At 55.7% G+C, this 268,037-nt stretch overlaps 25 protein-coding genes across 60 annotated transcripts; 9 read left to right on the forward strand and 16 right to left on the reverse strand.

The window, feature by feature from the left end:
- Window positions 1-882: 882 nt before the first annotated feature.
- On the reverse strand, window positions 883-3,025 carry ADRA2B (adrenoceptor alpha 2B). The gene has a single exon (XM_031597045.2). The coding sequence runs from the start codon at window positions 2,290-2,292 to the stop codon at window positions 1,171-1,173; it is 1,122 nt and encodes a 373-aa protein (XP_031452905.2). The 5' UTR covers window positions 2,293-3,025; the 3' UTR covers window positions 883-1,170.
- A 104-nt stretch (window positions 3,026-3,129) lies between these two features.
- Window positions 3,130-9,229, reverse strand: ELMOD3 (ELMO domain containing 3). 4 transcript variants are annotated; one of them, XM_031597046.2, is made up of 10 exons: window positions 9,120-9,229; window positions 8,576-8,657; window positions 8,282-8,344; window positions 7,896-7,987; window positions 7,555-7,678; window positions 6,564-6,686; window positions 5,596-5,726; window positions 4,891-4,967; window positions 4,621-4,748; window positions 3,130-4,003 (listed from the first exon to the last, which is right to left on the reverse strand). In XM_031597046.2, the coding sequence occupies exons 2-10, from the start codon at window positions 8,652-8,654 to the stop codon at window positions 3,798-3,800; spliced, it is 1,023 nt and encodes a 340-aa protein (XP_031452906.2). In that variant the 5' UTR covers window positions 8,655-8,657; window positions 9,120-9,229; the 3' UTR covers window positions 3,130-3,797. The 4 variants fall into 4 exon arrangements, with proteins under 4 accessions (XP_031452906.2, XP_089981564.1, XP_089981566.1 ...); XM_090125438.1 differs by lacking the exon at window positions 9,120-9,229 and adding an exon at window positions 9,069-9,108; XM_090125440.1 differs by lacking the exon at window positions 9,120-9,229 and adding an exon at window positions 8,824-9,018.
- Window positions 9,230-9,333: 104 nt separating this feature from the next.
- RETSAT (retinol saturase) lies at window positions 9,334-16,835 on the forward strand. The gene is made up of 11 exons (XM_031597044.2): window positions 9,334-9,573; window positions 9,871-10,053; window positions 10,534-10,775; window positions 11,438-11,639; window positions 13,423-13,620; window positions 13,697-13,816; window positions 14,239-14,377; window positions 14,472-14,581; window positions 14,896-15,062; window positions 15,310-15,469; window positions 15,774-16,835. Exons 1-11 carry the CDS (start codon window positions 9,405-9,407, stop codon window positions 15,917-15,919), a joined length of 1,836 nt encoding a protein of 611 aa, XP_031452904.2. The 5' UTR covers window positions 9,334-9,404; the 3' UTR covers window positions 15,920-16,835.
- A 692-nt stretch (window positions 16,836-17,527) lies between these two features.
- LOC116231297 (caspase-7-like) lies at window positions 17,528-20,328 on the forward strand. Its single transcript, XM_031596975.2, has 4 exons — window positions 17,528-17,729; window positions 17,943-18,115; window positions 19,265-19,394; window positions 19,833-20,328. Exons 1-4 carry the CDS (start codon window positions 17,528-17,530, stop codon window positions 20,132-20,134), a joined length of 807 nt encoding a protein of 268 aa, XP_031452835.1. The 3' UTR covers window positions 20,135-20,328.
- A 1,546-nt stretch (window positions 20,329-21,874) lies between these two features.
- Window positions 21,875-26,574, reverse strand: TGOLN2 (trans-golgi network protein 2). The gene is made up of 4 exons (XM_031597042.2): window positions 26,409-26,574; window positions 24,713-26,091; window positions 23,910-23,993; window positions 21,875-23,827 (listed from the first exon to the last, which is right to left on the reverse strand). The coding sequence occupies exons 1-4, from the start codon at window positions 26,509-26,511 to the stop codon at window positions 23,822-23,824; spliced, it is 1,572 nt and encodes a 523-aa protein (XP_031452902.2). The 5' UTR covers window positions 26,512-26,574; the 3' UTR covers window positions 21,875-23,821.
- A 1,796-nt stretch (window positions 26,575-28,370) lies between these two features.
- On the reverse strand, window positions 28,371-40,977 carry TCF7L1 (transcription factor 7 like 1). Of its 2 annotated transcripts, none has more exons than XM_031597021.2 (11): window positions 40,758-40,977; window positions 40,616-40,676; window positions 39,713-39,843; window positions 32,366-32,449; window positions 31,976-32,108; window positions 31,377-31,479; window positions 30,492-30,635; window positions 29,733-29,892; window positions 29,521-29,628; window positions 28,940-29,000; window positions 28,371-28,860 (listed from the first exon to the last, which is right to left on the reverse strand). In XM_031597021.2, exons 1-11 carry the CDS (start codon window positions 40,950-40,952, stop codon window positions 28,490-28,492), a joined length of 1,551 nt encoding a protein of 516 aa, XP_031452881.1. In that variant the 5' UTR covers window positions 40,953-40,977; the 3' UTR covers window positions 28,371-28,489. The 2 variants fall into 2 exon arrangements, with proteins under 2 accessions (XP_031452881.1, XP_089981548.1); XM_090125422.1 differs by adding an exon at window positions 31,059-31,142 and having other exon boundaries at window positions 40,616-40,977.
- A 2,405-nt stretch (window positions 40,978-43,382) lies between these two features.
- On the forward strand, window positions 43,383-48,539 carry DBNL (drebrin like). Of its 2 annotated transcripts, none has more exons than XM_031597034.2 (15): window positions 43,383-43,530; window positions 43,960-44,015; window positions 44,411-44,523; window positions 44,740-44,814; window positions 44,897-45,043; window positions 45,403-45,480; window positions 45,556-45,707; window positions 45,787-45,829; window positions 45,940-46,017; window positions 46,094-46,196; window positions 46,512-46,604; window positions 47,028-47,122; window positions 47,249-47,354; window positions 48,082-48,222; window positions 48,394-48,539. In XM_031597034.2, the coding sequence occupies exons 1-14, from the start codon at window positions 43,409-43,411 to the stop codon at window positions 48,219-48,221; spliced, it is 1,401 nt and encodes a 466-aa protein (XP_031452894.1). In that variant the 5' UTR covers window positions 43,383-43,408; the 3' UTR covers window position 48,222; window positions 48,394-48,539. The 2 variants fall into 2 exon arrangements, with proteins under 2 accessions (XP_031452894.1, XP_031452895.1); XM_031597035.2 differs by having other exon boundaries at window positions 48,427-48,539.
- Window positions 48,540-48,956: 417 nt separating this feature from the next.
- Window positions 48,957-52,872, reverse strand: CAPG (capping actin protein, gelsolin like). Of its 5 annotated transcripts, none has more exons than XM_031597026.2 (9): window positions 52,798-52,872; window positions 52,311-52,409; window positions 52,065-52,237; window positions 51,841-51,995; window positions 51,337-51,504; window positions 50,420-50,659; window positions 49,970-50,102; window positions 49,811-49,899; window positions 48,957-49,737 (listed from the first exon to the last, which is right to left on the reverse strand). In XM_031597026.2, exons 2-9 carry the CDS (start codon window positions 52,331-52,333, stop codon window positions 49,672-49,674), a joined length of 1,047 nt encoding a protein of 348 aa, XP_031452886.1. In that variant the 5' UTR covers window positions 52,334-52,409; window positions 52,798-52,872; the 3' UTR covers window positions 48,957-49,671. The 5 variants fall into 5 exon arrangements, with proteins under 5 accessions (XP_031452886.1, XP_031452891.1, XP_089981547.1 ...); XM_031597031.2 differs by having other exon boundaries at window positions 52,725-52,872; XM_090125421.1 differs by having other exon boundaries at window positions 52,776-52,860.
- Window positions 52,873-54,016: 1,144 nt separating this feature from the next.
- Window positions 54,017-63,421, forward strand: AEBP1 (AE binding protein 1). 4 transcript variants are annotated; one of them, XM_090125416.1, is made up of 21 exons: window positions 54,018-54,296; window positions 55,302-55,778; window positions 55,849-55,953; window positions 56,082-56,153; window positions 56,234-56,323; window positions 57,081-57,170; window positions 57,264-57,353; window positions 57,528-57,605; window positions 57,672-57,746; window positions 57,821-57,930; window positions 58,558-58,697; window positions 58,777-58,861; window positions 58,935-59,079; window positions 59,153-59,241; window positions 59,311-59,434; window positions 60,424-60,620; window positions 61,540-61,719; window positions 61,791-62,133; window positions 62,269-62,408; window positions 62,489-62,588; window positions 62,665-63,421. In XM_090125416.1, exons 1-21 carry the CDS (start codon window positions 54,074-54,076, stop codon window positions 63,216-63,218), a joined length of 3,507 nt encoding a protein of 1,168 aa, XP_089981542.1. In that variant the 5' UTR covers window positions 54,018-54,073; the 3' UTR covers window positions 63,219-63,421. The 4 variants fall into 4 exon arrangements, with proteins under 4 accessions (XP_031452878.2, XP_089981542.1, XP_089981544.1 ...); XM_090125418.1 differs by having other exon boundaries at window positions 55,885-55,953; XM_090125417.1 differs by having other exon boundaries at window positions 54,019-54,296; window positions 55,882-55,953.
- On the reverse strand, window positions 63,388-67,137 carry POLD2 (DNA polymerase delta 2, accessory subunit). Of its 2 annotated transcripts, none has more exons than XM_031597036.2 (11): window positions 67,026-67,137; window positions 65,973-66,199; window positions 65,282-65,403; window positions 65,003-65,126; window positions 64,815-64,929; window positions 64,503-64,701; window positions 64,340-64,420; window positions 64,112-64,269; window positions 63,889-64,016; window positions 63,713-63,814; window positions 63,388-63,644 (listed from the first exon to the last, which is right to left on the reverse strand). In XM_031597036.2, exons 2-11 carry the CDS (start codon window positions 66,187-66,189, stop codon window positions 63,490-63,492), a joined length of 1,401 nt encoding a protein of 466 aa, XP_031452896.1. In that variant the 5' UTR covers window positions 66,190-66,199; window positions 67,026-67,137; the 3' UTR covers window positions 63,388-63,489. The 2 variants fall into 2 exon arrangements, with proteins under 2 accessions (XP_031452896.1, XP_089981561.1); XM_090125435.1 differs by lacking the exon at window positions 67,026-67,137 and adding an exon at window positions 66,325-66,512.
- Window positions 67,138-67,504: 367 nt separating this feature from the next.
- On the forward strand, window positions 67,505-68,730 carry LOC116231335 (saposin-C-like). The gene is made up of 4 exons (XM_031597041.2): window positions 67,505-67,664; window positions 67,982-68,088; window positions 68,201-68,311; window positions 68,396-68,730. Exons 1-4 carry the CDS (start codon window positions 67,625-67,627, stop codon window positions 68,558-68,560), a joined length of 423 nt encoding a protein of 140 aa, XP_031452901.1. The 5' UTR covers window positions 67,505-67,624; the 3' UTR covers window positions 68,561-68,730.
- A 101-nt stretch (window positions 68,731-68,831) lies between these two features.
- GCK (glucokinase) lies at window positions 68,832-75,913 on the reverse strand. Of its 6 annotated transcripts, XM_090125430.1 has the most exons (11): window positions 75,259-75,913; window positions 74,930-74,960; window positions 73,635-73,797; window positions 73,398-73,552; window positions 72,779-72,898; window positions 72,615-72,710; window positions 72,312-72,411; window positions 72,044-72,227; window positions 71,803-71,958; window positions 70,375-70,567; window positions 68,832-69,831 (listed from the first exon to the last, which is right to left on the reverse strand). In XM_090125430.1, exons 2-11 carry the CDS (start codon window positions 74,951-74,953, stop codon window positions 69,595-69,597), a joined length of 1,428 nt encoding a protein of 475 aa, XP_089981556.1. In that variant the 5' UTR covers window positions 74,954-74,960; window positions 75,259-75,913; the 3' UTR covers window positions 68,832-69,594. The 6 variants fall into 6 exon arrangements, with proteins under 6 accessions (XP_089981556.1, XP_089981555.1, XP_089981558.1 ...); XM_090125429.1 differs by having other exon boundaries at window positions 74,930-75,913; XM_090125432.1 differs by having other exon boundaries at window positions 69,596-69,831; window positions 72,054-72,227; window positions 74,930-75,913.
- Window positions 75,914-75,974: 61 nt separating this feature from the next.
- On the forward strand, window positions 75,975-79,669 carry YKT6 (YKT6 vesicular SNARE protein). Of its 3 annotated transcripts, none has more exons than XM_031597039.2 (8): window positions 75,975-76,107; window positions 76,976-77,118; window positions 77,819-77,901; window positions 78,070-78,170; window positions 78,271-78,375; window positions 78,449-78,514; window positions 78,601-78,702; window positions 78,933-79,669. In XM_031597039.2, the coding sequence occupies exons 2-8, from the start codon at window positions 77,015-77,017 to the stop codon at window positions 78,966-78,968; spliced, it is 597 nt and encodes a 198-aa protein (XP_031452899.1). In that variant the 5' UTR covers window positions 75,975-76,107; window positions 76,976-77,014; the 3' UTR covers window positions 78,969-79,669. The 3 variants fall into 3 exon arrangements, with proteins under 3 accessions (XP_031452899.1, XP_031452898.1, XP_031452900.1); XM_031597038.2 differs by having other exon boundaries at window positions 75,981-76,107; window positions 77,007-77,118; XM_031597040.2 differs by lacking the exon at window positions 75,975-76,107 and adding an exon at window positions 76,153-76,237 and having other exon boundaries at window positions 77,007-77,118.
- A 1,141-nt stretch (window positions 79,670-80,810) lies between these two features.
- CAMK2B (calcium/calmodulin dependent protein kinase II beta) lies at window positions 80,811-96,213 on the reverse strand. 8 transcript variants are annotated; one of them, XM_090125423.1, is made up of 20 exons: window positions 95,972-96,213; window positions 93,669-93,763; window positions 93,380-93,439; window positions 91,692-91,746; window positions 91,383-91,448; window positions 89,124-89,196; window positions 88,854-88,956; window positions 88,703-88,786; window positions 87,786-87,880; window positions 87,575-87,697; window positions 87,414-87,497; window positions 86,709-86,751; window positions 86,367-86,435; window positions 84,559-84,599; window positions 84,395-84,466; window positions 83,485-83,529; window positions 83,236-83,284; window positions 81,969-82,044; window positions 81,798-81,892; window positions 80,811-81,278 (listed from the first exon to the last, which is right to left on the reverse strand). In XM_090125423.1, the coding sequence occupies exons 1-20, from the start codon at window positions 96,034-96,036 to the stop codon at window positions 81,046-81,048; spliced, it is 1,626 nt and encodes a 541-aa protein (XP_089981549.1). In that variant the 5' UTR covers window positions 96,037-96,213; the 3' UTR covers window positions 80,811-81,045. The 8 variants fall into 8 exon arrangements, with proteins under 8 accessions (XP_089981549.1, XP_089981550.1, XP_031452884.1 ...); XM_090125424.1 differs by having other exon boundaries at window positions 84,559-84,596; window positions 95,972-96,211; XM_031597024.2 differs by lacking the exon at window positions 86,367-86,435 and having other exon boundaries at window positions 84,559-84,596; window positions 95,972-96,212.
- A 1,345-nt stretch (window positions 96,214-97,558) lies between these two features.
- Window positions 97,559-114,499, reverse strand: NUDCD3 (NudC domain containing 3). The gene is made up of 6 exons (XM_031597017.2): window positions 114,249-114,499; window positions 113,401-113,705; window positions 105,586-105,718; window positions 102,169-102,312; window positions 98,055-98,243; window positions 97,559-97,891 (listed from the first exon to the last, which is right to left on the reverse strand). Exons 1-6 carry the CDS (start codon window positions 114,435-114,437, stop codon window positions 97,781-97,783), a joined length of 1,071 nt encoding a protein of 356 aa, XP_031452877.2. The 5' UTR covers window positions 114,438-114,499; the 3' UTR covers window positions 97,559-97,780.
- A 788-nt stretch (window positions 114,500-115,287) lies between these two features.
- Window positions 115,288-117,200, reverse strand: PPIA (peptidylprolyl isomerase A). Its single transcript, XM_031596974.2, has 5 exons — window positions 117,040-117,200; window positions 116,188-116,218; window positions 116,028-116,116; window positions 115,692-115,864; window positions 115,288-115,602 (listed from the first exon to the last, which is right to left on the reverse strand). Exons 1-5 carry the CDS (start codon window positions 117,106-117,108, stop codon window positions 115,467-115,469), a joined length of 498 nt encoding a protein of 165 aa, XP_031452834.1. The 5' UTR covers window positions 117,109-117,200; the 3' UTR covers window positions 115,288-115,466.
- Window positions 117,201-117,552: 352 nt separating this feature from the next.
- Window positions 117,553-127,528, reverse strand: ZMIZ2 (zinc finger MIZ-type containing 2). 2 transcript variants are annotated; one of them, XM_090125459.1, is made up of 19 exons: window positions 127,268-127,528; window positions 126,383-126,450; window positions 126,173-126,287; window positions 124,206-124,408; window positions 123,940-124,129; window positions 123,627-123,866; window positions 123,384-123,551; window positions 123,239-123,304; window positions 122,857-123,028; window positions 122,056-122,200; window positions 120,810-121,020; window positions 120,628-120,733; window positions 120,394-120,551; window positions 120,102-120,169; window positions 119,596-119,664; window positions 119,302-119,525; window positions 119,048-119,199; window positions 118,797-118,970; window positions 117,553-117,779 (listed from the first exon to the last, which is right to left on the reverse strand). In XM_090125459.1, the coding sequence occupies exons 1-19, from the start codon at window positions 127,526-127,528 to the stop codon at window positions 117,672-117,674; spliced, it is 2,898 nt and encodes a 965-aa protein (XP_089981585.1). In that variant the 3' UTR covers window positions 117,553-117,671. The 2 variants fall into 2 exon arrangements, with proteins under 2 accessions (XP_089981585.1, XP_031452876.2); XM_031597016.2 differs by having other exon boundaries at window positions 126,383-126,478; window positions 127,268-127,405.
- A 602-nt stretch (window positions 127,529-128,130) lies between these two features.
- Window positions 128,131-148,391, reverse strand: OGDH (oxoglutarate dehydrogenase). 4 transcript variants are annotated; one of them, XM_031597014.2, is made up of 24 exons: window positions 148,286-148,391; window positions 145,422-145,670; window positions 140,711-140,899; window positions 138,531-138,633; window positions 136,056-136,100; window positions 135,500-135,615; window positions 134,907-135,061; window positions 134,386-134,532; window positions 133,929-134,019; window positions 133,632-133,811; window positions 132,823-132,951; window positions 132,417-132,596; window positions 131,978-132,130; window positions 131,325-131,427; window positions 131,006-131,134; window positions 130,618-130,768; window positions 130,279-130,406; window positions 130,027-130,205; window positions 129,872-129,943; window positions 129,410-129,532; window positions 129,091-129,163; window positions 128,707-128,870; window positions 128,475-128,629; window positions 128,131-128,370 (listed from the first exon to the last, which is right to left on the reverse strand). In XM_031597014.2, the coding sequence occupies exons 2-24, from the start codon at window positions 145,641-145,643 to the stop codon at window positions 128,250-128,252; spliced, it is 3,108 nt and encodes a 1,035-aa protein (XP_031452874.2). In that variant the 5' UTR covers window positions 145,644-145,670; window positions 148,286-148,391; the 3' UTR covers window positions 128,131-128,249. The 4 variants fall into 4 exon arrangements, with proteins under 4 accessions (XP_031452874.2, XP_031452870.2, XP_031452872.2 ...); XM_031597010.2 differs by lacking the exon at window positions 138,531-138,633 and adding an exon at window positions 138,763-138,853; XM_031597012.2 differs by lacking the exon at window positions 136,056-136,100.
- A 2,008-nt stretch (window positions 148,392-150,399) lies between these two features.
- On the forward strand, window positions 150,400-152,309 carry LOC116231323 (interleukin-1 beta-like). Of its 2 annotated transcripts, XM_031597015.2 has the most exons (6): window positions 150,400-150,815; window positions 150,898-150,946; window positions 151,052-151,235; window positions 151,316-151,486; window positions 151,584-151,729; window positions 151,817-152,309. In XM_031597015.2, the coding sequence occupies exons 1-6, from the start codon at window positions 150,622-150,624 to the stop codon at window positions 152,030-152,032; spliced, it is 960 nt and encodes a 319-aa protein (XP_031452875.2). In that variant the 5' UTR covers window positions 150,400-150,621; the 3' UTR covers window positions 152,033-152,309. The 2 variants fall into 2 exon arrangements, with proteins under 2 accessions (XP_031452875.2, XP_089981563.1); XM_090125437.1 differs by having other exon boundaries at window positions 150,898-151,235.
- A 456-nt stretch (window positions 152,310-152,765) lies between these two features.
- Window positions 152,766-160,348, forward strand: CKAP2L (cytoskeleton associated protein 2L). The gene is made up of 9 exons (XM_031597008.2): window positions 152,766-152,821; window positions 154,023-154,089; window positions 154,798-154,864; window positions 155,213-156,288; window positions 156,729-156,936; window positions 157,504-157,659; window positions 158,070-158,133; window positions 159,074-159,224; window positions 159,311-160,348. The coding sequence occupies exons 1-9, from the start codon at window positions 152,803-152,805 to the stop codon at window positions 159,537-159,539; spliced, it is 2,037 nt and encodes a 678-aa protein (XP_031452868.2). The 5' UTR covers window positions 152,766-152,802; the 3' UTR covers window positions 159,540-160,348.
- A 15-nt stretch (window positions 160,349-160,363) lies between these two features.
- Window positions 160,364-164,495, reverse strand: LOC116231320 (cytosolic purine 5'-nucleotidase-like). Of its 2 annotated transcripts, XM_090125458.1 has the most exons (18): window positions 164,417-164,495; window positions 164,069-164,142; window positions 163,875-163,992; window positions 163,699-163,794; window positions 163,504-163,595; window positions 163,364-163,421; window positions 163,164-163,257; window positions 163,010-163,063; window positions 162,821-162,904; window positions 162,675-162,716; window positions 162,476-162,583; window positions 162,326-162,392; window positions 161,569-161,739; window positions 161,409-161,460; window positions 161,267-161,327; window positions 161,008-161,184; window positions 160,812-160,904; window positions 160,364-160,730 (listed from the first exon to the last, which is right to left on the reverse strand). In XM_090125458.1, the coding sequence occupies exons 1-18, from the start codon at window positions 164,491-164,493 to the stop codon at window positions 160,674-160,676; spliced, it is 1,575 nt and encodes a 524-aa protein (XP_089981584.1). In that variant the 5' UTR covers window positions 164,494-164,495; the 3' UTR covers window positions 160,364-160,673. The 2 variants fall into 2 exon arrangements, with proteins under 2 accessions (XP_089981584.1, XP_089981583.1); XM_090125457.1 differs by having other exon boundaries at window positions 161,409-161,739.
- Window positions 164,496-164,848: 353 nt separating this feature from the next.
- On the reverse strand, window positions 164,849-172,391 carry SLC20A1 (solute carrier family 20 member 1). The gene is made up of 11 exons (XM_031597007.2): window positions 172,312-172,391; window positions 171,679-172,200; window positions 171,466-171,606; window positions 171,265-171,350; window positions 169,641-169,737; window positions 168,134-168,253; window positions 166,737-166,994; window positions 166,111-166,660; window positions 165,844-166,029; window positions 165,551-165,635; window positions 164,849-165,385 (listed from the first exon to the last, which is right to left on the reverse strand). The coding sequence occupies exons 2-11, from the start codon at window positions 171,995-171,997 to the stop codon at window positions 165,224-165,226; spliced, it is 2,004 nt and encodes a 667-aa protein (XP_031452867.2). The 5' UTR covers window positions 171,998-172,200; window positions 172,312-172,391; the 3' UTR covers window positions 164,849-165,223.
- A 2,469-nt stretch (window positions 172,392-174,860) lies between these two features.
- ANXA4 (annexin A4) lies at window positions 174,861-185,254 on the reverse strand. Of its 3 annotated transcripts, none has more exons than XM_031597005.2 (13): window positions 184,662-185,254; window positions 182,450-182,505; window positions 180,939-181,014; window positions 180,512-180,606; window positions 180,152-180,265; window positions 179,920-180,010; window positions 179,415-179,494; window positions 178,701-178,757; window positions 178,292-178,385; window positions 177,693-177,788; window positions 177,085-177,143; window positions 176,660-176,782; window positions 174,861-176,003 (listed from the first exon to the last, which is right to left on the reverse strand). In XM_031597005.2, the coding sequence occupies exons 2-13, from the start codon at window positions 182,450-182,452 to the stop codon at window positions 175,944-175,946; spliced, it is 948 nt and encodes a 315-aa protein (XP_031452865.1). In that variant the 5' UTR covers window positions 182,453-182,505; window positions 184,662-185,254; the 3' UTR covers window positions 174,861-175,943. The 3 variants fall into 3 exon arrangements, with proteins under 3 accessions (XP_031452865.1, XP_031452864.1, XP_031452866.1); XM_031597004.2 differs by lacking the exon at window positions 184,662-185,254 and adding an exon at window positions 183,564-184,642; XM_031597006.2 differs by lacking the exon at window positions 184,662-185,254 and adding an exon at window positions 183,449-183,563.
- Window positions 185,255-185,425: 171 nt separating this feature from the next.
- On the forward strand, window positions 185,426-189,973 carry LOC116240076 (uncharacterized). Its single transcript, XM_090125665.1, has 6 exons — window positions 185,426-188,121; window positions 188,220-188,588; window positions 188,687-188,746; window positions 188,845-188,916; window positions 189,013-189,081; window positions 189,179-189,973. Exons 2-6 carry the CDS (start codon window positions 188,309-188,311, stop codon window positions 189,751-189,753), a joined length of 1,056 nt encoding a protein of 351 aa, XP_089981791.1. The 5' UTR covers window positions 185,426-188,121; window positions 188,220-188,308; the 3' UTR covers window positions 189,754-189,973.
- A 19,803-nt stretch (window positions 189,974-209,776) lies between these two features.
- On the reverse strand, window positions 209,777-225,420 carry ADRA1A (adrenoceptor alpha 1A). The gene is made up of 2 exons (XM_031596973.2): window positions 224,371-225,420; window positions 209,777-210,629 (listed from the first exon to the last, which is right to left on the reverse strand). The coding sequence occupies exons 1-2, from the start codon at window positions 225,251-225,253 to the stop codon at window positions 210,109-210,111; spliced, it is 1,404 nt and encodes a 467-aa protein (XP_031452833.2). The 5' UTR covers window positions 225,254-225,420; the 3' UTR covers window positions 209,777-210,108.
- Between the last annotated feature and the right edge of the window lie 42,617 nt (window positions 225,421-268,037).

Consider the following 268,037-nt stretch of genomic DNA (forward strand, 5'->3'; position numbering starts at 1 on the left):
GGGAATGCGTGGGTCAGGGGTACTGTGCAGCACCGTGAGGGGCCCCATAGACCGGGGGTGGTGTGGGGAACAGGCCCCACATAGGGCCCACAGAGCCCATAGGGACTTGGGGAGATCCCACCCCCTCAGGCCCACAGAGCGCTGGGGGTTTGGGATCCCACTGATGTGGGGCACAATGTGCCATCGTGAGTCCCAATACATCAGCACAGGCTGTGATGTGGGGCTGCAATGCCCCGCTGTGTGTCATGCTGCACCACTGCCGTTCAGCACGTGCTGGTGTGGGGCACCATACACCACCACGAGTCACCACACGCTGCCATCATTCACCACACACTGCCACAATTCACCACACACCACCATAAGTCAATCACGATCCACCAGCGTGGGTCGTGGTGCTCTGTCAGGCGATGGTGTGGGTCACAGCACGCTGCTATGGGGTATCATACACCATTCTGAGCCGCAACAGCCCGGTGTGGGTCACAGCACACCAACAGAACCCGGCACCCACAGGCACAGATCACAAACACCCCCTGACCAGCCTATATCAAGCCTGTATCAGACACCCAAGAATCCCCTCCCTATCAGTACACTCAGCACAGGGCTTTGTCCCCATCGCGGTTCGGTGACCTCAGGGCTGTGCCCCACGGGAGGGAATTATTCTCTGGGGGGGGGGGGCGGGGAGGTTCTGGGGGGGGTGATGTTTTTCTAATCATTTTCCTGCCATAAATACCCGACCCTGTGCAAACATTCTGTTCCCACTCGTGCTGCACGCATTCCTCCATTCGCTGCCTGTGACCCACAGCTGCGGAAATGGCTCAGCCCCACAGCTGCCCCCGGCCCCATGGATCCCCTGCAGTGGGGAGAAGACAGTGAGATGGCTCCTCCGACTACAAAATACCTTTTATTGTTAAAAGGCGGCAGCCGCCGGGATGTGGGGAAGATGGGGAGAAGGGGAAAATTGCCCCTGATTTCTTGGGGGGCACAGCGCGTGAGGTGGGGAGAAACGCAGCCCCTGCGCATCACTGTTGGTGGGATGGGAACACATGGGGCTGCGTGCCCCAAACCTGCAGGGCGGTGGACAAGGGAAGGAGAAATGGGGGGGGAGTGGGAAGGGAGAAAGGGATGGAAAAGGGGAAAAGGAGCAGCGGGCAGCAGGAGGGGCTGAGCCCCTCACCACGCCGTGTGGGCGCTGCGGCGGCACAGGATGCGGCGGAAGGCCCTGCGGAAGTCGCGGTTGAAGGCGGTGTAGATGACGGGGTTGAGCGAGCTGTTGCAGTACCCGATCCAGAAGAAGAACTGGAAGACGCCGTCGGGCACTTTGCAGCGCCGCGGGCAGACGGCGCCCAGGCTGTAGAGGAAGAAGAAGGGGAACCAGCAGAGAACGAAGACTCCGATGACCACGGCCAACACGAAGGTGAAGCGCTTCTCCCGGCTCGCCTGCGCCTTCCTCCGCCACGGAGCTGGGCTCAGCGCCGGCGCCAGCACCACACGCCCCGTCCCCGTGGCCACGGTGTCCCTGGGCCGCCCCGATGGCTGCGGGGACCCTCCGGGCACTGCCACCGGCTCACCGGAGCCCAGCAGCGACGTCCTGTCTGCGGGCAGGGAATGGGGGCCCGGGGCGTCCCCGTGGGCGGCGGGTGCGGTTCTGGGGGGGCCGGGGGCGGCGTGGGGCTGGCGGCGGTGCCGGCGCCGGGCGATCAGGTAGATGCGCAGGTAGACGAGGATCATGATGAGGCACGGCGCGAAGAAGGAGCCGATGCTGGAGGAGAGGATGTACCAGGCCTCCTCGTTCAGCTTGCACTGCGGCCGCCCGCCCGGAGCCGCCTTCTTCTCGCCCTTGTAGACCAGCGGCGGCAGCGAGATGGCGGCGGCAATGCTCCAGACGATGCCGATGCCGCACTTGACGCGGCGCGGCGTGCGCTTGGCATTGTACTCCACGGCACGGCTGACGGACCAGTAGCGGTCCAGGCTGATGGCGCAGAGGTGGACGATGGAGGAGGTGCAGAAGAGCACGTCCAGCGCCAGGTAGATCTCGCACCACGCCTTCTGGAAGTACCAGTAGCCCAGCAGCTCGTTGGCCAACGAGAAGGGGATGATGAGGACGGCCACCAGGATGTCGGCGGCCGCCAGAGACACCAGGAAGAGGTTCTGGGGCGCCCGCAGCGAGCGGCTGGTCAGCACGGCCAGGATCACCAGAGTGTTGCCCGCGATGGTGAACAGCACCAGGAAGGTGATGGCAGCGGCGATGGCGGCGGCAGCCTGCACCGAGTAGCCGCCCGCGGGGCTCTGCATGGCGAAGGATGGTGGCCCAGCCACAGGGACCGGCTGGTGGCACTCAGCATCCCCCGGAGGGACAGGTGGGGCGGGAGGATGGGGCAGAGGAGATCTGGGGGACGGGGGTCCCGATGGGCATGGTGCTGCCGGGCTACCTGTGCCCTAACCTAACCCTAATCCTAACCCTGAACCCTAACCTTAACCCTAACCCTGCACCCCAACCCAAACCCTGCACCCCAGCCCCACACCTTGCCCGCGGGTCTCTGGATGTTTCCCCGTCCCCGCCCGCCGCTGCCGTTACCGGTGCCGGTGCCGCCGGGCTCTGCTCCTCCCGGCGCCGCCTCCCCGGCTTTTATTGGGGACGGGAGGGCTTTGAGCTGCCCCCGCCCCCGGGGCGGACCCGGGGACCGGGAGCTGCGGACGGCCCGGCGGCGCTTTGGCACCGGCTGCGTCCCCTGTCCCCTTCTCACCGCCCCCAGCGCTGCCATCCTCACCCCATGACCTCCATGATGCACCGGTACCTCCATCCCTTTGCAGCACGTGTCCCCTTGACCTCCCCCCGGCACCCACATCTCTTTGGAGGACCCCAGAGCCGCTGTCCCCCGCTGCCCTAAGCCCCCTGACCCGAGCGACTACCAGGGATGCTGACCCCAAACCTGCGCTCACTCGTTTCCATGCCAGCCCCGGGGATGCTGCAGGGGTTGCCTCCAGCATAGCCCTGTGCTGAAATGTGGGGTGAGAAAGGGAGAAACACAGCGAGGAACGAGCCCCCTGCCCTGCTCCCCTTCCCCCACCCAGCCCAGCCAGGGAAACCACCAGCCAGCCCACACCAAGAAGTCTCTAAACGCCACGGAGTGTGTTGTTTTTTTTTTTCCTTTTAACAGCTTATTTTGGTACATCCATACACAGCCACTCCCTGGAGGTGCTGAGGAGGGCTCCCGAAACGAGGGGCTGCTGCCCACCCCAACCTCAGCCATGGGGCTGTGCTGGTGCCGTCAGCACCACAGATGGGCAATAAGGAGCTCTAACGCAAAGCTCCGAGTTTCACACCCCTCCACGTGCTCCGGAGCAGTGAGCCCTGCAGCAGGGAGAGCTCCCACCTGAAGTTTCCCACCTGCACTTCCAGCCTCTGCCGGGGTAAGGATGGGCAACGCCACACATCTGAGCCGGCAAGGCAGACGTGGAGTCCAGCACAAGGCTGGTGGCTAACAAAACCCAGCTGTTTTTTTTCTCCTACCTTGATTTCAAATCACTGACCCATTTAGGCTGGAAAACCCTACCTTGAACACCGTGTGACCCACCAGCCTGACTATCTCTACTTGGAAAGGGTCAAAGGCTGCGGTTTGCACCCATAGCTCCGAGCGACACCAACAAACTGCAGCCAGGATGCTGGGGCAGGCAGGGATGGACACAGCCACCCTGCTACAAAATGCACGCTCTGCAGCACTCTGCTGACTGCCCAGGCCCCCAGCTCCCCTCCCAGTGCCCATGCTGCAAACCCACACAGCACTGAGCCCCTCATTTCAGATCAGCCGTGCCTCTCCCTCCAGCTCAACCTGTAGGTCACAAATGCCTGTGAAGTTTATCTCTTCACCAGCCCGGCTGCTGCTGATGGACAGAGGGGATGGTTGCTGGATGCCATCGGCTGTGGACACTGGGCTTCTGCTCACATAGGTCTCCAAGGATTTCAGGAGCTGCTTCGGTTTCTTTTTGGTGGAGAACTCCAGTTCTGGAAAGGTCAAAGAGAAGCATCAAAACAGCAAGGCTGGGATGATGCTGGGGATACACGCTCCTATGTAAGGCACTACCCAAATATCAATAAGCTTTATTTCTTGAGTCCCAGTGTATCACCATATCCCCTCCTGGAAAGCTCACAATTATGTTTGCTCACAAAGCACAAAAGGCTGCTTGTCACCCCCCAGCGGAGCTCAGCAACATAGCCCTGAAACATCCCTGCTGTTTAATGTAGTGCATACCGCTCCACTTATGTAGTGTGCTGCAAACAGAGATTAAACAACTATGTGCCACACTACATCAGTGAGCTGTGAGAACCAGAGCACAACTTGGCACCCAAAGGCAGCAACATGGCACCCTCTGAATGCAGCGGGGCTGTTCTGTAATATTAGAGATGTCAAAAGGGGAAAAAAAAAGACAACACAGGGCACTAAGGTCATCATCACAGCTATAGGAAACCTCCACGTGCAGATGAAGTGGCTGAGGCTGTGCATGCAGCCCCTCATCTCTACAGGACCCCCCACAGCATGTACCAGACGCACCGGGCTCCTTCCCTAAGCCTCAGGCTGCTTTCGCAGCCAGGAACAGGGGGCAAAGCACGGGGCAACGCACCCTTCAGGAGGAAGCCAGAGTCAGCGATGGTCTTGTGCTGTGACTTCCAGACTCGGTAGAGCTGCAGGAACGCCGCCGCATACAGGTCGTTCAGCACGGCGATGACTTGCCGCCTGCGGTTGCACTCCCTGGCCGGGGGCAGGGGGCTCAGCCAGCACTGCCCACCAGCCCAGCACGCCCAGGGGAAGCGCTTTGCTCCGTAGGACTGAGCAGGGCTGCTCCTCCTGCCCAGCAGCCCCACTGCACAGCTCACGGCTGCTCACACCTCACCTGGAGAGACACTCCTCCCTCAGGGCCTGCAGCACGAGGCGAGTGATGTTCACAGACATGATGCAGAAGGGGAAATTCTGCAAGAGAACAAGACTTGCGTCAGCTCTGCTGGAAGGGAGCTCCTCTCTTCCAACACTCCTCTCTTCCAGCACTCAGAGGTGCCCAAGGACCCCTGGCTTCGTTACGCTGCATCTGCATGGCTCCAAACCCATGCTGTAGGTGCAGGTAAGAGATTCAGGGATGGGGGCAGTAATACAATGGGTACGGGCTCAGATGGACGTTGTGCCTCCAGCCAAGCTCCCATCCAGGCTCAAGAAGTAAGCTGAACATGCAAACTTAGGATGCAAAGCTTAATATTGGCATCTCACATTAAAAACATCTTTGATCCAGGGAAGCTCTGTTCATCAAAATCTTTTTTCCAGCAGAAAGCCAACCCAAGAAGTTTGGCTTCAGCCCTTATCAGCACTCCTCAGCACTTCAGGGCCCACCTTCCTCACCTGACCAATGGGAGGAGGACCACACAACCATCCAAGCTGCTCAGGCTGATGGAGATATCACTGACAAACTGCCACCAAGCAAAGAGCAAAATGCCAAGCCCTAACTCTGAAGAGCAGCAGGTTTTCATTGCTTACCTTTCCCCAAACTTCAGAAAGAAATAGGTAAATACCACAGCAGAGGGCGAGCAAAGAAGGAGGAAGGACGTGCCTGTGTCTCGTGCCGGGAGAGCCTGAAAATCTCTAGAGCTAGAGGCAGTGTCTGAGAGTCCATCACAAAGTACAGCATTTGCATCAAGCCCAGCATCCCTGTCCCTCGCAGGTCGGTCCCTGGATCTGCACCTGGAAAGCAATGTCACTCTGGTGAGCCTGACACCTCCCCTCCTTCTTGGGCCACCTGCACACAGCCCTGGCATTTCATGAGCAGTGGAACCACATTTGTTATCTTTGGCAGTGGCATCCTGGGGGAAAGCTTTTTGGGAATTTGCCTACCAGGATTCTTTCATGCAGGCACCAACAGGCACCTGCTCTCCCACTCACATGCTTATTTCCATAACATCTCTAAGAATTAGAGTCCCAAGGCTGAAGCCCAAAAGCAGTTGTTTACTTGATGCTATAGAGGAGAGGGAGTCGTTCACCTTCTGCTGAGGGTTTCATTAAGAACTGGCCTATTAACTCCAGTCAGGCAGACTGAAAACTCGGGTGAAGCTGCATCCAACAAGGCAGAGACAGCTTTAATCACACTGTTTTCATTACCCAGCAGAAGCTGAAAGCAACCTGTGACACAACCCCAGTGCCAGAGCCCTGACTAGAGCTTCACTAATAAACCAGCCTTCCAGAGACACCTCATTAGCCACAGCAATCACCTGCTAATGAAGAACATTAACGGCCCCAGAAAAGCAGCTACAGCAGCTACTTCTGTAGCACTGGTTGGATACAGGTAACTGTGCCAGGGGCAGCAGCTGGCACTGGGCAAACTAGGCCAGATGTTATCCCACCTGTGACAGCCGTCTGGAGCAGCAGCAGCCACATACCTGCTCCAAAACAACAGCATGAACAGCAGCTGCACGACGGGAAAGGGAAGGAGCACGGCTCCAGATCCCACCTCTGGAGGAGGGAATGGGAACAGCAAGAGCTCTCTGGGCAGAGGTTTGTTCTTGAGGTCTCTCCGTGTTGTACCTTGAAAGCCAAGCTCCTCCCAGTGCGTGCCGTAGCGTGGGCATCCCAGCCGGGAGCAGGTCAGCTTCTTGTAGATGGTCTGCAGGATTCTCATGTGCACTGCTTGGTTATCATCCAAGCCACCTGGCAGAGGAAAGACACCGAGCAGCCTGCTGCCCTCAGCTGCCACCAGGGGGACGTGGTGGGACAGCAACCACCACCTGCTGCAGGGTGTAGGCCAGCTGGGAACAAAACCCCACAGAAAACTGCTTAGGGCAACAGGGAGAATGTCCTCCCCTCACTTACCCTGCTGGAGAGGTGAACAGAGGGAGAAAACAATGCACGAGAGACACAGAAACACAATACAGTGCATTGTATAAGTGCTGGGGTGCTGCAGAACTCCAACATTGTGAAATTTTGCTGGCTGAGGCAGCACTGACAGGGGAACCTTGACAAACTACGAATCTCAGGCACAGGTGAGGATTCTCCTTGTACAAACGTGCTCAGCACGAGCAACCCACCATGGAGCAGCCAGACCCAAAGGCTGTGCTGGATGCAGAGCAAGGACAGGAGCAATGGCAGGATGAATGCTGCCCCAAGGAACCTGCTTTAGCAGCGGGGTTGGGCTGGATGATCTCCAGAAGTCCCTTCCAACCCCTATGATTCTGTGATTCACATCTCGTTTGCTTTGGTCAAGGAAGGGCTGTGCAGCCCCAGCCTGGCACCATGCAGCCTTCTCACTGGAAGTAGACACATGGAAGAGCTTCTGTGGCAGAAGGAGTCAGGAGATCTGTCCTCCTCCACCAGCAAACATCAGTGTGTTAGTAAAGGAAACAGGATCACATCCTTTGGGACAAGCACGCTGCCACAGGTAAAGAACAGACTGTGCTGTGCCCAAGACCCACTGAGCTGCTCCACACGAATCTCATGCAGGAGTAGCAGTGCTCAGCGTGACACTGGTGGGGACAACAGCACAAGTGTGGCAGTTTGGGGGATGTGAGGGAACACTCACAATGAGCAATGGCAAGAGCCAGGTCCCGCTCGCCCTGCAGTTGCTGCTGGAGCCGGGGGGGCCCAAAGAGGAAGTGAAGCAGAGCAGCCAGGCCCTGCCTGTGCACTGTCGCTTGGATCTTCTTCTGCGAAGAGGAGAACAGGCAAAGAAATGAGGGCACATTCATCCCCTGAGAGAAAAGCCAGCAGGTGAGCTGGGAGGAAAAGGGATCGCACAGAGCTCGGCTGAGGGAGGGCAGAAGCAATGGGAAAGAGGAGCACAAGAGAGAGCTGCCCAACCAGAGAGCACAAGGCAGGGAACAACTCTGGAGTGAAGGTTGGAGCCGCTGGTCCTGCACATACCCTGCACTCGGACAGGTCTGTGGTCTGGAAGAACTGCAGTGCTTCGTTGAAGGATATGAGGGGCACAGGACCAGCTGATCTCCCCAGCAGCACTGCAGAACAGCATGGGACAGCATCAGCCCTGCATCCATGCCAGGGCAATGAGTGCCAGAACCTGTTCTGCGTGACCCCAGAGCAGCAGCTGCATCCTGGGGAGCTGCTCTACACACCTTGCTGCTGCAGTAACACCAAGGCTTGGGATAGTGGGGAATGAAGGGAGCCTGCAGCCAACTCCTCCTCCCAGCCCTTCTGCCCTTTCCCCAGCTCTCCTCCACCACCCTAACCATGCCCCTCTCCAGCCCCTCTGTGAGCTGTGGCCCCATCCCACACACTTCTGGGACCTGTACCTGACTGGATATCCTCTACCGCCTCCCACTCCTCCTGGGCGCTCTGCTGCTCCACACCGATCCCTGCCAAGGGAAGCACACACTAGAGGCAAAAGCTGAGGAAGACCCCGAGGGGGTCACATGCCCACTGTAGCCTTTATCAGGACACTTTCATAGAGCATCCCCTGCCCCGCGTGCCATGATGAAACCCAACAATCCCTACCCCAATGCCTACAGGAGGCTGGGAAGCCTCAGGGCTGGGATCTCAGCCTAGAGCCCTTGTCCCCAGCTGCTCCCAGGCCCAGTGCTGCTCACCCCTGACATGTGTGGGAAGGGGCTCAGGGGGCAGCGGGAGCTCCTCGGGCTGCGTGGTGTCCACCGGGTGGGCGTTCATGGCCTGTGGGGGGAAGGTGGTGCTGGTCAGTGGAAGGCCCTGGGCTTCTCAAGGGTCCCCAAAGCTCCCTAAGCTGTCCGCAGTGGTCCCTATGTGGTCCCCATTGGTTTCCAAGGTGGCCTATGGGGGCCCGAACGTACCCAAGGGTCCCCAGGGTTGTGTGAGTTACCCAAAGGGGTTCCAAATCGGCCTAAGAGGTCCTCAAGGGGTTGCACAGAGTCCTCAATGCGGCCTGCGGGATCCCAGACACCGCCAGGAGGCCTCAAAGGCGCCCACAGAGTCCCCAGCGCGGCGCACGAGGTCTCCAGGTGCTAAAGGGGTCCCCAGGGCCCTGCCCACCCCCGTTGGCCTCCACCCCATAACCCCGCCCCCGATCCTCGCCACGGGTACCCTAGCCCCCCGCTGGCCCCGCACCCCGCTCCCCCCGCCGCTGCCCCCGGCTCTGCCCTCTGACCCCGCGCCCACCGGAAGCGCCGGCGGGACCTCCCGGCCGCGACCCTCCCGGCCGCCCCGCAGTGCGCAGGCGCCGCCGCGCTGCCTGCCGGGAGCTGTAGTCCTGAGAGCCAGCGGGGAGCGCTCAGGACTGCAACACCCGGCATGCACCGCGCGGGCGGGGCACGGAGGGGGCAGGGCTTGTCGGATGGAAGCGTGGCTTAGTGTAGGGGGCGGGGTTTGTCGAGGGGGCGGGGCCGGGAGCGGGGCCAAACGGCGGGCAGCGGCCCCGGGCAGCTCAGAGCTGCCGGCAGCGCTATGGGGCCGTACGCGGTGCTCGCCTTCCTCCTCCTCCTCCTCCCCGTCGTTCTCGCCTTGTATCGCTGGATCGGGTCCCGCGGCCCCAACCCCTTCGCCGTCGATACCCGGCGCCCGCCGGCTCCGCTTATCACCGATAAGGCGGTTCGTCGGACAGTGCTGAAAGCAGGTATCCCGTCCCCGTGCCGCCCCTGGGACCTCATCCTCGAGATGCCACAGATAACACGGGACCCCCGTGCTTCCCCGGCGTTCTCCGGGTGCCCCGTCCCTATTCTTCCCCGGGATGCCCCGGGACTGCCATCCCCGTATCCCCCCGAAGTGCCCCCCGTGCTTCCCGGGGTGCCCCATCCCTACGCTCCCCCAGCAAACCCCGAGACCCCCACTCCCGGTGCTCCCGACCCCGTGCCATCCCAGCACCGATGACGTTTTGGGTGCCACCCCCCACTGAGGACCCCCCATCCCGCAGTTTTCTCTCCAGAAAAAGTCCCGGAGAAGCTCGATGCCATCGTCATCGGCAGCGGCATCGGAGGGCTGGCGGCGGCTGTGCTGCTGGCCAAGGTGGGCCGGCGGGTGCTGGTGCTGGAGCAGCACGGCAGGCTGGGGGGCTGCTGCCATGCGTTCAGCGAGAAGGGCTTCGAGTTCGACACCGGTACATGTGGGCACGGGGAGGGCAGGGGGCTGCGACCCAAACCTTTTTGGAGGGGATCTGGCCGGTTGGCTTGCACTGTGGTCCCAGTGGGATGAGGGGAGGTGGATGGCAGAGCTGCCTTTGCCCCAAATCCTCCTTCTTTTGAAGGACGTGGCGGTGGTGCTGCCCATAGCAGTGCTGGCACTGAGGCATGCCCTGCTGGCGTGCTGCAGGAATGGGCCCAGAGCCTGCAGCATCCCCTGCACAGGCAGAGCCCCCAGTGAGCCCTGCGTGCCCCTCAGCCCATACACAATTATTTTCAGCAGCGCAGCACAGGGCTCTATTAATGAGTACCCGCATTCCTAATATGCAGTGTTGAGCAGCTGGGTTTCCCTCGGAGCGCAGACTCTGCACCCCAAGTGGGGCAGTGGGGGCCGCAGTGTAGGAAGAAGAAGCACCCCTAATCTCACACACACAACTTAACACAGCGTTACTCCACAGGGATCCACTACGTGGGGCAGCTGCACGACGGCTCGCTGTGGCGCTTCCTGGTGGACCAGCTGACGGACGGGCAGCTGGAATGGGCCCCCATGCCTCCCACCTTTGACGCTGTGGTGCTGGGAGAGCCTGGCCGTGACAAAGCCATCCAGCTCTGCACCGGGACCAGGACTTACTTCAACAGGCTGAAGGAGCAGTTCCCCGGTGAGGAAGCTGCCATCGATGAGTTCAAGCGGCTGGTGAAGGTAACGGGGCCGTGGGGCTGCGCTCACTGTGTTTGGCTCCACTCGTGGCTCACGTGCTCCTTTCTTGGGGGGGGGGGAAATTCCTGCCCTGTGGCAGCCCGGGCGCAGCTGTTTGGCAGTGGCACAGCGCAGCCACGTTGCACAACTGCACCAACGTGTTGCACCCGGAGCTCCTAACCCTGCTCAGAGGATGCCCATAAGGCACTCAGCTGTGCTCTGAGTGGGGCACAGGGACACAGAGCCCTGCAGCCTCCACATTTGCGGGACGATGCTCCAGGACCTCCTGGGTTATCACGATTAACATCACGTGGGGTTAAAGTGGGATTTGTGCTCTGCCACCCCTGGGAAGTGGGGCTATGCTTTGGGGGTGTTCTGTGGGGTCGGGTGCTCCCCTCCCCACAATGCTGCAGATTCACATCCCTGCCATTTCCTAAGCAGCAAATAAAGGGAGAAATCTCATTTTACAACCATCCCCTGGCTGCTTGCAGCCTTCCCCAGAGCAGGGGGATACCTAAAGGTCCTCAAAGGGGTCCTAAGGTGGCTTAGGGGACCCCGAAATGGCTCAAGGATTCCTCAGAAGTTCCCAAGGATTCTCAAGATGATCTCAGGAATCCCTAAAGGTCCCCCCAGTGAGCTCTGTACATTGCTCTCCTCTCTTGCAGAGTGTCACCACAGGGTTCTGGGTTCTGGGTGTGCTGAAATTGCTGCCGCTGCCACTGGTACGGCTGCTGAGCCGCTCGGGGCTGCTGTCCTTGCTCAGCCCCTCCTGCCGGATGACCTCACGCAGCGTTAAGGACGTGGTCGATGGCCTCACCACCAACGCCAAGCTCAGGGCCGTGTTCAGCTACATCTTCCCCACCTACGGTAAAGTGCCAGGGTGCTCGGGCACACCTAGCAAAGTTGGACCCTTTAAGAGCGAAAACGAAAGGCTTCTTTCCCCTCTCCCTTCCTTTCTCCCCTCTCCCTTCCTTTCTCCCCTCTCCCTTCCTTTCTCCCCTCTCCCTTCCTTTCTCCCCTCTCCCTTCCTTTCTCCCCTCTCCCTTCCTTTCTCCCCTCTCCCTTCCTTTCTCCCCTCTCCCTTCCTTTCTCCCCTCTCCCTTCCTTTCTCCCCTCTCCCTTCCTTTCTCCCCTCTCCCTTCCTTTCTCCCCTCTCCCTTCCTTTCTCCCCTCTCCCTTCCTTTCTCCCCTCTCCCTTCCTTTCTCCCCTCTCCCTTCCTTTCTCCCCTCTCCCTTCCTTTCTCCCCTCTCCCTTCCTTTCTCCCCTCTCCCTTCCTTTCTCCCCTCTCCCTTCCTTTCTCCCCTCTCCCTTCCTTTCTCCCCTCTCCCTTCCTTTCTCCCCTCTCCCTTCCTTTCTCCCCTCTCCCTTCCTTTCTCCCCTCTCCCTTCCTTTCTCCCCTCTCCCTTCCTTTCTCCCCTCTCCCTTCCTTTCTCCCCTCTCCCTTCCTTTCTCCCCTCTCCCTTCCTTTCTCCCCTCTCCCTTCCTTTCTCCCCTCTCCCTTCCTTTCTCCCCTCTCCCTTCCTTTCTCCCCTCTCCCTTCCTTTCTCCCCTCTCCCTTCCTTTCTCCCCTCTCCCTTCCTTTCTCCCCTCTCCCTTCCTTTCTCCCCTCTCCCTTCCTTTCTCCCCTCTCCCTTCCTTTCTCCCCTCTCCCTTCCTTTCTCCCCTCTCCCTTCCTTTCTCCCCTCTCCCTTCCTTTCTCCCCTCTCCCTTCCTTTCTCCCCTCTCCCTTCCTTTCTCCCCTCTCCCTTCCTTTCTCCCCTCTCCCTTCCTTTCTCCCCTCTCCCTTCCTTTCTCCCCTCTCCCTTCCTTTCTCCCCTCTCCCTTCCTTTCTCCCCTCTCCCTTCCTTTCTCCCCTCTCCCTTCCTTTCTCCCCTCTCCCTTCCTTTCTCCCCTCTCCCTTCCTTTCTCCCCTCTCCCTTCCTTTCTCCCCTCTCCCTTCCTTTCTCCCCTCTCCCTTCCTTTCTCCCCTCTCCCTTCCTTTCTCCCCTCTCCCTTCCTTTCTCCCCTCTCCCTTCCTTTCTCCCCTCTCCCTTCCTTTCTCCCCTCTCCCTTCCTTTCTCCCCTCTCCCTTCCTTTCTCCCCTCTCCCTTCCTTTCTCCCCTCTCCCTTCCTTTCTCCCCTCTCCCTTCCTTTCTCCCCTCTCCCTTCCTTTCTCCCCTCTCCCTTTAGAGGCCCTCACGTTGCACACCAGACCCATCCTGCTTCCCACCCCCACTCCCACTTCACACCCCTGCTTTGCCTTTGCATTGCACCACCTTGATGGAACCCCCGAGGGCAGGACGCCTCGTGCATCCTCTGCACCCACCCCATCCCGGGGCCTTTCCCATATCCTTCAGCTTCCCTGCAGACTGCAGTTCTCCCGCAGGTGGAGGAGTGGCTGTCCTGCCCTGACCCGGTGCCTGCAGCCCTTTGGCCCCGACTTTCCTCCCTTGTGTCCCAGTTCTGACTGACTCAGGATGCTGGAGTGCAGCCAAGGGTTGTGAAACCCAGATCTGCGGGGTGATGCCCTGGGCACATCAGTGCCAGCTCCTTGCAGGGACCTCTGCTCCTCGTTTCCTGCATGCTTCCCTCCAGCCAAACCTTCCCTCATCCTAACCCCTTTGGGTTACTCTGTAAACCCGGTAAGACTGTGCTGTGCTCCCCTTCCAGGTGTGCTGCCCTCCAAGGCCAGCTTCTCCCTGCACAGCATCCTGGTGCAGCACTACCTACGGGGCGCATGGTACCCCAAGGGCGGTTCGGGGGAGATTGTCTTCCACACCATCCCCATCATCCAGAAGGCTGGTGGCAACGTGCTGGGCCGGGCGCCGGTGCAGAGCATCCTGCTGGACTCCCAGGGCAAAGCCTGCGGTGAGCGACACAGCCAGGACACGGCTCCCCCCATTCCCTCTGTGCTGCCGTTACACTCAGCCCTCCTCCCTCCCAGGTGTGAGCGTCAAGAAGGGCCAGGATGTGGTGAACATCTTCGCCCCCATCATCATCTCGGATGCAGGGATATTCAACACCTATGAGCGGCTGCTGCCGCCCGAGGCGCGCGCTTTGCCTGGTAAAACTCCTCGGTGCAGTGCTGGGTTTAATTGGGATTAGGGCACTAATCCCGTCTCAACCCCAACGCCCCATCAGTGAGTGCCATGGTAATTCCTTCCCAGACAGCAGCAAAGCCCGGTGCAACCTGCTGGGGGCTACAAGCATTCAGAACAGGAGCACAGGAATCACAGAAAGTAGTTAAATACACCCCAGCCCCACACTGGGCTTGCCCTAAAACTCCCCAAATGGGAGCAGATCAATCAGCAAAACCTCCCCAGACAGGGAGGCACAGCACCACCACTTTATGGCTCCCAATGGTCCTCCCGCCCCATGGGTGCACATGGGATGCTCTCAGCTAGATTCTCACCGATGGGAGAGACGTGGGGCTGAGCACAGCTTCCCCTCCACCCTCACTTTCCACTCCTGCCCTCCGTTCCACAGAGATTCAGTCCCGGCTGCGCATGGCGACTCACGGCGAAGGCGGCTTCTCCGTATTCGTGGGGCTCAGAGGCTCCAGCCAGGAGCTGGGGCTCGAAGCCACCAACTACTACATCTACTCAGATAACAATCTGGACCAAATGTACGTTCTGCTTCACTAAGCATTGAGGAGAGACAGTTTCTGGGCGGTGACTCAGAGCCCCAACCCCACCCCAAACCTCTGCATCTCTCTACAGAATGTGGCGCTACTACAACAGCTCCCGTGATGAGGCGGCCGCCAACATCCCCCTGCTGTTTGTCACCAGCCCGTCTGCCAAAGACCCCACGTGGGAGATGCGGTACCCAGGTGATGCAGCGCTGCGGAACCTCACTGGGCATGCGTTCCTTGGCCAACCCCCAGTGCTGCCACATCGCAGCATGGGTCTTTGCAAATGGGGGCCGTGAGCTGGCTTCATTCGGAGAGTGGGCCGAGGGCCTCCAAGCTGCTGAGTTTGCGGGAGGTTCACTGCAGCTACAAGGAAGGGAGGAGAGGCCCCACTGGATGCCTGCACCAAAGGCTTGGGACCAAAGCTACCCCAGTGTTGGCATGAGAATGGGGATTTGGGGTTTGTGGCACCGAGTGAGTGGAGGGATGGATGCCCCAACCTTGTCTCCCTGCAGGTAAAAGCACATTGTCCATCATCACCATGGCCAAGTATGAGTGGTTTGAGGAGTGGAAGGACAAGCCGGTCCATAAGCGGGGAGATGCTTATGAGGACGTGAAGAAGACCTTTGTGGACGCCATCATGCAGACCGTCTTCAAACTGTACCCCCACATCGAGGACAAGGTGAGGGGATACGGGGTTTGTGGCTGTTGGGGTCAGATCCTGGCTCCTGTCTGCCCTGCACACACTGGGGCTGCAGGGGTGAAGTTTGGCTGGGCAGAGGGGCACAAACGCGTCAGACCAAACGTGGCCTCAACCACCACCCAAAAGTCTGCAGGGAGGTTTGTCCCATACCACGCCCCATAAAAACAGCATTCCTGAGCACTATGCCTGCTCCATTGGGACCACCGCATCCTTCTGTCCCCCACAGGTTGAGTACGTCTCGGGGGGGACACCGCTGACCAACCAGCACTACATCGCCAGCCCCCGCGGGGAGTTCTACGGCATGGACCACGACATGGCGCGCACGCAGATCGAAGCCGTCGCCACTGCGCGGCCGCAGACCGCTGTCCCCAACCTCTACCTGACAGGTACCCTCCTCATTCCGTGGGGAGGCTCTGGGGAAGCAGAGCGGGAGGGCAGAGCCTTCGATTCTGCAATGACACACGGGGATGAGCTGCTGCCACGCTGCGGGGTGATGCTCGAACCGCATCAAAGCTCCTCCCTGCCACTCAGCCCCAGTGGGAGGCATCGCGTGTCCCCCAGCCCCGGGGTGCAGCCTCCCTGCCTGGCACTGTTGTGCTGAGCTGGGCAGGACAAAGCCCTCTCTGTGCTGGGGATGAAGAAGGGTCGGGATGCAGAGCTGGGGGTGGCACTGTCCCCTCTGTCTCGCAGGGCAGGACGTGGCTGTGTGTGGCTTCGCTGGAGCACTGCAGGGAGCTTTCCTCTGCACCAGTGCCATCCTCAAGCGCAACATCTACCTGGACGCCATGCAGCTGCGGAAGCGCGTGCAGGGCTCCAATGGCAAGAAGAAGATCTGAGGCCGGGTCCCACCGCCAGGACCCCCTCCCCTCCCTGGTGGCTTGCTTGCATAGCTTGCTCTGCTCTTCCCTAATGGCTCTGCGGGATCAATGCCAGTCCCGCTCCCAGCTTGGTCCCATCCCACTGCAGCTCATCTCACCGCGCCACCACCCACACTGCTGCCTCCTCCCCACTGCCCGTTTGAAGGGAAAAGCCCTTTTCCCAGCACAAGGAAGAGAAGATCCTGATCCTGTACAATCACAGCACCACCCAGCACTGCTGGATGCCCTCCACTGTCAGAGCCACTTGGGCCCTGGAGGAGCATCCAACACTTGCCTGGCTGAGGGCAGCGAGTCCCACACCGCTGCTTTTCCCCTTGCAGACACCAGCTTTGGACTGAATGAAGCTGGGAAAGCTTTTCATGGTGCCTGCATCCCCAGGGCAGTATAGGTTGAGGAATGAACCCCTCCCTCTGCACACAGAGCCGCCCAGGCGGCATGGGTCCGGTTTTCCATCAGACCCATTTACCGTCAGCCCTGCACTATGCTGGATGCACATCTGCTCCCACGCTCCGCACCCAGTGCTGTGTGAGGAAGGAGAGGCTCCAGCCTGCATGTCCGTGCCAAGGAGCCCTGCTCCAGGCTGAGCTCAGTGGGGCAGTAGAGGAAGCGCTGTTGTGTGCCAGCATGGATTGCACTCAGGGTGGATTGACTTAAGGCGATGTAAAGCTGTTCAGGAGCAACAGCAGCGCTTCCAGATGGGATCTCGCTGTGAATGTGGCCCTACCATGCTGTGGAACTGTCGGTTCTGCCCTCAGCTGATGTCATGTCTGTCTGTCTGCTGGGAAACGTTTGGGAGTACAACCAAAGCCTTCACCACTGCCCTGGTGCTGGGAAGGGTGAGAAGGCGAGAAATAAAACAGCCTTGTGATGGGAACAGTGTGCCTTGTGCTGGGGGAGCAGCGGGGTGCTGCCGGGCTGAGCCTGGGTCCTGTGGTTGGGGGACGGCAGCGTGGGGGAAGGCAGAGCTTGGGAAGGAGAGGAGAGAGGAGATGCAGTTTGGAGCCATCTGTGTGACCATCCTGCAGCGGCACAGGTCGCTCTGCGGCTGGCAGTGCTGTGCATGTGCCATCAGTGGGTGTCCCAGCACCAGGCAATGAGCGCTGCAGCGCTGGCTTTGTTCTGTGGACTTCAGTCTGTGTTAAAGTCCTGCTGGGAGCCCACGAAGGAGTGGTTTTCCCACTGCCAGCAATAGGAGCAGGAACAGCCGGGATGTGGGGGAAGCGGAGCGCTGCAGCCCTTGGAGAGGCGGGGAGGGCTTTTCCAGCTGCTCCCGCACTGTGCACCTTGCAGGCATCTCCCTGCAACCTTCTGCCCCCATCCCACACAGCAAGGTGCAGGCTCTGCCCTCCCCAGCCGTCCTTTTCCCCAAGCTGAGTGCCCAGGGGTGAGCCCGGATCTCCTGCCCCTGTGACTCACGCCCAGGTGAAATCTGGCTCCACAGCAGCTGACAGGCACTGCCCTGCAGGCACTGCATCAGCAGCAGACGTGTCCCGAAGGAGCACCTGGGGCTCGCTGCCCCTGCCCCAGGATTTAAAGGCCACTGAGCCCTCCAAGGGACCATCGGACATGTCCCGGCCACGGCAAAGCCGGGCTCTCATCATCGTCAACACCGATTTCTGCAGCAGTGATGGCGATGTGGGGCTCAGGCCCCGCAGAGGAGCCAGGAGAGAAGCTGAGAAGCTCTCTTGTGTGCTGGCGCAGCTCAGCTACAGGGTGAAGCTGTTGCACAACAGGACAGCCAAGGAGATGGAGGATCTCTACCAGCAAGGTGAGCCCCCAAACCACCTTCCTGCTCCCAGCTCCCACCTCCACAGTGCCCTACATCACCGCCCAGAGGCAGATGGGACCAACCCCCACCCACACCCAGGTCCTTGTGGTCCTTTCATCACACAGTGGGGCTCCGAGCCGGAGGTGGGCCTCCCAGCACCCTCACAGAGCACTCAGCTGAAGGCTGGTAGCTGAGGGTGGCTGTGCCCCACAGAGTGCGGCCGTGAGCACGGGGATTACTTCGTGAGCATCATCTCCAGCCATGGGGAGGAGGGGGCTGTGTTGGGCTGTGACTGCAGACCGCTCCGGCTCACCCGCATCTTCCACATCTTGTCGGCACAGAACTGCCCAGTGCTCGCGGAGAGACCCAAAGTCTTCTTCATCCAGGTAACACCACTGCTGGGCCATAACTGCACCCCACCTCGTTGACTCCGCAGGCAGAGACAGGGACAGGAGCTGCTGTAATTGCAGACTTTGCTACCCAGGTGCCATTCACCGCTATGCTCTATCTTTGATGCTTTTCCTGACTCTGAGGTCACCTCTGCCCCTGCCCGTGAGCACCCTGCATCTGCCTCAACTTTCACCGAGTTTCTCCCTTCCAGGAAAGGTGACCTTGCTGGGCTCGGCCTCCCTCCCAGATGCCACCGGAGTGTTGATGAGTTGCTAAAAGTTGCCCTCAGATTCCATGACGTTGATATTTGGGCAAGGAGCAGCGCGGGGGGGCTGGTTAGAAACACCCTGGCAGGAAGTGAGCCCCGGAGTGCACTGTGGATTAGGGAGGATTAGATGAGAGCAAATAGACAGTGCAGCAACCTGCAGCCTGGACACATCCCAGCAGTGTCAGCTCTGCAAACATGCAAATACATGGAAATCCTCGCCCGAGAGCAAGCACAAATCACTCATTTCCTGCTGGAAAGAGGGCTTAGCCAGCATGCCTGGCAACAGTATGGGCCACCTCCAGCAGCCAGAACTAGAGACCAGGATAGGTGGCTAGTGCCTTCAGGGCTGATCCCTTAGGGCATGCTGAGTGCCAGTGTGCTGCCGTTCCTTCCAGGCACCCCACGGGCCACGTGAGGATCCCTGCAGGCAGTGATGCAGAGCAGAAGTGGCTCTTGGAGGGCTGTGTGTGTGTCCTCGGGGTGGACCCAACCATGCTGGTCCTTCTCATCATTTCCTAAATTCCCATCCCTGGAAGAAAGCTCCAACAATTGCATAGGATCGGTGACTGCTGTGCTCCAAGGGGAATCTTCCCAAGTGGGCTCTGGTGTCACCTGGTGTAATCCTGGAGCTTGGAGGAACATGAGGGGAAGAGAGGCTGCCTCTCTCCTGGGGGGAGGGAGAATCACAGGACCATTAGGGCTGGGAAAGACCTCTAACATCCCCAAGTTCATCCCCAGCACAGCCCTCCATGCCCACTGTCCCTCAGTGCCCCACGGTTCTTCAGAGGATGGGGTGCCCAGAAGCCCCAAAGCCCCCTGGGTCTCCCTTGTTCAGGAGCAAAGCGCAGGGAAGCCAACGGCTGTGTTCTGCCTGCAGGCATGTCGGGGGGCTGCGCTGGACCAGGGGGTGTTTGTGGAGACTGACAGCGGGCAGCCAGAGCCGGGCAGCTTCTCTGAGTATCTGCACATCCCCCCTAACACCGCTGTGATGTTTGCCTGCAGCCCTGGTGAGGAAACCCCCAGAGAGAATCAGCAGGGAGAAGGGTCAGCACCTGCACTTCCATGCTCCTGGAGGCGGGGGAAGGGGCTGTAGGGGCATTTGTGGCTGTAGGGTCATGAAAGAGCTGTAGGGTCATGTGGCCCTGCAGGACTATGAGGGGCTGTAGGGCCACATGGGGCTGTGGGGCCATGGGGGGCTGTCGGATCACAATGAGCTGTAGGGCCATGAGTTCTCCCCTCAGCCCCCTCTCTGTGCCAAGCAGGCCTCCCACTTTGCCCCATCCCCATCCCACCTCACTGCCCTCCTCTGGACGCTCTCAGCTTCTGTCCCTCTACACCGAGGCACCCAAACGTTCCATTTCCAGCACTTCTTTTTCCCAATGAGGGGCAGCGTGAGGCCCTCCCTCCCACCAGCCACACACCACTCCTCCCTCTGCACCCCACAGGCTACGGGGCCTTCCTGAACCCTGCGGGATCCATGTTCCTGCAGGCCCTGCTGGCAGCGCTGGCCGGGGAGGAGCGCAGCCTGGCCCTGAGCCGCATGGCCACCCGCCTCAACGCGGCCGTAGCCCTGGGCTGCCAGGCCCGGGGTGCCTACGAGGGCTGCAAGCAGATGCCCTGCTTCGTCACCAACCTGCCGCGGGACGTCTTCCCCTTCGCGGCGGCAGGTGAAGCCCTTCCCAGCACAGACACACAGGGAGGGATGGAGGAGGAGGAGGAGGAGCGGCAGAAGCCTGCAGCCTCTTAGGGGGAAATGGAGAAACACAACAGAAACCACGGCAGAAAGGTGCCCTGGGGCTGCCCAGGGTACGAGGAAATTCTAGGGTGCGTCGTTTCCCCATCACGACGTACTGGGATGGATGTCGCCCTGCGGCCCCATGGCAGCCCAAGCGGTGGCTATGCGGTGCTCCAGCCCACACACTCACTTATCCCCTCCATCTCCTCCATGAAAGAGCCCCAGTGCTGTGAACTCCACTTTATCGATTCTGTTACCCAAGTGACCCTGCACAGGGCTTTTTTTCTGAGGGAGGAAAGGCTGATGTTTGCCCTGCCCGCAAGGAAAACACTGTGCTGGTGTAAAGATGGCAGCAGGCCCAAGCTGTTTGTCTTTACATTTCTTTGTTCAAAACTTAAAAAATAAACAGAGACCAATGGTCAAACCCGGCGGGTTGACTCAGACCAGGAGTCAGGGCATGGCTTTGGGAACGTTCACCAAGGCAGACCTCAGCTCGTGACCAAAAGCTGCATCTTTGTGAACCTCCTCCTGTTGTGGGGAAGGGGAGGGTGACGCTCCCATTGGGATGGATGGGCTGGGACACCCAGTGGGCCCCATGCTTTTGCTGAAGGCTGGGTCTTCCCCTTTTCTCTGGCACCACAAACGAGCAGAACGAAGCCTCCCTGCAGCGCCTGCACGGCTCACCCTGTGTGCTCAGCCATTAAATTTGCATCGCCTCCACCCCGAGAGCCTCTCAGGCAAACTGTGCTCGTGTTGGTATTTCTCAACCCTGAGCAATACAGCTCCGATAGGCAGAGCCCTACCCTGTCCTGGAGATAGCTTTGGACTCAATTAGCAGGACTTTGGACTCTCAGCAGACAGGTGGTACCACTGCCCTGACTGCCCCACGCTCTGGGGTGCTCACATCACTGCCTCTTGTTGGGGGACCTCCTGAGCTGCTCCCTCCCTATGCACTTGCTCTGTCCATAGGAAGAAAACAGTTTGGAGACTCCTACAGGACTCCTATAGCATTCCCAGGTCAGGGTGAAGCTGGGCATAGGGCTTAGAGCTGTTGGAGGAGTCCAATTCTTGCTTCTCTGAGAAATGACACTGAAGATGCACACAGGAATGCCCCTTGTAGGAAGGCTCCAAAGAGCACTCCAGCCCAACACACAATCAAACAGTTTTCATTTTCAATCTCCTGCTTCCACCGTTCTGCCTCCCCCAGGCTCTCAGTGACCTGGTCAAGGGGGAAGAAATAAAAAAAAAAACCAACCACAAATAGCCCTCCCCTTATCCCAGCTTGTCCTCTGCCAAGCTAGAGGTACAGGGGCAGACTTCCTCCTTCCAGACAGAAAGTAGGGGAAAGTTCCTTCCACACACTGCACCCTCACCTGCCAGCAGCACCCTGCCCTGCGCTCCTCTCCCAGTCCATTCCAATGCCACCAGAGCTGGGTGCTGCTCGAAGAGCCTCCCTGTGGATGAAGGAGGAAATGCAGACCCTCGCCTGCTGCACCAGCCTGCTGCTGACCAAGGGCCAACTGGGTGAAAGGCAAAGCACTCAGGGAACTTTTCAAACAGCCTTCAAGCAATAGGCTGTCTTGTTCTGTTCCGGCTGCAGGGTGCTTGGTCATGTGAGAGCTGAACTTGCATTCACAAATGGAGGCTCTGCACAAGGCCTAGAGCATAAGCAATGATCAAAGAGACAGGAGATGGGGCTTCAAAGCTTTTAACACACGCATGCACGCACACACAGAACAGGGCTCAAAACTCTATTTTTTTAAATCATTTATTGACTTTACCACACTGGGGAAAAAAAAAAGTACAAAGAAATATAAAAATTCGGGTCCTTCAAAGCAAGTTGCATTGCACTGCAGCAGGAAATAAACTGTGCACTGCTTTGCACCAGCAAGGCAGCAGGCCCAGGAGCAGCCCCACCTGGAGAAAAATCACGTACCCACAGATACCATCCATTCAGAAATGTGCCACGGCCAAAAGGAAAAGGCTTCACACTCCTTGACCGGTTTGAAACACATTGCATAAATCCTAACAGCATTAAAAAGGGAAAAGAAACACTAGGAGTCGTTCCCAGCGGTTCAAGGCAAGAAGGGCTTCCTCCCTCTCTCCCTTTGAGATGAAAAAGCAGAACACAGTTGTAGCCTTCATGGCCAGACAGGGGAATTTCCCTGCCCTCATCACCCCGCAGCTGTGGGGAGGGTCGCCCTTCATGCAAGGCTGGGGACAGGCAGCCACCCTGGGCTCACAGGGGGGACAGGACTCCTCTGTGCAGCTCTGGGGGGGATGTATACCCATGTGAAGAGCCCTCCATGTGCCACAGCCATCATTTTCTGCCCATATAAGAAAAACAAACAAACTAAGAAGCTAGGCAGGCACTTTACACACATCCTTCGGAAGTGCCCTGTCTCGAGTAAATATCTTTGGAGCAGAACTACAAAAATAAGACCAGCAGAACAGCTACAGCTCAGGAAGCAGCATGTTTTGCAGCCTTCAATACAACCAGTGCTAGTACATCCCAGGCCTTCATTTAAGTGCCCCACAGTGACACTGAGAAAACAGCAATAAGCTGCTGGTGAGGTGTAATTCAACCACATTAAATCTCCCAAAGTAAGGGGAGCACAGAGCAGCAGAAGAGCAAAGAGAGGTTTGGGAGCTGTAGGACAAACCCTGCTCACAGGGCAGCTGCCTGGGAAACACCTCAGTGCAGGAACTGCGCCTTTCCTGCTGAGGAGCCTCCGTACTGAAGAAGAGGAAGAGGTTTGAATGACTGCAAGTTTCATTCATCCCAAAATTCAGGACTATCAACCACTCTGCATCATCACGATGACATTTTAACAACAGGGAACAGAGTCATCTTTTGAGGTGAAATGTGCTCCATCACTGCAGCTGTATGGCACAGAACTTCATAAGCCTGAGTGGCTCGCTTTCACAGCATCAAACTAATTGTCTTCATTAGTGCAAGCATCTCAGCTGTGAGGACCACGAGGGAACACAGCCACATGGAGTACAACTGCCACAGGGCAAGTAAGGAAGTCTAAGATACAAGCAGAGGGCCGAAGGCAGATCCAGAGCTCCCAAAAGGTGTGCATTAAGGTGAGAAGTGAGATGTGAAGCTAACACTGCCTTCATCGCAGAGAGGAAGAAAAGAAACAAATCACAACAGAGTCCTTGGCAGATCATTTCCAAGCTAGTGCAATCACGCGCCAAACTTTAGCATCCAAATATAATGGACAGAGAAAGAGAACGTCTGTGCCTCCAGCAGGACAGTGCTGGTTACCAGGGCAGCTCTATGACTCTGAAGGGAGAGAATCAGATGGCTCAATTTGCAGGCAGATCTTTTTTCCAAGAGGAGACATCAGTACAGTAGATGGAAAATCCCTTTTCATTTGGACACAAAAGTTCTGTCAAGTGCCAGAGCTGGCTTCTCTTGGGCCACAGTCTAGAAGCCAGACACACAAGCGGAAACCGATTCAGGCCATTGGGAAAGGAGAAACACATTTTAAGGAAGTGAGAAGTCGAACGTTACCAAGGTGCAGGTGCAAAAGTAAAAGCATTTCCCCTTCCTCCTGCTCTCTGAGATCTGAAGATGACAGCAAAGCTACGATTCAGTGCTACCAGCAGGGCAGCCAGCCAGTGGTGTCCCACCATTCCGGTCTTGTTGTCACCAAGCACCTTTCTTTCACTGACCACCTGAGGAGGAATTTAGATCTGGAAAGGGAAAAAAGAAAAGCTAGAACAATGCAAAAGATGCACGTGAAATCAAAGACAAGAGACCCCCCCATCCCTCTACCTTCTGATCCAGCCGCTGATAATCGCCAGATTTGGGCCGCCGGCCGCCCTTCGATCGCTTCCCTTCCAGGGCAAAAGCAATGATCTTTGGAGAGAGAGGCAGGGACAAGGTGAGCAGGACAGGAATGACCACATGCAGTTTTCCTGACTTCTAACAGAGGCACTTTCTAGTGGGCCATTGAGAAGCCTCACTTGCCTCCTAAAAGCACTTGAAACAAACAAATGTCATTGTTTAAAAGCAGCTAAGACTGAAAACAGGAAATAATGAGGCTTTCCCAACATGCAGAAAACAGTTAAAAAGTTGTTCCCTCTCCTACCTCAAAAAGAGAAGGGAGAAAAACAGCAGAAAAGATGAGCGTTGTGTCACTTGGGCTGTATTCCCCCGTGCAGTGCTATTTAAAGACAAGTCTTTCGCAACCTGCTACAGAAAACTCATTGTCTGTGAGAAACACAGAGCAGCTGCACAGATCTTTTCCTTTTCTCCTCCCTCACCTCCGTTCCTCACTGCTGAAAATAACCACTGGAGTCGAGGCCATTCCATTTCCACAGAGATCCAAACACTTTCCTGGTTACAACACTCCTCCCTGCTCATCTCAAAGCTGTTGAAATCAAGGCCTCAAATTAAACATTAACCAAACATTAACAAGCAGGAGGTTTGAGCAGGAAGCAAAAGGCAAAAATGAGAGCAGCAAAGGGGAAAGATCCTCAATTGAGCATGCCCCCCATCTGCAGCGCTGCCCAACGACTGAGAAGGAAGCTCTTAAACCTCAGGGGGGAACTTGGGCAAGGAGCAGAGCCACTCACCTTCCGTTTGTTGTGATAGGCAACATACAGAGCAGCAACAATAATAGCCGTGGTCACCAGATAGGCAAAGAAGTGGCTGTTCTCTGACTTCTCCCCCGGAGAAATGGGAACACTCTTCTCTCTCTCCTTATTTAACAAGGCAGCACCGTTACCATTTCTAACCCCATCCTCTTCCTCAGGGAGTTCGTCACCATCTGGAGAGCCTTCAGTGTCATGAACAGATGAAACTGACTGTGAGGACTGGCCGTTATTCCCCAATGAGCCTGCCTGGGCGCCCTGACTGCTGTCCTGTGTGTTGGCATTGTCATGTTGCTGGTTGTTGCTGCCTTGCTGGTCATCCTGCTTGTTGGTGCTGTCGTGCTGTTGGTTGGTCTGGCTCTTGGTGTTTTCATGGTGTTCATTTGTCTGGCTGTTGGTGCTTTCATGGTGTTCATTGGTCTGGCTGTTGGTCTGGCTGTTAGTGTTTTCATGGTGTTCATTGGTCTGGCTGTTGGTGTTTTCATGGTGTTCATTGGTCTGGCTGTTGGTCTGGCTGTTGGTGTTTTCATGGTGTTCATTGGTCTGGCTGTTGGTGTTTTCATGGTGTTCATTGGTCTGGCTGTTGGTGTTGCGGTGTTCATTGGTCTGGCTGTCGGTGTTTTCATGGTGCTCATTGGTCTGGCTGTTGGTCTGGCTGTCGGTGTTTTCATGGTGCTCATTGGTCTGGCTGTTGGTGTTTTCATGGTGTTCACTGGTCTGGCTGTTGGTCTGGCTGTTGGTGTTTTCATGGTGTTCATTGGTCTGGCTGTTGGTGTTGCGGTATTCATTGGTCTGGCTGTCGGTGTTTTCATGGTGCTCATTGGTCTGGCTGTCGGTGCTTTCATGGTGTTCATTGGTCTGGCTGTTGGTGCTTTCACTATGGCCTTTCTGGCCATTTTGGCCATCAGTGTTGCCATCTTTCGGTCCATTTTGGCCATCAGCGTTGCCATTTTCCTCATCATTTTGGCCACCAGTGTTGCCATTTTGCTTGGTCTGACTGCCTTCGCTGTCAGTCTTGCTGTCCTGATGGTTGTTGTTGCTGTGGGCGTCAGTTTGGCTGTCACTGTTATTCTGGGTGTTGGATTGGCTACCAGAGTTACTGCCAGACTGCTTGCCATCGTTGCTGTTGCTCTGGCTGGTGCCTTGGCCAACAGTGCTTTGTTTCTCTTTCCCATCTTTTTCCCCTGTCTCTTCAGGCTGGTTCTTCTCATCCTTTCTCAGGTTTTGGCTTTGATCTGTATCACCTGCACCTCCCTTCCCATCTGTTGTCCCTCCGTTATCTCCATAACTTGCATTGTCGTGCTCTCCAACGTTTGTTGAAGGGTTGGTGGACTCCGAGTTCTCTGATCCCTGCTGCCCACCTGTCAGCAAACACACCGAGACCGCACTCAGTGCCAGAAGCACGTGCGGCTGCGCTAAACGGCTCCCGGCCGCCACGGCCCACCTCCGCCAAAAGCAACCCGACGCTCTCCCATGAGGGGCTGGAAGGGGAGAGCCCAAAAGGGGGAAACCCGGCGGCACGGCGCTCCCCAGGGACCGCCCCAACCCTGCACCGCCTCCCACCGCACTCAGGAGGCGCCCAGACCCCCCCGCAGACCCAGCGCCGGTGTAAAACCCACGGCAGTCGGACCCCCAGCCGCTCCCGGTTCCCCCCAGCACCCCGGGCACCTCGCGCTACCTGCAGCCCCGGTCCCAGCCCCGGTCCCGGCACTATTCTGGTTTGTGGTCTCAGCAGCGATTCCAAGCAGCAGCAGCAGAAGCGAGAGCAGCCGCAGCGCCATGCCGACCCCGCGCCTCTCGCCCGGCTACGGCCTGCTTCCGCTTCCGGTTCCGTTCAGGAACGTCACTTCCGGCAGGAGATCGTGCACATGGGCCGCGCGCCGACGGGGGGCGGGGATTATGGGGTGGGCGTGGTTTTGTTCCGACTGGGCGTGGCTATGCAAATCAGACGACCGTGCTTGGCGGGAGGGCCGCGCGCAGGCGCAGAGCTGCGCTTTGGGGACACAGTGGGGGTTTGGGGGCAGAGCCGGCGGTGTGGGGCCTCGCGGTCCCCTTCTCCTCGTGGGACGCCGCTTCTGGGGTACGACCCCTTCGGAGCAGGGCCGGGTTTCCCTGCAGCAGCAGACGCCCCCAGGTCCGCTGGGCTGGGCGGGGTGCGGGATCAAATCTATTAGCAAACGGGAGGAGTTAACGACGCTAATTAAAATGTATGCGCTGCAGCCTCTGCCCCCGGCTGCTTTGGCACGGCTCGGCGCGGCACGGAGCGGCAGGGCGACATCTGGCGTGATCCCCCCGCAAGGAGCGGTCCCGGGGAGCCCCTAATTAGCTCCATCTGCGCAGGAGACCCCCGGGACCTCATTAGGCATTTCAATTAACGAAGGGCCGGCGCTGCTCTGGGAGGGTGGGGGGACGCGACACGCTGGGGGGCTGTTTGACGGTCGCGAAAAGGAAAAGGGACGGAGCGACCCAAAGAAAAATGGGTTCCAGGTGCTGTGTGCCACGACGAGATGTCATCCAAAGGGAGATGTCTGCTGCCGGGTGCCTGGTGCCACGGGGACTGGGAACATGGGATGCTGCACCAGCGACAGAGCCCAGGCTGGCCAGGACCCCGTGTGGCTGTGCAGGACGCAGTGTGGCTGTGCAGGACGCAGTGTGGCTGTGCAGGACTCATTGTGGCCGTGCAGGACTCATTGTGGCTGTGCAGGACTCATTGTGGCCGTGCAGGACGCAGTGTGGCTGTGCAGGACTCAATGCCTTCGTGCAGCCCCATGAGCCGCAGCTCTGTGTGCCTCTCTCCTCCAGCAGGAATAATCCAAACCCGGAGAGCACCCAACAGATGTTCCTTCTCCGTATGGGAAAACTCCGAGCGAAACAAAGAAATATTCTCCTGCTGAAGTCCAACATCTGTTTGAAGCTGTCTGGCTGCAGTCCAGACTTTAATTCTTGTGACAGGTCTCTTCATGCCTTTAATTTCCCATGAAATCCCATTCAAGGCGCTGCTGGCTGCATCCCGCTCCCGGTGTCGGCCGAGCGCGGCTGCGTTCCCTTGCAGGACTGCGGATTTTTGGTTTTTTTGACCAAGAAAAAGCGGCGTTTTGGCTCTTTTGGAGCTGCGTGGGCTCCAGGCTGACATCACCAGCAGTGATTTGCAGAGGACAGCAGGGGAAAGCAGAGCTCCACCAATCCGGGTCTTCCCGCACGGAGCACGCTCACGCAGCAAAGTTGCAGCTGTAGATTTATTTCCTTTTTTTGTTTGTTTTGTTTTTGTGAAAAATAACAGGGATTAAATGGGAAACCCCTCCACCCGCATCCCCACCCCACACCCCCCAGCCCAGCACCATGCTGGGGGCCAGGTCCAGCTGCGGTGGGATGGAACTGGGGGCACTGGGAGCATTGGGGGCACCAGCGCTGGATGTCCAGCTTGAGGAAGGGTCCTTTTTTTTTTTTCTTTTCTTTTCTTTTTCTTTTATTCTTTCTTAAAAAAAAAAAAAAAATACACTTTCCTCCCCCCCCCCCTTTTTTTTTCTTTTTTAATAAAAACAGTCTTTAGGTCGACTGCTGGTAAGGGAAAGCGGCTCTTCCTCTAAAGTCTGCTTCCCAAAAGAGAAAAAAAAAAAAAAAAAAAACACAAAAAAAAAAAAAAAAAAAAAAAAAAACAGTTCAGAAAAGGTCAAATATTGACCAATAATGGTTTGGCTGCGTTGGGAGTCGTGATTGTGGCGGTGCTCAGCGGGCGGGGGGCTCCTGTTCACCCCCCCCTCAGTCGGCCGGTTTGGTGACCAGCGCGAGCGGCTGCGTCTGCTGTGGGGCGGGCGGGGAGGAGAGCAGCAGCGAGGGGAAGGCGATGGGCCTGGGGAGCAGCGACGGGGGGGAGCCCAGGGAGGAGGAGGAGGAGGATTTGCTGGAGAGGAAGGCGAGCTGAGCCCTGGCCTCTGGCTTGGTGGTGAGTGACAGCGGCTGCGCCTGCTCCGAGTGCGTGGCGGCGGGCGCAGCCGGGGAGGCCAGGGCGGCCGATGGCGTGGCAGGCGAATCCAGCATGCTGCCGTGGGACGAGGCCGGGCTGTCGCAGGGTTTGTCGGGAGGCAGGTGGTGTGGGGCGCACGGCTTCTTGCTCCTGGAGGGCAGCGCGCCTGCGGGGTGCGGGGTGGGTGTTGAGTGGGGGGGCGACGGGGGAACGCGGTGGCCGCCCCTTCCCACCCAGGTACTCACTGTCTGCCTCGTGGCTCTGCTGCTGGGCTAGCTTCTCTCGCTTCCTCTTCTTTTTCTTGCCCTGTGAAATATGGCAAAGCGCTGAGGTGTGATGGCGGGACAAAGCCTGAGGGATGGTGATGTGGTGCCATGGAGCAGCGCACCGTGACACTGGGGGTCATGGTGACACTGGGACACGGTGACATGGGATCACAGTGACGCTGAGGTCATGGTGACGCTGGGGATCACAGTGACATCAAGGCTGATGGTGACACAGGGTATCATGGTGACAGAGGGGATTGCAGTGACACTGAGATCATGGTGACAGGGGACACAGTGACACGGGATCACTGTGACACTGGAGGTCATGGTGACACAGGGGACACGGTGACATGGGATCACGGTGACGCTGGGCTGATCACAGTGATACTGGGGTCACAGTGACATGGGATCACAGTGACACAGAGGCTCATGGTGACACTAGGGTTGTGGTGACCCAGGGCAGGTGACGTGAGCCAGCACCACGGCATCCCCAGGTCCTCAGCCCCACCGCCCTCAGCCCCCAACCCCTCCAGACTTTTGGGGATGTGGGTCACACTCACGTAGTTGTCGCGGGCTGACCACGTGGGGTAGAGCTGCGAGTGCAGCTGCCGCTCCTTCCGTGCCAGCTCGTAGTACTTGGCTTGCTCCTCCCGCGACAGCGAGTGCCACTGCGAGGGGAAAGAGCGCTGCGGAGCCCGGGGACACACGGCCAGCACTGCCAGCAGGTCCCCAGCACCGCCACGGCGGCTGGAGGCACGAGGGAGACGCGTACCCGCCGGCCCAGGATCTGGTTGATGGCCGCGCTCTCCTTCAGTGTGCACTCAGCCACCACCTTGGCCCTCATCTCCTTCATGTACAACATGAAGGCATTGAGCGGCTTCTTGATGTGGGGCTTCTTCTCCTCCTCCTTCTTCACTGTGACAGGGGATTTCCTGCAGGGAGCAACATGCAGGCTCAACTCCCCATCCCCACCCCAATCTCAATCCCATCCCATCCTCGTCCCCATCCAATCCCCATCCCCATCCCCGTCCCCATTCTTGTTCCCATTCCAAACTCATCCCAACCCCACCCCATCCCCATCCCATCCCACCTCTATCCCAATCCCCATCCCCATCCCCATCCCCATCCCCATCCCCACCCCAACGCCAACCCCAACCCCAATCCCATCCCATTCCCACCTCCATCCCATCCCCTTCTCCATGCCATCCCATTTCTGTCACCATCCTCATCCCCATCCCGTCCCCATTCATGTCCCTGTTCCCATCCAATCCCCATCCCCATCCCTGTCCTACCCCATCCCATCCCATCCCATCCTCGTTCTCATTATCTTCATCCTGTCCCCAACCCCATCCCTGCCCCACCCCATCTCATCCTCATCCTCGTCCTCATCCTCATCCTCATCCCCATCCCCATCCCATCCCATCCACACCTTTAACCTGACCCGCATTCTTATCCTCATCCCATTCCCATCCCATTCTGTCCCATCTTGTCCCCATCCCCAGGGCCACTCCCCCCCCAGGTCCCCACTCACGAGCTGCTGCCGGGGCTGGCACTGGGCTGGGCTGGCTCCTGCTTCACGATGGGTGAGACGATGGTGGGGTGTGGGATGCCTGAGGGGTGCAGCCCATGGGTGGGCGGTGGGACCATGTGTGGGGAGAAGCGGCTGGACATCAGGCTGCAGCAGAGGGAGCGAAGTCGTCAGCCCCAAACAGGCACCGATGGCCCCAAATGTCACCCCAAATCCTACCGAGGACTTCTTAGGATTAGAGATCCTCAGCCCCCACCTGCTGGGGACTGGTTTGTGCCTGAGCTTGGCACATGACACATGGCTCTTTACCCACAGAGTCACCGTGGGGTTGTTTTTGGCCAGCGTGGGCCACTGCAGTCACCCAAGGCTGGTCTGTACCCACACACAGGTCAGGGAGATCGGCACCATGGGATGTGGCCAAAACCCTGAGCCAGCTCAGGGATGCCTGAGAAGGTCCCTTGTCCCTGCTCAGAGCCACCCGGCCACGGGGACACACCAGGACGTGGGGACCCATGAGGACCCACCTGGACACGGGGACCCATCAGAACCCAGCAGGACACAGGGACCCACCTGGACATGGAGGCGTTCATGGCGAGGGCAGGGTAGGGGTGCCGAAAGCCGCCGGGGGGGATGGAGTACATGGGCTGTGCTTGCCTGCAAATGCACGAGCTGCAGCAGACACAGGGACAAGCCCCCTCCCTGCGCCACCAGGACCCTCGGCCGGGTCCCCAGCTGATCCCAAGGGGGACAACATCCCACATTTCCACCGGAGCGCAGTCCCTCCCTTCCCCACCCCATTGCACCAGGCTCGCTGGGAACAAAGGAGCCCATGAGGGGCGTCCCGTGAGGGGACGCGGTGGGGCTGGGGCAGGAGGAGCCCATCCTTACTGTGGCACGAGCCAGCCCAGCGGGTGCGGGATCTGACCCACGGCTCCTGGAGACAGCGGGTAGTAGGGGGGCAGCTCGGGAGGGTGCGGCGGGCGTGGGATCCCTGCGGGGGGAGCAGCGTTAAACCCGCCTCACTGTGAGCACCCACCTCCCTACGAGTGCCCATCCCCCTATAAGCATTCACCTCCCTATAAGCACCCATTTCCCTTTAAGCCGGGAACTGCCCACCTCCCTATAGAAACTCATGTTCTTATAAGCACCCATCTCCCCAAAAGCACTCACTCCACCTATAAGCGCCCCTCTCCCTATAAATATCCATCTCCCTACAAGCACTTACCTCCCTATAACTGCCCCTCTGCCTATAAGCGCCCACCTCCCTACAAGTGCCTTTCTTCCTCTGAGCACCCACCTCCCTATAAGCGCCCATCTCCCTACAAATGCCTCTGTGCCCATAGCATCCCTCCCCCTATAACACCCCATCTCCCTTCAAGCACTCACCTCCCTCTAAGCACTCACTTCCCTATAAGCTCCCATCTCCCTATAAGTGCCCATCTCCCTGTTAGCATCCCTCTCCCCATACACCCCTCTCCTCCCCTCACCCGTTTTGGGGTCGATGTCAGGTGAGAGGTGCGCGGGCGGCGAGCCGGGTGAGAAGTGGTCATTGCTGTAGGTGATGAGCGGCGTCAGTGGGTGCATGTGGGGCGCGTGCTGCACCACTGGGACCTTGTTGGACTGTAGGGTGAGGGGGAGAAAAGATACAGTGATCCACCACAACAACAGCCCCCCCGAAAGGCGCTCCCCCAAAACACAGTCCCTAGAAAGCCACCCCCTGCTGGAGCTCTGTTTGCAGCAGGTTTTGGGGCCGCATCTCAGTAGGGTTTGGGGCACATCTCTGTAGGGTTTGGGGTCACATCTCAGTAGGGTCTGGGGTCGCATCTCAGTAGGGTTTGGGGTCGCATCTCAGTAGGGTTTGGGGCTGCTGTCCTTACCAGGTGTGCAGGTGATGGCGAGCGGCTGTCCTTCAGCGTGGCCCCTGCCGGCACATCCAACAGTGGCCACTTCATCTGCAGGTACTGCCAGAGCAAAGGGCTGTCAGCACAGCACCCCATATCCCACAGCACCCCACCTTACAGCACCCCATACCCAACAGCACTCCACACCCCACAGCATCCCATATCCCACAGCACTGCATCCCAAAGCACTCACATCCCCAAACCCCAAACTCCCACTGCAGGCTCAGCTGAGGATGCCCCAAATCCATGGGGCTGGTGGCACATGGGGATGCCTCTTCTCAGCCCCATCAGCCCCACAGCTCCATAAAAGCAGATCTGGGAGACATGGCAATGCCCACTGGGATGGGATTCTCAGTCACACTGCCCCAGATCAGAGGGCAAAGACACCAAACTGCCAGAATGTGAGAAACCCCCCCAAACTCAACAAGGGCCAGGGGAGAGGCATGTATGGCACTTCTTGGGTTTTTTTTGGTGCCCCACCAGATCCGTGCGCTCCCAGCAGAGGGAAAACATAAAGGTGCATTGTGTGGTGCTGGGGAATGCAGCTGGGATGGGATGGAGCAGCTGTGCCAGGAATTTCCCCACCAGGAACAGTCCTGAGCCTGGGCAGCTGGATGGGATGTGGAGGGAAGGGAAGGGAAATGGAGGGGAACGGGAAGGGGAGGGGAAGGGGAAAGGGAAGGGGAAGGGAAGAAGGGAAGCCCAGCGCAGCTTTAGGAGCATTAACTCTCCCATGTCTGGAAGGAAGCAGCCCCACCTGCGTCCCCCTCCCCCACATCCAGCACCTCTGCTCCATCCCCAGCAGCCCCGCTCTGTTCCCAGTTCCTTCCTCCATCTCCAGTATCCCCTGGTGCCCCCAGAAGCTCCTCATCCTCTGAACGCTGCTGACATCCCCAGCACCACATCCCCTTGTGCCTCCAGTATCTCCCCTTCAGGCCAGTACTCCCCATCTCCTGTACCCCTCCGTTCCCAGGACCTTCCCTCCACCTCCAGCATCGCCATCCCTTCCCAGTATCTCCCCTCCATCTCCAGTCACCCCATCTCCAGGGGTTCCCAGGTGGAGGTGACAATTGAGGTGTCCCCATGCCCCCGTGTCCACGTAAAGGTAACACAGGAGGTGTCCCCATGTCCACATCAGGGTGACACAGATGTCCCCACGTCCAGGTCAGGGTCCCCATGTCCATCTTGGGGTAACACACAAACTGTCCCCATATCCACACTGGGGTGATACACAAGGTGTCCCCATGTCCCCGGGAGGTAGCACAGGAGATGTTCCTGCGTCTGTGCCAGGCTGACACACCAAGCGTCCCCATGTCCATGCTGAGGTGACACAGGACATGTCCCTTTGCCCATGTCAGGGTGTCACACCAGGTGTCCCCATGTCTTGGGGTAGCACATGAGCTGTCCCCACGTCCATGTCAGGGTGACACAGGCGTCCTCGTGTCTGTGTCAGGGTGACACAGGAGCAGTCCCCACGTCCCCACCTCCCTGCTGGGGTGCCATGAGGTATCCCTGCGTCCCCACATCCACCTTGGGGTGACACACCAGGTGTCCCCGTGCCCACACTGAGGTGACACAGGAGCCGTCCCCACGTCCCCGAAGGGGTGACCATGCAGTGCCTGCTGCGGCCCCTCGCCCCCCCGCCGCCCCCCGCCCATCACAAAGGCGCTTTCTGCTCTATTCTGTAAGCGGAGAAGCCGCTGGGGGACGGCGGCCGGGGCAGAGCTGTGTATAAAAGGCTGCTTCTCATTTGGAAGCCGCTTCAGGAGGCCGGGGAGGGGAGAGGAAGGGGGACCCTTTCAAAATATACAAAGAGGGGGGAGCTGGCGAACGGTTCAGTGCTAATGTGGAAAAATGAAGCCCCCCCCCCTCCTAACTCCCCCCTTTTCCCACTCCCACCCCCAACCCCAGACACAGCTCCCACTGTAGCACAACGCGCGGGGCTGCGAGTGGCAGATTGGAGCTATTAAGAAAAAAAAAAAAGAGGAAAATAGTTGAAAATCGGTCACATTCCAGAGAGATTAGAGCAAGTTCTGGTTCCTCGTTACCAGCTCCCCCCCACACACCTCCCCAATTAAAACCAGGGGGGTTAACCCCTTCCCTGCCGGGCTGCAGCACCACTGTGAACCCTCCCATCTGCCCACGTCTGTCTGTGTGTCTGTCTGTGAGTATTTCTGCCTGTCCACCCCCCTCAGGACTGGGGGTTGGGGGGCGGCCGTGCCGCGTGGCCGCAGTGCGCTCGGGGAGGAGGCGCGAACGCTGCAGGATCCCCTAATGCCCAATTAGGGGCTTTAATGAGCGGATTTCCTCTCCTCTTCTGCACGGGGCTGAGATGTTTTCCTTGGGAAAGGGGGGAGTGGGGGAAAGCACCACTGCATGGTGGCACCGAGGGGGTGGCACATCCCAGTGCCTCACATCCCAGTGCCTCACATCCCAGGGCAGCCTGTCCACAGATCCCATATCCCAGCTCTGTGTATCCCAGTGCCACCCAGCCCAGCATAGCATCCCCCAGGACGGCCCCTCCCAACTTCCCCTGAAATCACATCTCTGTACTGCCGGATCCAAACTCACTTGGATTTATCCCAGAAGCTGCACAGGGAGTGGGGAATATCAGCACACCCTGCTGCTGTGGAGCTATGAAGCCCCGACACCCCAACGTCCCACGTCCCAGTGTCCCAGCATTATTCATCCCAGCATCCCATATCTGGATGTCCTGGCACCACATATCTCACATCCCATTGTCCTGGCATTGCACAGCTCAACATCTCACATCCCAGTGTCCTGGCACTGCACATCCCAACATCCCACACCCTGATATACTGGAACCCTGAACTCCCACATCCCAGTGTCCCGACACTGCACACCCAAACATCCCAATGTCCTGGTATCACACATCCCAACATCCCACATCCCTGTGTTCCATCACTCTGCATCCCAACATCCCCCATCCCAGTGTCCTGAAGTCCCAGATCCCACATGCCAATTGGAATCCCACATCCCGCTGTGGGCACCACACATCCCATGCTCCAAAGCTGCACGGCCCAGCAGCACCAGTCCCAGCTCACCCACCACAGCCTCTCCTTTTGGGTGAGAAAGGGTCATTATGGGACCCAACCAGCCCCGACCCGCTTGTTTTCAGAAGGGGAAGCACAATGTGAAGGCTCTGTGCTGCATCACCCACCCCACACGATGCAGCCCCACTGCCCCCATGCCACCCCCCTCTCGATGCCAGCGCTGCCATACAAGCAGCCCCTGCCATCTGACTGCCCCAAAACACCTCCAGTTTGGCCCTTTTTTCCCCAAAACGCATTCTGGCACAGCACAGCAGGAGCTGCACGTTGGGTTGCAAGGAGTGTTTTGCAGAACCCCAGAAACCTTTGCAGGCTGGGATGCTCCGATCCTGCAGTGCTCCCAGCATTGGGCACAGCTGGAGTAAATCCAACCCAGTTTGGCACACGGGAAATGCAATTTTTGAGGAAAGTGGGTTTTGCAGGGGACACCTTATCTCCAATGCAGATCCCGTGGCACAGGGGGGTGGAGGAGGAGGAGGAGGAGGAGGAAGGCAGCAGAGGAAGCGCAGGGAGCCAGGAGGAAGCAGAACACTGCGCCAGGATCCAGAGCATCACCAGGACATCATGGGGAACACAAGGCCTAGCACCCACGTCCTCAGCCCCACGCACACATCCTGGACCCCCGAACACTTTTTCTCCTCCCCCCCAAATAACCTCAGTGGCAGCAAGCTTTCCCTGCCGCCCCGGGGCTTTGTCTGCACCCCGTGAATGGCTCCATTCATTCATCCTGCGCTCACATGGCCGTGGCGCTGCGCGGTGCCGAGGGCTCCAGAATCCCAAACTGCGGGACCGAAAGGCACGGGGACAGCAGGAGCAACGAGGCTGAGCCTCAGCCCACCCCGCAGCCCTGGGTTTGGGGATGGAACCTCCAGAAACGGCATCTCTGCATCCTCTGCTCCGGGATGCTGCGGCTGGGAGCGCAGCGCCACGGGAGCACCTGAACCCACAGCCCCCACCTGCGGGCCCACATCGGCATTCCTGAGGTTTGGGAATCCTAGGGTTCAGGATTCCCAGCACGTGTGATTGATGGGATTGCTGGGGCTCAGGCTTCCCAGTGGGTGGGATTTGCTGGATTCTGGATTCGCGGGGATCAGGTTTCCCCAGGGCTGGGGTTCCTGGGTTCAGCATTCCCAGCACGCAGGACTGCCAGGGTGTGGGATTGCTGGGATCTGGGATTCCCAGTGCTCATGGTTCCCAGTGCCTGGCGCTCCTGGGGCTCAACCTTCCCAGGATCCTGGACTCCTGGGATTCAATACTCCTAGGATTAAGGAACATTAGGGCTGATACCATTCCCTGGTGTCAGGATTCCCAGTGTTTGGGATTCCTGGGCCTTGAGATCCCCAGGGCTCAGGACCCCTGGGGTTCAGAAATCCCAGCACCCAGAGCTCCCAGCACGCAGGATCCCCAATGCCTGAGATGGCTGGGGTTTGGGATTCAGGATTCCTGGAGCTTGGGGTTCTTGGAATTCGAGATCCCCAAGGGTCAGAATTCCCACGGTTTGAGATTCCTACAATTCAGGATTCCCAGGATTCGAGATTCCCTGAGGCTGAGGATTGCTGGTGCTCTGGATTCCCAGATTTGGGATTCCCTGAGGCTCAGCATTCCTGGTGCCCCACACACTCAGCATTCAGGATTCCCATGGCGCACAACAAACACCCCAGAACAGCGCACACTGCAGCCATGCCCTTCCTCCCACCTCCTCCTCCTCCTCCCCCTGCTCTGGGGCTCAGCACCTCCCTCCATCTGCCCCGTCCCCCTCCATTCCATCTCCCTGCAGCCGTGATGCGCCAGGCGCTGCTCCCCGCTCCTTTCCCCGCTCCTTTCCCCGCTCCTTTCCCCGCTACCGCCCGCGACTTCAAGGAAGGGACGTTAATGAAAAGCAGCTGCTCGGAATTCCAGAAAGATGATGAATGCGCGTTAAGTCCCCCAACAAAACCAGGTCTTATGAGAGTCGCCCGGAGCACTTACTTCATTGCTTTAATTTGGGAATCGTGTTGGAAAAGGGAGGGAGGGGGCGGAGGAGTTTAGTGGAAACCTCCTGTAGGTCTCATTTAAGGAAAAAAAAAAGAAAAGAAAAAGAAGAAGAAAAAAAACGCGGGTTAATTAGCCGAAGAGCATAATTAAGAAGCAGACATAAAGGGCCCATTGTGTGCCAAGGGCTGAGCGCGAGGTGCTGCTCGTGGGGAAACCGAGGCACGGCACGGCAGCACCCGATGCTTCGCTCAGCGCCTGCCAGGCCGGGCTGGGGGGAAAAAACCCCAACTCTGCTGGTGCCCAGCGCCCGACAGCAGCGATCCCGAGCAGCACAAACCCCAAACGCAGGGCCGGATCCTGCCAGCACAGCCCCATGCCAGGAGCTGGGGTTGGATCATTGTTCTTGGCAGTGCTGCCAAGGGCAGATATTTGCTTTTGCAGACAGATCTGCCTCTGTGGGGCAGCCCACGAGCGGGAGCGTCCCTGGGAAGAGATCCCAAAAGAGCCAAAATCGGCCCCAATCCTGACCCGCTTCCCAAAGCCCCAAAGGTTCACCCTTCAGCTCTCCAAGAAATGGAGCAACGGGACGGGGTCAGGGCTTGGGGACAGGGCGGTCCCATTCCCATCTCCATCACGGGGAAAAAGGGCTAAAAGGCCCCCAAAAGCTGAACTCCTCCCTGTCTGTGGGTCACCCAGCAGTCGGAGCAGGTGGGCAATTTGGGAGCGAGGCAAAGGAACACGCCCACGGATGTGCCCAACTCGGTGTGTGACAGCATCGCCCCTCAGCCCCGTGTTCTGGAGTGAAGAGATGCGGGTTGGCCCCACACGGCACTGCCCAGCCCCTATCCCAACCCCAAACCCCAAACCCCTCTTCTTTCCCTGCAGTGGTTCATTCAGCATCGCCCCATCTTTTGCTTTCGGGGAGAAAAACGAAGGGAAAAGGCAAAAAGCGCAGCTCCAAGGAGCCCCCAAAGGAAAACCCCAAACCCCGGGGTCCCTTTGCTGACCCTCTCCCAAACTGGGGATTTGGGGCCGCAGGGCTCTGCCTGAGGCAGTTTTCCAGCCCAGCCTCAACGAAATCACAAAATAAAGTGCAGGCAAAGAGAAATGATGACTGGAGAACAGGACCGGCCATGAGGACGCGAAATCCCAACTGCAGCTCCCATACAGCATCCCATGGGGTTTCCATCCGGTGTCACCCACGGTGGATTTGGGGTTGGGAGCAGCATGGGATGCCGGAGGGGGCCGGGCTGCTCTCCCCCTCCAGCGCTCGCTCAATTTGCTTAATCAGTTTTCTAAACGCCAAAGCGGGGCCAGACAATGTCAGCCCATTAAGGGCTTTAGGAAGTCGCAGGGAGCGCTTTTCAATGAGAAAGGCGGTGCAGCCCGGGGTCAGGATTCGGGGCTGCGCACGGCAGCGGGGGGCCGGACCAACCAAAGGCCCCAAACTCAACCAGAAATGCCCAAATGCAACCAGGCGCCCCCAAACCCAACCAAAGGAGCTCAAATTCAAGCAAAGGACCCTATAAACTCAACGAAAGAACCCCATAAACTCAGTCAAAGAACCCCAAACTCAATCAAAGGACCCCATACTGAACCAAAGGACCCCATAAACTCAGTCAAAGGACCCCAAACTGAACCAAAGAATCCTATAAACTCAACCAAAGGACCCCATAAACTCAAAGGACACCAAACTGAAGAACCTCAAACTGAACCAAAGGACCCCAAGCTCAACAGACCCCATAAATTCAAAGGACCCCAAACTCAACCAAAGGACTCCATAAACTCAAAGGAACCCCAAACTGAACCAAAGGACCCCATAAATTCAGTCAAAGGACCCCAAACTCAGTGGACCCCATAAATTCAAAGGACCCCAAACTCAACCAAAGGACCCCATAAACTCAGACAAAGGACCCCAAACTCAACCAAAGGACCCCATAAACTCAACCAAAGGAACACAAACTCAACGAAAGGACCCCACAAACTCAGCCAAACATTCCAAAGCTCAACCAAGTGCCCTAAGCTCAACCAAAAGACCCCAAACTCAACCAAAGGGCTCCAAACTCGACCCCATGGGCCCCAAGCACAGCCCAAGAACCCAAACGCAACCAAAGAACTCAACTGAACTCAACGCAAAGTCCCCAGACTTGCCCACAACACCCCAAATTCACCATGCAGTGCCTGGAAGGGATCGAGCGACCACAGAGCTAACAAACCCCAAATTCTTCCCATTTTTGTTGCGTGAGCAGCTGCACTGTGCCGACAGGCTGACACTTACGGTGCGGGCGCCGCCAGGGGACAGAGCTCCATTGGAGAGGTACGGGGTGCCCAGCTCAGGGAGCATCAGGAAGGGGTAGCCGGGGTAGGGGGGGCCTTTAAAAAACCCCCCATCCTGCTGTCGTCTGACCACTGGGGAGAAAAGGAGAGGGTCAGGAAACTGAGGGGGAGAGGGACCGGGGGGTGGGTCTGCATGCAGCACCACGGGGCCCATGGGTGGCACCAAGGGGCTCAGCTTCTTGCTGAGGGGGGGTCCACGTCTAGTCTATCTGGGGGGGTCCCAGTCCTATGGGGAGGGGGTCCCGTGGGGGTGGGCAGTGCTAAGGGGTGTCCCAGTTGTATGGGTGGGGGCCGTGATTTCATGGGGAAGTGCCATTCCTGAGGGGTTGCACTGCTATGGGGGGTCCCACTCCTACAAGCAGGGGTGTCAGTTCCATGCTGGGGAGCTTTCCAGTCCCCGTGGGGGGGGGATCCCACTGCTATGGGTGGGGGAGTCACAGTTCCACAGGTGGGGGTCCCAGTGCAATTCCGGGGTGCTCCGGCCCTACAGGGGGCTCCCGCTTTTACGGGGCGACGCCGATCCCCGCGGGGCAGCGCCGCTACGGCGGATCCCACTGCTCGGGGGGGTCCCGCTCCCGCGGGGGGGGCTGAGGTCCCAGCGCCGCTTCCCGCTGCGCGGGGGGGGGGGGGGGGCGGGGCCGATCGCTCCGCACGGTTTTGGGACGGGGAAGGGGGGGTTTGGGGGGGGGGGGGTGAATCCCGGTCCGGCGGGGGGGGGTCCCGTCCGCGGGGGGAGGAGGTGGGGGGGGGGTCCGTGCCCGGGGGAACAAAGGAGCTGCGGGGCCGCGGGCGGAGGAGCGGAGCGGAGCGCGGCGGAGGAGGCGGGGGGGCGCGGGGGGGGTACCTTCAGCGAGCGCGTCCCGCGGCTTCTGGAAACTTTCCCGGGACTGCGGGGGCCGCTCCGCCTGCGGGGCAGCGGGGGGGGCGCGGTGAGGGCCGCGGGGGGGGCCGGGGCCGCCCTCCCGCCCGCCGGGGCCCGGCCTCACCTCGGCGTCGGGGCCGCCCGGGGCGGCGGCGCGGCCCTCGGTCTCGCTGACCAGCGAGGACTTGAGCTCGTCCAGGTCCCCGTGGGCCGAGCCGCGCCCCGCGCCCTTGTCCTGCTCCTCGCCCTCGTCCTGGAAGGCGATCAGCTCGTCCGGAGCCCCCAGGTCGTCCCCCGCCGCCGGCTCCAGCTGCGGCATCGCGGCCCCCGCCCCGCGCCGCGCTCCGGCCCCGCGCCGCCGCCGCCGCCGCCCGGAGGGTCGGGAATGCGCGGGGCGGCGGGGAGGGGCGGGCTGCAAGGCGACACCGCGGGCCGGGCCGGCGGGGCAGGGCAGGGCAGGGCAGGGCAGGGCCGGGCCCGGTGCCGCCCCGGGCGCCGCCGCTCCCTCCCGCGATCCCGGCCGCGGGCTCCCGGCGCTCCTCGGCTCGCGCCGCCCCGTCCCGCCGGGTCCTCCCCTTCCATTCGGGCTGCCCCCGTCCCGCCGCGGGTGCTCCGGCTCACCTGGCTCCCCGCGTCCCGCCCGCGGCCCCCCCCCCCCGTCCTTGCGGCATCTCTCCGTCCTGTCCGGGGTGCCCCCGACCCGTCCGAGGCGCTGCACCCCGGCCGGGGTCCCCGAAGTTCAGTCTGGGTTCCCACGTCTCGCCTGGGCCGCTCCGCCACATCTGGGTGCCCGCATCCCACCGGGGGTTCCCCGCATCCCGTCCGTGGTCCCCCGTCCCTTACAGGATCGCTCTGTCCCATCCGGGTGTCCCTGTCCTACCCGAGGCCCCGCACCCCGTTCGGATCCCTGCACCTCAGCTGGCTCCCCGCATCCTGTCCGGAGTTCCCCCCTACCCCCCGGGGTCCCCTCATCCCACGCAGGGCCCCCATCCCACCCCTTACTTGGGTCCCCACGTCTCATCTGGGTCCCCCCAAACCTTCCATAGGGCTACACCCCTCCTGGTTCCCCCCCATTCCATCCTCCCATCTTGGTCAGGGTGCACCAACACCTCTGGCTCTCCCCATTCCATCCAGGTTCCACCCCCCCTCACCCCCCTCCTCAGGGTACCCTCTCCCTGTTCAGATGCTCGAATGCCACCACTAAGATGCCACTGTCTCACCCAAGGGTGCTCCCACCCCACCAGCACCTCCCTGTCCTGCCTTCATCCCCCATAGGGTGCCCCAGTCCTGTCTGGGTGCCCCGCACCCCTGCTATCCCCATCCCACAGATGTGTCCCATCACACCCAAGTGTCAGCAAACCGCCCAGGTGTTTGCTCTCAATCTCACCAGGATGTCCCCATCCCAATGTGTTGCTCAGGGGGATTCCCACCCCACCAGGACTCCCCCATCACAGTGGGGTGCTCGTGGGATCCCCAGCCTGCCCCACACTGAGCAGGGTCCCCGTGCAGCCCCAGGCTGCCCCATAGGACAGGACCCCACTGACAAACCCCATTCTTTCAGCACTGAGTCGCCCACCCCCTCCAACCCTCTGGGCCCCCTCATGCCGCCCCACAAAGGACCCTTTGCCTGAAATCCCCCATGAAAAGGCTTTTGTGGCACAGAACTCAGCAGTGACCCCGAGGAGCAGCTGCGGGGTGCTGCACTGCCCAGGCATTCCCCTTCCAGATGTTTTATGGCCCTGCTTTTAATTAACTTTCCCATTAATTGGCTGCTGGCAGTGCTCACAGCTGCGGTGTGCGGTGGGGGCGGTGGGCGTCCTCCCCATCCCACCCAGGGTCACCCCAACCCATTGGGGAGCTCTGTCCCTGGGAGACGCACCCCCAAAATGCCGATTTGGGGGTGTTTGAAGGCAGCTCCTCGTAAGAAGGGACACATGGAGGACCGGGGGGGTCCCAGGGTGTCCCACAGTCCCATTGTCCCCAGGGGTCCCATGGTGGCTGGGGGTCCTGGGGACTCAGAGTGCTCAGGGGGCCCATGGCATCCACGGGTCCTGGGGGTGCGCCAGGCTAGCTGGGGGTCCCAGGGTCACAGGGAGGCTGGGGGAGTGCTAGGGGTGACAGGGGTGCCCAGGGTCATCTGGGTGGGAGGGCTGGGCTGCCCGAGGGTCCCACTGTCCCATGGTATCCATTGTCCTGGAGACAACCAGGTCTGTCTGGGGGCCCCATGGTGCTCATATGGGGGGTTGGGGTCTAAAGCTCCTGGTGTCCCAGGGTGTCTGGGGGTCTCAGGTGTTCATGGGTCCCAATGCGCCCGGGGTGCTCTCAGGTCCTGCGGGTGGCTCAGGGTGTTCGCAGGGGCCCCGTGCCGCGGGGGGGGGGAGGGCGGGGAGATGCACAGCGCGCCCGAGGGTCCCAATGTACCCAGGGGTCCCACGGTGTCTGGGAGGTCCCGCGTCCCCAAAGTCCCCGCGGTGGCCATGTGATGCTGGAGGCCCCGAGGGAACAGGGGGAGGAGGGGGGGAAAGGAGGGGGTGACATCGCCGTGCGCCCGTTCTGCGCAGGGCGCGGGACGAGCCGCGAATGGGCCCTCAGCGCGCGCCCGCGGCCATGAGCGTGGGGGCGGGGCTTAACGGGGCGTGGTCACATCGAAGGGGCGTGGTTATATCGAGGGGCGTGGTCGCCCAAAAGGGGGCGTGGTCAAAGAAAAAGGCGTGGCGCGGCCGGCTCGAAGGCGGCCCCCCGTGAGGGGCGGGGCTTGGATGGGGCGGGGCTTAGATGGGGCGTGGGCGGGGCGTGGCGGGATCCGGCGCTGCCATGGCGCTGAACCTCAGCAAGAACGGGCGGGCGCTGCAGGAGGCCTACGGGAGGGTCGTGGCGGCCGGCAGCCCCACCGACTGGTGGGCAGGGGGCGGGGGGAGCGGGAGCGGAGATGGGGTGAACGGGGGGTGAACGGGGGGTGTCCGGGGGTGGAAAAGTGGAAGGAGGATTTGGGGGCTGTTGGGGATTTTGAGGGGTGTTTGGGGCTGGGGGGGCGTTGGGTGGGGGGCGGACGGAGGAGTGGGAGGGCTGGAGGTGGGGGTGCAGTGTGGGGTGATGGGGGGCTGGGGTGTGGAGTGCGGGAGGGTGAGGGACTGGGAGGGCCGTGGGGCGCACGGGGGGGATTCAGGGTGTGGGGTGCCCAGAGATCGGGGTCTGGGGGTCTGCGCGGTGCGGGCGGTTTGGAGCGTGGGGCTCATTGGATGCCTGGGGGTCGGGGCTCGGGACGTGTGTGTGTGGGGCTTTGGGGGTGGGGGCCGTGACTCAGCCCCCCCCCTCCTATCCCACAGGGCTCTGTTCACCTATGAAGGCAACAGCAACGACCTGCGCGTGGCCGGCAGCGGGGGTGAGCGGGGCCCCCAGCACTGAGCGCCTTGCTCGGAAATGGGGAAGCGGTGCCGGCCCGGCCCGCCCCCTCCGCCCCATAACTCCTTTCGGTTGCTCGGGAGGTTGGAGCCCCGTTCCTGCAGTGTGGGGGGGGGTCTGGATTTGGGGCTGGTCGTTGTGACACCACCGCCTTCGCTTTGGGGACGTTTCTGGGGAACGGTTTGGGGATGAGAGCGCGTTCTTGTGGGTTTCCTCACTCCTGAGTGGTTCCCGTGCACGCGGTGCTGGGGGGATGCTGGGAATTGTGGGCATCGCCCGGTGCCACCCGCGCTCCCTGCGGCCCTGGGGACACCAAGGGATGGGCAGGACGTGGCCAATGTCCCCTGGCCCAGCCCTGCTCCTGTCCCGGCGCAGAGGGCGGCCTGGAGGAGATGGTGGAGGAGCTGAACAGCGGCAAGGTGATGTACGCCTTCTGCAGGGTGAAGGACCCCAACTCCGGCCTGCCCAAATACGTCCTCGTCAACTGGGTGAGCTGGGATGGGGCCGTGTGGGACATCCCAAATCAAAGGGGTGGAAAGGAGCTGCTGGGCTGGGGCTCATGGCGCCGTTGCTCTCCCATTGCTCTCCCATTGCTCTCCCATTGCTCTCCCATTGCTCTTCCATTGGTTCGCCATTGGTTCTTCATTGCTCTTCCATTGCTCATCCATTGCCCCTCTGCTGGTTTGCCACTGCTTTCCATGCAGACGGGTGAAGGCGTCAATGATGTGCGGAAAGGAGCCTGTGCCAACCACGTCAGCACTGTTGCCAGCTTCCTGAAGGTTTGCTTGGCTCCTGCTGTCCCCATTCTGTCCCCTGTGGAAGCCACTTTGGTGCTACCCCGAGCCCGATGTCCCCATGCAGGGTGCCCACGTCACCATCAATGCTCGAGCGGAGGAGGATGTGGAGCCTGAGCTCATCATGCAGAAGGTGGCCAAGGCCTCGGGGGCCAACTACAGCTTCCACAAAGAGAGCAGCCGCTTCCAGGACGCCGGGCCACAGGGCCCCGTGGTGAGTCTGGGCTGGGGTGGTGCTGGGGTGACAGAGGAGATGGGAGATAGTTTGATGCTGGTGTTGGTACCACGGGGTGGGACTGCGGTGCCTTTTGCTGCCGGGTGGGTCCTGTGGGGTGGGTCCCTGTCCAGCAGGACCTACAGGGAGGTAGAAACAAGATATAGAGCAACTTTTTGTGTGGTCAGTTGGAGCTGGGATGCGGGGAATGATGGGCTGTGAGGTCCCTTCCAACCAACCTGCTGCGATCCCTACCGGAGGCAGCACAAAGCAGTGGGGTCAGCGCATTTCTGCAAGGGGATGCAAAAGAGTCATTTGTGCAGCACTGCACTGACCCCACCGCTGTCCGCCCCGCGCAGGGCTCCGTCTACCAGAAAACCAACGCCATGTCTGAAATCAAGCGGGTCAACAAGGACCACTTCTGGGCCAAAGCCGAGGTGAGGGCTGCAGTGCAGCACTGTGGGCTGCATGGTGCAGCACGGTGGGGCTGAGGCAGTGCCTGCACCCAACAGAAGGACGAGGAGAACCGGCGCCTGGAGGAGAAGCGGCGTGCGGAGGAGGAGCGGCAGCAGCTGGAGCGTGAGCGGCGTGAGAGGGAGCTGCAGGAGGCAGCGGGGAGAGAGCAGAGGTTCCAGGCACGCTCCAGCCAGATCGAGGCCCAGAAGTGAGTCCTGAGCACCTCCAGCCCCTTGTCACCCCTTGTCATCCCTTCTCTCCCTTCATCACCTCCCGTCTCCCCGCAGGAGGCTGCAGCAGGAGGCGGAGAGGCGGGAGCAGCAGCAGTGGGTGAGCATCGTGCCGCCCCTGGGGCTTTTGGGGTGCAGGTGTCCCCTTTGCTCATCCCCTGCTTTGGAGTCCACGCAGTGGTGCTGTCACTGTCCTCTCTGGTGCCACAGAAGGAGCAGCAGGCAGAAGAGCATGAGGCTGGGCAGCGCCGCAGCGTCCGGAGGAGCGAATCAGTGGAGAAAGCCCAGGTGAGACCACAGCCCCAAAGCCCCACAGCCGGGGGTTCCCCCAGTGGACCCCCCCTGAGCCCTGCTCCACGCGCAGGAGGCGGCGTCACTGATTGCACAGCGCGCGGGGAACCCGCGGGACATCTTTGTGCAGAGGGAGCGGGCGGCACCCGGGGACACTGCAGCCACTGCACCACCAGGTGAGGGTCTTGGGGGGGGGGAGGGAGGGGGATGTGGGCACCCAGTCCCAGCCAGGGGAGGGTCTGCAGGCAGTGACCCCGTGAGCAGCTCAGCTTGGTGCTGCTCACATCCCATTGCTTTGCGTGGGTGCACTGCATGTTGGTGGGAATGCTGCTTGAGCACCGGGATTGGTTTGGGGGCAGGCAGTGCCCTCATGGGGGCTGACAGCTTTTCGGTGGGTTTCCAAAGTGAGGAAGGAGGGCAGTGCCTGTCTGTGCCCAAAACCACCTCTGGCTGCAGGCAACCCCCCCTGAGCTCCCCATTCTCTCTTCCAGGCAAACTGCGCAGCCCATTCCTGCAGCGGGAGCAGGATGCCGTGCCGACCCCCACCCCCCCCATCCCGGACCCATCCCCAGTGCCAGCTGCAGGTGTGTGGTGTGTAGCCCCCACCCCCCCCCCACCATGCTGCCTGGTTCCATTCTGGAACCCGGTCTCCTCCTGGAGATCTCCAGGGTGGGAGCAGCTGGGTGGGAGCAGCAGGACCCGGAGGTGCTCACAACCTCACTGTGACTTCGTGACCCCTTGGGCTGCACGCACCCCCACCCCCCCACCCCCCCACCCCCCCGGCAGCACGGTGCCGTGGGGCTGCGCTCACCACTAGATGCTGCTGTCGGCCAAGCTCCAGCACAGCCCTTCCCACCAGCATCGCTGTCTGTGGTGTTTTAGGCAATGACTCACGTTGAGCACGAGCTCCCCCCTTCCCCCCCCAAATAAAAAACACCGCTCGGGGCTCTGTGACCCCCCGTTGTGGGTGGAGCACTATGGCTGAGCTGCCACCGTTCCCCCTGCAGGGCACAACGTTAGCCCCATGGGAACCCACACGGATGGGGAGAACGTGTATGAGGATGCAGCTGACAGTGCGGCCATCTACGAGGAACCCCCGCAGGTTGGCCTGTGCCTCTGCTTTCAGGGTCCAGCTTTATGGGGGTGCACCCCCTCTGGGTGCTTCTGCTGCCCTCTGCCCACATTGGGTTTGCTGCACCCCCCTCAATACCCCCTGTTCCCTTCCCAGGACCATGATGATGGAGCTCAGTACCAGTACCCGGGTGGGTACCAGCAGGATCCCGAGCTGGCAGGGAAGGGGCTGTGTGCCAGAGCACTCTACGACTACCAGGCGGGTATGGGGGGGATCCCTGAACTGGGGGGATTTTCTCTGAAATAGGGGGGGTGGCTCCTCCAGAATGGAAGGGTTCTCCAAAACGGGGCGGCTCCTCTGAAACTCGGGAGGTTCCTCCCAGTATAGCAGCGCTGCCCCAGAAGTGGGAGGATGCCCCCAAAATTAGGAGGGTGTCCTCTGAAATGGGGGGCGTTCCTGCAAAATGAAGGGTTTCCTCTGAAATGAGGGGTGGGGGTTCCTATGGACTAGGTGGGCTCCTCCAAAATGAGGGGGTTCTACTGGATGAGAGGGTTCCTCTGAAATGGGAGGAGGTCCTCAAAAGAGGGGATTTCTTCTGAAATGGAAATGGGCAGAGCGAGGGGGGAGGTCCTCCAGAATTGGGGAAAGCTCTCTGAAATAGGGGAGCTTCCTCCAAAAGGTTCCTCCAGTAAGAGGAGGGGGCCCTCTGAAATGGGGTGACCTCCAGAATGAGGGTTCCCTCTGAAATGGAATTCTCCTTCAGAGGAGGGAGGGGAGTCCTCTGAAATGAGGGAGGGTCCTCTGGAACCGGAGGGAAGGCTCTGAAATAGGGAAGGTTCCCCCAAGATGGGTGCGTGGGCTCCTCCAGAAAGAGGAGAGATCCCTCCTGTATGGAAGGGGTCTCTCCTAAATGGAGGGGGTTCTCCCAGAACGGGGGGCCCAGGGGTTCCCCTGCTTTGTCCCACGTTCCCCTCTCCCTCCCCTCCCAGCGGACGACACTGAGATCTCCTTTGACCCCGAGAACATCATCACCAACATTGAGATGATCGACGAGGGATGGTGGCGGGGCTACGGCCCTGATGGCCACTTCGGGATGTTCCCTGCCAACTACGTGGAGCTGCTCGACTGAGGTCAGTGGGGCGGGCGGCGCCCAGACCCCCCCACCAGCACTGGTTCTTCCGAGCAGCGCCAGCTTCCTGCCTTCCTGCCCCCTCCCCCAGCACCGTGCTGTGCCCCCCCCGAGCTCCCAGCGCTCTCTGGGGGGCGATGGCAGCACCCTGCCATGACCCCCCCCCCTCAAGCTGTGAGTGCTGCCTGCCCCATTCACTGTGAAGGAGGAAGAGCGCAGTGCAGCGGCGGCCTTCCTCCCCCCCCGGTTTGCTTTGGGATCAAGGACGCGGCGGCTGTTGGCCACGGGTCAATAAAAGGGCTTTCTTTGGTGTCAGGATCCTGTGGGGTTCCCTACTCTGTGTGCCCCCACCTGCAGCCCCTGGCTGAGGGTTTCTCTGCACCACTGATGGCGTTTCGGTGCTGCGCCGGCACAGAGCGGCTTTCTAACAGCTGCCAGCACTGATGAGGAACCCTTAATTAAGAGGAAGCTGAACGGGATGTGTTCTGCAATGGGTCAGAAACCGCAGCCAGGCTTGGCGGCATTGTTGGGGGGGGAGGAAGGGGTGAGGAGAAGTTAATTAGCACAGGCGGGGTGGGTGGCACCAGGGGTGCTCAGGCTGCAGTGCCCCCCTGCCTCCCAGTTACCTCAGCACCCATGGGTGCTGCCAGGCCACCTTGCCCCATGGCTGCTGTCCGCCCCATGCTGTCCCCAGCCTTACGTCCTTTGTCTCCAGGGCTGCAGTGTGGCACAGGGTTCACATCATGCCTTTATTTGTGCAGTGTGGGGGTGGCGTGTGGGCACAGCAGTGACGGCAGGGACGTGGCACAGCAGTGTGGGCTTGGGGATGGCGTGTGCTGGGGCATGGGGGTGGCCCTGAGAAGGGGTGGCATGGAATGGGGCTGGAGAGGGAGGTGGCATGGGGATGGCATGGCCATGCAGGTGGCATGGATGTGGAGAGGGAAATGGCACGGGGTCCGAGAATGGTGGCATGGGGGGTAGCATGGGGACAGCATGGGCATGGAGATGGTGGGGGCCTGGGGTCAGCATGGCCTTGGAGATGGCACTGGGGACAGCATGGGCATGGAGATGGATCCAGGAAAGATGGGTGTGGGGATGGCATGGGCTCAAGGACAGCAAGGGATGGGGCACAGGGTTGGTACTGGGATGGGATGCCACAGAAATGGGGCTGGAGATAGAGGTGGCAGTGGGGTGGGGTGGGGATGATGTGGGCATGGAGATGGCGTGGACTTGGAGACAGAGATGACGTGGGGGTGGAGTGACCTTGTAGATGGCATGGGTTTAAAGAGAGGTAGCATGGGGATGGCACGGCCCTGGATATGGTAAAGGTGGGGTGATGGCGCAGGGCTGGGTTGGGCTTGGAGCCGGCACAGGGATGGAGGTGTCGTGGGGAATATGGTGGGTGTGGGAATAGCCTGTCCCTGTCCTGCCCTGTCCCCACGGTGCCCCCTCACTTCCAACCGCTGAAGAACTGCTTGAAGAGGGGCGTCTCGCGGCCCTGCGGCAGGATTTCCACCTGCGGGACGGCGATGGGGACACGATGGGGATGGGAGGACGTGGCCCATGCCCCCCAGCCCACCTCCACCCACCTGTGTGTGGGGCGAGTAGCCCATGCGGGTGATGGTCTGCTCGGCCACGCTGAGGGCCGCCTGCCGCTCCTGCTCGTTGGCTTTGCGCCCTGCGGATGGGGACGTCAGCACTGGACGGGGGGTGGCCCTGCTCCCTGCCCCATCCCCATCCCCAGGCACCTTTCCACACGTAGATCTTCCCCCTGGCGCCCGTGTCCAGCACGAAGCAGTCGTCAGGGCACAACAGGCTCTGGTTGAAGGGGCAGCTCCGGGCCACTTCGCTCAGGTCCATGTGCCCCATCGCATCTGACACCTGGGATGGTCACCATGTCACTCCATCCCACAGCCAGCACCAGCCCTTTGTCCCTGCTGCGACCGCCTTGGTGCCCCTCGCCTTGCCCAGCCCTGTGGCCAGCACAGCCCAAAGGGTCCTACAATCACCTATGTTGGGAAAGACCTTCACATCACCAAGTCCGACCACCAACCTGACCCTTAGTGCCATGTCCACGCATCCCTTATGTACCCACAATGAAGCCCTGGGTGCCCCAGGCCAGGCTGGACAGAGCTTTGGGCAACCTGACCCACTGCAGGGCAACCGGTGCCCAGCCCCACGCATCCCTCGTGCCTTGCCTTGTAGAGAACGGCCATCCCCGCGTTCCGATCGGCCGCTGCATCCTCCTCAGGGCTGCCCTCTGTCAAGGTGGGCTTTGGGCCCAGCACCTGCAGCATCTCGGGGGGCTCCTCGCCATCCACCACCATCTCCAGGCACGCTTTGCCACCCCGCTCGCTGTCACGGATGGCTGCAGCCAGCTCCTGTGCCCGGCTGCGCTCCAGGACGTTGCTCCGTGCCCCGCACCACGTGAAGATGGTCTGGGGACAGGGATGGCAACCTGTGTCCATGGTCACCCGAAGGGATGTGTGCCCTGATGGATGGATGGATGCACATCCGGAAGGACAAGTAGACATTGCAACAGATGGACACCCAAAAAGATGGGTGAAGAGCTCCGTGGAAGGACAGACAGACACCCAGAAGGACCGCTGGACACCCAGAAAGCCAAACACCCCTATGGGCTCATGGATGTTTTGACAGACAGATATCCCATCAGAGGGACATCCAGAAGGACAGACAGACATCCCGGAAGATGGACTCCCAAACGGACAGGTGAACATGTGGGAAAACAGTCAGATGATGCTACGGACAGATGGATGCTTTGACAGATGGACACCCCAACAGATGGACACCCAGAAAGGCGGGTGGAGAATCCAACAGAGCAATACCCGGAACAAACAGACACCCAGGAGAGCTGAACACCCAGATGGACAGCTGGACACCCCTATGGACAGATGGATGCTTGACAGACAGACAGACACCCCACAGATGGACACCCAGCGGGACAGCCAGCCTGCCCTACAGGTGGAGAGCTGCTCTGATGACCATAAGGACACCCCAACGGACAGATGGACACCCAGGCAGACACACCGCACTTCCTGCACCAAGCAAAGGATCTGGGGGACAGGGAAGGGACGGCAGTGACGCGGCCACACACCTCTCCCAGGTCCAGGATGAAGCAGTCGCCGGTGTTGAAGCTGGCCCAGCTGAGGTCCCGCTCCGTGGCCCGGATGTTCCTGCGGCCCTTCACCTGGTACAGCCGGCGCACGGGGCCGGGGCCGGTGCTGCACCGCGCCGACTTGAAGGCCGAGTCCACGCCGCCCTCCTGCCGGCACCGCGTGCTGAGCGCCCAGCGGGGACACTGACCCACGGCCGGCACCCATCGGCCGTGCCCAGCCCCCATCAGGGTCACCCAAGAGCCCGTTGGTGATGCCCAAATCCCATTAGGGTTACCCAGCGGCCCATTGGTGATGCCCAGCTCCCACCAAGTTTACTCAAGCACCTCCTGGTGATGCTCATCGCCCATTGGTGATGCCCAGCTCCCGTTAGGGTTACCCAGTGGCCCATTGGTGACGCTCATCGCCCAATGGCAATGCCCAGTGCCCATTAGGGTTACCCCTAATGAATGCTCATCGCTGATTGGTGATGCCCAGCCCCACACCTGGTAGGTGATGCCGCGGGGGAAGTAGCCCATGAACTCATCGGACTCGTGGCCCTGCGCCTCGCGGTGGGTGACAGGGCGCTCGCCCAGCAGCGCGTTCAGCTGGGTGCTCAGCAGGGCGCAGCCCCCCCGCTCATCCTGTGACGCCTCCCGACCTGCGGTGGGCAATGACAGCTCAGCGGGACCCCGCATCCCCCCCCATCGCCCCATCGCCCCATGCTCACCAATCCAGAGGTGCAGGTGGGCTCGCTCCTCAGGCCCCAGGTGCAGCACCAGATAGGCGTCCCCCGAAAAGAAGACACCCCAAGAGCTCTCGGGGACTGGCACCGGGTGCAGCTTCTCCACGCGCCAGATGTGCAGCCCAGGGCGGGTGGGCGCAGGGCCGAAGGGGGAACCGCTGCAGGGAGAGGGGCGTTGGCGAGGGGTCTTTGGGGTTATAGGATGGGGGGAGGTTTTGGAGGGTGTGGGACCTTTTGGGGAGGGCCGTGTACATGGTGTCGGGAAGGCGGTGGACAGATGGAGAGACAGCTGGAAAGACAGGTCGGCACCCCAAGAGGGAGATGGATACCCTGATGGACAGAAAGACAGACAGAAGCGTGGTCAGACCCCCAGCACAGACACCCTACGGAGAGATGGATGCTCCAACAGACATACGGACACCATCCCCCAACAGACACCCCAATGGACAGATGGACACCTCAACGGACAGATGGACACAACCCCCACCACAGACACTCCAACAGACAGACAGACACTCCAAAGAACAGATGGACACCCCAATGAATGGACGCTCGGGCAGACAGACACCCACCCCTGTGAGTCACACAGACAGATGGACACCTGGAAGCACAGACAAACACAGCAGGAAAAGAACAGATGGACACCCTGACTTGCTGGACACCCCAAATGACAGACAGCCACGTGAACGGACAGACAGGAGGACACCCAGACGGACACCCAGACAAACAGGCGGACGCCCCAACAGCCGCGGGACACCCGGAAGCAACAGTCAGATGCCGCTGACTCAAGCAGGAAAGGGTGTGGACGCCGGGGGGGGCTAGGGGGGGGCGGGCCTGTCCCTGCTTGTCCCCCCCACCCTGAGCACGTGGCCACGGGGGGGCTGCTGGCATGCGACCCCCAGCCGGGAGTGGTGTCACATGGGGTTCTTGGGGGTCCTGGAGCCTTGCTGGCTGGGGGGGTTATGGGGATGTGCAGGAGGGGGGGTTGTGTGGGAATTATAATTGGGGGGTGGGGAGCAGCACTGGGAGTCATAGTGGAGGGGTATGTCCTGTATTGGGATTGCTGGATGGGGCGACTGGAAGCGTGTGGGGGGGCTGTACTGATACTGGGGGGGGGCAGCACTGGGGGGACCGGGAACATCGGGGGGACTGGGGAGTGTTGGGTGAACTGGGGGCACTGGGAAGTTACTGGGAGGAACTGGGAAGCTGTGGTCGCCACAGGGCAGCCCCCCTCGCCGGCCACCCCCGCCGCGGCGTGTCTGGGCGCTGAGTCACAGCCGGGCTGGGGGCCACGCGTGTGACGAGCGCGGGGGGGCTCAGCCACGTGGCTCGGCCTCCGTGGGGCCCGGGGAGCCTGCGGGGCCTGGTGGAGGGACTGGGGGAGCGGGATGGGGACAGCGGGGGTGACCCCAATGCTGGGCGGCGGCCACGGGTGGTCCTGAGCCCCGTGCCAATGCAGGGACAGAGCTGTGCCCGTTCCGTGCAGCGCTGGTGCCAGGGAGAGCCGGTCCTGAGCAGCGTGGGTGCAGCAGGGAGCGCTGGGGCTGTGCTGTGCTGTGCTGCTGCCCTGCAGCGCCATGCAGCACCAACGCAATGGAGCATGATGGCAGTGCAGTGCTGTGCAGTGCCAAATGCAGTGTTGCACCCTTGCAGTGCCAGTGCAATGCCAGTGCAATGCCAATACAATGCAAATGCAATGCCAGTGCAATGCGTATGCAACACCAATGCAATGCCAGTGCAATGCAAATGCAACACCAATGCAATGCCAGTTCAACACCAATGCAATGCCAGTGCAGTGGCAGTGTGTTGTGAGTGCGATATCAGTGCGATATCAGTGCGATATCAGTGCGATGCCATCGCAGCTCCGTCCCACGCCATCAGTACCGCTCCGGCCCGCGCCGGTCCCCCCGCAGGGCGGTGCCGCCCCTCCCCCCCCCCCCCATCCCATCCCATCCCGTCCCGTCCCGTCCCGCTCCGCCCGGTGCCGCTCCGCCATGCCGCCCCGCTCCGCCGCTTTGCTCCCGCTGCTGCTGCTGCTCCCGCTGCTGCCCGGGGCCGGGCCGGGCCCCGCATCTCCTGCACTGACGGACGCGGAGATCGAAGAGTTCCTGCGCGGTTTCCTGGCGCCCGGAGACGGCGTTGCGGGAGGGGATGGCAGCGATGTGCGGCTCGGAGCTCAGCCCGGGACCGGCGGGGAGCGGGGAGCGGGGAACGGCGGTGAGTGCGGGGGGGGGGGGGGTGATGGAATGGGGGCCGTGGGGTGGGAAGGGGGGACTGGGGGGAGGGTGAAGGGGTGGGAGGCACTGGGATGGGGGTCGTGGGCTGGGAGTAATGGGGTTGAGGGAGCTGGGAAAGTGGTAATGGGATGGGGATAATGGAGTGGGAATGGGGGACTGGGGAGAGAGGGGCTGGGATGGGGAGGGGGAAATGGGATGGACGGAGTTGAGAGTGGTAATAGGATGAGGAAAATGGGGTGGTAATGGGTGGCTGGGGAGGGAGGGAATGGGGTGGGGGTAATGGTATTGAAGCAATGGGATGGGGTAATGGGATGGGAATGGGGGACTGGAGGGGATAATGGGGTGCGGGTGTTGGAATGGAAGTGACGAGATGGGGGTATTGGGGTGGGAATGCGGGACTGGGGAGGAAGGAACTGGGATGGGGCTAATGGTACGGGGGTGATGGTGTGGGGTATAATAGGGTAGGGGTGATGGGGTGTATAGAGGACTGGGTGAGGGATAATGGGGTGTGGAGTGAAGGAGTAGGGGGAACTGGGGTGGGGGTAATGGGATGGAAGTGATCGGATGGGTGTAATGGGATTGGGGTTATGGAGTGTGAGGCACTGGAGTGCTGGAACTGGGATGGAAGGAACTGGAATGAGGACACTGGGATGGGGGAGAATTGAAGTGGGGGCACTGGGACAGGGGAAACTGGAGTAGGGGAAATGGGAGGCATTGAGGGAACTGGGATGGGAGAAACTGGGATGAGGTCAATGAAATGGGGGCACTGAGATGAAGGGAACGGGGATAAGGGGAAGCCAGATGAGAGCACTGGGATGGGGGTAATGGCACAGGGCGAACTGGGGGGGGGGCGTGAAATGAGTCAGGGTGAACTGAAACTGACAGAAGTGGGAGTACTGGGCAGGGCTGGGGGCACTGAGTGGGGGCACTGAGGGATTGGGGGCACTTGGCAGGGGGCTGCCTCCATTCCCCCCTGCTCCCACAGAGCCCCCGCAGCGGCTGACGGAGCCTGAGGAACCCAAGAAGCCCAAGAAGGACAAAGGGCCCAAACCCACCAAGAAACCCAAAGAGAGAGCCCGGGGCTCCAAGAAGGACAGGGACAGGGACAAGAAGACTGACGGGGAGAAACCCCCCAAGAAACCCAAGGAGAAGCCCCCCAAAGGCTCCGAAAAGCCCCCCAAGGGCTCCAAAAAGCCCAAGGAGAAATCCTCCAAGGAGAAGCCCCCCAAGGAGAAGCCCCCCAAAGAGAAGCCCCCCAAAGAGAAACCCCCCAAGGAGAAGCCCCCCAAGGCCACCAAGAAGCCCCTGGACACGAGGCCACCGCAGCCACCTGACAACCCCTGGGAGCCCCCCACAGCCCCACAGCCCCCGCGGGGTGAGGACGGACCGGGGACATCGCTGTCTGTGGGGCAGCCGTGGGTCCCCGAGGAGAAGGAGGAGGAGGAGGATGGCAGAGACCGAGGTGAGCGGGATGGGGGGCATCAAGGGGCTCTTCTGGGGCAAGGCGCAGTGCCAGCCATGTCCCACCCCAGCACATCACGGCCCTCCTGTGTCCCTGTCCCCAGAAGAGCTGGAGGAGCGGCCAACCCAGCGCTGGGAGTGGGGCCGGGAGGATCGACGCCCTGAGCCTGAGGCAGGTGAGAGCCACCCTGTGCCACCACCTCCCTGCGCCCCGCTGCCGTGTCCCTCATCTCCAGGCCACTTCCCCGCATCCTAATGTCACCCCCCTGACCGCCGTGTCCCACGTCCCCACGTCGCCCTGCAGAGGTCCCCGAGGAGCCGGAGCCGCCGACGCTGGACTACAACGAGCAGTTGGAGCGGGAGGACTATGAGGACTGTACGGTGCTGGGGCTCACGGGGGACCGTGGGGTCCCATCCCCCCACGGCCCCACAATCAGCGTCCCCCTCTGTCCCCAGTCGAGTACATCAGGCGGCAGCAGAAGCCCCGCAAACCCCCAAACAGGAGGAAACCCGACCGGATCTGGCCCCAACCGGAGACGGCACCGCGTCAGTGCGGGGACACGGGGACGGGGCTGACCCCAGGGCTGGGAGTGGGGTGTGGGGCCACCAGGGATGGGGCGGGCATGGGGACATCCCGGTGTGTGGGGTGCAGGGGGCCCCATGGAGGCATGGTGATCCTACAGGGGTCATCAATGGGGACGTGGAGGTCCCTTGAGAACAGAGGGGGTCCCACTTGGGCATTAGGACTCTGTGTGAGGACATGGGGACCTCTAGAGCTATAGGGATGCCATGGGGATGGGTGGGTTCCTGTGTGGAAATGGGGACCCTAAAGGATAAGAGACCCTATAGGTCCAGGGGGACCCTACAGGAGCATGGGGATCCCATGGGACATCCAGATTTCTGCAGAGGCACAGAGACTCCACAGGGGTTACGGGGATCCCATGGGATATGAAATCCCACATGGATATATGGGTTCCTGCAGGGACATGGGGACCCCATAATGGCATGTGAACTCAGCAGTGACATGAGAACCTCATGGGAACTATAAGGATCCCGTAAGGATATGCAGGTTTCTGCAGGGACATGGGGATCCTATAGGGGCTATAGAGGATCCCAAAGGGACATGGAGGAGCCCGTGGGAGTGTAGGGATCTCATGGAGACAGAGGAAACCCTTCAGGGATGTGGGGACCCCATGTGGTAAGGGGGGACCTCACAGTAGCATGAAGACACCGTAGGGACACGTTGACCCTGCAGGGGCATAGGGGACCCCATAGGCACCCCAAACCCTTTGGCCATCCCCAGCCACACCAGAGGAGCCCCCCGCACCGCTGCCCGGCCCCGTGACCGAGCACGACTACGAGGAGGGCTGGGAGCGACCGGACTACGATGACTGTGAGTGACCCCCAGACCCATCCCCTGCTCCCAGGGGGCTCTGTGGGGTTCCAAGGGGCATCCCAGCCCCTCACTCCCATCCCCACCCCATAGTGGACTACGGGCTGCTCCCACCGCCCAAGCCCAAGAAGCAGCCGGAGAAAGAGGAGGAGATGGAGACAGATGAGGAGAAGTTGAAGCCCTGTGAGAGGCAGTGGCACAGCCCTGTCCCCATCTCCATCCCTGTCTGTCCCCTTTTTGTCCCTGTCCCATCCCTGTCCTTGTCCCTGTACCATCTCTATCCCTTTCCCATTCCCACATCTGTCCCCATCCCATCGCTGTTCCCATTCCCATCCCTTATGGCTGCTCTCCCACCAGGGAAGCCCAAGAAGGGCGGCAGCAGCAAGGAGGAGGAGGAGGATCCGTGGGCAGAGGAGAAGGGCCGGGACAGCAAAGGTGGGTGCCCTGAACCCTGCGTCCCCACCCAGCCTGTGCCCCCCTCACTGTGCCCCTTTTCTCTAGGAAAACCCAAAAAGCCAGGTGGGAAGAAATGGGATCCAGATGAGGACGAGTGGGCACAACCAGAGGAGAAGACAAGTGAGTGTTTCCATCCCTGCGTTTGGGGCCACTACGCTGCAGTGCCACAGCCTTCCCATCCCCTGTTCCCACAGGGTGCCCTCCCATCGGGATGGAGTCCCATCGTGTGGAGGATGACCAGATCCTGGCCTCTTCCATGCTGCGTCACGGCCTGGGTGCGCAACGCGGCCGCCTCAACATGCAGGTGGGTGTCCATCCCATCCCCATCCCATATCCGCCTTCTCCCCTGTCCCATCCCCATACCTGTCCTGTCCCCATCCCATCCTGTGGGAATACAAGAAAACTATTCAGAGCAGAAGCTATGGAGCAAGATAAAAAGCACCATCCTATCCCATCCCTATCCGTGTTCCCATTCCTGCCCCCATCCCATTCCATCCATATCCTCATCCTCATTGCTATCTCAGTCCCTCATCATCACCCCATTGCTATCTCAATCCCTATCCCGTTCTACCCCATTGGCATCCCATCATCATTACATTGCTATCTTGATCCCCATCTCCATCCCATCGCCATCCCATCATCACCCCATCATTGTCTCGATCCCTTTTCCTATTTCCTTTCCATCCCATCCCACCATCACCTCATCGCTATTTTAGTCCCTATCCCCATTCCCATTTCATCTCATCCCCATTCCCTCATTACCCCATTGCTGTCTTCCCCATCCCCATCCCCATCCCCATTCACATCCCCATCCCCACTTCATCCCCATCCCATCATCACCCCATTGCTATCTCCATCCCCATCCCATCTCCATTCCCATCCCCATCCCTGTCCCCACCTCACCCCACCCGTGTCCCCTTGCTGTCCCCAGGCGGGTCCCAACGAGGACGATTTCTTTGATGGTGCCTGGTGTGCAGAGGATGACAGCCGTGCACACTGGCTGGAGGTGGACACGCGCCGCACCACCAAGTTCACCGGCGTCATCACGCAGGGACGGGACTCCCAGATCCAGTACGGGGCTGGCGGGTGGCGGGGGGCTGCGGGGTGGCACTGCGGGGGACCCACATTGTCCCCTTCGTCCTTCCTGCAGCGAGGACTTTGTCACCAGCTTCTACGTGGGCTTCAGCAATGACAGTCAGAACTGGGTGATGTACAGCAACGGCTACGAGGAGATGGTACGGGGGGGGCATGGGGTGACATGGGGACACGATGGGGACACGGTGCCACCCCGCTGTGCCCCGTTTCCAGAAGTTCTATGGCAACGTGGACAAGGACACGCCGGTGCTGACCGAGTTCCCTGAGCCCATGGTGGCCCGCTACATCCGCGTGTACCCGCAGACGTGGAACGGCAGCCTGTGCCTGCGGCTGGAGGTGCTGGGCTGTCCCCTCTCCCGTGAGTGGCACCGGGGAGGGGACACGGGGGTGGTGGATCCTGGGACGCCGCGGCCACATCGCTGTCCCTGCAGCTGTCAGCAGTTACTATGCGCAGCAGAACGAGGTGACATCAGCCGACAACTTGGACTTCCGTCACCACAGCTACAAGGACATGAGGCAGGTGGGTTTGACGGCACCGTCCCAGCGATGTCCCCACGCTGCCTCCCAGCGCCTGTCCTCTCCCCCGCAGCTGATGAAGGTGGTGAATGAGGAGTGCCCCACCATCACCCGCATCTACAACATTGGCAAGAGCTCGCGTGGGCTGAAGATCTATGCCATGGAGATCTCTGACAACCCGGGGGAGCACGAGACGGGTGAGGGGGGGATGTGGGGACACTGTGGGTGGCCGTGCCCTGACCTGAGTTCTGCCACTGCCGTACCTCTACCCTGTGCCTTAAGGGAAGCCTCACACTAATCCTGTCCCACTGCAGCAATGGCCAAAGCCTTTCCCTGACATTAACCCTAACCCTACCCTAACCCTACCTATAACCTTAACCCTAACCCTAAGTATAACCTTAACCCTAACCCTAAGTATAACCTTAACCCTAACCCTACCTATAACCTTAACCCTAACCCTACCTATAACCTTAACCCTAACCCTAACTATAACCTTAACCCTAACCCTGACACTAGCCCTAACGCTAACCCTAAATATAATCCTAACCCTAACCGTAAATATAACCCTAACCCTACCCTAACACTAACTCTAACCCTAACTCTAACCCTACCCTAACCCAACTCTACCCTAACCTAACCTTAACCCAAACCCATATCAAAACACTAACCTCAACTCTAATTCTAAACCTAACCATTGTCCTAAACCCAAATGCAACCCTAAAACCAACCATAACTTTCACCCTAGTACCGAACTTTAACCCCAACCTTAACTGTAAACCTAACCCCATGTTGGCCTAATCCACAACTCAACCCTAACTCTAAGCACAAACCCTAACCCTTACCTATGTGCTAACACCAAACCCTTACCCTAATTGCAAACTTTAACCCTAAATATTATCCAAATTTTAAAGCTAACCCTAACCCTAAGCCTGACCCTAAAACTAACTCTAGCCCTAATCTTAACCCTGACCCTAAAACGCTAGCCCTAAAGATAACCCCTACCCTAACCATGACCCTAAATCTACATCTAACCCTCACCCTAGCCCTAAAGCTGACCCTAACCCAACCCTGACCCCAAAGCCAACACAGGCCCTGATCCTACCGGTGGCTGTGCTGCCCCGCATGCAGTAGGGCTGGGTGTCCTTGCCCCCATCCCCACACACCCCGTACACACGGCTCCCCGCAGGAGAGCCCGAGTTCCGCTACACGGCAGGGCTGCACGGCAACGAGGCGCTGGGCCGCGAGCTGCTGCTGCTGCTGATGCAGTTCTTGTGCAAGGAGTACCAGGATGGCAACCCCCGTGTGCGCAGCCTGGTCACCGAGACACGCATCCACCTCGTGCCAGCGCTCAACCCTGATGGCTACGAGCTGGCACAGGAGGCGGTGAGAGTGGGGAGCTGCAGGTGGTGGCACTGGGGAGGTGGTGGCTTTGGGATGGTGGCACTGGGATGGTGATGGTACTGGAGTGGTGGCACTGGGGTGGTAGCCATGGAACGGTGGCACTGGGATCCTGGCATTGGGATGGTAGCACTCGGATGGTGGCACTGGAGTGGTGACACTGGGTGGTAGCCATGGGATGGTGGTGGCACTGGGATGGTGGCATTGGGATGGTAGCTCTGTAGTGGTGGCACTGGGATGATGGTGGCACTGGGGTGGTAGACATGGGATGGTGGTGGCACTGGGATGGTGACACTGGGATGATGCTGGCATTGGGATGGTGGTGGCACTGCATTGGTAGTACTGGGGTGGTGGCCATGGGATGGTGGTGGAATTGGGGTGGTAGCACTGGGATGGTGGCTGTGGGATGATGCTGGCAGTGGGGTGGTGGCAGTGGGATGGTGGTGGGACTGAGATACTGGCACTGAGATGATGGCACCAGGATGGTATTGGCACTGGGACAGTAGCAATGGGATGCTGGTGGCACTGGTAGGGTGATGGCATTGGGATGGTGGCAATGGGATGGTGGCAATGGGATGGTGGTTGGTACTGAGGTGATGGCATTGGGATGGTGGCAATGGGATGATGGTGGCATCTGGGGAGTGGTAGCATGGTAGCATTGGAATGGTGGCAATGGGATGGTGGTGGCACCAGGGTGGTGGTGGCAATGGGGTGGGAGTTACACTGGGGTTGTGCCAATAGGGCAGTGGGGGCACTGGGATGGCGGCACGAAGACAGCGGTGTCACGTGGGAAGTGGTGGCACTGGGATGTGGTGGAAATGGGGCAGCGGTGGCACCAGGATGATGGTGGCACTGGGGTGGTGGTGGCACCGGGGCCACCACAGGGCTGTCCCTGCTCCCTCAGGGCTCCGAGCTGGGCAACTGGGCGCTGGGCCACTGGACAGAGGAGGGCTTCGACCTTTTCGAGAACTTCCCTGACCTGACGTCCCCGCTGTGGGCAGCCGAGGAGCGGCAGTTGGTGCCGCACCGCTTCCCCAGCCACCACATCCCCATCCCGGAGCACTACCTGCAGGACGACGCCGCGGTGAGGGCACACCCACCCTGTGAGCGTGGCGCTGGCACAACGGGACGGGTGGCACAGCGTCCCTTCTCCAGGTGGCCGTGGAGACGCGAGCCATCATGGCCTGGATGGAGAAGAACCCCTTTGTGCTGGGAGCCAACCTGCAGGGCGGGGAGAAGTTGGTCTCCTTCCCCTTCGACGCAGCGCGGCCCCACAGCGAGACCCCCGCAGCCCCGCGCCTGCTGGATGAGGATGAGGATGGCGAGCAGCCCGAGGTGCACGAGACGCCCGACCACGCCGTGTTCCGCTGGCTGGCCATCTCCTACGCCTCGGCACACCTCACCATGACAGAGACCTTCCGCGGGGGCTGCCACACACAGGATGTCACCGACGCCATGGGCATCGTGCAGGGGGCCAAGTGGAGGCCCCGCGCCGGCAGTAAGTGGGCATCGAGGTGGAACCCCTTGGACTCATCTTAAGAGACGTTGTCACCTAAGGGATTCCGCTGTGACAATGAGCTGGGGGTGGGGGAGGCGGTGACCTGCAGCACTGATGCCATTGGGATTTTGGCAGGCATGAATGACTTCAGCTACCTGCACACCAACTGCCTGGAGCTCTCCATCTACCTGGGCTGCGACAAGTTCCCCCATGAGAGCGAGCTGCAGCAGGAGTGGGAGAACAATAAAGAGTCACTGCTCACCTTCATGGAGCAGGTAGGCACGGAGAACCGGTGCCAGGAGCTGGTGGTCATCCCCTCGTGCCAAACGTGCTGCCCTCGTCCCCTTTTGTGCAGACCCACCGGGGGATCAAGGGTTTGGTGACGGACCAGCAGGGAGAGCCCCTCGCCAACGCCACCATCGTGGTGAGCGGCATCAAGCACAGCATCAGGACAGGTAGGAGCTGGGGTGGGATGTCAGGGACGTGGCACGGCGATGGCCCCGCAGCCCCTCACCCCCTCGCCACCTACAGCCAGCGGCGGGGACTACTGGCGCATCCTGAACCCGGGCGAGTACCGCGTGTCGGCGCGGGCCGAGGGCTACAACCCCAGCACGAAGACCTGCAGCGTCTTCTACGACATCGGGGCCACGCAGTGCAACTTCGTGCTGGCACGCTCCAACTGGAAGCGCATCCGCGAGATCATGGCCATGAACGGGAACCGGCCCATCCGCCGCGTGGTGCCCGGCCGCCCCATGACGCTCCGCGAGCGCCTGCGGCTGCGCCAGCGCCTGCGGCTCCGGCAGCGGCTCCGCGAGCGGATGAGGCTGCGGCGACTGAACGCCACCGCCAGCACCGCCGGCATCCCCACGGCCCCGCCGCCCAGCACGCTGCTGCCCGTCCCGTTCAGCAGCACCACGAGCGCGCCGTGGAGCCAGGAGCCGCCCACAGCGGGAACCTGGGAGATGGAGACCGAAACGGAGGTGGTGACCGAGCTGGTGACGGTGACAGAGATGTGGGATGTGGGCACGGGGACGGCGCAGCCCTTCACCACTGCAGAGACCTACACCGTGAACTTTGGCGATTAGGGGATGCCCGGCCCCTCGCTCCCGCCTTCAGGTGCTCCATGTGGGCACCATCCCGCGCTCCTGGAGCCCCTGGGCCGGGCAGGCACACAGACACACATCCCCGTGCCCGGGCAGCTAGCGGTGGCACTGCGGCTGGGCATGGAGGAAGCAGGGCAGGGCCCTGGCGTGGTTTTGTTACACAAATAAACAAAGCTGTATTGGTAGCAGCACTGCATTGCTTCTCCCACCGTACAGCGCCAGAGGGGGATGACGTGACGTCTGTGCTGTGCTGTCACTGCCCCACCTCCATGTCACTGTCATCCTCGGCTCCGAAGACGGAGAAGCTGATGGGCTGGCAGCTGAGGTCGCGCAGGTTGATGAGGCAGGCGGTCTGCGTGGCACTAAAGGCTGGCACTGCCACCAGCAGCACCCGCTGCCCATCGTCCCCTGCAGGACAGGCAGGCGTCAAACACAAGCAGGGATGGAGATGAGGATGGGAAGCAGCAGGGACTCACCTGTCAGCAGCTTGGACTGGAACTTGGGAGCATTGCCACAGAAGTAGACGTGTGGGCAGTCGGTGAGGATGAAGGGATCCAAGTTGTAGAAGGGGTAGCAGCCTGGAAGAGTAGAGTGAGCTGGGAAACCCAACCCTGCACCCCACTGCGTGGCATGGGACCCCACAGCCCCTTACCCAGCGTGTCGGGGGCTGTGGGGCTGATGTGTCCCACCAGCAGCGTCCACTCCAGGATCTCCAGGTAGTCGTCCATGCTGCTGTACTTGAAGATATCGCTGATATTTTGCCCTGACGTCCCCAAAAACCTGTATTTTGAGGGTGGATCTGTACTCAGTGCAACCTACAGCAGAACCCCACGCCACCAGTGGCATCCCAGCCTTGGTGGCACTCCGTGCCTCACCGGATGCCATCCACGTCAGCCTGGTAGGGGTTGGTGACGAGCTGCAGTGTGGGGTAGGCGCTGGAGAGGGGCAGCATGCAGCGGTGCAGCGGCTGCTGTGGCAGCGTGTAGTTGGTGGGGTCAAACTCTCCAGGCATCACGTCCACAGGCACGGAGCTCTGCAGGCAGAACAGGGCTGTTGGGGGCCTGAGAGGCTGTGGGAGCTGCTCCACCAGCCCAGGCACTCACACAGAGCTGCAGCAGGATCTCATCCAGCATCTTCACCGCCTCCACGCTGGCAGCTTGTGTCTTCTTGGTCAAATACTTGGCCTGCAGCAGTGAGGATGCGGTGAGGAGCACGATCTCTCTCCATACCTCCCTCCCTTCTGCTGGCCCCCCACTTTCACCATACCTTGTGCAGGCTGTCACGGCTCTGTGTGCTCTGGCTCAGGAGGTTCCCAGCCAGCAGGACGCGGGAGATGAGTGCAGCACAGCTCTGCTGGCCCTCAGCACCCAGCTGCCCCGTCACCGCGTCCACCAGCAGCTGTGTGCCCAGCAGGGACTCGCCGCTGCCGCTGCCCAACCCCAGCCCCGAGGCCAGCAGCACGAACCTGGGCACGGGGCAGGCAGAAGACTGCAGCCCCCATTGTGTCCCTCCAGATGGATGGGACGAATGGTCCCCAGGGCCGTATGGAGACACAATGGAGATGTTATAAGGACTCACCTATCGGTGCTGGGTCCCTGCCACAGCAGCTGTGGGGGCAAGTGGGCGAAGCAGTGCTCCTCCACCAGGAACTTCCCGTCCTCCTGCTCGTGGCCATACACAGCCAGCACAGTGCCTGCAGCGGGTAGGGGGGCACTCAGTTTCACCATCACCCTCCGGGCCACCACCACCCCACTGCCGTCCCCTACCTGTCACCAGCCTCGATGCCTCAATGCTCCCCGTCAGCTTGATGCGCTGCAGCTCGTCCTCCAGCACCAGCTCGTCCGACGGGTCCACGTACTTGGCCAGGGGGGGCTGTGGCACCAGGTTGTGCTGGGGGGAACACAACAAGAGCGAGGGTGCGTGGGGTGTGTGGCCTCTGCCGGGGCTGCTCTCCAGCAGCGTGCCGGCGCTGGGCTGCTTTCACTTAGCGTGCCGCCAGCGTGGCGGCCAAGGAGGAAGCAGCAGGGCGGGGGGGTCACCCCTACCTCCTCGTTGATCTCCTGCAGGATGGAGGGCTGCAGCCGCATGGCCTTGAAGAGCGTCCCCACCACGCAGCACCGCTCGCCTGCCTGCAGCTGACACAGCTTCCGCAGCAGCACGCTGTCACCTGCAGGGCCGTGTGGTTCAGACTGTGCCCATTGCTTCTCCCCATCACCACTGCTGCAACTGCTCCCCAAAACGCTCCCCTGGAACTTCAAGGCCTCCGGAGCAAACCCTTCATCCTTATTCAGTGCTGGGAGAGCAGCCATTGAAGGGTGTCCCATGCCTGGGGTCTCCCTCCAGGCTTTGTCACCCCACTGGGTTTTGGGGTGGGAAGTATGAGGATGAGCAATGCTGCAGTCCCATAGGCAGAACGGGTGAGGGTTTGGCACTGGGATGGGATGAGAGGGGGTAGGTGGGGGCTGGGAACGGCACTAGCAACGCCAGGAATGCGATTGCCTGGCGGCAGGAAGCAGCCTGCTGAGCTGAGCACTCCTTCCCAGCTCCAACCCCCGCTCTGTGTGCCTGGGGGGCAGCTCGGCGTTCCAAAAAAGAAAACCAGATCCCAGAAATGTGCTGCACGCCGTGGGACAGCGGGACAGCACGTGGGGGGTCCCCTCAGAGAGAAAGGAAAAGTGGGGAGCAGCGAGGGGCTGAGGGGTGTCAACGAGGGTGAGGGGCACAGGGGGGGCTCACCCCATCGGAGCCGTGCCTGCTGCTCCAGGCGGGGCCGCATGCACAGCAGCCGTGTGGCGTAGAGGTGCGCGTACTGCCGGCCAAAGCTGCGCTCCCCCAGGCGAAAGGGCTGCGAGCGGTCGGCAAAGTCGCTACCGGCACGGGCAAAGGTGGGGGGCTCGGCCGAGGGGGGGCCCAGCAGGGTGTGCCCCGATGGGGGGGTGACCTCTGAGAACATGGCTGCAGGGCTGCAAGGTGAAGGGGAGCGTGAGGAACCCCAAAATGTGCCCCAAATGCACACGACGTCTCCTGAACGTTGCTCCCCATCACTCTGTGGCACCTGAAGGACCCCAAACGCCCCCCCACAAATAACGCCATGGTACCTGAATGCCCCCCTGGCACCTGAACCCTCCCCAGAACGCTCCCCCAAATCACACCCTGGCACCTAAAGCCCCCGAAGATGCTCCTTAACTTGCTGCCTGGCATCTGAAATCCCCAAACTGCCCCTCCGGTCAATCCCTGGCACTGTCCCCCTCCCCCCCCCATCACTCCCTGGTGCTCAAATGCCCCCAAGGCCCCTCAGTATCAGTATCACTCCCTGGCAGATGAAGCCCCTCAAAACACCCCTTAAGCTCTCTGGCAACTGAAATCCCCCCAAAGTGCCCCCAAAATCCCTCCATGGCACCTAATAACCCCCAGACCCCCAGCTCACTCCCTGGTATCTGCACCAGCTCAGATGATCCCCCCCCATCGATCCGCACCGCCTGAAGCCCCCGGGCTGCCCCTCAAATCACCCCCTGGCAACCTGACCCCCCCCAGATCACCCCCCGTACCCGAACCCCCCCCAGAGGACCCCCCCAGCCGCTCAGTGCCACCTACAGCCCGCAGTTCCCCCAGCTCTCTCCCCGGCCCCTGAACCCCCGGAATCCCCCCGGTACCCGAATTCCTTCCCCCCCACCCCCCATCCCCGGCACACAAAGGCCCCCAAACACCCCTACAGCCCCCCGAACACAACCCGGGACCCCCACCAGCCACCCCGGGCTCCCGCTGCGACCCTCCCCCGCGGTGACGTACGGGGTCAGAGGTCAGAGGTCACGGGGGCGCCGCCGCCGCATCCACGCGGCGCGGAGGGCATCGGGGGTGCGGGGGGGGGGACACGGAATGGCGCGAACTCGGGAGCGGAAGTGGCGTGACCGCGGGGCGGAAGTGGCGTCAGAGCGGCGCGGCGCCATGGTAACCGCGGGGGCCGCGGGGGCGCTGTTGCCATGGTAACGGTGGGGCCCGGCCTGCATCCCGCGGATCCGCCGGGCCCTGCGGAGCGCAGCCGAGCCCCGCGCGTCCCGTCCGCCCCGGGGGATGAGCGCCGTCCCGTGTGACCCGAGCCCCGCGTGGGGCCTGCGGGCAGAGCGGCATCGCCCCGCACCGCTGCGTCCGCGGGGCCGCGCGGCGAGCAGGGCCCGGTGTGCCCCCCTCCCTCCCCTCTTCCTGCCGCGGTGACGCTCGGGGCGGAGGTGTGGGGCGGAGGTGTGGGGCAGAGAATCGGTCCCTCTCCATTTTAAGGCCTCGTTGGGTTTTCTCCACGCTGAGTGGCTCAGCCGTCCCCACCGCGCGGCCGCGGGGGCTATAAAGGCACGGGGTGGGACGCGGGGCTGCAACCTGCGCTAAGGGACGGCATGGCTGCTGCTCTCATCGTGCTGCTGGCCCTCGGGGCTGGTATGGGGCTGCGGGCCTGGGGACGGCACCTGGGGGTGGGGGGCTGAGGGATACGTGGGGAAAATGTGGGGATGCGAACATGGCGTCATGGGGTCAGGGTCCAACATGGGGACATGGAGAGAGCGGAGATGGGAGCATGGGGAGGGGGTCTGCGTGGGGATCTGGGGACAGCAATGTGCAACGGGGTCAGGAGCACATGGGGGTAGGGTGTGGGTACTGGGGACACCCAGGCCACACAGGGATGTCAGTGACCACTGTGAGCCCCAGCCCACCGTGGGGTGGCTATGGGGCAGCGTGGTGACACCCTGCACCTCCAGCCGTGCAGGTGGCAGTGACTGAGCTGCCCCGTGATGAGGACCAGGACGTGGCTGCTGGGAGCCGCTGGGAGCAGCCATGGCACCTGCTGGGGGACAGCTCAGCTGCGGTGAGGATGCGCCCTGGCCATGGGGCACACTGTGGGACAGCCCCACACTGAGTTGGGGCACGGGGTGGGAGGGTGGGTGGCAGCACTCTGAGGGTCTGTGTTGTCCACACAGTGGGACGCAGATGAAGGGGACGCAATGGGACCAGGCAAAGGGCTTAAATGCAAAGCCTGCGTCGGTCTGGTGAAGAAGCTGCAGAAGATTGTAGGTGATGACCCAGACGAGGTGAGTGGGGTGTGGGGGATCCTGGTGGGCTCGGGGGGCCCAATGGCTGCAGCCCCACTGACACCATGGGGCCGGGACCCACAGGAGGCCATCAACACAGCGCTGGACAAGATGTGCAGTACAGGGAAACGCCAGAAGAGTATCTGCAGGCTGCTGGTGAAGAAGCTCCGGCAGCAGCTCAGTGATGCGCTGCAAGACGACGACGATCCCCGCTCTGTGTGCACCACCCTGGGGATGTGCAAGGGCTGAACGCGGCCAGAGCCCACATCCTGTGCCCCACATCCTGTGCCAGAGCCACGCATCCTGTGAGCAGACCCCACATCCTGCATGCAGACCCCAAAACGCAGACCCACAGCCCCGTCCCAGCCTTCCTCCCACTCCCTGTTCCCATGCAATAAAGCCGCTCACCTCTGCCATCACCCCTTTGATTTGGATTTTATTTGGCTGTGGGGGCTCTGGGGACGAGGGGCTGACATGTGGGGACCTCAGTGATGGGCTGTGGGGGGCAGGTGCACAGCGAGTTTGGGGATGGGGTCCCTGTGGGGACATGGGGATGTGGGGGTGGTGTGGTGATGGAGGGGACACAGTGATGGGGGCCAGGCTGAGCCCAGCGGATCCTGTCCTGTTGCTCCCAGCCAATCAGAGCACAGGAGACACTTTTTTTGGCCACAGCTCATGAGAGCACAGGAGATGCTGCAGCTGACAGCACCGATCAGAGCATGGGCTCCCATGGCAGGGGCTGTCTGCTCCTCCCCAGACCCCAGGGTGCTCCCAGATGACCCGTGCCCCTGGGAGGTCCCCATATACTGGGGTGCCAGTGGCAGCCCCAAATCCCCAGAGATTCCCCAGCCTCATGGGGCTCCATCCGCATGTGTTACCCCACAGAGATCCTGCACTACAGGGAGCCCGTCTCCTGTGGGACACCCAAAGTGCCTTCATAACTCCTGTGGGATCACCAGACTGGGGGCCCCCAGTTTTTAGCCCCAAGAATGATTGCTCCAAGCTCCACACGGCGGCAAGAAGTGGCACATGTCACCACGGGGCTGTCACCACCAGAACCAAGCAGGTTGGGGATGCTGGCTTCCACTGCTTGGGACCCCTGGGCTGGGGGGCCGTCAGGTTTGGGGTCACAGGGTGCTGCCCCACGGGTGGGGCCACGGCTCCCCCAGCGCTCCATCCTCGTCCCCACAATGGCCCGGGGGTCTCGGGGAGGGGACACCGGAGGGCGGCCATACAGAGCAACGCTGGGACAGCGTTCCCAGAGAAGTCCACGCTGACCCCGTTTATTGGGGAGCCCCGGCACCGTCCCGGCGCCATCCGAGCCCTTCCCACATCAGTCCCGGCTCTTCGGCGCGTCCCTGCCGCCCAGTCCGGCTCACTGCCCCATCATGCACGCCATCTTGCAGGCCACGGCCGAGATGAGCGCAGCCCCGCGCCCGCTGCCCTCCTCCGACTGGATGAAGGTGATGTCGCAGCCGGGAGTCAGCTGTCGTACGGTGGCGTGGAAACGGTCCTTGAAGCTGTGGGGGGAGGAAGAAGGTTTGGGGTAGGGGTGGGAGTAGGGTTAGGGTTAGGGCTAGGGTTACTGATATGGCTAGGGTTAGGGCTAGGTTTAGGATTAGGATTACAGTTAGGATTAGGGTTATGGTTAGGGTTAGGGTTGTGATTAGGATTATGGTTATGCTTATGGGTAGGGTTAGGCTAGGGTTGTGATTAGGGTTATGATTAGGGTTAGGGTTAGATTTAGGTTTAGGATTAGGGTTATGATTAGGGTTACTGGTATTGCTAAGGTTAGGGTTAGGGATAGGATTAGGGTTACTAATATGATTAGGGTTAGGGTTAGGATAGGGTTAGGGTTATGGTCAGGATGATGGCTAGAATTGGGATTGTGGTTTTGGGATCATGGCTGCTTAGGACTGTAGCTATGGCTACGGTTAGTGTTATGTCTCAAGTTAGGGTTATGGATAGAGTTCGGTCAAGGTTAGGGTTAGGAGGAGAAAATGGAGCATCAGGGCGACTGGAAAGGGGAGGATGGAGGTTGGGAGGGGATGACACCTCCTCACCTGGGGTGCAGCTTGTAGACAGAGCCGTCCACCCCCACGGTGATCTTGAGGGTCTCCTGGCTGCGGCTCTCCCGCATGCGGTTGATGACGCCGGCCAGCCCTGCTGAGCACATCTGGGCAGCCCGCGTGGACACGCTCTCGCACACCATGCGCACGATGTCGCAGTCCGACCCCGAGGGCAGCAGCCCAAAGGCTGTGAGGATGTTGTAGATCTGCTTGCGGTCGCCTGAGTCGCTGCGGTGGGACAGAGCCGTGTGCAGAACGGGGGATGGCCATGGGGTGGCGGGGGGCACCAAAGTGGCGTGATGGGACTGGGAATCCAACTCGGGGCAGCTACGGAGGGCTGGTGTGGGCTGATGGGGCAGGGAACCCCAATGGGGACAGCTGTAGAGGGTTGTCATGGGGTGATGGCACAGGGAACCTCCATGGGGATAGTTCTGGAGGGCTGGCATGGGATAAGAGAAAAGGGGGTCCCAAATTGAAGCAATGGGATAGGGAACTCCAACCTAGTTCAGTAGGATAGAGGACTCCAACGTGGGCAGCTATAGAGGGTTGATGTGGGGTGATGAGATGGGGGCTCCCAATTTGAGACAGCCATTAGAGTGAGTCGGGGTGATGGCAAAGCAGACCCTGATGTAGGACGCTGGTGTGGGGAGATGGGGCTGGGGATCCTGATGTCCAGTCTGAGGCAACAAGGCAGGGAACCCCAGTATGGGGCAGCAGTAGAAGGTTGCCAAGGGATGATGGCACAGGGGCCTCAATAAGGGACAGTCAGAGACAGCTGCTGTAGGGTGATGGTACAGGGACCCCTGTGTGGGACAATCTGGTGTGGAGGGATGGGGGAGGGGACCCCAAAGTGAGGCAATGGGATAAGACAACAAAGTGAGATCATCAATGGATGTGGAACTCCAGTGTAGGGCAGTTGTAGAGGGCTGGTGTGGGGTGATGGGACACGACCCCAGTGTGGGACACTGGTGTGGGGAGATGGAGCAGGGGACCCCAGTGTGGGACACAGGATAGAGTAATGGGGCAGGGGAGCTCAGTGTCTATTGTGAGGAAATGAGTTGGGGAACCCCAATACAGGGCAGCAGTAGAATGCTGTCATGGGGTAATGGGATGGGGGTCCCCAGTGTGGGGCAGTGGGACAGGGGAGCCACATGTGGGGCTGTTCTGGAAGGCTGCCATGGGATGATGGGGCAGGGGATCTCAGTGAGGGAGACAGATTGGTGTGGGGAGATGGGGCAAGGGACCCCAGGGTTGAGAAATGACTTGGGAACCCAATATGGGGCAGCTGCAGATTGTTGCCATGGAGCGATGGGACAGAGGACCCCGCATGGGACAGTCGGGGTGAGGGGACGGGGACCTTAAGGCAGGGTGAGGGGACGGGGAGCACCCACCGACACGAGGGACCCCATGGCCGCCCCATACCTCTCCACCTGCGACACGAAGCGCGTCTCGAAGGCCCCACGCGTCTTGAGCTTCTCGCAGGCCTGCCCGCTGAACAGCAGGTTCTCATCCACCAGCCGCAGCAGCACCAGCCGCACGATCTCCCCCATGTATTTGCCCCCAATGATTTTCTCGTAGCTGGGGACGGCGCACGTCAGGGCCCCACTGCCCCCACCCCACATGTTCCATATGGGGAAGGAGCCACCGCTGCCCCACTCCTTACAGCTGCTGACCGGGGTTAAGCGAGGTCTCGTCCACCACGCGGTCGTACTCCAGCAGGAACTCGTCCAGCTCCCCCGACGCCCCAAATGCTCCCCATTCCGTGTTCACACACATGCGGCCCTCGTCGCCCTCCACCAGCTCCACGTTGTGCATCTCCTCCATGTAGCAGGCGTTGCAGCCCGTCCCTGTGGGGGTGGGGGGCAGCTTTGGGGTCTGGTGCCACCCCGTGCTCCCTGGCGTCCCCCCGCTGTGACCCCACGGCCCCTTACCCACGATCATGCCGACCTCGCAGCGGTGGTCCTCGTAGTAGCAGGAGATCATGGTGGCAACGGTGTCGTTCACCATGGCCACCACATCCATCTCAAAGTCCTGCCAGGAAGGACACGGGGTGACGTGGGCATGGGATGGGGACACGTGGTGACAGGGGTACAGGACGGGAACACACAGTGAGGGTGGGCATGGGATGGGGACACACGTGGTGACCGCAGACCCAGCATGGGGACACACACGATGACAGTGGGTCCCAGGTGAGGACGCACACGGTGACAGCGGGGCCGGGGGGGACGGCTCACCCCGCGCCGTTTGATGGCGTCCCGCAGCAGCCCCACCACGTTGTTCCCCTCTGCTCCCGAGGCCTTGAAGCCCTTGGTCCAGTTCAGCAGGATGCCCTGGGGGGCACGGAGCGTGGGTGGGGGTCGCAGCGGCTCTGTGTCCCCCCGCCCTGCCGTCCCCTCACCTTGTCGATGTCCTCGTGCCGCACGGGGAAGGAGAAGGTGAAGCCCAGGGGCAGTTTTTTGTGCTTCATCTGGTGCTTGTCCAGGAAGTCAGAGATGCACTCCGAGATGTAGTCGAAGAGCTGGGGACGGCAGGAGGGATGTCACCGCAGTGTCCCCATCCCTGGTGCTGCTGTGGCCCCATCACCCCATCCCCAGCACCACCATACCCACACTGCTCCATCCCCGGTGCTGCCACAGCCCTGCCATCATCACCAGCACTGTGGTCCCCACTGACCTGCCTCAGAGCCTCCATGTCCCAGTCACCTCATCCCCAGTGCCACCACATCCCTGCCACTCCATCCCCAGTGCCAACACGTCCCAGTATCCTCATTCCCAGCATCACCATGTCCCCATCACCCCACCCCCACTGCTACCACGACCCCCATCATCCCATCTCCAGCGCCACTATGTCCCAGCCACCCTGTCTATCCTGAGCATCCCAAGTCCATACCACCCCAATCCCAAGAGCCACCATGTCCCCATCACCCCATCCCTAGAGCCACACTGTCCCCAGGCTGGACACCACAGGGGGACACCTCTCCTCCATCAGCAGTGAGGACCCCCTAGACCCCCGCTCACCATCTCAGCCGTCCCCGTCATGGCATCCTCAGGGATGGAGTACATCTGGTGCTTCGTCTTCACCTTCCACTGCCCCTCCTCACCCTCGCCCACCTTCACCAGCATCACACGGAAGTTGGTGCCGCCCAGGTCCAGCGAGAGGAAATCCCCGACCTCTGCAGCGCAGCGTGGACACGTGGGGCACCTCGTGGCCATGTTCCCACAGCCCAGGGTGGGCGCAGCCCCACGGCTCCTTACCCGACCCCTCCGGCGTGGAGCGCACGTAGGTGGGCAGCATTTTGACCGACGCCTCCTCGTGCGTCTCCAGCTTCAGCCCGCGGTCCATCTCCTTCTGCATGCGGTGCATCACCTTCCGCAGGTCCTCCTCCTTGAGACGGAACTCCGACAGGATCTGCTCCACCTGCGGGGTTTCCTGGGGCCGTGGGACCCCCGGCAGCGAGCGCCGAGGACCCCAACCCCCCTTCCCCCTCGCTGCCATCCCTGCTGTTTTCCTCCCTGCCGTGCCGCAGCCCTGCAGCCAGCTGTGCTCACTGCATTTAGGCCTCATTAGTCAGCGGGCCCAGGCTGCGAGCGCCGGGGCTGTTTTCCTGTGGCTGCTGCTTTGCAAAGGGGCGAACCAATGGAGCCTTTGGGGTGACTCCAATGGAACCTTCAGTGCGATCCCAACGGAATCCTTGGGGTGACCCCAACAGAGCCTTCAATTCAATCCCAAGGGAGTCTTCAGGGTGACCCCAACAGAAACTTCAGGGTGACTCCAATGGAGCCCTTGAGATGGCCCCAACAGAGCCTTCAGGGTGACCCCCATAGCACCTTTGGGGTGATCTCAACGGAGCCTTCAGGGTGACCCCAACGGAACCCTTGAGGTGACCCCAATGGAGCCTTCAATGCGATCCCAAGGGAGTCTTCAGGGTGACCCCAACAGCGCCTTTGAGGTGACCTCAACGGGGCCTAAAGGGTGACCCCAATGGCACCTTTGTGGTGACACAGAGCCACCCCACACTGCTGGGCACTGCTCCTCACTGAATCCTCCCCCATCCCTCCATGCCCATCCCAGCACAGACACCTGATGCCCTATGAGTCTAACTTCAGGGTCACAGCCCCCAGCCCCCCCATGGGGACACAGCACTGTGGTCTCGGGGTTAGGATCACCACAAGGAGAAGCACAGCTGATGGCACCCCACGTGCAGCCCCCTGCCCTCCTGCTCCCCTCTCCCCACGGTGCTGACCCCACAGCTCTCTGCTCCCTAATGGGGGCTTAGCTATGCATTCGGGTCTGCCTTTTCCCACCCAACACCAGAGCAGGGTGCAGAGTCCCGCTGGGCTCTTCCTGGGGCCAAAGCCCACGTGCCCCACGCAACGCCCGGCGCTCAGCACCCACAGCCCAACCTCCCAGCACCTCAGCCCCATTGCACGGCCACAAGCGGGCCAGGCCATAGGGCCACGGGGTATGGGGCCACAGGGCTATGAGGCCATGGTGTGAGGGTATGGGGTTACGGTGTATGGGGCTATAGGGCCATGGTGTTGGAGCTCACCTTCTCCTGCCGCCAGCTCTCCATCCTGCTCCTGTGGTCCAACATGGGGGCAGCCGTCGGTGCGGGCCGGACAACGCTGTCCCCCCGCGTCCCCCCGTGTGCCCCCCGCCCGGATCTCCGCCCTTAGCTCATGGGGTGTCCCCGGTCCCCCCCACAGCCGTCCCGTCAGGAGGGCTCGGGCCCGGCTCCCCACATCCCGGGGCGGCCCTCGGGGTGCGGGGTGCCCGCAGGCCCTCCTCCTGCTCTGCCTGCTGCCCCGTGGGGCGGTGGGAAGGCCGTGGGCGCCCGGCGGAGCGGTGCAGCCCATCAGCGGGCGGCAGTTGTCATACCAACCACTCCGTGTCCTGGTCACCACCGCCAGCTCTCCAGCGGTCCCATGGAGACGGGGACCGCGGCTCCGTGACAAAGGTGACAGTGCGCCGGCCGCCAGCCCCACAGCGCCGGGGGGAGCCCCACGTGGGGCCCAACCAGCATCACCCCCCAGGATGACCCCGTAGCGCCGGCCCTGTAGCGCAGGGCCTGCCCCACGGGGGGGTGAAGCTGTGGGGTCGTGAGAGGAGGTAACACCGGGGGGCTGCCCCACAGGGGGGCCATTCTGTGGGGTGAGGCTGCCCCATGGGGCCGACCCCACATCAGAAGCCCCGCCCAACGCGGAGCCCCCGCCCACAGAAAGGCCCCGCCCACGCGCGAGGCTCCACCCACACGTGCATCATAGGTGCGCCCCGCCCCACCTCGGAAGCCCCGCCCACACCGTAGACCACGCCCACCCACGCGGACACGCCCTCGTTGGCCACGCCCCCCACACAGACGGCGCCCTCAATCGGTTTCCCGCCCGCACTGAAGGCCCCGCCCACCAGTGAAGCCCAGCCTCCAGACCAGACCACGCCCACAAAAGAGGCCCCGCCCTTCACCCACCACGCCCGCTGGCAGCCATGACGTCAGTGCGACGCTGATTGGCTCTCCCCGCTCCAATGAGGCGGGTGGGCGGGGTCGGGCATCCTGCAGCACTCTCATTGGCTGAAAGACGGAAGGAGGGCGGGGCGATGGTGGCGCCTGCGCAGGGCAGGTGAGGCCCCGTGGCAGTGACCGGCGTTGGGGTCACTTCCGGTCGCCGTCTTTCTGCTTCCGGGTCGGGATCACTCCCCTCCGCCGTCGCTTAGGAGCAGCCCGCAGCACCGGTACCGGGTGGGGGGGGCCAGGGCCGCGGGGCGGGGCCTGGCAGGGCCGCGGGGGGCCGGGGAACAGCGGGGCAGAGGCAGCGGGGCCGCGCCGGCAGCGGTGATGGGAGCCGGGGGACGTGGGGTCTCGGTGGGTCCCGGTGTGGTTCTGTTGTGTCCGCTGGAGTTTTAGTGGGCTCCCACTGGGGTCCTGGGGGATCCTGGTGGGGTCCCGGTGGGTCTCGGTGAGGTCGCAGTGCTTCCCGTTGGGCTCTAATGGATTCCTGGAGGGGTTCTGGGGCGTTCCTGGTGGAGGCAGTGCAGTACTGGTGGGGCTCCAGTGGGGTCCTTATGGCTGCTGGTGATTCCCGTTGGGGTCTGAAGGAGCTCGGTGGGTTCCTGGTGGGGTCCCGACGGTGTCAGAACCAGACCAGTACAGTCTGGTGCACCCAGTGGAATCCCAGTGTGTCCCGGTGTCGAGCTGGTGTGCCCGGTGGGGTCGTGGTGGTTCCCATTGGGGTGTTGGTGGGTCCTAATGAAGTCCCCAGTTGTCCAGGTGGGGTCTCAGTGGTTCCCATTGGGGTCCTGGGTGGAGTCCTGGTGGGTCCTGGTGCACCTAGTGAGGTCTCAATGGCTGCTGGTGGGATTCTGGCGGTTCCTGTTGAAGTCCAGGTGTGCTCAGTGAGGTCCTGGTGGAGTCCAACATTCTTGGTCCCTATGGGGTCCCCGTTGGGTCCAGTGTGTCCAATAGCGTCTCAGTGGGTCCCAGTGTCATCTTGGTGTGTCCGTGAGGTTTCCTCGTGTCCCCATGGGTTTCTGGTATGGTCCCATTGTACCCAGTGGTCCTAGCATGGTGCTGGTGGGGTCCCCGTGGTCCCCTTGCCCACAGGACGCCGCTCAGCGCCCCGCTCTGCCCACAGCGCCCGCCATGAGGCTGTACAGCCTGAGCGTGCTGTACAAGGGCGAGGCCCGCGTGCAGCTGCTGAAGGCCGCCTCTGATGTCTCCACCTTCAACTTCTTCCAGCGGTCCAGGTGAGCCCCCGACCCTCCCTGCGTCCCCAGGGCGTGTGGGGCCGTGTTCTGCTCCCACCCGGGAGGCACTGCCATCTCATTACATCTCACTGTCATCTAATTACAACCCTGCTCCTGTCTCCCTGCTGGGCGCTGCCCGCTCAGGACTGGCCGGTTCAGCCCGGAGTTTGGGAGAGCTCTGTGGGATGGGGCGGGAGATGGTGCTGAGCTGCTGGGCTGCGGGGAGGCACTCGCCCACAGTGCTCCAATTCCCAGCCCTGTCTACACTGAGGGTTTGTTGGAGCCTCTGGCATGTCTGGTTCTGCAATTGCAGCAATAAAGGGAAATGCTTTTAAGTAAAACCATCTTAAAAAAACATTCCTTTGGCCAAATAAGTGAGGGGAAAGGGGGAGTTGGGACAGCCCAGCCAACATGTACTTGAAGGCAGATTGCATGTGGTGAAGTAATCTGCAGACCCCCACTGCTGCCTTATCGTGGCTCTTCTTTGCCAAACGCAGACATTTGCTGCAGAAGGGCTGTGCCTGTGCTGGGGGAAGCGCCCTGAGAAATCCCAGCACAAAACCCACCGGTTTCTCAGTGGGGCTCTGGGAGGGGAAGAGGGGCCATGAGGATGGGCCGGGGCTAGCCTGTGCCCCACAGCCCTGTGGGGCCACGCTCCTGGGTCAGAGGATCGGTGAGAGCCGGCGTTTTGTGCTCACAGCGTGCAGGAATTCATGACCTTCACCAGCCAGCTGATCGTGGAGCGCTCGGAGCTGGGCAGCAGGGCCTCGGTCAAGGAGCAAGGTGAGTGCCCTGCCCCCAGTCAAGCCACACCTCCCTTCCCTATGCTGGGCAGGCGGTCTGGGGGCAGAGCGGGGTCCAGCCCTAAAGCCCTCCCTACACTATGGGGCTGAGCTCCCCCTTTGAGCACTGAGGGCTCTGGACCCACCCCGACCCCCTCTCTCTGCCCAGACTACCTGTGCCACGTGTACGTGCGCAGTGACGGGCTGGCCGGCGTGGTGATCGCCGACAACGAATACCCGTCACGGGTGTGCTTCACTTTGCTGGACAAGGTGAGCGGTGTGGGGCGGGACTTGTGGGTCACCTCCGGGGCCTTCCTGTGGGTCTACCAGCTCTGTGCTGGGGGAATAAACCCTGCTCCCTCACACGCAGGTCCTGGAGGAATTCTCCAGGCAGGTGAGCAGGGCAGACTGGCCCTCGGGGTCTCCTGACACCATCAGCTATGCAGCTCTTGATGGATACCTCAGCAAATACCAGGTATGGGGCCTGGGGTTCCCGGGGTGCTGTGCGTGTTGCTGCTGCACTGACGCTGCTGTGTCTCCTCTCCCAGAATCCCCGTGATGCCGACCCAATGACCAGAGTGCAGGCAGAGCTGGATGAGACCAAAATAATCCTGGTGAGGCTGGCAGTGGCTGCCCATCCCTGCTCCCCTCTGCTCCATCATGGGAGCTCCGTGCCATCAGCACCACTTTCTTTTGGTAGCACAACACTATGGAGTCGCTGCTGGAGCGAGGGGAGAAGCTGGATGATCTGGTGTCCAAATCAGAGGTGCTTGGGGTGCAGTCCAAAGCCTTCTACAAGACTGTGAGTGTGGTTTGCTTTGCCAGGGGGGGTTCCCTGTGAGCTGTGGGATGGGCACGAGGGGAGTGTGAGGAGCTCAGCTTCCCAATCCTGACTGTGGAGCTCCTCAAGCTCTCCAAAAGAGCCGAACCTCGCTGCTGCGGTTTTGGACGGTGGCCACGAGCTGAGCTGTAGGGTTGAGGTTACCCCACGGCTGGGCAGTGAGCTCACCCCATTTCCTCCACCCTTTGCAGGCCCGAAAGCAGAACTCATGCTGTGAGATTATGTGACCCGGAGCCGGAGGTCTCCTGCTCCGCCTCACCGGGGCCTTCGCTCCCATTCGGATCTCGGCCGCTCCCAGGACTGAAAGCAGAACCCCGCGGGCTCCTGGGCCGTGCTGCAGCCTTACCCAAAAACTGGTCTTAGTGGCCCCTGTGCCGGGGGAGCGCCAGGAACGCGCCGTGCCCTGCCATAACTCTGTCACACCAGCGAGTGCCTCGGCTGTGGGATGGGGAGAGAGGAGCTGGGCCCCCCCGCAGGGCCTGGGGCTGTGTGGGGTGCGGGAGGGCTTTTATGGGGCAGCTGCAGGGGGTGGGAGGGGAGGGAGGGGAGATGGGTTTCTCTGGTCTGTTGCGGGCAGGGGGCTCCGCGCTGCATTCTGCTCCCTTCCTCCAGCAGAACCAGGGGCCGGGGGGCAGGGAGGCATTGAGGGGACATGGCACTGCACGGGAACCCCTGCACCTGTGGCACTGGTGGGGGCTGTTACCTTTGGGATGGGTCCAAGCCCCCACTTACTGCCTGTCCCCTGGGGCCTGGGGAACCAGCAGGGACGGGCGTGGGGCTCCCCACTCCCTGCCCCATGGCAGCCAGGGGTGTCTCAGCCTCCAGCCCCACTCCTTGGGAAGGGCAAAGCTTTCGCTCGGGACTGTAGTGTGATCGGTGTTGCCTGTTGTTTCCGTGCTGGCTGATAAAGTTGCCTTTGATGGTTGTAGCTCAGCTCTGCTTGGGGGTCTGGGGCTGGGATGTGAGGCTGGGGGTGTGTGGGGCTGAACCGGGGGGTGGCCCCATAGGAAAGCGCTGGGCAGCACTGTGCAGTCGCTCCACATCATCCATCGGGATTTTCTTTTCATCAGTTGATTTTCCTCATAATTTATTTGCAGTTTTTCCCGAGACAAAAACGAAATCAGTCATCTTTTACACTTACAAGGCTCAGAAAGAAAAGACGAAGGGGTCCGAGGAGGGAAGAGGGAAATGCTGGGGGGGGGGGGGGGGGGAGGGATGGAAAAGAACGAGAGAAAAGGGGAAAGGAGGGGAAAAAATTCGGCAACGATCCACCAGCATTCATGGGACAGAAACAGCTCAGCTCAGCTCCTCGACATACAGCGTTAGCGCTCCAGGGTGCTCCCGCGCAAAGTGCATGCAGAAAATAAACCCCTGCCCCCCCCGGAATCCCCCACGGCCACAGCCACAAACAACCCCAGCGACAACGGGTGCGGGATGGGGACGTGGGGGGGGGGCGTGGGGCGATGCCCCCCCCCAAAGCGGTGACCCCCGGAGGCCGGGTCGGATGCGGGGGGGGGCAGCAGCCTGTGCCCCCTAAGAGACCCCTTCTCTTAGTCTAAAGTGCTTGCGCCGCTGCCTGGGTGCCGGGTCAGCCCCGAGCCCCCCGCCCACTCCCCGCCCTTAGGGCCGGAACCCTCCCCCTCCCCCCCCAAATTACTGAACTCCTGGCCCCCAACCCTTGGCGCACCCCACACTTGTGGGGCAGAGCTACGGGCGGGAGCACTGGGTGGGGGTCGGGTCGGGTCGGGGGGGGGGGGGCACCGGCTGCTCCCGTGGGAATTCAAAAATAAAGAGCTCTCTCTATGTACAGGGACCCGGGGAGGGAAGGAGCGAAAGCGGAGTCCAAAGAACAACATCCACCACCAGCAACAGCGAAACTCCACAAGCACGGCCGGGGGGGGATCCGGGCAGCCCCCCCAGCCCGGCACAGACGGAGGAGGAGGGAGGGGGGACACCGCGGGCGTCCGCGTGCTCCGGCGGCCCCTCCGTGCCAACGGGTGCGTGGTTGGGGGAGGAAGAACGTACAGAGGGGAAGTGGGGGGGGGGCGATTTTTGAACGTTTTCCGTCGTTTTGTCTTTTTTTTTTTTTTTTTGTCTTTTTTTTTTCTGCAAACACAGGCACCGGGCGGAAGGGGGCCGGGGGGTGGGGGGGTGGGGGGCACAAGGCATGCGGACGCGCGTTCCGGGACCGCGGCACCCGGCCGGCGGCTCGGCCTCGGTGGGGGTCTCGGGGTGGGCTGACGGGGCCGGGGGTGCTCGGAGGGGTCCGGAGGCGGCGGGACCCACCCCGGGCCGCCCTCACCTTCACTGGAGGGGGGCGACGGGGGCCCCCGAGCCGTGGAAGTGGACGTTCTGCCACTTGCCGTCGCGGCGGTGCCACACGCGCGTCTCCTCCGACTGGCTGGTGCGCGGGCGGCCCTGCGCGTCCAGGTACTGCGTCAGGCGGATGTAGGCGATGCACGCCGCGTCCTCCCCGATGACGTGAACGTGGGGGTTCAGGATGGTCGTGTGGATCGGTTTGTTGTTCTTGGACAGCACTGCGGGGCGGCAGCGTCAGCGCGGGGCGGCGGTACGGGGCGTGGGGACAGGGATACAAGTGGGGGGGGAAGGGATGCAGGCAAAGGGAAGGGATGAAGGAGGGAAGGGGTGCAGGAAGGGGTGCAGAAATGAGAGGATACGGAAGGGAAGGGAGGCGGGAAGGGATGCAGGAAGGGAGGGATGTGGTCAGGAAATGGGTGCAGGGACGGATGCAGGATAGGAAGGATGCAGGAGGGAAGGAGTGCAGGCAAAAGAAAGGGATGCAGGAAGAGAGGGGATGCAGAGAGGGAAGGGGTGCAGGAAGGAAAGGATTCAGTAAGAGAAGGGATGCAGGAAGGGATGCAGGAAGGAAGGGAGGTGGGTGAAGGGAAGGAAGGAAGGTGAGAATGCAGGCAGGGATGCAGGCAGAGCCAGCAAGAGACAGGTGGACGACAGGCAGGCACTGACAGACAGATAGACAGGGCAGGACAGGCAGGAATGGAGGCGAGGGCAGCAGCCGCGCAGCCGCAGGCACTCACGGTTCTCGAAGTAGAAGCGGTGGAAGTCCATGCCCTCCACCAGGTTACCCAGCGCTTCGGGCTCGAAGGAGGTGAGCCCCGGGTCGCAGATCTTCCTGCAAAGCGCTGCGTCAGCCTCAGCCCCGCCCCCCGATCCCTCCCCCCCACACTCCCCCTCCCGACCCCACTCACGCGTAGGCCTCGAAGTCCCCGTTGTTGACGGCCTCGATGAGCTGCTCTGTGATCTTAATGATCTCCTGCTTGCGGGCTGCGGGGACAGCAGGGTCACGGGCACGGCCCGGGGGGGGGACACGACACAACAAAGGGGCCGGGGACGGGCGGACACAAAGACCATGAGGACACATGGACAGACGCACAGCATGGGGACAGACCAACCCCTGAGCCGGACATGTGGATGATGAGGACGTGGGGACAGACACACGGACCTTGAGGACACAGAGGGGATGCTGCACACCCTGCTCCCAGTGCACTCCGACATCCCAGTGCCATCCTGCTGCACTCTACCACATCCCAGTTCCGACCCAGTGCACCTCGCTGACATCCCAGTGCCAACCAACTCCATCCCGGTGACATTCCAGTACGTCCCAGTGTGGCTCAGTGCCTCCCACACCACCCCTGTGCACCCCAGTGACATTCCAATGCAGTGCATCACCGCCCCTTTGCTTCCCAGTGCCACCCAAACTGGACACCCCAGCACACCTCCACATATTCAGTGCCAGCCTGCTGTGCCCCAGTTCCATTCCAGCGCACCTCAACACATCCCAGGCCCATCCCAGTACACTGCAGCACCATTCTATCACTTCCCAGCACTCCTCAGTGCCACCCCAGTGCATCCCAGTGCTGTCTCCGAGGGTCCCAGTGCATTCCCATGCCACCTCACTGCAGCCAGTTGCATTTTGATGCCATTCCAGTGCATCCCAGTGCCATTCCAATGCAATCACAATGCATCCTAGCACCATTCCAGTGCATCCCAGTGCCACCCCAATGCATCCTAGCACCATTCCAGTGCATCCCAGTGCCACCTCAACGCACATTAGTGTCTCCAGCTCCATCCCAGAACATCCCAGTGCCATTCTGATGCATCTTAGTGCATCCTAGCTCCATTCCAGTGCATCCCAGCATCATTCCAATATATCCCAGTGCCATTCCAATGCATCTCGGTGCAATTTCAGTGCCATTCCAGTGCATCCTGGCTCTATAACAGTACATCCCAGCCCTCCTAGCTTTATCCCAGCACAAACCACTGCCATTCCAGTGCATCCCAGTGTCTCCTAGCTTCATCCCAGTGCCATTCCAGTGCATCCTAATGCATCCTAGCTCCAATCCAGTGCACCCCAGTTCTGTTCCAGTATATCCCAGTGCCATTCCAGTGCATCCTAGCTCCACTCTAATGCAACTCAGTGCCCCCAGTGCCCCCTCCCTCCCATGTCCCCATCACCTTTGGTGTCCTCATCCTCGATGGTGGTGTTGGTGCTGTCGGACGACTCCTGTCGGCGGGGGGGGGCAGCGGTGCGGGGGGAGAGACAGAGGGGTGGGGGGGTCAGCACCCATTTTGGGGGGAGGGAGGGAACCACGCGCCCCGGCCGTGGGGGTGACGCCTCCCTGGGACCACCGGGAGCCCCCAGCCCCGAACAGATGGGAGATGGGGGGAGGATGGAGGCGGAAAGCGGAGGGGGGGCAGCAATACCTTAATGCCGTCCGCGGGGTTATGAATTACGGTAGTTTGAGGCTCCTACAGGAGAAGGAAGAGAGACAGAGGAGGAGGAGAGAGGGGGAGGAAGGAGGCGAGGAGAGACCAGAGCACAGCGGCATGGGGGGGGGGGGGAGAAGGGCGGGGGGCACGCGGACGGGGGCACAGACCCACAGCGGGTGGGGAGGGCGGGGGGGGGAGAGAAGCAGAGAGTCGTTAGTCCAGCAAAGCGACATGGTTTAATTGAGAGAGAGTGAGGAGAGGGGGAAAAAGAGGGGGGGGAGGGAGGCCACGTCTTGCACCCACCGTGCGCAGCGCCCGCATCCTGAGCCCACTGCTCTGACCTGGAGGTGGGGGGGCTCTGCACCCACCGCTCTGACCCACACAGAGCCCCGTGCCCGCTTTCCATACCCACCTTGCCATCCTGGGGCCCCCCTTGTGCCTTCAGGTCCCCGCACCCACCCGGCGCCCCCAACCCCCACCATGTTGACCGACACTCTTTCACTCCAGCAACCGGGTCGGGACGCATCCTGCACCCACCGTCCCATCGGGGTCCTGGTGCCGCCGTCCCACGTCCGTGCCCACATCCTTCCCCCCCGGCCCCGTTCCCCCCCCCCGTTCCGTCCCTCACCAGCAGCTCCTGGCGCCGTCCCCGCGTCGCTCCCGCACCCACCTGCCCCAGAGCTGCCTCTGCGCCCACATCCTGCACCCACCGTGCTGGGGGGGCTGTGAGCGCCGCGACGCTTTGGGGGCACTTACTTACTGCTGGGGGGGGTTGTCCCTGCCCCCCCCGCTTTCCCCACTCCGTGACCGGCCGTGCCGCTGGCGAGCATGGCGATGGATGCGATGGGATGGAGGGATGGAGGGGGGGGCGTGGGGTGGGGGTTTGTGTGGGGGGGGCACCTACCAGCGCTGCGGGTGGCAGTGTCCCTTTGGGGCTGGTGACGCCGGCGCTGCCTTTGGTGCTGTTGGTCTGGGGCTGCGGGGACGGATGTGGGGGGGTCAGCGATGGCTGCTTGAGGGGGGGTCTCCCCCTTTGTGACCCCCGCCCCCCACCCCTCGTCCCCTCACCTTGACGCCGTCAGCCTTCTTGTTGAGCAGGCTCTTAGCTGCTGCGGAGGAGAAAGCGGAGGGTCAGCGCTGTGACCCCCCATGGGGACAGGGCCACCGTCCCCTCCCGTCCCGGGGGGGCACCGGGGGGGCACAGCGGGGGCCGGGGGTTGGCTTACCTTGGAGAAATGCAGAGAGGAAAGCGAGAGAGAGAGAGAGAGAGAGAAGGGGGCGAGAGAGAGAGGAGGGGGGGGCGGGGGGAAAAAGGGGGAAAAGGGAAAAACAAAACAGAAAAACACAAAAATCGTCTCTGAGCACAGGCAGCGGCCCCGGACCCCGCAAACCGTGCAGGGGGGGCACCGGGACGTGGGGCGGCCGCCCCTCCTGGCCTGACCTATGTGGGGTGGGGGGGTGCACGGCACGGGGGGGACCGTGCTACTGTGTCCCCCCCTCCAGCGCCGGTGTCACCTGTGGGCGTCCTCAGCTCCGTCCTCACCGGGCGGTGTCGGGGATGGCAGCGCCGGGGTGGGGGGGGTGGTCAGTGCGGGACCCATTTGGCGGGTGGGTGGGGGGACGGGGAAGGGCGGGGGGGGACACGGGGACACCCACGTGGCACAGCCGTGTCCCCGGGGTGCGGGCCCTCCTCGGGAAGCGGGCTGGGGGCTGCGGCGCTGGGGTTCGGGGTCTAAACCAGAGCCATCGGGAGGGTCCCCGGGGGGGGCTCGCTGGCTGTGGGGGGGTTTAAGACCCGCCGAGTGTTTCGCGGCACCACAAACACCGGCTGCAGCGCAACGGGGCCGTGCGGGCATACTGCAGCGCAGCCCCCAGAGGGGAATGCAGCCCCGCATGCGGCAGTGCAGCCCCCTCCCATGTGCTTGCAAGAAGCCCCTCCCCCCCATGCAGCGACACCGCTTCCCCCATGCACGGGTGCAGCCCCCATGCAGCAGTGCAGCCCCCCCTGCAGCAGAGCAATGCTGTGGGATGGAGCAGCAGCCACGGTGTCGGCACAGCCCCAAACGTAGGGGGGGAGGTTGGCTCTGAAATTCTCTCTGACCCCTCCCCCCATCCCACCGTGTGCCATCGGGTGATGGGTGCTACGATGGGTGCTGGGGGCCATGGGGGTGCCACAGTGGGTCCTGGCAGGGGGCTGGGGGCCATTGGGGGTCCCAGGTGTCACCGTGGGTGCCAGGTGCCGCAGGGCTTCCAGCTACCGCAGGGGTCCCTGGTGACACCGAAGGTCCCAGGTGACACAGGGGGGTCTTGGGTACCAAAGGGGTGCCGGTACCACGAGGGTCCCCATGTGCCAAGGGGATGCCATGTACCATGGGGGTCCCAGGTGACACAGGGGTCCTGGGTGACGTGGGGGTCCCACGTGCCATAGGGATGCCATATACCATGGGGGTCCCAGGTGACATGGGGGTCCCAAGTACCATGAGCATCCTGGGTGCCATGGGGGTCCTGGGTGACACAAGAGGTTTTGGGTCCCACGGCACTGTGGCACAGGGAGCACTCCCAGCCCACGGCCCCATGCACCCCACGCAGCCCAGGCGTGGGGACACAAGCGGTGACGGGGACACCGTGTGCCAGCGGGGCGGGGGGGAGGGGAGACACCTCCCTCCCCAAGAGCAGCCGGGGGGGGGGAGGACAGGGACAGGCAAAGAGGTGGACAGGCAGACAGGTGGGGGGGTCCCATGCGTGCGATGCCATTCCCGAGGAGGGACCCCGAGCCTGGAGGGGGAGGAAGAGGAGGAAAAGGAGGAGAAGGAGGAGTGGGGTGGGGGGGGACCAGAGGCAAGCGGGCGGCACGGGGGGGACCGTGCGGCGTCTACCTTGTTCCACCAGCCCCAGGGGGGCCGCGGCGGCCGACATGGAGGGAGGCGCGGTGGTCTGTCTGCCCACTGCGGGGCGGGCAGCGAGAGGAGAGAAAGGAAGCGACCCCGTTAGGTGGGCACGGGGCGGGAGCCCCTGCTGGGGGTGACCCCCACGTCGCCTCCTGGGTTCCCCCCCCCAGACCCGTTACCGCACGGCGCGGCCGTCCTCGCGTCAAAATGGGGTTGGGGGAGTTTGGAGGGAGGGGGGAAAGAGAGAAAGAGAGCGGCAGCGAGCGGGGCCAGGCCCGGGGACGCGGGGGGGTGGTGAGGCGTCCCGGGGCCGGGAGGGGGGGGGCTCACCTGAGAAGTTCCGGGTGGCCAGCATGGTGGTGAGGATCGCGCCCTGCAATGGCAGCGGGTCAGCGCGGCACCGCGTGGCACCGGAACACGGGGGGCATTGGGACAGGGAGGTAACGGGATAGGGGAGTAGCAGCGGGGTGAGAGGGTGGCAATGGGATACGGGGGTGGCATTGGGATATGGCTGGGAAGGCACAGGGACAGCCCAGGACACCACTGGGGGACAGGGGAGGACTGTAACAAAGCCAGGTGACACTGTGACACGGTCAGGGTGACACCGCAGCACAGACAGGACACAGCTGTGGTGGCAGTGTGGGACACGGGGCAGCACCAGGACATGGGTGGGATGGGGCCGGGGACAAAATCGGGTACTGGGACATCCCAAAAGGGCACTGTGGGACGCAGTGGAGCAAAGGGACGTGGCCAGGGAGGGAGTGGGGAATAAAGCCCTGGGATGTGGCTGCAGTCGGACCGGGACATCCTGGGATGGGATCGGGGAGATGGGACAGCGCCAGGGTGGGACTGAGGGACGTGGGAAGGTGTGGGGACATGGCCATGGCAGGATGGGGACATGGCTGTGATGGAATGGAGCCGTGGTCATAATGGGATGGGGACGCAGCCGTGGTGGGAAGAGGACACGGCTGCGGTGGGACTGTGGGGACGCAGCAGGCTGGGAATGGGATGTGCTGGGATGGGACCCCAACCCACCTTCAGCTTCCTGCGGGCGTTGAACTTCTTCAGGCACTCCACCGTCTCCTGTCTGTGCATCATGGAGGCCACGGTGGAGCGTTGCTGCGGGGACAGCGGGGTCAGCAGGGAGCGCATCCCACAGGGACGGTGTGGGGCGGGGGCGGGGGGGGCACACTTACGCAGACCCACGGGTGTTTGAGGGCCTCGTGGGCGGTGATGCGCTTGGCGGGGTTGATGGTCAGCATCTGGTTGATGAGGTTCTTGGCTTCGGGGGTGACCGTGTCCCACTCGGGGGAGGGGAACTGCGGGGACACAGCGGGACGGGGCGGGGAGGGGGCGGCTGCGACCCTCTGTCCCCGTGGGGGGGTCCGGGGGTAACGGCGCACTCACGTCGTAGGCGCCCGCCTTGATCTGCTGGTACAGCTTGTGCTGGTCCTCGTCCCAGAAGGGCGGGTATCCCACCAGCAGGATGTATAGGATCACCCCTGTGCCACACTGACATCAGCCTGACTGGCACTGGGGGGCAGGGATGGGGGGTGGGATGGGAGCAGTGGGGATTGGGATGGGGACTGGGAGGGGGGGTCAGTAAAGATTGCAATGGGATCAGCGTGGGGACTGGGATGGAACCAGTATGGGAACTGGGATGGTGGTCAATATGGAGACAGGGGTGGGCATCAGTATAAACTGGAATGAGATCGGTATGGGAACTGGGATGGGAACCAGTATAAACCACAACAGGACCAGAATAAACTAATGGGATCAGTGTGGGGACCAGGACTGGGACCAGTGTGCAGACTGGGAAAGGGACTGGGATGGGAGTCAGTGAGGACTGGGATTGGGGATTGGGATGGGAGGTTGGTGGGGATGGGGATCAGTGCAGACTGGAATGGAACCAGTATGGGGACTGGGGAGGGGAACAGTATAAACTGCAATGGGAGCGGTGCGAGGACTGGGATGGGGACCACGATGGGACCGGGGTGGGAATCCCTCTGGGGACATGGGTGGGGACCGGGATAAAGACTGTGATGGGGACCAGTACAGATTGGAACGGGTCCAGTATGGGGACTGGGATGGAACCAGTGTGGGATCAGGATGGGGATCAGAATAAACTGGAATAGGATGAGCAAGGGGATCGGGATGGAACCAGAATGGGGACGGAGACGGGAAGGGGACCGGGATGGAATGGATTGGAACGGGGACAGGACGGAGGGGATGAGAGTGGGGACAGGAGGGATGGGGATGGGACGGAGGCTATGGGGACAGGTGGGGGTCCCAGGGTCAGGCCGGGGGTCCCGCAGCGCCCTTACCACAGGCCCAGATGTCCACGGGTTTGCCGTAGGCCTCCTTGCGCAGCACCTCGGGGGACAGGTAGCCGGGCGTGCCGGCGAAGCCTGGCGGGGGCAGGGGCTGAGCGGGGGGCTGGGGCTGCGGGGGGGGCTTTGGGAGGGGGTCACTCACCGAACCAGGCCTGCTGATCGCCCTGCACCTCGATGGCCAGCCCAAAGTCGGCCAGCTTCACTGCCGCGCCCTTGCACTTGCTGGCCAGCAGGAGGTTCTCCGGCTGCGGGGAGGGATGGGGGACGGCCCCACATCGTCACCCCACAACATCACATCACATCACCACTCCACATCACCGCCCCATGGCCAGCGTGTGTAGGGCAGGTTGCCCCCCTACCCCCAGAGATGCAGACCCGAAGGACGCAGAGGAACGGAGGGGGGTGCGCTCACCTTGAGGTCTCTGTGCACGACCCCCATTTGGTGACAGTGCAGGACGGCCTCCAGGATCTGCTGGATGCAGTGGCTGCGGGCAAACAGCCCAGGGGTCAGCAGGCACTGCCAGCCCCAGACCCACCCCACTGTGGGGGCACAGCGACCCCCAACCCCGACCCTAACCCTGAGCCTAACCCTGACCCCAAACCATAGCCCTAACCCTGAGCCTAACCCCAAACCCTTATTCTTTTACCCGACCCCTAACCCTAAAGCCTAAATGCAAATCACAACCCTAGCCCCAAACCCCAATTCAAACCTTGACCCCTTTACCCTGACCCTAACTCTAAACCATTACCTTAACACTGACCCTGCATCCTGACCCCAAATCATAACCCTAACCCTGACCCCAAACTATAAGCCTAGCCCTCATCCTAAACTTAAACTCTGACCCCAAACCATAACCCTAATCTTCACACCAACCCTGTATCATGATCCTACCCCAAATCCTGACCCTACCCAAATCCTGACCCAAACCAACCTTAACCTTTACCCTAACCCTGACCTTATCCCTAAACCAGGACCCGTAGCCCCGACCCCATACCCTGACCTCAAACCCTCACCCTAACCCTGACGCTAACCCCAAACCCTGACCCAAACCCACTCAGCCCCACTGTGCTGCACACATGGGCACTCCCCATCGTGCCCCAAGGAGAGCTGGGGGTGGGGAAGTTGGGGGGGGGATGGGACACCGGGTGCCACTGTGCGCCCCCCCCATTGCTGGGGACCCCCAGACAGGACGGACAGGGAGCAGGAGGGCGATGAGACGAGACAAGAGAGGGAGGAGCGGGAGATGAGAGCTGAAATGGGGGTGAATGGGGCACCGGGGTGTGGGGGGGGGAATGGGGGGCGACCTCCCCACAGTTTATAATTTTTGTGGTTTTTTTTAATTATTACTTTTGGAGGGGGAGTGGGGAGGGGCCAAAAAAAGTGTTTTTTTAATTTTTTTTTTCTTTTTTTTTTTAAGGGGGAAATTGGAGAAAGGAGGAGGAAGCCCCAAAGTGGGGGTGCGGCGAGGGGAGCGCGAGGCTCCGGCTGGGTGGGGGGCACAGCCCCCCCCGGACCCCCTCCCCATTTATACTGACCTGCAGCTGCCTGTGCGCAAAGGCAAAGTGATGGGTGTGAGAAACGCGTGCTAATAGCTCATGGACACAGTGACTGCAAAACAAAACGGGGGGCGGGGGGCAGCGGGATGGGGCGAGATGGGGGCCACGGGGTGGGGTGGGTGGGGGCAGGTTTGGGGGTGAGGGGGCAGGTTAGGGCACGGGGGGCAGGTTTGGGGTTATAGAATAGGTATGGGGGTGGGTTAGGGCATGTGGGGCAGGTAGGGGGTGATGGGGAAGATTGGGGGGAAGTATGGGATCAAGGGGGCAGGGGAGCAGGTTAGGGGTTATAAAGTCGGTATGGGGCAGGTTTAAGGGGCAGGAGGCAAGTGAGGAGGGCAGGGATGGGGTTGAAGGGAGTCAGGGGGCAGGGATGGGGAGATGGATTGGGTTTAAAGGGAGGGAGGTAGGGGTGGTAGGTATAGGGTTGAGAGGGGCGGGGGGCAGATGGGGGGGTGTGAGGCAGGGCCGGGGGTATGGAGCAGTTATGGGAGCAGGTTAGGTTATGGGGCAGGCAGGGGGTTAGCAGGGCAGGTGACAGATTATGGGGCAGGCGGGGGGGAAAGGAGCAGGTATAGGGTTGGGGGGCAGTGAGGCGTGTGGGAATAAGGGATTGAAGGAGGCAAAACATGGGGAAGGGGGAGCCGGGGGGGTGGAGGGCGTGGGGAGCAGCGAGCGGAGGGGCAGCGGTGGGACAGACAGAGAGACACATGGACGGACACACGGACACGCACAGAGCGACGCGTGATGGGAGACGGGGGGAGGGGGTAAAGGGGAGGGGGACAAAGGAACGGGGACGGGGTCAGGGAGTGAGGGGGGGGGGAACGGGGGGAGATGGGGGGGAACGAGAGAGGGGGAGAAACAATGTTGTGAAAGCCCAGAGACCACGGGGACGGGCACACGGCGGCACACAGGGCAGCACCGGCACGGGGGGGGGGGGAACACGGGGGGCCCCGAAGCGGGATGGAGCCGAGGGGTGGAGGGGGGGGGTGGGGAAGGGGGGGTTACGGGCACAGCCCCCACCCCCGCAGCGGGGTGTCTCGGCCCCTCCCCCACCCCCACCCCGTGCCGGCCCCGCTGCTGCCCCCCCCGCAGCGCCTGGGGCCGGGGGGCTCACCTGGCGTCCGCCTCGCTGTAGTACTCCCGGGCCACGATGTCCTCGAACAGCTCCCCGCCTGTCACCCTGCGGGGCACACAGCGCCGCGGGCACCGCGCCATCAGCCCCTGCAGAGCCCACCTGGGACCCCCAACCCCCCCCCCCGGGGACATCACCCCTCAGGGACCCCCCGTCCCCCCCCTCGCTGACCCCATTTGGGGACATCACCCCTGTGGACACCCCCCTGAGGAGCCCACTGAACACGCCCCCGGGGACCCCCACCTTAGGGACCCCCACTTAGGTACCCCCCCGGGGACGCCCCGCACTCACAGGTCAAACACGAGGTAGTGGAAGCCCTCCTCCGAGATGCTGTCGTGGAGCCGCACTGCGGGGACAGGGACAGGCTGAGGGGACAGCAGGTGGCACCCAACACCCCCCACGTGCCGCCCAGCAGCCCCTATATGTCACCCAGCGGGTGGCACCCAGTGAGTCCCCCAGCAGCACCCAGCATGCCCTCAGTATCCCCAGAGTGTCCCCATGGCACCCAGCAGCACTTGGGTGTCCTCACATGTCACCCAGCACTTCCTCAGGTGGCACCTAATGTGTCACCAAGTGCCACCAGGTGTCACCCCATACGTTCCCAGCTGTCCCCAAGCTGGTGTCCGTAAGTGCCACCCAGCAGCACCCAGGTGCCACCTGGCCTGTCCCCACGTGCCACCCACGTGCCAACCAGCTGACCCGAGTGCCACCCTGGTGACCACAAGTGTCATCCAGCAGTCCCCAGTTGCTGCCCCCCACCACCAGGTGCAACCTGGTGTCCCCAGTAGCACCCCCAGGTGCCACCCGGCCTGCCCAGAAGTGTCACCCAGGTGCCACTCAGCTATTCCAAGTGCCACTTGTTTCTCTAAGTACCACCCAGTAGCACCCAGGTGTCACCTCACACCTCCAGGTGCCACCTGGTGTCCCCAGCAGCACCCCCAGGTGCCACCCTGTGCCACCCAGCTGTCCCCAGGCGCCACCTGGTGTCCATAAGTGTCACCCAGCAGCACCCAGATGCCACCCAGCCTGTCCTCAAGTGTCACCCAGGTGCCACCTTGTGTCCACAAAACCCCCCAGCAGTACCCAGGTGCCACCTGGCCTGTTCCCAAGTGTCACCCAGGTGCCACCCTGGTGTCCATAAGTGCCACCCAGCAGTACCCAGGTGCCACCCTACAACTCCAGGTGCCACCCAATTGTCCCCAGGCACCACTTGATATCCATAAATGCTACCCAGCAGTACTCAGGTGCCACTCAGCATGTTCCCAAGTGTCATCCAGGTGCCACCCAGGTGTCCATAACTGCCACTCCTCAGCACTGAGGTGCCACCCCACACCCCCAGTTGCCAGCCAGCCGTCCCCAGGCACCACCTGATGTCCCCAGCAGCACCAAGTTTCTACCTTACACCCTTAGGTGCCACCCAGTTGTCCCCAGGTGCCACCTGGTGTCCATAAATGCCACCCAAGCTGCACACAGATGTCACCCAGCCTGTCTCCAAGCGTCACCCAGGTGCCACCCAGCTGTTCCCTCACTGTCACTGCCCCCAGCCTAAGTGCCACCCTATTGTCCGTAAGTGTCACCCAGCTGTCCCCAGGCGCCACCTGGTGTCCATAAGTGTCACCCAGCAGCACCCAGCTGCCACCCAGCCTGTCCTCAAGTGTCACCCAGGTGCCACCCAGCTGCCCCCAGATCCCACCCAGCTGCCCCCAGGTGCTACCCCAACGCCACCCAACTGTCCCCATGCTATCCATAGCACTGTCACTTGCTATCCATAAATGCCACCTAGCAGTACCCAGGTGCCACCTGGCCTGTCCCCAGTTGCCACCCAGGTGTCACTCTGTAGCACCGAGGTGCCACTTCCACCCCCAGGTGCCACCCAGCTGTCCCCCAGTTGCCCATAACTGTCACCCAGCAGCATCCAGGTGCCACCCCACACCCCCAGGTGTCCCCAAATGCCACCCAGCCATCCCCACCCTGCTCACCGATGTTGGAGTGTTTCAGGAGCCGGCAGATGCGTGCCTCCCTCTCCAGCTTCTGGTGGTCTGGGCACAGTGAGAGCCACCGCCGTCACCTCACTGTCACTGCCCCCAGCCCAACCCTCAGCCCCCCTCCACTGCTCACACACAGTGCACACACAGTGCACACACACGCACACACACCCAGGGGCACAGTGGGGCAGCAGGATGGGACCAGGATGGGACAGCCCCGTGGGGCAGCAGCAGTGTCACAGCACAGGGGATGTGGGGCTGGGGGGGCCGTGGGGGGCCGTACCTCTGGCTGAGAGCTTCTTGGTGTTGATGATCTTGGCAGCGTACTCATGGCCGGTGCACAGCTTGACGCAGCGCCGGACCACCGAGAAAGCCCCCCTGGGGACAACGGGGACGCGCTCAGTGTCACCACCCCCCTCCCCCAGCACGGCCCCCCCAGTCCCCCCGACCCCCTCCCCATGACTCAGCACCCGCGGTCGTGACTCAGCGCAGGGTGAACCCCAGTACCTGGGGGGGAGGAGGGCGGGGGGACACCCCGAACGCCCCCAAGCTATGGGGATTTGGGGAGGGGGGGGTGGCACAGTGTGGTGACAGTGTGAGGAGCGGGTGGCACGGTGGGGGGGTCGCGGCGGCGTGGGCAGCAGCCGGCACCCGCAGCACGTTGCCATGGGGACGGCGGAGGCCCGGATGGTGGTGGGGGTGGGCGCAGGGATAGCGGCCCCCCCAGGATTGGGGACAGCAATGCGGCCACCAACACCAGTGCCACCGCTCCCCCCACGGCACTGCTCAAGCTGTCCGTCCGTCCCCCCCCCCCCCCAAGCCAGGACAAGTGTCCCCACCCGGCGGCACCGTGCTCTGAATGGGGGTCACAGCCTTCTGGGGGGGGGGGGGGCGACACCCAAAGGGATCACAGTCCCCACTGCTGTGTCCTCACTGTGCCCCCCCTCGCACACACGGGGGGGCCCCCAAGGCCCTGTCACCACTGGGAGCCCCCCAGGGCCTGACCCCCCCACACACACCTGAGGGACGCAGGAGGTGACAGGGATAGCTGTACTCCCCCCCGCCCAGTGCCTCAGTTTCTCCACGGGGGGGCTGCAGGGCTGGGGGGGGATGCATGGCGCTGGCGGTGACACTGAGATGGGGAGGCAGCCCCGTTACCATGGCAACCAGGGATGGCTGCGGGTTGGGGATGGAGAGGCAGTACAGACCCCCCCCCCCCCAGTACCTCCAAGGGACCCCCCAAAATGAACCACCTGTACCGGGGGTCCAAAAGGCCTGGGGGGGGGGTCTAAGGGATGAGGGGGGTGGTCTTTAAGAATTGGGGTCCCTAAGGATTGGGGAAGGTCCAAGGGTGTTCAGAAAGGGGGGGTCTCAAAGGGTCTCAGGACCTTTTTAAGGACTGGGGGGGCCCCAAAAGGGTTGGCCCTGTATGGATCAGGGGGGCTGTGGGGAGTTATATAAGGCCCAGGAGAGGATGGGGGGGGCTGAAGGGGAGATAAGGTCTGGGGAGGGGGGTCTACAGAGATCTGAGGGGGTCTGTAAGGATGACAGCTGCAAAATGGGGGGTGGAGGACAAGGGGAACAGGGCAGGGAAGGGCAGGGAGCTGTAGGATCCAGGGGGGGCTGCAGGGAATGGGGGGAGCATGGGATCTGGGGGTGTTTATAGGGAATTGACGGGGTACAGGGAACAGGAGTTACATGATCCTGGACTGTAGGACTGGGGGGGCTGTGAGCATTAGGGGGGAGCTGGAAGGAGTGGGGAGACTTGAAGGGGGGGGCTTTATGGGAACCTAGGGGCTATAAGGACTGGGGGGGCTCTGTAGGAACTGAAGGGTCTGGGAGGAATGGGGTCTATAGGAAGTGGGGAGTTTATGGTCCAGAGGGGTCTGTAGGAACCTGAGGGCTATAGGGACTGGGGGGGCCAGAGAGGGGTCTGCGGGGATGGGGGATCTGCAGAACGTGGGGGAGTTGTAAGGACTGGGAGGGTTATGGAAGTGGGGGGTTCAGGGCTTTGTAGGGCAGGGAATGGATGGGTCTGTGAGGCCGGGGGGGCACCTATAGGGCTGCGGGGGCTATCTGCACTGGGAGGGGCTATAGGGACTGAGAGGGCTAAAGGGGCTGTGGGGTGCTAGGAGAAATGGGGGGGGATTATGGGGGCTGTGGGGGCGATACGGGGACTGTAAGGACTGGGGTTAGGATAAGGGGGGTTATGGGGGCTGGGGGGGCTGCAAGGAGCAGGGAAGCTGTGGGGGGACTATGGGGACGGGGGGGCTATAGGGGCTACGGTGGGCTATGCGGTATAGGGGGTATGGGGTATATGGGGGTATGGGGTAGCGGGGCGGCTGTGGGGGTCCCTGCGGGGGGGTCCCCATGGGGGGAGGGGGGGCTGGAGGGGGACAGGGCCGGTCCCGATGCGGGCGGGGCCGGAGGGGGGGGGGGGGGGGGGCCGGTACTACATTGGGGTCCCTATGGGGAGGGGGGGGGGCGGGTGTTTGGCTCCGAAATGCGTCACGGCTGCGGGGGGCCCCAACCCAGCCCCCCCCCCCCCAACAGCGGACCCCACATCCGCGCCGCGCCGGCCCTTACTTGCCGATCTCCTCGTAGAGCTGATACTCGTCGGTGAAGCGGGTGCAGGGCACGGTGGTGGCCATGCTGCTGCTGCCGCCCCGCGCCGCGCCGAGCGCTCTGAGCGCCCGCTCCGCTCCGTCCGCTGCTCTCGGCTCCGCTCGGCTCCGCTCGGCTCCGCTCGGCCCCGCCCGGCGCGGGGGGTGCGGGACGCGGAGAGGAGGAGGAGGAGGAGGAGGGGGAGGAAGGAGGGGGAGGCGCTGCCGCCCGGGGGAGGCTCCAGCCCGGGGCTGCCCCCCCCCGCCCACAGGGATCCCCCCCCCACCCCGCCCCAATCCCCGCCCCTCCGGAGCCCCCCCGTAAAGGCAGCTCGGGGCGTGCAGCCGGACGAGCCCGACCCCTCCCCAGACAGCCCCGTACCCGGACCCCCGCCTGTCCCAAATGCCCCCAAATCCAGACCCCCCCATCCATAAATACCCCCGTCACCGACCGCCCACCTCCAGAACCCCCCCCTCAAATACCCCCACACGAACCCCTCTCCATACGAACCTCCCACCCCAGGACCTCCTCCCACACGCCCCCTACCCACCCCCCCACCCCGACCCCCCACTCCCCCCCAGGTGCAACCCCCCCACTTTGTGCAACCCCCCCACCCTCACTCGCACCCCCCTCAGGACTCCCCCAAAACACGCGTGGGGATGGGGGGGGAACTCCCCAAATCCCCCCTCCATCCACGGGGGGACCCCCCTGAGCCCACCCAACGTTACGGGGGGGCGACACGGTGACATTAAACCCCACCCCCGTGGGCGGAGCCGTGGGAATGGGGCCCACGCTGGGGGGAGAGCGCGAGTGGGCGGTGGGCGGCGTTGCCATGGCGACCGTGGGCGGCCGTGGGGCTGCGGCTGTGTGCAGTCATCGGGGGACGGGGAGGGGATGAGGAGGGGCCCCCCCGGACCCCCCGGGATACCAGTGTCCCAGCGGGCGCCTTGGGATGCTGCTGCCCCACGGGGCTGATGAGGCGGGGGCTGATGGGAGGGGGGCCTTCGAGTGGGGCTGGGGACAGAGCGTGTCCCTGTGGGTGGCAGCATCACTACGGGTGGTGGCGTCCCCACGGCTGGCAGCGTCCCCATGGGTGGCAGTGGCCCCAATGGTTGTGGTGTCCCTATGGGTGGTGGCAGTGCCCCACAGGCAGTGCTGTCCTCATGGGTGGCAGCCTCCCCATGACCAGCCACGTCCCCACAAGTGGTGATGTCCCCACCAGGAGCAGCGTCCCCATGGGTGTCAGTGCCCCATGGTGTCAGTGCCCAATGAGCAGCACTGTTCCCACACACGGCAGTCCCTACCAGTATTCCCGAAGCACTCGCACTCCCTGTGCTGGGAGCAAGGATTTATTGCAGCCGGGGGCAGCGGGGTGCTGCATCCCCCAGCCCCAGGCTGTGCACCCGGGCGGTCCCTGCTGCCCCCGGGGTTGGGGACAGGCAGGGACCCCGGGCAGGGCACAGTGTGGATGCACCCGCTGAGGGCGCAGCCGCCCGGGGCTGGGTAGGGAGGGGACGTGCACCCGCAGAAGCAAAAACCAGAAATATCCTCAACCACCAAAAATAATAATTATGTCACCCAACGAGCTCCGTCTATTCCTGAAAAACAACAGAGCCGTCGCCAGCGCGAGGCGAGGCGAGGAGAAGGGTCCCAGCGCCGGGTTGCCGTGGTGACGGGGATGGAACGCTGTGTCCCGTGCTGCGCCGACGCCGGCTGTGGATGCCGGGGGTCCCACACCGGGTTTGGGGTCCTCCCCTCCCCGCATTGCTGCTCGGACACTTTTTGCCGGGGTCAAAACTGCACGGCGCCAGGGGAGATGTTGAACATGGAAGGGTCGAACTTCTGGCCGCGGAACGGGGAGCCCTCGGTGTCCCAGCCCTTCTTCAGCATCTCATGCACCTTCTGCAAAGAGGAGCGGGCCCATCACGATGGAGCCACCCCACACCCGTCCCATGCTGCCCCACAGACTTGGGATGCAGCTCCGGAGCTCTGCCCTCGAGCACGGGGTCATGGAGGCTCCCCAGCAGGGACAGGACAAGCCGTGCTCCTGTCTGGAGGCACCTACCAGCTCGTGGCTCTGCGGCTTGCCCTGCAGCTTCTGGTGGTAGTCGAAGGTGAGGCGGTCGAGCACGGCGTGCTCCTCCTCGTCCACCGTGGCCATGGAGCGCTCCTTGTTGATCTTGTCAATGTCGATCTGCTCCTCGCCCTCCAGGATGGCGTTCCACCAGTACTCATCTCCCTTGTTCAGGTTAATCTGGGGACAACACGTGGCTCAGGGAGTCCATGTCCCACCATGGGGATGCGTCACCCCAAGCCCATCCAGCACCCTGTCCCCATGTGCCACCACAGGGACATGCCACCAGGCCAGGCCAGGGGACACAGCCATAACCGTGGCCTGTGCAGACACTGGGATGTCACTGCTGCTGCCAGATTGCCACCAGCCCTGGAGGGGCAGCCCAAGGGAGAGGCGACATCCAGTTGTCCCCAGGCCACCAGCCCACACCCCTGCTGCCGTGAGGCTGCAGTGGGCTTCCCGTTCTGCTGTAACTGAGCGACAATGCTGGCAGTGAGGGAGATTTATGGCATTGGCCGGCGTCTCTGCAAAGCCATCCGTAGAGGCAGACAATGCAATGTGGGCGCAGCTCCCCAGAAGCTCTGCAGAGCAAAATGGGGGCAGCCATGAAAGTTCGGGAGCAGGGATTGGTGCAGGAGGGGGTGGCTGGGCTCAGTCCTCATGGGAGAGCAGTGCTGGCACAACGCTGCAGCGTGCCAAAGGCGGTGGTTTCAACCCGAAAGCAAACCGCCTTCCATCGGGCCCAATCCTGGGTGCTCACCCAGCAGTGAGCACGAGGAACACACAGCCATGGGGTGCGTGGCCACAGGGCCTCATAGCGGGCACACAGCCCCATGCAGGGGGTGCCTGGCATCAGCCCCCTCCCCATCCCACCGCTCCCGTCACAGGGCTGGCAGTGGGTGGGAGCCCCGCAGGGCTGTGGCCCACGGCCCCTCTCCTCCTCCCACCCCACGCACAGCCCTCGCTTTATTTACCACGTCCTGCTCCCACCCTGCTGGGAAGGCAGAATTATTCATTTCCTCGGCAGCTTTTCTGTGCCGTGCATCACCGCTGCGCTGAGAGCCTTGCAAACAATCATTAATTAACCTCTGCGGCCCACCTTGCGCATGCGGGGGAGTTTGCTGTTCCCCCAGATTCCAGGGGAAGAGAACTGAAAGTGGGACTCTCTCTGAGGCTGCGGTCCCACTTTCTAACAGAAGCCTCCACACGCCCGCAGAGCTCCTCAGGTGTGGGTTTGGGGTTTGGGGCCGGCTCGTGGCGTGGGTCAGTTCCTTGGATGCAGTGCTGCGCCAGCTGTGCTGTGCCCTGGGAGGTGGCCATGGAAGCTGGGAACCCCGTGGGGCTCTGCCAAGGGAACAGGGTTTCACCACAAGGACAAATAAATCTTGACCTGATTACGTTGCTCTCTGCGAAGGGAGCAGTACTCTGCCCCAGCTCGGAGCTGCAGGGTGCTCAGAGCCTCCCGCAGGAAGGATCGGGTTCCGGATGCCTCGTGCTCGGATTGCACAGCTCTGCTTTGGGGCCGGCGGATGCTGGAGCTGTACGAAGCCAAGGGGCTGGGGCAGGATGGGCAGTGAGGAGAGCTGTGTGCTGCAGCGGCACAGATGTGGCATTGTGTCACCTCCCATGTCCCTGTATCCCGTGAGGAGGGGCCCATCCTTCACCGCGGGTGCTGCGCTTTGCCATAGCATTGGGTTGCCTCCCGAATCCCAAATGCCGCGTCAGATCTGGAGGGATGCTGCCAAGGGATGGAAGTAGGACTTGGAAAAGCCACCTCTCACCACCTGCTTCCCTTCCGACATGGCAGCAGCGTCCCCAAGAGCCAGCGGGGGACAGGAGCTGCTGAGGGGGCACCAGGGAACGCTTCCAATGGTGCATGGAGGTTGGGGAGCACCACAGATTGCTATTAAGCTCAGGAGATGACAGGCAAAGGCTGTAAGAGCTGCTCAAGGCAGGGCTGGGTGACAAAAGCCTGTGTGGATAACAAATGTTGGAAAGAAGGAGAGAAAGCTAGGGAATGGGGGAAAAAATCCTCAAAGAAAAAAATCCCAAAATGTGTTGTGCACAACACCCAGCAGAGACTTCTAAAAACGGCTCCCGCGAATCTATTTTCATCTCTCTTTTGACAAGTGAGCAGGCATGACAGCGAGGGGAGAGCACAGGGATTACGGCCAGGGCTGTGGTGCTGGGCAGAGCTGGCAGCTCCAAAGCCACAGCCCTTGAGCTTCTGCCTTGCTCAGGGTGCAACGAGAGCCACAAACATACTGAAGGACACAGAGAAATGGGATGAGGGCTTGGCCAGCTCTGGGAGTGAGGGGAAGGGAGAAGCACCTTCCAGGCAGTGAGCCCAGCACTGGCACACTGTGAGCATGGCTTCGTTGTGCCCCCACCTCACTGGAGGCTGCTGCCCCTGCATCCCCAGCAGGGAGCTCGCATGTCCCACGGGAAGATGCTCACAGTCACCGCAGAGCTGCAGCCACACAGCCTGTGGAGCACACCACACCTGCACCACGCCGTGCTCAGGATAAGCCCGGCACTCACACAGTCCCCTCCCAGCAGCTGAACCACCAAATGGCTGCGTGCCTCCTGATGAATGAACGGGAAGGAGTCGCCCAGCGCTTTCGGCTACTCTGCGCAAGGAGAAAGGAGACACTCTCGGGTTGAATTACTCACTCTGCTCCAGTTACCTTACAATTCTTCCAGAGAAATTTCATCCCACCATCAATATGTTGGCAGCCAGCTGGAGATCCTCGCAACCCTGCGCTCGTGCTAATTTGAGGCTCTTGCCTTCAGCTCAGGTTGGAGATGAGGGGACTGCTCCCCACGGTCACTGCACCAAGCCCCGAGTCTCGCTCCGCCCGCGCTGCTCCCATCCTCCTCCAGCTGTGTAACACACTACTGATCTCAGGAACACACACAGGGACTGCCAGCTTTCCATACAGAGCCACGTGTGGGGTCAGCTCCTCTTCAACAGCGTTGCTCCTTCCCAGGATTGTGCACATGCCCAAACCATCCAATTTTCAAAAGTTTCATGTTTGAAAAATGTTGATTAATGATCCCATTGTCTCCTTTTAAATGTCCTTCAGATGGCCAAGTGATTTGGAGATGCTTTTCTCTCCCATAGGGCCCTTCTGGCAGCAGGTCTCTCCCCCCAGGTACATCTTCAAGGCCAGGTTGGATGGGGTCTTTTGCAGCTTGGTCTGGGACCAGATCTAGAGGTTGTTGCCCTGCCTGTGGCAGAGGGTTGGAACTTGATGATCCATGGGGTCCCTTCTGACCCAAGCCATTCTATGATTCTGTGACCATTGAATCTTGCCTGAGCAGGATTTCTGTGCATCTCCCTCGGCACTTCTGCACCCAGTGGGATGCACCCAGTGGGATTCCCACTCAAATGTCACAGCGCCTTTGGGTGCCCATCAGCTGCCCTGCTCATGGGCACAAGGTGAGGGCACTGCCTCGAAAGGAACCGCTGCAGCAGCAGAACCCCAGCCCTGAGTGCTCTCCTGGGGCACGCAACAGCCCTGAGGAGCTTCTGAGAACATCTCCGGCTGAAAGGAGAGGGCAGAAGGGCAGCAGGTGGCAGAGCCACACTCCCAGCACAGCTCCAGCCCCAAAGCTCACAAAGGAGTTGGGCAGCCAGAGGATGCAGAAGATGCTGGAGGAACCAGGCTGATAGGCAGCAACACAACGCCCAGGACAGCCTCAGTTGTGGAAACAGTCCAGCAGCATCACCCCTCTGCCCGCATTGCTAGAGCACACCATTGACACCTACAGCCAGCATTAATTCACTGTGGGGCAGCAGATCCAATAATGAGCTGCTGCTCCCAAACCACCTTGACGAGGAAGACGTGCAGAAGGCAAATAGAAGCAGCTGCACTGACTGCTTACAACAGGACAGGCAGTGTGTCAGAACCCCGGGGCAGCACAGAAACAAGCAGTGGGGTTTCCCCTTGCCTGGCACACATGAGCTGCACGTTGCACAGGGACAGCCAGGGAAAGGCAATGTGGGATGCAGCCAGCTCTGGCTCAAGCCTCCAGCTGCTCCCATTTTCCAGGCCAAGCACTGGGGAGCTGCAAGGCAAGGCGAGGAAAGGGCAGCCCTTACCAAAACGCATTTCCCTGGCTCCAGGCTCCAGAGGGAACTCTCCGTGTTGATCTTGTGTGTGAGCTTTCCCTCCATGAGCACGTGCTGGCTGCTCCCCTCCAGCACTGCCACGCGAATTGTGCTGCTGCTGATATCCACAGACACCTAGAAAGGCAGAGAGAAAAGCATCAGCAAGGTTCCTGCTCCATTTCCTGCTGTGCTGCTCGGGGTGTGGGGTCAAGAGCACTTGGTGGGGATGAGAGAGAGAGAAGAACCATCAGTCTGTACAGAAGAAGGGTGAAAATCCCCCTGCTGTCTCAGAGGCAAACAGCTCTGAGGTGAAAGGAAATCTCTCCAGGGAGCAGCAGGCAGCACACCCCTGCAGGGACTCACACCATGCCTTAATTTCCCTTTACAGAAAGCCAGCTCAAAGGTCAGGTACCCGCCTGCTGTGCCCCAGCACTCAGTGGGGTATGGCTCTGTGGCTCCCAGAGCTGAGTTCTGCCCTGCCAGGCAGTCTGGGACTTCTGAGCCAGGAGCGTGGTGCTATCCCAGCACCAGCTGAAGCTCCCCAGTTTTGTATGGCCCCCTTGCCAAGGCACAGCCAGCACTGGGCTCTGTGCACACAAAGGGATGTGTGTGTGTGTCACCATGGGGCAAGAGGGCTCTGGCAGCTCTGTCCCCCCTGCAGCAGCCATATGGGGAACCCTGCTGCAACCTGCTGTGAGGTGACATGGCCCCCTTAGGAGGGACACGGCAGCAGGCTGCCACTTGCTCGTGCTGCACAGCGCTACCTCAGTCCCCAGAGAGCCCATCTGCTGCTGCCCTGCATGGCCAGGCTGCGAGGAGCAGGACTGGAAGGGGGGGACAGCTCGGGTCCCCCAGTGCTGCCAGCCCTCACCCGAGAGGAGGAGACTGCGGTGAGATTTGCCTGCATTCTCTCCCAGAGTTCCCCCAGATCTTCCTCCCGCTCTGCAGAGCTCATTTGAAATGTTATTACATTATCCATTACCTAGGAGATCTCCAGTGACTCACTAGCTCCACGCAGGCAAGATGTGGGCAGAGCCGCTCCAGGCAGCGGCAGCACCACGGCTGCAGGACCAGCAGCACCAGGCTGAGCTCCGAACCCGGGCCGGCACTGAGCGGCCGTCACGGCACAGACACCCAGCAGTGTGCCAGCAGGCTTTCACCTGGGCTGTGGATGTGACCACTGTGCTGCAGCTCCTCCAGGATGAGGAATGTCACCACCACACGGATGGGACACGTGGACCGGGCTCTGCACACCCCAGCTCCCCATCCCCCGTCACACGCACAGGGTCACTGCCAGCGCCGAGCTCACCGAGGTGACCCCCGAGTCACCTTCTTGGGGGGTTTCCCTCAGAGGTCTGAGGAAAGGGGTGCGATGCTGACAGCCCCCAGGAGACGCCCCAGGCACGGCTGTGGCACTGCGTTGTGCCGCACAGCGCAGCGGCTCCCGCACATAGAAACACCCCCACCCGCCCCCGCCAGCACACAAAGCTGGGAGCCAATCTAGCTCATCTCCTGCAAGCCAGGCAGCAGAGAGGCTGCTGGCGTGAGCTCTATTTCAGGGCTGGGAAGCGTGGCTCCGCGGGCCCCTGCTGCATCTCTAAGTGGATCGGGGAGGTGGGGAGCGGAACGCGAGGTGCTTCCCCCCACCCCTTCTCCCCTTCCTGCTCCACGGCCACTCTGCGGAGCTCCATACAAGGAAACCTCCAGCTTACCCGAGTGAGAAGGTGCCATAGCAACAGCCCGAATCCAAAAAGTGTCAGGAGTGCCATTCTGAGCAGCGTTAGAGCCGGGCACGCTCAGAGCCCAGGGACCAGACGGGAGATTTTTAATCTCGCCTTGGCAGACAGAAGCCAAAAAACTGATAATTTTTTTACAAGGCTGCGTGGTGAATGCAGGGAATGCTTCTGTTTTGCAGAAACCCATCAATAACGTGCCCCAAGCCCATACAGCTTGAAAATTGCTTTGAACCGCCCTGCTCTGGCCTGTGACCCAGCCGGTCTGCCTGTCCCCTCCAGCTGGAGAAACACAGAGAACAGCTCTGAAATGAAAACCTGCTTGCAAGGCGCCGAGGGGAGCAATGGGGGGAGGCAAGGCCTGAGCAGCACATGCACTGCCAGGACAAGGAAAGGCAAACACTGGAGGCAGTGCAGAATTAAATGTGGCACTGTGGGGCTCGTCTGGGTCAGTGCACACCTGTGGGCACTTCAGGCTAATGGCAGCAAATGCACCCCTAGAACAGCCTGCAGGGAGGCAGGAGAGGTCAGGAAAGCATGTCCTGTCCCAGCTCCTTGCTGCACCTGCAAGGCTCCCATGGTTCTGGGTGCCAAAGGACGGGGTGTGATGCTGGGATCTTGGCATGGACACAACTCCCCAGCGTGTCCCCAGGCATTGTGAGTGCCATACGATACAGAGGGGATGGAACATCCGTCTGGACACCCCCAAGCCCTTCCAACGAACAGCCTGGCTTTGCTTTAGACACCCAGTGGGAATGATGCATCTCACGGTCCCCCTGCTGTCCCCATGGCAGCCATCACCCCTCCAGCCCAGGCTGCTGCTGCCAATTACGCTCCATTGGCATGCCAAGGAGCTGTGTAGGCTGCAGCCGGCGAGCAAACCCAAGCGTGCTCATTTCAGCTGCCCTGGAAGCAGCAGAGGAGAACGGGAGGTGGGGGAGCACCGACTTCCCAAATGGAAAAATACAGCAAGAGCTGCGGGCTGGGAGTGCTGGGGAAAGTAGGGAGAGGTCAAACTCCTGAGGCCGGCACTCCCAGCCCTGTGTGTGCTCCTTGAGCTTCTCACCTCAGCAAGCAAAGGTGGGGAGAAGAGGGACAGGAAAGGTGCTGAAGGACACCCAGCGTGGCCACGTGCTATGCAGATGGCTTTGAGATTCACCCTCCGAAATAGGGTGTTGATTTTGAGTGGCCCTGTGCAGAGCCAGGGCTTGGACTCTGTGATCCCTGCAGGTCCCTCCCATCTCAGGATGCTCTGTGATTGTGGGACTCAGCAAGGCAAGCAATGCTCCAAGCCAGCAGAAGCTAGCAAGGACACATCCCTGGTCCTTCCCCACAGCCTGAGGGTGCTCAGGAGGAAGGCCAGCCCTGTGTGAGTGCACACAGTACGCAGCCACAGTGGAACATGGAGCTCTCAGAGCTGTCTGTGAGATTGCAGCAGGTGAAACTGGAGGAGAAAGCACAGAAAGTACAAAGCCAAGGAACCCTGCTGGGGCTCTGAGCAGCAGCCACAGCGGGAAGGTGGCCAGGCTGGGACTGTGAGTCCCCACCACTGGAGAGCAAGGCACGACCACATCCTGCACAAAGAGCCTCCCTGCTCCCAGCACAGCTTCCCAGGACAGCCAGGCACTCCCAGGGGAGAGAGACACCAGAAGCCAAATTATTAGTACCGCTTTACCTGTTTGCCTTTCACAATGTGCTTGGGCACAGGCACTTTAATCTCCAGGTCGCTGTAGTCTTGGGACCAGGCGTAGTTCTCCCGCACTGCCCCATTGTAGCTGTCAGGGTTTGTCTGGAACTGCTCCTGTCTCCTGGGGAGGGAAGAACAAGTGAGGGGCTGAGCGTGGGGCAGCGCGGGGTGAGCAGGGAGGGTGGGAGCAGGAAGGGAGCAGAGCCTGCACTCCGGCACCCTGAGGTGCTTCAGACTTTGGGGTGCATCCAGGGAAAGGAAAAGGATCGGGTTGGCATCCCAGCATCCCTCACCTCACATCCAGTGAGGATGGCAATGGGACAGGTGGGGATATGGAGCTTGGACTGCCCGAAGGGTGCAGGGCTTCAGGGAGGAGAGATTTGAGGGGATCAGATAAACAATCAGCAACACACCTCCAAATATCCAACACATCTCCAGCCAAGGCATTCCCACCAGCGTCATATTCCTTTACACCACTGCTGGGCTGTGCATTGCTGAACCTTCCTGGAGAGGGCTTGGAAATAAAACCAATCCCTTCCCAAAGCCGGCTGTGGAGCCACTAAAGAGCAGAGCTGCTTTTTATACACACTCAGCCCTTGGCCTGGGGCTGTGCGGATTTACATAAGGGTGCAGGGGCTGTGCAGCCCCAGGGACCTCATCCCAACACCCCCACAGTGAAGGGTGCGTGGCGGCGGCAGGCGGGGGCGGCTTCCAGCCCCAAGCATTACGTAATATCCACGGGGTTTAATTAAATTAGGCTCGGGAAGGGTCTGTGTGCACACACACACCCGCACACCTCTTTTTCTGGGGATGGTTTTGGGGCGAGCACTGGGATGCCCCCGGCCCTACAGGAGCTGTGGTGGGTTTGCACAGCCTGGCCACAGCTCCTGGTGTCAGCAGCAGGGGTGGGCAATGTCACTGTGTCGGGGGAGACCCTGCAAGCAATTCTTTCTTTTCTCTCCTTTTTATTTTTCTTCTTCTTTTTTTTTTTTTCTTGGGAATTTTGGCCTTGCTTGGCGTTCACCCATTGGGTGCCAATTGCCATGGAAACGGGGTTGGCATGGCAGCACCGAAGCGGCGCTTGCTCTGGTTGGCTCCAGATGGCAGCTTCCAAACCGCCCCCAGACTGCGGGAGCCAGAGGGGCAGCGAGAGCCGGGCACAGGCGTGGGGTGCCCTGGCTGCTGGGGTGCCCCTTCTCACAAGGTGTCATCGGCTCACAGGGTGCCACCAGCCCCGGGGGGGCCAGGGGACACACAAAGGGCTGCAACGCGGAGGAGCAGAGCTCTGCGTGACCTGCTCTCTGCTCTCTGCTCTCTCCTTGTGTGGCTGTGAAGGGATGCAGAAAGCCATCTGGGCTCCAAAACCAGCTGGATGTCCTTCTAGTGCTTCCCATCCTGCTCTGGCACGATCCAGGACAAGGCGCTTCTGGATGTTCTCACCTTCCAGGCACTCTGCCAAGCACATGGCACTGTGGCACGCAGACACAAAGTGCTTTCACAGCTGCCCTGGGAGGACTCAGTGCTATGGAGTTGCTTCCATGGGGAGACTGAAGCAGGGTTGCTCCGTGCTGGATCCACCTCCTTGCTTTGTTCTCCCTGTGTCCCTTTTGCCCACTGCTGTGGCTCTGCTCCGCACAGATCCCTGGGAGCACACTGCACATCAGCTGGGCAGCGGGGCTGAGGACAAGAGAGGAGGGTGAAAAAGCAGCAGCTTTAAAACCCGGGGTTTGGCACGGCGTGCACTCGGCTGCCGGGTGGCGGGGATGGTGTGGGTGGGTCTGTGTGTTCTGTCTTGTTCTATTTTTGCTCGCCATGTGTCATTTTGGGGGAGGTGAAACCTTTAACAATGCACCGTCAAGAAGCAGCCAATCTGTTTGGCGCTCCGAGGAGCCGCAGCGCGCGGCCACCCCGTCCCCCATGGCACAGAGACCACAAGGAGGGACCCAGCCAGGGCCAGGCACAGCAGCACAGTGGCCCACGGTGTGTCTCCCATTTGCTCAGCACTGATCCATGCACGTTGCTGAGTGCTGGCACTCGGTGTTCTCCACGTCCCATCCTGCGGGGCCGGCGCGGCTGCCTGCTCTTAGTCAAGGTGAATTATTTAGGCAGCTTGAAGGAAAACGTGTCAGGGCGGTCAGGCAGTGCAGATGTGGAGGGGGGAGAAAACAGCAATGGTTGAAACAAGCGGGGCTGGCTGAGGGCGAGGTGGGTGATGTGGGCATGGGGCCAGGCCAGGCTGCCCCATAAGCAGAAATGGAGGTTAAGCCCCTGCCTGCTCCCAGAGGAGGCGTTGCCAACACCCCACCAAGCCCCACAAGCACATCCCAACGCAAAAGCAAGCCTGTCCTGTCCTCCTCCTCACGGGGCAGAGAAAGCAGAGGGGCACGGTGCTGCCCCAAACCACCCTGCAGGGCACTAACACCCCAGCTCTGCGTTACCCGCTGCCAAGGCCCTGTGTGATGCACCACACCTCCCTCAAGCTCGAGAGGTAGCCGAGAATGGAAAGATCTCATTAAGTAATAATGAAGTTCTGAGCAAGGAGGGGAAGAGAAAATCAGACACAAGGCGCCCGCGTGCCTAACCCACATAAGCACGAAGCCTTGCAGAGAGCTGCGGCGTGCCGGCCGCCTGCCTGGCATTTATTGCAGCCATCAGCAGCCCAGCTTGAGGCAGGAGCAGTTCTGCAATACAGATTGCCAGGGGGAGAAGTGCCCGCTCCTGCTCAGCAGCCAAGGGACAACTGGGAGCCACCCCGAGGGCAGAAGGGCTGAGCACCTCTGTGCTGTCCGTCCTGCCGGGCTGGGGCAGGACGAATGGATGAGCTTTTATGATGAATTTGATGAGGTTCAAATGTGCGCTCTGCTCCTGGAGCAACAGGTAGCTGGAGGTGTCAGCCTGAGACAGCCACATCCGCAAAGCTGCAGGGATGGAAAATCCCAGGGTTGTGCTCTCTCTGCTGTTTTTGCGAGTGAGCCGAGCAGGAGCCTCCCCCCACCTCCGGATTTAACATTTCTCAGCACCAAAACATCGGGCGTGTGGCGTTTGGTCTCTCTGGGTTTTGCTCCACTTAATTGGGTCTCCGGCAAAGCGCTGAGCCGGCTGAGGACCAGCCTGCTGCTGTCAGCTCCGTGCAGTAAACAAGTGCTGTGATGCAGCCGCTGTCAGCACAAGGCTTCTGTGGGCTGTGGTCATAGGGCTGTGCGTGGCGGTTGGTGGGGAGGAGCCCACATCCATTTAGGAAGGTGGGGAGAACCCCAAATCCAGGTGGGGTTGCAGGGGGATCCCCAAATCCAGGTGGGAGGCTGCCTTTCCTCCCAAAGATGTACAGAAGTGCTACAACCCCACAACAATCCCGAGCCATGGGGCTGCAAGGCGCTTCTCCAAATGGGGCTGGAGCCGGCAGGGCTCACTGAGCACATCAGAGACACACCACGAGAAGTGGCCAACACCACTGCCTTCACCCCCAAATCAATGGTCCCCACAAGCCAGGATGGCTCTGAGAGCACTTTCACTCCAATACCACGCTGTTAGGGCGCAGAGAGGTGCCCAGCATCTCCAGGCAATGCCTTTGCCACTCGACTCTACAGCTAAACTCCAAACCCACACCACCTACCGCATCCAAAAACCCAATTCCAACGCTCCCCAAGGGTCCCCATGCACGGCAGCGGGTGCATGGCTCTGCTCATGTCAGCCTGCAGCGAGGGGCTCGCTCCTCTCCATGCTCGTGCTCTTCGGGGGAGATTTTAGCCTTCACTTTTGATTTCCCAGTTATTTATGGAGCCATTCAATAGAGCCAACTTGCTGCCATTAGGGTGGTTGAAATGCCACCGCCAGCTCACAGGAGAGCTGTGGAGTTGTCACCAGAGGGCTAAATTTCACTACTGCTGGGAAATTTAGGTCAAGGACAGCAGGACGCGCTACTGGTAGGCAAAGTCCCCTCGCATCCTCACTGCTGGCACAGAGCTTACACAACCTTGAGCTGGAGAGGTCTCTGAGGCACCGCTGCACCAACACTGCACACCAGGTTCAATTCCAGCTCCTGGAAAAGGGGACCTGGCTGAGCAGAGCTCAACGGCCCCACAGCCGGCAGCGCCTCAGGTCCGTCCCCAGAGAGCAACGCGGCGCAAAAGCAAGCAAACAGAGTTTTCTTTTTTAAATAAGAATCAGGCACACGCTGTCCCCCAGCCTCCAGCCCTGGGATTTTCTGCTTGTTAAGAGAAAAATTTATAGGTTTTAATTTAGTTATTTTTGGTGCAGGGACCTAATTTTGGAGCTCAGTACCTTGGTAGGGCAACCAAAGCCCTGAGCGATCGGGTGTGTGACAGGGGAGCTGACACGGCGCTGCTGATCTCAGCAAGCACAGGGCTCTGGTTCCCCATCACAGCATTGGAAAATTGGGGCCCAATCACACCCTCAGTAGCTGCGAGGAGCTCGTTGTGGACACAGGAATGGGGCTGGGGGCATCTCGCCTCATGATCAGCCCTTCAAAATGACGCTCTGCCAGGAGCTGCACTCCCACTGCTGCAGGAGAGGGCAGATGGATTTAAATATTTCACCCCCCTGTGTGAAGCCACGGCCTCTGTGCTCTGCAGGGAGGACTCAGCTCACAGAGAAGCTTGCCCAGGACAGCCCAGAGGTGAAGAAATGGGGTAGGAGGGGCAGAACCCCACACATGGAGCATCAACCAAGAAGAAGACCAAGAGCACAAAGATGAGGCACAGTGAAGCAAATAAGGGCTCTTAGCTTGAAAAAGGAGCTGAAGGGGGAATGGGATGAACAGCACAATTGCAAGTATCCAGGAATAGGGAGGTGGAAGCTGTACTGAGGTTTGTCAGGGCCAAGTCTCAAGGAAGAAAGGAAATCCATGAGAAATGCCACTCCAAGTGCTCACCCTGGCACACAGAGCTGTGGGATCACAACCTGCTGGGGGCAAGAGCCAATGGAGCATCACAGTGCTTGTTTGGTTCTGCTTTCCTGGCCAGTAACAGGGCTGGAGGCCGGACCTGGGACTAGATGGAGATCACAGGGGCTGCCACATCCCCCACTCAAACAAAGCCATCCTCAGTGCTAGCACCTGTACGGCCCCTTCTCCATGGTCCCACAACCTGAAGCAGCAAAACTCCCCTGCCCAGCACCCCGAGGAGAATGAAGGCACATAGAAAACACATCCTGCGGGCACCTCGGAATGAAAAGAATCCATCTGGGCTCTGGGGAAAGCCAAGCAGTTGCTGAGCTGAATGGGATTCCATGCGGGAGCCGGATGGAAATTTCCCAGGGCTGCAGCCATTAACCAGTGCTGCGGGGGACTTGAGGAAGGGTTCTGCACCAGAGGGTGGTGGGCACGGCCCCAAACTGCCAGAGCTCAGGAAGTGCTGGGACACCCAGACATTGGGTTTGGGTGGTCAGAGCAGAGCAAAGGGTTGGACTTGATGGTACCCTGTGGGTCCCTTCCAGCCTGAGACGCTCCATGATGGAAGCAGCTTAGGAGAGCAGGAGCCTCAGCAGGTGGCTGGATGCATCTTGGCGTAGTTTTGCTGGCACAATGCAGGGCCTTCTCCTGCCCACAGCACAGGAAAAAGCTCTGCAGGTCCTGGCCCGAAGGGACAGTGATGGAGCTCTCAAACACCTTCACCCCTTGCCTGCTTCCAGCAGTTCTGTGCTTTCTGACTGCTCTCCACCTTTCTGGGAACACTTCAGCATCCTTCCACCCTTCCCAGAGATCCTTCTCTGTGAGATTCCCTTCTCTGACAACAAAATTCTCTGCAGGTCCTTCTCCTGCCTTCCCAAACAGCACAGAACTGCCAGCCTGGAGCACACATGGCCACAGCACTGAGGAGCCATAATGAGGGGACACAAAGCTGCCACAGCCTCACACCAGGCTGCGAGCAGTGAGTGGCCACAGGATGGGAGAAGAACGCAGCCCAGGTTAGGGCTGGGAGCAAGCAGCAAGCATTGGGATGACAGGAAGCAGAGCGCTGAGGCCAGGCTGTGCAGTGCCACACGTGGGCTGCTGGGCTCTATTTTAAATGCTGCGTGGCAAATGTATGCAGGCCGGGTTCCAAGCTGGGGGAAGGGGGGGCGCTGGACGGCGGAGGTGTGCTGAGCTCGGAGCTGAGCTCAGGCTGTGTGGGACAAGCAGGATCAACCCGAAATGAGCCAGGGAGGGCAGGAGCACATGTGGTCCTCAGTGGAGCCACGGGGCAGCCCCACAGCAAAGGGGAGCCACATCACCCCATTTACAGGTGGGGAAAGGGGGGCACCTGCCAAGGAATGAGCCAGCCACGTGCCGCATCCATGGGCAAAGCTGAGCATGATGCAGGCTCGGTTTTGCTCTTCCTTTCCCCTGCAGCCCTAAGAAAGCTGCTCCCATCCCAAGGCACCCAGGAGCGCAGCGGGCTCTGATGGGAGCTGGCAGATCTGGGCTGGTACCTGCCCTACATTTCTACAGCAGCGAGGTTGACAGAATGAGCGAGTTTTTATATAGATTTGGGTGGCGATGGTTTTCTTTACCGGTTGAGGAGGGGGGGAAGGGAGAAGGAAAATATTTTTATTTAATCTCTTTTCTGCATTCTTGCTGCTGGCACTGCATGTTATTCATGCACCCCTCGTATCCAAACAGGCAGCTTGGGGTTTTGCTCAGGAGGGGTTGTGCAGAATTAAGCAGCTGGTTCAATTATTAATAGCCTGTCAGGGGTGCCCTGGATGCCGGCTGCCTTTCGGGGGGCTCCAGTGCCCCCCAGAGGCACACGCACCAACTACAGCAGCAACCTGTTGCCTGCTCTGCCCTACTTGGATCCCGCAGCCATGCTGCCCCACTCCCTTCCCCAGCCCAGGTTGGGGATATGCAGGTCACAACTGTGGCAAGGCAGAAGAACTCTGTCGGCTCTAGCAGGGCTTTTTTTGGCTCAATAGTTCCATAAGGTGTCAGACCGACGGCCCCAGGGACAATCTTTCCTTCACAGGACAACAGAACGTGGCTTTTCAGGTGATATCATTTTTGGCTTCTGGCTTATTTTTACCCCACACAACGCTGGTCGAGCTCAGCACAAGGCCTTCTCCTCATTCCCACCTGATCAAGTTACTGAGCACCTTCCCCTCTCACTCCATTCTCCTCTCTGTCCATCCCATTCCAGCCCCTCCAGGACCTGGGGCTCTCACACATCAGTGCAGGACCCAAGGGCTTTGTGCCATCTCACCCTGGCAGGGAAGGGAAGCTGGATGGCAGCAGCTCTCAGACACACTGGGAGGACTTTGGAGCAAGGACGTTTTTGAAGCATGAGGCTGCTTAGCCCAGCTTGAAAGCCACTGAGTCTGGTGAAAGAGTACATAAAACTCTGTGCAGTGTCTGATGCAGCTTCAAAGCTGGCACTGCATTGAGCTGAAGGCCGGGCCACAGACCTTTGGAGCTCCCAAACTGTGCGCACCCAATGCTGACGCTGGCCTTGCCACCTGCCCACACAGCTATTTAGTACAAGAGTGACCTGCAGAGCACCCATCCAGCTCTGAGAGCTCACATGTGGGGCACAGACCCCAAGTTTCCATGAGGAAAGGGCTGTGGGACAACATCTGGATTTCCCAGAGCCGCAGTGGTCAGCCCCAAAGAACAGTGACCCCAGTGCGCACAGCTCCAGCACACACAGAGACACGATGATTCCCCTGCCCTCAGCACAGCCAGAAAACCCCAAACCCCCAGCACAGAACACAGCCCTGCCTCCCACAGGGGATCACACAACCCCTCCTCCCCTCCACCCTGCCAGCCCCTGCCAGCGGGGCGAGGAAAGCAGCACAAGGGGAGAGCCTTACGTGGGCAGCTCGGCAGGTGAGGGCTGCGCAGGGGCAGCCGCCCCCGGGGGCTCTGCTGGCACGGAGCCGGTGGCTGCCGGGGTTGTGGGCGAGTCCTGCGGCCTCTCCGCACCCCCTGCATCCAGCAAGGGCTCGGCCTCCTCCGTTGTCTCCACCTCGACCTCATGGGCGGCCGGGGCCACTCTCACCCTCTCGGCAGAGGCGGCAGCTTCCTCCTCCTCCTCCTTCTTGCGGAGCTTTGCCTCCAGCTCCCGGCGCTGCTTCTCATCATCCTGCCGGGCCATCCGCTCAAAGACTTTGAATGCCTGCAAGAGAACAAAGCTGGCTGTCAAGGAGTGGAGGGGCACCCGCTCTGTCCCTCTGGCTGTGGATCTCACACAGCCCACTCCCAACACCTGCGCCCTCAGGAGAGAGACCTGGCCGCAGGGCTCTGCCTTCTCTGCGAGGGGCTGCCGGCTCCTCAGCAGTGCCACCGGTTGGGACACGCCGTGGGCAGTCCCCAGCGTGGCCGTGAGCTCCCTCAGCTGGCGCAGGTGAAGAAGCAGAGCAATAGTACGTGGGGATCACGGCGTTTTGAGCCAGAACTGCCTGCTTCGGGCAGATAAAATGCACTTAGAGAGATAAAACGCAGCTCTCCCCGTCCTGCAGCATGAGGAACTGCGTGCCCAGGCCCAGCCACCCGCAGCGGGCGGGAGGTGACACGCGGGAGGACGCCGGAGCAACGCTCTGCTGCCTCAACCCGGCCTGGGGCCGCGCCCCAGTGACGCTCCGGGCCCCAACACCCACGGGAACGCGGCGGCGGGCATGCGGCACCGGCACCGAGGGCGGCGAGCGGGGCCCGGGGGTACCTGCAGGGCCATGGCCTGCGCGGCGCCGGGCGGGAAACCCAGGCGGTCACCGGGCCGCAGGAGGAGGCGGTAGAAATCGGTTTTGCGGTAGAGGAAGCCGAAGAGGACGCGCAGGAAATCGTCCACATTGCCGACGTGCTGCAGGATGCCGAGCAGCGCCTGGTCGTACATCTCGGTCAGCGCCTCCATGGCGGCCCCGGCCCGCTGCCACGGCAACCGCCCGCCCGCCCGCGCTTCCGGTCCGCACGTCGCGCCGTTTCCGGTCCGCGCCGCTGCTCCATCTGCGCCGGGAACCGCGCCGCGCTGAGTGGTTCCGGGGAGCGGCAGTTCCGGGCCGCGCCGCTGCAGCCCACGTCCGCACGTGCGGTGTGCGGGGAGCTCCGGCACCGCGCCCGGAATGGGGAAATTCTCCAAATTCAGGGGAGGGTCCCAGGCAGAGTATTGCCCAACCTGGGAGCACTGGGGCGCTGCTGCAGCCCCCCACACTGAGATTACTGGAAGCCCCTCAGGTTGCCCCCCCAGCGCAGGCAGACATCTCTAAACCCTCCATGCGCAGACCCCCTCCTGGTCTGAAGACAGAGTGGTGGACCTGCCCACAAATCCTAAAGTGGGTGGAACACCCCCCCATGCCTAGATTTAGGGGGGGGAAGGTCTGTGTTCCATTCTCCCCTCCCCCACCTCAAAACGAGCCTGGGGAACCAACTCCCTCCCCATTTCCCCAGCCCAGCTCTCCCTCTTCACACCCCCTGCATGGGGCCCCCGAGCACCCAAGGCCCCGTGCCTCAGTTTCCCCACAATGGGAGGTGATGTTACTGCAGCCTCTGGGGGTGCTGTGCACAATAACGGCACAGGGGGGCCTCACTGTGAGCGCACATGGCTCAGCAGCACAGCAGGATGCAACAGCTGGGCTGGGGGCACCCCACACACACTTGCCCCTACACTGAGGTCAGCGTGCCATTCACAGCAGGAAGGGGGGGACCTGATCCCATAGGGATCCCCACTCTGCTCCACTCCCCCCAAAGAGAAGAACAGCACTGCAGTGGTTTAACTCGTTTTATTTAGACTCATAAACGTAACTCTGCAGTCCGGTCGGACTGTGCACATGCGGCGAGACCCAGTAGAAACGCAGCAGTAAGTCAGGAGCACGAGGGGAGGGGGGGGCCGCGCCGGGCGAGCTGCCCGAGCTGCAGGTGGAATGTCAGGTGTTGAGACGCAGGTTTATGAGAGCTGCCCGCAGTTGGAAATGGTGATCTGCTTGCTCGTCTTGCCATCCTTGGAGCCGCAGCGCTCCATGGCCTCCACCACGTTCATCCCCTCCTTGACGCGGCCGAAGACGACGTGCTTGCCATCCAACCTGTAGAGAAGTGTGGGTGGCATCGGGGGGGCACCGCCTCCTCCCCAGGGTCACTGCAGCGTGACGCCGTGCCCCCTCCCCATGCTCACCACTCGGTCTTGGCGGTGCAGATGAAGAACTGGGAGCCGTTCGTGTTGGGGCCGGCGTTGGCCATGGACAGGATGCCAGGCCCTGTGTGCTTCAGGATGAAGTTCTCATCGGCGAACTTCTCCCCGTAAATGGATTTGCCCCCAGTGCCATTGTGGCGTGTAAAGTCACCACCCTAAAAAAAAAAAAAAAAAAAACACATATGCGCATATATAGTTCTGGTTATAGACTCACCATAACCATGTGGGTCACGACTGTAGCAGCAGAGTGAGGGACAGTGCTAAGACCCCCCGCCCCCCCCCAAATCCCCCACGGGAGCTCTTGGTGCTGCCACACACCTGACACATGAAGCCGGGGATGATCCGGTGGAAGCAGGAACCCTTGTAGCCAAATCCCTTCTCACCGGTGCTCAACGCACGGAAGTTCTCTGCCGAGGAAAGGAAAAGGGGTGAGCACAGCCCAGCTGCGGGGGGAGCAGCCCCAACACCCCATACCCACCTGCTGTGATGGGCACCTTGTCAGCGAAGAGCTGCAAAGAGAGGCGCGGTGCTCAGGGGGGGGCTGCAGTGCCGCTCACCCCCCCGGCTGCTCTGCGGCATCTGGAAACTGCGCCGTCACGGGGGCGGCATCCCAAGCAGCCCGGCTATGCGGCGGGGGGGGAAACGCCGGGCTGGCACCGACCCCGAGACCCAGACCTGACCCCACACCTGGATTCCTAACCCCAAAACCTAGATCTGAACCCAAACCCAGCCCCGGACCCTACGGCAATGCAGAAAACCTGAGCCGAACCCCAGACACCCAAACCCAAATCCCACCGTGACACCCCAACCGCGATCCCAACCCCCACACCGCACCGCTCTGCAGCGACCCAAACCCCCAAACTTCGCCGCAGCTCCACCACCAAACCCAAATCGCAGCTCCCCAAAACCCCCAACCGCACGTGAGCCCCCAACATCACCACGACCCCAACACCGAACCCCCAAATCCCGGCAATTCCAACCGAAATCCCACCGCGCTGCCCCCACCCTAAACCCCCCCCACCCCCGCCGCATCCCCCACCGTGACCCCACCCCGCGCATCCCAACCCCACCCCCCATGGATGGGTTGGGGGGGGGGGGGGGGGGGGGGGGTGCGGCGGCCCCGCTCACAAAATGGCGGCGGCGCGGTTTGCGGCACGGCCCCGCAGCGCTACCCCCCCTTCCCCCCCTCCCCCGTCTCCCTCCTTTGTTCCCCGCGCGTCGCTCCCGCCCGGCCCCGAGGGGCGCCCCGGCCACGTGGAGCCGCCCCGCGCCACCCATCCCCCCCCCCCCCCCCTCATCCTCCCCTCCCCACCCAACCCGCGGCGCCCACCTCGAAGGTGACGCGGCCCAGAGGCTCGCCGTTGGCGGTGATGTCGAAGAACACGATGGGGTTGGCCATGGCGGCGCGGGCGGCGGACAGCGGGGACGGCGGCGGACGGCTCGGGGAGCGCGGCGCAGCGGAAGGAGAGCGCCCGCTCGACGCCTTTATATATAGGGCGCGCCGCCCGCCTCCCGCAGCGCGCCGGCCAATCGCCGCGCGGTGCGTCACGGAGCGACGGCGGCGGGGGCCAATGGGAGCGCGAGATGGGGAAAAAGAGGAGAATGAAAAAAGAGGGGAGGGGGCTGCGGGTGGGGAGGGGCGGGGCGGGGCCGGGCGCGCGCGGGGAGCGGCGGGTGCGGGGCGGGGAGCGCCGCGCATGCGCGAGGCGGGCGGCGGATGGGAGCGGCGGGAACGCGCACGTGGAGGGGGGAGCGCGCCCCCGAGCCCGGCCCGCACCCTGCGCTCAGCCCCCCCCCCCCTTCCCACGACCCCCCCCTTACGCGGGGCACGGACACGCGTGAGGCCCACGGGAGAGAAAGGCTTTAATGGAGCGGGGCGGTAGTGTTTGTACATATGTACAGCGCTGCGCTCTGCGGGATGGGGCCGCTCCGTGGGGCCGCCCCCCGGGAACGGGAGGGGCCTCAGTTGCTCTCGAAGAGGGCGAGCAGGTCGTCGTTGGTGCTGCTGGGCAGGTCGGGGGGGCCCAGGTAGGACAGCAGCTCCTCGGGGTTGGTCAGCTCGGGCAGCAGCTGCAGGTGGGGCACAGCCCAGCAACCCCCCCACAAAGCGTTATAAACTCCTTCCGGACCCCCACAAAATACCCCAACGCCCCCCCAGCACACCGAGGGATATCCCGCCCCCCCCGGGGGACCCAATGGGCATCACGCAATGCAGCGCAGCACAGCCATGTGGAGGTGACACCAAGGGACGTCACCAAGGAACACCGAAGTTCCATGGGGACACCGAGGGATGGTGAGAAATGGCCCGATGGGGACAATGAGGCTCAGTCATAAGGGGATCCTGAGGGACAACGGGATGTCCCTGCAGGGATCTGAGGCACAGCTCCATGGGGACACACAGCGAGGGCACCAAGGGATGCTGAGGGCAGCAAGGCACGTGGGGACACCAGGGGACCAGGGAGCGGCTCTCCAGGGGGACACCAGGGCACAGCCTTAATGGGACAATAAGGGGCACTGAGGCACAGCTCTATGGGGACAGTGGGGCACACTGAGGGATGCTAAGGGACACCAAGGCACAGCTGTATGGGGACACCTGGGGGCCATGAGGCACAGCTCCGTGGGGACAGTGGGGGACACTGAGGGATGCTGCGGGACATGAATGAAGGCACAGCTCCATGGGGACAACAGGGGACCATGAAGGACATGTCCCTCCATGGGGACAGTGGGGGATATTGAAAGACTTTAGGGCACAGCCCGAAGGGGACACTAAGGGGCACTGAGGGACACAAAGGCACAGCTCCGTGGGGACAGCGGGGCACACTGCAGGGCAGCTCCATGGGGACAACAGGGGGACACGAGGCACAGCTCCACCGGGATGCTGGGACACACAGACGGATGCTGAGGGACACGAAGGCACAGAGGGATGGGAGATGCTGAGGGACACAGAGGCACAGCTCCACGGGGACACCGCGGGGTGTGGAGGAACACCAAGGCAAACCAGGGGACGCTGGAGCCCAGCAGGGGACTCACACCCCTGCGTACCACTGAGGGACATCCCCCTCCCCACCCCACGCCCCCCGTACTCACATCCAGCGCAGGCTCCGTCCCATCCCCGCTGCCCGGCGCGGTGCTGAAGGTGACATCGGGGCCGGCGCTGCCTGGCGGGGGTCGCGGGGGGGGCACGGCGCGGTGCTGTGCCGGGCTGCCCATGGCGTGAAGAGCGGCGGCGTGGGACGGCTCCATCCGGCCGGCGGGAGGCAGCTGCGGGGACAGCGCCTTCAGCACCCCGCCACCCTCCTCCTCCTCCTCCTCCTCCTCCTCCTCCCCCCTTTAACGACCTGTCCGGGCAGGGGGGCGGCGGGCGGCTTGTCGGGGGGCAGCAGCTCGGGTGGGAAGGAGGCGGGCGGTGCGAAGTCCCCCAGCGTCGGCGTGCCGGGGGCGGCGGGGGGGAACGGCTCGGGGTAGGCTGAGGGGGCCGGGAATGTGGAACCTGCAGGAGAAATGGGGTGAAGAAATGGGCTGAGCGTGGCGGCGGGCGCCGAATGGAGGGGGGGCGAAGGGGGTCAGAGCACCGCGGTGGGGTCACGCTCACCCTGCGTGCCGTAATCGGCCGTCGGAGCGGCGAAAGGCGAGGAGCCCGGCCCCAGCGCCGCGATCATCTCCATGATGTTGGGCAGCACCATGTGTGCCGGGCTGGCGGTGCGGCAGCGTTTGAGAGCCGGCCCGTCCGCCTCCTCCTTGATGTGCAGGTCGGGTTTGACGGGCACCGGCTTCCAGCTGCACGTCGGGTCGATGGTGATCTCCTCGTAGTCCGAGCTGTGGGTGGTGGGCACGGCATGGCGGTGGGCAGCGTGGCCGTGTGGGGTCGGGGGGCAGCAGCACTCACCTCTGGATGTAGATCAGGATGCCCAGCATGTACTGGTCCACCTCCAGCCCCTCCAGCAGCGCCGTCTTACTGCGGGAGGCACGGCAGTGAGGGGGCAGCAGGGGACGGCCCTCTGGGTACAAGCAGGGGCAGCAGGGGATGCCAAGGGATGGCCCCGTGCAGACCCTATAGCACAGCTCCATTGGGACTCCAAAGGACACCACGGGACATCCCCGTGGGGACACTGAGGCACGGGTCACTGAGAGCACTGAGGGACATCCCCGTGGGGACACTGTAGGACAGTGAGGGACAAGAAGGGATGTCCTCATGGGGACACAGAGGCACAGCTCATGGGGCACCAAGGAACAACCCTGCATGGGCACCGAGGCATGGCTCCACTGGAACACCAAGGGACAGACAGTGAGGGACGCTGAGGCACAACCCCACAGGGACACTCAGGGACGGCTCTATGGGGACACCCAAGGGTGGCTCCAGGAGGACACCCCGGTCCCACAGGCTGCACTCACTTGCACACAGGACACCGCCACGTGCCCCGCTCGCAGTTGAGTTGCAGGTAGGACTCCAGGTCGAAGCACTGTGGGAAAGATGGGGCTGAGCTGGCACTGACAGGGGCTTCCGTCCCGTCCCGTCCCGTCCCATCCCATCCCACCCATCCCGTCCCGTCCCGTCCCATCCCGTCCCGTCCCATTCCACCCATCCCATCCCACCCCACCCCACCCCACCCCATCCCATCCCATCCCATCCCATCCCATCCCATCCCATCCCATCCCACCCCACCCCATCCCATCCCACCCCCACCTGGATGTGGCGGCAGTCGTGCCCCCTGGCGGGCAGCTGGATGCGGCGGAAGGTGATGGGACACTTGAGGGACACCTTGATGGCCGTCTGCTCCACCCCATCCTCCCCGTTGGGCCCCGGCGTGCCGGGGATGGTCCCGCTGCTGAAGTTCCTCTTAACTTGGGGGAAGGGGCGAGATGCGGGGTGAGGAGGAGACCACCAACCCCACACCATCCCCTGGCAGCCGGCGCTCACTTTTGGTGATGCAGTGCTCGGCGGGCAGCAGCCGTTTCTTGATGAGACCCTGCAGCACCGAGCGCACCGAGGGCCGGTGCACCAACTGCAGCACGAAGAGATGCGACTGCGGGGTGACAGCGGGGTGAGCCGCGGCCCCACAACCCACCACAGCCCCCCGCCCGCCCCGCGGCCCCGCTCACGCAGCAGCAGGCGGTGACGGTGATCTGGATGGTGTTGCGGCCGGGCTGGCAGACGTGCTTCAGATAGAGCGGTTTGTGCGAGGTCTTGTTGTCGCCGCGCTCGATGGTGAGCGGCGTGGCGTTGACGCTGACCTGCACAGAGGCCGGCCAGTTGGTGTTCATCTGTCGGTCCTCGTGGTGGTAGCACTTGAACTGCAGCTCCAGGTCGGGCCTGGGGGGAAGCAGGGTGGGCATAGAGTGGGGGGAGATGCACCGAGCTGCGCAGAGCCACACCGTGTTGCTCAGCACCGCGGTGTGCAGCTCTGTGCCGTGCTGAGCTGTGTAGGGCTGTGCCATACGTGACAAGCCATGACGCACCAAGGAGCAGCACCGTGCCACGATGAGCCATCTAGGGCCATATCATGCAGTGCTGTGCCATGCTGTGCCATGAGAATCAATGCATGCCTTGTAGGGCCATATCATGGAGCACTGTGCCATGCTGTACCATAAGAATCAGTGCATGCCTTGTAGGGCCATATCATGGAGCACTGTGCCATGCTGTACCATAAGAATCAATGCATGCCTTGTAGGGCCATATCATGGAGCACTGTGCCATGCTGTACCATAAGAATCAGTGCATGCCTTGTAGGGCCATATCATGCAGCAATGTCACGCCAGCTCAGCCCCATCTGTCCCACAGGCCATGCTGTGCTGTATAGAGCCATATCATGGAGCACTGTGCCATGCAGAGCCAATGCATGCCTTGTAGGGCCATATCACGCAGCCCTGTGCCATGCCGTGCTGTGTAGGGTCATATCATGGAGCACTGAGCTATGTTGTCCTGTGTAGGACCATATCATGCAGCACTGAGCCATAAGAAGCAATGCATGCCTTGTAGGGCCACAATGAGCCATTCTGTGCTGTGTAGGTCCATATGATGGAGCACTGTGCCATGTTGTGCCATAAGAACCAATGCATGCCATGTAGGGCCACACCATGCAGCACTGAGCCATGCCGTGCTGTGTAGGACCATACCATGGAGAACTGTGCCATAAGAACCAATGCATGCCTTGTAGGGCCATATCATGGAGCACTGAGCCACGCTGTGCTGAGTAGGAGCACATCATGCAGCACTGTGCCATGCTGTGCCATGCAGGACCCTTTGCCATCCCTGTCCCACACTCAGCCCCCCTAAGCTCCATAGTGCCCTGCAGTGCCACACCATGCCGTGGCAGCTCACCCCCCACCCCCATGGCACCGCCCTGACCTCATCATCAGCGTTTTGTAGACGGAGTCACGCAGCTGGAAGACGTGGTTGCTGACAGCCAGGTTGTGCTGCAGGCGGAAGGGCTCCAGCACCACGCCGTCACGCACCGGGAAGGTCAGGCGCAGCTCCTCACCTGCAGGCGGCCCTGCAGGGACAGCAGGTGGGCAGGGGACGTCAGAGGGGTGGCAGTGGGATGGCTGGGGACCTTTGGTGGACATCCATGGGTGTCATGGAGCGGCAGTGCTGGCAGCAGGGTGGCAGCGGTGGCAGTGGATGGCCAGTGGGGACAAGGTGGGTGTCAGCGGGGTCTCAGTGGGCATAAATGAGTGGTCAATGGGGCCTCAGTGGGGTCAGCGGGGTCCCAGTGGGGGTCAATGAGTGTTCAGTGGGTGTCAGTGGGGTCCCAGTTAGGGTCAATAAGAGCTCACGGGTTCTCAGTGGGGTCAACCCACCGCACATTTAATAGCTGCCACATGAAGCCCTGCCCACCCCAGTTGACTCCACCCCCATAGGGAAGCCCCTCCCACTCCCAGCCCCCCCCAAAGCCCCTCCCACTCCCAGGTGCCCCCGAAGCCCCACCCCTGCCTTAAGCCCCTCCCATACCTGATGGCCACACCCCCTTCCTGGAAGCCACACCCCCACCTCTCTCATTGGATGACACCAATGATGCCCCTCCCCTCACAGACCACACCCCTCTCCCATTGGCCACACCCCTGAGCAAAAACCCCGCCCACCCCCTGCAGCACCCAGCCCTTAAAGGGGCAACGCCACAGGCCACAGTGGTCCCTCCTCTGCTCCTACCCGAGGGTGAGGGGTGCAGGGCAGCCATGCTGGGCTTCACGTCGGGCAAGAAGGGTGCCTTGACATCCTGGCCTGGGGACATGTAGGGTGCCATGCTGCTCCCCGGCGTCATGGGTGGTGTGGGGTTTCCAGGCAGGGGTGAGCTGGGGTACCCCGGCACCGAGCGCCCTGGCTGTGGGGATACCATCACCATCACCACCATCATCACCATCACCGCCACCATCACTACCATCATCACCACCACCATCACCAGCATCACCATCACCACCATCATCACCATCACCGCCACCATCACTACCATCCTCACCACCACCATCACCACCACCATCACCATGTGGCAGTGCTGGCAGCCCCACAGCACGCCCACACCACCAGCACTCACCCCACTGACGGCTGCCTGGCTGTAGGTGCCGAAGGTTCCGCTCTGCCCATTGAACTGCTCAGCTGCCTGCAGGGACGGTGACAGCCCCGGCTCAGCACCGCGTGCCGCGCAGTGCCGACCCCACACCCATCACACCCTCCCATACCTTATAGTAGGCCCCGGTGCCACCCGCAGCAGAGAGGTACTGGCCCACGCCCGGCTGCATCCGGTGCCCGGGGTAGGACGGGGACGGCGCTGAGGACTGGGGGGCGCTGGGGGGGTACTGCGTGCCGGGGTACTGCCCGCCCTGCAGGTACTGCTGTGCCGGGTACCCCTGCGGGCACAGCGTCAGCACGGTTCTGGCAACGCAGCGCCGGCGTCAGCCCCGCAGCCCCGCGGCCGCACTCACCTCTCCGCCGTACGCCCGCTTGACGCCCTGCCGCGGCAGCTGCTGCCCGGGGGGGGGCCCTGGGTAGGCGTGCTGGGGCAGCCGCTGCGTGCCGTACAGCGTGCCCACACCGGGTGCCCGCGCGGGCCCCACGCCCAGGGGTGCCATGACGCTCGCCATGCCGCCGGGGCTGAGGCCGGTGGGGCCGCGCGGGGCGGCGTGGGGCAGGAACTGAGTGCCAAAGGGCTGCCCCGCTCCCATCTGCGGCACGGAAACAGCGGTCAGCACCGCGTCCCCGCACCACCTCCCCCGCCCCGCGTGCGGCCGTCCTTACCGCGCCGTACTGGCTCAGCTCCTGGCTCTGCTTCTCCTGCAGGGCTGCCACCGTGGCCGTTGCCGTGGCCGTGGCCGTGGCGGCGGCGGCAGCCACGGCGGCGGCGGCGGCCGCTTGGGTGAAGTCGGCGGCGGGGGGCGGGCGGGCGGCGTGTGCCGGGAGCCCCATGGCACTGGAGCTGCCCGCGTAGCTGCGGAGCACAGGCAGTGGGGAGGGGGAGCCGCGGTCGTGCCGGGTGCCACCGCACCGTGCCGTGCCCGCCTTACCTGGGGGCGAAGCCGGGCCCGCCGGGGTAGGAGCCGCGGCCGTAGACGCTCTGCTGCACGTAGCCCTTGGTGGGAGCCGGCTCGGCGAAGGGCGGCTGCGCCAGGAACTGTGGAGAGCTCATCCCCGAACCGGCGCCCGCCACGCCGGGCAGCAGCGGGGTGCTGGAGCTGCCGCCTCCCGGGCCCATGGGGCTGCCAAAAACCTGCGGGGGGATGTGGGGGTTGGGGGGGCACAGCGTGTGGGGCGGTGATTCCGGGATCTGCTGCCACCTCTGCCGTGTGGGGGAGTGAGCGTCACCGGGGTGTCAGTGGTGTCACTGGAGTGTGAGCGTCACTGGTTGGTCAGTGGGGTCTCAGGGGGGTCGGTGGGGTCTCAGGGGGGTCAGGAGACGGTCAGTGGGGTCTCAGTGGGCGTCAAGGTTAAGTCAGTGTGGTCTCAGTGTCAATGGACAGTCAGTGGGAACTCACTGGGGGTCAGCGGGGTCTCAGTGGGGGTCAATGGAGTCTCAGTGGGGTCAGTGAGGTCTCACTAGGGATCAAGAGACAGTCAGTGGGGCCTGAATGGGTGTCAACGTTAAGTCAGTGGGGTCTGAATGTCAATGGGAACTCACTGGGTGTCAGTGGGATCTCAGTGGGGGTCAAAGGAAAATCAGCGGGGTCTCAGTATCAATGGACAGTCAATGGGATCTTGGTGGGAGTCAGTGGGGTCTCAGTGGGGGTCAGAGGATAATCAGTGGGATCTCAGTGTCAATGGATGATCAGTGAGATCTCAGTGGGAGTCAGTGCACAATCAGTGGGGTCTATTGGTTGTCAGTGGGGTCTCACTGGAGGTCAAGAGACAGTCAGTGGGGTCTGAGTGTCAATGGCAGTCAATGGGAACTCACTGGGTGTCAGTGGGATCTCGGTGAGGGATCAATGAAATCAGTGGGATTTCAGTGGGGGCTCAATGGAGCCTCAGTGGGTGTCAACGGGCACTTAATGAGATCTCACTGTCAGTCAAAAGGTCTCAGCGGGCATCAAAAACGGTCAATGGAGTCTCAGAGGGTGTCAGCATTAAGTCAGTAGGGTCTGAGTGTCAATGGACAGTCAATGGGAACTCACTGGTGTCAATGGGTGCTCAGTGGGGGTCAATGAACAGTCAGTAGGAACTCATTGGGTGCCAGTGGGATCTCAGTGGGGGTCAATGAACAGTCAGTAGGAACTCATTGGGTGCCAGTGGGATCTCAGTGGGTGTCAATGAAAAGTCAATAGGGTCTCAGCGGGTGTCAGTGGGATCTCAGCAGGTGTCAGTGCACAGTCAGTGGGAACCCACTGGATGTCAACAGCATTTCAGTGGGGGTCACTGAAAAGTCAGTGAGGTCTCATTGGATGTCAACAGACAGTCAGTGGGGTCTGAGTGGGTGTCAACAGACAGAAGGATCTTGGTGTCAGTGAGGTCTCAGTGATTGTCAGTGGGGTCTCAGTGAGAGCTCAATGAAAAATCAATGGGATCTCAGTAGGGGCTTAATGGAGTCTTAGTGGTTGTCAATGGGAATTCAGTGGGTGTCAGTGGGGTCTCATTGGGGCTCAAGTGGCAGTCGGTGGGGTCTGAGGGGTGTCAATGTTAAGTCAGTGGGGTCTCAGCGTGGGCTGGTGATCAATGGAGCGTCAGTGGGAGTCAATGGAAATCAACGGGATCTCAGTGGGTTTCAAAAGATCATCAATGGGGTCTCAGTGGGCACCAATGTTAAGTCGGTGGGGTCTCAGTGGGGGGTCGATAGGGTCTCAGTGGGGTCCCCCCCACCCAACACTTAAGAGCCCCCCCAAAGCCCCGCCCACACCGGTGACCCCACCCCCTTCGGGAAGCCCCTCCCAGCCCCACCCTTACAAGGCAGCCCCTCCCTGCTGCCGGAGACCCCGGGGGGGGGCATTGGGGGGGTGGGCAGACTGGAGTGTGGGGCGTGGGGGAGGGGGGGGCAGGGCGGTACCTGGCTCTGCGAGGTGTTGCTGACCCCCCAGACGGTGGTTACCACGGAGAGGGATCCCGGCGGCTGATTGGTGCTCGGTTGCCAGGGAACAGCCTCATATGCAAATGAACCATCACTAGAAAGAAAAACAACTTAATTAGGGGGGAGAGGTGAGGGGGGGCGGCAGGGGAAGGGATGCCACGCGCCGGGCGGCCGTGGGGCGGCACTCACCCGTGCGGTGTGGGCGGCAGCGACGGTTTCATGGGGTTCATGGAGTTCATCGGGCGCTGCGGCGGGCGCTGCGGGACGGCGGCACCGACACCGGGACTGCGGGGCGGGGGGGGAACAGGAAGTGGGCGCCGGGAGAGCTGCGGGGCAGCGCCGCCCCCCCACGGAGCGGGGAGGTGCGGAACTCCCGTGGGCACAGCCGCCACCCCCCCCCCTCCAACCCCCCCACCGCCCCCCCCGGCTCTGGGACTTGGCGTCCTGCCCGGCACGGCACCGCCGGCACGCGCCTGCCCCGCTGCCAGCCCTCCCCCGGGGGGGCCCCGACGCGACCCCAACGCTGCGGGACCGAGCCGAGCCGGGCGGCGGCACCAACCCCCCCCGCCCCCCACCGCACACACACACGGTGTCACCCCCACAGGGGGTCACCCCCCGGGGGACAGCATCCCCCAATGTCACCCCCTCGGGTCACCCCTGGGAACGCGGCGGCCCCCTCCCTCCTCCCATCGGTGACAGCGGGGAGGGGGAACCCGCGGGGACTTCCCCCGCCCCCCGGTGCTGCCCACCCCCACCCCGGGTATTTCCCACCCCCCGAGTGCAGCGCGACGCTTTCGGTTCCCCCCCGGCCCCGCGCGGGGGTGGCGGGATGGGGGCGGCTGCGCGCGCCGCGCTGTCAGCGGTGCCGGGGGGGGAACGGACACCCCCGCATCCATCCCCGCAGTCCGACGCACCCGGGGGGGCTCTCGGCCCGGCGAACGCCGCTCCCGACTTGGGGGTCGCGGGGCGATTTTCAGCCGCAGCGCCGCTCCGCGTCCCCTGCGCGCGTCCCCCCCTCCCCAAGAACGTGTCCCCGAGTTCCCCCCCCGGCCCCGGCCCCGGCCCCGCTCTCACCGTGCCGAGCGGCCCAAGATGGCCCTGGCGGCGCCGTGCGCGCGCGGCTGCGCGGAGGCTGCGCGGGATATTCAGCCCGCGCGCGGCCCCGGCTCCATAGCGCGGCCCTGGGGAGGGGGGTAGGGAAAGGGGGGAAGGGAAGAGGGGGGGGCGCGGGGCGGGGCGGGGCGGGGCGGGGCCGAGCCGGGCCGAGCCGAACCGGGCCGAGCCGAGCCGAACCCGCGCCGCCGCGCGCCGCGCACAATGGGGCCGAGGGCTCATCTGTATGCGCGGCCCCGCCCCCCCCACGGCCCGCCCGGCCCACCCCTCCCTCACCCCCCCCTTCCAGGCGTGGGCAGCCGCGCGCCGAGCGGAGAGCGGGACGCGGAGCGGGGGGGGCACTGCGTCAGGGGGCGGCGCGGGGGGGCACCGGGTGGGGGGGGGGCTCCCTCGAGACGGCACCGCACCGACGTGTCACAGCCGGCAGTGGGCAACGGGGATCGCACGTGGGCAGCGGTGGTTTGGGGTCCCGCCGCCCCCCGCCCCACCAGCAGCAGCGCCGTGGGGCAGCGCGGCCCCGCGTCACCCCGTCCTGCCCCCAGCGAGAGGCAGCCGAGAGCCGCGGGGCTGGGATGGAGAGCCGCGAGTCCCCAACCGCACCGCGACCCCGAGCTTTGGGAGCAAGGGGCCGAACGTCCCTGCACGTGAGCAGCCCCGCCTCGATGGGGGTCCCAGCCCCAATGGGGGCGTCGTGGCCTCCGTGGGAAATCCTGACCCCGAGGAGGGGGGAGAAATCAGTCCCAACTGAAGGGGTCACAACCCCAGTGGGGGATCTCGGTCTCAGCGGGGGGGTCCCGGTGCGGCGGCACACACGAGGCGAGGCGTTGGGTTGACAAGGCGTGTAGTTTAGGACGGAGGCGGGAGGCGAGCGACAGACACACAGACAGACGGACAGAGCCACGCGCATGCTGCAGCGGCCGCGGGGGGGTGCGGGTGGGGGGGCTCAGGCCAGGTCCTTGAAGGCGTCCAGGTTGAAGGCGGTGTCGAGCAGCCGCTGCAGCTCCGTCAGGTGAGTCTTCTTGTTGCCGGTGGCGGGGGCGGCTGCCGGCTCCCGGCCTGCGTACCTGCGGGGAGACGGAGGCTGGGGGTCGCTGGGACGGCCCTGGCTGCAGCGCTGCCCCCCGGGACCCCCGGCTCTGCCCCCCGGGACCCCCAGCTCTGCCGTTACCACACGGGCTTGGCGCGGTTGATGGTGGTGCGCAGGCGCGGTTTGACGTAGTCGTAGTAGCCCTGATTCTTGTGCTCCTCCTGGCACCACACCAGCTCGGCGTTGGGGTATTTCTGAGCTTCCTTCTGCAGGAGGTCGAAGGGGAACGGCGACAGCTGCGGAAGGACGGGGGTTGGCGGCAGCCGGCGCGGCAGCCATCGCTGCAGGCTCAACCCGGGCACACCGGGCTCACCTGCTCCACCCTGGTGATGGCCACGTCTCCCTCCATGTTGCGGGCCTTGCGCTCCCGCGTCAGGTCGTAGTAAACCTTCCCGGTGCAGAACAGCACCCGGCGGATGCTCTGCGGGCTCTGAGCTGCGGGGCCGCTGTCGGGGATGACCCGCAGGAAGTTGGTGCCTGTGGAAAGACGGAACCCCACGGTCACAGCATGGGGAGAACGTGGCAGGGCTGCAGAACGGGGAGGTGACCACAGCAGCCCTCCGTGCCACATCCGAAAGGATTTTAGGGATCCAATCTGCTGCAGCGCAAGGGTGGCCAGCGCGGGGATGCTGCCAGCAGGACTTCACACCACACAGCTGCTGCCCTTCACCCCCCAGGAGGGGACCGCGGCCCGTACCTGGCAGCATGTCATCGAAGCTGGAGCGCGCTTCGGGATGGCGCAGCAGCGACTTTGGAGTGAAGATGATCAGCTGCAGGGGAGGGAGAGGCCAAGCAGGCGGTGAGCAGTGCCAGAACTCCTTGCCCCGAGCAGGGAGCATGGCTGCCTGTCGGTGCCCTCCCTCTGCTCGGCTGGGAGCAAACAGGAGGGCACACGGGCTGCTCCATTTGCCCAAGTACAGCGGCGGTTTTCAACCCAAGAGCTTTCTTCCCTCCCTCCCTGAGGCGAGCAGCCAGCAGCACCTGGTGCACCCACAGCCCCAGCGCCGGGCACTGACCGGTTTGCGGAAGGGCAGGAGGATCTGACGCCGCAGGACGTGGAAGAAGTTGGCTGGAGTGGAGCAGTTGACGACGATCCAGTTGCAGTCATACAGCTGGCGCACGTCGAAGTCGTCCAGCTTCTGCCTCAACAAGTGTGGGTCAGGGGGTGTCGAGGAACAGCAGCACCCGATGGCCCTGCAGCTCCAGGCACACAGCCCTGCTGCCCCCCCAGCCCCCTGCTGCCCCTTCCCCTCCCAAAGCACATGGGACACACAGAGAGCACAGCACTTTTGTGCTCCCAGTGTGGGATAATGCCTTCCTGCTGCACCGCACTGCTGCTGAGGACAGCTTGGCATCACATCGTGCTGCACTGAGCTCACCCCAGGGCCACCCCCAACCCTCGAGCTCTATGGAGGAGATCAGGGCCCAGCAAGGCCCCGGGGGGGGATGAGCAGGGGGTCGGGCTGAGCCCCACTCACAGGGAAGACGTCGGGATCATCGTTGCACATCTGCAGGAACCGCTCAGGACGGGCGGATGAGTGCTCAGGGCCCTGCAGGTGGAGCCAGGCAGAGTGAAGGCACAGCCAGGCTGCCACGAGCTGGGAGGCAGCCGGGGGCCTGGGGGGGTCCTCACCATGCCCTCCATGCCGTGGGGGAGCAGCAGGACGATGCCGTTCTGCCTGACCCACTTGGCTTGTCCCGGGCAGATGAACTGGTCAATGATGCACTGGGCAGTGTTGTGGAAGTCCCCAAATTGGGCTTCCCAGAGCACCAGGGCATTGGGGCTGGCCATGGCAAAGCCCAGCTCAAAGCCTGCAGGAGGGGTAAGAGGGGTGTTAGGGGGAGGGGTGCGGGTATGGCCCCCTGGGCACAGAGTCACACTCACCCAGGACACCGTACTCAGACAGAGAGCTGTTGCAGACGGTGTAGGGAGCCTGGTTGGGCCACAGGTGGTTCATCGGGATGCAGGTCCTCTTGTCCACGTTCTGGTCGTGCAGCACGTGGTGACGATGGCTGGAAGAAGGGGAAGGGAAGCATTACCCCCTGCCAAATGCAGGCTGCTGCTTCATGGGCGTCTCATTTGGCCATTCCCCTTTCCCGGCTGCTTTGCCAACAGGGGATCATGGCGCAGGGTGGCAAAATAAACAACCCAAAGGACAAAGGCCGTGTAGTTTGGGATCCCTTCCAGAGGCTGTGGGGCCAAGCACAGCCAGCACTGCCCCACCTGAAGGTGCCCCTCTCGACGTCCTGCCCGCTCAGGCGGATGTGGATGCCCTCCTTCAGCAGGGAGCCGAACGCCATGTACTCAGCCAGCGCCCAATCCACAGTCCTGTTCTTCACCATCTCCCCGCGGGTCTTCAGGATTCGGCTCAGGCCTGCCGGGACAGGCGATGGTTCGTGGTGGTGAGAACACCTCCATCCCCAAACCTGCCCGTGGGCTGACAATGTGTGCACGCCCTGGGGCAGAGGAACGCTCCCTCTGGGCAGCTCCAAGATGAGCTGCTCCTCGCGCTCCTCCCTTAATTAGCCACAGCTCCCTTTGAACCCCTCAGTGCTCCAGCCCTCTCCCACACCTTCTCAGGAACAAGCACGTGGCTCCGGCGAGCTCCTACCTCCATGGATGGTGAAATCCTCCACGGGCACAGAGCTGGCCACTTGGCCGATGTGCGTCAGGTCCTCCTCGTTCAGCCCGGTGGAGGGGCAGCTCATGCTGCGGGGTTGGCCATCCAGAGTGAAGAAACCTGTGACCGGAGGAGCAGCCACGGTGCTGCAGGGCCATGCCTGGCTCCACCAACACCCCAAGGATGCCAGCATCGTGCCCTCACCCCATGAGCATGCATTTGCTGAAAGCCAGCTGACAGGGCACCAGAACCCCAGCAGGCTCTGGAGAAGCCGGGCTATGCACTAGCTGAAATGCTGCCAGCAACTTACCAGGCCAGGGGGAGTCCAGCCAGTGCTTGATGTGCAAGATCTTTTCATCCTTGGATCTTGCATGGGCCTCCTCACAGATCTTATCATACTTGGCGATTTCCTCCTGCGAGGCAGAAGCAGGCAGAGCTGTGTTACTGAGGACGCTCCAAACAGCAGTGCTGGCATGAGATTAGGGACTCCTGGGTTCAGAGTGGGTCCCTGTACCAGGCAGCCCCTGGGGGCCCTGCAGCTCAGCCCCAGCCCTCCCAGTGCCGCAGGGCGCAGCTCTGGAGCAGCTCAGCACTGCAGAGATCAAGGGGCAGCCTGGGAGCGAGATAGGAACAAGATGTTCCTGCTCCCAGCTGGCACAGCCCACAGCAGAGCTGCAGCTCCCAGCCCAGCCACTGCTCACCCAAGTGCAGAACAGCTCTGCCACCTTTAGGTGAGTGGCGATGGGCCCACGAGCTGTCACCACAGCTCTGAACCAACCGAGCAGCCTCATGAGGCTCTGAGGCAGCCAGGGCAGCTCTGTGTGCTCTGTGCCCTGCAACCTTTCCATTGTGAAGATGGGTGCACACTGTTCCCTTGGAAGGTGCTGGGAGGTGCCAGCTCCTCCACCCCCCATCCCACACCCCACAGTGCTGCCCAGCTGCACCCTGACCCCAGTGACATACCTCGTACTCTGGCTGATTTACCACCCCCTGTGAAATTAGGAGCTCGGCGTATTTCTGCAGCACTGGCTTCTGCTTCCGGATCTGTTTGTACATCAGGGGCTGTGTGAACATGGGCTCGTCCATCTCGTTGTGCCCGTTGCGCCTATAACACACCTATGGGGAAGGAGGGAGCCTCTTAGAGCAGCCCTGCAGCCTGCGCCTCGCAGAACCACAGGGTCTGTGTGCTATGGAAAGTCCAAAGCAGCCCAGGAGGGAGCAGCTCTGCCCTGCTCAGCGCAGGGCACGAGGGCAGGCATAGAGACAGAGACAGTGCTGCTTCCCCAAGTGTTAGTACCTAACCGTGACCTCACCTAAACCCTCTCTTTCCCTCTCCTGAAACTGTGCCCCAAAGGCTGGAGGAGCCGCAGCTTTCAGACAAAGCCTGGTGCCACCTCCTTACCAAATCCACCACCACGTCCTTATGGAAAGTGCTTCGCCACTCCGCTGCCACATTGCACACATACACCACAGCCTCGGGGTCGTCTGCGTTGACATGGAAGATGGGAGCATTGACCACGCGGGCGACGTCGGTGGGGTATGGAGAGGAGCGGGCCATGCGTGGGTCAGTGGTGAAACCAATCTGTTGGGGAGGACAGGATTTGGAACAAATTTTGCTGCCCGCAGGTCCTGGCTGGCACTGAAGCCGGGCAGGCACCAGGCCAGGCATATTCCATCAGCTTGCATGGCGCCTGGGGAATGCAGCTGACTTCCAGGCCTTGAGCCTGCACCGAGCCGGGCTTCCCCAGCTCCATCCCAGCACTGGAGCTGCAGCATCTCCCCTGGTTTTGGGCAGCTATGCCCTTTACCTGGTTGTTGACCACGACGTGCACGGTGCCATGAGTGGTGTAGGAGGGCAGGTCGCTCAGGTGGAATGTCTCATACACGATTCCCTGCCCTGCAAATGCTGCGTCTCCGTGCAGGAGGATGGACATCACCTGCAGGGCGAAGGCACTCAGTGGCACTGCAGCCATATCTCAGCCCCATGGGAGAGTCCAATGATTTCCCACAGTGCTTGAGTGGCAGCTGCTGCAATCCCTGCGGGATGCTCGGGGCCATCGTCCCACTCCAAAACCCTCTGCTCCACAGCTCCAGGTACTGAGTTGGGAAAAATGCACCTTTCCTGCATGCTTTCTCCCCAAAAGAAGGAGCGTGCTGTGGCAGAGCTCGCTGTGCCTTCAGCTGCTCTGCTGCTCTAGCCGGGGACTGCCTGAGGACGCTGCCTGCCAGGCGAGGACAGAGCTGCTCTATTTATTCCCAACCCTCGCAGTGTGGGAGGAAGGGAAGTACTTTTGATCTCACCCTTCCACTTCTCCTGAGTGCCACAGGCGATGAATGAGGCAGTGAGATGGGGCACAAACCTCCCCGGCACGTGGACGCAGCTGTCCTGGCGCGGTGCCCCCAGCACTCCCACCCCACACACAGTGAGACCCTGCAGCGTGGAGCTGAGCCCTCCCAGCCCTGCTGCTGAGCCTATGGAGATGGGAACGCTGCTTGGGGTCAAGCCCCCACAGGAGCTATCAGCAAAGACTGGGGGGAGACATGGGAGCAGCTGTGGTGACAGCAGTTTGTGTGCCAGCCCCTCGGTGCCACCACCCCACACCACCTCCCTGCTCACCTTCTTCCCTTCCGTGTCCCCACAGTAGAACTGCTCTGCTTTGGTCTTGCCTTGGACCACGGGGTCAGCCGCCTCCAGGTGGGAGGGATTGGCCACCAGGGACAGGGTGATATTCCTGTCGGTGACGCGGTTGATCCTGCGGTGGTACATCCCCAGGTGGTATTTGACGTCACCGGAGCCCTGCCGGTGGGACAGGGGTCACGGCGGTGCAATGCAGAGCTGCTGGCAGTGGTGTGATGCAGCTCACAGCACCACGGCCTGCAGGCTGCTGAGGGGATGGAGTGGAGGAGGACTCACCTCGTCGGCAGCCTCCAGCTTGGAGTCGAACTGGCAGAAGATCTGCTCCAGCTCCTTCCTGATCACGTTGGCAAGGACATTCAGGCGCCCTCTGTGAAAGCAACGCTGCCGTCGGTGAGCAGCAGGCAGCACAGCCCCGTACCTCCCCCACCAGAGAGCCAGGGGGCAGCCCTACAGCCCCGAGCTGTGGGGAACAAGGGGAGGGGATGGGGTCCTGTGCTATAACACATCCTTTGTCCCTACAGGGATGGGGACGCCCTCTGTGCCCTCCCTGCCGCAGCACGGCCAAATCCCACCCTCACATTGCAGCCCTACTCAAACGAAGCTCCTTCTCCCAAAGCACAGAGCGGGCTCTGCGGTGCCATTCCACCTCTTCTCCCCGGAGCTGCTGAGGTCCGAGCTGGGCTGCTCACCCTGTAGAACCGAACCCCAGGGCATCGAACACGGCAACACCTACCTGTGGGGCATCCCCATGATCACATAATCCACTCCCTTCTCACTCGACTTATCAATGATGGTCTTTAAGGCTGGGATCAGCACTTCACAGCCCTCCAGACCAAAACGCTTCTCGGAAGACCATTTCCGATGGAGGAACTCCTCAAATCTGGAAGGGGGAACAGAGAGAGGACCTTACCAGGGGGCACAGCCCTGCTCGCCCCACGCCTCCTCCTGCTGCCCAGCTCCCTGCTCCCACCCTGCGTGCACACTGACTCCGTGCTGTGCTGTTGAACACCACCTTATTTTTAGCTGTTTTCTGCCAGCATCATCTGTCTGCAGGCTCTGTGCCAGCGCTCTGGCGGCACCTGAGTGAGCCCTACGTCACAGATCTGTGGTCATCCTGGCCTGGAGGGACCACATGGATGACGCCAAGGAGGGGTGATGCAGGTGGTGACCGTCCAGCTAGGGCAGCCATCCAGCAGGAAATAAACGGGGGAAAATGGGGCAAAATGGGGGAAAACGGGAGCCCTGGCAGGATACCTGGTGGAGCGGACCAGGCGTGCCAGCAGCGTTCGCTTCTCCTCGTTGGTGAACTGCATAATCCCCGGGGTCTCAAACTTCTGCCGGATCCACTGGCACTGCTCCAGGTCGTTGATGAACATGAACTCCACGCCGATGTGCTGGCAGTAGGCCATCTGCCCCGGAGCATTGCACAGCTTGTCAGGCACCGGCAGGAGCTGCACACATCCCCAGCCTGCTCCAAGCCAGCTCCGTGTGGTGCCAGGGGATCCCTCGGTCTCCTCTTTCAGCACCCAGCAAGGCGAGCAGTGAGCTGCACCTCCCAGGAGTCGCCCAGCACACTGCCTCACCCCAGCGCTCAGCACAGGTCCCTCTCTGCCTGCATGTGCAAAACTCACAGCCTCTGAGGGCTGCACCACACCTCAGGGTGCTTTCAGACCCCATTTGTTCAGGCGGGGAATGAGGAAAACCTCCCAGAATCAGGGCCTGCCCTGCTTATCTCCATCCTGAGGTCAGCCAGGAACGGGGAACAAGAGGAAACAACCTGCAGCAAAGCCACAGTGCTGCTGCAAACAGCTCTTGTGCTGCTCTGCCTGCAGACACACAGCCCTCACCTCCAGGCGGCGGATGATCTCCCGGAGCGGAAGAGCCGACTCATTTCCTCCGATGAAGGTGGTTGTGGGCAAATGGAAGACCTTGTCGAGATCGGACTCATCCAGCCCGTAAAATCCTGCAGGGTTGTGGTGGGTGGGACAAGCGGAAGCAGAGAGAAGGAAGGGATGGGGCCGGGGGGGGGGTCAGCCGCAGGTGGGAAAGGGAGGAGAGGAGAGGAGAGGAGAGGAGAGGAGAGGAGAGGAGAGGAGAGGAGAGGAGAGGAGAGGAGAGGAGAGGAGAGGAGAAGGGGAAGGGGACAAAAGCGGCACAAAACCCAAAATGAGCACAGAGGAGGTTTGAGTGCAAGAACCAAGCAGCAATTAACACTGAGCACGCGACAATGAGGTTACAATGAAAGGCAACGGAGCAATAGGTGTGTGCACATCAGAGGCCCCAGTGCTGCTATGGGGAACGCTCCAACTCGGGGTGAAGCATCGCCGACCGCGCGCCAAAGGGCCCAGAATAACCTATTGAGAGTCCTGTGCTGCACGGGGTTGGGGCTGTCGGGGTGCATACCTCCCACTGTTAGCACTCTCAGTCGCTCCTTGAACACTGCGAGGTCTGGGGTGGGCGGGGGGTGCAGAGGGAGAAGACAGAGAGACGCAGTCAAAGTTAGTAAAGGAAAAAAACCGCGAGGAGAACAGCCATGGAAAAACACGAGTCTAAAAAAATGACATAGAAAACAGTATTCAGAGTGGGAAGCACTGGAGGCAAAGAGGGGTGGGGTGGGAGGAGGATGGCTGCGCTACGTGGCAAAGGGGTCCTGGTGGCAAATGTGCTGGGGAGGGGGGGGGGGGGGAGGGGGCATCAGACACTGGGCAGCAGTTGGGCTGCATGGGTTGAGGTCTCCTCTGGTGTGCAGCACCTCCAACTGCAGGCTGAAGAATGGCCCCAAGGGGAGCAGAGGGCTTTGTGGGCACAGCTGATGGTGCCAAAGGGTCCTTCCATGGACAGACAGACAGACTCGCAGCAGCACTCCATCTCCTGAGCAGGAATGGGGCTGAGCACAGTAAGGGGTTCCCTTGGACGGGATGCAGCACTCCTGCATTAACCCAAAGGTCACCCTGCTGCACCCACACACAGCTTCCAAACCCAACAGCAGGGAGCTGCTCAACAAAAGGCAACTGAGACAAAAGATCAGCTTCAGAGATGAGGCACGCAGCTCCTTAGATGCACTCAGTCAGAGCAGAAGCTGCTCGCAGCACAGCTCACACCGCGACAGCTGACCTTTAAGGATTTCAATGTGCAGAAATAGGAAACAAAAGATTGTTTCCAGGGCAAGTCTACCAAACACTCCTCTTATTAACTGCTCTGCAAATTAGCTGCAGCCCAAGTGTTAGGAAATACTCTTTCCAAGCAAAAAGCCAGCAGGATTTGCTTAGAAATTGGCTTTCTCTACAAACAACAGGCTACAGTGGATCTTTGGCGCTGGCCAGAAAATCTGCCCTTGTCCTCCTGACAGCCCCCAGCCATGAGGCCAGGCTGCAGGCAGCATCCTGAAGCACTGAGCAATGGGATCCCAGTGTGGTTGGACTGAAGGGACCTCAGGCTGCCCAGGGCTCCATCCACAGCCTCGGGCACCTCCAGGGTTGGGGCACCCACAGCTCCGGGCAGCAGTGACAGCTTCTGGTGAAAGGATTTCCCCCTCACACTGACCTACACCTGCAGCACTCTGGCTGCAGTCCCCCATCCATTCCCCTTCAGACCCATCTCTCTCCACGTCAGAGATGTGCTGCAGCCCCTCAGAGCACCGCCTCGCCAACCACCTCCTGCAGCACTTCTTGGGCTGCCAGTGGGAAACATCACCCATCAGTGCCATGGGGACCTGGGATGCGACGCAGCGTGCATCCTGCACCGTGCAGCTCATCCACTGCACGCTCTGCGAGGACAGCACGGCGTGGGGAAGCTTCCATGTGGGGAGGCAGCACTGCTGGCTCGGCAGTGATGAGGCCGTTGCCAATTAAGGAAGAAGTGCTGCATTGAGCCATGTGGGACTGCTGCTGGGCTGGGCTTGGCTGCACATTGCAAGCAGGGGATGGCAGCTCTCCTCCCAGCTGCTGTGTCTCTGCGCTGCTCTGCTCAGCATGAGCAGTTTTATTTCAGGATCCATGGGATGAGGTTTTGCATCTGGTGCTCCTGATGGGGGACACAGCCTCCTGTGGTTACACACGGCTGCGGCAGCTGATGCAACCCAGCCCCGTGCAAACCATCAGCTGGCAGCAGCAGCACGGCTCACTCCTTGCTCTCATTATGCACTCCTGGTAATTAAATCGACACTGGGAGCCACGGTGCCAAATCTCAGTGAGAACACTGCAAAGCCCTTATGGCGACCGTCCGGCTGTGGCACAGAGGTCAGGGCTGACCCAGGCAATGCAGCATGCTCCAGCTGGGACAGGGCTGCACTGCCCAGCCACAGGGAGCATCCTGAGGACCACTCCTCCATCCCAGCCCTGCAGCACGACGCTCGGTGCGGTCACCCACCCACCCAGACATACAGACACACACAGACAGAGTTCAGATCGGCTGTTGCAGCTGTGCGAGGTTAGTGATCATCGCTGCGCTCTACTCTAGGTTAGGAGCATGCCTTGCAGCAAAGGACTGGCCCTGGAAGCAGCAGCGGGGTGAAGGAGCTCACTGCTGCTGTGCTGGAGAGCACTGAACGTTAGGGCTTCACCCCCCTCTGTGCCACACACGCATGCATCCCTCACTCCAAAGCAGGGGAACTTCCACCCCTACCCAGGTGGGAACACATCCCATAGCTTCCTTGGCACAGTCACTGGCAGAGCTCAGAGCTCAGCAATGGGGAGTGGTGATGGCCAGGGGGGGGCAGAGCTGCTCCACCGCCGCTGCGCTCCCCAAACTAATCTGCAGTGATCGTTAGGAAGAAAACTTCAGACCTCTCCCCTGCACTGGTGAAGCGCTCTACCTACAAAGCTGTGAGAGAGAGAGGAGCTCAAGCAATGCAGCACTAACTGCTCTCAAAGCCCTCACCCAGTTTGTCTGTGGATGTGATAATATCGGCTGGAACAGATGAGTCCAGATCCGCATCCAGGATGCCCAGGGGGTCGAGTTGTGCTACATGGTGCCCTCGAATCTATGAAATGGGCCGGGAATGGAGGGGAGAACAGGTACCAGGAGGGAGAGGGGAGAGGGAGAAAAACAAAAGAGGGGAGGGGTAAAAAAGTTAAATTACATTCAAATTAATTTGCAGAGTAATTCTCACCGACGTTTGGAGAAACAGTTACAGGTGCATCATCAAAATTTACACAACTAATGCCGAGAGGATCGAGCTTTGCAATGTGATGGCCCCTGACCTGGAAGCAACAATACAGATTAGTCATTAAGATGAACTAATTGAAGGAATGTTCCCTAAAATAATAACCCAAACAACACAACCTCATGAAGATTCCCTCCTCACATCACCCGTGGAGCCGGCCAGGAAAGTTCCAGTCCCACTCCATGGCTCTGAAGCCTGGAGCAACTCCCAGCACAGAACTGGGAAGGGCCCAGCAGCACTGTGCCACTGCCACCCACTTACCTGTGCCTCCCCACAGAGCTCAGCAGTGCTCAGCAACCAGAGCTGCACTCTTCAGCCTGAAAATCCTCCTTGCTGCCCCTGACACTGCTGAGACTTTCTTTCCCACACTTACTGATGTCCAGTGCTTACTGCTTTTCTTTTCAGTCCGTACTGCTATTGTTTTGAATGTGCTTTCATTTCCAATACTCAGTGCTGCCCTCCAGATCCATGATGCCCACTGGGTAGAGTTGTGTTATGGGATGCCCCAGAATGGATGAAAAGGGCTGGGAATGGAGGGCTATCCCGAATCTCAGGGTCAGCAGTTCCAGGGCTCAGTGGCCACAGTGCCCTCCCAGGTTGGGTTCCTCCATCCAGAGGTCAGCTCGGGTACAGTGGGAACAAGGAGGGGGTCTTCTCCCGTGCTTCTTTTCTTCCTCTTTTTTCCTCCCCCACCTATTTTGGCACACAGAACCCCAAGGCAGCAGTGGCAGCAGTCCCACCACGCAAGTGCCATGGCTACGTCCACCACAGGGACACAGAGACAGATTGTTTTCCCCAGCCCTAACAAGACCACGGTGGTCATTTTAAAGGAAATAATGAATTGGGCTCCCAAGCACTGCTACAAGGTAGGAACAGACCGGTGCTGGTGCCACCAGGAGCCAGCACAGGGCAGGGACACCTCTCACCTATCCTTACAGGGCCTCTCCAGCTCAATCTGGTTTTGGAAATTAATTGCCTGCTGGTAAAGTAGGTCACATACCACAGGTAGGGCTGCTGGTCCTCACCCACCTGCATGCCTCCCTGCCTGGAATCTCCCCACTACAGCTGCAGCTTTCTCAATCCACATCAGAGAAAGCAGGTCAAGAGCAACCACCTCCCAGCACGGCTGCTGCGGGGGCTGAGATAGCAGAGGGAGTGCACAGGGCTGAGGGCTTCGTGTGCACGTTGCTGCTTTGGAAGTGGCTGCCTCCAAAAATGCTGCATTCAGAAGCCAGCGCTGCAAGGAGCCAGCATGGTGCTCAGCTCCCATGCTACCAGCACAGTGCAAGGAGCTCACAAACAGCCCAGGAAGAGCAGTGCAGTGCCCCCGGGGTGAGCACGGCTGGGCAAACCAACAGTGAAAGAATGATGGAAAGAATGATGGCCACAGGAATGCATCTCAGTGTTCTCCTGAGCTAAAACACCAGCCCTGGGTGCGTGCTGCTAAGGTTTCCTTTCTGCTAGGAACTCATTTCTCCCCAGAGGTTGATTTTGGCAGCGTGGCTCCGAGCTTCAGCACAGAGCACCACAGCCCTCATCCATTTGCAAAGAGCAATGTTTCCTGAAGTGCTGTCAATCTTCTCCTTCGAAGCACAGAAGCAGCACGGCTGTCCTCTGCTACTTCTGAGCAAGAGGAGGTGGAGGCAGAGCCCGGAGCTCCCATGCAGCACTCACACCCAACCCACCTGGCTGGGAACAGCCCCATCCCCGCAGCTCCTGGCCTGGGCTGAGAGCAAACCATGCTGCAGCAATGGCTCTGGTGGGGTGGCAGTGGCTTTAAGCTTCCTATTGTCTGGCAGTGTTACAATGAGGGGTTGTGCACACATGGCAGCGTGGAGCTGTTGGGAAGGCTGCAGAGGGCAACGTGGTGCCCAGCGCAACGCTGTGTTCTTACCTGATATGCCCTGATAAGAGATTGCACTGCCAGATGGTCTTCCACCAGTTTGTCTACGTTGGGCTGTGCTTGAACCAGGAACTGTGCTTGGGACAGTGCGGAAAGGCTGGAGCTCAGCGGGGGGGGGCTTTGGTAAGCAGTGCCTGGAGCAGCTCCGGCATTGGCGTTGCGAAAGAAGATGTCCCATGACTAGAGGGGAAAAAAAGGGACAGATCAGCAGGTGCAACCCAAATGTCCCCAGTGCAATGCTCCTCCCATGGAGCAGACAGGACAGTGACAGGAGCCCACCCTGCTGCCTTCCTAGGGAAAAATACAACGTCAACAACAAGGTGCAGTGCTGCCCCAAGCACTTTGATTCGGATTTTTAGAGACCGCTGACAAAAAGATGAAGCTGCACGCAGACAAGAAAGGATTCAAGCTCTTTCAGCCCTTAGGTTATGCAGTTCTCCGCTTCCCACCCAGGTCCCCTCCTCACTTTCCCCCCATCTCCCAGCACTGCTGATGCTGGCACTCAGCCCCACCATGCTGCCCCATGGCTGCAGCAGCACCGCTGCTCTCAGCCCCTCACCAGGGCTTGGTGGGCCCAACTCCCAGCATAGGGCACCCTCCACTCTTGGGTTTTCTTTGCTGTTCTTTTCCTTTCCAATCCCTTTCCCATTCATTTCTCATTCCTTCCCCCTTCCCTTTCCTATTCCCTTCCTCTCCCTTTCTTATTCTCTTCCTTTCCCTGTCCCCTTCCTTTCTCCTTCTTTTCCCACCCCCTTCCCATTCCCTTCCTTTACCCTTTGTATTCTTTTCCCTTTACCATTCTTTTCCACTTCCTGTTCCTTTCAACTTCCTATTCCTCTTCCTTTCCCATTCCACCCCTACCCCATTCTACTCTCAACCCAGGCCCAGCCAACACATCCCACAAACCACAGAGACAAGCCCAGACACCAGCTCTTCTGCTGGCTACAGAAGTACAGGTGAGGGTGGCCAAATCACAACGAACAGAGGCTTCAGTGTGGGGCTGGGGCAGAAGATGGGGTTTCCCCCTGGTACCTGGGAACAGAAGCTGCAGCCTAACCTTTGCAGGCAGCTCTGAGCACACTGCAATGACCCAGCCTGCGTGCCCCAGCTATTTCCAGCCTCCCCAACTCACATGGACGCCCAGCACATGGTTGCATAGAGTGAACAGATTTAGAAGCAGGTCACGCTGGAGGAACATAAATAAAATCTGGAAAAACCTGGAGCTGTAACTGATATCCATGCAGCTGATTTCCCTCGATGGTAAAAATAATAAAGAAACAAAATAAACAAAGTAAACCCAGCACCTGACCGTGCTGCTATTGTTTCCTGCTGAGGGGGGGAGGGCTGCCTGCAGCTCCCAAAGCGATGCCACCATCCTGTCCCCTCCTGTCCTAAGCTGCTGCCTCCAATTCTGTCTGCTGCAGAGCAGGATTGAGACTCCCCGCTCTGTTTTCTAGTCCATTACCCAGCCTTCACCCTCCAAAGACGTGCAAGGGAATGCAGCATCTGCACCCAATGAGGGGGGAGAGACAAGGAGGTTTGTTCTCTGCTGCCAGCAGGGCTGGCGCCCACATGGTTCCCAGCATCCTGCGTGCCCTGTGAACACCGCTGTGTCACCCCACGGCCCAGCCTTGATGCAAGAAGACTTCAGAGCTCACACATTGAACCAGGCTGATCTTCCATCCACCCTTGAAGCTTTTGAGGATGGTGTGAGGATTCCTGGGTTGAAGCAGCCTGGGATGGCTCCTGCAGGGCTGCCGGGCATGCTTTGCACCCCGGCAACAAATGCAGCATAAGAAAGGAATTATGGTGAGGAGCACAGGTGTGTCGAGCAGCACAGCCCTACTGCTTCTCCACTGCGGAGGGTCAGTGGAAGATGGGGCAAAGCAGGACCAAGTGGGGCACTGCAGGAGGAACGAGGTTAAGCAGCAGCACCCCAAAACCACACATCTTTTCCTTCCCTGCGGTCACTTTTCACCTGGAATCACCCAATCCTCTGCACCCAGGGAGCTGCTGCCTTCGTGACCTCTGTTCTGACACTGCAAACCTTTGCCTCTCAGAGATGCACTTTGCTTCAGGTCTGAAAGGAAAAGCTCAGCTGTGAGCTCTCCAAGCAGGGTGCGGTGCAGCGCAATCAGACTTTCACTGAAAGCCTCATTGCCCAACCTAATGGCAGGGCACACAGGGCTGCAGGCCAGGCCCCCAGTGAAAGCAAAATGCAGGAAGAATGAGGGCAGGCCAAGCCCTGCTAAGGGCAGGGGGAACCACGGACCACCTTGGCTCAACAGATTGCTTTGGGGCGTGCTCTGAAGCAGACACGAAACTCTGCAGCAGCCACACAATCACCAGGAACAGAGAGAACCTCATCGGGGCACACAGTCGGGAAGGCTAAGGTAGTACTGATATCTGCAAGAGCTACAAAGAAAGGGTTCTTTGGGCCCAAAAAAGGACCCAGGAAACTACAGGACTGCAATTCCCGGGAAAGGAATGGGATGGGTCCTCCCAGAAACTGTTACAGACCAAACAATGCAGGCAATGGGAAAAGCCAGCGCCAGTTTACCAAAGGCAAGTCATGCCAGACCAGCCTTTCTCCAACAAGATAACAGTGTCTCTCCACAGGAGGAAAGCCCTGGGTGTTCCCTACCTGCACTTCTGCACAGCATTTGATGCTGTTCCCAAAGCCTTTCCTGAACATATCGATCCAACACCGGCAGAAGGAGCAGACCACACTGAACACTGCCTGGTGGGCAGGGGCAAAGCTGGACCCACATCAGCATGGATGTGTTCAGGGGCTGCTTGAGAGCATCCCAGCTCTTTAGCCCTATGGCAAGCAGTGTGTCCATTCAGACCATTCCTTCTGGAAGCAGCAATGGGAAGGAGCCAGCACCAGGGAGGCTCCCAGCAGCCACCAGCACTGGGAACAATTCCCCCCCACCCTCAACTCCTCCCTCCCCAGCTTAGCTTCCATTTGCTCATCTTACTCCAGCAAAGCTCTCTAATGGGAAACTGGAATTCAGATGAAGGACAGAATGAGGAAAAAAGCTTAAAATAATTAAACAAAAAAAAAACAAAACAACCCTCCTTCCTCAAATGAAAAAGCACATGAACACGTTTTGCAGTCTCAGCAGTCAGTCCCGGATGGAGGAAGTGAGCTTGCCCTGCTCGGCGCCCGGAGGCACGCAGGGACGGGACGGCAGGGAGGTTTCTGGTGAGCCAAGCTCAAAAATCCCAGCTCCTCCCCGGGACAGGCGTGGGGTTTCTGCTATCTGCAGAGATAAGCTGTGGCTGCTGGGTTTGGACGCCGCACCCTCCCAGCTATCAGCTCGGGACACGCCAGTGCCTCCCTGGCAGCACAGTTTTTCCCTGAGGTCCTGGGGCAAGGTATGAAGTCCTCAAGGGGATCTGATGACCTCGTGCTGGGGGAATTATGCAGGGATCAGCAGCACAGGAGCACTGCATGGCTGCGGCTGGAAGCATCTCCAGGCCTCTCAGGTCCCACTCAGATCCTAGCTGGCACCCAGAGCTGGGTTTGGAGATGTCCAAGAGGAGAGCCTGCAGCCACAGGTCCCTCAGCATCCACACAGCATGCAGGACTGACCCAAACCAGCAGCAAGGGCCCTGTGGCTGCTGTAAGGGATCCCAACAGCAGCACCAAAACACAATGGGATTCACCTAGGGCAGAGACAGAGCAAAGCCACAGAACCACGTTTGTACACAAGTCATGGCAAAGCTCTCTGCAAACCTCGGTCAGTGGGACCGAGCTGCAGCCCCGGGCTCCCAAGGTGCTCAGAAATGCTCTAAGTGACACTTAGAGGCTGTGACGAGCTCTGCAGACTGGCACAGGGCCCTGAACGCACCGCTGGCTGTGGAAGAAGGGAACACAGTGAATTGGTTGATGAGAACTTGGCTTTGACCCTGCCTTAGGGCTTCTGTAGCAGCAAGCAACTTACAGGCTGTGGTTTGGACACGTGGGGTCAATGCCTCTGAAAACAGCTCATTGCTGACACAAGAGCACGAGATTCCTTCCACATCCCCTGAGCCCTGTGTGATAGCTGTATGCTGCTCCACAGCTGCTGAATGAGACTGCCCTGGGAGCACCGCCAGAATGTGCATGAAACCCTTTTACAAATGATGTGGGTAACGCTGAAATGCGTTCCCTGCAGTACGACTTCCTTTGTGAAACGCTGGGGGAAAAACACCGTGGGGTTTTCAGAAATCCCCTGACCATCCAGGAGCAAACCCCACAGCCCTGCCTCGCGCTGCAGTGATGCACCAACACATGGCTTTGCCCCTGTGCCCAACTGCCAGCCCCGCTCAGCAGCACTCTGCAGGGCACAGCAAACAGATGTGAGGTGTGAGGAGCACCCTCTCCCTCCTCACTCCCAGAATGAACCCTCCTGAGGAGCAGCAAGGGCTGGAAAGCAGACAGCATCTGGAGCTCAGTAGGGCGGATTCCTTCTGAGGCCATTCCTTGTATCCACGTGTAATCCAGGATGTGGAGAACTCCACGCTGGCTGCATGAAAAGCGCAGGGTGGTCGCTCTCGAGTGGAGAAGCTTCTGGTGCAGCTGCTGCTTTCAGGAGAAGCGCAGTGGGACGGATCCACACCCAGCTGAATCCTCCTGGGACACCTGCACTTACCTGCACCCATGGCCATGCACACACAGAAGCGGAGGCGGTATCCCGGAGAGCTTGCTCCTTACCTTATGTACACTTTTGGGATTTTCCAGCCACGCATAGTACATTTCCTCCACATAGTTTGAACTAGTCCCGCTCAGAAAGGGCTCGGCAGCCACCGGCGCGCTGTAGCACCGGATGGGGTGAAACGTCCTGGGTGCTGCCGGCCTCTGTTGGGAAATTGTCTTAACAGTCTGAGAGGCCGTCAGCGGCCTCAGCTTTGCTGCACAAGTCCTTAAGTTAAACATGTTTGTCCGACAGCCTCACACGAGCTCCTGTTGGAATAGAAATGAAAAGAGTTTTAGGAACGGTGCAAGGCAGCGCCAGCACCCTCACCCCTGGCACGAGCTTTGTGAGTGAGTAACAACCTTTGTTCAGGCGATCCCCACCCCGCACAACACCCCGGAGCTTCAGATCACTTTATTTCCCATTCCCGACGCACTCAGCTGATGTGATGTGACGTGACTGCGGCATGAGAGAGGAACCCCTATGAGGAGCTGCTGGTGCCCTGCAGTGCCCTATGCCCACGGCGCATACTGGACACCATTGCATGGAATGAGAGCCCAGCACAGAAACGTTGGGTGCAGGAGCACAGCCAGTGCTGGGAGCTCCAGAATGCCACCCAAACGGGTGCCAAACCAGCCCAGAGCGGTGCTAGCAACTTGATTTATTTCTTACCAGCTGGGTTTTACTGCTGAATGCTGCATTGCCCTGTGCTCAGCTGACCCTGTCCTGTTGGGACACAGGAAAATAGCCTCTGTGTGGTTTGCATAATGAGAGCTTTCTCCTTTGCTCCCTTTCCTACTATGAGGACCATGGCTGTGAGCAGAGCAAAGCGGCTCTTCCCTGGCCCATTCTTGCCGCATTACTCACCCTGCCTCTGGCCTCCATCCATCTGACAAGGGCCCAGGCTGGGGCAGCCTGCAGCGGGTCTCAGGGAGCAGCGGGGGACAGGGCTGTCCCCCACAGGTGGGGCATCTGCACAGTATTTGGGGCTGTGAATGCAGCGAGAGAACAGAGGTGACCGCAGCCCACCTTCAATCACAGGGCACTGGGAAGAAGTGACTGCAGGAAGAGCTCTCCCAATGCCAGAACCACCTCCTCTCTCCCATGGCCCACTCAGCCATGGGTTCCCAGGCAGATCCCTTCATCTCTTCCCCACTAACGCTGCTGACGAAGACCAACAACACAGCCCTGGGCAATGAGCTGCAATGAGATCTCCTTGGGCTGCACTGACGTGTAGGACGGTGCCACCTGGCCCTGTGCCTGCCCAGGGCCGTCACGGGGCTGGAGGTGACCCCACAGCAGCAAACCAAGCTTCCCAGCACTATGCGGTTGGACTTGATGATCTTTAAGGTCTTTTTCAACCTGAACAGTTCTGTGATTCTACAACGGGAGGGGAACGTGGTCCCAATACTGCTGTGTCACCTGCTGGGCTTCCCCATTTGCTTTGCTGAATGCAGTTCTAGCCCCCCAGGACTACAGCAGCTCCAATTCCCCACTCTAAGCTCAGGATTTTGGTGCAGAGTGTTTGGGTTGATGCATCTGGACCTCTTGAAATAGAGCTGCTGCTACAAGCAGGGGATGGCAGCACAGCATTCCTGGGCCTTGATTCATGGCAGGTATTAAGGGCAGAGATCTTTGCTCCACAAGAGCTGCCCAGGGGCAGAAGCAGAGATTCACCACCCCAAAGTTTAAACTGCAAAATGTGTGGGGAGAGTTCTGGGCTGACTGAACCGTGTGGGGAAAAAAGCTTCGGGACAAAAGCATCAGCAGCAGTGCCCTATCTCAGCTCTGCCAGCCGGCAGCATCACTGCAAAACAGAGGTGTTACTGATGGGGGTCAGCTCCAAACGGGAGACCTGCAGGGAGCTGAGGGCAGCGGGGTATAAACACAGCACACAGACATGGGGCTGCTGTGGGACGGCACTGGGGCAGGAGATCCACGGCTGCACTGCCAGCTCCTGCAAAGGTCAAACGCCAGGAATACTCCTGCAGACCAAGGGCTGCTACGGGTGAGGGTGCAAAGCAGATTAAGGGCCTAAACGTGACCTCTGGAGCCAGAGCCACCACGATCTGCTGCAAGAGAAGGTTAACTGGGAAACGCTTTTGGGTTTTAATCCTTAAAATCAAACGGTCACGGAAAGGATAAGAATTAAACTTAGCTGGATCAGAGGGAAAGCCAGGCTGCCGGCTGCTGCACCGGCCCAGCTCTGTTTCCACCGCTGCGGGGTCGGAACGGGGCCGGCGGAGCGGCGCAGCCCCAATCCGGGCCGGGTCACGGCACGGCACGGCACGGCGCCCGCCCATTCCTCAGCCAGCACAACGGGCCGGGACGGCGGCGCTGCGCCACGGTCGCGGGCTCCCGGCAGCACCCGCGGCAAAGAGGAGCGCGGGGAACGGAACCGAGGTCCCTCCACCAAGCAGGGAGCGGCGCCGCTCCCGCACCAGGACCCCGCACCAGGACCCCGCACCAGGACCCCGCACCAGGACCCCGCACCAGGACCCGTCCGCACAGCGCGCAGCTCCGCTTCCGGCCCCGGACCCCGCGCCCCCACGTGCGGCGGGTCGGCGGGCCCGGCCCCGCCCCCGCGCCCCGCCCGCCAATCGGCGCCCGCCTCCGCCGCGCGGCCTTCACGCCCTTCACCACCAATCGGAGAGGCGCGAGGCGCGCCGCCACCTCCCCATTGGCCGAGCCGCGCTGCCCGTCCCCGCGGCGGCCCCGCCCCCTCCCCCGCCCTGAGGCGCCCGGGCGGCGGCGCCAAGGACACGGCGAGCGGCCGCCGCCCCCCGGCCAGCCGGCCCCGGCCCGCCCGACCCCGTCGCCCCCCGCCCGCCTCGGCCCGGTCCGGCCCGGTCCGGCCCGACCCCGCCGTCCACCGGCCCGGTACCTGCCGGCCCGCCCGTGCTCCCCGCTCGCGGCCCCGACTCTGACAGCGGCCCCCAACCGCCGGCTGCCGCCCAGCGTCGCCCCGCCCCGCCCTTACGTCACCGCGTCGCCCCGCCCCCACACCAAACCACGCCCATCACCGGCCACGCCCCCCTGGTTGAGCTGTGCCCCGCCGCGCATGCGCGCTGCTCGGAGCTCCCGCAGCCGCGGGGGCAGAGCGGGGGGGTCTGCGGCACTTCCACCCCTTCCCCGGGTTGGGGTATCCGGGTGTGCGGGGTTTCCGCCTTGGGGGCGTTTGCTGTGGGGAGGGAACTGCACCATGTCGTGAGGACGTCTAAAATGGGGACATCCATCCATAGAGACCATGATGTGGGGACATCCGCCGTGTGGTCACCCACCTCCAGGGGCAGCCACGGGGATATCCACCGTGGAGACACCTGCCGTGGTGTGGGGACATCCGCTGCCACAGGGACATCCACAGTGAGGAAATCCAGCATGGGGACATCCTGGGAACAGAGACATCCTGGTGGGAGGGGACATCTGCTCGTGGGGTGCATTGACATCCACGTGTGACACGGCGGCACAGGGACCGCTCCAGCTCTGAGTCACGTCCTGTGGGGCCAATGACACCATTTGGGAAGTGAAACGGCCGCAGGAAAACACACAGCCGCCCCACACACGCACATCCCCAGCCAACGTAGCGCAAACGCGTGGGAGCCGGCGGGGCGGCCTGGGCATCCCATAGGATAGCAATGGGGACGTGGGGCCTGGGCAGCAGAAAGACCAAGAGGACAGCATCCCAAAGACACGTCCCAAAGTGGGACGTGTGGGGTCCCTGTGGCTGCCGGCAGGAAGCAGAGGGGCTGGGTGGGGAAACGGGACAGTGGCAGCGCTTGCATCACCGGCCCCTTTTGGGGAATCCGGCCTTGCTGCAGCCCTGACGAGAGCTGCCGTCATCTGGGCATTGGTGGCCATGGGGCATCCCCAGTGTGTCAGCCCAGCCAGCACACGAGAGATAGACCCCAAGCATTGCCCCACTCTGTGCACCACAATGGCCCCAAAACATCACCCTGCTGGGCCCCACACTGATCCCAAAGCATCGCCCAGCTGGGCCCCACACCAATACCAAAGCATCGCCTTGCTGGGCCCCACACCAATCCCAAAGCATCGCCCTGCTGGGCCCCACACTGATCCCAAAGCATCACCCAGCTGGGCCCCACACCGATCCCAAAGCATCGCCTTGCTGGGCCCCACGCCGATCCCAAAGCATCGCCCTGCTGGGCCTCACACTGATCCCAAAGCACCATCCTTCTGGGCCCCACACTGATCCCAAAGCACCACCCTGCTGGGCCCCACATTGATCCCAAAGCATCACCCAGCTGGGCCCCACACCGATCCTGAAGCACCACCCTTCTGGGCCCCACACCAATCCCAAAGCAATGCCCTTCTGGGCCCCACACCAATCCCAAAGCAACGCCCTGCTTGGCCCCACACCGATCCCAAAGCAATGCCCTGCTGGGCCCCACACCGATCCCAAAGCATCGCCCTGCTGGGCCCCACACTGATCCCAAAGCACCATCCTTCTGGGCCCCACACTGATCCCAAAGCACCAGCCTGCTGGGCCCCACACTGATCCCAAAGCACCACCCTTCTGGGCCCCACACTGATCCCAAAGCATCACCCAGCTGGGCCCCACACTGATCCCAAAGCACCGCCCTGCTGGGCCCCACACTGATCCCAAAGCATCGCCTTGCTGTGCCCCACAACAATCCCAAAGCACCGCCCTGCTGGGCCCCACACTGATCCCAAAGCACCGCCCTGCTGGGCCCCACACTGATCCCAAAGCACCGCCCTGCTGGGCCCCACACTGATCCCAAAGCACCGCCCTGCTGTGTGGTCCACACTGACTCTGAAGTGTGGCCCAACTGAGTCCCACGTTGATCCCAAAACATCATCCTGCCAGACACCATGCTGACCTCAAAGCATGGGCGAAAAGCATGCTCTGAGCTCTACAATAAGCATGGCTCCATTGCATTCTACATCAACCCCAAATGACGGCCCCACTGCAGCTCATGCCAATCCCAAGTCATCGCTCCACAGTATGCCATACTGACCCCAAATCATGGCACCACTGAGTCTCATACTAACCCCAAAACTTGGCCCCACTAAGCCGCAAAGCACGTGCACAAAGCATGCTCTGAGACCTGCAGTGACCCCAAAGCACAGCCCCACTGAGCCCCACAGCGCCCTGCACAACACAGCAGAGGTGGTGCCGGTGCCCGCGGCGCTGCGTGCTGCAGACACGAAACTCAGCAATCCCCAGGCGTGTTGCGAAACATGGAAATCCCGCACGGCAGCCGCTTCCTTCCAGCGCTCCTTGAAAATGCGTCGCTCAGCAGCCGGGCTCAGAGCACCCTGAAAGCAGCGGGAGGAGCAGAAGCACAGCACTGCGGACTGCCTTCACCCTCAGATTTCACATTGGGCGCAGAGATGGCGTTTGTTCCCGACCTGGACGTGCTGGAGAGCAGCAAGTGAGTGCTGAGACGGGCTGGGGGCTCACTGCGGGTCTGAGCTTCACGCGGCTCAAAGCTCACCATTCGCTTTGCCTTCCAGCCTCAGCGAGGAGACTTTCTACGGCCCCTCCTGTCTCTGCCTTCAGAAGGTACGGATGGGAGGGCTCGGTGGCTCGGTGGCTCGGTGGCTCGGTGGCTCAGTGGCACGGTGCCATGGCAGCGCAGGGTGCTCAACTGCAGCTCTCTCCCTGCAGAAACCTCGCCTGGATTCTGAGCACACCGCGGTGGGCGTGCAGGTGACAGTGAGGAAGGGCCGCGGTGCCCGGAGCTTCCGGCAGGCTGCCGTGCTGGTGGTGGCCATGACCAAGCTGCTGCGGAGGCCGAAGCACAGGGACTTTGCTGACAGCGACCTGAGCGCACTCCTGGAGGAGGTTTTTGGTAGGAGCGCGGTGCTGGAGGAGGAGGAGGGATGGTTGCTGGGGTGTTGTTGCCACCTGCTGACCTCCTGTCCCCTGCAGAGCCCGTCACCTTCCAGCGGCTGGAGAGCAGCTACGCCGGGGCACCCGCCTTCCGCTACACCCGCTCACAGTCCTTTGACATCTTTGACATCAACCAGAAGTGTTTCGTGCTGGAGTCGCCCACACAGCTGGTGGCCCTGCACCTCCAGGGGCCCTCCTCCAGCCAGAAAGGTGAGGGCACTGCACCCTTGTCCCTGCTCCTACCCCCTATCCCTGTCCCTACCCCCACCCCACAGCACGCCCGCTGACCCGTCCCTTCTCCCCACAGTGAGGCTCAACATTGCACTGTACCGGCCCCGAGGCCCACGGGGCAGCGCTGGAGCTGGGCAGACACCAGTGGCACTGGGCATCAAGGGCTACAACCTCTACATGTCGTGTGTGCTGAGCGGCACCGAGCCCACGCTGCAGCTGGAGGTGAGCATCCCACGTCCCCATCCCACCCTCACTTCCCCACCCGGCCGCCGCTGCCACCCGCTGAGCCTCCCTGCGTCTCCATTGCAGGAAGCCGACGTCACGCGGGACATCGACAGCGCCGAGCTGACCCGCTTCATCTTCTACCGCCTGGACAGCCCGGCTGAGGGCACCACGCGCTTCGAGTCGGCCGCCTTCCCCGGGTGGTTCATCTGCACCTCCCTGCAGCCCCGGCAGCCCGTGGGCATCACCAACCAACCCGACCAGGTCAACATTGCCACCTACACGCTGCTGAGCGGGCGCTGAGTGCCTGCCCGAACCCAAACCGGCCCGTTGCTGGTTTCCACGCCGTATGTACCAAGTACAAGCCCTGCTGCCCCGCCACGCTGTTCCACGTGGGATAGCTGCTCTGGGCCCCGTGGGCCTGAGTCAAACATTGTTTATGCTTCGTTATGTTTCACTGCTTTTAACTTACATTTTTACTTATATTATTTACCATAATTACGATGGTTTTTGTTTCATCTCCCCTTCTTGGGGTGGAGGTATTTATTGCGACTGGAGAAATAAACCAGAAAGAAAAGCTTCCCTGTGGACGCAAGTCTCAGTGTGTGCCTCTGGGGGTGGGGGTGGGGCGGAGGAGAAGCGCTCCCACAGCAGGGAACACAGCAGGGCCCGGCGGCCCACCGCAGGCTGCCTCCTGGGGCAAAGACTGGGGGCTGCAGGGTCCCCACCTCTGCTTAAGAGCCCCCATTCCCTCCCAAAGCCACCCCTCCGCAGCCCACCTTAAAGACCCGACCCGACCCGACCCGACCCGACCCGACCCGACCCCACCCCGCCCCACCCCGCTCCTCTCCGCCGCACCCGCTTTCTCACACAAACGAATGCGATTGGTCGACCCGCCCTTCCGGCCCCACCCGTGGCTCCCGTTGTACCCGCCCCATCCGCTCGCTTCGCCCAATCGCAGCTCACCGTCTCCGTCTCGCCCCCCCTCCCCCCCCCCGGCGTTCTCCATTGGGCGGTTTGAAAGAGGCGGTGGCCAATGGGCGTGGGGCGGCGGTTGGGGCGGGTTTGTGGACATGGCGGCGGCTGCGCAAGGTGAGCGCTGGGAGCGGAACCGCGGAGCGGGGATCCGAGCCCGGCCGGGGGGCCGGAATCAGACGCGGGGGTGCGGGGAGCCTGGGCCGGCTGTGCATCCCGATCTTTGGGGAGGCGACCTGGGGGGTGACCGCGAAAGGAAGCAGCTGGAAAGAGCGTACCTGGGAGCAGCCCTGCGCAGAAGGACCTGGGTGGTGAAAAGCTGAACGTGAGGCTCCATCTGCAGCACTGCGACCAGGGCCGGAGCCCCCAGTACGAGAAAGACAGGGAACTGTCGGAGAGGGTCCAGAGGAGCCACGAAGATGAGCAGGCGGCTGCAAAGACATACTGAGGGAGCTGGGCTTGTTCAGCCTGGAGAAAAGAAGGCTGTGGGGTGAACTCACTGCAGCCTTCAGCACCTAAAGGGAGCCTACAAACAGGAGGGGAGTCAACTCTTTGAAAGGGGAGATAACAGCAGGACAAGGGGAAATGGTTTGAAGTTGGAGGAAAGATTTCAGTTGGATGTCAGGGGGAAGTTGTTTGCTGTGAGAGCAGTGAGGTGCTGGAACAGCTGCCCAGAGAGGCTGTGGATGCCCCGTCCATCCCTGGAGGTGTTCAAGGCCAGGTTGGATGGGGCTCTGGGCAGCCTGGTCTAGCATTAAATGAAAAGGTTGGCCCTGCATGTGGCAGGGGGTTGGAGCTTGGTGATCCTTGAGGTCCCTTCCAACCCTGGCCATTCTGTGAAGTGGGGGCTGCAGAGGTGAGAAGGAATGCAGTGCTGGGGAGCACTGGGCTGAGCTGGGTGCACCCAGAGCCCCCAGTGATCACTGTGAGTTGGGCCTTACTGCCCTGTGTGAAAGCAGAAAGCAGAAAGGTGGAGAGCCAGTCTTTAGGTGATGCGATAGGGATATGATGAGGGGAAATGGAGCTCGGATGGGGCGGCAGCCTGGGGAAGCTGTGGGTGCCCTGTTGCTGGTGGTGCTCACAGGCAGCACCTCACCTGTCCTACAGACCTGCAAAGCTCCACACGACTGAGCTCTGGGCAGCTTTGTGCTATAAGCACCAAACAGCTCTTCTTGTTCAGCGGGCTGCAGGCAGTGCCTCATGTGTGCTGGGGGTCTGCGAGCAGCACTGTGCTCCAGCAGGGAGCTCGGTGATAATGCTCATCCCTAGAGCTCCGAGGGCTGTGTGTGCACTACATTTTCCTACTGTTTCTTTGCAGAAGAGCGGAGAAGAAAGCTCCAGGAGTACCTGCAGGCCAAAAGGAAGCTGAAATGCCCCGGTACCAAGTAAGTCGGGGTGCAGCTGTCTCTGCATCGCCAGCACCTGCCTTCTTGCTGTGTTGGCTAGCTAATGAGAGCAGCCTCGGCCCCGTGCCAGCTGTCAAAGCTGAGACTGGGACAGCTCCTGCAGTGTCCTGGCACTGCTCTGCTGTTACTGGCAGCATCAACACAGACGTGGTTTGAGTGTTGATATTTCCTGCTCTTTAATACCATGTCTGCTGGGTGTCTTCTGAATCTCCATGAAGCTTTTTCATCCCAGGCTTTGGGTTTGCAGGACAGCCTTTGGTTGCATTACCAGCTTCGTGCAGCAGAAAGGCAGTCCAATTTTGAGTGCTGCATTTTAGCAGCTTTCTAGGGTAGAGTAATATTAGGAAGGGACATCTTCAGCCCTTTTAAAAGCAACCGGAGAGAAGCTCATTGCCACACTTGACCTGTTAAGTGAGTTCCCATCATGTCCTGCTCAGCCCATCAGCTGCAGGAAGCGCTTTGATCTCTTTTCTCGTCAGTGGAAGTTGTGAGTTATGCAACAGTCTTTTGTGTCACTTTTCCGTTGCCATGTGGAAGGAAAAGAAATATTACGTGGTTCTTCCTTGACAGCTTTTAGACTTCAAAGCGCTTCTCATCAGCTCTGGTGGCTGTGGCAACCAGAAGCACTTTAGGTATTTCAACTTTTCTGGAACAGCTGCTCAATGCTCGCATAACTTGTTTCTGCAGGACCTATTTAAAGGACCGGACCAATCACCTGGATCTGCTCTCAAAACCAGTTTCTAAACCAGAACATGTAAGTAGAAGAGAACTCTTTTCAGTCTGGTTTTGTATCTCGTGCTTGAAGTGTGTCCAGGCAGAATGGGGTACACAAGCCAGGACAGTGAGTTCCTCACCCTAGGCAAGCAGTAGTCAACACATTGCTAAACATCTGGCCCTAAGACAACTAACGAGTTTTCAGAGGAACTTAAGCTGAGAGAATTGTCCTTAGTCCTGGTGCTGGGTGTTACACTGGGCTTGCTTTCCCCTGCAGGGCTTTGTGCACATCCCCTGGGCTGGTGGGGCTGCGATAGGAGTGAGCTGATGGGGTGTGACTGAGCTGAGCTCTGCTCTGGGCCCTGTCTGAGGTTCTTTGTTTCTGCAGCTTGACAGGAACAAGAAGGGCGCTGTCCAAAACGTAGCAAAAGGCACCTGGAAGGATGGCAAGCTTGCTGCCAAACCCGCACATCCAGCTGCACACGCTGCGCTGCAGCAGTCTTCACGTGCATCGCAGAGAGTAGCAGTGATACGGCCACAGCAGCTGGGAAAGGACACAGAGCTGCCTGCAGGGCTCGTTCTGAGCGCAAACCCCTCTGCACAGCCCAGAGGGAGGCTCCCAACTTCTGCCTCTTGTCTCCTAAACCCTGGAAGGCCGGAGAAGACTGGAAGTGGCCAGCATGTGCCCAGGGCACCTTGCTCCCTGAATGAGGGCCTGCAGGAGCGGCTTGGCTGTGGCAAAGCACAAGCAGCTACAAAGCCTGCGCCCAGCAACACTTTTCAGACTAATGGGAACAATCTGGGGAAAAAGAGAGCCTTGGCTCATGGGCAGAGCTCAGGCACTGTGTCAAGGACTGGTAAGGACCCAAAGGACAGAATTAATAGCTGCCAGACTAAGGAAGTGCTGATGCAGGAGAAATTCAGGAAACCCCTGCCAGGCTCAAAAAGTGCATCCCAAAAACCAAATGGCACAACTCGGCCATTGCAACCCCCTCAGTTACTTGCTAATTCTACACATTTGCTACATAAAAAGCCAGTTGTAAAACAGGAAGAAAACAATGCAGCAAGAAAACCTGTGGGAAAGCGTGGCACATCTCTGGGAACTCTTAAGCACTCCAATAGAGCTCCTGCAAAGCCCTCAGCCTCCAGCCGGCCCCAGGGCACCACAAATGGGCCCATGAGGACACCTAGTCTGAAGCTGTGCACCACAGTGCAGTGGCAAAGACCCACGATTAAAGGGGGAGCAGACAGGAGGGACGTGAAGACAGCACCTTCTGGACACACAGCAATATCCCAAGCGGGAGTCCCCAAAAAACAGTCTCTTCCCAACACTTACAGCTCCAGATCTCAAGGAAATCGGGGTGAATTTGGGAGCAGGAGGGAGATGCATAAACCAGAGCTGTCACAGACACATGGAGTGCATGCTGGGCGTGTTCCCAAGAGCCCAACACCGGAAGATCGTAGGTAAGTGGCATCCTTGGCTGACTGTTCTCCCCTCCAGGGGACAGCAGAGTGAGGCACTGAACCACGTGAGCCAGCTGCAGGCTGCAGGACCCAAGCTGTAGTCTGAACTGTTGGGATGCTGCAGCACAGAGGAGGGTGAGGGTGAAGTTTGGTGTCCTCTGGGTTCCTCATTTCCCCCATGTGATAACTGATTGTCTGCAGACAGCAGTGAGTGAGCAGTGTCTGAAGAGGCAGCCTTGTTGCTTCGTGCTGCCTCTCCAATTTTATCTTCAGGACACACTTAAATTTGGGAGGGTTTGCGTCTCCCAGCCTGGCTCGGTTGTGATTCTTAGAGCAGAAGTTCTTCCCGAGCAGCTAGAAATCCAAAGGGCAGATGGGCAGCAGCCCAGCAAGTGCCAGTGGTCTGTGGTGGTAACAGTGATCCCTTGGTCCTTTCACAGGAGACAGCTGGAGCAGTGGCTGGCCTCCAAGGGCAAGTGCTACAAGCGGCCACCTATGACGCTGCCCCCAAAAAAGCCAATGAAACAGAAGGAGAAGCCTCCCCACAGGAGCACTGTGCAGGAGGAGCAAAAGCCAGAGAAGCCAGAGCAGCTCTACCTTACCAGGATCAATGCCCTGCTGACAGAGTGCCTGAAGCTCATCGAGGAGGTGGGAGTGGGAAAGAGGCTACGTTACCAGGCTGCTCTTTTCTTGAAGCAAAGCATTCTTGCTTGGCTTAGGAAAAGTCACCAAGCTCGATTCACCCCTGGAGTTGAGGACATGCAGTGAGATGCATTGACAAGGAACGTGGATTGATAGCTACTGTACAGGCGTCCCTGCGGTTGTCCTGATGTGTAGCAGTGCATCTTGCAGCAGGGATTCCTGCAGCAGCAGCCCAGGCTGGTTGAACCACTCCAGGATATGTCCCTGGTGGGCCCCACTGCTGGGAATGCCATCTGCTAGCCCAGCTCTGGGTTTGGTGGCCCTGCTGGTGCCTGTGCTGAAAAATCTGTCCCTCAACTTCCCTCTGAAATGCTAGGCTCATTTTATTGAGGGAAAATGGAGGCAGAAAAACTGTATAATCTGTCCAAGGTCACGTAGGAGATTTGTGGAATGTGAGTGCAAAGTGCAGGCTTCAGACCATCCTCCTTTTTGCCTTCTGTCTGGGAGAACGTTGGCATGCAGGCAGCTCTTCAGTGTCCACCTCTTCTCCAGCACTTCACCCTTGTCTTGCAGGGTGTCCCATCAGAAGAGCTCTCAACAATACTATGCCATGAGCCCAATGCAGAGAAGTGTGCCAAGTTCTGGATCTGCAAAGCCAAGCTGCTTGCCCGCAACGGCCCTTTTGATGTGACAGGGCTGTATAAAGCAGCAGTCTGTGCTGGTGCTGAGGTGAGTAAGGAACCCTTTGGTACCTCCTGTGCACCAGCAGATTGCCCCAAAGGGGTCAGATTTTGGGATCAGTTTAGCAGTCATTGGTGAAAAAGGCCTTTAGAGCTATAAGTCCTGGTTGCTTCCACAAAACCACTTCAGGCAGTGTGTGCACAGGGCCAGAGGAGGGCAGGGAGGGCTGTGAGTGAGCTGGCAGCACGTTGAGCCTGGTCTGCACAGTGTAACTGCAGCACCTGGGGTGGGCATCTGCACACAGATCTGGTGAAGGGAAAAGCTGTGGCCATCTGCACTTCCCTGAGCGAGGCAGCAGGAGCCTTTTCTCCTCTTCTTTCTGAACTGTAGTCTTCTTTCCTTGCCTGCCTTGACCTGTGTCCTGATTTCTATTTTATTTATTTCTTTATTTTTTGCAGCCACTCCAGGAGCTCAGAGAAGTTGTCCTTGATATTTTGAAGACTGCAGAACAACCATCAGAAGGTAACACGTGCATGCAGGGGCTGGCTGGCTGGCAGGCTGGTGTTCCCCATGCTTTGCAGTCTGTCCCAGCACCCCGTGTCCCTGATGACTTTGCTGAGCACTGAGCATTGTGAAAGTCCAGAACCCTCATCTCAGAAATGGGGCAAAATCCCTCTGCCAGAGCTGAGCCTGGCACACCACGCAAGGTGCGCTGGGTTATGTCCAGAGCTCTGCAGTGTTGTAGTTCCCCCTGCACCTGCAGCTCTCTTCCCTCTCTACAATCCTGCTGCCCTTTTTTACATCCAAATGAAGGCCACAAGTCACAAGTACTGTCCCCCAAGGGTCCATCTTGGGACTGGTGCTTCTCAACATCTTTATCAACACCATAAATGGTGGGATCTAGTGTACCCTCAGCAGTTTGCAGATGCCACCACACTGAATGGTGCAGTTGATGTAACAAAAAGGAGGGATGCCACCCAGAGGGACCTGGGCAGGCTTCAAAAGTGGACCCGCATGAACCTAATGAGGTCCAACAAGGCCAAGTGCAAGGTATTGGGGTGGGGCAATCCTAGGTTTGGTTAGCTAGGAGAAGAGAAGACTGGGGACACACATTGTGGCCTTCCAGTCCTTGAAAGGAGCTTACAAGCAGGAGGGAGGCTGACTTTTCGCACAATCTGATAGTGGTAGGGCAAGGGGGAATGGTTTTGAGCTTAAAGAGGGGAGATTTAGATTAGATGATAGGAGAAGATTCTTTACTCATGGGGTGTTGAGCCACTGGAACAGGTTGCACAGAGAGGTTGTGGGTGCCCATCGCAGGAGGCACTTGAAGCCAGGTTGGATGGAGCCCTGAGCTGGTGGTTGGCAACCCTACCCATGGCAGCAGGTTGGAGCTGGGTGATCTTTAGGATCGTCCCCTGTGACCAAAGCCACTCTGATCTATGGCTTCCCTCTCTCCTGTCAGGGGAAAAGTCTGAGCAACACCTTCTGTGGGAGCCCACAACACCTTGCCCAGGTGAGAGGCAGCACACGGCTGTGACTCCGTGCCAAACAGAGCGCGCCCTGAGCAGCCTGCCTGTGTCCTCCATCAAGCTACAAGTGACGTCTGTGCCCAGGTGAGGCTAAGCTGCTATCAGCAAGCACCCTGTGCCATTCTCTGTGGGCTTTGCCTCACTCACGCTTTTTTTTTTCCTCCCTGTAGAGCGAGGGAGCTGCCAGAAGCCCAAGAGCTGAAATTCCTGACGCCAGTGCGGCGCTCACTGCGCATAGAGAGGGCTGGGAGCCGCTACCCGGAGATGCTGAGGGACCACGACCCTGTGGTGTCGTCCCTCAGCGAAATCCTGGATGATGATGATGAGGAGACTCAGTTCTTTTTCCGGAAAAACAAAGCTTTGCCAGAGGTGGCAGAGATGGAGGTTTTGAATCTGTAGCCCCAAATGTTGCTGAGGAGATTCCCTGAGGGCTGCTGGCTCACCCGCGCTGCCTTGCACTTACACTTACACTGTTGCCTCTCAGATGTAACTGTGCAGGGGTAGCCTTTTTCTGCCTTTTTCACTGTTTTTAAGTGTTTAAAACTTTACACTAGAGATGTAGCGTGAGCTGGTGGGGTGGGGGGCAAGGTTTGGGATTGGAGATGTGGGCTCTGTGCTGTTGGGTTAGCCATTGGCTCCTCCACCCCAAAGCACAGCCTGGTTTTTGTGCTGGCCGATGGTTCTGGTCGCTGCAGTGCTCTGAGTGCCTCTCAGGGCTTGGGAAGTGACATCCCAAGGGTTTGCTCCTGAAGAAGGAACACACAGGTCTGGGACCACCCTGCTGCCTCCTGCCACCAGGAGAGCTGTGCTCAGCCTCAAAGCCAGCAGTGCTGTGAGAGCACCCAGAGCCTCGGGTGCTGCAGGTTCCCCCCTGTAGGAGGAGCACAATGGTTCTGCTAATGGTAAGCATAGAGCAGAGCCCCATCTTCATCTTCCTGCCCCTAGCAAGCAGCAGTCCTGCTGCCCCACTGCTCCTTGCACTCAGCTTTGTGAGCGTCTTTACTGAGGAACCTCAGCTGGCTGAGGAGCTGCGGGAACAGCAGAACCAGCAGTGCAGGACTGCCCCAGGGCTTGCATGCAGACATAGCACTTGTCCCAGCTGCTGGCCCAGGCCTTAGAAATTGCCCTTTGCTCCAATCTTCCCCAGTCTTGGGGTAAAGGAATTTTCCTTTGCAAAAAAAAAATATAATTTATGTCTCTTCTATTACTCTGTGACTCCAATAAAACTTTGGCAGAAGTTAACGTGCCTTTTATAAATAGACAAAGGTAAAGAAGGGGAGAGGTTGGGACTCTTAGCAGGTAAAAGGGAGCAGCACTGGCCCCAGGCCCTTGTTATGTTTGGGCACCATCCCCCCAGAGCAGTTTCCAGTGCTGGAGCTGATTGAGAGCTGCTGGGTGCACTTGTGCTGCCCTGCAACAGCTCGTGGGTGTGGAGGAGGGAACCGTGGTGCTGGACGTTCTGCTGCTATCAGCCCCGGGGACAGCGCCTGGTGTCTGCTGGGGATTGGCACTGCTGAATCAGCAGCTGTGGGCTCAGGCCTCACCATCCTCTTCCTCCTCTCCGCTGGAGTCCTGGGGGAGCCCCAGGTCCTGAGACAGACAGAGGGGCTCAGTGAGCACTGGGCTGTGGGTGCTGGGTGCCCGGCTCCTGTGCCACAGCTCTGCCCCCACCTGCTGGCTGTGCTGCTCCAGCTGCAGCTCCAGGGCTGTGCTTCCCTCTCCAGCGTCCACAGGGCCGTGCTCCACCGTTGACTCATGGGCCATCTGCAGCGGGGACGGGCGGGAGCAGGGCTGGCACCCGGCTCACGATGGACTTGGGGACATCAGAGGGGCAGGGAGGGAAACTGAGGCACGGCGCCAGGCGTACCAGGACAGACGGTGCCCGGAAAAGGTAACTGAAGGGGTAGTAGAGGAAGTTGAGGAAGGAGGCAGCATAGAGGTCTGCATAGCGCATCAGCTGGCTGGCAAACAGGGTCTGGCGCGAGCCGCAGCGGAAGAGGCTGCCCATCTTCCCGTAGCACATGTCCATCTCATGCGTGACTTTCTGTGGGCACAGCGGGCGCTCAGGGCACCGATATCCCATATGTGGGCTGCTCTGGGGATGGGGATGGTGGTCCTGGCATCACCTGGATGCGACGTTTGATGGAGCTGATGTCCGGGCGCTCGCTGCTGCCGCTGTCCAAATGCCTGCGGTGGGAGCGGGGGGCTCACAAGGGCCCTTTGTGTCCCCCCTCCGGGTGCAGGGACCCCAGAGTGGTGCCCACTCACTGGTACAGCTCTGCCAAAAACAGGTCCAGGCTCCGCAGCTCCTCAAACAGCTCTGCTGGGGCAAAGCTCCAGCTCAGTGCCAGCACTGTGGCCGTCCCCGGGGCTGGCGGAGCACCTGAGGGCCCTGCAGGGAGGGGAGGGCACGGCTGGGGCTGCTCACCGCTCTTCTCCGTCCACACCTGCAGCTCATGGGCCAACTCGGGCACCACCAGGAAGGTGCGCCAGCCCTGCCGCTTCTTGGACTTGAGGATGTCCCCGAAGATGTGGTCCCCCATGTACAAGATGTCCTTGCCCTTCACGCCCAGCAGGTCACACACCAAGTCTGACGAGCCTGGGACAACAGGATGGCGTGGGGTCACCGTGTCACTGTGCCACTGCGTCCCAGTGCCACCACATCCCTGTGTCACTGCAACCCCATATCAGTGCATCCCTGTGCCACCATGTCCCACTGTCACTGTAACCCTATATTACTGCACCCCAGTGCCACTGCGTCCCAGTGCCACCACATCCCTGTGTCACTGCAATCCCATATCAGTGCATCCCTGTGCCACCATGTCCCACTGTCACTGTAACCCTGTATTACTGCCCCCATCACTGCACCCCAGTGCCACCACATCCCTGTGTCACTGCATCCCCATATCACTGCATCCCTGTGCCACCGTGTCCCTGTCCCATTGCAACCCTGTATCACTGCATCCGTGTGCCATTGTGTCCCCATGCCACCATGTCCCTGTGTCACTGCACCCCTGTATTACTGCAATCCTCTGTCACTGCATCCCGCTGTGTCTCTGTGTCACTATCCCAGTGCCACCACGTCCCTATGTCACTACATACCAGTGCCACCACATCCCTGTGCCACTGCAATGCCCTGTGCCACCACGTCCCTCCATCACCGTGTCACCCAGCCAAGCACTCACCACCAGAGTAGACAGCACAGTGCTGGAGGGGCCCCGTGTACGTCCCGATGCGCAGCTTCCCCGTGTCCTGTGAGCACAGAGCAGCCCATGGTGTCACTGCACCCCATGGCTGGTGGGGGCGGGGGGGACGCGTGGTGCCCTGATCCCCACCGTGTTGACTTGGCGCAGGACGGTGCCCTCGGCAAAGAAGAGTGGCTTGCGGGTGTCCACCACAATGAGATCGAAGTAGGAGCGCCAGGGCCGTGGGGGGGTCCCAGTCTGCTTGGAAGGGGGGCGGGTGAAGGTGACACAGGGATGGGGTTACGGTTGGGTGGGGGCACCCCCAGCCCCAGCATGGCTGTCCCCTCACCTCGTCCTCATCACTGAAGTCGAACAGGTAGGACATGATGGCCTGCAATGACATGTGGTGTCACCTGGGAGGGCGGCGGGGTTGTGGGGGTCACCCTGAGCTTTGCCCCCCCCCACTCCCCCCAAAGCAGCAATGCCACCACTCACATCGGTGTAATTGTAGTCGCTGTTGGTGGCCAGGAACACCTTCCCCACCTCCCTCATGCGGCTCAGCAGCAGTGGCACACGGGGCTGGGGGGGCACAGTGAGAGCCGGGGGGGGGGCACACAGAGAATGGAGGGGCACACGGGGACTGAGGAGGGTCTGGGGGCCTGGGGGGGGCTCACAGACACTCACGTCTTTCACCACGTATTTCTCCAGGTTCTCCAACGTCTTCTCCTTCAGGCAGCCCTGCAGGGAGGGATGGGTGGTGAGGGGGTGGCAGAGGGTTGGAGCTCCCCCCCCAAACCTGCAGGGGCCACGGGGCCCCCAGCGCTGCCCACAGCCTCACCGAGAGGTGCACCTGGTCCATGGCCTCACGCACGTCCTGGAACATGCTGCGGAAGGACATGAAGAGGTTCCCATGCTTGTAGCCGGTGTCGCAGCTAAAAATGGGCAGAAAAACAGGGGGTGAAGGTGCTGCACAGCGGGGGGACCCCTGGATCCCCCCCACCCCCCCAATTCTGAAAACAAACTCCACATTCCGCTCACCTGATGTATTTGGGGCAGTTGGAGAAGAAGTCCACCAGACAGGCGTAGAGGTGGGTCTCTGCCGTGGGAGGGGGCTGTGAGGGAGGCAGCACCCCAAAAGGGGGGAGGTCTGGGGTCGGGGGGAGGGGGGCACAGCTCACCCGTGAGGTTGAAGAGGGTGTTGAGGATGTGGAAGCGCTTCATGTCGTCCCGCTGGATGAACTTGTTGGGGTAGTAGTGCAGGATCTCAGCTCTGCAGAGGGGGCACGGGGCGGCTCAGCCCCTCCAACCCAAACCCCAACGCTACTGAGGGACCCCCAACCCCCCCCCCCCAAATAAAAGAAATACACACAGACCCCCGGAGGAAGCGGAAGCCGTGGGTGCAGACCAGCAGGTTGCCATGCGAGTCCACCTTCAGCAGGTTCCCATAGAGCGCATCGAACACCAGCCCCCTGTGGGACCATAAGCAGGGCAGGGGGGTCGCAATGTGCGTGTGCCCCCCCACCCCCGACCCCAGACCCCCAGCACTCACCGGGTGGGGAAGGTGGGGTCGTATTTGTAGGCCAGGATCTCGTGGGGGTACCCGATGGACACCAGGTGCTCCAGCAGCAGCCTGAAGCCCAGCTCCTCGTAGGCGGGCGATTTGTACACTGCACAGCCGAGGGGCCACGTGGGTTTGGGATCGGGGGTCTCAGCCCCCCCCCACCCCCACCCCGCCCCACGCACTGGCCAAGGTGTAGTCCATGTCGAAGCCGAAGCACTTGATCTTCTCCAACGCCAGGCTGCGGTTCACGAAGATCCTGGGGAGGGTGGGGGGGAGGACAGCAGTGTGTCACGGGGGGGCGGGATGGCGCGGAGCCGCCGGAGCGGCGCGGGACACGGGATGGGGGTCTGCCGCCCCGGCTGAGCGGCCCTACAGTGAATTATTGGGGCAGAAAACAAAACCCGTTGGGGATTTAACCAACAGAAATTTGGGGGGGGTGGGGAGAGGGAACACGAAGCCCCCATTTCGCCCGCTCCCTCCCCCCCCCCCCCCCCACGCTCCCCCCAACCCCCGCCTTCCCCCCGCCCCACCGATGCTGGCAGTCCCTGCGCAGTGCCCGGGGGTCGGCCCCCCCCAGCGCCGTGCCCCGCTCTCTCTCGCTGCCCATCACCGCCGCCTCCCCCCCCCCGCCGCTTCGCTCCGCTTTAAGGGACCCCGCGCCCCGCCCCCCCCCCCTGGGGGCCGCCCCCACCGCCTCCCCCTTGGCAGCGGGCAATCATTAACCGGGGGTCAAGGCCCGGCCCTGGGCAGCCCCAACCCCACGGAGCACGAACCCCCCCCGGCAGCCCCCGCTGCCGTCAGCCCAACACCGCTGCTGCAGAGACCCGTTAAGACCCCCCCCACCATCCGCATCCCATGACAGGGGGGCACACGTGAGGCCCTTATCAGCATTCCCAGCCCCAGGTACACGCGGGGGGGGGGGACAGACACCCCCCCCACCCCCCCCAGAGTGAGGCACAGCACTGGCGTAGGAAGGAAACCTTTATTGAGTCCGAGGTAGCAGCAGTGCGGGGGGCAAAGCCGAGCACAGCACAGCCCGCGGCCCCCAGGGGGTCACTGCAGGGGTCCGGGTTCCACTGGGGGGTCGAGGAGGGGGGGGGGGGGACGGGGGACATAAAAAAATAAAGCGGCCCTCATCACTGCTAGGCTGGGAGCAGCGGGACAGCCCAGCACTGCTCAGCTCGCCTTGAGAGACAGAACGTTAAAAAAATAAACCATGAAGAGCCGTCGGTGACAACACGCAGAGGAACGGAGGGAGCCCCACGGTCGGGAGGGGAGGGGGCTGTGTGTGGCCCCCCCCCCCCCCCGGAGCAGCAGCAAGCAGGCACAGCGTGGCCTCACACTCCCAGCACAGCAAACTTGAAGAGGGCCATAATGGCAGCGCTGATGAGACCCGAGATGGGCACGGTGACGAACCAGGCCATGAAGATGTTGCGGAACAGGCGCCAGTCCACCGCTTTCCTGGAGCGCAGCCAGCCCACCGACACCACCGAGCCCACCTAAAGGAGGGCACTGCTCAGTGCAGCCCCCCCTCCAACCCCCAGCGCCCCGCTGCTCAGCACCCAGGGTTGCAGCTCTGCCGCCCACCCTTCTCCCAGCCCTGAGGTTTGCAGCCCCTCCAGGAGCGCACAGAGCCACGCTCAGCTCTCAGCTCACAGCCCTACCTTGCAGTGTGTTGTGCTGATGGGGAGGCCCACGTTGGAGGCGATCACCACAGTCAGGGCGGATGCCAGCTCGATGCTGAAGCCACTACAAGGATGAGAACAGGGAGGAAGGTGAGACAGAGTCCAACCCACAGCCCGCCTGCACCGTGCAGACAGATCCTCTGCACGGTGGCACCAACCCTTGTGCAGAACAGGGTGGGTGTGCGGGCAGGCACTGCCCACAAGCTGCACTGGAGGGGGTCAGATCTCCCCCCCGGGCACACGCAGCCCCCAGGAGCAGAGCTCCACCTTACCTGGATGGTGTGATAGGAGTCAGGTCCTTGCCCATGGTCTGGATGACCCTGCGGCCCCACACCCACAGCCCGATGCAGATCCCCACACCCCCGTAGAGCAGTAGCCAGATGGGGGTTGCCACCTTGGTGGCCACGTCACCCGTTTGATAGACCAAGTAGAGCGCAACCAGGGGGCCAATGGCATTGCTGCAAGAGAAAGGTGAATGGTTCAGAACCCAGAGCGCAGCTCAGAGCTCCAGGAGCAGCCGTGGCACTGCTGGTACTGACCTGACATCATTGCCACCGTGAGCGAAAGAGCCAAAGCAGGCCGTAAGGATCTGCAGGAACTGGAAGAGGAGGGACACCTCGGGCTTGTCCTGATCATGCCACTCTTCCAGCGAGCTGCTGCTGCCCTTCCTGTCCCCGAGGCCCATCTCCACTTGAGCAGCATTCAGATCCACGTCGGCTGCAGGGTGCACATCAGCCACTGCATTGCAGTAGCTGGTGTAGCTGTCCATGCGGACCCGCTTCTTGGTGTCCACCACGGGCCACGTCAGCTTCTCCATCTCCTCACCCTCCCTGGCCCGGAGGGAGTCCAGGGGCATGCCGCAGATGGCCATGGTGTAGGATGTGTAACTGTTGTTGCGACGCAGGGGTTTGTCCCCCGAGTCCCCCATGCAGTCCCCCATTTTGGCCAGGTGCAGTTTATGCAGCAGCTCCTTGTACAGCCCCGAGTCCTTGTGCACGGTGTGGTACTGGTACTGCCCGCTGGAGTTCAGGTGGTGGCCCACAGGTTGGTGGAACTGCACGAGGTTTCCATTGGGCAACTGAACGGCTCCTGCAAAAAGAAAAAGCGGTGAGCACCCAACCGGAGCCACAGCGCAGCCCCCAGCACAGCCCCCAGTGCTTCTCACCTCCATCCACGTTGGTTTCCTTCAGGTCGATGCTCGGCAGCCGCTCGGGGGCCTCCTCTGCGTCCCCCAGGTTGAAGGACACCGTCCTCTCCTCCACAGCCACCCGCTGTGGCACAGCAGACCCTGCCTCAGCACTGGGGCTCTTAGCATCACCTGTGGGAGCATCGCCAAGGGGCACCTTGGGCTCCTCGTGCTCCTCCTTCAGGCTGCTGCTCTTCTCCATCAGCGGGCTTTCAGAGGGACTTGATTTTATCTCTCCTGCAGACAGAAGCAGCTGCCGTTACATCCCAACCCTTGGCACAGCCACGGAGCCACACCTGCCCTGGATAGTGCCCCCACGCTCACTTTTATGGCAGATCAAACGCTTTACAGCTCCTCCTGAATCCTGAACTTTGCTGCTCCCCTTCCACCTCAATGCTCATCAGTCATACCTTGTCCGACACGCGGCAGCCAGGCCGTCACAAGCCAGCTCATCTCCTATTTTTATCCCCCACACACCCACACGGGGTGTGGTGAGCACCACCATGGGGCTTCTGCCGGTTATTCCTCGGGCACAGATCCCTCTCCCAACAAACAAACCTCCCTCAGGCCGCCCTGCCCTGCAGCCATGCCGTGAGCCATCACCGCTTCCACATGGTGATCCGTGCCAGGCTGGCACCCCCCCCTCCCAGGGTCCCCCCTCTCCATCACAAAGCTGTGAGCCCAAACACCCCGATTTGCCTCCGCTTTCCAAAACAAGCCCTGGAAGCTGAGGCTGCTCCCATAGGCTGGAAGGAAGGAGGCACACAGTGAGGCAGAGGAGGGAGCCTGCCCTGCAGCTGCGTGGAGCTCCAGCAGCTGGAAGGGTTCCGAGGGCAGCCATAAAGCTGTCAGTCACACCCCAATTACAGCAGCTGACAAGGACACTTGTTATCCCCTCACCTACAGGTCTGCAAATGAGGAAGCAGGCTGCATGCCATGTCTGTATGCGAGAGCACGCAGCCCTCCCGTGCTGCTAGAGCTACAGGACTGCTGCTGGGGGTGTTTTTCAATGGGTATTTCTGCCCTGGGGGGAGGATTTCACCAGCCTGCACAGCTCTGTCTCGCAACCCGCATCGATCCCCAGGAACACTGGGATTAAAGGTTAGCAGCCTGCAGTGCAGGCAGGGCCATAGGCTGCCAGCCAGCAGCACGGCACTGCTCCCAGCAGGAATTTGGGGTCCCCCTCATGCTGTGGGGTTGGCCGGAGGCACGCGGGGTCGACAGCTCTGCTGCACACACCCAGAGCAGCTTAGTGCTAAGTGAAGCTGCAGATCCCTGCTAAGAACAGCCCCACGGTAATGAGATTGGCCGCTGCAGAAAGGAGCTGGCCGGAGCAGCTCGCCCTGCCTGCAGAGCTGCAAACGCCGGGTACTTACGTTCAATTTTCTTCTTCATTCTCGGACATACAAAGAACCAGACGACGAGAGCGCAGACAACAGCACTCCCCGCCGAAATGAGGAGGATACCCCAGAGAGGCAGTTTGTCAAAGCCCAGCACTAGGAAATAAAACAAGGGATCTTGAAACCCCCGGGGACCCCCTCCGTGTCCGACTCTGCTCCCCCAGCCCGGAGACCACACAGAAAACAAGAGCTGGACCTCACAGAGCCCCGCCGGGCCACGGTCTCCCCCACGGAAAGCTAATCTGTTCCACATGTTCAGGCACTTTCCCTCCCTCCTGCAGCCAAACCCGATTAGTGCCCGGTGTGCATTCTGCCTGAGAGCAACAGGAACGCTCTCAGCCGCCGCACAGCCCTGCGTCCTGCCTTGCTGCAATGTCAAAGAGAACAGCAGCACGGCTGCCGCAGCACCACGCTGCCTGCCTGGCACACGGGGACCTCAGCAGCTCCAGGAAGGGGATTTCTCAGCTGCACACCCCAGCTCAAAGCTCCTGCTCCGACACCTGCCCTGCAGGAGGAACCCGAGGTACCCCATAAGTGCTTTCTGGCAGGGGCTGGCATGCAGCCCCCAGACCAAGCAGGAGGTGGCCCTGCTGAAGGCAGCAACACGCTGCTCCCTTTGCACCAACACTACAGCTGCACAACACTTCGAGCCCAGAGCACACAGCTGGAGGCTACAGCCCCTCTGCTGCCTCCTCCTCCTCCTGTGGATGCTGCAGGGAAGCAGACACCCCCCGGAGCCTTCCAGGCACTGTTTACAGACAAAACCCTCGGAAGCCAACGCTGCCTCCTGTCACTCCACCTCCAGCCTCCAATGACCTCTTCCACTGTTCCACAACAGGAAACCCACTCAGACTGAAAACAGCTCATGCTGAGAGCTCTGCCTGATGGAAGCTATGATTTGTGTGTTTTCCTGCACCACCTGCCCTCAGCTCTGTGGGCACTGCTCTCTGTGTGCCAGCCCGGCAGGCGTCACGGCCGTACCTTGCCCGGCCATCCCCCTACACAACAGCCAAACACAAACACATCAATCTGCCGTTCCCAAAGGGGCCACAAACTGCGATACGAGCTCCTCTTCTCAGCACAGGTGCCAGCTGCAGCACACCACCTCTTCTCGCCAGGAAGCCTCAGGGATAATTAGTTTACTCCTAAGGGCTGGGTGTGTGGGAAGAGCCTCCGGCCCCACACCTCACTATAGGGCCACAGGGAGAACAGCAGCCCCAGCAACATCCTGGTACCCAGCTGGGGGGGGACATCGCTATCTGGAGCTCTAGGGGGAAAGTTCTGTGGGGTTTAGTTCAGGCAGGCACCTATCTAGCCCAGAACTCAGCGCACGCTAGCCTGCCGCCTTCTGAAACCGGCACAGGCCAGCCGCCTTCTAGGAGAATTCAGCCCTGAAAAGCAAAAAGGGGTAAATCGGGCATTTAATGAAGGCTTCATCAAGGATTTCCAAAGTGAGGTTTCAAGCACTGCAGTGCGTACTTACAGGGCGCGCCGGTATACATGATGGAGAAGAGGTTGATCCCCACGGTGCAGGCGTAGAAGACGGGCAGAGCACGCAGGCCGTTGGGGACGGGGTCTGCCTGCAAGACAACATCCGGTGCTGCAGAGCTGCAGACCACAGCTCTCACTGGGCACACAGCTCCAGCCCCCTGCAGCAGCAGCTCTGGGCTGGAGGTCCCTGCAACCCCTCCCTGTGCTCCGACCGCATGGGGTTTTTCACCCCACTGGGTGCTTTGGGAGAAAAGCACTCCTCAGACAAAGCTTTTGCCTCTTTCACTGATTCGGGCAGAACAACAAAGCCCTCAGCTTGCAAGCAGCTTTACTGCCCTGCAGACCTGCGCCCAGAGGCAGCAGGAGCACCAAACCCAGCCCTGCCCAGCACCGTGCCAACACTGAGGGACAGCGGGAAGCAGGAGGTGGCAAGCAGGGCTCTGAAAGGGCAGTTATGCAAGGCTGCTCCCACGGCAGTGACGCCGGAGCGTTTTGAAAGGGTTGCCAGGCAGAAAGCGCAGCGATAAGATCTTTACATCTCTTGGAGCAGAAGTAGTTCTTCCAGACCTAAAATCATGGGTGTCATTAAACCAAAACGTGCAGAACAAAGTGCTGATTAATAATGCTGGAGCTGGGCGCTCTGGGCAACCAGCTGAATGCCCCCAGCCTGAAGGACCAGTGTGCCTCAAGTTCATCACCTCCAAAAAACAACCTCCAAAGCTGTGCCCCTAACATTCTGGGTGCCAGACTCCTTTTTTCCCAGACTTTCAGACCCTCCAAACAGCAGAAATCTTTTCCAGCACAGACAGAGCAGTGGATTCCCCTGAGGTCTCACTGCCCCATCAGGGTGCTGCTGCCACCAGGCAAGCTTTAGGGCAGAGAGAAACGCAGAGCAATTTGGCTGTAGAGCTTTGAGCACGGCTTTCGGTTACCAGGATAGAATGGCACACAACTAGAGGGTCCTCACATGGCTGCCCCCAGCACAGCCCTCACACCAGACCTGTTGCTCCCCAGTGGTTTGGGATGGAAAAGCTCCTACATCCGTGGGCAGCAGCTCCTCCAAACACCAAAGAGACCACGGGAGCTGAAGGGAGTTCAAAGCGACGCTGCCGCAGACCATGCAGAAAGCAGCACCCTGAATCCTGACTCTGGGAGGCTGAAACCCGTAGCAGTGGGGAAGCAGCTGCAGCAGAACAGCCAGGAGGTGTGGGCTGCTCAGGCTGCCTCTCCTGCAGAGGGAAGTGCAGTTTCCAAGCACCGGGGACAATTTTGGTTCTTCCCGGCTTCAAAAAAAGCCACCATCATCACTTGTCATCTTCCACTGCAGCACGAGAGCCTCGTGCGAGTCCAGAAAAGCATGGCATGCAGCTCCAACCTTATCAACTCCAGCAGCAAAGCTGCAGCTGCCCCTGCTCAAACAGTCCACATGTTTTGGAAGAGGCAAGCAAAAGCTCCTTATCTCCTGGTCCCCACCTCGTGGGACAAGAGCGGGCCCAGGCTCCCCATCGCTCAGCCACAAGGACACGCAGACACACTGCAGTGCACACAGCCCAGCAAACAAAGCAGCGAGCAGCAGGAGCTCCCACAGCCTGCCGGCACAGCTGGGCCATCCTTACCTTGCGGAGAATGAACCTACGGACAAGGAAGAAGAGGACGGCAGACATGATGCCAGAAAGGAGGGGTGAGATGAACCAGGACAACACTAGGAGAAAAGAGGAGCTGTTGGAGCCCTGCTGCGGGAAGGAAGCCCTGCCACGAGCTGCTGCCACGCACAAGGTGGGCACGCTGCTCCTGGAGCATCACCTCGCCTGGCTCACCGATTTTTAGCAGCTCAGACCACTTGACGCCTTTCTGCCCTTTGGCCACCAGCGAGAAACCAATGGTCGCTCCAACGATGCAGTGCGTGCCCGAGATGGGAAGCTTCAAGAACGAAGCCACGAGCTGCCACACGGCCGAGCCTGGAAGGCAAAAGGGAGGCGGGTGAGGAACCACAGGGCACACCTGGGCGCCGCACCGCGAACGGGACTCACCGAACATGGCGCTGATGGAGCCGGCCATCAGCAGCTCCTGCGTGGCGTTGTACATCTCCACGTCGATCAGCCCCTTGCGGATGGTCTCGCTGACTTTGGCCCCCAGCAGCACGGAGCCCACCGTCTCAAAGACGCTGGCCAGGATGCAGGCCTGCCGCAGCGTCACCACGCCGGAGCCCACGGCCGTGCCGAAGGAGTTGGCCACGTCGTTGGCGCCCACCGAGAAGGCCAGGACGAAGGCGATGACGAAGCCCAGCACCAGCATCCATAGGAAGGGGGTGAGCGGGGCGGCGGCGGGCTCGGGGACGGGCAGCGCCATGGCCAAAGCTCCGCGCTACGAGGGGGCGTGAGCGGGGCGGGGGGAGGGGGGCACGGGGGGCTACAATAAATTACGGCGGGGAATTAAATAGGCTGCGCGGCGGGCGGGACGCGGGGCTGCCGCCGCTATAGGGCTGCACGGCGGGGCGGGCGGCGGCGGGCGCTCAGGGCCGGGCCGGGCTCCATGGCGGCGGGCGGCTCATCCTGCGGGCGGACAGCGGGGCCTCAGCGCCCTTCCCGCGCACCGCCAACGGCCGTCCCCCCCCCGCCCCGGTCCCGCCGCCACGCGAGGCCCCGCACGGCCGCACCGCTCACCGACAGCGCCGGGCGGGAAGGCCGGCACGCAGCGCGCCGCTCTCGGCTGCTCTCCGCCACACCGACCCCTCCGCCTCTACTGGCGCGGCCGCCCCCCGCCCGTTCGGCTTTATAGCCTGCCGACACCCAGTGCCCGCCCTCTCCGTGACGTCAGCAGCCGGTTCGCGGCTCCCGTTGGCCAGCTGGGCGCCGCGGGGCCGGGGTCGCGCCGCTATTGGTCCGCTCCGCTCGGCGGCGGAGGCGCATCGCCGGGTCCTTGGGCGGGCAGCGCGCCACGAGACCACGTGCGGGAGCGGAGCGGGCCGGGCCCGGAGCTGCACCGTGCGGAGCCGGGTGTGGGCCGGCCGCGTCTGGATACGCCGCGGTGCGGACCCAACGCGGCCCTGGGTGCGGCCCACGGCGCAGCCCGACGTGGCCCCGGCTCAGCCCAGCGCGGCTCCTAGCGCAGCCCCAGACAAGGGCCGGGTTCTGCTTCAGCGCAGCGCCCGCCCTCTGCCAGCTGTTGGTCGGCGCCGCGGTGACGCTCCGGTCCCCGAGTAGGGGCTACGCGCAGCACCAGCACCCCACAGGACACCCACCTCCCCCTGGCATTGGGTCACCCACCCCTGGTGATGGCCCCTTTTGGACCCCCCCCCCCCTCATTTCCCAATCTGCTCCAGCTCTCACAGAGCCCACCCCGAATCAGTGCCATACCAGCACTGTGTGCAACTGGGGACCACCGTGTGTGTGCACAACCCCGCTGTGTGCCCCCCCCCCCCCCAGGTATCCGATCCTTTGTGCACCAGACAAAGTCAGCGCATCGGGCACTGACCCTTGCCCAGCAGGAATCATGGCCCAGTGAGCCCAGGGGCCAGCAGCCAGGCACAGGAAGCCGGGGTGTCTGACTGGGGGGGCTGGCAGCAAGCCTGGGCGCTGGGATTTGCTCTCCCCACTCATGTGGTATGGGTCAGTGGCTCGGGGCTGGGCTGTTTTGGGCCATCGCCTCGTGGGGCCACATCTGACGTGGGCCTGGAGGTGGCTCCTGCCCCGGGAAGCGGCCTGGGTGCTCCCGCCCCACTGCCCCCACGTCATGGGGTCGGAGTCCGGCCTGTGTCCTCGTAGTCCCTGTGTCCCTGCAGGTCCTGCGTCACAGCCACGTGCAGCACTTGGTGCGTGGAGCCGGGGCTCATTCACCCCTTTGGGCCACCCTGTATGGGTGCCCTCATCCACTCGTGTTCTATAGGGTCTCCCCTGTCTGCCCCAAATGGGATCTGCTGGGGAAAAGGAGGCAGGAGAACGGATGCTGCTGGGGGAACACGAGGCCATGCTGAGGCAGGAAGCAGTGGGCACACAGGGGGCTCCTGGGGCACGGCGTGGAGCAGTGGGGTGCAGGACGTGAACTGGCGCCCTCGTGTGCCTCTGTGAACAGGAACTGGGGGAGGAACCAGGGAACCACGTCACCTCCATTGCTGGGAAGGGGATGGAGAAAGCCCTCCTGGCCCATTTCCACGCACATGAAGAAGCACATCTGCACCTTCCCCCAGACCTGGATTCTGGAACTGACCCACCCCCTCAACACCCTGCTCTCAGCCTCCCCTCCCCACATCCACAGCACCTCTGTTGCCACTCCAGGCTCCTCCTGTGTGAGCTCACAGCTGTCCTCCGTGCCCCGGACCTGTGCTTCCTGTTACCCCTTCCATTCCTCCTATGTTCCTGCTCGTTGCCCCTCTCGGGATGCTCAGAGTCCCTTCCCGTCCTCCCTCCATGCTCAAATCTCTTGCAGTAACTGCAATCCTGTCCTGCCCCTTTTCTGCCCGTCCTGCCCCTGCCGAGTCCTTGTCCTTATCCTGGCCCTGCTTCTTTGCCCCTAAACCTGCCCTACCCCTACCCCAACCCCAACCCCAATCCCTTCCTGCCCCCGCCTGTCCCTCTTATGCCTGTGCTGTCCCTGCTCCAGGCTGCAGACAGAACCCCTAGCCGACTTCCCCTCACCTGGCTGCACATCACCCCTCTCCTCAGCCCCGCCATGCTGGGAGCAGCCAGGTGACACATTGTGGTGCTGCAGCCCCCACCATGGAGCAGAAGGAAGGGACAGCCGGTCCCACAGCCACAGAACCCACGGCCCTGCCAGCAGCACCAGTCCTGCAGCCAAGAACTGGCACGCACCGCCAGTGCCCTCCTTTCACACCCATCCCACAGCATCACCTGGGCCCCCACACCTGGACTACCAGCCCAAGAGCTCTGCAGTCACTTTTTTGTGCCCACCTTTCTTCCTGGTGAACCACACGAGGTGTGAGGTTGGGTGGACTGCATCCACCGCTTGGAGGCACCTCTGCCTCCTCACCCTGCAATGAGGTCGGTGGAGCTGTGAGCCCTTCTGTGAGGCAGAAGCGTCCTCTGCTGCCAGGATTCTCCAGCTTCAGCCCGTCACCAATGTGAGGCTGTGCCGTGGGGCTGCAGTGCAGCTCAGAAAAGCCCCTGAGCACCGCAGGGACAAGCAGGTCGTCTGTGATGCCTTCACAGTGCTTTCCACCAACAGTTATGCTTTGCAAAAGCAAACAAGAGCCACGTTCTGTAGGTTCACAGCTTAGCAGATGGGAGCTAAGCCTAGGGGAAAGATTTATTTCAGAGGTTGGGAGGGAATTTCACATCACACAAAGGCACAAAAGCAGCGTTTCTAAGGGCAGTGCTATCCAGGAGTCCCAGCAGGAGGTGCTGGCACATTTGGTTTGTGACCCCAGAACAGCTCAGTACGAGGCATCAGGCAGTGCTAATGAGACATGCTTTATGGACAGGTCATTCCTTCATAGGTGGACAGCATTCCTTCCAATGACAGCAATTGATTGAGAGCAAAGGCTTGACACACAAACCTGATGGTTTACACTCCCACCAGACAAGGCAGACAGACCAAGATTCTGAGGCTGACCTGTAACCAGGCACAGTGCAGCTGAAGTTCCTTCTGCAGTCACCTGGGGCAGCTTCCCCACCTCCAGAGCCACAGGCAACATACACACGAAGTCCAGCACGGCTGGTCGTGCTCCACACTCAGAGAGCAAGCTGACAAGTTGGAGCTTTACACACCATGGAGGCGTGGCACTGATGGACGTGTTTAGTGGGCATGGTGGGAATGAGGTGCCATTGGATTTGGTGACCCTAGAATCATTTAGGTTGGAAAAGACCACTATGGCATCAAATTTGATTGTATTTTAGATTATTTCTTTTTTGGAGGGGGTTAATTATCTTCCAAAAGCTGAAGCCTGAAGGGCTGCATTCTCTCCATGTAATGACGAAGTTAATTCTTCCCTCTGCAAATTCCTACATTCTGCGTCCAAATTTGCTTCATTTGACAGGATTTACTGGTAAATGCAGAGGGACAGCTTGCAAAGAAATAACAAAGCTTGCATATTTGGTTAAGATTTGGTTAAAGCATTCTGTTTAAACAAGACTCTATAGCTCGATTAGATACAAAGGGGTGTTGTAAGCAAAAATGCAGAAGTTAAGGGTAAAATGGAACTTCCATTACCCAACTAGAGCATTAATTAATCAAAGTCACTACTCAGCAGTTAATGAGAGGAAAAAAAAAACAGAACAAATTGTAAGAAATCCTTATGATCCCCTCCTTCCCATAGCACAGGACATACACCAGGAATCCTTCAATCCTCGCCACCACAGAGCTTCAGCAGAACTTTCCTGTAGTCTCCTGAGCAGTCTCCCTGGGAACATAAAGGTGAACAAATGAGAAGAAAGAAGGGAAAAGAGGAGGAGAGAGAGAGAGGAGCAGGGAGAGCAAAGAGGAAGAGAGAGAAGGAGAGGAGAGACAGAGAAGAATAAAGAAAAGAGGGAAGAGAGGAGCTTGTAAGGGGGAAGAACACAAAAGTGATGAATGAGAGCAGAGCAGAAAGAGGGCAGAACAGAAGAGGTTACAGATAAGAACAGATCTAAAAAGGACAAGGGAAAAAAAAGAGAGGTTGGGGAAAACAGAGGGAACAGCAAAAGAGGAAGGGCAAATGGAAGAAGAAAGGAAGGAATGGGGCAGAAGAAAGAGGGAGAAGAGTGCAGAAAAAAAAGGAAGTAGAGGAGAGAAGCAGAGAAGGCCAGAGCAAACTGAGTTACTGAGAAAAGAAAAAAAAGGAATATGAATAATTTTTAAAGTTCTACCAAAGTCAAATTCTTAAGACAGATTTTTTTTGCAGCGTTTGTATTCTTCTAGACAATTTAAGAATATTCAGGAACATTTTCAGTATGTTTTTGTAATGTCTGTTTCATCTCAGCTGCTCTAAAATGCCCAACAGGTATCGGGGGGGGGGAATCATCTCCTTAAAGGCACTCAGAAAATCCCACTTTTTGTGTCTAACATCGACAAGTTTACCTTAATGAAGGAGTACAGAGACTTCCCATACATGGTCAGGAATTCTCTTCTGATATCCAGCATATCAATTTCGGAGCGGGACACCATCACTCTGATCAGAGTGCTGTCGTCTGTTCCCAGGCCCTGGAAAGCAAAGCAGCCACGTGCAGCTAACAGAGAACCTGCTGGAGAATCACCCACAGACACAAAGGTCTCAGTGCCCAGTCTTGTGCAGAAGCTGCTCTTAATTAGAGCATCTTTGTGATCCATTAGCAGCTTGCTCCCGAGTATGACTATTACCCTGATGTGTAGAAAAGCCTGAGCTTTCCTAGAAAAGCCAGTTTCCTGGCTGCCTGCACTTTCCATCTCATGATTGCCACGATGCTGTTACTGGAGCACGAAAATGCATGAAAGAAGCAAGCAATCTTACTCCACAATCTGTTTACCTTCATGGATTTATACAGTCTTTCAGCAAAGTACGCAGGCTTGTTCCGCATGCACTTTACTGGAAGGAGGGACAAGAACAAGAGAATTAAGGTCAGTAGAAGCAGGAGCTTTTCCACACTGCTGCAGCACTTTCTTGGTGCAGGTGTTTCTTCTGTCAAGATGCACCTCCAGGCCAACAAACAGCAGCTGCAGTGCAGGCATCCACAGTCAGTGATGTGCTGTGAGCTGATGTCTGTGCCTGTGCATAGCAGTATTTGCATGGAGGCTTTCATGCCTCCTGACAGCAAACGTCTGCTGCCAAAGCTCCCTCTGGCCAAGCACACCATACCATAAAGCACAATATAGATTTCTCATCTGACTGGGTCTGTAAAGCATACAATCATAGAATGGTTTGGGTTGGAGGGGACCCCTAAGATCATCTAGTTCCAAGCCCACTGCAATAAGCAGGGACACCTCCCTCTACACCAGTGGTGCTCCAAGCCCCATTCATCTGGCAAGACAAACCACGTCTGCCTCCTGAAACCATGTAGCAGCCACACAAGGGAACTCACAGCACCTCTAATCATTTCATTTCTTTGTAGACAACATTTAAAAGCAGAGCACTCACCCACAGCCAGCAAAGCATCTTCCAGGTCTCCTGACATCTCAGATTTAATGCTGTCTGTTATGTCCTTGTTAGCAATGCCTCTGTACAAATCAAAAACTAGGGAGAAGAGTCCATGGCAGAAAGTCAGAGATTCAAAGGACGACTTTGCAACAAGCTCCTCATATACTGCATGAACATTCTTTCATCCCTGCAGCACTCTCAGCTAAATCAGGATCGTCCCACAGAAATAATTCATTTTCATTGCTAACAGTCTTGCTAATTGGCCCACCACAGCTAGTACCATTTTCAAGACCTGCTGCTTTGTGCAGCCAATCAAGTTTCTTAGCTCCTCTCCCCCCTGCCCCAATGGCAGTCACACTTCATGATCTCTGCTTTCCATGCTGGAGCTGCAGACAGTTGGACTTAGGTTTCTCAAGTCCCTTTCAGTCTCAGGAGGGAATAAAACAGCCCGAATGGAATGGATGCAATGGGGCTCTCTCTAGGACACCTGCTGCCTCAGAAGAGTTCACATCTACTGAACAGCTACAGAGCTCCTACAAAAGCACCACACACAAACAAGAAAAGAAAGAAAAACCCAGGACACTGTGCAGGGGTCCTACCTCTCAGTAGGTGATACCTGTTCCTTGTACAGAGGATGGACATAAACTGCACCTCATCTGTTCCCCATTTCTTCTCCCCCGCTTCGTACAGGCACTTCAAGACATTAGGGGTGACAAAGTAAGGCTCATGGAGAAGACTGGGTGTACAGGAGATCTTAAATTCCTTGCAGCTAGAGCACTGCTGGCCTGTACTTGTCTAAATCACAGATATTTTCCAACAAGCACCAACCAGGCACGGCAACCCACAGCCAAAATCTCATTGCCCCTGCCAAGTAGCCAGCCTGGCTAGAGACCTCTCATTAGAGACTTGCAAACAAGGCTAGAACCATTATTTCCATTTCACAGGCTGGCTTCTCTTCACCACGCATCACATGCACAAGAATAGATTGGGAAGCACATTACTACACACCTGAGCATCTTGCTGAGCAAGGGCATCATCCACATACATTCCTTCATCCCTGTTTCCCTGCAAAGACACAAGGGTAGAAGACCCAGTTCACCAGAGCATCTACTGGAAGCAACTCCTGAGAATTCCCCATTCATGAAAAGCTGCTGGAGATGGATAATGGAGTCCTTCAAAGGGAACACTAGCTTACAAATGAAACGCAGCTCAGATGTACTTTGGGCTTCCTTCTGAAACGAGCAGCAACCCACTTTACTGGGACATTTAAAGAAGAGCCCACAGCACTCGTGCACACCCAGAGTCAGAGTTCCCTCCCTGGAGAGGCTGGATTTGAGGAGCAGCCCATGGGACACAAAGGGTGAGAAAAAGCCAGCCTGGAGCTCCTCACCACTGAGTGCAGAGCTGGGAAATGGTTTTAAGTTGAGGGAGGGGAGATTTAGGTTGGACGTCGGGAGGAAATTCTTTACAGAGAGAGTGGTGAGGTGCTGGAACAGCTGCCCAGGGAGGTTGTGGATGCCCCGTCCCTGGAAGTGTTCAAGGCCAGACTGGATGGGGCCCTGGGCAGCCTGGTCTAGCATTAAATGAAAAGGTTGGTGGCCCGGCATGTGGCAGGGGGTTGGAGATTCATGATCCTTGAGGTCCCTTCCAACCCTGGCGATTCTACGATTCTGTGCCCTCAGCTCTGAAGATTCACCCCCTTCTCCCCTCAGCGTGGCTCACCGTTGCGAGGGACACGAGGACCCTTCGAAACATCGAAGATGTGTCAGATACGATGTCATCCTCAAGGGAGCAGCCATATTCTAGAAAGAACACACACACAGCATCTGTTAGGAGCAGGGCCACCACCTGGGTGCTGCCCACAACATTTGCCAGCTGTAACCTAGCTAAGTACAGAACTGTGCCCAGGGCTCTCAGCATCACTGCAGCACTCCAGTCATCATCATCAGTGCTGCAGCCTCCAATTAAGAAGCGCAGACAGTAAGAAACTGGCAAGAGAGCCACACATCCTGCTGACAGACAGAATGCTCCTCCCCATTTTATTTACACCAGCTCAGTTGCTGGTGAAATTCTAGTCTAGCTTCTCTCTGGACAAACAGCAACACCCAGGTTGGCCAGTGTGTCACACCTAAAAGCTCCCCAGACTCCTTCCTCTTCACGTCTGCCTGCACACACACAGACTGACTGTCAGACAGCAGGACAAGGCCTGGCCTTTTGCTCTACTTACGAAGCTTGTAGTTCTCAGCAATGCGACGAATCTCTCCATTGGTGCGAGAAGCCAGAATTTCAATCAGGCAACCTTCATCTGTTCCTGCTCCCTAGGGAATCACCAAGGCAAGATTTAAGATACCAGCACCTGCTTGTGACATGCAACCAGGTTTCTTTGAGAGAAGACATACATAACAAAGCAGTAAGTCCTTGCCCAGAATTTAAGCAATATAAAAGGAAGATTTCCAAACCTTCATAGCCCTCCTCAGTTCGTGCACGTCATACATGGTGGTGGGAGTCATCATCCCAACGATCACCCTCTCAAAATTCCCACTCAGCTCCGACTTCAAGTCATCAATCAAATCCTAGAAGAGAGGAGAAAGGAGTTGGCAGAAGGTACGGCCTTTGAGGACAGAAGGAACTGAGCTGTTCATCACTTCCCTTCAGGCTCCAACCCTCCTTGCATCAACAACTGCTCTGAACTGAACAAGAACAAAACAACCTTGGTCAGGTAAAGTCTTGGCTGACCTTTCTCTTATAGAGATTGGGTCGTTTTTCACTTTTCACCCAAGTGACACAACCACATTCACACATCTCTGCAGACCACCTACCCTGCCAATAGTGCTCTTATAGGTGATCAGAACTTGCTGACGCTGGGAAACATTTAGTTTGGTCAAGACGTCAATGATGGCATCTTCATCCGTGCCTGCAAGAAACAAATGGAAGCAAGACAGGCTGCCTGCACAAGAATCAGAAGTGCCCTCTGCTCTTGTGCCACCTCCAGTCCCTCACACAGCTGGCTCTCAACAGCCCCAGGACTCCATCTACACACACAAAGCTGCCAGGACTCACACCACCAGAGCAGCTGCATTTCGGGACATGAAGGGCAGTTCTGTTTCCACTTTCCAACAATTTTTAGGGCAGTTGTGCAGTGGAGCAACGCAAGCAGCTATGCTTCCCTCTATCAAATCACCACAGCAGCCATTCCCAGTGCAGGGGAAAAAATAAAAGTCGACCCGTGGAGGGAGATCAACTTACCAAAGCCCTTCATAGCCTTCCTGAGAGCCTGCGCTTCTTGCTCAGGGCTGAAACTTGAGACCCCCTTGATTGTTGCCTAAGGCCACAAGAAAAAGGATTTAGCAAAGGCAGACTCGCACACATAGAGTTGAATCGAAAAAAACAAGCATCAGACATAAAGATGTGAACACAGAGATAGTAAAACTCCACCCACACAAGTGATGTTTCTCTCTCACTTCTGTCTCACATGGCAGCCTGTTCTAGTGGGACTTCCCAAGCACACCAGAATGAAACCACGGGGGCACAACTGCATGGAGAACATATCTCCATATTGCTGTCCATGGAGTATCTGGTTTCCAGTGAAATAAAAGCTGGACCACCTGGCATCTGTGTTCAGGCTCACCAGGCATCTGTGTTCAGGCCCACCAGGCCCTCTTCCTAGCAGTTCTCCACGTCAATCATAGAGCAATGTGCTCCCATCATAGCCCTAGTCCTGACTTCTCTTGTACCAGGTAAGCACCATTATTCTGCACCATTACTTTTGCTCTGCTCTGCACTGGTGAGGCTGCACTTGGAGAACAGCGTCCAGGTCTGGGCTCCCAGTACAAGAGACAGCTGGACGTACTGGAAAGAGTCCAATGGAGGGCTACCAAGATGGTGAAGGGACTGGAACACCTCTGCTATGACAAGAGGCTGAAAGAGAGGGGGCTGCCCAGCCTGGAGAAGGGCAGCTCAGGGGGATCCCACCCATGGCCATCAAGCCCTGCAGGGAGGGGCAGAGAGGACGGAGCCAGGCTGCATCCAGTGGAGCCCAGCGCCAGGACCAGAGGTTGCCACCAAACATCAGGAGCACTCCTGCACTGTAAGCGCTGCAGCACTGGCACAGGGACCCAGAGAGGCTGCAGTGTCTCTTCTTGGAGATCTCCTAACCCATCTGGATGTGGTCCTGCGCACCAGTTCTGGTGACCCTGTTGGAGCAAGGCTGGACCAGATGGACCCAGAGGTCCCTTCCAACATCAGCCATCCTGTGCTTTCACAGCGCACCGCGACGTGCTGTGTTTGGCTCAAAATAGCCATTCACAAACAGGTTTCTCCTGCCTCCTGCTCAGTGCGATCTCTGTGGGATCACACTGCCTCCTACGACCCATCTCTGTTCTAACAAAGATCAACAGCAAAACAGTGCTGACCTTCATGGAGCTTATGCTTTAGAAAACAGGCACAGGAATAACCACTGCATGGGTGGAACCTTGTGGGTTGAACCAAGAGGGAGCTTTATGCCCAGAGAGTTTATCTGGAAAAATACTTCCTCTATGAGCTAACATTCAGTTGGATTTTTTATTAACTCTCAAGCAGGAAGAGCATATATGTGTGGGGCATTGTCCTCTATAGGAGGAAACAGAAAAAAGTTACAAATTTACCACTCATAAAAAGACAGACAGCGAGTGCTCTTCCTGCTCTACTCACACTCCCTACATTTATCTGATCAGGGCAAATGCCTGGCACAGCATGGTACAGCAAACAGACACACTCACCATCGCTCGAGGTTTTGGTCAATCTCTTATTGTTCAGGTCCACCGGCAGCTGGCAACTGCAATAAAAACCAGAGAGAGCATTAGTTTTCTAGCAAACAGTTCTTAGCAGGTACCACCCCTGCCATTTCATGGTGCTGGTTCAGTGACCGTGCCTGTAAAGCATGACGATAAGCACATGATTTCCAAATCTGAAAGCAACGCCTGAACAGCACTACAGAATGCCCACAAACACACACTGCTTTGCACTGAACCAACAAGGGCTGCCTTGCAGCACGACAGCAGCTCTGCATGAGAGAGGGATGCAGTGCACAAGCAGGCAAAGGCACCAGTGGGTTAGCAATGCCTTTTCTATTCCTAGAGTGACAGCCTGGCTGAGGTTACAAGAAGCAGCGCCGCCCTCGTGCTGCTGTCATGAGCCCAGCCCTTGTGCAAGAGCAGCAGTGCCTGTGCTCGCCCTGCACGTGACTCTTACACATCTGGAACAGCATCACAGTGCACTGCCCAGGCAAGCAAGCTCAGCGTGGCACTGCCACACAGACACTCCTCAGCACTCAACTTCTTCTCTCCTTCATGGAATTGTGGATCTCTGGGCAATCCCAGGCATCAGAAAAATAAAGTTTCCGCCCTTCTCAAGTCCTTGGCAGAAATGCAAGGCCAACCACCTTGTCTTAATATTCATTTTGGGCACTAAGTAATGGCTTTGCATCCGACAGATGTTTTTCTGATGCAGTTTGATCATTCGGTCGCTCTGTACGCGGAAGCAGGGCTGTTAAACAAGCAGATCGCAGCACAAAAGGTCAGTATACAAAAGAGGGAGGGAGGCAGAAGCGTTCCGAGCGCAAAAGAGCCGGCAGAAAGAAAACCAAACACAGGGAAAGAAAGGACGAGCCGCATTCAGGACAAACGCCTCTGCAGCACGAAACCGCAGCAGCAGCGGCAGCGCAGCACGGAGGTGAGGCTGAAAACCGGCTGCGTTCAGCGGGGACGGCACGGCCGGACCGGGACACCGCAGCTCCGCGTTCCTCCCCCGCCCCGTCCCACGTCCTCCGGGCCGGGCGGTCCCACGCTCCCGTCCACGCGTCCCGACGCTGCCCTCCCCAGCCGGGTCACTCACCGACAGCGCAGGGAGCGCCTCTGCAGCGCAGAACGGAGCTCTGCCGGGAGCCAACGCCCCGCAGCGGGGAGGGACTCCGGGTCCAAAGTATTCCATGCCCGCCCATAAGGGGCAGATCCCGGGAGGGGCAGAACCCGGCAGGTTCGATGGGGCCCTGAGCAGCCCGGTCTGGTATTAAATGGGGAGGTTGGTGGCCCTGCCTGCGGCAGGGGGTTGGATACCCGTGATCCTTGAGGTTCCATCCAAGCCGGGCCATTCTGTGAGATGTTTCCTGGTACTACCTGAAGAGCCGACGGCCACACACTGCCCTCACCATCCCCATCTTCCCAGTCTCCCCTGTGCTGCTGCTCCGCAATAAACAGCAATCCAACACACAGCATCCCTACAGAATCACTCAGATTGGAAAAGACCTTAAAGACCATCGAGTCCAACCACAACCTAACCATTCTACCCTAACTCTAACAACCCTCCTCTAAATCACGTCCCTGAGCACCACATCCAAACGGTCTTTAAACACACCCAGGGATGGTGACTCAACCACCTCCCTGTGATAGATAAGGGTTAAGTTTGTTAGCCAAATCGAAACTCAATGGTGCTTTCTCAGGTGTCTGGGAATGTAAATAATGTTGTAAACGATGGAAACTAAGAAGTTGCAGGCCTGGGGCACATAAGCTGCTAGAAAATAACCAAAGAATAATGGAAAAGACTACTGACTTTCACCCCCACAACCATCAGGAGGCTGGAAAATGAATCCCCCAGCAAAACAGCTACGACCACACAACAACCTGTGCGGCTGCTGGAACGTATGCAGGAGATAAGAACTGTATCAATGCAAGAATCACTGGAACGTATGCAGGAGATGAGAACTGTATAAATACAGTCAATCCCTCGTTCAAATCACAACCCTGGTGGAGTGTACGCTCCCCTCGGCGCCCAGCGCTGTTCTGCTCACTTTACCGCCTTGCTTAATTAAATAAAGCTCTCCCTTTATCAAACTAGACGCTGTCTGGTTTTGTCACGGGAATCTATAACACTCCCTGAGGACCAAATTCCAGTGCTTCACAACCCTTTCCGTAAAGACACCCAACCTAAACTTACCCCATGTCTGTGCGTCCTGCAGAACCCCACAGACGTGACAGTGGAGTGCTTCTCAAAGGAAACCAGTGCCCGGTGTCGGGAGAGGAGGAGGAAGCAGCTGATCCTGCCGCTGATGCTGTCATTGCGCGTCCCTCCCCAGGACTCCCACACCTTCCTCTCCCCAGCGCCGCTCGGCTCCTCGCAGGCTGCAGACACTGCTGAGGCACTCGCGCTCCAGGCCGTCATCATCTTCCCGTGCTGCCGGACCGCTCTGTGCAGGGCTGCGCTGAGCTCCTGCCGCTGCAGCCAGAACCGCAGCTCCCGTGCTGACGGACGGCGGAGCTTCGTGCCGGCACCCACAGCACGCGGCCCCCGGGCTGCTGGCGGCACGGCAGGATGCTCCCGTCCCCGCCTCCCTCCCACCGCCCCTCAGCTACGGCATCCTCCTGTTATCCGCCTAAGGAAACGAGGCCCTGCACAGAGGTCTGGACAGCCCACCGCGTCCCCGCCCTCGTCCTCCTGCAGCCCCAGCCGGGGCCCGGCCGCCCCGTGGCGCTGGAAGCGGAGCAGGCGCATGACGCGGGGCAGCGCCGCGGGCAGCCGGGCCGGGGCCGTGCGGGACGCGCGCGGCGATGACGCAATGACGGCGCGACCGCGGACCGAAAGGACCCCGCGCGGAGCGCCGCCCTCCCGACCAATGGCAGCGCGGCGAAGGCGGGGCCGAGCGCGGGCTCTCCGCCAATGGCGGCCGCGGCCGCGGGGCTCCGTGCCGGGAAAGCGGCGCTCCGCCGCCCCGCGTCCCCGCCGCCGCCCGCCCCGTGCCGCGGGGCCGCCGGGCGCTGCTTATCGCTCTGCGTGTTAAATGATGAAATGTTTAGCGGTCGTTTTTCGGCACTTCTGCCTGCGGCCATTTCTGCGGCTCCAGTAACCCCAGAGCCCGGCTCTGGGGAAGGACGGGGCAGCACGGAGGGCAGAGTCGCAGGACCGCAACCGCCGGCCCCGTTCGTCCCCCGCATCCCCTCCCCTCCTCAGCACCGCGTGGGAAATGGCTGGGGTGGGATTCCGGGAGAGCCGGGGCGGCTCAGCCGGCAGAAGAGGAGGCTCGGGGGGATCCCGGGCACGGCCGTCGGTCCTGCAGGGAGGCGCGGAGAGGACGGAGCCGGGCTGCGCCCGGCGGTGCCCAGCAGCAGGACCGGAGGCTCACGCTGCAGCACAGCAGGTTTCCCCGCAGTGCTGCCGGCACCGCGCTCTTCCCCCTGCTTGCACTAGGCAGGCTGCAGAGCACGTGCACGCAGCGCACACCCAGAGGTGCCCGTCCCGTGGGGCGCGTCCAGCAGCTGGGGGATGTTGGGGTGGTTGCAGAGAGCCAAGAGCTGCAGCTCCTCCAGCTCCTCGCTGCTGCTGCCGATGCCCCCGTCGTCTCGTTTTGTGCCTGGGGAAGGAGATGCTCACGTACTGAGCATCGGGTGTGTTGGCGTGGGGGCACTGGACAGGACTGGTGGCCCTGAGAAGCTCTTGAGGGGCGCAGAAAGCACTGGGCTCGTGTGGAGCACTGGGTCAGTTCTGGGCTCCCCAGCTCAAGGCAGACTCTCCTGTGCAAGCGCTGCAGGGAAGCTGCTCTGGGGGAGGTTGTACTGCGCTCATCTCCAGAGGTGCCTTCCAGCCCCTGTGCTTTGTGACAGGCGGATGTGAACCTGATGAGGTTCAACACAACAAAGTGCAAAGCTCCTGCAGAAGCTGGCTGCCTGTGGCTTGGAGAGGTACCCTCTTGGCTGGTAAGGAACTGCTGGAGGGCTGGGCCCAGAGAGTGGTGGTGAATGGAGCTAAATCCAGCTGGCAACCAGTGGTGCTCCCAGGGCTCGGTGCTGGGGCCTGTCCTCTTCAAGATCTTCATCGATGACCTGGATGAGGGCACTGAGTTCACCCTCAGTAAGTTTGCAGATGGCACCAAGTTGTCTGGAAGTGTCAATCTGCCTGGGGGTAGCGAGGCCCTACAGAGGGATTTGGACAGGCTGGAGAGCTGGGCTGAAGCCAATGGGATGAGGTTCAACAAGGCCAGATGCCGGGTCCTGCACTTTGGCTGCAATAACCCCTGGCAACGCTACAGGCTTGGGGCAGAGAGGCTGGAAGACCGTGTAGAGGAAATGGACCTGGGGGTGTTGATTGGTGCTGGGCTGAACGTGAGCCAGCAGAGTGCCTAGGTGGCCAAGAAGGCCAGTGGCATCCTGGCATGCATCAGAAACAGCATGGCCCGCAGGAACAGGGAACTGATTGTCCCCCTGTGCTCTGCTCTGGTGATGCTGCACCTCGAGTGCTGTGTCCAGTTTTGGACACTGAGGCCCTGGAGCGGGTTCCAAGAAGGGCAAGAAAGCTGGTGAGGGGTCTGGAGCACAGGCCTTAGGAGGAGCAGCTGAAGGAGCTGGGATTTTTCAGCTTGGAGAAGAGGAGGCTCTGGGGAGACCTCACTGCAATCTACAACTTCCTGAAGGGAGGTTGTGATGAGAGGGATTTGGCCTCTTCTCCCAGGCAGCAAACAGGGGAAATGGCCATAAGTTGTACCAGAGGAGGTTTAGGTTAGACACAAGGAAGAGCTTTTTCTCTCAGTGGTCAGGCACTGGAATGGCTGCCCAGGGAGGTGGTGGAGTCGCCATCCCTGCAGTGTTCAAGAGGCGTCTGGATGAGCAGCCACGAGATGTGGTTTAGTGCTTGTGGTAGCAGTGGTGTTGGGAGGACGGTTGAACTGAATGATCTTGTAGGTCCTTTCCAACCTTGTGATTCTATGATTCTATGACGTGGGGGCACTGGGCAGGACTGGTGGCCCTGGGAGGCTCTTGAGGGCCGCAGAAAGCACTGGGCTCGTGTGGAGCACTGGGTCAGTTCTGGGCTCCCCAGCTCAAGGCAGACTCTCCTGTGCAAGCGCTGCAGGGAAGCTGCTCTGGGGGAGGTTGTACTGCGCTCATCTCCAGAGGTGCCTTCCAGCCCCTGTGCTTTGTGACAGGTGGATGTGTGAAGGGAGACAGCCAGCAGCTGGAAGTTTGGTGACTTCCCAGAGTCAAGGCACCGCAGCCCTGCGATGCCACCAGGAGTTTGATTGTCATCAGCCACGTCCCTCCCTTTGTCTCCATTCACTGCAATGGGACCTGGGCACCCACGGCCTCTCTGGGCAGCAGTGCCAGGCCTCAGCTCCCTCTGTGATGAACGTCCCTGACATCTACTCCAAACCTTCCCCCTTGATGTTAAAACCATTCCCCTTTGTCCCATCACCATCTCGACGCAAAAAAAGTTCATTTTCATCGTGTTTATTATCTCCGTTGAAACAATGGAAGGCCACAATGAGCGGCCACAGCAAGTGGTGGTGACGGGGCAGGCAGAGAGCAATGCCTGTGACAGTGTCACAGAGAGTCCTTGTGAGCGCAGGGGAGAGGGGCTGACCTCAGCGGTCACGGAACCCCCCGCTGCCACTCTCGAGCTCCCTTGGCAGGTAAGGCAGCAGGCTGCTCCGCTCCTGGCACTGCGGCCCTCCAGCTGATGCCAGTGCCCCAGATCTCACCCAGCGCCCATGTGGGCATTTCTCCACAGAGAGAATCCCTTCGCGGACGCTGACGGTGCTTCCGACACCCGACGCCGCTGTACTTGGATCCCTTGTGCCTCCACCGGCCACTGCTGCAATGCAGCCCAGCATCGGCGCAGCAGTGCCGGTGTCACTGCAACCCCTCCATGTCCCCACTGTCACCAACACGGCACCTCAGGCCTCTGTCTGGCCTGGGGTGCCAGGCGTCCGGGGACAGGGGGCGCAGCTCCCACCTGGGGGGCCGCCTCCATCAGTGGGTCAGCTCCCACCTTGGGGGCTGCACCCAGGTATGGCTCCCCCCACGGCCCCTGCCCACGGCTGCATCCATCCCACCATGGCTCCGCTCGGCTGCAGCAGCACAGCGCTGGAATCAGGCGGTGAGTTTGGGGGCTGCGGAGCGGGCGGCAGGCTGTCCGCACCGGGTGGCTGTGGGAAAGCTGGCATTGCCTCACTGGGGATGTTCTTGCTTTTCCAGCAGAGACGATGAGCGCAGACATGGCGGAGGACATTGATGTTCTGCTCACGTGGATCAGCGGTGAGTCTGTGGTCTGCAGAGGTGGCGGGTGGGTGTCCGCACCGAGTGGTGTGGGAAAGCTGGCATTGCCCCTGTGGGGATCGTCTTGCTTTTTCCAGAAGTGATGTCCAACGCAGACATCCCGGTCGACCCCACGGAGATCGATGACATCCTGACGTGGATCAGCAACGGTGAGTTCAGGGGCTGCAGAGCAGGCGGGGGTGTCTGCAGCGAGTGGGTGTGGGACAGCTGGCATTGCCCCTGTGGGATTTCCTTCCTTTTTCCAGAAGGGACGCCCAGCTCGGCCGTTCCAGATGACCTGATGGAGATCGACAGCTTGCTCACCTGGATTGCTGGTGAGTTCAGGGCCGCAGCGGTGGCGGTGGATGTCTGCACCGAGTGGCTGTGGGAAGCCTGCCTTCATCGTTCTGGGGGTTGTTCTTGCTTTTCCAGAAGCGTCGAGTTGTCCGCAGGTCCCCCAGCAGCCGCTGCCAGACGTCCCCAGCAGCCTCGGCACCTCTCCTTTCTCCAGAGGAGCCCCTGACTTTCCCACAGGCAGCAGGGAGCTCAGCAGAGAGGCGCAGGCTGACGCCGGGCCCCTCAGCGAGCCGTTCTCAGGGCAGCCAGCATCCTCTGGGCAGCTCTCTGAGCCGCTGCTGCGCAGGCATCTGATGGAAGAGGCGCGGCAGAGGCAGCCCCGGGTGGCTCTCACCCGCCTGGCGCTGCCGACCCCCCTGGATGCTCGCGTGCCTCCTTCAGCCCACAGCGCACGGCTGATAGAAGAGGCGAAGCGGAGGCAGCTCCGGGTGGTTCTCACCCGCCTGGCGCTGCCACCCGGCTGCACGTCCTGCCGCGTGCCAGGCAACCACCACGAGGATGGCACCGAGCCGGCCGAGTGCCCGGCGCCCGCCTGCACCACCGGGAAAGGCAGGAGCAGAGGGCACGAGCAGCGCGCTGGCAGCGTCCCGGCCAGGAAGAGGAGGCTGCCCCTGGGCCAGGACGCTGCAGGACACAAACGCCGGCGCTAGGCGAAGCTGGGTGGGCTCAGCCCGAGCGGGAGCGTCCCGTATTTGCACGGCCGTAGCCAACAAATGAGGCTCCCTGTAGCCCTGGGCTCCTCGCCGGCCCCTGCGGCACACAGAGCAGCGGCAGTGCTCCAGGGACACCAGCACCGGCCCCAGCCCTACCCCTCCAAACCTGGGCTGTCCACCGATGTCATCTTGGACTGTTAAATTATGTTACGTTATACTACATTATGTTAAGTTATGTTAAATTACATTAAATTATTAAATGTTTTACATTCACTTTCCTATGCCTCCACTTGCAGTCGTTCATGCAGCTCTAAACCCCCGCCAGACCCAGTGCCCACCTGCGGGGCAGGACGGGGCAGCACAAAGGGCCATGTCCCAGGGCTGCCCCCACCGGCCCCATCCCTCCCCTCCAAAGTCTCCTCTCCTCCTCAGTCAGCACTGGGTGGCAATGTAGGGATGGGGAATGGCTGGCCTCCAGTCACCGCCTGCTCAGTCAGTGCCATCCTCTCCGTCTCTGTTACAGCAGGAGACACGCACACCTCCGTACAGCTACACACACGTGGGGTGGGGCTGGAAATCACCCCCCACTGTTAGGGCACTGTCCTGTAATAACATACAGAGTGGGCCTTAAACGTTTTCATTCAGTTTAGTTACCTAAAGCAAAGCAAAATATAGAAAAACATCCGAACACAACAGCCCCTCTCCTCTCCTCTCCTCTCCTCTCCTCTCCTCTCCTCTCCTCTCCTCTCCTCTCCTCTCCTCTCCTCTCCTCTCCTCTCCTCTCCTCTCCTCTCCTCTCCTCTCCTCTCCTCTCCTCTCCTCTCCTCTCCTCTCCTCTCCTCTCCTCTCCTCTCCTCTCCTCCTTCACAAATTGCACGGTGGTTTTATGGAAAACAATTGGTTAAACTACTAACTAAAACAAACTCCTTTTTTGTATGAGACATACTGTAAGTCCAGAAAGAAAATCCTAACTCCAGAGACACAGAAAACCACAGAGCATTTCTGCTGCCCTTTTGAAGATGAGTGTTTCCAAAAGAGGGCAGCAGATACACGCTTTTAAACTGCATTCCTGCTGCTTTTTTGAGCCTCTCCTCTCCACACAATTTCCTCCATGACAGATACAGACTTCCCTCAATAGAAAGTACCCACATTTTGGCTATTGTATGTTGTGCTTTTCGACACCTAAACCTGCCTTATCTTTGTGCTGGAATAATCTCTTTGTTATTGAAGTTGGCTGTGTGGTGGGGAATCATTGATGTTTCACTGCGTTCACAGCCACAGCTGAGCAGCACAGAAATGGTTTTACTGCCGGGTTCTGAGCCAGGGAGGGGACGAGAAGCAGGGACTGGACTGGGACAAGGTGCCATCCCAGTGTCACAGCTCATCTGCACTCAGAGCGTTGGCTCTAGTTCCCAGGAATGCATTGCTCTGTGTGATGTTAGGAGCGGGGACATTGCGGGGTTAAATGTGGCCTTCCTCTCCGGGCCGTTTCCTATTACCTCTTGTCAAGGAGAAATGTGCAGTCCCAGAGGACTCAGTCTAGTTGAACACGACTGAGACCCAAATCGTCTGTGAACTGACCAGAGCTCTGCAGGAAACCCCGTGGTTTGCTCCCCTTTGCTCTCTCACCCTCCCTAAAGGAGGCTCTCTCTCATGTCTGGTGACAGCTGAGCTTTCCCAGGCTCTGGGCCAACTCTAGCAGACTCCCATCCCACATTTTTGCCTTAAGTCGGGTGTGTTTTGTCCTTTCCTCTACTCATCTTGCAGCAGCCGCTGCACTGAGTGCAGGAAAAGGTCCTCCAGGAGCAGATGGGGCTGCACTGTGAACCAGGGCTCAGCATCTGGATCAAAGCCTCCTGAGATCATAAACACAACAAAACAACCCTGCCCATCACAGGACAGGATGGGATGCAGGGAAACAAACCTCACTCCTCTGATTAGATCTACATCTTGTGCCCACATAGGCTCAGAGCTGGGAATGGAAGGCTGTTCTGCTGTTCTACCGCCTCAGCAATGGTGCAGAGGTTCGTGGGTACCACTGTGGCCCTGCTGCTCTAGCTGACATCCTCTATCCCTCTAAATAGGAGCAGTTTGTGTGCAAGAGACTATTCTCACTGCACCTGAATTCATTCATCCCTCCAGAACTAACAGTGGAGCCATAAAGAAGCACACTTCATTTTGCCCTGGACACTGCTGTGCACCCCCAGTGAGCGCTTTCCTCTTGGCATTGAAGTAGTATTTCTGCATGCATGTGAAATCAAATGCCAGGAAAACACAAGTGAGTTAAGTTTTCTTTGAGAAAAGGGGAGAGAAGGGACCTCTTTTCCCTGAGCTACCATTGATTTACTGCGATGAGAGTTTTAATCGAGCCCTTGTACGTTGAAGCCCTAAGTCATTAGAGGAGAGCAGGGACAGGCTGATGACTTGCTGACACCCTGAGCTTTCAATGGTATTGATAAAAAATGTGGCATTGAAGGAGGGTTCTTTTCTGGGGGGGAGGGGGAGGGGATGAGTAACTTTTTTTTTTTTTCAGGCATCACTACACTGCCAAATAATGTCAGACGGCAGAGAACAATGTGAATTCCCATAGAGACCTATAAATAACAGCCATAAACGTGCCTCATAAATTACTCAAAGGGTTATTTTCTCCCACCCACATTCCCTCCCTCATATTCAAATTCAGTTTTACTCATCCGGTTCCTCACCCTCCGCTGCTGCATGGGAAGCTTGGGTAGAAATGTCCGAGCAGTCAGGGCAGGGTTAGGGCTGGGGCTCTGCAGTGCAGATTTCCAGTACTGCAGGCACAAAGCAGTGCTGACAGGAGGGTTCCACCTAAGGCCAGGTCCTTGTGATGTGTGTCCCAAAGGGTTGTAGAGTTGTAGAGTCTTAAAAGTTGGGAAAGACCACCAAGATGAAGCCCATCCATCAACCCATCCCTATCATTTCCACTCAGGATCATTAAGGTTGGAAAAAATCTTCAAGATTAACCAGTCCAGCCATCAACCCATTCCCACCTTGTGGGATCCCACAGGATAGTTGAATCATTAGGGTTGGAAAAGTCCTCCAAGGTCATCCGATCCAACTGCCAAACCATCACCACCATGCCCACTAAGCCACAACCCTAAGTGTCACACTGGGGGCATCTGAGTGGCCCTGGGGACAACCAAAGTGACATGAGGCTGTCCTAGGACATGGAGACACTTGAGATGCATAAGGGACATCCCAGAAGATCACAGAATCGCACAGAATCACAGAATGGCCCTGGTTGGAAGGGACCTCAAGGATCATGAATCTCCAACCCCCCTGCCACATGCAGGGCCACCAACCTCCCCATTTAATACTACACCAGGCTGCCCAGGGCCCCATCCAACCTGGCCTTGAACACCTCCAGGGATGGACAGGGCATCCACAGCCTCTCTGGGCAGCTGTTCCAGCACCTCACCACTCTCTGAGTAAAGAACTTCCCCCTGACATCCAACCTGAATCTTCCCTGCCTCAACTTCAAACCATTTCCCCTTGTCCTGCAGTTATCTACCCTTTCAAAGAGACGATTCCCCTCCTGTTTGTAGGCTCCCTTTAGGTACTGAAATGCTGCAATGAGTTCACCCCACAGCCTTCTTTTCTCCAGGCTGAACAGGGATGTCCAAAGAGACATGAACTTATAAGGGGAGCCACAAACATGTTTTGAGGACTATGGGGACATTCAAACATTTCTAGGGACATCAAAGAGTCACCAGGAATGTTCAAGGGGACATGGGACCACCTGAAGGGACCCAGGGCCACCTGAGGGGTCTCCATGACTATACCCTGCCCATCTCTGATTTTCACCACTGGTGAGGGTTTGAACTGAGACACAAGCCACAATGCACCTGAGTCATAGAGAAAACCCAGGGCATGGCAGAGGCTTTTGTTTTTCCCCTAAACGGTGCTTTGGTTTTGTGAAGATCCTGCAGGGAGAGAGTATTTCTGGTGTAGGCTGTGCTTTTGAGGAGGAAAGACAGAAGGCTGAAGACATACAGAACACAGAGAGACAATGGAAGGGAAAGGTCACATCCAGCATCCCAAAATAACTCGGTGCTGCAGCCAGAAGTTCAGAGAGCCTGTGTCTGCAACACAGAGCCTGTCTTTGCAATATAGAAAGCTTGTCTTTGCAACACAGAGCCTGTCTTTGCTAAGCAACGTAGTTCCAAAAGGCAGAAACTGGTCAAATGTGAGGAGTGTGATACAGATGGTAGGTGCTGCCTGTGTCTGTGCGTATACCTAAAACCTCAGGAAAGGCAGTTCTGAAGCCAAGGTGCCTCTGGTGCAGCCATGCTTGGCTCCAAGTGATCTCTGCTTATATGTAAGCATTGCCACATAGAAAAATGATTAATTGACAGATTAATTGTCTGACCCCAAAAGGGACTGTGATGAAAGATGAGCTTGGCCAAGGATTTACAGCTCGGGCTCCCTATTGCCACAGTAGGGCTGTGCTTGCAGGCGAGGTTATTATGCTGAGTGTTAATGACAGGGTGAAAGGCTCTCCATCACCCTCTAGCTATGGAAATGGCACCTCCTGTTCAGCTACTACTTCTGATTAAAGCACAAAGGGAATAGGATGGGGGAGAGAGGAAAAGCCTGGGGATGAGCACAAGCAGCATGGAGAAGAGGACAGATGCAAGGTTCAGCTTCCCAGAGAGATAAAATGTGCTGGGCTTTGTTACTCTGATGGATGCCCTTTGGAATGAGAGCCACTATCTTTGCCCAGCACAGAATCTGTGTTAAGGATGAGTCCACACAATGAAGATCTTACACTCTGGATACTCCGAGGGCAGAGCGCTTTGCCCTGGGTCTGAGGCAAACACTGCCCTGTGGAGCACTACCAGAAAGAGAGGGTGGAGGAGGTGAGTTTAAAACTGGAGAGGAGAACCTGTGTCAGAACCAGCGGATGGATTGACATGGGTGACAGTGAGATGCCCAACCCATCCAGATTGGCTCCAGGTTGTTCTTATGTTTGCAAGATGTGACACATCGCTGCTCCCCAGAGTGCTGGGAACAGCATTTCAGGAAGCAGCCAACTCCAAGCAGGCTCATTTTCTCCCATTTTTAATGTAAATGTGGCAATAGGAGCCAGGCAGGTCACAGTGGGTCTTCTCGTCACCCTGTAGCCTCTCACTGATGCTCTCCTTGTGTCAGGAGCTGTGTGGTTCTCCAGCTCTTATGGTGTCTTTTGCCATAAAAACCTTCCCTTGGTGACACCAACACACTTTGCATATCCAGTGGGTTCAACCAGCTGCTCGGATACAAAACGTTTCATGTCCTAACAAACCTTGGCCCAAAAGACACACATTCATCTCTATTTCACATCTGATTCTTTCTGTTTTATTTTAGCAGAGCTGCTCCGGATTTGCACCAAATTCTGATGCAGTTTTGCTGCTGTGATTCTTCCTGTTTTCACAACGTTCCTGCTCCAGGTTTGGATCCAAGGTTATGAAGCCCACATCATCCTTGGCAAGAGGTAGGATGAGCTCCATAGGCTGATGATAGAGATCACATTCTGGCTCGCAGCATCTTCCCCTCTGGCTCTGGCTAAGGAATCGTGCTAGAAACTTCAGAGAACAAACCAGCTGAAAACAGTTCTGAACAGTTTGCTTCTTCAGTTGGTGAAGGAAGTACCACACTAAAGTTCCCATAGGACCACTTCAATTCCCATTTGTAAGCATGGGAAGAGTGGATTTTGGCATCTGCTTTATTGCACAAACTGCATAGCCAGCATCTTTGTGTTTCAATAGGAGGAATAAGGAAAACAGCCCCAGTGGTTCTACACAGAGCTGAACTACATCCTCAGTGCTGGTTTGTGCCATCGCTGGGAGCCTTTTCTCCTACAGATTGGGTAGGGGAGGAAGGATCTGTTCTGTGATGAGCTGCAGAAGTCAGAAATCAGTAAAAGCACTTCTGGATGTGGTTTAGTGGGCAATATTGGTGGTAGGTGAAGGGCTGGACTTGGTGATCTTAGAGGTCTTTTTCAACCCTTGTGGCTCTGTGATTCTACGGTTCTTCCCGCATTGGCAGTAGAAGTGGATGCCATGCCTATGCCCATTTCTTGTTCTGGAGGCAATGAGCTCCTGTACTTCATGCCTCTGTTCACCCTTTGTAAAACAGAAATATGATTCTGACCACATTTATGAGGAGCTGGGAGTTTTCCTGATGAAGCTGTCACACCAGATCTGTGCTAATATGGTGAATACTCTTATCCTTGTGGCAGAGACATTGGTCAGATTGTCTGAAGCAAATAAAACCCCATGGGCTCAGAATTTATCAGATCCACCACCAGCAGCAAAAAATCTCTGAGCAGAGAGCAGTTCCTTTAACCCTGGCATGGTCCAGCAAACCCTCAGAGCATCCCCAGTGCTGCAGTGAAACTGCTGTGGCTTTTTTGGGGAAGCAGCTTTGGGGTTGGTTGGCAGTCAGTCCTGATTAAGGGGGTGGTGTTGAGTTTTATTGTGCAGCCCCTTCTGATGTGACAACCAATGGAGACCTCATCAGCACAACTCTGAGAAAACCCTACCTCAGCCTTGTGAAGATGAACAGACCCAGATCTGAGGGCAAAAAATTAGCAAACTCTTCATAAACAAGTATTTTTTTCCTGGGACTTGTATCTACAATGTGAGCAACATCCACCAGAGGGCAAGATTCCCTCATCTGAGCTCAAAATCTGTCCGTCCTGCGTGGGGATGGTCAAAACTCACTTCAGTCAATGGGAGTATTTCCATCCACTTCAGTGGGATTTGGGTTGGGTCCTTTCAGTATACAAAATCCCAGAAAGTTGTTTTATATAAACTTAGAAACAAGGTTTTATAAACTGAAAAAAAAACAAACAACCCCACACCCAGACACTGGCATTGGTGCACTTTGGGCTTAGCTGCTACTCGTCAGGCGGATGTTAAACGCTCCTTTTATTTAGAATAAGTTTATTTTTTTAATACCCATGTTACGAAAAAGCCACATCAACAGAGGGGAAGAAGCAACTGCGCACTGTCTTCGGTGGGAGAAATGCTCGGGCCAAAGCAAAACAGAAAAAAATCTCCCCAGTAATGTTTGCAAAGCTCTGTCGTGTTTGCTGATGAGAGATTCTATTGCAGCACAATGTGTTTGCTGGAAGTTTTCCCTCCCGCCTACTGCACGGTCTCCAGGCAAATATCTTTGCCCTTTTGAATAATACGGTGTGGAGTGGAAAGATAAACTCATGCAATTATCCTTTTCCTCAGCGTGGCTGCGCTGAAGAGACAAACTGCTTCCTTCAGCACTGCTGCTCGCAGAAAAATTGGACCTGGTGTGTATGTGGGAAGACGGGACTGATGGTTCCTGAGGATGCCATGGAACAGTGCAGAGCCAGCTCCCAAAGGAACTACAGAGACCTCATTTCCGTGGGACAATTTGGCATCTCCAGCCTGTGACAGAGGGGAGGAGTGCAGGGGATGGAGGGGGGGCTGTCACCTGCTTATCAAGAATGCAGCAAGTAGGAGTGTGCCCCAATTGCAATACTAGGAGTTGAACTTGATGATCTGTGTGAGGTCCTTCCAGCTCGGAACATTCTGTGATTCTGCGATCCCAGTTCTCCCAGTGCCTTCCCCAGTTCCCCCCACATCACTGCCTCCATCCCTGTGTCTCACATCCCATTACCCCCATCCTGTTGCCCTCATCCCAGTGCCCCACACCTCATCATCCCACCCTATTACTCCAATCCCTGCTCCCTCCATCCCATCACCTCCATCCCAGTTCTTCTCATCCCATCTTCCCCATCCCATCGCCTCCATCCCAGTTCTTCTCATCCCATCGCCTCCATCCCAATTCCCCCATCCCAGTGTCCAGCAGTTGGACTTGAGGATACTTGGAGATCCCTTCCAAACTGGAATATTCCGTGGCTCTATGATACAAGGATCTGAGAGCACTGCTTGTGTGAGGTTCTCATCCAGCCTTGTCCTATCAAAGGAAAAGGGTTGGAAACATGCTTGGTGCCTTCTGTTCTCTGCTGAGTTTATTTCAGTCTTCAGCACTGCCAAAACTCGCGCTAGCTCTAAAGTTACATCCCTGAAGCACCAAAACAGCTCAGGAGAAATCTCAGGAACATCTGAGAAGGTAATATTAGCAAGTCTCCTAGTTTGGAAGTGCAGTTTCAGGGGAGTGGAAACTCCTATTTTGAGAAAAATCTCTTGACATCAGGCCTTGGAGTTGGATTTAGAACTAAGGTAAATCGCAGATGTAGTCATATATCTGTGTTTGCTCCTGGCCAGAAATTATTCATCCATGGGCTTTGTGTTGCATGAAGGCATTCCCAGTGACCAGCAGTCACTGTGGAAGGATGCAAGAATGGCTGTAGCCTGGCTTCCAAAGGGAAGAGAATATAATATAAACCAGCAGGGAAGGGAAACATCACTCCCATTTTTAAGAAATAGAGAAAGGAAGACCCAGGGAAGGAAAGGGAGACTATAGGCTGGTGAGCCTCATGTCTATGCCTGGGAAGGTCATGGAGAAGATTCTCCTGGAAGAGATATTAAAGCACACGAGGGATGAACGGGTGATCTGAGACAGTCAGCATGGCTTCACCAAGGGCAGATAGGGCCTTACCCATCTGGAGGCCTTCTGTGATGGAGAGACAGCATCGGTGGACAACTGAAAGACAACTGATATTGTCTACCTGGACTTCTGCAAGACCTTTGACATGGGCCCTCATCACATCCTTATCTCTAAATTGGAGAGTTATGGGTTTAAAGGGTGGACTGCTCAGGGGATAAGGAATTGTTTGGATGTTTGTAACCGGAGGGTTGTTGGCGGTGGCTCTTTGTGAAGGTGGAGAGTGGTCATGAGTGGTGCCCTCCAGGAGTCCATCTTGGGACTGGTGCTCTTTAACATCTTGACTGATGACATCGATGATGGGATTGAGCAAGCTCAGTCTGCAAGCTTGCGGATGAGGCCAAGCTGAGTGGTGCAGTTGATACAGCAGAAGGAAGGGGTGCCATTCAGAGAGGCCTTGATAAACATGGAAGGTGAGCCCTTGTGAACCGAATAAGGTTGGAAGTGCAAGATGCTGGGGTGGGGCAATCCCAGATATGTGTACAGGTGGGAGAAGAATTCCTTGAGAGCAGCTCTGAAGAAAAGAACCTGGGGTTTCTGATGGATTAAAAGCTGGACATGAGGCAGCAGTATGCTCCCGGGACCTGGATGGCCAACATCCAACATCCTGTGCTGCATCACCAGGGGGGTGGCAGCAGGAAGAGGGATGGGGTTGTCTCTAAATATTGTTTTGTTTTGAAATAATGATTGCTTGGTTAATTCCCTTATTGGTCCAAGCATTTGAGGTTGAACTGTCACATTCATTAGACACTCATTTAGTCTTATTAGAAGGCTGTCAGAGATGAAGAATTCATGATGTTGCTTGGCAATCTGTCCTGATGGAGATTTGCTGTCTCCAATTAAAAAAAAACACATCCCATTTCTAATTTTTCTTCCGGGCACCAACTTCTTCAAATGAAGCAATAGGGCAGAATGGGTCTCAGAGAGATCTCAGCAGTCCCAAAGAGAATGGGAACCCCACTGCTGTGTCACACTGCTTGGACTGGAGCTGCAGGGCTGGGTGCTGCAGGGTGATGTTACAAACACAGACCTGAAACAGGCAGAGTCCTTTTATTTCGGTCATCTTAGGAAAAGATTTCTGACTTTTTGAAGAATGATTATTATTTTTTAACATGACTTGCTTCTTTTGTATTTGAACAATTCCAGCCTTGCCATTTACTGGGAAGGTCTCTCTTCTAAATTTAGATCAGATCATTATTCGCTTTTCTAAGAAGTGCTAATATCCCTTAGGTTAAGAATAATTAGATGCTAATTTTCAGAACCTGAAAGGAAATTATACCCCTAATTCAATCCGTCATTTAAAGTAAAATAGCTGGTTTAAAAGGCACACATAACTACATTAAACAAAGGTCTAGCTATTTTTTTTTTCCTAAACAAAAATTAACCTCAATTCAAATTAAGAGGATACGATGCTAGTTAGATTAATGAGACCAATTAGGCTAATGCACTTCTAAAGCTCCTCCAGCCCCGTGCTGCTTCATTCTCAAGTCTCCAGCATTCAGCTTACAGCAGCTGACTCTGTATCTTCTCATGGTGCTCACGGCCTGCTTTTCTCCCCAGAATAATAGCAGGGTACCATTGCCTTCTCTTCCCAACTCTGCTTTCAGATGCTCTTCTTACCCCAGCTTTGCTTTCAATCCTGCAGAGCTGGGCAGACCACAAGATGGCAAGGCTGTGCCAAACATGCCCTGAAAGTACTGGGGATGCAACAGGTGTTTATTGGCCAATTTCATGTTTGTCACCTGCTTTGATAGACACTGAATTGTGTTTTTATAGACAGCTTCCAGCAAAACAAATGTCCCCAGCATCACGCCTGATGTGAATGCTGGGCCCTGGAGTACCGAGGCACAATCCCTTTGCAGCACCAGGGAGGGGTGTATGACTCTCATGACTCTTTTGGAGCCTTTTAATATGCAAAGAGTCATATGTAAATATAGCTTGAGATGAGATTTATATTGCAATATTTCCTGGTGAAGCCAGCAGACACTCCAGGCAGGTTACAAATGAAACAACAACCCAAGCAAGGCTTGCAATTTAATTTAACTGTCTCTTTTTGGGAATGTGTCATGCATTCAAAATTAGAGAAATGAATTCCCAATCAAATGCTCTTTGGATATGACAACACTGTGAAAAGCATGGAAATGCCTTAAAATAGCCTGCTAACAACCACATGGAACCTATTCTTTTTGGCAAAAGGAGGAGGCAGTTTATGGGTCTGGACTTACTGCTCATAAATAACTACATATTCCTTTTTCTTAGCACTGGCATGTTTTTGGCTTTTCACATTTGCTGTGCACGTTATAAATTCTCACACAACTATTCAGACAGTGGATGGGAATGCACTGGCTTTTGGGGTGGGCATGAATTTATCCCATCTGAGCTGTCTGAAACAAGTTCTCTGCTAATATTGCAATGAAATTCCCCTGGGCTGATTGTTCTGAGTCTTCCTGCAGAATCTATTCTGCTTGTTTTACTGAGTCCTAAATATTATTTTTCTAAAGGTGAGTGGCAGCAAATGAGTTTAAGCAAAAAGCAGTTGTGGTTTGTTGCCTCCGTGTTTTGCAACCCTTGTTAGCATCTGAAGATGTAAATAGCAGCTTTGGTGCTGGAGCAGGGGAAGGCAGGAGCAGCAGAATTAAATTCAGCTGGTGACTGGTCACTGGTGGTGGTCCTCAGGGGTCGGTACTGGGACTGGCCCTGTGTAATGCCTTACTGATGATCTTGATGAGGGCACTGAGTGCAACCTCAGTAGGTTTGCAGTTGACACCAAGTTGGGGGAAATGTTGATCTGGCTGGGGGAAGGAATGCCCTACAGAGGGACCTGGACAGGCTGAGACCAATGGCATGAGGTTCAACAAGACCAAGTGCTGGGCCCTGCACTTTGGTCACCACAACCCCGTGCATCGCTGCAGGCTTGGGGCTGAGTGGCTGGAAGGCTGTGGGAAGGAATGGGACCTGGGGGTGTTGGTCACTGCTCTGCTGAACGTGAGCCAGCAGTGTGCCCAGCTGGCCCTTCACTACAAGAAAGACATCTAGGCCTTGTGCTGTGTCCAGAGAAGGGCAATGAAACTGTGAGGGGTCTGGAGCACAAATGTTATAAGGAGCAGCTGAGGGAAAAGGGGCAGTTCAGGCTGGAGAAGAGGAGGCTCAGGGGAGAGCACATTGATCTTTCCAACTCCCTGAGAAGGAGTTGTGGTGAGGTGTGGGTCTGCCTCTGCTTCCAGGTAACAAGCGATAGGATGAGAGGTGATGGCTTCAAGTTGAGGTTCAGAATAGATATTGAGAACAATTGCTTAGAAAGTGTGATCATTGGCACAGGTTGTCCAGGGAGGTGGTGGAGTCACTGTCCCTGGAGGTGTTCAATGCGGGGATGTGGCACTGAGAGACTTGGCCAGTGGGCATGGCGGGACGGGCTGGGGTTGGACTTGGTGTTCATAGAGGTCTTTTCCATCCTTAGTGACTGTATAAACACAACCTTGTGATGGAATGCAGATCTCAGTACAGGCCACCGTGCAGTAGTGCCTTAATTGCACCAATTAATGCAAGCTTAAGAGAAATTCTTATGTAGAAAATGCGATTTTGCTGTGAGGGCATTCTGAGTGACTACTGCAACTGCAAGAGAGAATCAGTTTTCCAAGAGTCAAGATAAATGCACTTAACAATGCTTCCTGGAACCAACTTGTCTTCCTTTTTATATGTACCCAAGGAAAGAAATATTTCTAAAAACGAAAACTCACTGGTAATATTCTTCCTACCAACCCCTCCTCCCCCGTATCTCTGGATATAGCACTGTTAGTTTGAGATTTCTATGTCTCTCGAGGGAAATGGAGAACATTCCTGAATCTGAAGTAGCATTTTGGAATCCCTGAGCTGGAGTTCAGATGGCACAGCCTCTCTCAAGGATAAATCATGGGAGCTGCCAACATGTGGGATATTTGGTTTAATAGGCGTGGGGCCAACAAACATAGATACTGTTTACTTAATTTGCTAATAAATAGTAAATGCTTCATCTCAGACTGGATCTGTGCAATTTTCCAGTAGCAACATGATGATAAAGAAGTGTCCTGGCTGAATGTGGGCGGTGTTAACAAAAATCTGACTTATTGTGAGCTTGTACTTGCTGCCAGCTGCCTCCATCTCAGCAGCTGTAGTGAGAAAAAAAAAGACCAGTGAAGAAGGCACATTAGCTTTATGTCAACACCAAACACGATGCAATCAGGATTTTTATTAAAAATTACTATTTAATCATAAGAACCAACCCAACCCACCAATCAGTGGAAGAAAAACTCTTTGCTGGCTTGAAATTTTGCAGTGGTTCTTGTTTAGCCCAAGCAGAATTTTTACAGTTTTCAACTCTCTGGAGTTGGACTGTTATGGTATAATCTCAGGAGTATTTGGGAGATGATTGAGGGAAGGCAAATATTGCACTGTTGAGGGGATGCATTGCTGTGTTCATCCATTCCTCTACATTATCTTCACTGGGTAAGTTAGCATGAAATCTGGACAGAAGCTGGGTCCAGCATTCAGCAGCATGGGTTGGGTCATTATTCCCTAGCTGTGTTGGTTCATATACGTTCAACCATAGGTTCAACCATAGGTTCAAACATATAGGTTGTGGTAATACTGCTTTATGTCATATATAATAGCCTGCTTATCACTAAGTGCTTCCCTGGAAACCCTGTTTTTTTGTGAGATTAAGCCTGTTTGATGATGAGTGGGAATCTGTGTTGAAGTCAACTACAGTTGACATCGTATAGAGATACACCACAGTGATATGCAGACAGGTGGTGGCTGCAAATGTGAGTGTGTGGATGTCCAGAGCGAGGAAACAAGCAACAAATGGGTGATTTAATGATGCTCTCTCACACTCCCTTCCCTTTCCTTTCCAACAGGTACATGGAGGACTGAAGAAACAAGTTAAGAAGCCACATAATGCACTTGTTTTGATAAACAAGTCCAGGGCAGGTTTTTCTGTTTGAAAAGGAATCTCACACAGAGCTCAAGTTTCTCAAAATAGGTCTTCAGTTGATAAATTTCTATTTATGTCACAGGGCTTTATTTTTGTGTCCCACTTAAGCCAAGGAAATAAAAGATGTAGGTCTGGAGAGCCATTCACTTGTGCTAATGTAATTATTTGCTGCGTCAAACCATGCTCAGTTTTACAGCCAGTGAAGTTAGTGGTGGCCAATACATCAAGGCTTTGTCCAGGAGGTGATGTTATTCCCCATAAGAAGAAAAGGGTGAGTGCACACAGATGTGAACCAGAATGCTCTCAGTTCGGCTCTATAACAAAAAACTTTTTCCCTCATTGATTTTTTTTTTTTTCCATACATAGGAAACATCCAATTTTTCCTTTTTTTTTTTTCCTTTTTTTTTCCTTCTCAATGTCTGCCAAAATGTCAGGAAGAAAATGCAAAACAAAAGGCAAACAAACCCAGAAAGCTTCTATCTTTTCTATCTGTCAGGTGCTGTGTTTCCTTGAAGACAAAACAGCAATTACGACGATAAACTCCAATTACAACAAACTGTAAAATCTGAAAGCTGTGTCGAAGCTTCTGGTGTGGAAGTGTGGAAGTGTGTCTGGGTATGATCCCCACTCCTTATTTCTTGCTTCTCTCCTGCTGCGTGCAAGCTAAAGTTGTTATTTCAGCCAAGCTTTTAGGAACTCTTTCATAGGACAAGGGGAAATTTCAAGACAGTGGGCTAACAAATACCTGCCTGGATCTGAGCATCTTACTGAATAGTAAAATCAGGCTACTTTAAAAAATGATAGCATCAAGCCAAAACAAACTGTGGGGAAAGAACAGCATGCTTTCACGCCGTTGTTTCTCCTGTAATTGCCAGCACAGCATCACACAACACTATAAAATGTCCAAACTCCAACAATGTTGCCCGCTGCTCTGACATTTGCAGGCAGCTGGACAACAGGACGACGCTGCAGCAGATGATGATTCAAATTGTAGTGAAATTTCCCACTGTGTCTGAATCTTTATGAAAAAAAAAAATTCCCATCCTCCTTGAGAGCAAGAGAGGAATCTCTCAGGGAGATGGAGCAGCACAACGCCATCACAGCTCCGCCAGTTCTTCAACCCTGCGTTCAGGCTGAGTGTATCTTTGCATATCGCTGAACTTAATTATTTCACAAACTTTATCTCAGCATGATTTTAAATATAAAGGATGCAATAGGACTGTGAGGACAGAAGGTGCTGAGAATCCATCACGGACATCCCAGGAAGCGGAAAGGGGTGGGAAGTTTATCCCAGAGTAAGCGCTGGCAGCTTCTGCCTAATTCCTGCTGTTGTAATGACATGGAACAAACATCAGGTTTTATTTTATTTTTTTTTCCTGACACATGTCAGCTTTTCAAAGTTGCTGCTGGCATTTGATGAAGCTCAGCATTCCCGGGACAGTTGGAAAAGATCACATCTATTGCAGAGAGGGAATTTAAACACAGCATGAGTGCTTGGATTTGGTCAGAAAATCACAACCCCTTGTTCAATGTGTCAGAAAATGTGATTTCTTCCTGGCCTTGTGGCCAGGTTCACAGCAAAGGAACAAGTTTTGTGGCAGAGGGGGGGCCCAGAGCCTCTGTATTAAGAAAGGCTGACGTCTTTCTACGTAATCTTAATTTATCTTATACAGCTAAAAAAACCCACATATTTCCTGCACAATTTTCCTGCCACTGATTAATGATAACCCCTATTATCTGGCAGTGGACATACTGATCACAGAGGCATTTTGCACTGTATATTATGTAGATGCATTGATGTCCATCCATCATTTGGACAGGAATTTCTTTGAGTAGGGTCTATATCACTTAAGGATCACATCTGCAATACAAAGTAATGCTCATTCTAAGCCAGAAGAAGAGCAGGTCTGCAAAAGGTGCAGAGAGCATTTGTTTCTGTGCCCTTAAAAACTTTCTCCAGAGATTCCCTGAGACCTCGGATCAAATTATCAAAGGATTCATTGACAACTGCACTCAGGACCTTCCAAATTCTGAGCATCAGCTTTACTGGAGATCTGTTTTCCCTTTACAAATCATGGAATAGAGTCATTCAGCACCGCCTACCCAAAGAGGATTTACATTCTTGGGTTGACAGAGATCGTTCTCTTAGTGTTTGTGTACATGGGCTACAGCAAAATGGACTGGATTCCATCTGGGACCTGATGTTTCATTGTAAGCAAGCTGAGGTGAGGGCCTGGGACCCAAACAGAATTTTCAGTTTCCTTCAAATTTTTATGAAGTCTTACTTTTTGCAGTAGAAACACAATGATTCCTTTATTCTCCTCGTACCTTACTCCCACTAAAACCACCGAGGTCTTCAGAATCTCTACCCAATCCTCTACCCAAAGGCTTTGTATTAAGGGAAAGGCCAGGTGTATAAATGTTCTGGGCAAGAAAGAGAAATAAAGCAGCCAACTTGTAGCTCCAAAGTGCACATTCCCCCCAATAATTTATTTGTTCACCAAGCAATATTTCACATACATTCATTTTGTTCAAGGAAATGACCAGTACGACTGTTCGAACAAGTTGCATCATAAACAACGAGTCTATAAAAACAGCATGTACAAACCCCAATGACACTGGAATACCATGTTCAGAAAATGCAGTGCCCATTTCAAGAAATGTCCGTAGAAACCATTGGCAGCCAAACGCGTATGACATGCAGGCCAAGTGCTGCTGCAGACAGAAGGAAAAATAAAATACTGTTTCAGCCAAAGGCTGTCTAAGCAAAAAGCCCCATCCAAACAACAACAACAAAATAACGGCCCCGGCTTGTGTACAATTCCCACAGTTGTAAGATAAATACAACTGAGTTCTTAATGATATTCAGCACGTTTTCATTGTACCACAGATTAATGATGCTGTGATTATTAGCTGAGTGGAGCTGCTTTCTAAAGGGAAATCTGATGCAGACTAGATTTAAGGTGTTTTTTCTTGTTCTTCAAGAAGGGCCAAGTTTTGACAGTTGCAGTGCAGGTCAATACAAGAAGCTCTTGTCGTTTGGTCTGACACTCTGAGTAATGGAAAATCAGTTCTGCCTTCCGGTGTAAACCCTTGGACATTCTGGCTCTGAAAAAGACCTAGGAGTGTTGTGATGCTAAAGCAGAGGATGTTTTTCAGCTTGGATTTGAGCTTGGTATAACAGACAGTAATCCGCATTAACTAGACCTCTGAGCATGTCATGCAACTAAAAGACATGCTATTTCCGATGCGATATTTGCTTGCAATAACCAGCTCTTCTTTTTAGCAATTCATTTCCCCGTAGCTATTTTTCCCTTCTCTGCCAGTATGAGAAATATGCAGCACGCTCTGCCTAGAATGCGTGACATTTTACTTGAATCTCAAATACAAACATTATAACCTCCTCCTGGGAAAGAAGTGATTCAATTACATTTATCAAGCTAGGTGGTGGGAGATCTTTGTTTTAATGCACCACACACTCTCTTGTAGTGCCCTGGATTTCCATAATGCTGTCATACATTAAACAGTTTGCTTGTGAATACCTTGAAAAAGTAGTTGATGATGTTTTGGATTAGCTCCCTTTCGTAGCTGGGAAAGGTCTAGCTTTTAAGATGTAGTGGGGAAAAGAAAGGATTAGTCTGGCCAGAGAGCCTACACCTCTCCCTGGGAGTCTCATTGCAATTAGGCAAGAAATAGTGGATAAATTCATTTACAGAATGTGTTAGTTGACTCCCAGGACTTCCACTTCTTTAAGGTGATAAGAACTTTCCTATCTGACCTCAGCTTGTACATGATGCTCCAGCCATTGGTTCCCTTCAGAAAACAGGAGGAATCAAGCAGGGCATTTTGCAAGACTGAAGAACTTAGTGAAATCTGTTTGCTGACTCTAAGCAGAACAACAAGAAATATTCTGAACTCTACCTTTCCTCCTTCCAGTGCCATGGAAGCCTGGCAAAGGAAAATATTGCTTTACACAATGTGTAATTAATCCTTGGACTTGGCAGAGAAAAAATGAAGAGACATTTTTTTGGATAATGGGAAAACCTTAGAGAATTTGAGACCTGAATAATCTTAGAGAGCATGTGAAAATCCAGAAACAGAATGTGGTAGATCTGAATGGATGTAGATGGTGGGAGATGTGACATGTGGACAGTGGGACGCTCTATGATTCCAGGTGGGACACGTTGATTAATGGATCAATGTGGTCCAGTGGATGTGGCTTAAGGGGGCATGGTGAGGATGGGTTGATGATTAGAATAGATGATCTTAGTGGTCTTTTCCAACCTTAGTGATTCTACAATTCAGTGAAAGTCGTGACACTGTGATCTGACCACCTCCCTCTTTGTTATCCTAACCTCTGCCTCTTTGAAGCACGGTGCTACATAGACCTGCCCACCCAGACATTGACACCAGCATGCTCTATACTCACTGCAGATTCCAATTCTGTTGCTCTGAAATTCAATGACCAAACCAATTTGCTCCAACCTACCTGTACCTCCACAACAACCCCATGCCCAAACCTACAACAAACCTAAGATTGGAAATCTCACAGCTGTAAAGGAGAGATGGCACCATGACCCTTTGGTCTGAGTTACACAGCAGGTATCCATCCAAATGGGGCAGAACCTGGCTGCAGTGGAGATACTGAGTCTCACTAGTTTAGCTCCATTTAATGGGTATTTTTTCAGTGTTTCAGACTTCAGGTTTTATCCAAGCGAGTGTCCCACGTATTTGAACCCCATGAGACCAAGAACCTTGGCTTGGAGTCTCATATGACTTTCTTATGAGATTTCCAGCTTTTCTGCTTCTGGTCTTGGCTTGAAATACCATGAGAATATTTATTCATGGTATTTTAGCACTCCTGGTTTCCAATCATTGAAAACCTGAGGAAAAGCTCAAAGGGTGGAGTGGATTTCTTATTTTAAATAAAAATGGGACAATGCTACAGATGTGCTACCTGCAAACACACATTTTTGGACATAAATAAGAGCTTGAGTCTAGGGACTGGATTTGAAGTTTTCTCTAATTTTAACCTGTTTGGGACATTCTGTAGCTCTCTGACCCAGCATTTCTATGAGAGAACAAATAAATACTGCCTTGATGCTGGACTCCATACAGAATGAGAGATGAACAAAGAGTGATTCCTCATCAAGATTACCCAGGATTGTCCTTTCAAGGTCCCATCCTGAAAAAGCCAATCATAAGCCTTTTTCCTTTTCAAACTAGTGCATATCCAGCACATCTCAGGAGCTGACGCTGAGACACAAGTGGAGGCTCATGTGTTGTTTCAAGGAAGCTGCATTTTTCAGTTGGCAGGCTCAGGAGGAGGCATGTCAAGAGCTGCCTATTTCTAATACTGTACAGAGAATTCCTCCCACTATTTTTTTCCAGATGCTGAGCAGCCCACTTTATTTATTTATTTGTTTAGATTAGCTGCATTAAAATATACCAGGCTCCCAAATGTTTTTCGCCCAAATTCCCGTAGGAAGGGCCTTTCTCATGAGGATGTATGGTCTTAAGTCAGTTACTGGGTTTAGCTCCCACTGCTCTGAAGAAGGATAACATTCCTGACCTCATGGTACGTGGGGTTGGAAGGCTGAGGGTATTTTGCACTGCAGACGTAGCATAATGCTGGGCAAAGGGACAATGGGACATCCAGCTTTTCCAGTGACTGTGGCACAGCAGTACCTTAGGATGTGACTGGGGAAAGCACCTAGGCAAGGAGTTTCTGAGGTTTTAGGTGGTTTTCTGCTAAACTTGGAAGAAGGGAAACAAACAGATGAATAGAAGAGACCTGTTCAAGCCTTGTTTGATGACATCTTACCTCCTTTTGGATTTTATCAGACATCAAAGTGCAGAAACCTTTCAAACACACCTAGGATGCATGCAGATTTGCATTTCAATCTGGGGATTTTGGGTAGATTGGTTGTATAAAACAGAAAAGTTCTTGTCTCTGGAGCTAGGAGGAGTGCACCCACTTGGATCAAGTTTCTCTTGGCCATACAATTTACTGAAATGCTCAGCACCAAGGGAAACTCAGACCCACTCCAAACAGTGCAAGAGCCAGAGGAGTGTTTGCTGTGCCGTGCTTGGAAGTGACACACTGAGGGCGAACTGGGACTGCCCAGCTGGAGGTGTCACCCCAAGCAGTGGCTGTAGGATCTCCCCAAACAAAGCTGGAGATGAACAAAAGAGGCAAGACATGGTAGGAATGCATTCTCGTCCACAGTCCCTTAACAAAATGTAAGCAGAGATCTGTAAACACGGTCCCAAGACCTGAGCCTCACAACCTCAGCTCTTCTGGATGTTGTATCAATGTTTGTACATATATATATATATATTAAAAAAAAAAAAAAAAAAAAAAAAAAGTCACAGAATTGGCTCTAAACTTGGAGCTGTCTGAAAGTATCCACGCTGAAATCGGTATGGGGTCCTCATAGTTGGCTCTTGCTCCCACATCACATCTAAATCTGAGCAGCTGGACTTTAAAACAGGGAAATGCAGTGAAAACAAGGCCTTTAAATCTCAGGGAAACCACGTCTCTTGGAAGAGCAGAGGGTGCTCACCATCCACCGAAGCCACTCACTGTCTTTAAGGGGCTTTCCTCAGGCTACCAGCACTCCAACATCACTCCCCACAAGGCCTGGTACTCTTTTCCAGCATGCTATTCGTTTCATCCCAACTCCTTCAACTGCTATAGCATCTACTTCAATCCCCAACAAAATGGATAATCCCAGTAAAATGGGAGCGACCTCACATTGGCAGAGCCTTTAGACATCCTCCCCGTTCTCGCTGAGGGTCATGGTGTGTATTTTAATGGTGGGCACTTTGCAGTTTTCATGGACAACGTTCCCTGAAGTGCCCGCACAGCAGCACTCCTGGAGGAAACCTTTGCTTTTCACTTTGGCAGTGTTACAGCTGGACTTGTCTTTAGGAATCGCATTTTTTGCCGGCACGCTTTGCACGGCGGAGAATATCTTCCATTCACAGACCCCATCGGATTTGGAAATCTTATAGAAGGTTTCTCCTGAGCCGACGGGGATACGGACCACACCTTTGCCACCTCCCATGCTTTGGGTGTTGGGATGATTGAGGTTGAAGCTTGGGGATTGCTTCTTTGCTGCATGCTTTCTTGGGAGGCACTGCGCTCTCAGGACATTTTGGAACGCTTTCTTAAACTCTTGACTGGAGCATGGATAGATGATGGGGTTGATGCAGCTGTTTAAATATCCAAGCCAAAATGTTATTTTAAAAAGTGTGTCCGGGGGTTTGATTGTAGGAAAGAAAGAACCTAAAATGGAAAATATACAGAGTGTTAAGGCAGAGGCAGTGAGAAATTGCAGGTAACCAAAGAAACTTAAACACTGGAAAAACATAAATAAGATTCTGCTCTGTCTTGGAAAATTTATGACTCAAAGCTTAATTCCTGCAGGAAAGAATCTTTCAGAATGCATGATGCTGTACGATTACATGGATGCTATCAGAGATCAAGGCTCAAGACATCCACCTCATTATATATGCATTGCATTCTCCCACTTTCAGCTTGAGGCAAGAGAACAGATACCAAGTGACAAAGGAAAATTTCTCCCTCTAGAACTTCTCATTCAAGATCAGTTAGCCAAATAACAATCATGTTGAGGAGATCATCAAAAGGAGTTTCAAAGGGTAGGAAATCACAGCATTTTGGAAGTCTGAGTAAGTGGATTACTGGGTTGACCAATTAGAAGGTTTCAAAAGGATCAGATGTTGGGTGCTCATTTTCTCTTGCAGCCTTTCAGAAAATAACTTTTCTTGTGGAATGCATCTGAAATTCAGAGAAATTAGAAGAAATTGAACACTGGAGAAATAGTCTGAAATTGGAATGTATAGCAAAGTAATATCCACCTGCAATCTTAGCTCCCAGAGACCATCCAAAGAGCAAGAATTTAGATGGGTCCTTAGCAAGAAGAGTACTGTGGGCCTTTTTATCCTATAGGAAGCAGAATAGCATTGAAAAAAACTAGAGATGGTTTGACAGGGGTTATTCAGCAAATGAGTGACAAAAACATTGGTTGTGCATTTATTGGAACTCACTGACACAACAGTCAACTCCAAGTGGCCATGCCAACTGAAGATGAAATAGCATTGCTGGCAGCGTTTTTAAAAGTAGGCTATGGAATCATTAAGGTTGGAAAAGGCCTCCCAGGTCATCCAGTCCAACTGCTAATGATAATACTGATAACAAAGGATTTAGTTTGATATCTACTGCTTTAAAATACTGTGAATTTTTCCCAATGCCAAACTTTTGATTTTTTTTTTTGTTCAAATAAAATTTAAGCCCCCTTACTGCTTTTAGAAGCAAATTCTTAACTTGCTTGTTAAATGACTTGAATAATTTGCTTATAAGACTATTTGAATAGGATGTCTGTAAGTGCTTAAGAGAGTTACTGATGGAAAGATGTTACTATAAAGCTACAGAGACACACTTGGGGTGTTAAAGAGTCAATGCTGCTGCAGCAGCACTTAGAAATTAGCTGCTTTTCCTGAATGACACTGGAAACCAGCCATTATAACAGGATCCTCTAGTTCTCTGGTACTTCTTTCTGCTTGGAAATAAAAACAATATTGCCTGAATGTGAGTGAAACAGAAAACCAAACTCCATGCGATGCGGGGGTGGGATAAGTGATAACAGCACTTCTAAGACCAGTCTTGCAAAACGGATCCAGAATGAGAAAAAAGAGAAAAACATTTCCCATATGCTGTCAAGGGAAAGGCTGCTTCTTACTTACCTCCAGTGAAAGGGAAAAAAAAAAAGGCAAGTGATTCTATCATTCTGTTGACAGCAATTAGTTTCAATTGCTTATCATGGGCACAGGGAGCAAAATAATTTCCCAGCAAGTATATCGTGGCATCATAGAATCACAAAATCATAATTGGCTTATTTTGGACATCATAGTCAGGTCTCTAATAAATTGCTCTTTTAGCACTTATATATACATGCCTTCCTGCTTTTCCCTCACAAATCAGAACCGTGTGCATTCAGGAAGAGATGCTGTGGAGGATTTTGATGTCAATGCCCTTGACATCCTCTGTAGTTTCCTTGATTTCTGCATCACCTCCTCAGCTTGACAGGGGTTGGTCTGTTTGTTGGACCTCCACTGATTCTGGAAAAGCTTGCAAAGCAACAAGAACCTTCTAATTGAATCCTGAGAGTGCTGAACTTTGGTTTGAATCTTTTCCTTCTGAATCTTTTCTTTGCCAAACAAAGTGACAGTGAGGACAGCAAATGCTTCCAAGCGGCAAAACCCAGCGAGGAATTCTCAGGGTGTTTTTGCCCGTGTGAGAATCTATCAAAACATTGCTTGGACCAGGGGACGCAAACAGTGCAGTGTGATTAATGATGCGCTCGCCCTGCTTCTGCTGAGCACAGTCTCTGCTGCGAAACACAGAGCACTGCCATCTTTCTTCCATCCCCTATGGAAGAAATAAGGGATGGGCAGGGAGAGAGGTGCTGGGCTGCTGCTTGGAGGTATCCTTCCCTGGGATCACTCATCAGACACCAGACATGGGACTCCCTACTCCCCTCTTGCTGCTGCATATGGCTTTTCCACTGTTGCTTTCAATACTGTCATTTTCTATGACCAACAATGTCAAGACAGCAGTTCCTATTTTGAAGTTAAGTGTAAGCAGGTACGTCTGCAATTTAGGATTTTTCTCAGCAAGCATCACTTGCCTCTTATAAAAACAACTAAATGAGCTTCCTGGAGAGCTTTCTGGTTGAAGTCACTGGCAGATGAAGAGTACAAAAGGATTCAGAATGTCCCCATCCTGCTCCATTTTTCCTTTATTTCTCCATTTAGGTGCAGCACACCCACTGCTCTCCCATCTTGTGCTAAGACAAAGGTGAAACAAGCCCAGGTGTAAGGCTGAGTGTAAAAATAGGTAAACAATAACAATTCCTGTTTGCTGCAACTTCTGGTTCGCCTGAAACGGAATGTGAGTGCCTTGCCAAAGTCTGCTAAAAATAGTGAAGAGCCAGTGTCAGAGTCTGCCTCTTGCTCATTTTTTTTTTTTCTGTTCTTTTGAGGGGGGTGGAGATGGAGATCAGCATGCTAATTTATTAACGCAGCCTTTTTTAGTACATTGGTGTAGAGATTTGTTGCCTTGGAACAACGCACTGTCAGAGTACAACAAACGAACTGACAGCGTACAAACTTTGCTATGAGTGGGTCCTATCACATGTTGTCATTAACTCTTTCTTCCCAGGGGTGGATGCAAATTGGGCTTTGGGACAGCAGGTTCTCTCTGCTGGGCATTTGGTCATGCTATCCATGATGTTTTGTAGGTTAAGACCAGCTCTGCCTACACGTTTCATTATATCCAAACACTGTCCTGTAAATGAAGCATTAGTAATGCCTATAGAAGGAAACATAAAATCATAGAATCATTAGCACTGGAGAAGACCTCTAAGATCCCCACGTCCAACCCCAAATCCATCCCACCATCCTCACTGACCAGTGCCACATCTTCACAGTTTTGGAACTGCTCCAGGGATGGTGACCCCACCAGTCCTTGGACAGCCTGTGCCAATGACCACTCATTCCTAATACCCAACCTGAAGCTCCTCAGGTGCAACTGAAGGCCGTCACTTCTCATCTTATTGCTATTACCTGGGAGTAGAGGCTGACTCCCCATCTCACCACAATCTCATTTCAGGGCATCATAGAGAGCAGTAAGTTCTACTCCGAGCCACCTCTTCTCCAGAGTGATCCATCCATGAGCCAGCAGTGTGCCTGGGTGGCCAAGAAGGCCAATGGCATCCTGGCTTGTATCAGAAGTAGTGTGACCAGCAGGAGTAGGGAAGTAATTGTTCCCCTGTACTCAGCTCTGGTGAGGCCGCACCTCGAGTGCTGTGTCCAGTTCTGGGCCCCTCACTGCAAGAAAGACGTTGAGGCCCTGGAGCGTGTTCAAAGAAGGGCGACAAAGCTGGTGAGGGGTCTGGAGCACAGATCTTATAAGGAGCGGCTGAGGGAGCTGGGATTGTTCAGTCTGGAGAAGAGGAGGCTCAGGGGAGACCTTATTGCTCTCTATAACTACCTGAAGGGAGGTTGTAGCGAGCTGGGGGTCGGCCTCTTCTCCCGTATAACTGGTGATAGGACTAGAGGGAATGGTTTCAAGCTTCGCCAGGGAAGATTCAGGCTGGATATTAGGAAATACTACTTCTCTGAAAGGGTGGTCAGGCACTGGAATGGGCTGCCCAGGGAGGTGGTGGAGTCCCCTTCCCTGGAGGTGTTCAAGGAACGTTTGGATGTTGTGTTGAGGGATATGGTTTAGCGAGAACCATTGGTGATAGGTGGGTAATTGGACTGGATGATCTTATAGGTCTTTTCCAACCTTAGTGATTCTGTAATTCTGTGATCCCCATTCCCTCAACTGCCTCCCATCAGACTTATGCTCCAGACCCTTCACAGCACCACTGCCCTTCTCTGGACAAGCTCCAAAGAAGCATCATCAGTAGAACTGGCAGTCAACAGACCCAATATGTAACAGAGCTTAAAGTAAAATCAAAGTAGAGATAATATGGACTTCCTTCTTATTCATGCCAACAACTTAATCTTCCTCAGCAATATAAGTCAAGTTCAGCATGTCTAAACATTGAGCTACTGAACTACAGTGCAGGGTGGATAAATCATTTCAATTCCCAAATCTCCTGTACAATGAGTTGAATCCTGCTGTACTTTGCAAGGGCATGGACGTGTTGGTATTTGCTTAGTGCCTCTTGAGAAATACAGTGCCCTCTTCAGATGGCCATGGAAAGCAGTGCTCTTCTACTGCAAACATTGGTTATGCCCATAGCTCAGAAACATCCCATCACCTTTTATGCTGTCTACCTGAATACCTGGCAAAACAGGAAAAGCATCACATTGCCCAGGTCCTTGGGGAGCCATTTCACCTGCCATGGAATACTAAGAGTGTGTTCGTTTTTTTTCTGGGAGTGAAATATTCAGTGATGTTGTTGTCATGGTTAATATCAGTGGTAGATGGAACTGGTAGCAAGTAGGAGTAATATTCAAACAGTGCTGCTAAGCCTGATGATAAAGTATTTTGTTCAATGTGCAGAGACATTTAAACAGGCTGTGGCTGGCAATGAAAGCCAGACAAGATTAAAGTAGAAATAAAACTTTTTTTTTTATTATTATTTTTTTAAGAATGACTGCTATTAACCATGAGAAAAAATAACCAAGCGGAGTGGTGAGTTCTCTCCTCTTTAAAGGTGTACAACATAAGGCTGCCTGTGTCCTATGCAGCAGTGAGGCACTATGAGGTGACACCCTTTGGTAGGTGACATACAGGAGGATGCAGTAATGACCTCATTTGCCTCCTGGCCTTTAAAGATCCCACGTGTGGAGGTCTTAATGCCTTTCCTGGAATAAAATAATAAATAGTGGCAAAACTGAATACAGCTCAGAGCCTTCATCTTTCATTATCTCCCAATAGTTTGTGCTGGAACCAAAGGAAACTTCAGCAAATCTCTTAATGCCTTTTACTCGTAGGCTGACTAGTTGTTTTAGTGGGAAGTATTGGTGACAAGTGGATGGTTGGACTGGATGACCTTAGAGGTCTTTTCCAACCTTGGATATTCTATGACTCTAAAGGATGCTGAAATTCCTGCTTTGTTTCCAGTAGATTGAGGTTTATAGAATGCCAGTAGCACAACTCAACTGCTTGCTATATGAAAATTAAATAAAATAGAATGTTCTATCAGCGTCCTGATATCCTTTGCCACGAAGTATCTCACTGCATATCCACAAAATGCCAGGATTGGAACCCTTTCCCTCACCATTTATTTTCCTGTTTGTCAGATTCAGGTTTCTTCAGCTTTGAGAGAGAAGTTTTCCACATACCTCCTGGTGAGTAAGTGCCAATTCAGCCCCAGAGATGTAATTTGACTGTGTCATTAGTCAGAAGTTACAGAGCTGCTTGATTATAGGTTGTTTAAGAGCCAGCACTGATGTCACACGTCATTTCACTGATGGACAGCTTACAGGGACTTAGCAGCTCCCGGACTAAAGCAAACTCTTGTTTACGCTGTATCATCTCCATTAGCACCACAGGAATAAGATCCTATAGATTTTCATGGCTCCTGGGCTTCATTGTGTTGTTAAAATCCAGCTAAATCTCACAGCTCTGTTTAGCTTCACAATATTTTTTCCTCTTTTTATGGTATAAATTTGGTGATTGAGTCAGAGCACGGGGAAAGGCAGGCAGGGTGGTATGGGTACACTCACAGAATCAGACAGAATCGTGGAATATCCTGAGCTGGAAGGGATCCATAATGATCATTGAGTCCAGTCCCACCTGGGAGAGGACAGCAGTACCCTGCACGTTGTGAGCACAGAACCACATGCTGTTTGTCAGGACTGTGTTGACAAGGCTTTAAGCATCCAAGGGAATCAGGAAAAGTGCATTTGTGGCTTGCACAAGTCTGAAATCCTTGCATCTCTTGCCTATAACACCTGGGATTAAGCATCTGCAATCGCAGCAAGCTGAAAACAGGGATGGCTGTGTGGTCACAGAGCTCAGGCCCTATGGGATCTGTCCTGTTCCAGAGCAACTGCCCTAAAAAAAAGAGGATGGAGCAGCAGAGAGGATCCCCAATGTCTTCCCACAGACTGACTCGGTACCAGTGGCTCCACATGTCTGCACTGCCAATGCTGACAAATGGGCCTCATCTCATGATCCCAACCTCAACATTAGCAGTGAACTTTACTCCATGAGACCAGCATTCCTTATGCACCTCGGGTCAAACACAGCCACCCCACGGGGAGTGCATTTATATGTAAGTACTGCTGCCGACACGCAGCAGCTGCAGTCTGTACGTATGTTCTGTCCCAGCACGTCTCACCCATATGGAAAGCATCTTCCGTGGGAACAAAAACGGGATCAAAGAACACTTCAACCGGAGGAAACGCTTCTGTTATTTTTTATGATCATATTAGTGCAGCAAACGCAGAACGGTGGTTAAGTATTTGAGAGAGAAGAGATGTGAGGAAGGGTAAGAGCCTGCATCTGTCAAGTCTTGCACATTTCCAGCTGTGCTTGTCCCAGGATCTGGATTATTGTGGCTGATTCGGGGGTAAAATGAGAAAAGCTTTGTGTCTGGATCTCTCTCAACTGCAATAAACAGCAATAAGAAGAGAAGCAAGGATCTGAATTCAGATCTCCATGTCGTTCTGTAGGGTGTGGGCATCTCCAAAGGAGATAGGTGGGACAGACGGACATCAGGAGTGGGTCAGCCTGGGAATGGTGCTCTGATCATTCGGATTTTTTCTGACCTAATTTATGCTCTGTTTCATGTTGTACCCACTTAGGATGGATGATATTTCTGGCAAAGAGCAAATGTCTCACCAAGAAACTATTTCCAGATTCACTGTGTGCAGATGCAGATTTAGAAAGCAGATAAAAAAATATATATATCCCAAAACATGGGAAGGTGAACTGAGGTTTTCTTACCTACGTAAGCCCAAATGATAACATTGATTTACAAATTATTTTAATTGCCAGTGAAATTCCAGCTCCCTTGCTGTGGAATTATTCAGGATCTCTTTGCTAATGTTGTTATGATACTGGATATTCTTCCCAAAGCCCCAGCTCCTGGAGGCATGCACTTAAAACAAAACCTTAGCTTTCACTTAAAAAATAAAAAGCAAAAACAATGGCATGGTTCAGAGGACAGTTTGAAAAGATGAGTTGATTGCTGGTCGTGATTTGGAATCCCTGGGGTTTGCTACGCTGGAATTATGCTCTTTAGCAGAAGCTGACTGTCCAGCCCTTATGCAACCAAATCAAAGACAAGCCCTGAAATCTGCTGGGTGGGGTGGGAGAATTACTCATCACCTTTCAATCCCTAACGAATTCTAAATAGCATCTTGATGTTTGAGAGGACAGGGAGTGAAAATGGCATTCGTGGTTCATTTACTCCAGGTGCCTGCAGGTGGTGACTGCACAAAGAAAGAACATTTTGAAGACAAGGACGAGCCTTCTTCTTGACAGGTAGCTCATGCAGGAAAGCTGTAGATATGAATCACGACACATAGCAGAACTCGCTCCACATTCTCTCCCTGCTTGGCATTTCAATGGCTATTAATGTTAGCAATTCCTTCACCAGCTTTATGCTGCATTATGAGTCAGTGGGACACATTTCAGGACTTGGTGACAGCAGAGAAATATTGGCCATGGGGATGTCAGTAGGATTTTTGCCATTGGATGCAGCATAGCATCCAACAAGGCCTTTGCAGACTGTGTTTACAAAAACACCCCTTGAGATCAGACAAAACATACACGCCAAATATCCTGACTCTTTATTTCATGGCTTATTTTCTCCCCATTCAATGTCTTAACACACATCACTCAAACAGTGCCAAACACCCTTCTTCTTTCTGACCCATCATTCCGTGGCTTGGGCTCTATTCTGGATTTCTTTCCCCCTTAATTTCTTTTTGTGGCTGAGGAAACACACTGAAATGCTATCTTAGGGAATCTAGCTCTGTATATTCTCACCATGGCTGGAATTCAGCATGTTCTGATACCAAAACTATGTAGGGCAAGGTTGTTCCAGCTTTTATTCATTTTATTTTAGCTGTTATCAGCTGAACAAAGATAAGAAGGGGGATTCCCATCCTTGCCTCTCAGAACAGCCCAGCCATGATGGCACTGAGGTTCATGCTGGAGGGACAGGAGGATTTCCTTCTGTTTACCACTATGAGACCATCTGGCCAATTCTACAGGAGAAAAGAGATGGTTCAGTGAAAGGAGCTTTATTTTTGTATGGCATGAAATGCCAGGATAATGCAGTTCCTGTTGTTTTCACCTGTAAGAGTGGTGCAATTTATACAGTTCTCCTCCCCAGGAAAGCTTTTACGTGCTCTGCCTTATTTTCCCCATCAGTAAATGGGGTTACTCTTCTGACATGTAAACATTTTGGCACTGCCTTCACAGAATTAGACATTACTTCAGCATCATCAGGCAAAATGGCTTTGATTCTACAGGAAATTGGTGACTTTCTGTGTGGCACCTGCAGTAAACCTGTTAATGACAAATCCCAGCTCACTTCTGAATCTCACACAGTACAATTCCCATTCATACTGCTGGTCAAATGGTTGGGAAATGGATGAATCATAAACATTTCCCCTTTTTTGGACCCCAAAAGACCCTAAAAATAGTATTCAAAACACCATCTCTCAGGCTGGATCCTGTTATTTTGCAAGCCATTCCCAATTTTTGCTTATTAAAGCACCTTTCTGAAAGAGTCAGCAGGAAGAGAACAGTGAGTTGCAGAGTGTGAATGTCAAGACAGGAGCAGGTAGCTGATTTCCTCCTACAAAAACACATGGACAGAGCAGGCACCCACTTCATGTCTCTAACCCAGCCCTGTCATAAGAAGGAACATGGCCCGAAGCCCAGTAACTTTGCCAATAAGTGGGCAGGATGGGGGATGGCTCAGCCAGAAGCAGTGGGAGTTGATCAAAATGTGCTGTGACAAGAGAACATAATGAATGGAACCTCAGACAGTCCTGAAAAGAGCAAAAGCCATCAAGATACACCTGATATATATATATACTTTTTTTTTTTTTTTTTTCTGGTAATACAAACCAGGCAGGTCCTCAGGTCCTTGGGAAGTACTATGTCCTAACAGACAAGTGCACTGTCCCAGCCTTATAACATAGAGGGCAGCTCAATCATGCCTTTCCCACAGTAGTCAAGGTAGATGAATTTCTGCATGTGACAGCACATGGACAGCTGAAGCCTCTCCATCACGTCTGGCCATCTTTGGTTTCCAAAACTAATTTACAGCTGAGTTGACTGGGTATGAACTCATGCCACTGGAGCCCAAGAAAGGTGATATAACTAAAATCAATCACCTTCTTGAAGCATCAGAGACAGGCTGTTATTCCATCACTGCACAGGGCCATAGCTCTGGGAGCCCCAGCTGTGACCTTTACCCACACACCCATTGCCCATGGACCTGCTTATAAGGTCAGGCTCTTCTTGGTTCTGGGCTGACTGTCTTTTGTTGCTTTATGTTTTGCTGGTGGCTGCTGGGCCATTTGCTGGCCCTGCCCTTTCTGCTCCTCACCTTTCTAACTGCTTCAGAAACCTGTTCTCAGGTTAAGCTTCAGGTGGCCTATTATAGTTGGTGCCTCAGAGATCCTGGTTGCTCAGTGTTAATTGTTTCCAATCAAAAAAGAAATACTGTTGTCCTTAAGGCACTGTTTCTTCATGGAATCATTAAGGTCAAAAAAGACCTCTATGATCCCCAAGTCCAACCCCAACCATCCCACCATGCCCTCTAAACCACATCCCTCAGTGCCACATCTCCATGGTTCTTGAACACCTCCTGGGATGGTGACTCCTCCACCTCCCTGGGCAATGACTAAACGCTTTCTGAGTTTTCCTAATATCCAGCCTGAACCTCTCTTAATTGTGATCTTAAAGAGCTCTGCTAAAATGTCATGCAATTGTGATGAGCAGCAGGATTTCATTTGATAACTGAGATGAAACCAAAATGCTTTGCAGTAAGAAGGTCTTGACTAATGTGGGAAAGCTAAAAGCTGCTCTCAGCTGCTTGAGGATGCATTATGGTTTGAAAAAGGAGCCAAGTATAGAGCTACCTACGGTTTGATCTTTGGGTGGTCCTGTGTGGAGTCAGGAGCTGAACTCAGTTATCCTTATGGGTCTCTTCCAACTGTGGAAATACTCTGATTCTATGATTCAACCAAAGCATGTATTAAAAACTTTCAAAACTGTTCTCACCATGCAGTTTCAAGCAGGGCTGTTAACCAGGGAAGCTCAGGTGCTATGGGTTTCCATGTAAGTGGCTGCCAGCAGTTGGGAATAAGGTGTTTAAGTGTTGCTAGTAAGAAATAATGGTCAAAGTAAGAAAAAGAGGCAGCAGATATGGGAGACGTGTGAGACCAACAGCTGTGTGCAAAGAATTATCCTTACTTGAAGGTCTGGATAATTGGCTGCCTGGGTGGGGTAGGATGTTCTTACAGCTCCCCTGGGAGCAAACCTAAGTCATTGTGAATAAGAGGTAGACAAGGCATCTTGAATTTCTAAGCAGTAGATTAATCTATTCTTCAGCACATTCTTCTGTTGAATATATCCCTTCTATAGTTATAGAAAGGCTTGATGCCTAAAATAAGGAAAATTTGGTAATACACCCAAAAATCTGCTTGGGAAGCAATTGTAGAGAGATGTAGATGTACGTGAACTTCAGTCTCTTTAGTTTAAAACCTAATGCAAGGGCTGAAGCATTGGACACGATTCCTCCTAGGCAATGACATTTCTAGGAAGTACCTGTGTAAAGTTCATTCATCAGTGGGTTTACAGCTCTTCTGTGGGGGGGAGTGATAAGAATTCCAAGAGAGATTTGCAGACCAAAGGATCAGATTTCCACCACTGTGGGCCAGGGGGGACTAGGGCTCAATAAGAAAAGGTGTCATTTAAAAAGGTTACTGGTCACAAAGGACCTCACTGTTCTTGCTGGTTCTCAGACTAAACTCTTATTTAGGCTTAAACATGTTGGAGGATTCCTACATCTGAACCAGCATTTCAATCAGTCTAAACCATGATGGAAAAAACCTGACCTTGTGCTAAGAAAATCATTTGTCTAGAGAGGAGCTGAGACTCAATTAGGGGAATACAAGGACTGCAATTAGAGTTAGAACTTTTCTAGGTAAGTTTCATTAAATGATTTGTGAGGATAGGCTGAGTTCTAGGAAGGTGCTACAGGAAAGCTTTGTGACCAGGAACAGATCCAGTGGTCAGCTGAAAAGAGGGAGAGAAAGCAGACGAAGAACTGAAAACCTGTCTTCTTCCAGGGGAAACGGGCTGTTGTGACAGCCGTTCAATTTAGAGACGCTTTGTGAAAGCTGAGTTTGCATGCCAGTGCCCTAACCTCATTTATTTCCATGCAACAAGATTATTGTTTGTTGGCTTGTTCCACAGCCGTCGAAGCCAAGTGAGGAGGTGTATGGAACATAATGCTCATTCCCATGGAGGGATCCAAGAAGGTAAGACATTACTCACATAGATTGCAACTGGCAATTTTACACACTGATTTCAATTAAGATATTGTCATGTGGCAGGAATACTCAAATTGTTTCTCCATTTATTTTCGGCAATATCTGCTGATCTGGATGTCACACCTTTATCCCACTCTCCATCTCCTTTTATTACTCTTGCCTTCCCTGTACCTAAACCCCAAACATTTCCACCCCTGCTTATTATGTACTTCAGTGAGCCAGGTGCTTCTAGCTGCACCTTGGTTCCCAGCTGGCAAGACTGATAAGAAACGAGGGGATCTTGACGATGCTGGTCAGGGTGGAGCAGCCTGGTCCAGGATGCTTTCTTGTTTACTTTTGCACCCCTTGTCAGTTTAACAGCTCCTTGTCTCTAACAAATCAACAAGTCATTTTGAAAGTCTTTAAAAACAACATTGCAACTCCACAAAGACAGGGAAGCTAACAACCTGAAGACAGTTGCTTTATAAGGGATCAAAGAAAGATGCAAAGCTGCTCTTCAATCAAGCAAATTTCCTAATCCAAAGCAAATTAACAACAGCACCGTGTGTGCAGCCGCACAGCAGATGAAAAGTAGTGTGTTTGATGTGTTCTCTTAAACCCTTTTTGGGTATGTTTCAGGCATCTTGGCAACCAGCATTCCAACGTGCTGACACCCTGGGCAGCAGAGCCAGCCTTTCCAGGGCTCCCTTTATGCAACTCCTACAGCTCACACTCCAACTCCTGCTCCATCACCTCTACCTATTGACCAATGAGAGTGAATCTGTACTTTTTTTTTCTGTGTTGACATTTGTGATGTTTTTTTTGGGAAACAACCAGGTGTTCCAGGTTAATCCAGGAGACGTTAATTGAAAAAGAACCAACGTCTTTTGTAAGGTGTAAGAAAAGAAAATAATCTCCCAAACCTTTTAGTGCTTAGGTAAGCATCGTTTTTTCCTTTTCATTGTACTCAGTGTAGCACTACTAGCTAGAATTTCCACGCAGTCTGCAGTCTCACTTTATTTTTCCTATACAGCCTCAAGACTGCAAGAAAAGCTGCTGAAATTGGACAAGGCAGATGGAAGGTTCCTTGTTCCCAAAGCCAGCATTCAGTACAGCTCTCGCTTTGCAAACTTTATGTGACGTGCCACGCTCAGATGCAGTCATAAAATTAGCATTCTGGTTCTGAAACTACATCAAAGGTGACTGAGCAAAGTTTAATTAAGGTTCTGATTACTTTATATTTCATGATAGCGAAGCAGAACACATCCCTCCCCTTTAGAGTTATGGCTGGGGAATAAATATTTGTATTCAGCATGGTGGGTGAGATGGCAGCTGGTGTTTGGCCAGTGTGCCCAGTGGGTTTCCACGTAGGATGCAAACCAGAGAAGTGTAAAATTAGTTTGGAGGATCCTCGCGGCTGTGCTGTGGCTGGGTGGGTGATAAATTAAAAATACATTCATTTGGAATATGGTATTTCATAGCACGACACCTTCTATTAGGGAGCTGATTATTTCTCATAGCGGGGAATTAATGGGTTCTGAGCACTTAGAGAGTTTTGTCCCAAAACAGTAAACTGCGCTTAGACCATGAATACTTTTACGTGTTGACCTTTTATAAATTTATATCACCTGCAGAACTGGCTGCAAACTTGAATATAAACACATACACCTAAAATACCATTCCCAAAGCAGAACTGATCAGGAATAAGTCCTTGTTCTGAAAGGGCATTTTCTATGTGGAAAAAGACTGTCAAAATCAGTTTCATTCTTTTCAGCATTTTAGCTTCCCTTTGAACCAGACCTGCTTGGTGAGGTTTGAGACTTTCATTTTTCACGTTCAGTTTTGATGCGTGTTTTGATTTTTGACAGCTTTCCAACAGAAAACAGTTCCCTCAGTGCTCTTCTGATCGGCTCTATTGAACACAGGCAAACACACGGCTCTCCCCTGGGGGAAGGGACTGTAGAAGGGGTTTATGCATTACTTACCGAGAGGCATGACTACAAAAAATGGAAGCCAGCACAGAACAAAACATCCCACTACAATTCCCAGGGTCTTGGCTGCTTTCTTTTCCCTGGAGAACTTGAGGAGACGCACTGAGAAGTGATGCTTGCTCTTAGAGCTGGCCGTGGCCCCGCTCGTTTCGGGAGCGTTTTTGCGGTGGATCCGGAGGGTCACTGCTTCGGAACGAGATTTCTCCATCTTCAGCCCTGACCTCAAACCTTTGTTTTCCCTTTTGGCCACGACATACACTCGGCAGTACATCACCAGGATGATGGTCAGGGGGAGGTAGAAGGAGCCCAGCGCGGAGAACAGCACGTAGCCGGGCTCTTCGGTGATCTGGCAGATGGTGTCATCTTCGGGTGCTGGTTCCTTCCATCCAAAAAGAGGTCCAATGGAGATGACCAGAGACAACGCCCACACACACAGGAGAGCCAGGAGGCCTCTCTTCTCCGTCACTATGCTGGGGTAACGCAGTGGGTAGCTCACCCCGATGTATCTGTCTATCGAGATGATGCAGAGGCTCATAATGGAAGCAGTGCAGCAAAGGACATCAACAGCTGCCCAGATGTTGCAGAAGATCCTCCCAAAGACCCAGTAGCCCAAAATCTCCATAGTAGCAGAGAAGGGCAGGACAGTGGATGTCAAGAGGAGGTCGGCTACAGCCAGATTAATTATATAGTAGTGGGTGACACTCTGAAGATGCCTGTGGCAGGCTACAGAGAGGATAACCAAAATGTTACCCAAAACTCCAAAAATGATCAGCCCCCCTAGAATAACACCCAGCAAAATGGCCTTGGAAATGTTCACGGGCCCTGCAGAGTGGGTGCAGTTGGAACAGTCGGATGAGTTCCCAGAGAGGAAAACCATGGTGAGTGACTGGCAATGGCTGCTGTCCTTCACACCCTTTTCAGGTAGAAAAAGTGATGGGATCAGTCCTCAGAATGTCCTACAGGCAACATTGCCTGGCTTTGCTGGGTGGAAGAGTTTTTAAGAAAGTTTCAGAAATGCAGCACCAGGAGCAATGAGAAGGATCCAAAAACATAATAGAAAGCCTACTTTTCTCCCCAAATATTTACCATTCTAGCACAGCTAAATCCACCGTTTCCAAGTCAGATTTAACCCCTTTTGCATTGTTCCTGGGTTGCAGAAGTGAGGCTACATAAAGCTGAGGCTGCTTTTCCCGCTTTCCAGGATAATGTGATGAGAAGTATTGGAATCAAAGGTGCAAGTCATTTCTGTCTCCTTGGGAAGAATGAATATTTAAGTAGCAAAAAACATTCCATAGGGTCTCAAATCCAGGTTTCTCCAAAGAGGAATAGTCACTCGTGCTTTAAGTTACCTTCTGCTAGCCTTGATTCTGTCTTACAAAAAAGGTTTGGCAGAAGCCTGGACAGGTGGAGGCTGTTGCAATGTCACTTGAGATGTGTGCCACCACTGCTCTGTAGGGTCTGAGGGTCGATCAGAGCCTCTGCGTGTGAAGCAGCTGGCAGCTGAGCTCCCTGACGTTGGTTTTCATCCACTTCTGGCTCTGAAGGAGAGTGAAGTTTGCCACGTTGTTGATGCAGGCTGCTGTGCTCCTTTCAGATGATCAACTCCTGGAAGAGACAAAGGCACAATGCGATTCCCAGAAGCAGTGTTTGCTCACTGCTATGGTTCCCATATAAGAATAGAGTGGGGAGCTATTTTAGGGAGCCTTTCTCGTGCTGGCTGCAGCTGGTGGAACCAACCTTTTTCGGCCCAGCATTGTTTAACAACTATGAGAACAACGCAAATTTTGTTGCCTGGATTTTTCTTACTGTGTTGTCAGCAGCGGTCCACTTTCCTTTAGGGATAGCAATCCATCCCAATCATCAGCTCACCTGCAGAGAGCAACTCTGGGAGAGAGAAGCCTGCAGGACACAATTTGGGACTACAAACTGTGAGGCAGATTTGTAAGTCTGGAATTTAATTTGAGATTTCTTTATTAAGTGGCTCCGTTTACACACTGAACTACTCGTTAGTCCAGCTAACAGCCAGTTTTGGAAATCTATAGGGAAAAGCAATTTCTGCCAAGTAGAAGATGTTGCAAGGAACAAGTTTCCTACTGAGAAAGACAACATTTCATGTCTCAGGAAGACAAACTCAGCCTTGGCTGACTAAATATGGAGAAAAGGTACATCAGATGGGGAAGTGAGGATAAGCTGGCAACTTAGATTCGAGTCTACAAAGGGAAACTGCATATGTCAGCTGAAAGCCATTCCCAACACTACATGTAGGTACAACGTTCCCATCCAAAGTATTTATGGGACATCTGAAAAACCACCACCAATAATGCTCCAGTTAAATCCAAGGTAAGACTGAGTGTTGTAGCGTAGGTCTTTGGATGAGTCCCTCACATCACACCTTCTGCAAACACTGAACAGCAGGAAATGTCATGTAGCTTGGTCTCAAAACAACATTTTCCTTTGGGCAAAGAGATCTGGCACAACTCTTACCCCGAACCTCTGGAATACCCAGTTTGTAACAGGGAGAATGGGGGAGGGAAGTGGAGAGGTTCCACTGTGGGAATTTGCCCTCTCTGCAGTGAAACAAAATTCAGTCTTTGTATTTTCCTTTCCCAGAGAGGGAATGAGTTGAAGGATAATTCCAAGAAAGGAGATCATAGAATGAAATAATGACTTAGGTTGGAGGGTTCCAACCCCCAAATGACAGACTTTAATAAGCACATCAATGAAAATAGGCTGTGGCACTGAGCATCCGTAATCACTGTAACTGCAGTCATTATAGTGGTGCTGGTGGACAAGGAAATTAAGCAATCGTCAAACTTGATTTTTAAGCACCTGGAACTAAACTTCAAGGTAAGTCAAGGAGATGCAGCAAAAATGCCTGATGGATACTCATGCTCCAAAGCAACCAGGTGATATTCTGCTTGTGGGGAGAGAAGATGCAGAGGAAGAGCACACCCTCACCCCTTGTGCCCCCCAGCACACACTCACCTCAGTCTGTAGCAGACGGCACGGCTCTGAGCATCTGGAAGAGGATGGGCAGCCCCACAGCACAGCAGCCTCCTCTCTTCATGCAGAGGTGGGACTCTCTGCCTGCACACCCCCTGCTCCTTTCCTTACCCACCAGCATTGTGATGACTCACACTGGTTCCCAGTATCCCAGTGCCCGGGGGGGGCTCAGCTCCAGCATCCCTGGGAGCACAGCACCACTCACAGCACTCAGCTTCACGCTGCCAAGGAGCAGCAGGAACTTTGCTGCTCTGCTGCTGGAGCAGGCAGTATCCTTGCGTTACCGTAATCCCTTGCCGTTCCCGTATTGCTCAGAAAGAAAGAGCACTTATCTGATGCCAAGTGGTGTGTTCAATGTTTGTTTTTGTTTTTTTTTTTTCCTTCCCTATGCCAGTTCCTGCAGAGATCAGAAAGTGGAAGCCAGCTAGCAAGATGCTGTTTGCAGGCTAGAGAGCAATTCTCGTGGTACAGGCTAACAAGTAATTTTTGTGGTGATGTGTGAACAGAGAATTGCCTGCCAGACAAATGGAGCATGAAGGAAAGAACAGGAGCAGCGTGGCTATTGCTGCCTGTTATCTGCACACTGGGATGGAGCACTGGGTATGCAGCACGGTGACTGGCACCGGGGGCTTTCCTTCTTGGGCAGGGAAATCCTGGATGTGTGCACTGCAAATTCCTGCTGCTTCCTCCAGCTTGTCTTCAAGGAGGCAGAGAGCCCCTGAGGCAATTTGAAATAGGAACATGATACCTGGACTTAAGGGGATGTTTGGGGAAGCAAAGCATGAGGTCACTTGAACAGAATGTGCTTTGGTGGTGAGGTTCATTTTCATATGGTTCTCTTTCAAATGCGTTTTTTAAAAAAAATTGCCCTGAGTCACTGATGATGAACAGATGAATATTCAACTGGCGTCCTGAAGGGAAAGGAAGGGAGCAGAGGATTTTATGGCCGAGAGAGAGCAATCCCACAGCCCCAGGGAGCAGATGGGCCACATGCTCGTTTCTCCATGACGGGTTCTCCACCTCCTCAGCCTGGGCAGGAAGGTCCCTCGAGAGGGAGGCCTGGATTCATGTGTTTCCTGAAGGTAAATCCTAAAGCAATGCTCAGATTCCCCCATAAGAGCTGGGGCTGTTTGTAAGTGATCACTATTCCAGCAGCTTTGGGCTCAGATTTCTTCTTGGGCAGCCATTGCTGCTCGAGGGAAAAATGTAGTAGCAGCTGACATGAGTGTATGATTTGTGTGGATGAGTTTGGAAAAGTGTGGTCATCCTTATCTTGTGACAGCTTCAGCCACTGCATCATTTGTAGTTTCCATTTTAGAGCAAAAGTTCCCATGAGTGGAAATAAGAAGGGGGATGAGGGAAGGAAGAGGTTTGAGAATTCCAACCTCTAGAGCCCTGCAAACTGTGACATGAAGAGATGTGTAAATGCTCCCTTTGCAGTCCTCTTGGCACTTGTGCCCCTTGCTCTCCAAACTTGCTTTGAAGGACACTCAGAAGCCCTGAGCTGATACAGACAGTACTATCACCCTGCGTCATGGTCCTCATTTCCCTGAGTAACAAAGGATGTTAAGAGACTGACGTCTAAATGAATAAAGGAAAGCCTGAGTTACTAAAAATTCTAAAAGGCTGTTCTAGGTACCTGCCTCTGGATGAGGCAATTTTTGTGCCCTATTTCACTCAATCAATGGGAAACAGAGCCCCAGGAGGTGGAACAGATGGACCATGCCCAAGGTCTTCCTTCTACTGGTCCATATGACCTCTTAATAGTGGTGGCTTGCTCCAAGTTTTTAAATGCACTATGGAAATAAATTTACATTCATAGCTCTAGTTAATAGCCCTGTATTATGGCATACCAGTTCCCTGTGAGTAATACCCTTGCTGGAGGACGTCTTTCTGGAATGGAGGGAAGCAGAAGTAAGTTCCAGACAGCAGTTTATTCCCGAAAATCCCCAGAGAAGAATTAATGCATTGCAGTGAAGAACTCATACATCCAGAGAGCACAAATAGTCCAATGTCAGAAAGTTCACCAAACAAAGGATGGTCCGTGTGTGCCATCAGATGAAGATGGATGGGGCAGGATGACCGGTACAGCTGAGATTGATGGAACAGTCTTTGCACTTAGCTCTGCCAAGATGTGATGGAGTTGCACAAGTCCACTTCAGAAGTTTTGTATTGATCACGATTGAGGATAAAGCAGCAGGAATGTTGGAAGTCAAGAAATGCGACCTGTGATGCTGGAAGAAGAGGAGCTCTTCTCTGCTGTGCTGTTGGCTTTGGTGTGGTTGGAGTTGGTTGTCTTTCAGAAAGTGGTGAAGATTTACTGCTAACCCCCCAGGGTTCAGTTGGGTTTTGCTTATGCTTGGATAAGATAGAAAGCCCACCCAAAGGCAAGTGATGCTCAGTGTTGTGCAGAAAACCTCAGCTGGAGGGAAGAGGACCCATTCCTCTGTCTTTTGAGATTAGGAGAGCCTGGAGCCTGTAGAACAGCTGAGCTGAAGATAAATTGGGCTGAAAACTTTCAAACAAGACAGGTTTGTGTGTTTATTTAAAAGTCATTTAATAATGAGATGTCCAAGTATTACAGATGTCTAAAATTTTCCGTCTTGGGATTCATGGGGACTTTCACCGTGTTCCTGACTCACTTAAGCATGGGCAGATTGCCAGGCAGATAGGAGCCATGCATTTATGTAAAGCAAGGCAGCTTCATTAAAGCCAGCAGTGCTTTTTTACTTTGCAGTGGGTGAAGATTTGGGGCCCTGGTTTTTGTGTATGGCCGCGGTTCTGAAGGCTGCCTAATCAATAGAGACATTGTTAGAGGTTTATTTCCATGTAACTCATGAGGAGCGCCTTGACATATTGCTTGGGTGATACGATCAAGTCTAACCACGTCTGGAGAACAGTGCCATCTTGTAGCCTGGGGAAGATTGATTTTTACCCACTGCTGTAAAAATCCACCCAGAGAAAAGTGCTTTTTTTAGTTTTCATCCCTTCTGCTCTTTTCTTTTTTGTCTCCTATGTCGAGCTGGGTCCTTTCTCATGATGCTACTGCGGCATTCCCGTAGTGCCACTTTGCTCTGCCCTACCTTGACATGGATCTTTAATATGGAAAATGGCTATGGGGTACTGAAAGTGTGTTCAAACAAGGCAGTGCGAGACAGGTGGGTTTTTAACACTTGATTCAGGTGTTCATATGCTGTCTGCAGGATTTCTTTTCTGCTCAGAGCACACAGTGCAGTGAATTCCTGCACTGCTTTAGAGATGCACAGCTCTCAAAAGTCCTGGGGTCGAAGTTCTCTGTTCACCTTTTGACTGTCTCATCTTCTAAGCAGCTCAGAGTACAGCAGTAAGTTACATCTGACACACAGAGCCTCTCACAGACGAAGAGCCAGTGGTGCTTTGGGACTGCAAATGCAAAGCTCATCTCACCCACTGCCACCTCCAGGCAGCAATTGTTTGCTAGCAACATTAGAGAAAATTGTTTAAGGAAAGGATATATGATAGTAATGCTCTATCAACCTTTCCATAGGCACAGGTTTCCCCATTATTTACCGACAACAGCTATTGACTGAGATTGTCTTGAAATAGTAGGGCCCAAACCAGGAGGTCAGCAGCTTTATAGTAATAATCAATGATAATGTTGCATCAATAAGTGATTGCTGTGGTGTGTTAGAGGGAACATCTTCCCTACCCAAAGCTGCTGAAGCCAACAGCTGGAGCTGAAGGAGCTGTCTGCTGGGCCCTTTCCCTTTGGGACAGAAATAGTCATGGCAAAATATATCAGAGCATCATCTGATCTGGTGCTTGTCAGGTTGGGTCCAGCACAGGATGAGATGGAGGTGATGAATGTGCTGAGGCTCCACAATTGACAGCAGATCTAACAGTCAGCATCATGTGTAGACAAGATCACTGTAGTGTTTGGGCAGCCACAGGAATAGAAGATAATTATACCTTAAAAATCCTCCAAATCTGAGTGCTGTAGCTGCTTTGTGTTGTTGCAGTCTTTGGTGACCACAGGCCAATTTGTTTTCTGAATTAATGCATGGGAGGCACATGCTAATTAGTGCCTTTATTGACAAGTGGATATCTACCCAGCGTAGGAGGCATTCCCTTCTGGTGTCAGAAAGCTGATCACATCCAACAGATCCCACTGACAGATCTCTTCAGCCTCGCTGCTTTAGGCTTGATGATGGACAGTGTGACCGAGCCTTGATTTCTTAGCTTGAAATTGGAGCAAAGGCTCCAAACAAAGTTGTTGGGCAGCAAAAACCCTGCATCCTGTTCCCTTCATTTGAGAAGAAGCCATCCACGCTTTTCTTTCTGCATTTTCAAGGGCCTTTCTTGTGTGTGTGTGCATTCCTCCCCCCCCCCCCCCTTTCTGCCATTCAGAAGCAATTGCATGAGCTGCACTAACATAACCTGATTCCCAGGTCCTGCCTTGACCCCTCAGCACTCCCTAGGATCCTGCCCCATTGTAGGACGCAGAATTTGCATTCAGAAGGAGGGAGCTGGGCTCTGGGTAGCAGCAGCAGCAAAAATAGCTCATCAGCGAGGACTCCTGGAAGAGTTTTACCTGGGTTTCCAAAAGAAAAAGCCACTACTTCAGTCTTTTAGGAGCCAACCCACCATCCTGGCCCCTCAGCCATGGTTTTGGCTGGGCAGGTGTGGGATGTGAATTTTGCTTTTGCCACTGCTCCTCTGCCACACCTGCCTGCTCCTTTGCCCATCTGCTTTATTATGTCTTAAGCAATGTAGGGTTGAGCTGCTTCAGGTCTGAGCAGAGCACGCTGTGTTCCTAATTAAGATATTGAGGAATTGCTACAGTGCCATCAACAAACAGTTGTGTTTTATTTTTCTCTCCCCAGGTGGATTCTTCCTCTTAAGAACCTCAAACTTCAGGAGTTAGCAGCTTCCATGTGTGTCACAACACAAGTCACTGCTCGTTTCTGCTTTTATTTCCATTAATTGCCCTGAATTAATCCTGTTGTAGAAATGCATGGGTGTCAGAGAGACACTAGGCAGACTTTTTTCCCCTTAAAGCAACAAACTGCAGCTCTCTTCCAAAGGACGTGAGCATTTTAGCAATGTGTTCCTTCTCTTGTCTCAGTTTTTCCTATTTTTTTTTTTCTTTTTTTTTTCTGGTCTTCTAATCATTATTACTAAAATGCACACACCAATAATTCCCTTCCTCGGAGCCAGGCTCTTAAGACTGCATAACACAATTACGGCAAATTAACATCTTACAAAAAACAAAGAAACAGCACAAAGCTCCAAATCCAAACAAACCCTGCCAACTGCCTGACATTTCACAACTTAAACAGTCAGGAATGGTAATTAGGTTTGCAAAGCAAAAATGTTTTTACATGTTAAGGAGTCGAATTCAACGGCACTATACATTTTATTTACACTCCAGTCAGCGCCCCTGGAAGATCCTGCGTGTGAATTAGAGATGGCTTTGCTATCACATGGAGTAATCCTATAGAGGAAGGCATGATGTGCTGTTTTCTTGCCCTACACACCATCAGGGATGAGGTTCCACCAAGATGATGGCAAAGAATGAATGTTGTGTGCTTTGGTTCCTTTCAAAGAGGGAACTCTCAATATGGTTGTGTTAAAAAGGAGCATCTCAGCGCTGAGAGGAAGGAAAGAAAAGGGTTGAAACTTGGTAGTCTTTAAGATCCCATGCAACCCAAGCCATTTGATGATGCCATTTCTTGCTAGACATTGCTCCCTTCTTCAAGAGTGAGTTCAAATCCAAAGAATAGTATCCAGGTGTAAAGCAAGCATTACATTCTGCATCTCATCACCAGGCAGAGCAAAACCCCATCTCCTTCTGCTCAAGCACAGCTCTGCTTAGTGTCTGTTAAGCAGTCATGATTCAGTAATGGGGGAAAAAATGTAAAAGAAAATATAAATATTCGTAATGAGCTTTTAGTGAGGATTTCTAGGAGCTACATGATGGGCAATCATGAAACTCTATACGAACCCAAGTACACGATTTGCAAGATTCCGCTTTTAACATCGTGTGGATTAGGAAGTGAGTTAAAAATAGGGCAAAGTATTGAATTAATCTGAAGCTCTTCAACATTTGTGCAAGGAATAGTCTTACATGAAGGAGGTGGAGGAGCAATGTCTTTGTTTTCTGCTCTCCTATTTGGCTTGAGCCTCCTGGGTCACCTGAGTGCAAAGACAGGTATGGCAAGAGTTCCCTATCCATTTTTAATACAATAATAAATCAAAGATCAGAAGAGCAAAGATTTCTGACATCTTTCGCTGCCACAGAAGTTACTGAATTCCAATGTGAAATGACAAAGTACTTGGGGGCAAAAGCAGGAAAAAAAAAAAAGAAGAAATGGGGTTATTGTGCTGTAAATCCACTTTATGGAGAAGAAATGATCCATGATGCTGTTTATTGTTCTTCAGACTGCAGCAGAGCTGCCAGCAGCACACTTTTCAAGAAACGGAGTGCAATTGTAAGAAAATTTGTGTCCTTCTCACTGATTCTTTCTAGGAACTAATCTGGCCACATCCTGATTACCACCCACAAACATGAAAGGGAGCAGATTATCCCACAGTTTGGACAGGTTTATTATCTGGAGGCAGGGAATGTCTCATGGTTGGGGCTGCAGAGCAGGAGCATGAGCTGCTCTGTGCACTTGTGCTGACTGGTGTCATGCAGAGGAAAAGAAAAACCAGAGCCACGGAAAATGCAGCACTGCTCCTGCAGTGATGCTCTGTAATCCAGTTCAGATATCTGGCAATGGCCAGTGAGCCTCAGCCGTGGCCTTCTGGGTTCTGTTCAGTTCTCTGACTGACATTTATGTCGCCTGCATTTGGAGATAGTCAGCATTTATTGTTGTTGAGAACACTTTCTTAACTTTATGCGGTTGTTATCACCTAATAAATGCCATCTGAGAGGCATGATGCAAGTGATTCCCTTGATATCTCTTATTTTCTTGCCATTGTGTTTATCACAGTTTTTACATCTTATTTTTTTAAAGTGGCTTCTAAGTGTTTTAAGTGTTTTTGGCCTGTGGTAAGCAGAGATCTGTGCTTCTTTCTGAACTGCCATGTGGTCATTAGCATACACCAGGACCATGCTTTGGCTCTTGATCACTCCTGGAAATGCAATTGAGATTTCAAGCGTCTTTAGGGCTGCTGCACATGCACAGAATTTCCCATGATGACTGGTGCTAGTGCATGCTGATTTTTGACAGAATCTGGGAACACAATGTTCTCTATAATCTGAGGAACAGACCCAAACCAAAGGGATTTTCCCCTCCCTTTTCCATGCTCAAACAATACAGAGAATTCCTAGGACTCAACATCAGAGAAACCAATCTTGAGTGTTGGATCTCACCATGAAACCTTCTTGTAAGCTTAATGCGGAGGAAGAAGTTGCATCACTTATGTTTAGGTGCCTGACTCAGTTTCCAGGCAATAGACACAAGAATTCATGTTCTGGAGTAGGAGAACCACTTCAGTTCTTGTTCTGCAGACTGGAAAATCCCATGCAAAGATCACTGATTCAGGAAAGATCGAGTTTATAAAGTATGTGTATGGCTTGGGGTGAGTATAGAAAGTTGTTCTTCTGCGACTGCTGGTAGAGGTAACTCTGAGGGGGATGAAGTCCCTCTTGCCCATACTTTAGTGTGATTTGCTCAGGGGATTAATAATAATAATAATGATAATAGAGTTCCTGGTATCCTGGTATCTCAGGGCACACTGTTGCTGCACCTTCTACTCCCAGTGATCCGACAGGATGGGCTCAGACAGCAGTTCATTCTAGCAGAAAGGTGAAGGTGATAAAGGGGGAGGATTTGATGACCTTTACGGCTCCCTTCCAACTCGGGATAATCTATGATTAATTGGCTTGATCTGGTAAAGACCATGCTTGGAATACATAAAAACATCATTTTAAACCCTGCATCTCTCAGAGGCTGGAAAAATATCTTTGCTCACATCAGCCAAACTTCATTGCTTCTTGCAGAGGGCTCTTATCCTGCCACTGCAAAAATACACCGTAAAGATTAGTTGTGCAAACTACATTTTCTCTTAAATAAAAGAACTATAAGCGTGTTTTTCTGCTTTCATTCCGCCTGAAGTGGGAGACTGTATTAGAGAACTGAACGATAAATGCTTTGGTGATAGAAAGCCAGAAATGAATTGTTGTGCCTTGCAGTTTTTTCCTCCCACTCTTTACAGCGTAACAGAAAACAAAACTCTCAAATCATCAGAAATTGTCTGGAGTGATGTACTTTCTTTTTTTTTTCTTCTTTTTTAATTTTTAATAAAAATAAAAAAATAAAAAACTGAATGCTATGCAGAAAAATATACATATATATTTTTGCATGATGCCAGTGCCAAGCTGATGTGAGGGCTAATTTAAAGCATTTCACAGACAAACGGGAACCCCCTAAGAAAGGAATTGATCAATGAACTGGAAGGGTGTAGAGTATCAATACATAACATTGAGGGAAATGTAATTGGAAATATCAGGAGAACTGCAGCAGGAGGAAAGCTATTGACTACCCATGCTAACTCCTAGCAGTGGTTGTCCAAAAAGTATGAATTACTGAAGGCTTAGTGTTTGTTGCAACATGATGGTCACTAATGGTTAGCAGACAATGCAGGAATTCTCTTTAAAGATGTGAAATGGACCTGTATGCATATGTAATCCTCTTCCTGACCTCTGTGCAAAAATATTCTCACTAGAGCCAAGTGGGAGAGGACAAATCCGTTTCGTAACCGCTCAAGTTTCATGTTTCATTTTCATCCTGAATTAGAACAGAAGCAGAATCTGTCTCCAAAAAAGAATGACCTCAGTCCGTCTGCACAAGGTGGCAGCACAAGAGCGTCCATGCAGGTCTGTCCTTGCTTCTGAATGAAGGTCCATCGCCTTGCTCTGAAAGAGCAGAAGGCTGAAACTCTAGAAATAAAAAAACTCCTACTTGACAAAACTAGCACATCACCACAAGAAAATTCAGTTGAGTTGGAAATGTCCTGATCAACCATAACTCACACTCTCTTGGTTCCATTCCCCTTTTGTGCACTACTGCTGTGCTGCGGGTTGCAAGAACTCAGAAGTTAATTCTGAGCAGATGGACCCGATTTATTTGCTCTCTTTTGCCAGCTCCTCCACTTCTGTGCCAGCAAGAAATTCAGCCACATTGGGAAACATCCTCCTTTTACTTCTATACAAGGCAAACCAAAGCACTTCTGCTCTAGCATTCACTTTTTGGCCCTTGCAAACTAAATGGCTGTTTTCAACCAACCATTCCCAAGCTTTTTTGCCTTCTCTCATTGAGCAAGCAGTGCATTCATATTTTCATGCTGTAAAACTTTTCCTGTTTACTGGCATTCAATATGCACATATTATTGAGGTGTTAAGGGCAGAGACCAGTCTGTGCTGGTCGGCAGGGAAATACCAGATGCACTGGACTTGAGGTTAAAGTATGGGCAGCACAGAACAATGGAATTGTTTGGGTTGTTTGGGTTGGTTCCAACCTCATGGGCAGGAACACCTCTAGATCAGGTAGCTCAAAGCCCCATCCAGCCTGGCCCTGGTCATTTCCAGGATTGGGGCACAGTTTCTCAAGACAACCTTCCATCAGGTTTTTGCTGGAAAGAATTTTTTCTAAGGAAATTCCCCTTTTCAACATGTTAAAGGAACAGTAAGGCTAGCACAATCAGTAGAACATAATTTCAAAATGGAGGAAAAATTGGGTTTCAAACTACTTGGCTGCAGAACTTATTTAAAATATCAAAGAAATTAATATAATTGCAACAAAGGTGGATCTTTCAGAGGTAGTGAAAGGACATATTCCAGCTTTTATGAGTGATTATTTTCTTGAGCAGCTGACCCACAGAAACTCTTGCAATTTTGGCAGTCTATCTCTGGGTTTTGAGCACATTTCTATGACCTATAACGTTTCTGTGACCTGAAGTTTTGGGGAGGCTAGTATTACTAATGTGGCACTTCCACCTTGTAATGACATGCCCTCCTGGATGCATCTTTCCATGAATCCTCCCTTGTAAATCACACTCTAGTTTTCTGTTCCAGTCAGAATTACTTCGTTACCAAGGCATCATATCTTTGATACTACCCCTTTTTTCAGGATATGAAGATAGAAATCTGCTCCATTGCTACCTTGTGTCTAACTCATAATGCACAAGATTAAGTCATGCCCATCATTCAGCTGCTCAGTGAATGTCATGAGAACACTGGGGGCAGTTCCAACACCTTAGTGCTTGAGAACCTCATGAGTATTAAGCATGCTGGGGATAGGATGTTGTTTGGACTAGATGATCTGAGTGGTCTTTTTCAACCTTAATGATGCTATGATTCTATGAAACCACTGCAAAGCAGGAAAGTGTCCAGATTTTACTGTGAGCATGTAAAATCTGGAGAAACAGATTAAATAACTCCTTCTGGGAAAGGAACATTGATCCCAGGCATCCCAAATAACCTTTTGCTCAGTCCTCCTGGCCTTTTTCCTTCTTGTTGGTGCCACACATCTGCAGCCATCTATAAAGTGCTGCTGCTGTGGGTGCTCAGAAAGATGTATAGCTGCTCCGTGCAGATGGATGGCCCTGTCACAGCCAAACGTGATGTCTTTAAATTCAGGGCTGAGGAACACTGGCAAGGCATAAGGAACAGTTGCTACTAGATTATTCTTTGGATATATAAATTGTATTTATTTATCCCTGTGTACTATTGCATCTTTCACAAACATGGCATTTATTAGAGATCAGGATTAATAAATGGTAGAGCAGTGTAGGAAGAGCAAAATTTATGATTTAGGTGCAGGGCTGGGGATGGGGAGAGCAAAGCCCTCTCTTTTGAGTAGGTTGTAAAACGGAGATAAAATAATCTTTCTTTAGGGCTGCTCCTAAGCTAAACTAAGCATCTGTGAATTGTGTTTGTCATGAGAGAGCAGAGAACATAATGCTTGGGACTACTTCATTATTTTGATATCATCCATCGTGTTATTGGCTTCTCCATCCCCACCTCACAGCAGCTGCCTTTATGGGTGCAGACACGGGCAGTTTCTCTGCTAGCCTGGACTGGGGAATTGAAGTCTCTTACGATGCACAGAGCAAGGACAAGGAATGAAGTCACCATAATTGTGAGATGTCTGTATTTTTAAGAAGCTGACTTGTTATGTGCTAAGTGGTGCCTTGGGAATCTTGGCTTTAAACAAGCTTAGAGTTAGACTTTCTTGCATTTAGCTGGCAAACCATTCCAAGGCTTTAACATCTAAAACAATGCTCATTTGTGGTTGGCCAAAATTTTGTTGTGAATAGCAACCAAAACAGGGAGCTCAGCACAATTATTAACGCTCTGCAGTCAGACAGGGCTGGATCCATTTGTCTGCTCTGAATTCCTCGTTGGGTGATGCAGGTTTGGCTGTAGGAAGTGGATCAAACAATGTCCATGAGGCGTATAAGGGAGGAAAGCAATGCATCCATTTTCCATTTCCATGATTTTATTGCTACTTTAAATGTGGTCCCTAGGCAGCAGTATACTGGGGAGTTATGGCTTTGCTGGTGAGCAGCTGTACACTCTGAACCTGTCTAACAAGAAAGGCAGCACTTTGTGGTTATCTCAGTGTTTTCTTCTGCCTTCAAAGATATTTCCAAATGTTGACTCATCCGAGTTTGTCCATGACTAAAGACTCAAAACACCAAGCCAAGAAAGCACACAGTCAAGTTTCTTATCAAGACCTGCTTGGGTAGATTTTGGACAGATAGCCCATGGAGATGGCTTAGATAGCGGTAATTCCTGCTAGCTCAGGGCTGGCTCAGTGATTCTGTTATTGACAGCTTGATGTCAGGATGGTTTCAGTTGACAGGCACAAGGAGAGAGGATTGTTAAAGCAACACGAAGTCAACTGTAGCCATCTATTTTCAGACTGAGGGGAAAATAACGGGTTCAGAGTTTGGCTGAGGCATGCGTTACAGGCATTACTTGGAGGGCTCCCAGATCTGATCTCGATTCAGAACATGAATTGATAGTGATGGAAAACAAAAGCACTCTTTTTTTGTTTTTCGTTTTTGTATTTTCCTTGATACTGTGACTTCTGGAATAAGAATCCTTCATGGAGCAGGGATTAGCTCCATCAAAGCTGTGCAACATCACATTTCTCAGCACTGAAGGAGTGTCACTTTCAAATCACCTCATGGTAAACCTCAGTAAGATCTGTTCATGGCCCATTGCTGCTCTCAGCACCCCTCTGTTTCCTTTTCTATCATTGAATGATTCCAGGATTCCAGATTCCATGATGCCATGCTCATGATGCCTGTCTTTATCCTAATTGTTACACTGCCAATTAATTAGTGTTCCTCCCTGGTCTGTCCCCGTGTGTCTGACAGTTTCCACAGACACTTTCAGCCTGCTCTCCCTTTGTTGCTGGCCCATTGCATGGCTGCATGAGAAACGTGGCTTTCAGATGGAGAAAAGTTGTGTGGTGCATGCAATTATAATTATGGTGGCTTTTTCCTTCCCAGGGTCAGCAGTCTCTTCAGGTTTAATTAATGATACAGCTTAGAAGAGGGATTGAAATGAACGTTTGGTAATTTCAGCCCATCTATCTATGGTCCATCCTTATTCCTAGGAGGTGCAAGAAGGGCAAATTGTCCTATGTTTCTGATAACTTCCAGTAACTTCTTCCCTTGCAAAGGCAAAAAGAGCTACTTTTCTCTTAGGCTCTTTTCCATCAATAGATATTGATCACTTAACAAAGCCACTCGTTCGGTTGTGAAGGGCCTTTGATTAAAACTTCACTTGGCAGCCTCTTGGATTAGACATTTTATCATCATCATGAACACCAGGGTCCCATAATATCAAAACAGAAATGAAATGAGGAGGCAGCAACCTGAAGGGAGAGCTAAAATATTATGCATTAAATGCCAAACACATACTCTTAGATACCACTGTGCCACTTTACATACTGTACAGTCAATTAGATTTCACAGGGATGAATTTAATTACTGCAGAAAAATCGTGGGCTAAAAAAAAAAAAAATTCTATTTAATCTAAACATTCTGAGTAGCATCTGTGAATTGTGCAGTTTTTAAGAGGCTGTCGATTTTCTGTTCTTTACTTGTGATGTTTAAAAATGTCTCCACCTCAGAGAAACTGGGATGTGTTTTCAACAGCAAGCAAACTGTCTCCTGCAAAATCTGCTCCAATGTAGCTGAAGTTTCATTTTTCTTTGTTTTTTTTTTTTTTACCTGAAAAATCTGTACTGCATAGGGAGTTAGCTGATATTCTGAATAAATGCTACTTGAGATGAATCAGCTGCAGAGGAGGAGAGGGCTGCTCAAGCAACTTGCTGTAGAAAAAGTATCATTTGAGACGCTGCAAATAGGAAGAAAGATTTACTTTATTTAGCTGTGAGGCAGCAGTGATGGTCAGAGATAATAACAGGTTTTTGATGAGAGAGCCAGGAAAAAATGGATCCTGTTGCAGATGATGCATTGTGGGTTTGGGTAGCATCTAGGTGGGCTGTTGGACTCTTTTCTGAGTGGTCTGAGCTACAGAACAGCGAATGTCACGTTGAGCTGAATGACAAAACTGGTTAAGTGTGTTCCTCCAGAAAGACATTAGTGGTTAATTTAGTTACAACCACAGTCATTCAGGGAGAATGAAGAAGTCAAACTGATCTTCTGCCATTTTAGTAATGGAGGACCTCTGCTATCAGAGCCCTAGAGGACTGAAAATCATGAGAATTGTCATCTTCTCTCACAACAGAACCAAGCTGGTGTTGAAGTCATGCAGGAAAGCAGACATGTGACAGAATGTACTTAAGATTATTAATGAACTGTAAATGATTTGGTTTTATGTCCTGTTTCGAAGTGCTAACATATTAAGTCAGCAAACTCATAGGAAAAATAGGGTTGGTAGAACAAAATGTAATGAGTGCCACTGCAGTTATTCTTTCCCAGGCAGGTAAATGCTAATTAGTATATTAATCTATCTCACTGTGCCTATCTCTGTGATGTATGTGCCTATATCTGATCCAGCTACATTGGTTGCATTTATAACCAACTAACAGGGACATACAGAGACGAAAAGTAAAGAACTCTAAATTTCGCCATCAAACTGAAGTTCCTACAGCTTATATTGTCTCTCTCTGTGAGAAAATAATTAAGCAAAGACAACAGTTTCCTAACTGAGGAGGATCTCTTATGACCTCAGTTAGAGCATGGGAAAGATGGAAATGTTTTTGTTCTGCTTTAACCTAATTCTCTCCTCAGGACTTTTTTTTTTTCAAAGGCCAGAGATAATTTTTTTTTTCTTTTTTTCATTTTTTAAAAACAGTAATGAAATCTTTATCTGTGAGTAAGAAAAATGACACAGCATCTGGGAGGGTTAATGATGGCTGACTAATCCATTTTTAAGGGGAAAATCTTTATTTCTGTGACCTAGAGCTTCCAACAAGTGAAGACGTTGTGAAGACTGAGGAAGGAGACTGAGGGAGAAACAACCTCATGGAGGTGGGATCCACCAGGAAGGGAGAGCAATGGTATTAGGGAGAGGAGAAGCTCTCACAAGTCCCAGTTCTCACAACCCCTATTATGAGACCATTTGAGCTTTTATGGCTTTCGAAACTGAAGTTGTTCCTTCGAACCTGTTTGGCCACGCTTACACTGCACCTACTACATAACAGAAGATGTAAACATGTTTATTGATCCCTCTAAATGTAGAAATATTCTCATAATCCAGGCAAAAAAAAAGTGCCAAGTGGCATAGCATCTTCTTCCTCTTCTTTGTCCAGAATTGTTGGAAGGTCTTGATTTTGCTAGGGCTGGAAAATTACAGATTCAAAGTCACAGATATAGAAGTGCTGCAAAGTAGTTTTTCTGGAGGGCTCTCAAGGTGCAGTAATGAGCATCTAAACACAGCCTTACCACCTGTTTGCTTGGGGCTGGCTGAAATATTGCTGTCATTAATTTTGTTTTCTGATCACCACTTGCAATCAGTTACAGTAAATGATAATTTTGCTTGCTCAGCAATACGGAAGGCTAATAAATTCAAGGGAAACTATTTGAAACAAAGAAATCAACGCTCATTGATTTTGGCTTCTCACCTTGGGTCTTTTGTCTGTCATTTCAGTGTTTCAATGAGCTCATTAATAGTTCTAGAGAAGACTAAAAGTTATGGCTACTCAACTTAATCCATCAGTCATACACCTACTGCTGTCAACGCAAAATGGTAATACACAACTAGAATAAGGTATTAAGGTGTTACTATAATGGAGATAGCAGTATGGGTCAGTCTTCTATTATTCATAGTAAGATGTACTTAGAGCTTAATAGCTTTGCTCTTAATTGAGTCATGAGCGCCCAGTGTACATATTAAGAAGTTACATTCCACTAACAAAAAATGTGTGACGTTGGTTTTCAGGCACCTGCAAATTTATGAGTATTTCTGGTTGATGCATCATTGCTACGTGTCATCAGTGTGTAACAGACAAACAAATCACGGCATGTCACTGTTATCTGGGAAGAGCATATCACATTTACCCAACCGTAAGATATTGTTGTGTTTTAAAACACACAGTATATTTTTTTCTTGATGGTCCAAGGGCATGCTTGGGGTACTCTCCATCATTAAAACCTTTCTTCTATCAGCTAATGCTGAATGTTTTTTCCCTTTATCATAAAGCCAAAGACTGGTATATGATTACAGTGACAAAATTTAGGCTAATGACTGAAACACAGCCATCCCAGCACTCCACAGTCTTTCACAGATTGTCATGACAACTGTGTTTTATAGTCTTGCTTCCAGTCTCTTCTTCCCATGGCATGGTCCTAATCACCCAATTATCCCAAACACCCATCTACATGATAGCATGCACTAATAACTCTCAGCATTAAAAGAGTTGTGATACTTGAGTATGAGATGGTCAGTATTTCTCTATGTAAATGATCTCGATAAATCCAAAAACTGGAAAATCTCAAATTATTTATTGATGATATAGATTAATCTACTACTTTGACAGAATAGAATGTAGGTGGGTTGTGTTCAATTTACAAAGACTGGAAGACAAAACTGAGAGCATCCCACAATCTTATGAGCTTAAACTACCTTGTTATCAGTACATTTCCAATCCAGGAACAGTTTTAGTGTTTTAGTGTTTTAGTGTTTTAGTGTTTTAGTGTTTTAGTGTTTTAGTTTTATGCTTTAGCACTCCACACTAAATAACCATATATTTATTGCAACTCTCAAACTCCAGTGGGTATCAGTGAGGAGCCTCAAGTAGCCAAGTAAGAAGATAGTAGGTAACAAAACTAATAAGCAGACAAGTAATAATTCAGATTCTTATAGCTAGCTCCCAAAGATCGTCATCTGTATTCAGCCTTAAGATGTAACAGACTGAAAAAACATTTAATCTGTGGTATTTTTCCCTTCGTTACATTATAAATTTGGATATGAAGATGCTATTGTTAGATGTCTGCTCAAAACCTGATCAGTTCTCTCTCTGGGCTTTAATAATGAAACACATTTAGAGAAATGAATTCATTGTGGTGCTAAGACAATGTGGTTTCGAAACCACCAGTTTTAATGTTGATTGAAATATTTCCCTAGGCTGTGATAAGCTGCCAACAGCTGACTCGGTTTCTTGATGAGTAGGATTGTGGCTTCTGATTCTCATGTCTGTTGGACAAAAAGAGTTATAAAGAAAGAGATGAGAGGATGCTCAAGCCAAAATTCACTATTTAATTCTACCTATTGGTGAGGTTTAAGAACAGTTGGGTGCAAAGTGGCTGTAGGTAAGGGGTGGATATTTCTGAAGCCCAGTGTGCCCACGCTTAGCAAAATCACTCTCCTTGAGTTTCAAAGACATAGTTGATGAGGAGCAAGGCTGACAAGATTATATCCCCAAAAGGTTAAGCCTGTCAGAAACTAGCCTGCAATGCACTGCATTATCTTTGCCCTTTATTGAAGTAAATATTCAGTGGTTGCATCAACAGACGCAGAGCAGAAGCCTGCACACTAGTTGCAGAGAGCTCCCAATTTCATGCAAGAGACTGTGGGAAAAGCAACAAATACAGAAGCACAAACTGCCCAATCTTTCATTTGTTTCTCTCCCCATTTCGATTCCAAGCTTACAATGTCTTTATGATAGCACAGCTACAAATAAGTTGGCTGTTCATCCACCGTGAAATGATTTTTTAAATTTGTCTCCATTATCTGAATAGGAAGAGGCACTGCTTTTCTTGTTTATTGTGCTAGCAAAAGCTTCCAGTAGCACAGAGATTATTGAAAAGGATAGCTGGATGTCTTCTTGTTTTGCTTACTCTGTTGAGCTAGTTTGCAACATCAATGCCAAACTTCTTAGGAAAGTTTGTTGGCCTCATCTTCTTTTAACTAATTAGCTGGATGTAATGGCCCTGCCTGAAGCATCAGATAAAAGAGTATAGATTTTGTTAATGGCTGGCATTCAATTTTATTCTATTTCTCTGGCAAGAAAATTGAGATAACGTAGGAAATCAACTAGTATTTTCTTTTGTACTCCCCAAACTTCTGCTTTGCTGTTTCATGAGGCAGAAGTTCACGTTTCCTTCCTGGAACACTCACACTGAAGTCAAAGCTGGCAGATGCTTGCATGCTTTACCATGGTGTGTGTGGTTGCCATGTCCATGCTTTTCCCCCCAAAAAATGAGCTCGTTAGCTTATCCGAGGAGTTCTAGTTTTGCCTGTAATAGAGACAGCTCTTCTATGACAGACCACTGCTCAGGGAAAAAATATAGAAAGCCTCAGCTCCTGCCATAGCATCTTTGCTATATCTGTGTGATATCTATGTGTGAATTTCCAGTCTTTAATATTCTGTCATTTTAGTACCCAAATACATGATCAGCTTAGTTTTCAGAAAAAATTAAAAAAAAAAAAAAGCAGCTTGAACAAATACTACTGTTAGTTAAATAAAAATGTGCCAGCGTTACAGTTCTGTACCATGCAGTGCTGCATTATTTCCTTGTAACTCAGTAAGCATAGCTGAAGGCAGTTGTAAATTGCTCAGCCTCGTGCAATTATTTGCATTCAGAGAAAGGCTTAAAGGAAAGATTATGAAGTGGATATTTAAATTCCTTCGGGTTTGATCCTGTAAGAAGTCTTAGCAAATGATTTGACCTTTAATGAAAGTTTTTCAATATTTATGAAAAACATAATGATATTCTTTTCTGTGTAATTGCTGCCTGCACACAGATGAGCTTTTATATTCTCAGTATTTAGAATTGCATTTAAATAACTTTCCTCTACTGTGGGGTGTTTCTGGTCAAACTTTGACTTCTCTGAAGTCAAAGCAAACCTGTGAAGCAACGGTAGCTAATTCTACATTAGTGGTCATGTTAAATTATAAATGTGAAAATCCCCTTCTCATTGTGGTAGCTTACTTAATGACAATTTTTTTATGCACTCATTTTTGTACCATTAAATAAGAATGAAAGTTTGATTTGGTTTACTGAAGAGCATTGATCTAAACTTTGCATTTTAATCTCTTTTTAAACAAGCAGTGATAGATAGATGGAAGGATGGATGGTGATGGATGGATGGAAGGATGGATGGAGGGATGAATGGATGGACGGACGGATGGATTGACGGATGGATGGATGGATGGATGTCTACCTTGATCATGCAATGAATTCCACTTACAGACTTGAGATCAAGTACATAATTGGTGTTTTTTTATAGGCTGGTAAAAACAGAGCAATGCAAGATATTTAGGAAGCTGTGGTGTAAGATGGGAAATCCAGCCATTAAGAACAAAAGTGATACAGGCTGATTGCAGAGTCATAAAATGGATAACTGTCTGGAGATGGGGAAATCACACGGAAGCTTCTGTACAGGGATCTGCAGAGCAAAAAAGGGAGTGGACATTGGCACATGCTGCACAGGGAGGTGGTGGAGTCACTGTCCCTGGAGGCGTTCAAGAACCATGAAGATGTGCCACTGAGAGACATGGTCAGTGGGCATGGTGGGGATGGGTTGGGGTTGGACTTGGGAATCTTGGAGGTCTTTTCTGGCCTTAATGATTCTATGAAAGAAGCAATAACATCCAACTTCACCTCCAGTGCCACATTTTAATTTCCACTGTGCGTCATTCCTCAGGGTTCCTTCCAACTTGGGAGATTCTATAATTCTATGATCCCCTGGAGCACCTTGGCATCTCCCAGCCTTTGTAAGTTCATGTGAAGGTGGTAAACTCTAGATGGAATTGTTCACTGATTTTGCTGCTGCTAACAATGCTTGCTTCTTTTACTTACAGCAAGAACACTGATGCTGGTTGGTATGGGAGCAGCAGATGCCTCCAAGGCTTTGTGAAACCCTGAATGCCCACACCTCTCTGGGACTGCTCACTGCTGATCAGCTCGTGCCATGCTGGGGACAGCTGGCTGTGCTTGATTAGGAGTCTGACCTGTGAGGTTGGATTCTAATAAACCAGAGGAGCTGGGAGCCGTAGAGAGCAAATGATTCATCTCCTCTGAGCATCGACAGAATAAATATTGTCACCCAAAGAGCATGCAAAACCAACAAAGAGGTTTTCTTTAGAGGCAAAGAGACATCTGCTGTAATTAGGGTGGGACACAGATGGGACGCATTGTACCAGGGTTAACTGTGCCTTATTACAATATGCTGCTCTCTTTATGTCTAAGCAAGCTGTCCTGCAGTGCTAAATATTCAAATCCTAGTAATGGAAAGGGGCTGAAATCTCACTGGAGTTTGCAACCTGAGTTCGCTCTCTTCATAGCAGATGTATGGTATCACCAGCAGGCAGTTCTAAAACAAGCACTGTTCACCTTTGTAGCATATGGCCAGAGGAGCTGTGGTCATCTTGCACTGCAAGAAGAATGAGAAAAAGACAGCCTGCAGGTTATTCAGGCTTACTTGATGGAAGAACTGCAACCAGTGGAGATTCTCAGGACAGCAATATAATGTTATTTGAGATGCGCTCTCTTTTTTGAGATGTACTCTCTTTGCATTAGATATTTTATTAATGTAAAACACACAGGGAGAACAGCTAGCTCAGATTCCCATTATATTACCCAGTCTTCTGGGTGGATTGCAGTTGTAGAAACTCTCTTTTTTCCTGTTCTTTACGAGCAATATCTATAAATGTGGAGGAAAACATCCATGTAAATCATTCAATTGTCACTGGTATCACTATCTAGCTCTTTCAGAATATATGTGGATTAACCACTCCATCTCAGGACACAGCAGTATTTCCTCCCTTCTAAAAATTCTTTGGCAAATGTAAATGTAAATACATGAAGATGCTTTACTGTCTTCTTTGAGACACTCTACAGCTCGTCCTACCCTAGAGAGATGTAGGAAACCCATCTCAAGAACAATGACAGAACTAATTAGTTCACAGTTGATTTCTGTTGATCTTTATGAACTGCACTGCCTTGAAAAACACACTTAGTAGTTTAGCAGGGAAGCTTTTCATGCTGTTTAGAAGAAATTGTCAGTTAGGTGGACAGAAGGCATGTGAAATTAATCAGAAAGTTCACAACTAATTGGTTATCTCAGTTAATTCCTCTTACCTCTGTTTTGGTGTAACTCTAAGATATCTGCCACAATTTCAGAATCTTGGCTAAATGGAGGAAGTCTGAACTTGGAAATTAAATCATTTATCTATAGAGTTAAGCTAAATAATGTTGAGAAATCCTTCTCGTTGCACAGGAAAAGAGATGGAAGCTCTTTTCTCCACTTAAAATTCAAACTTCACAAAGAGTAAAAGATAGCTGGCAGTAATCTATTCCAACAGTATCTGAGGAGGCGTATGTTTATGGCAAAGTAATTTCAAGGCATCACAAAAGATAATCATAGGAGCTATTTTAGTCTCTAATATTTCACAATCTGCGTCTCAGCAGAACCATTAATATATTGAACTTGTAAACTGTTCTCAAAGTCCCTCACGCTGTTTGTCTCCAGCCCCTAAGCAGAATAACTTTGAATGAGGTTCAGGGTTTTCTGTCAGGGGTCTTATGAGATGGAAAGAATAGAGTGTATCTTTAGGAAAAGAGCAGGAGAAAGAGATATTGAAGCGACAATGATCTCTGAGGTCCCTTCCAACCCAAGCCATCCTATGATTCCATGACGATTCAGGGTTCTTTAATACTACCTGCACAAAAACCAGGCCCTCTTATTGTACAGTGTCCTAAAAGGTTTTAAGATAAGAAGCTGCACAAAGAAAGTACTGGAGCAAATACAGAAATAAGTTACTTTTTCCCCCTCCTACTCCAAACAAACGTCCCTCATCCAATCTGATCTGATTTCCCATTTTGTTCTGCCTCTCTATCCACCTCCAGCCCCCTCTATAGGCAGCTTAATTTGCTTTTTGGAGTCTGACCTGAAACATGCCAAAGCCAACAAACATCCTTTCCCATTGACTTTAGCCACTGCTATGTGAGGTCCTTAACACTTGCTTTTGATCTCAGTCCCGCTGGCTTCCTGGTGATGTAAACTCTTTCACTGCAGACAGCTTTGACAATTATGTTCTGTGGAGTAAGAACTAAATCAAAGCATCAGTGACAAATGATGAAACTGAAAAAAATAAACTTTGGTGTCAAAGATCACTTCAGCTGGGGGTTGTAAAAATATTCTCAGAAAAGCAAAGCAGAAAGGGAACAAGAAAAATAAACTGTCTAGCAGTTGTCCCAGCGCTCTCAGACCCTGGTCCCTGCAATTCCATGAGCTGAAAATATTTGTTAATACCTTTTTGAATGGTTTAAACACATTCAGCTGTCATTTTTTTGAGAGAATTCCTACTGGCATGTGATTTATTGTAGAGGAAATCTATGTCATTGAATCGTTGAATTGTTGAATCATAGGCCATAGGATGGCTTAGGTTGCAATGAACTTGAAGATGATCTAGCTACAACCTCCTGCCATGGACAGGGTAGCCAGCCACTAGATCAGGTTGCCCAGGATCCCTTCCAACCTGACCTTGAATGCCTCAATGGATGGAGCACCCACAACTTCTCTGGGCTCCAGTGGCACATCACCATCTGAGTAAAAAATGTCGTCCTATCATCTAACCTAAATCTTCCCTCTTAAAGCCATTCCCTTTTGCCCTCTTGCTATGAGACCATGTAAATATTGGTCCCCCTCCTGCTTGTAAGCTGCCTTCAAGTACTGGAAGGCTGCATTGAGGTGTTCCCAAAGCCTCTCCAAACTAAACTAGCCCAGCTCCCTCGGCCTTTCTTCAGGAGGCAGTGTTTGAGCCCTGTGATCATCCTCATGGCCCTTCTTTGGATCTGCTCAAACATCTCCACATCCCTTCTGTACTGGGAGCCCCAGACTTGGACACAGTACTAAATCAAAGATCCCTATAAATCTACAACAAAGGAGATCTATGCTACAACAGCCAGTGTTTTATTTCGCTTGCATGAACCCCATGCCAGCAGCACAGAGCATTTCTTATCTGCAGAAATTCCCAGGAGAAGTTGGTGCTATGAACAGCGGGAGTCCAAGCAGCAGCGAGGGCAGGGGAGCAGCGCGCTCTTCCCATGTCCTGTTGGTGCTTCTGATGACAAGTCTTTGGCATCACAGGGTGCTCGATGAAGCCAAGAAACCAGGGGCAAACTTTGCTTCTTGCTATTTTTGTGACTGGTAAGGTTTTTTAACAATTTCATGCTCCTTTTGCTGATAGCTCTAGGTTGCGATGCTGCTTTAGTTGGACTTTTCCTTGTTGGCTTTCCAGAGCAGCTTGTAGCTTGGATTTACGTTCTTATAAGGGTGTGAGCTGTTGTTATTTACCATAAAACAAGAACAGGAGTATACCTACTTCTTCTGTCTGTTCTGGTGTCAAGGGAACTGTAGACAGATTTTGAGTCCCCTTGGCTGCTTGACAGTAAAATCCTCAAGAATTAACGTCTTCAATAAAAGAGAAAATAACTCAGTACAATCTAGGAATGCCTCAGCATGGTGATATAAGATTTAATAGCAATTCCCTGCACTTTCTGTTCTGTGGATGAGAGATGCTTTACCAATACAAGGGGACATTTATTTCGAAAGAGCTCAGCTTGATGGGTGCAAAGCACCTTTGAGAGTGGAGGAGTTTCTACTCCTCCAATGGCAAATACAATTTCAGAGATTTTCCAGTTTCATGTTATTGCCATTTTAATAGAACCCATTCTCTTATGTCGGTTCATCTGCTGGCATTGCCACACTTCAAAACTGAGTGTGCAAACCAAGGAAACCAAGACTTTCAAGGGAAAAGCAGCACATGAAAGCCTCCCAGAGGGCAATGGGCTACATGATATGTTGGAAATCAATTTGGTGTTTAGATGTTTAATTTTAATAGTGAGATGGAGGCTTTTGAAAATATGGATCAGCATCTCAGGGAGTTTGAATACGAGGTGCCTCATTCCCATTGAACCTCTTTTCAAGGCACGAATCACTAACATCCCTCTCCTTTGCAGATACCCCCTCCCAAGGCTCCAAACATACCCCCTCCTTAATTTCCTGTATGTTCCAGCGATTTCCTCCTGCATGCACCTACCACGTGTATCTCAGTTTAAGGCAGCTGGCATGCCATGCTGTTGTGAGGGCAGCAAAGGGAATGCTAAAGAAAATGGATGCATGAGCTGTAACTGCCAGAGAAAAATGCCAGTCCTCTGGATGGCACCGGTAGCAGCTTTTATCTGATATCCAAACATATTTGCACAAAAGCTCTTTGCCAAGAGAGACAGCAAAAAGGAAAAAGAGAGAGAGGGTGTTAAATATAGAATGTACTTCTGAGCTGTGCTAACACTGTGGTAAGGACGTGGGCCATCCAGGCAACAGCAGCAACCCATAAAGATCTGAGCTAAGCATGTGATGAACAGCAAGACCTTAAAGCAGTGAATGGATTATGACCTGCCACTGGCCAGGGTTGACTTTTTAAGGAATGGGTTATGAACGTATCATTTCAAAACAGCCACATTCCTAAAAATTGAAGCCTGCACACGTTTGGGAAGAGATGTGAGCTGCACTGATCCGCTTGATCTCATAGTGCTTGGAGGGGTGCAGCCTTCTCCTGGACAAAAGGGAGAGCAGGGCAGTGAATGGATTTGCTCATCTTCCTTCACAAACTTTTCCCATTGATGGATTTCCTTGTTCAATTCTACCTGGTTCGGCCATCAGGACACTCAATTCCTTGGGAACTGGGAGCAGTGACAACAGCACTATATACACTAGAGGTCTGCTGTTCTTTGACAATGCATAACATTGCCGATGTCTCCATGCAGCAGTTATCTTCTTCTTTTTGTAGCAGGGATTTTACCTGGACTTCTATGTCTTCAGTAAATGATTGAGCTGTTGGTTTGTAACCCAGTATGTCAGTCACTGGAAGCAGATCAGCTCTTCCCACTCCTCACTCCCAGCTGTTGTGTGAGCAGTAGGTCGTGAAATAATTTTTTGTCATTACATTGATGAAACAGTTTCGCTGGCAGTGATTGAGCCGATGTGCTCAGTCCTGACAGTGAGGAATCTCTGCCTGCAAAAGCAATTTGGGTAATTATACATGTGTCAATGAAATGAGGTGAGGAATAAATCAGTGTCACTGTACTAAACCATAGCCCATGGCGCCCGTGGACCTGAACCGAATTATCTGATTGTATCAACCACCTTTGTATTTATTCAGCTTGGTGACTCAAATCTCCCACCTTGTCCATCGAAGTTGTTTTTTCCCCACCTAAAAACCAATTTCCCATCAGTTACTGAAAAATAAACCTCTGTCCCAGCTGATTTTGCTATGTGATGCAGCACGATGAGAGCTACTGTGCCCTTAACCTACTTCCACCAAAGTGTTGATATTTGCACTGTCACTTTTGTGCTCGTATATCCAGTGAGTCCTTATTTCTGCAGGCACAGAATCAGGGATTTATGACAGTTACTATTCTTTTATTTAAGCAGTGTGCAAGGTTTAATGTGCTTGGAACAGAAGAATGCAGGTTTTTGGGGCTGCATCTTAGAGACAACTTTGTAAACAGCCATATTCTCCCACTCCTCTTCATTTAGGTATTTGTGTCATATTGGTACTGTGTACTGCCAGGACTGAAAAGCCCTTTTAATTTACAAACTCTTATCCAGGACACTTGTGCTTTCCTTATAAGATCTAGCAGTGGTCTGATTTAATTTGGTGTCCATGGTTTATGCAGCACAGAAAATAACTGCATAACCACCGTAAGATTTGCAATATTAATGCTCCAATTACTGTTGAGCTCCAAACAATCATCACTGCGGGGTTTTAGAAGCAGCTCTGCTACAGAAAATAATCATTTTTAAGATGTAGTGTTTGATACTCAGCATACGATGGCCAGTGAAAAGCTTCCCAGTGTTCTTATGAAGTCTAATCAAATTTTTTTCCAACACCACTTAAGCACCACTGTCTGTGTGTACTGAATGAATACTGCAGTACACAACCTGTGCTTCATTGCAGTGCAGGGCTTCACACCGAACTGCCTGCAATAAAATCCATCAGCGGGGTCCTCTTACAGATCCCCCAACAATAAGGTGCCTCTTTCAAATTGATTTTGCAAAATTAGAATATTCTGTGTGTAAGGTAAGCACCAAGAGCACCAAGAGCAGATAAACCCCATTTCTCTAGCTCTAGGTAAAAGAAATGGGTTTCTCTGCTTTCTGTGAAGCGAGTAGCTGATGTATCAGTAACACCAGACCCACACTGCAGGCTGCTCTTTTGCTTTCCTGGGAGGGAGGATGCAAACTCTCCCTCTGCTGGCTGATAACAAAGAGGACTGCTCAGCTTTGCAGGGATTTGTGATGGCATCTACCAGCCAGGAAGGTAGGGGAGGCTTATGGCCACCTAAAATGAGCAGATAAGCTTGTGCAAGTGTGTTCTGGGAAAAAAAAAGTACTAGTTTATGTGGATTTAAATGGGTGACAGTGTATTGCAGCCTGCACAAAACCTCTGATGAGGATGAACATGGCTAAGAGTTTCCACCATTCTTTCTCCTGTGCTCTCGTATAAGAGGAAAGCACACACATGATAGAGGCTTCCTCCAGTGCCATAGCAATAGGAGAAGAATAACCAAGTAAGCCAACTAAGAAGTGTTACGTAAGGGAATTATAAAAATGCTATAGCTATTTCTAGTCTAGGAAGGGGAAAAAATATTCATGAGCCACTGGGGGACTTCAGAAGGGAATGTTGTGCCTCATCACAGAAGATCACCAGGGCTTTTCAGGAGACGGAGGGAAAAGGAGCAGACATTCAGAGAAATAACATTCTGTATCATCATCGTGAGCTTGGTTTTAAATAAAGAAAACAAACAATTAAAGTTCAGAACTCAGGAGTTCAGGAAAAGACTTAATTCTCCCAGGAATTGGATTTCCACAGCTGAACACTGCTGCTTTCACATTCTCCTCCTCAGACTGCCCAGTCTCCATACATCAAGGGTGAATTCTGAGCACAAAGGGTGGGAAGCAAAGTCCTATGGGTTTCCATTCCAACCAAAGACAACATGCACGTAGCTAACAGGATTTGTGAGGCTTTCCCTGGAGCTGTGCAGATCAGCTGGTGCCTGACATGACCAAATGTGACCTTATGCCAAGAAACAGCCCAGGAGTACATAACACACTGTCCTCCACTCTCCAACATCTTCTTCACAACCATCCCCTAAACTTGAATGTTTCATGTTCGCAATGAGAAAAAAAATTCAAGAAATTCACAATATCTTCATCCGTCTTTTGTTTTTCTCTTTTTCCTTTTTGTGCCATTCTGAAGTGTATGAGGCGTGCCGGCAGAATTTGGGCATTGCAGATGCTCTGCATGTCTGCAGAGATGCACAGTGTGGTGGTGTTCACTTCAATAAACTTTTTTCAGTTTGAGGATGCTTGACCTAAATAGTAAAAGCTCAGAGACCTCCGCAGAGCAAGCACTGATCTTTACACCTCAAGGTCTACCCAAAGCCAAGCACTTCTATTGAGCACTGCCCAGGTGTAGCCATATCCCAGGCTGAAAATGGGCGAACAAATCTCACTGTGGGAGATCTGACACACAGAAGTGAGCCTTTATTGCTTCACTGAACTCAGTCTCCAACAGTTGGAATCGACCTGAAGGGCCTCATTAAAATAAAGCAGAAATGCCAGGAGTTGCTGTTGAGGCTGCCTCACTTAACGAAACGAAAGAAATATAGAGTCTAGCAGTAAGGAAGGCCAAATTGTAAAGAGCCTGAATTCACCAAAATGTATGCAATTCATTTCAGTGGGAGCAGAAGTTGGCTCAAAATAGACTTGATTAATTAACAATAATGATATTTTGGCATGCTCCTCCTAGGCCACGGAGGAGCAGTCCATGCAATTACCATTGCAAAATCATCATAAATATTTGGCTGCGTTTGCTACATTAAATAAAAAGTCTATAGGATCCTAATGGATTTAGTCAACTTTTGATGCAGAAGAAGGCTTGTGATTAAGCACTGGGGAAAAATCCATGACTTCACAGAAGTCCATGGCACTATTCCCACGGACCTCAATAGGATGAGATTTCACTTAGTGTGAAAGATGGACACGTTTGCCTAATACTAGCTTTATGCCAGTATATTATCTGAGAACGTACCGGCCTCTGTGCCACTGAACTGAGAGCTTTTGCTGGAAGCATCTGTTACCTTCCAAACTGAATTCTTAAGTCCCTCTAGGCTCCAATTGAAATTCAATGGGTGCATGACACAGCTGTGACTGCAGCCTGCAGACAGCTTGGGAAAACGACACAGCAGAAGGGAAAAAAAACACCTGAGTGCTGCATTGGAAGGAATGGAAGAGGGTGAAACTTCTGGGACTGTGTGGATGCTTTTGCTTTCCTGTGTTCAACAGCTTGCTCAGCGTTGGTTGTTAGGACACTTCGCCATAAGTGGAAAGATTATTATTACTGGACTTCTCAATAATATAGGCCACTTCTGGGCTTAGAGTTAAGCCAGTTGTGTGTATCTTTTCATAGACTCATAGAATGGTTTGTGTTGGAAGGGACCTTTAAGACCATCTAGTTCCAAACCCCTGCTAGAGGCAGGGACACCTTCCTCTACACCAGATTGCTCAGTGCCCCATCCAGCCTGGCTTCTAGGGACGGGACATCCACAACCTCAGTGGACATCCTATTCCCATCCTGTTTGATCTACTCTGTCCCCTAGAAAGACCACACTGATGCTGTTCCATTGAACAGATTCAGAGGGATGTTTTTAAGCCGGGTAAAGCACAACTTCTCTCCTCGCTGCCCTCAGCCCAGCTAATTCTGAGAGAATGAGAGCCAGAACATCACAGACACCTGAACAGTCACAGAGGAGCACCTCACCCTGCTGTTCCCCCAAACACAGCTTAGCTGTCCTGTCAGTGCCCCCTCCATCAGGCACCATTCAGCATCCTTCTGTAACCTCAATGGGATGGATGCTGCTGCTACTCAGCATTGGTAAGGTAAAGTCTCGTTTACTTCCTCTCTCATTGGCACTGAGGGATAATTGAAATGCAGTCTTTCTTTATAAATAGCAGTCAGAATGGAGAGTCTTTTGAATTATAATGTTGCTCATCTCTGAACTATACTTAATTAACCCCATCTCCTGGTGTATTGTAACTGTAGTAGTGGAAATTGCCCACATTACTGTTTGCTGAGTGATGTGTGATTTTTTGATCAAGTCAGTGAAAATGGGAAACAGTCCAATGCCTCCAACACCAGCAGCTCCAGAATGCCCCTGGAGATCCTTGTACTGAACCTGTTGAAGGTGTTATCCTGATGTTTCAACGACTTTCATGGATAATGCAGTATTAATATTTATCTAAAGTATTTGCACATTTGATGGTGTGACCTATTTAGGGCTGAATCATGGCTAAAAGTAATGAAGAGACCCTGTGATAGGACAGCATCTAGAGAAAGCAAAATCCAAGATGTTGAGAAAGTAAGGAGGCATAAAGGCTGCTAACAATGAAAATGGCACAGCCTTCTGGAGGCTGTAAGGTCAGAGAAGGAGGAAAGTTGCTGTGGTGGCCATTGGTGTCATTTTAATTTGGAGATAGCAAAATGGTCTTGACCAGTTATAGTTGAACTGAGTAATGAAATAACACTTTGTGTTGTCCTTCAACATATGTTTATTTATTGTCTATTGCAAACTGTAACTAAACTTGCTAAGATGGTCAGCAGAAGAAGGAAAGAAGAAAAAGCAGACCAACTCCCTGAAAAGGCAGTGGTATTGATTCTTTCTCCTTGTATTTCTGCATGTAACTTGCTCAAGCTCCCACTGAAGATGTTTATTCCAATAATTTGTCTTCATGTAATGAATGCTACCAGCTTATGGCAGCTGAAAACAATGGATAACGTAGTGTGGACCCAGACATTACAGCAACCTAATCACTTGTGACTGCAAGGCAAGCTGTGGCATTCACCATCTCTTGCAATGCTTTTTGACCTGTGTTGTCTGGAAGGCTGCAATAAACCCTGTGTTGACCTTGCTGCCTGTGATTGATGGGGGAAGGCTCTATGAGGCTTGCTTCAGCTGCCAACAAAACTGTTGCGGTGCCTTGGAATATCCTTGCTGGTATGCACTAAAGGATGCTGCACCCTATGCCCGACTGTTAGGAGTGGAAAGTGGGGTGGATCATACTTCTCAGTGCTGTCAGCCATGTACATCTGGGGGAATTTTCAGGATCACCCAAGGAATTTCTGCAAAGTCAGTCAGTCCTATATGAATCCCTCACATACAGAAGACCTGCATTTTAGAAGAAAGGATTGGCTGAATCTTGCTAATAGTGCTGTGAGATTTCACAAAAAATGCATATTGAGGAGGAAGCCACCATCAGGATAGACCTGTTATCTTGATAATTCTGTCTGTGCACAAAAGATGGAAATTTTTTAGCAAATTCTGCTGAGATCATAAGGGCTTGCTATCCAACATTTATACATCTAAGCAGTTCTCTCAGCATTTAGACTTATGCATATGCTCTCGTCACGCTGATATGCCTTACGTCTGGATTCTAAAACGAGCAAGATCCTATTAGCAGTGGGAACTGAATGCAATTGGCTGGAGAACTGGAGATGTTCCAGTGCTGCTAATAATACTTTTTGCTTGGAGACAATAACAATCCTGTTATGTTAATTGTTGCCTGGCGCATACAGTGTGTGATGTACAATAATGTCCATGAGTGTTTTTATGAGCGCTTAAATTTTGCAAAGCAGCTGTCAGAATTAAACGCCTAACAAATCAGATGGTTAATCAGCGCGCGGATGCGCGAGGGCTGTGTCTGTGAGAGAGCAGTGCTATTTTTAAAACCCCAGGGAGCTCTGCCACCAGATGGCCTTTCTTGAGCACTAAGTATTCCTCAAAACAGTTCGTTTTTGGCTTTATACAATATCTGGTAACTTCTGACATTTCTGAAATTGCTTGCTCCATCTCCCAGATGTGCAGATGGCGCCTCGTCCTCACCCGACCAAAGGAGCCCTCACTCTGGGATATTTAAACTGGTTCTTCTAAGGCACTGGAGGCCTCAGCTAATGACACAAGGGTGTTTTTGCACGTACGTCAAGAGACTGTGCTCTTTTCATTCCCATGCACCTTGCATGTGCTGCGAACAAGTCACCCAACATTTTAGGTAGGGATTAGGCAAGACTAAGGAGTTAAACTCAAACCTGTGGGTATGTAATGATGTAAGCTCTGCTGATTTTACGAGCTAGATCACAGGATGGCTTGGGTTGGAGGGGACTCCCCTCCCTCCGACCCCCTGCCATGGTCTGGTGGCTCCCCACCAGATCAGGCTGCCCAGGGCCCCATCCAATTTGGTTTTGAATGTCTCCAGCGTTGGGGCAATCAGAACCTCTCTGGGCAACCAGAAATGCCTAGACAGGATTTAAGGTTTTACATACGTTTATGGCCCTGGGCATTAGGAGTCTGATCACTTAATGAAAGCCAATGCAAATTAGCCACATCACATCCTCAGCCTCTTTGGAAAATCTTTAGTGAAGTTCTGTTGTATTTGTAGTTCAAATCAGAGTTTAGAGGATTTGCAGTGAACATCAAAGTGCTGTAGGTGACAGCACCTGCTATCCAGTGGTTTTAATTTTTGTGTGTCTCTAATGTGCCAGCTCTTCTCCACTATGAAAGAAGTGGAAGAGCCAGCTTTACTAAAACAAGTGTTATGTGGATGAGCTAGAACACAGATGGTTTGACAAATTAAGTATCCTACAGTGTTTTTGCAGTGGCAGACGTTCAGAAAACAGAGTTAAACACCCACCAGAAGAATCCAGATGGATAATTACGAGATTAAAGGTGAATTGAAATTAAGCTAAATGAAAATACATGGTTTAGTTAATCCCAGTTACTTGATTCCAAAATTATTTACCATGGTGTGAGTAAGGGAAGACTAATGCCGTGAAAATTATTGTTAAATGGCTCAAACTGCACTGAGTTGAAGTACAGCAGTTGCCTTCTGTACCACAAAATTCTGGACCTTGTACTCTGTGATATTAATCTGAAAATATTTTCATCTAATACAGAAACCAAACCCAAAAGATGTCATAGGGATCATTTGCATTTCAGTAAAATTCCTAGACTGATATTTTTGGAAATTACAATAGAGTTTCAATAGTTTTCTGCTCTTAGAAGTAATCAAGACTAAGGAACACCCTTTAGTTTCAGAAATCATTGACCAAGAGCATAGCTGTATCACATACCACCTTCTTGATGACAACGTCTGCTAAAACTAACATCTGCAATGACTTCTCTGTAAAAGGGCAATGACATGACGTAGCAAATTTCTCCAAGATTTCAAGATCTTGAACTAGACAACAATACCTAATTGCACTAAGGAACTCTTGTCAAGAATTTTGAAGTTTCTCAGGACCATTAATTAAGCTTGAAAGCTACATAGCTATACTTACACTACTATGACCATTTCATGTATGGTTACGCTTATGCAGAAAGAGCTAAAGGAGAGCAGTTTGATATGCCTGCCAACAAAACATGCAAGGAAGAGAAGATGATACAGAAATGCCAATACAATCAACAGAAAAGTGGTTTTCCTGGTTTGATCAAAGTCTAGTGTCTTGTCTTTCTTCTACTAACTACTCAAAATACATCAGAGAACTACCAGTCCTGTGCTCCTTTGTATTTAAGAATTCATGGGGCAGGTCTGCATCATTTATGGAAATCATACTTCTAATTCTGGGTTAGTGAAGAATTTTCCCCCTATTTTTTTGTTTGTCTTTGTTTCCCCTTTGTCTCCAGCTGTGAGCAGGAATGCCATTTCTGTGAAAGCAGTAGATGTGTTCCCACGAAAAGTTTGGGTTTTGAGAAGATGACATTTTCCAACGGAAACCCATTTCATGAGAAAATCTCTGACCAGCACTAACTACATCCAGTGTGCCTTTAGTGGGCCCAGATCCAGCAGCAATCACACAAGTATCAACAAAACTCATACCGTGGACCTCACAAGGGAGATCCTGGCAGCAGAATGTGGTCCACTGGAATGATGCTATTGGGTATTGCGATCATATTGCTCCCAGATGTGTATACCATTTCACATCACTGAATTATGTTGTGATTAACTAAATACCCAAAAACTGCTTTAGGATTAAGACTAGTTCCGGCCTTCATAATTTATCCCACATCAGCCTGCTCCTGTAAAGAATATTCACTGCATTAATTTCTACCTTAATTGGTGAGGCTACAACCCTCCCATTGTGTGACCATTGTCTATTTTGTAATAAATCTCACCTTTCTGCATAGATATAGCCATAAGGGAACCAATCCAGAAGCACAGCAAGCAGAAGATGTTATTTTATTTGGACCTTATAGAGTATTTCCCCTTGGGAATGTGTAGTCCCAGGTTTGATACTCAGATGGAAGAGCAGCAGACTCCTTTGAAATACTCCTAAAGATGATTGGGTTTCCTATAGAATGAAACCAATTACAAAGTAGAGCTGGCAGTACTTGGGCACAGAGAAGAGCATCATCAGTGCTGAAAGCAGTCTCTATTCACGAGTCACGCTCAGCAATTTGTTGCTAATTTGATGACTTTGAGAAAAGATGAAGGAGTAGGGATCTGTAGACATCTTTGGCTCATTCTTAACAATTTCCTATAGTCAAAACGACAAAAGAATGTGTAATGCTAAAAATGTTATAAGGCTTTATAAGGACAGTATTTCATCTGAATTAAATTCAGAGAGTTGAATTTCAACTTGTTATTTGTGGCACAACTTCTGCCTTTATTGTAGGCAGCCTGCTCTGTAGATCATATTGATTCTTCATTTCCCTGGAACGTGCTGTAGTTTCTAATTGTGAGTGTTCACTGTTGCAAACACAGATTTCAGTTTTTTCTCCCCCAGCAGACGCACAGATTACAGGAAGAAAATAGAAGAAAAGCCAGGAATTCCCATCAGTGAACAGCAAGTACTTTCTTGTGTATGTACCAAACAAAAGGAATTGCCAGCCAACTTTCAGCGCAAGCTTCTGAGAAAGAAAAACAACATATATGCAAAGTCTGTATCAGTGGTAGGAGCTGTAGCTAAAATTCTCATTTCTACATCTAGTCTGAAAAAATTCTGCGCTGCCTCGCTGCTGCACCACAACATGAAAAACTGGTACCAGAGCAGCATTTCTTTTTAAAGGTGTAGGGTTAGAGTAGTTAGATACTTTTAAAAGATAAACGTGCTTTGTTTGATTGGTTATATTTTTCCCTAGAGTTGCTCACATTTTTATTCTTCTGATTTTGGTGAGGATTCCTTTCTTATCGTGCAATATCCTTAGAGGGAGAAGATGCTCTCATCTACATCCATCAGAGAGAGAAGGAGACCACAGTTCCCTTTCCAATGAACTCTGATGATCATCTCAGACCTATTCATTTGGGCTGTGTTTTTGGCATTTATACAGATAAGAAGTAGACTTGAAGCATTTGTAAGTCAAAGTCAAGCACAAGCATAAGTACTTTGCTGGACAGAGACAGTGCAGGAATACAAGAAATTTTAACATTTAACAAGTGGGCTGACTCCGTGCTACCGCATTAAAAATAGGAATACTTTTCTTTCAAACATTTATTTACTTTTTCTTCGTGCAGAGCTGGGACAGGAAAAGAATTATCTATCAGTCATACAGCTCTCGCCCTTCTGGAACAGCACATGGTGTGCTCTATGTATATTTACCCATTTAAAAAGTCTGTAGATGATTTTTTTTTTTTTCTTTCCTCTGACATGAAAAATGTTGATGGAAGCACTGAAGGATTAGGCTGTCTCTGAGATTTGCTTGCTAAAGTAAACATGAGCCAATACTGTAACCAGATCACATACTTGTGGTGGAGCAAAGTGACTAATTTAATTTTAAGCCATACTGAGAAGAAGCAGAGAATGCACCAGGAAATAGCCTGAGCTTTCTTTAGTGTGGGAATAAAAACACATGTGGGACAGATGGGCTTGGTGGGGTTTTTTGGCCTCATTTTACCTGTCCTGGACCTTGGTATATATATCATCCAGAGGAACAGTTCAGAATGAGATTATAAGGATTTCGCAGGCATAATAAAATTGATTTCTATTTCTTCTTCGTGGAGCAGTTCACCAAATGACTGTGGGAGCATCGCACTGTGATGTGGGCTCAGTTTGCTGTCTGAGCTCTTCCTCCAGACACTGATTTCTAAAAAAGAAGAGGCATAATTGATCTGCAGTGCTACTGAGAGGCTGTTTCCAGCCTTCACTCAATGAGTCCAAACAGGGGTTCAATTGTTTATCAGCTGTGACTGGAAGGGTTGGACTTACTGGTGTTGTTCATATTGTCAGCTCCGTTATTGGACCCAGAATCAGCTCCTGGGGGTGGAGAGGCAATTAGCCATAGAATCGTAGACTTGTAGAATCATAGAATATCCCACCTTGGAAGGGACCCGTAAGGATCTTCAGGTCCAACCGCACTCAGTCAAGCAATCCATGAGCCATCCAACAGCACACTGGGACAGGAGAGCAATGCTGGGGCACTATTTCAGAATTCAATGCCTTTCCAGTAAATCAGAATTCAAGCAAAATGCACAGTTCCTTTGGTCCTGCTGGCTGAAGGTGAAAGCAGCCTCCAAAGACATCATCCCACAGGATTAGAAGTCAGCAGCAAACAAATGCTGTGCTTTACGTGTCATTTCAGAACACAATGTCATGGATCTCTGGGCAGCAAACTGGATTTTCACTGGTGGGTGGGTGGTTTGTTCTTTTTTTTTTTTTTTTTTTTTTGAAATAATATTATTTTCAAGATTATGGTCAGATTTTATCTCTAATTTCTTCATAAAATGATGGCTACCATCTATTTTTACTACGGTACCATCTGGACAACCAAAATATCCCACCACCCTGCCATTGTACAAAACACAGAACAGAACTCATGGTACGTATCCCATTTCAGTTAGGAAGGGATATTTTGATGCCTGAGCATCATCCTGTGGTCACACATGAAAAATCTTTTCTATCCTTGGATGCATTTGTGTCATATAAGAAGGAATGCCAGTGCATAGCTGGGAGGGCTCCTTAGGGAATATTGTAAAAGAATTTCAGAGGTTTTTACCAACCTCAAACATTCTTGCTGCTCTCTGAGCTTGTTGATGCTTGGAGTTGTTGATGTTTGGGAGAAATGCGGTCCGTCTTTTTCTGAAACTTGAAATGTGGTCCACTGCCATCAGGATGTTTAAGAGGAACTGATTTGAGGATGGGTTAACACTGAGCCTTTGCCATTCTGGGTATGGGAAACTATTCCAGCTGTCAGGATGGAAAAGGCTCAGGGGGAGGAAACCTGGGCAGGAGCTATTTTGTCAGAATGCTTCCGAAATAACATCCCACATCACTCCCTCCTCCATCACTGCAAAGATCTCATTCCTATCTTAAGGCTTGAAGAGATCTGTGCTTACCCAAGCCTGGTGCTCCCCAATGGAAAACTGATGATCACCAGCCTTTCCCTTCTCCTACAAGGATATTAGTGCAGCAGATGATGAAGGAAGGTGCTGGCCATACAAACAGCAGCCAAAGAGCCCCTGGGCATTCACTGCCCACCTTTGTCCTCCAGTTTGTATGTACTTGCAGCTGGGTTTGAGAGCAGAGAGAGGTGAAACATTTGTGTTTGCATTTGAATGGTGTAGAGATGGCACATCTCTCTTTCTCAGATGCCAGGCATACAGTCAAGGGAAGGAAAAGAGGAGGAAGGGAGGAGGACAGAACAGTCCCATTGCACTGACTGAAGTGTGAAGAGCAGGAATGGCACATGTCTTGGCTACAGCCATCCAGGCAGCTTTCAGCAGAGTCAAGAACATACGTCCCTTGGGTCTGAGCGTTCCTGGAAGGCACGGGAGGTCAAGTTGTAAAGCATGCTCATTTCCTCCCCCCAGCAGTCTGTTCCCTCTTCCAAGCACATTTCTGAGTGTCCTCTAAAGAGGGTTTAACTTCACAAGGCAGAAAGGAAGTTTGATAATGATGAGGAATGGATACTGAAAAGGCACTTAACAGCTTGCTGTGTGTAAAGAAGAGCATAACCACAAGTAAATGGGCTGAAAATGCAGACTAAGAGCACACGATTGATTTAAGGCAGATGGAAGATAATACATTCTTTTTAAAAAATCTCTGTATATCTGTATACAATAATGAACACTTCCTTCTTCCACTGCCCTCCCACTTGAACATGCAGCGCTGCCCACTTTGCTTTCTTCTCCCTGCATCACAGAGATGCAACAATAGATTGCAATCATAGCTTAGCTGATGACCATAACAATCAAATATTCAAAAATATCTCAGATTGATGGTATGAAATGGCATACAACAGCTTCTTTAGATCTCTCTGAACCACTAAGCAACACTGCACCAAAATAAGTTCAATGTTCTGCTGTGTTATTATGAAGAAAGTGCATAGAACAGCTGAAGATGATTCCTCTGTATATCTCCATAAAATCATTTTTGAACATCCTACTGTTTTCACAATGCAAAACTTTCCTTATAGCAAGTGGGAGCAACATGACTCACTCATTTTTTTTTGCTGTAATTTTAACACCCTGTTATTTTAATGTCCAAGGATAAGTGCAAATTAGAATAGTCTTCAAATTGCAGATGCTCTTCTGGAGCAATTCTTACAAAAATCTTAGCTGAACAAACAGAAAGTTACAGCTCTTCGTTACTTTGATTGCTGTGCAAAGCCAGCATTTCACTGTATCCAGACAGACAGAGAAGAAGATAAACTCCATCGGCTTTATGGATCTCTGAATGTTTTTTATGTGAACGTCTGTTGTAATGTATCACTTAACTGCAACGTGTTTTGGGGAGAAATGTTCTGTTTTCCAAGTAAACATGCTTTAATATAAATAATATTGATGGTAATAAAGTCGTGTCATTTCCATTGATGTCTCGTCATTTTATCACAGGGTTTCCAAAGAAGCTGCAGAAAAGATATTCTGTTGGAGAAGAACAGCAAAACAGATTTCTCCTGCTGTAAAATGTGCAAGTTCACTGACTTGGCACTGCTTTGTGACTCAGCGAGAGCAATCAGGGCTGGTCCTGCAGGGAAAGGCTCTTGTCAAGAGACAGCGGAGTGGAGAGGGCTGAATCAAACTGAGGACTTGTCTACCAAATCCTGAAGCTTGGCTTGCTGTTTGTGGGTTCGTGGTTAGCTGGTTGGGTAAAGATGGCTTTGAACTTAAACCATATTTAAATGCAGGAGACATTTTTTGTGGAGACATTGCTGGCTGTAGTCCCCATCACTTTCAATGAAGTTCTATGTGACTTTGGCTCCTGTTCTTGAAACTCATCTGGACATCAAACATCTGTTGGTGTTCAGCGTCTGAGTGTTGGCCCCTTTCTGAACCATCATTAATTCTGTCTCTGTCTTTCGTTAATGAGTAACAAAGCCCTCCCATTGTAGAGTGCTTAAGTGGCAAAGTATGAGCCACAAGAAACCACACCGTCTGCTCTAACCTCTAGGTGAAAAACTCCTGCCAGTAATGGCATTCAGACCTTGTTGTTGTCTTGCTGTTCTGGGCTCTGTGTGCTGCATTCCCTCTTTGCTTACAATTGCAAAACAGTCCCAAATCTCTGACCTGTTCCCACAGAAGGAACTTGCTCCCTCTGCTCATCTAATGACTTCCTGGGGTGGTGTCAGCCCTTCCATTCTGCTGTTCTAAAACAGGGAGACTTCTTTCTGAAAAGATTATCTAGTTTAATTGGCTGTAAGTTAACAGAAGGAAAGCTCGCTCTTTGCAATCACATCAGCTTAGGATTCACCAGGCTTAACATCATAGCTGGGAAAGAAACCAAAAGAAAAACCAGTCGTCTTCATGTTGGAAACATCACTTTGTATTTCCTAAAGTGAACGTGGAATCATTAAGGCTGGAAAAGACCTCCAAGATCCCCAAGCCCAGCCCCAACCCATCCTTCCATGCCTACTGACAATGTCCCTCACAGCCACATCTCCACACTTCTGGAACACTTCGAGGGTTGAGGACTCCACCACTCCCTGGGCAGCTTCTGTCAATTCTTGATCCACTGCAAGAAGAAATTATTCCTAATATCCAACCTGAGGAAGGGTAAGGCTTCTCAGCATTAAGACCTTAGATAGTGGCAGCATCTTTAGGTGTGAGTTTTTTTCTTAAATCAACCAACCAACCAAAATAACACAAACACAGGTTATCTCCCTGGTTTTTGGACTGACTTGTCTTTGCTTCATTTCTGCTAGCTTTTAAATCCAGAAGGAGGAAGCAGGAGGATGTTTTATCAGAGAAGGAATGACATGTGAAATAGTGCAGACCTTGTGACAAATCCCATGCAGACTCACCAAGACTGACATGAGTTGTGAAAATTATCACTTCTGTAACTTCTGCCACTTTTATTTATCCAGTATAAACCAGTATAAACAAAAGACATTCACAGATTTAAGCTGAATCCTGCTAAGTCTCATCCCTCATAACCAGGTCAGAGCAGTCTGAAACAATCCAGGACTCAATAAAACCTCACAAGCATTCCACAGATAAAGATTTCTTTACTGAGGCACTGTAAGAGATTATTATTTTGCATCATCATTGTCTCAAAGCTTGCTGAGGACACAGACAAACAAGTTCAGGCAAGTCCTGGTCAGGGGTTGAGAGATCTTTTGTCTGGAGAAGTTTGATGGACAAGGCCTGGGCAAGGATTGCGAAATCTTTTGTCCGAGGGTCAGAGATGGACTGGGCCGGGGGCTACAAGAGAGAGAAAAGCTGCAGCTTAATAGCTGTGAAGAGGTCTTTTGTGTGGGCTCATCTCAAGGAAGATGGCCATCTCAGGAAGTACTCGCAGGACTCCTGCTCAAGCGCCCAGGGATGTCACGTAGGCAGGAGAAGAAGTAGGATAAAAAGAGGAATTGAAAACCATGAGGAGGAAGGTTTCTGCCATCAGATTCCTTGCCATGGAATTCCTGCATGCTGACGGACTCTCCTGGGCCTGCTACCTGAATCCTGTTGCTTCCTCCTGGACTGGCTCTGCGACTTCTTCCTGCTACCTGTTGCTGCCCCAGGCCTTCCACGCTGCTGCTCTCCCCCCCGCTGCTTCTGCCTCGGACCTTCGGAACGTCGTGCAACGGGACGCTGCTGGATCCTGGTGGTGACTATCCCCGCTTCACGGCATTCTTGCTTTTTCCTAGCTTTCCTATCGCACTCCTTCCCTTCCCCGTCTCCCTAATTAGACTTATAATAAACTGGTTGGACTAACATATGAACCGTTGTTTCTTAATCTCACACCGGGGATACAGATATTAAAAGAACCTCATCTCCCTCCTATAAATTGGAGCATGACAGGCACTTTATGGAGTCCTCCCTTTGGTAGCGTATAGAGATCCCTTTGCTGATGGATTTTATGGAGTCCTCTCTTTGGTTGCTGATTATTCATCCCAGCAAATTTATCCTTGGCGTGAGGCAGCACATCATTAATGCTTTCATTATGCAGACATGGTGTTGTGCACAGAATGGGAAAGTGGCATGCTCAGGTTCCTTTCATCACCAAACTGGACATTTGGAATGTGTTAGGAAAGGTGAATCAACTCCTGTATTCATTGGAAGTACCGATTCATAGAACAAGTTGTCCAGACTGCCTATTCTAAATGCTACAAAAACTGTGTTAGAGACACATGGATGCAAATCACTTCAGTAGAAAAGGTCGTGGCTTGTTGAGCTCCTAAGAAAAGGATGGCTTTTGGCAGGACACACAGAATTGGAAGCAATAGCCAAATTTGGAAGCAATATCCATCTATCTTGGAGATGAAACGATTTTCATGACTTGAATTTTGAATACAATCTGGACAACAATCAGAAACATCCATGAATGTGAATTAAAAAAAAAAACCCTAACAATAGAGCTTGAGTTTAAGCTAACTCCTATCAGCTTGGTTATTTTTTAATAAAGATAGTGAATTACACAGAGGTCATTGATGTCAGCTTGAAACTTTTGTGACTAAACAGAGCTGTGACTCAGAGTCAAAAGAGCAAAGAATCATAGAATCACCATAGAGGGGTGATCAAAGAATCACCAAGGTTGAAAAAGACTTCCAAGATCATCCAGTTCAACCTCCCACCTACCACCAAATACCGGTGGTATTCCCCGCTGGATCTGCTGCTGTGTTAAAATGGATTAAATGAAAAGGAAAACTACAGCGACATAAGGAGAAAATTAGCAGCACTGGGTTCTTATTTGGGCTTC

This window comes from Phasianus colchicus, chromosome 27, assembly GCF_987193195.1.
Source record: "Phasianus colchicus chromosome 27, bPhaCol1.hap1.1, whole genome shotgun sequence".
NCBI classification, from domain to species: domain Eukaryota; kingdom Metazoa; phylum Chordata; class Aves; order Galliformes; family Phasianidae; genus Phasianus; species Phasianus colchicus.

Coding starts and splice junctions, on each gene's coding strand:
- CAPG (XM_031597026.2), bottom strand. CDS start 52,333: ATGTACACGGCCCTCCCCAAAAG. Junction 51,505..51,840: donor CCCGCGGCATCACCTACCAG/GTGTGGGGCTGG, acceptor CGGTGCCGGCAG/GAGGGCGGCGTGGACTCGGC. Junction 49,738..49,810: donor GCTACTCGCCCCACACACAG/GTGGGTGGAGGT, acceptor GCCGTCCCGCAG/GTGGAAATCCTGCCGCAGGG.
- ELMOD3 (XM_031597046.2), bottom strand. CDS start 8,654: ATGAACGCCCACCCGGTGGACACCACGCAGCCCGAGGAGCTCCCGCTG. Junction 8,345..8,575: donor CCTTCCCACACATGTCAGGG/GTGAGCAGCACT, acceptor TTCCCTTGGCAG/GGATCGGTGTGGAGCAGCAG. Junction 7,679..7,895: donor CAGACCTGTCCGAGTGCAGG/GTATGTGCAGGA, acceptor TCCTCTTCGCAG/AAGAAGATCCAAGCGACAGT.
- OGDH (XM_031597014.2), bottom strand. CDS start 145,643: ATGTTTAACTTAAGGACTTGTGCAGCAAAGCTGAGGCCGCTGACGGCC. Junction 135,616..136,055: donor GAGAGTGCTAACAGTGGGAG/GTATGCACCCCG, acceptor ACAACCCTGCAG/GATTTTACGGGCTGGATGAG. Junction 134,020..134,385: donor ATCATGGGGATGCCCCACAG/GTAGGTGTTGCC, acceptor TTGCTTTCACAG/AGGGCGCCTGAATGTCCTTG.
- RETSAT (XM_031597044.2), top strand. CDS start 9,405: ATGGGGCCGTACGCGGTGCTCGCCTTCCTCCTCCTCCTCCTCCCCGTC. Junction 10,054..10,533: donor GGGCTTCGAGTTCGACACCG/GTACATGTGGGC, acceptor GTTACTCCACAG/GGATCCACTACGTGGGGCAG. Junction 13,817..14,238: donor CGAGGCGCGCGCTTTGCCTG/GTAAAACTCCTC, acceptor TCCGTTCCACAG/AGATTCAGTCCCGGCTGCGC.
- SLC20A1 (XM_031597007.2), bottom strand. CDS start 171,997: ATGGCGCTGCCCGTCCCCGAGCCCGCCGCCGCCCCGCTCACCCCCTTC. Junction 171,607..171,678: donor CTCCATCAGCGCCATGTTCG/GTGAGTCCCGTT, acceptor TTTGCCTTCCAG/GCTCGGCCGTGTGGCAGCTC. Junction 165,386..165,550: donor TCAGCACAACACACTGCAAG/GTAGGGCTGTGA, acceptor GCCCTCCTTTAG/GTGGGCTCGGTGGTGTCGGT.
- LOC116231335 (XM_031597041.2), top strand. CDS start 67,625: ATGGCTGCTGCTCTCATCGTGCTGCTGGCCCTCGGGGCTG. Junction 67,665..67,981: donor GCTGCTGGCCCTCGGGGCTG/GTATGGGGCTGC, acceptor CTGCACCTCCAG/CCGTGCAGGTGGCAGTGACT. Junction 68,312..68,395: donor TAGGTGATGACCCAGACGAG/GTGAGTGGGGTG, acceptor CGGGACCCACAG/GAGGCCATCAACACAGCGCT.
- LOC116231323 (XM_090125437.1), top strand. CDS start 150,622: ATGGAAATCCCGCACGGCAGCCGCTTCCTTCCAGCGCTCCTTGAAAAT. Junction 151,487..151,583: donor GCCCTCCTCCAGCCAGAAAG/GTGAGGGCACTG, acceptor TTCTCCCCACAG/TGAGGCTCAACATTGCACTG. Junction 151,730..151,816: donor AGCCCACGCTGCAGCTGGAG/GTGAGCATCCCA, acceptor TCTCCATTGCAG/GAAGCCGACGTCACGCGGGA.
- ZMIZ2 (XM_090125459.1), bottom strand. CDS start 127,528: ATGAGCCCTCGGCCCCATTGTGCGCGGCGCGCGGCGGCGCGGGTTCGG. Junction 124,409..126,172: donor GCAACACCTCGCAGAGCCAG/GTACCGCCCTGC, acceptor ATCCCCCCGCAG/GTTTTTGGCAGCCCCATGGG. Junction 118,971..119,047: donor CCGCCCCCCTGCCCGGACAG/GTCGTTAAAGGG, acceptor CTGTCCCCGCAG/CTGCCTCCCGCCGGCCGGAT.
- CAMK2B (XM_090125423.1), bottom strand. CDS start 96,036: ATGGCCACCACCGTGCCCTGCACCCGCTTCACCGACGAGTATCAGCTC. Junction 87,698..87,785: donor TCAAGGCGGGCGCCTACGAC/GTGAGTGCGCCG, acceptor GTGTCCCCGCAG/TTCCCCTCCCCCGAGTGGGA. Junction 86,752..87,413: donor ACGCCCGCAGGAAGCTGAAG/GTGGGTTGGGGT, acceptor CTGCCATTGCAG/GGCGCGATCCTCACCACCAT.
- LOC116231320 (XM_090125457.1), bottom strand. CDS start 164,493: ATGGGCAGCGAGAGAGAGCGGGGCACGGCGCTGGGGGGGGCCGACCCC. Junction 163,422..163,503: donor CACCCTCTTCAACCTCACGG/GTGAGCTGTGCC, acceptor CTCCCACGGCAG/AGACCCACCTCTACGCCTGT. Junction 161,328..161,408: donor TTTTTGGCAGAGCTGTACCA/GTGAGTGGGCAC, acceptor CTCCCACCGCAG/GCATTTGGACAGCGGCAGCA.
- LOC116240076 (XM_090125665.1), top strand. CDS start 188,309: ATGCAGCCCAGCATCGGCGCAGCAGTGCCGGTGTCACTGCAACCCCTC. Junction 188,747..188,844: donor TCTGCTCACGTGGATCAGCG/GTGAGTCTGTGG, acceptor TGCTTTTTCCAG/AAGTGATGTCCAACGCAGAC. Junction 188,917..189,012: donor CCTGACGTGGATCAGCAACG/GTGAGTTCAGGG, acceptor TCCTTTTTCCAG/AAGGGACGCCCAGCTCGGCC.
- LOC116231297 (XM_031596975.2), top strand. CDS start 17,528: ATGTCCCGGCCACGGCAAAGCCGGGCTCTCATCATCGTCAACACCGAT. Junction 17,730..17,942: donor GGAGGATCTCTACCAGCAAG/GTGAGCCCCCAA, acceptor TGTGCCCCACAG/AGTGCGGCCGTGAGCACGGG. Junction 18,116..19,264: donor CCAAAGTCTTCTTCATCCAG/GTAACACCACTG, acceptor TTCTGCCTGCAG/GCATGTCGGGGGGCTGCGCT.
- ADRA2B (XM_031597045.2), bottom strand. CDS start 2,292: ATGCAGAGCCCCGCGGGCGGCTACTCGGTGCAGGCTGCCGCCGCCATC.
- YKT6 (XM_031597039.2), top strand. CDS start 77,015: ATGAGGCTGTACAGCCTGAGCGTGCTGTACAAGGGCGAGGCCCGCGTG. Junction 78,376..78,448: donor GATACCTCAGCAAATACCAG/GTATGGGGCCTG, acceptor CTCCTCTCCCAG/AATCCCCGTGATGCCGACCC. Junction 78,515..78,600: donor ATGAGACCAAAATAATCCTG/GTGAGGCTGGCA, acceptor TTCTTTTGGTAG/CACAACACTATGGAGTCGCT.
- ANXA4 (XM_031597005.2), bottom strand. Junction 180,266..180,511: donor ATAAGAGCACTATTGGCAGG/GTAGGTGGTCTG, acceptor CCTCTCTTCTAG/GATTTGATTGATGACTTGAA. Junction 177,789..178,291: donor CAGGTATCACCTACTGAGAG/GTAGGACCCCTG, acceptor TCTTCTCCCTAG/TTTTTGATTTGTACAGAGGC.
- PPIA (XM_031596974.2), bottom strand. CDS start 117,108: ATGGCCAACCCCATCGTGTTCTTCGACATCACCGCCAACGGCGAGCCT. Junction 116,219..117,039: donor TGGGCCGCGTCACCTTCGAG/GTGGGCGCCGCG, acceptor CTCTCTTTGCAG/CTCTTCGCTGACAAGGTGCC. Junction 116,117..116,187: donor CAAGGTGCCCATCACAGCAG/GTGGGTATGGGG, acceptor TTTCCTCGGCAG/AGAACTTCCGTGCGTTGAGC.
- POLD2 (XM_090125435.1), bottom strand. CDS start 66,497: ATGGGGGGGGGAGGGGGACAGTGCCAGGGATTGACCGGAGGGGCAGTT. Junction 66,200..66,324: donor GGGCATTCAGGTACCATGGC/GTTATTTGTGGG, acceptor TTCACCTTGCAG/CCCTGCAGCCATGTTCTCAG. Junction 64,017..64,111: donor GCTGACGTGGATGGCATCCG/GTGAGGCACGGA, acceptor CTCAAAATACAG/GTTTTTGGGGACGTCAGGGC.
- NUDCD3 (XM_031597017.2), bottom strand. CDS start 114,437: ATGGAGGCGCTGACCGAGATGTACGACCAGGCGCTGCTCGGCATCCTG. Junction 102,313..105,585: donor ACATTGTGAAAGGCAAACAG/GTAAAGCGGTAC, acceptor CTGCCTTTCTAG/GTGTCTGTGGATATCAGCAG. Junction 97,892..98,054: donor AGCCGCAGAGCCACGAGCTG/GTAGGTGCCTCC, acceptor TCCTCTTTGCAG/AAGGTGCATGAGATGCTGAA.
- TGOLN2 (XM_031597042.2), bottom strand. CDS start 26,511: ATGGCGCTGCGGCTGCTCTCGCTTCTGCTGCTGCTGCTTGGAATCGCT. Junction 26,092..26,408: donor GGCTGGGACCGGGGCTGCAG/GTAGCGCGAGGT, acceptor GTTTGCTGACAG/GTGGGCAGCAGGGATCAGAG. Junction 23,994..24,712: donor CCTATCACAACAAACGGAAG/GTGAGTGGCTCT, acceptor CTCTCTCCAAAG/ATCATTGCTTTTGCCCTGGA.
- CKAP2L (XM_031597008.2), top strand. Junction 156,289..156,728: donor CCAACACCGGAAGATCGTAG/GTAAGTGGCATC, acceptor GTCCTTTCACAG/GAGACAGCTGGAGCAGTGGC. Junction 157,660..158,069: donor CAGTCTGTGCTGGTGCTGAG/GTGAGTAAGGAA, acceptor TATTTTTTGCAG/CCACTCCAGGAGCTCAGAGA.
- ADRA1A (XM_031596973.2), bottom strand. CDS start 225,253: ATGGTTTTCCTCTCTGGGAACTCATCCGACTGTTCCAACTGCACCCAC. Junction 210,630..224,370: donor TTTTGTAGTCATGCCTCTCG/GTAAGTAATGCA, acceptor TTTCCATTTTAG/GTTCTTTCTTTCCTACAATC.
- TCF7L1 (XM_090125422.1), bottom strand. CDS start 40,952: ATGCCGCAGCTGGAGCCGGCGGCGGGGGACGACCTGGGGGCTCCGGAC. Junction 32,450..39,712: donor CCCCTGGCGGCGCCCGCACC/GTAAGTGTCAGC, acceptor TTGCTCTGGCAG/TACCTGCAGATGAAGTGGCC. Junction 30,636..31,058: donor ATGAACGCCTCCATGTCCAG/GTGGGTCCCTGT, acceptor CCTCTGCTGCAG/CCTGATGTCCAGCCGCTTCT.
- DBNL (XM_031597034.2), top strand. CDS start 43,409: ATGGGGCGTGGGCGGGGCGTGGCGGGATCCGGCGCTGCCATGGCGCTG. Junction 44,016..44,410: donor GCGCGTGGCCGGCAGCGGGG/GTGAGCGGGGCC, acceptor GTCCCGGCGCAG/AGGGCGGCCTGGAGGAGATG. Junction 46,197..46,511: donor TGCAGCCACTGCACCACCAG/GTGAGGGTCTTG, acceptor TCTCTCTTCCAG/GCAAACTGCGCAGCCCATTC.
- GCK (XM_090125429.1), bottom strand. CDS start 74,974: ATGTTGGACCACAGGAGCAGGATGGAGAGCTGGCGGCAGGAGAAG. Junction 73,553..73,634: donor CTCCACGCCGGAGGGGTCGG/GTAAGGAGCCGT, acceptor GCTGCGCTGCAG/AGGTCGGGGATTTCCTCTCG. Junction 72,228..72,311: donor CGAGGTCGGCATGATCGTGG/GTAAGGGGCCGT, acceptor CCACCCCCACAG/GGACGGGCTGCAACGCCTGC.
- AEBP1 (XM_090125416.1), top strand. CDS start 54,074: ATGCCGCCCCGCTCCGCCGCTTTGCTCCCGCTGCTGCTGCTGCTCCCG. Junction 57,171..57,263: donor GCGACCGGACTACGATGACT/GTGAGTGACCCC, acceptor CCCACCCCATAG/TGGACTACGGGCTGCTCCCA. Junction 59,242..59,310: donor GCTACAAGGACATGAGGCAG/GTGGGTTTGACG, acceptor TCTCCCCCGCAG/CTGATGAAGGTGGTGAATGA.